Below are 243,793 nucleotides of genomic sequence, written 5' to 3'. Positions count from 1 at the left end.
CTCGAGGTGATTTAATTGTTGATCCGGTTGAGTTAATTCATTCATCAATATGTTAATTAGTTGAACAACAATTTACCTTAACCTTCAATTTAGTTAAATTGTCATCATTTATCCCCAACCCACTTTTTCCCATTTCTAATTCAATCCAACTAAACTTTTACTTTTCTAATTAACTAAAAAAAATATATATACATAAGTTAATGGAGATATCCAGAAATTATTACAATTAATTGTTGCTATTTATGATTATTATTGATAATTAATTGTTGAGAAAATTTTTCTACTCATTTTTAACCATTTATTTCAATATATATTTTCGTGTTCATTTGTTTGTGTTAACATTTAAAGTGAACAATTTATTTTCCTCATTGGTGAAAATATGAATCAATATGTTACTCTATTGATTTTGTATTGTTAACAATTAAATTTAATTCACTTGTAAGTTAATTATTTACACTAATTTTTCTCTGCTTTCGTTATAATTTATATATATTTGCGAGTGTGTATTTCAAATAGTGTTTTTATCAATACAATTAATTCAGTTCGTTTCAAATTGATTAAAATTTCTCGTTTCCACAAAGTAAAATGAAGTTCATTTTGTTTCTAGTGATTATTTCAACTTACAATCAATTAATTGTATCTTTAAATGTTAATGATTCAACAATCAACTCAACGTTACCATTAATAAAATCAACAACAACAACAACAATCAAACCATTAAGTGAATCAACAATACCATTGACACCGACAATTAAACCGTTAATTACAACTGAACAACCAATTGATTCAACAACAATTAATAATACTGATGATTATAGTGATTATTATGATAATGAAAATGATGAAAATGTAACTTTATCAACTGGTCAGTTAGATGATGATAATAATTCAACTAATCAATCAGAATCAGATAATGAAACACTTGATGGTCAAGCACAATCTCAGCGTCCATTTATAAGTGGACAAGGTGAGTTGTTAAAATTTTCACAAACAATCAATCAAATTAGTTGACAATTAATGACAATCAACATTAATTCTAGGTGGTAATCAACTTCAAACACCAATACAAAATTATGGTTTACCATTTGCTAATTTAATTCCTGGTTTACAAAATGCTTTAACTAATGGTAACAATCAACGAGGACAATTACCTGGACCATTGGATTTATTAACTCGATTCATACCAAGAGCCAACAACATAAATAACAGAGGTGATTTCTAATTACAATTAGTTAATTTGCTCTATTCCATGAAAGAGAGAGAGAGAGAAAGAGAAAGGACTGATTTGATTGTTAATTAGTGGTTAATTTTTGTGTTCATTAAATTACCGTTTTCAAATTGGAAATGGTGGTTAATTGTTTTCATTGAGAAAACATAATTTTCTTCCAATTGTGAAGTGAAACCTTTAATTTTCAAGGAGAAAACAATGGAAAACTTTTTTTAATTGTAATTTAAATTTCGTTTCCACTTTGGTTTCAATATTTTTGTCTATTTGAAGAAGCGGAAGTTTAATTGTGACAATTTAAAGTAATTTAGCAAAATCTTCAGTTGGTTTTATATAAACTTAAATTGATGGTAACTAAACTGGAAACAATTAAATCAATTTAATCTGTTCCTATTTAACATTAACAGTAAAGAGATAGGGTTTAACTTAAATTAATTAAGGATATACAGTTAACTTTTTTTCAAGATCATCAAAGGTTAATTGTTGGAAATGATTTTGAAGGTTATTAGCAGGAAAGCAATTGGAAATTGACCTGAAATAACCTTGGTTGGATTTAATTGTTCATATTATTAATTGATAATTGTTCTTTTTCTGCTTTCTCATTCGCAGGACCTTTGACTAATTCATTTACTCAACCGGGTACCGGTATTAATCAAGGTTATCCTAATTATAATGGCCTAGGTAATCAAAATTTAAGGCCCGGTGGGTTGAATGGTAGGCTACCTTTGGGTAATTCTGGTAATTTCAATGGATTGGGTTCAGCGGGTCCTCGATTGAATAATAATAACCAACGAGGTCTGAGTAATGGTGGTGATGGAATCAGAAATTCTGGTGAGTCTAAAGAGGACGATGACCAAGAGAGAAATAGACCAGAACCAGAGGAAGATGAAGGAGAGGATGGAAGTCAAGAACAGGATGGAGTGAATAATGAAGATGGTGGACAAAGAGGAGAAGGTGAAAGTGGAGAGATGGGTAATGTCGGTTCTGGTGTTGATAGAACTGATCAAAATGAAGCTGGTCCACAAGATGGATCAAGTGAAGAGGGTCAACAGAATAATGGACGAGGAGGAGGAGGAGAGGAAACTGATGGTGGAAGTGGGGAAGATGGAGCTGGGGAAAGTGGAGAAAATGATGAAGGTAATGAAAGTGAGGCTGGTGACGAGAATGAAGGAGGTGGAGAGGAAAATGGAGGAGACATGGGCGAAAACAGCGGCGGTGACCCTTCTAACGATCCTGATTTGGCCCAATTTGAACGATTAGGTCAAGGAAATACTTTCCCTGGTGACTTGTTTCCACCGGGACTTTTGAGCCAACAAGATTTAGCGGATATTCAGAAATCAATGGATGAACAGGCAAAGAAAGACGCTGAAAGACAACGACAGGGTGGGATGAACAGGGCGATTCATCAAACTCTTCACCTGAATACGATGAAAGTACAGCGGCAGCAACAGACGAACCCACTTCGTATATTCAGCCAACTCATAATAATCAGCGTGGTGCTTATCGTAGTCCCGAACCAAATGTCCAAAATCAACGTAAATATAATAGCCAATTAAATCAACCTAATGGACAACAATCAAATTTAAATTCGAATAATTATCTTGGTGATTACGGACAAATTTCTAATCAACGTCGTGGTGCTTATCCTTCATCAAGAAAATCCAACAATCAAGGGGAACAATTTAATCATCCTGACAGTTATTTCGCTGATTCAAATCTACACACTGACATCGAATCAAATGTTTACTATTCACCAGATTTGGTTGATAATGATAATCACAAACCACAATCAACAACACGATTAACCAATGTACCTCATCAATCAACAATTAATAACAACTTTCCAACATCTACCATTGATTATGATGAAACACATTCATCTAATCCAGGTAATAATTTAAATGGTTAATCAATCAAAAGAAAAACATTTCAGCTCATTTCCCACCCCACTCCATCCCAATCACCATCACAATTACCACCACCACCACCACCTCCTTCAAATGCAAATTAATTTAACTTTTCTTGTTAACATAATTAATTTATATCTTCATGTCAGTTTAACTTGATCAATCCCACTAATCATTGATTAACTTTCATTTTCTTTCATTCTAACCTCAATTAACTCCTCCAACTGTAAAACAATTAACTTTACCTAAATAGATACAACAAAGGAATTAACTAAATTAACTTCATCATCAGCCAATGGTGCTAATCATCATCATCATCATCAAGTTAATTATGGTGAATCAATGGCTGATTATGTTGACGATAAATTAATGGCCAATACTCCTGAAAAAAATGAACAAATCACAATTAAAAGTAAATCAAAAGATCCTTTTCTCAGAGAAAAAATTACAAACAATTAACCAAACAATTAAATAAATTTTTCACCATTTATCACAACTGAAAATTGCCAATAATCAATGGAACCTCTGTAAACTATTAATAAAAATATCAACAACAAGAAGAAATGAAAAAAAAAATTAACAACAATTAAAACCCAATCAATGCCAATGAATAAAAATCAATATTTGTTTTTTGTTCAAAATTAACCTTGATAACAATTAATTCATTTCTTAATGGTGGTTAAAGTAATCACTAAATTACTCGAAGAAAACAAAAAACAAATCAACCCACAATTCATATGTGTGTGTGTGTGACAATTGCAGAGGTTGATTATTGTTGATTATTGATTGTTGTTAGTTAATTAATGTGTTAATCAAAATCTCGATCACACAAAGTAACATAAATTTTGTTATGTTTTGTTATTTTTTGTTCACTGTTTCTGTGTATCTGTTTACTATGAACAAATGAATGAATAACCAATGGTTACAATGAATGATTATTATGAACAGAAAAAAGGTAAACACAATCATGATATTCAATAATAGTAAATAATAATCACAGTTAGTAAATTGTTGGCTTGAATTTTCTGAGTCTTGGTAAGTATTAATCTCATCGGGGAGTTAATATAACACATACTGTGATCCTTAATGGTGAATAGGAATGAGAAAACAAACTTGAATCAATTGACTTATTTACCTCTGTCATTATTATCAATTATTATTATGATTGTTGTTAATTCCGATTGTAATAATAATAATATTATTATTATTAATCTATTGATGTATTTGGAACACTTTTCATTATTGATTGTTATTAACTGATTGACCTGAATGGATATCATGATGAGTGTGTGTGTGTATCAATTTTTGTCACTCACAAAAGGTTTTCCTTGTTAAATTAAATACAATCAAAAGTAATTATTTCAATTGTATATGTAATTGGACTGATTAAGATTCATCTTCTTTCCATGTTGGTTCAATTGATCTGGATCAAAGTTAATCTTGATTAAACCAATCAAGAGGTTTCCATGTTCATGGTGATTGTTATGGTCTTTTTTTTCATCATCAAAAAGCTTCTTGATTAAAAAGTTAATTTTGTCCAATTTCATGTACATTTTAATTGATTCAATTTTGATTGCAATCAAAACGATAATCAATCGATTGAATTGAATTGAAAAAGAAAAAGCAAAAAATGTTAACCAGAGTAAGCCCCATTCTGTTAGCATTGGGATAAAGGGCCTTTATCCTTTGTCAATGCTTCTTGCATTTACTATTGTCGTAGACCATTGATCCTCTTACAGGCGAAACAATTAAGCTCAGATTGTAATTTAATCTTCTCAGCAATTGTTACCTTTAAGAGTTAATCTTAATCGTTTTACCGATCAGACTTTCTCAATTAATCGGTCCGGGGACTTTCCCTCAAGAGATTGTCCCTTGAAAGCAAGACTTGGTTAACACGAGAGTAAAGAGGTTAACAAGTTTCTTGAATATATTTGGAAAACGATGATCAACACATTTAAAGGTTAAATTTGATTTTCTCACAATTTCCATTCAATTAATTTAGTTTGATTGGTTTTAATTTTTGCAAACAATTAATTGTAGTTTTCCAATCAATTATTTGTATTTACTTTTTCTCATTTCCTTTTCGCCAATCAAAATCAATAATTTAGTAAATTAAATTTACTGTGATATTGTTTTCTTGTTGAAAATTGGTGGATTTTGTTCAAAGCACAATTTAAGTGTTGCTTTATGTTGTGATTGTTAAATTGATTATAAATTAGGGTGAAATTGTGGTTATATGTAAAAGGTGACAATTTTTTAGAAAATTTCAACATTATTATAAATTGATTAGAGATAATTAATGATTAATTTTGTCTTGATTTTATACATTGACTAGAGATGAAGTTTCGATTGAGTTGATTGTTGGGATTTATTGGATTGTTAATGAACTTTTTTTGTTGATTTTGTTTTTAGATTTCGGTCTTGGTAATTGTTGATTTACCGAACAATTTACCGGCAAATTTACTTCTTTCTGAATCGATTGTTGCTTTTCTTTCCTTTTCCACTGTTACTTTAAGCTTGGAAACTGATTGTTGTAAATTTGGATCAAGAATTGCAGATTTATCAAAATCGCCAACAGCTAAATCAAATTCACCAATTTCTAAATTAGCTTTTCCTCGACGAAACCAAGCTTTCACATTTGTTGGTTCTCTATTAATCACCTCATCACAAGCTCTTTTGGCTCCATAATAATCAGATAGATTTAGTTTACATTGAGCTAAATTAGAGTAAAATGGAATTCTCATTTTATCCAAACTGATCCATTCTTCGTCTCCTGGTTTCTCTTTGAGAATTAATTGTTCCAAGATGGCTAAGGCTTTTTCGTAGAAATTACTTGCCTCCTGGTAATTATTCAGTCTAAAAGCTTGATTGCCTTTCTCTTTCAATTCTTTAGTTTGTTTCAATTGTTCTTCACTAGACATTTGCCAGATTTCCTTCTCATAATTATCATGAGAAATGACATCTATCAATTCAATAATAAAATCTAAATCACTTGGAGATTTAATCAGTTCGTCAAGATCATCATGTCCGATTGACTTTTGTAAGGCCATCCCACAGCAATGAGATTCGTGTGAATGATCACCATGATCATTTTCTCTCTGATTACCAGAATTAGAAGCAAATTTACGAAATTGTTTCGAAACAAATGGATAATTAAGCACAGTAGCAGCTCTACAATGGAAACGAGCCACTTCCCCAATTCGCATTGTTTTAACAAGAGATTCCCAAATTTCGAGTTTAAATTTTTTCCCAATTAAAAGCTCCATAGGTTTACCAAGTTTACGACTATCATCAATAATCTTCTCCTCTCCATTGATAATCCTAATTGTTTGAAAGTGAAATATAGCCTAAAGAAAACAAAGAAAAAACAATTAGTCCAAAAAATCATCACAATTAAAATGATGACGAAAAAATCAATAGAGAAAAGAAAAATATCACAATCAACCTTAGAATCCAATGAAAATTCAGGAATTTCACCTTTACCAGGATAAATTATACCCTTCATATTTAATTACTAGACAAAACTAAATCTAATTAAAAGACAATTAAAACTCTTAATGAATTCATTGAATTAAATTCAATGTTTACAAAAAAAAAACGTAAACACAAAAATCGAGGGTTCGTATAATAATTACGAATTGTTTTTCTATTTCTCAAATTAACTAATCAACAGAAAAATTGATTTCTTCAATTAGTTGATTAATCTAATGAGTGACCAGTGAGTTGAAGGTTATTTTAATTAAACAATCTATTGGTCACAAGCAAGAATTAAAGAGTAAAAAAGCTACTCTCTTTTCGTCTCTTTCTTTTCTGTTTCTTTCTCTTTCTTCCAATCACCTGGTAACCATAATGATCAGCATATGATTGGAAATATTTGTTTTCCTTTTTTTCCCACCTTCTTTTACTTGTTTCTCTCTCATCTTTAAATTTTTTTTTATTATTTTCCTCTTTTGACATTAATTATTGATTCTTCATCATCGTCATCACCCTTGACCATCATCACCTTCTTCGCATTTATCACAAATTCATTTGCTTTTTTACAGTTTACTTTTAAAACGCCCCATCAGTTAGAGATGCAATACCCAGAGAATCAGTCAATTCCTATTGACATATTGGATGATTTAAGTAGGTGAGTATCTTTAATTGTTTCCCAAATTCCCTGTAAATTGTTCACTTAATTTCTATCGATTGTTTCAACACCTTCCATGGTTAAATTATATTCTATTCTACCATTTAATTGATCTCTTTCTTTACCATCTCTTTTTCTCGTCTCTACTATTAAGGGTTTTCACTATTTTCTTAAGAGAACAAAATTTTTTTCTATTCTCTTTTTAATCTGTCATTTTTGTCTCTTTCTCTTTGTCATTCTCTTTATTTACCAGTGACTTTTTTTTATCTCTTTGTCTCTTTGTCTCTCTCTCTTCCTCCCAATCTTCACTTTCTCCCTCTCTGAATCTTTCCTAGTCGATTCATAATTAACTTACCTCAACATGAGCGGGAAAATATTATCCGGGTGATGTTCCAAATTGAACAAGCCCATTGGTTTTACATTGATTTTCTTTCTGTACAACGACCTAGTTTACCGAAGCTACAATTACGAGTATTTGCACGAATAATGTTCAATCATGTACCTTTTTTGAAAATTTTTCTCAAAGAATTTGAAAATTATTTTAAACAATGGAAAGAATATAAGTCAAATGTTCCCACTTATGGAGCTATTCTTTTAGATGATATCATGGAACATGTAAGTTAACTAATTCTAAATTCAATCAATTGTTCAATTCTGCTAATTGCTACCTACACACATTGTTAATTCTTTTTTTCTACTTCTATTTCTCTTTTTCTTACCTTCTCAACAGGTTTTAATGGTACAAGGATTTTGTTCACAGTCAAGTTGGGGCTTCCCGAAGGGTAAAGTAAATGCTGAAGAAGATCCTGTTCTTTGTGCCTGTCGTGAAGTTAAAGAGGAAACTGGATTTGATTGTAGTCGCCTGATTAAGTCTGAAGATTATATTGAGCTAAAAATAAGGGATACCAATGTGAGATTATATATTGTTCCCGGTGTTGCTAAATCAGAAAAATTTGTTACCCAAACTCGAGGTGAAATTAAAGACATCAAATGGTTTCCATTGAGTAAACTTCCAACCAATAAAAGTGAAAAAGATCTCAATGCCAACTTATTCTTTATGGCAATTCCATTTATAAAGTGAGCAATTTTCTAATCATTTAACAATATTATCATCTTTTAGACAATTTAAACAATAATATTAATCTTTTTATCTCTTTAGACATTTGAAAAGATGGATTATCGATAAAAGGAAACTGCGTCAAGAGGAAGGACGACAAATTTTAAACGTTTCACGACAACAACATTCACAATCAAGCATAACCAAATTCTGGTCTAAATCTTGGAATGAATTTACCATAGACTGGAATTCAATATGGGGCTCAATTCTTGGCGATTCAACCGGTAAACAGGGAAACGGATAACAAACGAAACGGTTTACAACGATTTTTAAAGTTGTATTATTATTGACTCATGCGGCCTGAACACTTTTTTTTTGGACCAAAATCAACATCTACACACCACTAACACCATAGATTTTCCATCCTTTTTCATCCTCATCCTCATTCAACGAACTTAAATTAGGATCTTTATTTTTTTCTCCTCTCATTTTTTTCCCCACTCCAACAATCTAAATCTTTATTCCATCTTTTATTACTTTAAGAAAAGCGAAATCAAATCAACCAATAGAAAAGAAAAACAATGTCAAGTGGCCATGTGACTAATTTCACTGATTAATTGACATTTTTTAAATTGTTCCAATTGAATTTTGAAAGTAAATTGAACCATTGACCGATCGGCAACTAGTATCTCGTTTTACTAGCCTATTACAAAACATAATAGCCGATAGATCTCAATTTCTGGTCAATGTGAATTTTAGCCCAAAATTGTATCACTTTTTTACTTGCATCATTAAATGGGGACATCTAAAAGTATCAAATCTTAAATGATCAATTAATTAAAGGTTTTCATCGTAGAGATAAAATGATTAATTAATTAGCAGGTCACTTGATTGACCAATTTTCAAGTGTCTTCATGATTTTCCTTTCTCCAGTTAATTCAATGTATTTACACCGATAATTTATTGTTTATTTCATTGTCATGGATAATCAATCATTCAGCGAAACTTGAGATTAAACAATTTACTGATTCTCTCAATCAAGAGTACTTAAAGTATCTCGATTTTTTCACAATCAACTGATTTTACAACAGTTTAAAGATTTATGATTACCTTCATTACCGAAAATCAAATTGTCTGAATCACAGTTTGAACTCGCTAATAGACAATTAAATGAATCATTCGAATGATTTATCAGTCATGTGTACAATTAGCATTGTAAGACTTTTAATTTGTCAATTAGTTGATTTCTTACAATCAAAAAATTTGTTGGACGATGTTTTTAACTTTGACAATTGTTGACATGGAATAAAATTGATTGGAAATTAACACTTTGACACTTTGTCATGGTTCCTTTGATCACTGGTTAATATGACTATTGAGCTTCTCAATCAGTTGATTACTGAAAGCAATTCGATAAAGTGGACTCATCTTATCGAGAAGTGCATTCATAGTTTCATAGAAAACTGAATTTAATATTTTCTCTTGTCCTTCATCATTTTCCTCCTCATGGACAATTTTTTTATCCTCGTCAATTGTATCAAACAGATTGGATACAATTCTAAATCCAGCAGCAGTCAACTCGATACAATATTTATCACCTTCTTTGGTTTCACAATTAAAGTAGATTAGGTGATCACTTTGATCCAATTTAGTTGAAACACTAATATAATTAACAACAGATTCAAACTCCTTAACAATAAATTGAGCTTCTTTTGTCCAGTCACATTCATCTTCACCGTCAGAATCATGAACATCAACGGATCTCTCAAACTGGGCCATTTAAAATCAACAATCAAAGTGATCACAAGATTCAATAGAATATAATTAATAAAACAAAATCAAAAAAAGAACAATCAAAAACTCTAAATCATAATTAACTTGAACGATAATCAAAATTGAAAATGAACAATTTTGTTTACATTTGTTTCTATGGAAACATTGAGTTGCCATGGTAACATTTTCGCTGATGATCAATGTGAATGTGTTTTGTTCCTGTTGATTAAGTTTAACTCTTTGATTAATTGTTATTGTCATCTATTGTTAATTTTAATAATTGTTAATTAATTGTTCCTTTGATTGGCTATAGTTTCAGTGTTAACCTGCAATGGATAGATTTTTCAATATTCCAGGTTTAAATGGACTTTTGTCTAACAGATTCTTTATGCCTTTGGTTTTATCAACTTTTGCTGTTGCCTACATTTACCGGAATAAGAAACAATTAAAAGAGCTTGAGAAAAAAATTAAACCTTCTGTTAATGATGATGACGAACAATCTGGTTGCTGTCAAGATACTTGTGGTAATTTTACCTGTAAAACTGTCGATGGTACTGGTTCATGTGGCAATTTGATTGATGATCCACCTCATGTAATATTTATCTTATATGCAACTCTAACTGGAACTGCTAAGTCTTTAGCCTCCTCATTTTATGATAAAATTAAGCAAATTGACGGAAAATTTGGTAACATTAAGCCTATTCTAGCTGATGTTACTGATTTTGACTTTAAAAAAGCCTTGGAAAGTAATGGAATTATTAATGTTTGCGAGACAACAATGATCCTTTTTGTTTCTACTCATGATGGAGGTAAACCACCAGAATCTGCAGAGAAATTCATTAATTCTGTTAAAATGGGTGATTATGATTCCGAGATGAGAAAACTATCATTTTCTATATTTGGTTTGGGAAACTCTGTTTACGGTGAAAATTTCAACAAAGTAGCAAAAGATTTGTCAAGCTTGTTTATTGAACATGGAGCGACCAAAATCCATGGAAATTATCTGTTCGATGAAGATAATGAGGATGACATTAATGGAGCAGTAAATAGTTGGTCTAACGAAATATTAAGTGGCCTTGTGATTTTAATACAATCGAAAAAATCATCTTCATGGATCGATGAAATAGACCAAGAAGTACTTTTCTCCAAAGACGATTATTGGATTGGAAATGACAAAAAACAACAAGACGATGGTATCAAAAACAATGGAAACGACAAAGGTGAAGACAATGATGACTACGATTCCGATGATAGTGATGAAGATGAAGAAAAAAAGAAAAATGATATTGGTGATATTGAAGATTTAGTTCCGAGTATGGGAAAGGGTGACAAAGACACTGGAGATATTAAAGAGATGACAAATGAGATTATAAGAAAAAATCTTAAGAAACAAGGATACAAGTTGGTTGGTTCACATTCGGCCGTTAAAATGTGCCGATGGACTAAATCAATGCTTCGAGGTAGAGGTGGTTGTTATAAGCACACCTTTTATGGGATAGAGAGCCATCGGTGCATGGAGACAACCCCCAGTCTTGCCTGTGCCAATAAATGTGTATTCTGTTGGCGACATCACACTAATCCAGTTGGAACCGAATGGAAATGGAAAATGAATGAACCTGATTTCATTGTTGAAGAGATAATAAAGAATCATGTTAAAATGATCAATGAATTTAAAGGTGTTCCCGGTGTGATTCCTGAAAGAATCGAAGAAGGTTTCAAGGTTCGACATTGTGCTCTCTCTCTTGTCGGTGAACCAATCATGTACCCGAAAATCAATGAGCTTCTCAAATTACTCCATAAAAAAGGAATATCAACTTTTCTAGTCACCAATGCCCAATTTCCTGAAGAAATTCGCAACCTAACACCAGTCACTCAATTATACGTTTCTGTTGACGCTTCAACACCCGAATCATTGAAACGTATTGATCGACCTTTGTTCAAAAATTCATGGGATCGATTTATATTCAGTTTGGAGGCTTTACACCATAAAAAGATTCGAACTGTTTACCGATTGACTCTCGTAAAGGAATGGAACACCGAGGAAATTGAAAATTATGCCGATCTTGTTGTCACTGGTAATCCCGATTTCATTGAGATTAAGGGAGTTACTTTCTGTGGTACCAGTAAAGCGTCAAAAATCACCATGGAAAATGTCCCTTGGCATGAAGAGGTTGTTAAATTTGGCCAAGCTTTGGCTGCGGAAATCGATCATAACTGGGAGATTGTATCTGAACATGAACATTCTAATTGTATCTTAATTGCTCAAAAACGATTCAAGATTAACGACAAATGGCACACATGGATTGATTTCGATAAATATCTTGAATTAGTTCAAAGATACTACGATACCGATGGAGAGGTAGATTTTGATGCTCTTGATTATGCATTAGAAACACCCGAATGGGCTTTATTTGGGTCAAAGGAACGTGGATTTGACCCGGAAGAGAAAAGATTTCACCGGAATAACAAAGATTAATATTCTTCCTCTGAAAATCAACATTTTTTTTTGATATTTCTTAATTTAACAACAATAATAATCTCATCTCTTATTCAAATACAATAAGAGTAGATTTATGCATACAATTAACAATCGTCAATTGTGTTATCAAATTTTGTAAAGTACAAAACTTTTCTGTTAATTGTAAGAAAACTTGAATAACATTGATTCGTCAACCATCAAGAGAAAAGTTGATTTACAAATATTAACTTTTTACTACTTTGATTAATTATCGTAGAGAAGGTGAAATCTTTCACCAGATAATTAATATTTCCCATTCTTTTCCTGTTTATGATAATCTATGGTAATAATTTCCAATCCAATTGTTAACCTATGATTTCAAGCTCTATGATTTGATTACCTGATTGGTGTAAAAGTAGCGAAAAAAGTTAATTGCTTTATATGGAATTTCCGACAAAGTTAAGCAAATTGAAACACTAAATACTATGAATGTACGAATAATATCACATTAGAACATAAATTTTATCTCTCAATATGATTACTAACGAACTGGTAACTACAGTCGAGCGGAGATATGGCTCCTTGATTTCACCAACGAAACAAAACTGCGTTTGTAAGTGAGATCAATAAATCTATTCCAAGACTGAGTAAGTTCTATTCAAAGGAATTGTGATCACCGAAAATAAACTAACCTGATAATTAGTTAGAGATTTTATTCTAAATCATTTGAATCGAATTTGTGAAGAAAAATAATAACCAAGGACAAAGTGATGTTCGGGTTTGTTTTCCTCGATTTGTCCTTTCTCACTTTCGACTGAAGGAGTTTTTTTGGTATAAAAAGAGAGAGAAAAATTAGAATCGATACAATTTGAGTTCGAGATTCAAACAACAAACAACAAACTACAATTAACAAAGTTTACAAACTTTCTTGCTAAAACATTCACCTAGTTTTCTAATTTTTAAAGTGATCAAATCAAATTCATCAAAATGAACAAACAATTGGTAAATATTATTTAAGTTAACTGATCGATTTTTTTGTCTTTCAAAATTTCAACTGGATTATTTTCTCTTATTGTACTAATATTTTTCTATTTCTTTTCGTCTTTTTAGTTATTCTTCATTTTTGTTTCATCTCTTGTTCTCTGTGTTTCGTTGGTTCGAGCTGAAGAAGAAGAAGAGTTCGAAGATTCTTTCGACGGTCAACAAAGAGAAAGAAGAGATATCTCAGCTGATTTAGAAGGAGCCGAATCAGCGGTTGGTGGTGCTGGAGGTGCAGGTCTTGCTGCTTTTAAGAAAGGTGCTGGTGGTGGCGGAGCTGCTGGATACAAAGCTGGTGGAGCTGGAAAAGCTGGTTATGCTGCTGGAGCCAAGGGTGCTAAAGGTGGTGCTGCTTATGGAGCCGCTGGAGCCGCTGGTGGTTCCAAGGGAGCTGCTGCCAAGGGTGGATTCGCTTCTGGAGCTTTTGGTAAAAAGTATGGAAAGAAAGGAGGATTCGCTAAAGCCGGTGGAGCAGGTTACAATAAGAAAGTCGGTCTTGTCAAGAAATTCGGAATGAGCCAAGGATTCAAATTCGGTAAAGCCGCTGGTTATGGTGCTGCTGGAGGTGCTGTCGGAGGTAAAGCCGCTAAGGGAGGCTATGCTGGAGCAGCAGGAGCAGCTGGATACAAAGGAGGCAAAGTTGGTGGTGCTAAAGGTTATGCCGCTGGAGCTAAAGGTGCAGCTGGAGGTAAAGCAGGAGCTGCTGGAGCTGGTGGATTTAAGAAGGCCGCTGGTGCTGCAGGAGCCGCTGGAGTTAAAGGCGTTGGCGGAGGAGCTGGTTATGGATTCGGTCGATAAACTTTATCAACTCTCTCTTCTCATGTTACTCATAACTCAAAGCCAAAGTATTCGTATCCAAAAACTACTATGAAAACAAAAACGTACCAACGTTACTCTTTTGATTATCCAAAGCTATTTTCGTAACAATTTAATCATTTAATTACTAAAAACTCAAAAATAGGCTTCGCCAAAACCAAATAATCACAAATCAATTTCGATTGACTCCACCAAATTAACTTTTTGCCACAATCAGAATTAGTCTTCCCTTTCTGTTCAAAACTGTCAAAAAATTCAATTCCAAAACTTTGCCAATCAATTTAAACCCAAACCCCAAATCGATAACCGACCCAATCATAACCTCTACCTCTCCGATCATGTGATTAACCTAATTAGAAGTCACTTCAAGCAAATGGTTAAGTCGAAGCTCAAGTAAAAAAAGTTTCAAAAGTTTTTCTGTGATCAATAAAAAATTCACAAACTTAATCCATCAAATTGTTTGCATTTATTTTCAATTTTGGTGAAAAAAAATGTAAATAAACTACTTGATGATGAACCATATTGTTTAATTGTGAACTTTACAGTTTTGCAATGAAGAAGCAATAATCAAGGATTAGAGTAATTGACTGAGTAATTGTGATTATAACCTTCATGGTTGTTTGAAAATGAATAATAATTATATTGAAAATTGATCAACAAAGTGAAAGTTAATTAAGAGACTTTTTCAAATGAGATCCTGTTTCCTTCAAGACTTGGTCACTAATACCTGAAAATATGAGAAGATACAAAGAGAATTAGTTAGAAATTGATTAAATTAGAATCAAGAAGAATTAATTAAAGGATAATTAATTGCTAACTTACTGTTATCGACTTTTGGAAATCTTTCATTGCGATTGACGAATGTCTTTCGATTATTGACATTTGATCTGTCGTAAGGTTTTCGCCCAATTTTCTTAACGCCAACAAAATTTCACATCTTTTTTCATCGAAATCATTTCGAGGCAATTTACCGGTTTCGAATTGCCTTTCAAGCTAAATTGTTGGGAAAAGAGTAGAAGATATTTAAATTAAATTGCATATAAACATTGAACTAATTATCTCTTCACCTCTGATAATTTGATTCTCAATTGATCGGGTTGTTTACGAGCAAACATTCTGATGACTTCGGGTGTTTTGAAAGCACTACTGATTGCTGCTTGAATAGCCTGAGGGAAAATGAGTGTTACAGAAAAAATTAGTTGACCAATCAAAGGGTTAAACTGATTAATTAAGTAGCAATACCAATTGATATGCTCCCAGTTGGTCAACTAAGGTGATGTTTCCAGAGACAATATCGTTGAGGTAATCATTGAATTCTTTTAATTGTTCCAGTGTTTGACTTCGAGTCTCTTCGTATTCCTCATCATCGAGTTCTTCCCTGTGAGCATTGAGAAAAACCTCCAATCAATTAAAATTACCAACTAATTGTTAGAAATTAAACTTACCGACATTCCTCCAGATCAGACAATTGAGTGATTAACCTTTCCAATTGCTCTTCCAAATTAGCTTTTAGTTTATCCGTTTCATGGGCTCCTCTTGATGTCGATGTCATGATGAGTTGAGATAAAACTTTCAAATAATCAAATGATTCAATCTAATCAACCAGAAAAATTAAATTAAGGAAAAAATCACATTACAAAATTAGAAAAACAAAGTAAATGAATCTCTATCTCTTTCAAAGGCACAACACGAGTTCAGGAGTAAATTCAAACACAAATCATAGTAAGTCTTTCACAATCTGATTGAATTGATTAAATTATCACCTCAAAGAGTAATAATAATAACAATTAATCATTAATCATTCAATCAAATGAATACCAATTGATCACAATCACAATGACTAACCTTTAATGTTTTCATTATTTCAACGTCACATCAAAATCAATTAGAATGTTAATAGTAAACACTAACCTGATCAATTTGGTGAACGAATGAATTCAATCAATCAGCCAAATCAAATCAAAAATGGAAACTAAATTAAAAGTAATTCTAAATTAGTAAACAAAATTATCAACAAAATCGGTTTTTAGAAAATAGTTTTCATCAATTCCGATAGGCGACTCTGTTGTCTGTTTACTTTTTGTTCTTTTGAAAAATTAACTCTGATTCTGTGACAGTGCAATCTAATTAATCTTATCAATTAATTAGAGTTATTAATAAATACTTTTAATCATTCAATTCGTGCAATTATGTTAATTTAGTGTATTATTGTTTCAACCGATTGATAACAATTTTATTGGCTTTTGTTAATCCTCAGTGATGATGATGTTTTCTTACTTTACTAACCTTGATTTGATCTTGTCCGTTTAACATTTTTCTTAATAATCTCAATCTAATTTAATTTTCTCGATGTTAATCAATACCCAATTGAGAATTTAATTGTTCTCCTACTAGTTGATTCATCATGAACTTGACTCGAAATTTTCTTTCACCAAGAAATTTCTGCTTCTTCTCTTTACCAACCAAGCGAACATTTTGTTTACTGGTTGATAATGTAAAGAAAAGTGATGGTAAGAATTTACATTTTTTTTCTATCTCTCTCATTGTCACTTGATTGTTCTAATTGATTTTCTTATTCCTTTTTCCTTTGTTTTCTTTTCCAGATAATTTCCTGAGTATCTATGAACGGAAGGTTAAAAACAAAGAGATTGAACATGATGAATATCAATATAAAGTAGCTCAAACTTTTCAAGAAATTGATGAGCAACTTAGAGGTTACAAGCTGGTTAAACCAAGTTTAATGTCTAAGGTGAGTTTTTTTGATCCACTTCTTATTTGGAACAATTAACTGATCATCTTACCTCACTCTTTCTCTTTCACACTCAGATATTTAAACAAGAGATTAGATCTAATCGTAAAGTTAAAGGCCTTTATCTGTATGGGTCAGTTGGATGTGGGAAAACCATGTTAATGGATCTGTTTTATCAAACTTGTCACGTTGATGATTATCACAAGAAAAGGATTCACTTTCATTCATTCATGTTGGATGTTCATGCAAGTACGTTAGAGTTGATTGTTGATTCTGATTTGATGAGAGGCAAAGAGATGATCTGATATCTTATTAATCGTTGTTGTTTTCTTTAGGAATTCACGAGCAAAAAAAGAGGACTAGTGCATCTTCATCACGAAAAGCTTTAAGTTACAATCCAATTCCACCTGTTGCTGAATCTCTGGTCCAAGAGTCATGGTTACTCTGTTTGGATGAATTCCAGGTTACCGATATTGGAGATGCGATGATTTTGAAACATCTTTTCATTGAACTTTTCTCTAGAGGAGTAATTCTTGTGGCAACATCTAATCGACCTCCCGATGGTTGGTGAGTCAAATGGAGTCACAGAAAATCAGAACTAATTAACTAACTTTTTTCTTCTCATTGATTTATTTACAATTTTAGATTTGTACAAAAATGGACTACAAAGAAGTGCTTTCCTTCCGTTTATACCTTTGCTTAAAGAACATTGCCAATCGATGGCCTTAGACTCTGGAATTGATTATCGTCAAAAGTCACTTCCATCGAAGCAAAACATTTATCTACTGTAAGAATTTACCTCAGCAATTAACTCAAAATTCGTTAATTAATAATCTAATTTTTCATTTCAAATTGATTTGATAAACAGGAAAGATGAAGAAAAAGCCGATAACGAATTGGATCGATTGTTCAAAATATTCGCAAGCCGAGAAACCGACACAGTTCGGCCAAGAACCATCGTAATCATGGGACGGAATGTGACATTTAATAAAACCTGTGGTCGGGTTTTGGACTCTACTTTTTCAGAACTTTGTGATAGGGTTCGTATTTAATTTGGAAAACATCACTTGACAAAAATTCTCACAATTCTGTTTTGACCTTTTTCTTTTCCAGCCTCTTGGTGCCGTTGATTATCTGACACTCAGTCAATTATTTCACACTGTTATTATCCGAGATATACCTCAGTTAAATTTGAAATTAAAAACGCAGGCGAGAAGATTCATCACTTTGATCGATACCTTTTACGATAATAAAGTAATTAAATTTTCTATTATGAACCAATTATGTATTAATTGAATCTCTTTTATTCTTACACAGGTGAGATGTCTTTTCTCATCGATAGTTCCAGTTAAAGAACTGTTCATGGTTAATAGTACAAGCGACGATATAAGTGATGATCAAAGAGCACTAATGGATGATTTAGGAATAAAATTTTCTCAGGTCAAAGATTCGACTGATCTTTTTAGTGGACAAGAAGAAATGTTTGCCTTCGATCGAACTTTGTCAAGAATCATGGAGATGCAAACTCTAGACTACTGGAATTTAAGAGAAATATTTTAAATTAGTTCTCTTTAAATTCCCCTGAACGAGAACAGTAATTTAGCTACAGTTTAATTGTGCTAAGCAATAAATGTATTTACAGATTCTCGTTTGAATAAACATTTTTCGTAGATCTGAACCAAGATTTTTTGTAATGTTATCATTTCCTTTTGTTTCCATTTGTTTTTTCCTTAAATCATAATAAGGTTGTGATTATTGATTGAGATCATTTTATTTACTATTAATTGAAAAAGCTTTTTCTAACCAATAAGAAGTTAAATTGTATGTGAACATATTTGAGCTCAGATTAGTGATCAATTTAAGTGTCAGCTTGACATTGAGGAAAGAGACTTGAAATTTTATTCAGTTAGGAAATAAGAACTGATAGATCACCATGACAAACTCATGGATGTGCATCGATAGATCATGAAATTTTTTAGCTGTGATTTGAATTTTTAATTAACAAGCAAATTTTGTGAAAACAAGACCGACAGAAAATCGGTTTTACCAATAAGATAATTGGAAAAGATATCTCATTAATCTCATTAATTAAGACTCCGAACTGAAAGATCTGCGGGAAATTGGAAGAAATTAAGATCTCAGACCGACCGTTAATTGGATTTTCATGTACGTTACATCGAAATTGCGACGAAAATAGTTTGTTTTCCGAAGTTTGTCCTTTCTCACTTTGGACTGAAGGAGGTTTTTGGTATAAAAAGAGTGAGAAAAATTAGAATCGATACAATTTGAGTTCGAGATTCAAACAACAAACAACAAACTACAATTAACAAAGTTTACAAATTTTCTTAATAAAACATTCACCTAGTTTTCTAATTATTAAAGTGATCAAATCTAATTCATCAAAATGAACAAACAATTGGTAAATATTATTTTAGTTTATTTTCTTTAGTTGTTAATTTGTTTTGTGTTTAGAAACATCAATTGGATTATTTTCTCTTATTGTATTATTAATATTTTTCTATTTCTTTTCGTCTTTTTAGTTTTTCTTCATTTTCGTTTCATCTCTTGTTCTTTGTGTTTCGTTGGTTCGAGCTGAGGAAGAAGAAGAGTTCGAAGATTCGTTCGATGGTCAACAAGAAGAGGCTATTTTAGAAAGAGAAAGACGAGATATCTCAGCTGATTTAGAAGGAGCCGAATCAGCGGTTGGAGGTGCTGGAGGTGCAGGTCTTGCCGCTTTTAAGAAAGGTGCTGGTGGTGGCGGAGCTGCTGGATACCAAGCAGGTAAAGCTGGAAAAGCTGGTTATGCTGCTGGAGCCAAGGGTGCTAAAGGTGGTGCTGCTTATGGAGCCGCTGGAGCTGCTGGTGGGGCTAAAGGAGCCTCTAAAAAAGGTGGATTCGCTTCTGGAGCTTTTGGTAAAAAGTATGGAAAGAAAGGAGGATTCGCTAAAGCCGGTGGTGCTGGATACAATAAGAAAATGGGTCTTGTCAAGACATTCGGAATGAGCCAAGGATTCAAATTCGGTAAAGCCGCTGGTTATGGTGCTGCTGGAGGTGCTGTCGGAGGTAAAGCCGCTAAGGGAGGCTATGCTGGAGCCGCAGGAGCAGCTGGATACAAGGGAGGTAAAACTGGTGGTGCTAAAGGCTATGCCGGTGGAGCTAAAGGTGCAGCTGGTGGTAAAGCTGGAGTTGCTGGAGCTGGTGGGTTCAAGAAAGCCGCTGGTGCTGCAGGAGCTGCTGGAGTTACCGCTGCAGGTGGCAAAGGTGGTTATGGATTCGGTCGATAAGGTTCCCTTCATTTTTTCAACTTTCCCATTCTCTAAGTCACAACTATTGTAATAAAAAATTTCTCGAAAATTTAAAAACAAAATAAATTGTTACTTTTACTATTTAACTATCAATATTTTTTATTTATTTTATTTATAATTCTAATCAATCGCTCAAATTATCCAATAGATGCGCAAATACTTCTCTTGAACCAGACATTCAGCAACAGGAACATACTCTTCCTCTCATCAAATCAGAATTTACAATCAACTCTAACGTACTTGCATGAACATCCAACATGAATGAATGAAAGTGAATCCTTTTCTTGTAACTTAAACCAGACCGTTATTGTTGTTTTCTTTAGGAATTCACGAGCAAAAAAAGCGGACTAGTGCATCTTCATCTCGAAAAGCTTTAAGTTACAATCCAATTCCACCTGTTGCTGAATCTCTGATATTGGAGATGCGATGATTTTGAAACATCTTTTCATTGAACTTTCCCTCTTAGACAACCTATTCGAACTGTTTTAAGCAAAAAAAAATTTTTGATCTCCAATAAAATCCGTTGATGATTATCACAAGAAAAGGATTTATAGTGATTAATTCACTCGATATTCAGAGTAATCATTTCAGCTTCCAAACAGATAGAAAAAATCGATTGATTAGGTAGACCAGATTCACTTGGATTCATTGGTGGATCAAACAGGTTGATGGCGATCAAAGTCAAGAAGCGAACTTGACTTTGTGGATGTCGTAAATTGTCTTGAAGATGATTGAAAAATAAATTCTCGAAAAACTCTCGATTAAAAACATCTTTAGAATCGATAGAGTCATCATATTGATAGAAGAATACAAATCCTTGCAAAATAATCGGATTTCCTGGAAATCTCCTGAAATAAAATGGAAATCAAGATTAGAAGTTAAATTGTAATTGAAAAAAAGCAAAAAAACTTACTCGAAAAGGAGAGTAAAGAAATCATTTTTAAATTCGGTAAACAATTCAGATGCACGAAGTAAACTCAATGCGTAAATCGATTCACTCAAGATCGTTTTCCTTTGAATTGGTTCCTTGAAAGGTCATATTGACCTTTCATAACCTTAGAAAAGGTTAACATAACCTTCACTATGGTTAGTAACATCCAGTGACCTAAACAATCGATTCACTCAAGATCGTCACAAACCCTCGGTCAGTGGATCTCCTTTCGTTGATCTGTGTAACCAGGCTCGATACATCGATGTTGGCGATCGGGGTCAAGGCAATGATGAAGGGCTCCAGAATCTTTTGTTCAACACAATCAAAAAGTTTAGCAGGCATCTTAAGTAATTATGATTAACACTGACAATTTACTCTTTTTTTAATGCATTTATATATTTTTCTTTTTTCTTCCCCTTAGTCTCTCTCCAAATTGGATATCTCAACTAAATTCCACTGGATGTTACTAACCATAGTGAAGGTTATGTTAACCTTTTCTAAGGTTACAAAAGGTCAATATGACCTTTCAAGGAACCAATTCAAAGGAAAACGATCTTGAGTGAATCGATTTACGCATTGAGTTTACTTCGTGCATCTGAATTGTTTACCGAATTTAAAAATGATTTCTTTACTCTCCTTTTCGAGTAAGTTTTTTTGCTTTTTTTCAATTACAATTTAACTTCTAATCTTAAAGGGAGAGATTAGGTCTATGTTTCCGGACATTCCACCACTCTGCGAACAGCCGTGTGGTGCCGCACTGCTCGACGTTGGCTAGTGGTACCGGACCGCGCTATCTTGCGCTTTTGCCGGCGGACCTTACTAGTCGTCTGTGACGGTACTATTTTTTCTTTAATTGTTACTCAATCTTTCATTTTTACAAGTAAGTAAATGTCTCGGGTATGTCACTAGCTCCCCCCAGAGCCGATTCTCCCCCCGTCTTACCCCTTCTAGGTGTCACCACCTAGGGAGGCTGACTCCCTCGCAGGAGCCATTTCAGCTGACGGGTGCTGCCCTCTCTTTCTCATTGGGTCATCCTCGACTAATGCATCACCGGGTCTCGAACTCACAACCTCGATTAACGAGGACAGTGGCTTCAACCCTCTGCGCCAGAGAGAGAGAGAGAGTATGTTCCTGTTGCTGAATGTCTGGTTCAAGAGAAGTATTTTTATTTTGTTTTTAAATTTTCGAGAAATTTTTTATTACAATAGTTGTGACTTAGAGAATGGGAAAGTTGAAAAAATGAAGGGAACCTTATCGACCGAATCCATAACCACCTTTGCCACCTGCAGCGGTAACTCCAGCAGCTCCTGCAGCACCAGCGGCTTTCTTGAACCCACCAGCTCCAGCAACTCCAGCTTTACCACCAGCTGCACCTTTAGCTCCACCGGCATAGCCTTTAGCACCACCAGTTTTACCTCCCTTGTATCCAGCTGCTCCTGCGGCTCCAGCATAGCCTCCCTTAGCGGCTTTACCTCCGACAGCACCTCCAGCAGCACCATAACCAGCGGCTTTACCGAATTTGAATCCTTGGCTCATTCCGAATGTCTTGACAAGACCCATTTTCTTATTGTATCCAGCACCACCGGCTTTAGCGAATGTTGAATTGGTTCCTTGAAAGGTCATATTGACCTTTTGTAACCTTAGAAAAGGTTAACATAACCTTCACTATGGCTAGTAACATCCAGTGGAATTTAGTTGAGATATCCAATTTGGAGAGAGACTAAGGGGAAGAAAAAAGAAAAATATATAAATGCATTAAAAAAAGAGTAAATTGTCAGTGTTAATCATAATTACTTAAGATGCCTGCTAAACTTTTTGATTGTGTTGAACAAAAGATTCTGGAGCCCTTCATCATTGCCTTGACCCCGATCGCCAACATCGATGTATCGAGCCTGGTTACACAGATCAACGAAAGGAGATCCACTGACCGAGGGTTTGTGACGATCTTGAGTGAATCGATTGTTTAGGTCACTGGATGTTACTAACCATAGTGAAGGTTATGTTAACCTTTTCTAAGGTTATGAAAGGTCAATATGACCTTTCAAGGAACCAATTCAAAGGAAAACGATCTTGAGTGAATCGATTTGCATTGAGTTTACTTCGTGCATCTGAATTGTTTACCGAATTTAAAAATGATTTCTTTACTCTCCTTTTCGAGTAAGTTTTTTTGCTTTTTTTCAATTACAATTTAACTTCTAATCTTGATTTCCATTTTATTTCAGGAAATCCGATTATTTTGCAAGGATTTGTATTCTTCTATCAATATGATGACTCTATCGATTCTAAAGATGTTTTTAATCGAGAGTTTTTCGAGAATTTATTTTTCAATCATCTTCAAGACAATTTACGACATCCACAAAGTCAAGTTCGCTTCTTGACTTTGATCGCCATCAACCTGTTTGATCCACCAATGAATCCAAGTGAATCTGTCTACCTAATCAATCGATTTTTCTATCTGTTTGGAAGCTGAAATGATTACTCTGAATATCAGTGAATTAATCACTATAAATCCTTTCTTGTGATAATCATCAACGGATTTTATTGGAGATCAAAATTTTTTTTGCTTAAAACAGTTCGAATAGGTTGTCTAAGAGGAAAGTTCAATGAAAAGATGTTTCAAAATCATCGCATCTCAATATCAGAGATTCAGCAACAGGTGGAATTGGATTGTAACTTAAAGCTTTTCGAGATGAAGATGCACTAGTCCGCTTTTTTGCTCGTGAATTCCTAGAAAACAACAATAACGGTCTGGTTTAAGTTACAAGAAAAGGATTCACTTTCATTCATTCATGTTGGATGTTCATGCAAGTACGTTAGAGTTGATTGTAAATTCTGATTTGATGAGAGGAAGAGTATGTTCCTGTTGCTGAATGTCTGGTTCAAGAGAAGTATTTGCGCATCTATTGGATAATTTGAGCGATTGATTAGAATTATAAATAAAATAAATAAAAAATATTGATAGTTAAATAGTAAAAGTAACAATTTATTTTGTTTTTAAATTTTCGAGAAATTTTTTATTACAATAGTTGTGACTTAGAGAATGGGAAAGTTGAAAAATGAAGGAACCTTATCGACCGAATCCATAACCACCACCTGCAGCGGTAACTCCAGCAGCTCCTGCAGCACCAGCTTTCTTGAACCCACCAGCTCCACAACTCCAGCTTTACCACCAGCTGCACCTTTAGCTCCACCGGCATAGCCTTTAGCACCACCAGTTTTACCTCCCTTGTATCCAGCTGCTCCTGCGGCTCCAGCATAGCCTCCCTTAGCGGCTTTACCTCCGACAGCACCTCCAGCAGCACCATAACCAGCTTTACCGAATTTGAATCCTCTCATTCCGAATGTCTTGACAAGACCCATTTTCTTATTGTATCCAGCACCACCGGCTTTAGCGAATCCTCCTTTCTTTCCATACTTTTTACCAAAAGCTCCAGAAGCGAATCCACCCTTTTTAGAGGCTCCTTTAGCCCCACCAGCAGCTCCAGCGGCTCCATAAGCAGCACCACCTTTAGCACCCTTGGCTCCAGCAGCATAACCAGCTTTTCCAGCTTTACCTGCTTGGTATCCAGCAGCTCCGCCACCACCAGCACCTTTCTTAAAAGCAGCAAGACCAGCACCTCCAGCACCACCAGCTGCAGATTCGGCTCCTTCTAAATCGGCTGAGATATCTCTTCTTTCTCTTTGTTGACCATCGAACGAATCTTTGAACTCTTCTTCTTCCTCAGCTCGAACCAACGAAACACAAAGAACAAGAGATGAAACAAAATGAATAAAAGACGAAAATAGAAAAATAATAATACAATAAGAAAATAATCCAATTGATGTTTCTAAACACAAAACAAATTAACAACTAAAGAAAATAAACTAAAATAATATTTACCAATTGTTTGTTCATTTTGATGAATTAGATTTGATCACTTTAATAATTAGAAAACTAGGTGAATGTTTTATTAAGAAAATTTGTAAACTTTGTTAATTGTAGTTAGTTTGTTGTTTGTTGTTTGAATCTCGAACTCAAATTGTATCGATTCTAATTTTTCTCTCTCTTTTTATACCAAAAAAACTCCTTCAGTCCAAAGTGAGAAAGGACAAACAGAGGGAGAAAAACCCATTTGATTCATTTACTTCTGTTAATTGTTGTAAGTTTCGATACAAATGGTTGAATCGACAGGACGTTTGCATATCATTAATTGTCAAATGAATTGTTGCAAATCACTTTAAATTTATGCTGTTATACAGCCATTGACTTTGAGTTTGCAACCGCTTTTAATATACTTGCGCAGTTACTGATAATTAGTCACAGATAAATCTAATCGGATGCCCATTTGAAAAGATAACACCAGTTGATTGAGAGGACATTGATTATTATCTTTGGGTTAACTTATTGATCATTAATCTCTCATTGATTATCATTATCGTCGTGAGTAAATTAAAAGTGGTTGCAAACTCAAAGTCGATGGCTGTATATTGAAGATTCCAAATACAGATAACTTTGCTTCTAATTTATTTAAGGAAAATCTAGAGTTCGATTGAAATAATTTCACTCCAAATAATTTTGAATAAGAAAACCGATATAAAGATGCATTCGGATTATAAGTTAATTATAATTCTTTCACATTACCAGATAGAGTAAAGGTCAGCCTTTAATTTTCGATTTTAAAAAATTTGCATCAAAATCTAAATTAATCAAAACTCCGCCATACATTTTGAACTTAACAATTAAGCCCGTAAAAGTTTAATTCAACTTATAATGATACAAATTTTTCTTAATTACAATTTTTATAATAGCATCAGAATTCTCGTAGCTTTTTCTATCATTCATGTCAATTTAAATGATTAAAGTTCACTGGTTGACGAATAATCAACAATTAAAATTATGTGTCAATTTTCAACTTATTGATCTGTTTGCCGAAAACGTAGATTATTCCTCTGGGCCTAAATTAAAGCTTTCTAACTTTGACTCTACATGATTTCAATCATTTCATGATGAAATATTTTTAAATACAAAATCTTCAGAAAGCATATAACAGCTTAGAAACTACGAAGCTGGGAAATTGATTGTAACTATCCGGACATCTCTCGAAAGTCAATTGTTATAACAATTTACATTAAACCCGAATCTGAACCCGAGTACGATTATGACTTAGAACTAAATATTAATAGAAACTAAATGAATTAATCAGAAGAGTTTTAATATGAAAACTGTTGAGTAAAAATCTCATTTGACCTCCTACATCCTACTGTAAATTTCCATAGTCCCAAATAAATCGATCGATTTATTAATAACCGAAACAATGCCAGAATTTTTCTTTTTGATTTTGGTGAAAGTGTTCTGGCGTATCGAAGGTCAGTCACTTAAGAACTTTTCGAATGAAACAATACAAATGATTCATATTTAGAATCATAAATAAGAGTGTCTCTTGGTTGATCTGAGGTTATACAGTCAAATAATTTTGACTGAATTACATATTAGAAGTTGATAAACATAGTCGCATCGAATATACGAAAACATTTTTTTGGTACGAAAATAAAATTATATTGACACCAATTGATTATTTATTAAAATGAGAATTTAATTCGAGTTAACAACTTTAAGTAGAATCAATGTTTATTAGAAGAATTTGAAAGTTTTGCTGTTAATTGTGACGGTTTTGGAATGGGAAAGGAACTTGAGTTTATCTTTTAATACATATCCTGGAATTCAGCTTGTCGTAGTAAGGGAACTTGTTGGTGGTGATTGAAGTGAGTTAGTCTGTATGTAGTTTCATGGATGTGGACGGAACTATTTTGAGGGGTTTTTGTCATTTGACTGACTTAATTAATAAAAAATAGATTAGATTTATCAAGGAGTTTAAATTTTTGTTTCCTTGGTCTTCATATGCAAAAAATTGGATAATTGAGAAAAGTATTACAAAAGACTGTGAAATTTGGCTAAGATTAGCGACCGAACCCAGAACCACCTTTACCACTTGTTGCTTTATACCCAGAAGCTCCTGTGGCACCAGCGGCTTTCTTGAATCCACCAGCTCCAGCAACTCCAGCTTTACCTCCAGTAGCATCAGCAGCTCCAGCAGCGAAACCGTTTTTACCACCAAATTTTCCTCCTTTGTGTCCAACTGCTCCTGAGGCTCCAGCATAGCCTCCCTTAGCGGCTTTACCTCCGACAGCACCTCCAGCAGCACCATAACCAGCAGCTTTACCGAATTTGAATCCTTGGCTCATTCCGAATGTCTTGACAAGACCCATTTTCTTATTGTATCCAGCACCACAGTCCTCCTTTCTTTCCATACTTTTACCAAAAGCTCCAGAAGCGAATCCACCCTTTTAGAGGCTCCTTTAGCCCCTGCAGCTCCAGCGGCTCCATAAGCAGCACCACCTTTAGCACCCTTGGCTCCAGCAGCATAACCAGCTTTTCCAGCTTTACCTGCTTGGTATCCAGCAGCTCCGCCACCACCAGCACCTTTCTTAAAAGCGGCAAGACCTGCACTCCTGCACCACCAGCTGCAGATTCGGCTCCTTCTAAATCGGATATCTCTTTCTCTCTTAGCTTCTTCTTGTTGACCATCGAACGAATCTTTGAACTCTTCTTCTTCCTCAGCTCGAACCAATGAAACACAAAGAACAAGAGATGAAACAAAAATGAAGAATAACTAAAAAGACGAAAAGAAATAGAAAAATATTAATAATACAATAAGAGAAAATAATCCAATTGATGTTTCTAAACACAAAACAAATTAACAACTAAAGAAAATAAACTAAAATAATATTTACCAATTGTTTGTTCATTCTGATGAATTTGAGTTTATCACTTTAAAAATTAGAAAACTTTTTTGTTTGTTCAATGTTTGTTGTTTGAATCTCGAACTCAAATTGTATCGATTCTAATTTTTCTCACTCTTTTTATACCAAGAAAACTCCCTCAGTCGAAAGATAGGAAGGAAAAATCGAGGAAATCGAACAAGTTCTCTATGTAAGTTCGATGTAAATAATGAAAATCGTATTACCGGTTGCTTAGTCTTTGTGGTTACAGTTTTCTTTTTAATTTTACTTGGATCTTTGTTGGTCTTAATCTATCAGATTTATTGATATCTTTTCCTTATCAAAATTATCGCAAAATTATGGTATATTAATTTTGGTAAAACCAATTTTCTGTCGGTCTTGTTTTCCAACAAAATTGTCCTGCTCATAATTAATATTTAAAAATTCAAATTACAGACACAAAATTTCATGATCAGTCGATTTCTGTTCAAGAGCTCGTCATGTGAAGCCAAGTTTCTAACGGAATCAAAGTTGTTGCTCATTTCCTCATCACACAATAATTACGATTCACGTTTTTTGAAGCAAACATTGAAGAAAATCTGAACCGCTACAAGAATATCAAAACCACCATTTCAGCTTTTTAAATTCTGCACCAACATAAAATAGAATCAATGTTGTAGGTGTCAAGGGTCAAAAGTTATAATTTTTTCTAATTTTCTCTTTCTTTTTACTTTTGCTTCTTTCCACATCCTAAATTGTATTAGTTCAGTTATATTTAAATAAATGGATCGCGATTAGTCCCGAGTGTCGAAAATGATCTGAAGCTTATTTCTGAGACTTTCCTAGTATGGTTCATCAGCAGGGATCGAGTACTTTTTCAATTTGATCAACAGTTTTACTAGAATGAGATGATCTTCGAGGGTTATTATCTGTTAAACGTTGTTATATTAATAGCTTTGGTTGAATGACGAAATCTACTGATCAGACCAGAAAAAGATAAAAACATTCAGACTTTATATTTTTGGTACTACAAATACACAAAGTCTCAACTCTTAACTAAAGAGTCTAATTTTTTTCTTGATTTAATTTTTCTGGTTGATTAGATTGAATCATTTGATTATTTGAAAGTTTTATCTCAACTCATCATGACATCGACATCAAGAGAAGCCCATGAAACGGATAAACTAAAAGCTAATTAGGAAGAGTAATTGGAAAGGTTACTCACTCAATTGTCTGATCTGGAGGAATGTCGGTAAGTTTAATTTATAACAAATAATTTAGTAATTTAAATATCTTCTACTCTTTCCCCAACATTTTAGCTTGAAAGGCAATTCGAAACCGGTAATTTGCTTCGAAATGATTTCGATGAAAAAAGATGTGAAATTTTGTTGGCGGTAAGAAAATTGGGCGAAAACCTTACGACAGATCAAATGTCAATAATCGAAAGACATTCGTCAATCGCAATGAAAGATTTTCAAAAAGTCGATAACAGTAAGTTACCAATTAATTATCTTAGTTAATTCTTCTTGATTCTAATTTAATCAATTTCTAACTAATTATATTTGTATCTTCTCATATTGTGAATAATATTGCAGATTAACGGATTAACACAGGATATTTGATTGATGAATATGGTTAACTTATTAAGTTTAAATTAATAAATGGTGAGATTACTTTTCAATAGACAGAACATTATATTCTTGGTTTCATATTAAACGTTGACAATTCCAAAGTGGACAATTCAAGTCTCTACAATTGGATTAACCCTGTTAATTTTTTCACTTCCCGGAAACACTGGATTGCTTTTAGAAAGATTGATGATCAATATTATAATCTTGACTCTAAATTAGACAATCCGGAAATAGTTGGACAGGTAATCAAAGTTTGACTGTTGTTTCTCTGAGTAACTCGAATGAACTTTAACAATTTTTTTTTATTCTCAATTTGATTTCCAGGAAGATGATATGATTAAACTACTGAGGAAAATGTTGGCTCAAGGTGATTGTCAACTTTTGGTGGTACAGAAAAAATCAGATCAACTAATGAGTGACTTATGATCTTCCTTTGATCCAACAGATTGGTATTTTCCTTGGATGAAACTAATCTTCTTGCCTATTGTAAGAAAGACAAGTGAATATTGAAACTTTCATTTAGATTTAATTATTTGGACAATTAACGTTCCTCATTTCATATTTCCAGTAATTTCAGGTGATTTGAATTAGTCCAGATTAACTTTAAATTTGCTTCACTTTCAACATATTACAAGTTTTTTCTGCTGAAATTTTATGAATTTTACATTTTTATCTTTGATAGTTTTGGTGGAATCAATATACTGGTAAAACCAATATTTGAAATGATTCAATTGTGAATAATATTGCAGATTAACGGATTAACACAGGATATTTGATTGATGAATATGGTTAACTTATTAAGTTTAAATTAATAAATGGTGAGATTACTTTTCGATAGACAGTTGGAAATGAAAACAGAATTTTATTGGTTGGAAGCGATTCGCTTTTGGTGATGATGATTTTACAGCTAAAGAAATTAAACAATTAACTTTTTTGAATTAATTTACAAATGATGAAGATTTTGATAAACTTTTATATTGCGACAGTTTGAGCTGCTAGTACAAATACTGTACTTAGAAATTGATTCACGAAAAAAAGAAACAGGTTATCTACCGAATCCATAACCAACTCCTCCACCGATTCCTTTAACTCCAGCTGCTCCTGCAACACCAGCGGCTTTCTTAAATCCACTTGTCCTCCTGCTCCAGCCTTGGCTCAGCAGGCCTGAGTTCAACAGCGACCTTACCACCACCGACTTTTCCTCCTTGTACCCAGCCATCCTGAAGCGCCAGCGTAACCTCCTTTGGGCTTTACTCCGACAGCACCTCCAGCACCATAACCAGCAGCTCCGAATTTGAATCCTTGGCTCAGATTTCTTAACAAGCCCGTATTTCTTGTTATCCAGCACCACCGGCTTTGAATCCTCCTTTCTTTCCATACTTTTTGCAAAAGCTCCAGAAGCGAATCCACCCTTTTAGGGCTCCTTTAGCCTGGCAGCTCCAGCGGCTCCATAAGCAGCACCACCTTGCTGGCTCCAGCAGCTTGCTCCACCAGCTTGGTATCAGCAGCTCCGCCACCACCAGCACCTTTCTTGAAAGCAGACCAGCACCTCCACACCACCAACCGCTGATTCGGCTCCTTCTAAATCAGCTGAGATATCTCTTCTTTCTCTTTGTTGACCATCGAAAGAATCTTCGAACTCTTCTTCTTCTTCAGCTCGAACCAACGAATTACAAAGAACAATAGATGAAACGAAAATGAAGAATAACTAGAAAGACGAAAAGAGATGAAATATTAGAGAAAATAATCCAATTGAAATTTCCAAACTGAAAACAAATTATCAATTAAAGAAAATAAACTTAAATAATATTTACCAATTGTTTGTTCATTTTGATGAATTCGATTTTGTCGATTGAAATCTAAACGCAGAAACCACTTTTTAGTTCGAAACAAAAGTTTTAGAAAGAACTTAGTTAATAGTTTTTAGTTTGATGTTTGTTGTTTGAATCTCGAACTCAATTTGTATCTATTTCAATTTTTCTCTCTCTTTTTATACCAACAAAACTCCTTCAGTCTAAAGTGAGAAAGGACAAATCGAGGGAAACGAACCCAATCATACATTTTATCCTTGGTGAATTCTGGTTAATAGTATTTTCACAGATTATTGTCTGATTACATTAAACGAAAAAAACAACAGTGAATTTCGATGACTTGATATTCATTTTTGTATTAATTAAATGCGTGATTAGGTTTGCGGCGATTGCAACATTGAGATATGAACTCTTATTGAGCTCTGGGATTTCCTTGATGATAATAAATCACTAAGCCGATTCATCCTTCAGTCTCCAGTTTCTGACTGTACTTCCAAAAACCGATAGTAGGTCCGACTTTGGACGAAGAGTTCGTTGACAATATAAATACAGAAACGAAAAAGTTTCAAAGCAAAGTGATTACAAGCTTGAAACAATAAACAACAATCAACTTTCTTTGTGTTTTTCCTTCGTAAGAATTTTCAAGCAATCAAATTAAACAAAATGAACAAACAGGTGGTAAGCTTATTGATTGTGTATTGATAATTTGTTTTGTGTTTAGAAATTTAAATTGAAATATTTTTCTAATCGCGGATATTTTTCTTTTTTGTGTCTTTCTAGTTATTCTTCATTTTCGTTTCATCTCTTGTTCTTTGTGTTTCGTTGGTTCGAGCTGAAGAAGAAGAAGAGTTTGAAGATTCGTTCGATGGTCAACAAGAAGAAGCTATTTTAGAGAGAGAAAGACGAGATATCTCAGCCGATTTAGAAGGAGCCGAATCAGCGGTTGGTGGTGCTGGAGGTGCTGGTCTTGCTGAAAGGTGCTGCTGGTGGTGGGCTGCTGGATATCAAGCTGGAGCTGGTAACTGGTTATGCTGCTGGAGCTAAAGGTGCTAAGGTGGTGCTGCATGGAGCCGCTGGGCTGCTGGTGGCTAAGGCTCTAAAGGGTGGATTCTTTGATAAAGTGGAAAGAAGGATCGCTAAAGCCGTGGATACAACAAAATACTGAAGAAATTCGAGGTAAAGCCAGATTGGTCGAAAAAGCTCGCTGGTGCTGCTGGGTGCTGTCGAGGCAAAGCTGCCAAAGGGTTGCTGGCCCAACGCTAAAGGCGGGAGAAAGAATCGATGCTAATAATTCACCGCTGGAACAGGCTAACAGGCAGGCGTTTAAGAAAGCCGCTGGTGTTGGAAGCAACTGGAGTTAAGGATCGGCGGAGAGTTGATTATAATTCGATAGTAAATATCACCAACTCTCAATAATCCATTTTTTCATCTTACTCTTAATCAAAAGCCAAAGAAACCACATTCAAAACCTCTATCACAATGAACTACAAAACAGCGTAATATTGTAAATTTTTTGAATATTTAAACTGTAATGTATTGATATTCATTTAATTACTTAACAAAAATTAAAAAATTTCTCCATGAAAACTATTAATAGATGACTTCTAATCAACTAATGCTGCTTGAATAGCCTGAGGGAAAATGAGTGTTACTTCGGGTGTTTTAATCAGTTAAACTGCTTAATTAAGTAGCACTACCATACAATTTAACCCTTTGATTGGTCAACTAATTTTTTCTGTAACACTCATTTTGCCTCAGGCTATTCAAGCAGCAATCAGTAGTGCTTTTAAAACTTTCGATATTAAAAATTTTCGACAATTTGATTAAATTAATGGTTTTCTAATTCTTCTCGATTCTAGTTCAATCTGCCATTGGGATTATTATTAAAAAGTTTTACCCAGAAAAGTAGATTGTTGAAACTTGATTTTGTGAAAGTTTTTTGTAACGATTTCTCATAAAGGCAAAACTTTGGTGGAAATGAATAAAATTGATTAGAAGTCATCTATTAATAGTTTTCATGGAGAAATTTTTTAATTTTTGTTAAGTAATTAAATGAATATCAATACATTACAGTTTAAATATTCAAAAAATTTACAATATTACGCTGTTTTGTAGTTCATTGTGATAGATTTTGAATGTTCTGGCTTTGATAAATAAATGAAAAAAATGGTTATGAAGTTGGTGATAGGTTTATCTACCGAATCATAACCAACTCCGCGATTCCTTAACTCAGCCGCTCCTGCAACACCAGCGGCTTTATCACTGGCCTCCTGCTCCACTCCTTGGCTCAGCAGCCTGAAGTTCAGCAGCGAAGCCACACCGACTTTACCTCCCTTGTATCCAGCTGCTCCTGAAGCTCCAGCATAACCTCCTTTGGCAGCTTTGCCTCCGACAGCACCTCCAGCAGCACCATAACCAGCGGCTTTACCGAATTTGAATCCTTGGCTCATTCCAAATTTCTTAACAAGCCCGTATTTCTTGTTGTATCCAGCACCACCGGCTTTAGCGAATCCTCCTTTCTTTCCATACTTTTTACCAAAAGCTCCAGAAGCGAATCCACCCTTTTTAGAGGCTCCTTTAGCCCCACCAGCAGCTCCAGCGGCTCCATAAGCAGCACCACCTTTAGCACCTTTAGCTCCAGCAGCATAACCAGCCTTACCAGCTCCACCAGCTTGATATCCAGCAGCTCCGCCACCACCAGCACCTTTCTTGAAAGCAGCAAGACCAGCACCTCCTGCACCACCAGCTGCAGATTCGGCTCCTTCTAAATCAGCTGAGATATCTCGTCTTTCTCTCTCTAAAATAGCTTCTTCTTCTTGTTGACCATCGAACGAATCTTCAAACTCTTCTTCTTCTTCAGCTCGAACCAACGAAACACAAAGAACAAGAGATGAAACGAAAATGAAGAAAAACTAGAAAGACACAAAAAAGAAAAATATCCGCGATTAGAAAAATATTCAATTTAAATTTCTAAACACAAAACAAATTATCAATAAGCTTACCACTTGTTTGTTCATTTTGTTTAATTTGATTGCTTGAAAATTCTTACGAAGGAAAAACACAAAAGTTGATTGTTGTTTATTGTTTCAAGCTTGTAATCACTTTGCTTTGAAACTTTTTCGTTTCTGTATTTATATTGTCAACGAACTCTTCGTCCAAAGTCCGACCTACTATCGGTTTTTGGAAGTACAGTCAGAAACTGGAGACTGAAGGATGAATCGGCTTAGTGATTTATTATCATCAAGGAAATCCCAGAGCTCAATAAGAGTTCATATCTCAATGTTGCAATCATATAAACCTAATCACGCATTTAATTAATGAAATCAAATAGTATTCGTTAGAATCTAATTTGATTAATTCTATAATAATAGATGAAATTGAGTTCGAGATTCAAACAACAAACATCAAACTAAAAACTATTAACTAAGTTCTTTCTAAAACTTTTGTTTCGAACTAAAAAGTGGTTTCTGCGTTTAGATTTCAATCGACAAAATCGAATTCATCAAAATGAACAAACAATTGGTAAATATTATTTAAGTTTATTTTCTTTAATTGATAATTTGTTTTCAGTTTGGAAATTTCAATTGGATTATTTTCTCTAATATTTCATCTCTTTTCGTCTTTCTAGTTATTCTTCATTTTCGTTTCATCTATTGTTCTTTGTAATTCGTTGGTTCGAGCTGAAGAAGAAGAAGAGTTCGAAGATTCTTTCGATGGTCAACAAAGAGAAAGAAGAGATATCTCAGCTGATTTAGAAGGAGCCGAATCAGCGGTTGGTGGTGCTGGAGGTGCTGGTCTTGCTGCTTTCAAGAAAGGTGCTGGTGGTGGCGGAGCTGCTGGATATCAAGCTGGTGGAGCTGGTAAGGCTGGTTATGCTGCTGGAGCTAAAGGTGCTAAAGGTGGTGCTGCTTATGGAGCCGCTGGAGCTGCTGGTGGGGCTAAAGGAGCCTCTAAAAAGGGTGGATTCGCTTCTGGAGCTTTTGGTAAAAAGTATGGAAAGAAAGGAGGATTCGCTAAAGCCGGTGGTGCTGGATACAACAAGAAATACGGGCTTGTTAAGAAATTTGGAATGAGCCAAGGATTCAAATTCGGTAAAGCCGCTGGTTATGGTGCTGCTGGAGGTGCTGTCGGAGGTAAAGCTGCCAAAGGAGGTTACGCTGGCGCTTCAGGAGCGGCTGGGTACAAGGGAGGAAAAGTCGGTGGTGGTAAAGGCTTCGCCGCTGGAACTTCAGGCTCTGCTGGAGCCAAGGCTGGAGCAGGAGGAGCAAGTGGATTTAAGAAAGCCGCTGGTGTTGCAGGAGCAGCTGGAGTTAAAGGAATCGGTGGAGGAGTTGGTTATGGATTCGGTAGATAACCTGTTTCTTTTTTTCGTGAATCAATTTCTAAGTACAGTATTTGTACTAGCAGCTCAAACTGTCGCAATATAAAAGTTTATCAAAATCTTCATCATTTGTAAATTAATTCAAAAAAGTTAATTGTTTAATTTCTTTAGCTGTAAAATCATCATCACCGAAAGCGAATCGCTTCCAACCAATAAAATTCTGTTTTCAACTGTCTATTGAAAAGTAATCTCACCATTTATTAATTTAAAACTTAATAAGTTAACCATATTCATCAATCAAATATCCTGTGTTAATCCGTTCATCTCCAATATGAGCCACAAGTGAATCATTTTCATATATTGATTCCACCAAAACTATCAAAGATAAAAATGTAAAATTCATAAAATTTCAGCAGAAAAAACTTGTAATATGTTGAAAGTGAAGCAAATTTAAAGTTAATCTTGGACTAATTCAAATCACTCTCGAAATTACTGGAAATATGAAAATGAGGAACGTTAATTGTCCAGTCAATAATTAAATCTAAATGAAAGTTTCAATATTCACTTGTCTTTCTTACAATAGGCAAGAAGATTAGTTTCTATCCAAGGAAAAATACTCAATCTCTTGGATCAAAGTTGAAGATCATAAGTCACTCATTAGTTGATCTGATTTTTTCTGTACCACCAAAAGTTGACAATCACCTTGAGCCAACATTTTCTTCAGTAGTTTAATCATATCATCTTCCTGGAAATCAAATTGAGAATTAAAAAAAATGTTAAAGTTCATTCGATTTACTCAGAGAAACAACAGTCAAACTTTGATTACCTGTCCAACTATTTCCGGATTGTCTAATTTAGAGTCAAGATTATAATATTGATCATCAATCTTTCTAAAAGCAATCCAGTGTTTCCGGGAAGTGAAAAAATTAACAGGGTTAATCCAATTGTAGAGACTTGAATTGTCCACTTTGGAATTGTCAACGTTTAATATGAAACCAAGAATATGATTAAACTGGAGACAATCAGGATCTCTAACAAGAAGATATTAAAGAAAATCTATCATCAATTAACATCATCATAAGCCACAACAGAAAATCAATATATGTAAATAGAGTTAATTTACTTTCTTTGATCAAACCAAATCGTTTCGAAACCTTTTGATTGTAGAGCAGTTATTAGTACATTCACATCATAATTACCAAGACCAAAAAGCGATCGATGTGGATTTAAGATTTGCCTTTCAGGAGATAATCTTGGAAAGAAAAGGAAATGGAAACAAATCCGATCAGTAAGTATAACAAAATAGTCTGACAATTAAAAGAAATCAACTTTACCTTCCGAAAATTAAACTTACCTTAAGCAAATTGAATCTAAATCTTGTTGATTAAAATAATTTCCTTGGAGTAGATTATTTATTGAATGAAGAGCACACAATTGTTTCCGCTGTTTCTCATGGTAAATGGTTACCATTTTCAATAAAGGACAGTTGAGAATTGAAATCACATTAGAAACTAATCAGAAAAGAATAAAAAAAGTTAATCATTTAGACAATTAAAACGTAACAATTAATAAAAAAACATTTGTTTCTCTTCAACTTTAAGAAAATCAAATGTAAACAAAAGGAAAAAAAATTTGAAATGGAATAGAAATTGACCACCAGATGGCAGCACAATTCGAGTAAAGAGTTAATTTAATTTTAATTTTTTCTTTCATCAAGTTAATCATTAAGCGAATAATTATCTTAACCTGTAACATTTTCAATAGAATTCAATCAATTTATCGAAAATCACGAACCAATTAAATCAAATTTTCTGCAAAGGAAATCACAAGCCATCTGATTACTTGATCGTTACAATTAGCTCTCAACAATTAACTTTGAAATCAAGAGCAATTGAATAAGATGCTCAAGATTAATTAATTGTGCGACCAAAAATCATGTCCAGTCTAATTGTCAAGAAAATCGTAGCAAATCCCAATGAATATTCAAAATAAGATTGTCAAGTATGAATAAAGAATCAAGTTTATCTCTCATGATTAACTAATCAACCTTAAATCACCAAGGAATTGCCATTGAGATTAGATTAATATTAGAAAATAAAACTAATTATCATCAGGGTGTGTAAGAGACAAAATTAATTCAGTTAATACCAAAATCTGTTAATTGTTAATCAATAGCACATTAACGAATGAAATCCACATGAAGGTAAAAAAATTAATCTAATCTAATGTCGGGTTTTAGAGTGGACAAGGGTCAGAGTACCGAACTTAACTCTCAAAGGTCCGTTTTGTCCCTTCTACTCAGTCCTTTCGACTTACTGTGTTTTCGCACACATACTAATTCACAAGGGCGAATGACCAATAAAGGTTAGAGCACTTTTATAAGTAAATAAATTTAATTAAGTAATTAATGATTAACAGTAGAAAACAAAGTCTAGAATGATTAACGGATTGAATGAATGAATAGATACTGTTACAAATAGGAACACAAAGAGTAATTAGACCAATGAAGGTGACTAATTGAGAAGCTTTTATAAGCACAATTAGTAAAAGAGATTTAGTCACAATTAAGGAAGACTAATAAAAGTCAAGTGACTTGAAGATGAACAATTAATTAAACTGTTAAGGATTAATAGAAATGAATTGGCTTTTATAGCCCATAAAGGTTAAACTAAAGGTTAATCAAATTTAAAGGAAGTTGATAAAACAATCATGTGATTTATTCATGGTGAGAGAAAGGAAAAGCATGAGCGAAAATTGAGGTTCATGAGGGTTACCTTACATATCCTCTCTTTGACTGATATGATCTCAATTTTCAGTGGGAATTCGCGTTCCTGACCTAAGAAAAGGCGACGGAGTTGAACATGATGAGGTAGGAGAACATGGAAGTTCAGGAGTAACACTCTCGATAAAGAGATTAGCATTAGTATCTGAAGAGAATCACTTTCTAGTGAACAGATAACTGAGCTATTCGATGAAGAAACTTTTTCTTGTTCAGGATTTTCTTCAGGTTCTTCTTGGATTATCCAATAATCTCTTTCGGCTTGTGAGTGAGAAGATGGAAGTTCATCTGGCCAATCAGATTGATCATTTGATTCATTAGTTGGTTGGCTTTTCTCAGCTTGTTCAGTGGGTTCAGGTGATTTGCTTTTCTCAGCTAGTTCAACCTTGTTGGTTTCATAAATGAATTCAAGGTAATCCCAATCCGGTTCGACGGTTTCAGCCTTTTGTGAAGCTCGAATTGGTTTGTAACGAAAAGTTGTATTTTCCCATTCCTTTGGCCATGAAGCTATTCCTTTTTTGACATTTGATTCAAATAGGGCAAACATAGCAGCGCCTTTCTTGTGACCACAGGGAACTTTATTATGAATACCACCAAGTATTTCGGCTTGTTCCTCAATTAGTTGCCATTCGAGTAGATAAAGATTCAGGGCAGAAGAGGCTTCAACAGCGGGTGAATGAGGCGTTGGTTTTATGACAGAGCCTTTGAATACTAAGAAGATGATAACATGAAGGGAAATTGGATTGAATTCATAAGGAGTATAATAGTAGATAACATCACGGAATTTATTCCTGAGACGTTTTATTTCGTCTTCGGCGAACTCAAAATTTGATAGGAGTGAATGAAGACTTGCACCAATTATTTGTTTAGCGGCGATGAAAATTTTTCCAATTTGATCTCGTACTGATTTCAATGATTTAGCCATTTTAATGTCTTCATAGACGAGGCCATGAAATTTTGAATTCATATTTGCAATAAAGCGATGAGGAGTACGAATAAAGGTTTCATAAATCACTTCATGGTGACCGTTTAAGATGATAACCCAAATTGGTGAGAGTTTACCAGAGTTTTGAATGCAATAAGTAGCATGGACACAAATAACTCGGTTAAGATCAGAATGAGTTTCTGAAGAAGAGAAGATTAAGAACAGAGGAATGAATGTGAGAAACTGCACCGGTCGACTATTCCATCGAGCTAAAGATGCTTTCGACGATGAGCATTTCGCTTTTTTCACAGGATCAGAACTTTCATCAGTTTTTCTGATATTATCAGGGTGACGATACTTGGATAGTGGCAAGTTCTTTAAGATATTCCTCTTTTCGTCTTCATTGACGAGGATGAGGATCAATTGAAATGTAAGAATTTTCACCAACAATTGATAAAAGTGAAGAAGTTGAAATTGATGATTTTAATGAAAGAGCTCGATTCCAATCTGGACATTTCTGTTGTCGATTTTCCTGAATCCACTTGGAAGTAGCTGATAAAAGCTTTGGGGGTCGATACTCATTGAGTTGATTGTCTGGACGAGTTGGAAAATTCCATATTTCAGAATCTCCATGAAGAGGTGGGAAGCCAAGTTCTTGGGCCCATTTTTCTCCAATCCAAACGGGTCTCATTGGATCATAAACTTTTCGAAGAGCTTCACCATCATCATTTTTGAAATTTGCTTCGAGTCTAAGCTTAGAAGGGGTGAATCGCTCAGGGCTTTTATTAGCGGAACGGAGGAGACAACAATAAACTTCAAAACGTTTTTTCCAATGTTCATCTTGGGATGTAGAACAGGAACTGAGAGCTCGATGCTGAGGAACTAAAACATCGGCTAAACTTACAACAGAATTTTCAAGATTCTTACGAATTGGTCCTTTTTGGAACTTGAGTTGTAGGTTGTGGTCATATTGAGGATCCCATTCACCTTTATAACAATTACCTTCATGGGCACTTATTACCTCAGGTGTTGATCGAAAGAGACAATGTTCTCTTCGACATTCAAATTGGCAAGCTCGATAAAGAGATAATTGATCACCTTCTTTTGGACGATTGAAACATGAATAAGATTTTCGATAGGCAACATTACGAAGACATGAGGGTTTAATACAAAGAAATTCGGTGTCCTTTATTGGAGCGGTGATTTTGATTCTTTCGGGGAACTTATTAAGCCATAAAGCGCAATCCAAACAGTACCAATGATAACAGTTTATACAACTAACTGGGGAAGCGGAAACTTGTTCACACAATTGGCACAAAAGTTTATCAGCAACATCAAAGAGAGGATGAAACACTTTGAAGCTCAGTAGCCTTTAGGTGCATCGCTATAATTAGCGTTCCGAACATGAGGTGAATCAGCGACATTAAGTTGAATTTTCTCCTTAAGAACTTGATAAAAGTCGACGGAATTTTCTCAACATAAGATTCTTTGAACTGATGAAAAGGCACTTGAAGATGGATCCATGTTTACACAGAAAATAAGAAAATTTTTATAAATTTTTCTTAACAATCTCGATAAAGAGTAAAGATGAGTAAACAATTTGATATGAACACAATTAAAACTTGAGAAAAAGTGATTAAAAAAGCTAATTAATTTGTCTTTTATGAGACACAAAATTGTACTTTCATTTGTACGCTGATAAGATAAAATGGTGACTTCCTGTGCGCGCTTAATGGTTGAATGGCAACGGTTGCTAAGTGAACCATGAAGATAGAGGCACTGACCATATCGAGCGGGAGGTTTGATTTTCGATCGATTTCTTAACTTTTTTAATTGATTGATTTCTTTTGATTTTTCTGAATCATCGGAAGAAGAATTCTCTGAACTTTCCTTTTCTGAGGAAGAAGATGAAGAAGACGAATCTTTGGAATCAATTACATCCAATGAAGGAGATTCTTTGGTTTCTTTAGAAATTTCCAATAAAGGAAAATCTTTGGAATCTTCATAAAAGGGTTTAGTTCGTTGAAGGTTAACTGAAGTTATCTCTTTAGTTTTTTCATTTTCGATTAATAAACTTCCTTTGATGATATCTTTGATGATATAAGGACCAGAATATTTAGATGATAACTTTTACCAGAACCAGGATGAGGAGCTCTTTATTGAGACTTTATCGCCGATTTTATAAGGATGAGGTTTCTCAATTAATCGTTGCTTCTCAACGTAATTGATTTGATTTTGCATTAATCTCTTTGCGAGCTTTCTTGCTTCATCGATTGAGATTGACATTGGTTCTAATGAAAGATGATTGTCAATGGGTTTAGAAGGCCAATTTCAAACATTAAGAAATGAGGAGGATATCTGGTTATCTTATGAACACTAGCATTAATGGAATAAACCATAGTGTCTAACTCAGATTCGATACCTTTGTAACCATTGAAAGAACATAAATTCTTAACCTTTCACCAATAGTTCGGTTTGTCCTTTCGACGAGTCCTTGTGACTGAGGATGATAAGCAGGAAACTTGATGCTTTATCGATAAAGATGAGAGATAGTCTTCACCATGAGACAGAAAATTGCGACCACGATCTGTTTGAATAACTTTAGGAACACCGAATAAACGGAAGAAGTCCTGGAGGAAAGCTATTACCGTTTTTGCCTTTTGATTTTTATAAATCTTTGCATACACGTATCTTGATAAACAATCACAAATAACAATGATAACACGATCACTTCCTTTTCATATTGATTGGCCCTGACATCAAGTTCTAATCTTTCCATAGTTTGATCAGGAATGGGCTTGAGATGAGCTTCGGAATAAGTGATGTTAGCGGGTTTTGCTTTTGGCAAATTGAACATGATTTACAGAGTTTATCAACAGCTTCACGTAGATTAGGCATATAAAAGCGGCGTGATAGATCAAGAAAGGTCTTTTCAGTGGCAAATGTCCACCAAGAGTCGATTCATGTTCTTTGAACAGTTTAAGAAGAATCGGCTGATTAATAACAATACGATCAACAGTATGATATTTATCTTTGTTCTTAAAAAGGATTCCATTTTTAAGATTAAATTGACGAGTTTGTTTGTCTAGTGATTCTTTGGGAAGAATTAATTTTTGTTTTATCACAGATAATTCTTTATCTTTATCTTGATGATTGATCACGAATTGTTTCCATTTATCTTGATTCTTAATGAAGAGAAGACGAGAAGATAAATTCAATGAAGAAACAGATTTTCTTTCAGAAGAAATGAGAATATTGGTATATCCAATTTCACCAATCTCAGTTAGATCAGGATCAGAATAAAATGGATCAAGATAAGAGAGGTTCGTTTCATTACGAAGAAAAAGAGATTTTTCGAGGAACTTGATTTCAGGGTCGATAGTTGGGCGATGATCCCATTCGGATTGATATCGACTAAAGCAATCAGCTGAATGTTCAACACCTTTTCGATAGATAACTTTATAGTTGAAAGTGTCGAGCATAATTTGCCATCGATTTATTCGAGGGTTTTTGAATTTGAGTTTTGGAAGTTGACAAAGTGCGTGGTGATCAGTTTCGATGATAAACTCTGATCCTTCGAGGAAATGTTGATATTTATCGACACCAATGAAAATAGCGAGAAGTTCTTTCTCTGAAATGGCGTAATTGACTTGGTATTTCAGTTTTGACTGAAGAAACTGATTGGTTGCAATTCTTTATTGAATCGATAGTTTCATGGAGTTCAGATTCAGAAGGCTCTTCCTGAGCAACATACCACCAACCGCTTTATCGGAAGCATCAGCAGATAATTTTTCCTTAAAGACGGATCATGATGAACCAACATAGTTTTAATGATGAGGATGATTTGAGTTTATCGAGTGCATCTTTATCTTCTTTCATGAGACAGAATTTTCTATCTTTGGATACCATTCGGTATAAGGGTTCAGCTAAACGAGAAAAATCTTTATGTAACGGCTGAAGAAGTTGTAAAACCTAAAATGCTTTGAAGTTCTTTACGATTTCTTGGATAGGGAAGGCGTTTGAGGCTTCGACTTTAGCGGGATCAGGTTTTATTCCTTACCACTAACGATGTGACCTAGAATTTAATTTCACGATAACCAAATTGACATTTATCTGTCTTGACTTTGAGGTTATGATCACGAAGTCTTTGAAGAACGAGTTGAGTACTTTTAGCAAGTCACGCCATGAACGACCAAGAACTGGGACGTCGAAATATCCAAGACATTTAATGTAATTGTGACCATCGAGAACTTTATTGACCATTTGTTGAAAATAAAACGGAGCACCGGAAAGACCCATAGGAAGACGAATAAATTGGTATTTACCATCAGGAGTCACAAAGGCGGTTTTACCCCTTTCTTGAGGATGAAGTTCTATTTGATGGTAGCCTTGAAAGAGGTCGAATAGATTAAAATATTCAACACCTCGAACTGCTTCTAAGCAGTCATCAACCCTAGGCATCGGGTATTGAGTTATTCGAGTGATGCGATTTAAAGCGCGATAATCGATAACAAGACGATAAGATTTATCAGGTTTGGCAACGAGTAAAGCAGGATCCACCTCTGCCGTTGAAGGTTCAACAATACCACTTTTGATTAGCTCGTTGATTAAATCTTTAAAAATTCTTCTTTCAAATGAGCAAGGATAAGGTTTTGATAAGGGACTTATTGTCTCAATATCGATAAAGATGGGACAGTTGCGATAAGAGATGCAACCAAGATCCAGGCGATGTTGAGAAAAAACATCATGATAGTTCAAGAGAATTGATAAAAGTTCGTTGACTTGATTTGAACTTAATTCTGGATTCATACATCTAAGGAGTTTATCTTTGAAATTTAAATTTTCTTTTTGCTCGGATTCATGAGAATGAAGAAGACAATATGAAGACTCTTTAGGAGTAAGGTTGTTCTTCAGGAGGAAGAGATTTGATTTTGAAAGGTCTGTCTTTTCTTAGATTATTTTGAATAAGATAAATTAAGCTTGAGTGGCTTTTAGAAGCTTTGAGATAAAGATGAGCATATCAACTGTTTTAACATTACAAAGATCAATGATATCGACAGAACTTCTATTATCTCTGGATAATCCAACTTTGTTTCTTCAAAAGTGGCGAATCTAAACTTAACAAGTTCATGCTCAGTTTTCTCATAAAAGATACTTTGAATTTCTCACCATCCGATTGTAATCCAATCTTCAGATCGTGTCCAGTTTTATACCCAAACAAGAATAGAGGAGAAAATCGTTTCGCTATCACGACACGAATAAGTATCACTTTTGAAGGAGGAAGATTCAAAGAGCAGCTTCACCAATGACGTCTAGATTGTTATCACAAGCATCACGAACTGAGTAGTCCGTTGGAACGAGGAAAGCTTTAAGGCTTTAGCGAAGTCGAGGTCGATCAATGAAGATCCAGATCCAGTATCGAAGAGGACGAAGCCACTTTTAGTGAATTCACGAGTACTGGTGAATAGTTGACAAAACACAGAAGCACATTCATTTGGAGGAACATCTCCGAATTTAGTAATTAATGAGGAAGAAGCTTCATCGCTTGGAAGACAGAAAGTTAATTCTTGAGTTGTTGGAGTACTTTTATCAGTAGAATTTTCTTCATTCTTAGAAAGTTTAGTATCGCTTTGCACAATCTTTGATTTCATGGCCTTTTCTTTACAATAACGACAGAATTTTGGATAAGGTTTACCGGATTGTTGTTGAGAATTTGACGAGGAAGACGATGAGGAAGATGAAGAGGAAACAACAGGAACTTGAGATGGTTTATGATTACCCTTTGATTGTTGAGATTGAACATTTCTTTGTTCAGGTCCTTTATTGGACTCATAAGGTTTCGACTTTGATTTAAATACGATTTATCATGAGGTTTCGGATGTCTTAATTGACGGTGATAACGAGTATCATTACCTTTATGGTACCTTCGAGACTGTCAACACAACCTTGATCTTCGATAGCATCTCTAAGAGGTACTGGAATACGATGATGAAGTTCCCGTAAGATATCTTGATTAGTGACCGTACTAAAACGTCGAAGAAGATATGATCGCAATTTAGCGATGAAGATACGAGGAGGATCTTCATAATTGTAACGGAGATCATTTAAACTTTGTTGAGCTTCGGTTACCTTGGTAGAATCTCTTAAGCCTCGATAAAGAGCTGAGATATACTCGTTGTAATCGGTGATACCTTGACATGACTGTTGGTCAATGATGATCAAATCGTGAGCAATGTACTTTTAAGAAGTCGAAACGAGTTGAATCGTCGATCGGTTCCCACTGGAGTTGCCTTTCTGCGCTAGTTAACCAGTCGAAGGATCATCTTCGATTCGAAGAATTGGAAGAGAAGGAAGAGGTACTCGATATTTGTAATCAGGAAGTGTGATGGAAGAAGATGGAGGAAGAGGAAGTGGCTCAAGGTTGATTAGAGGTTGAGGTGACTTTGATTCGTCCTTGAGAACATTTGTTTAAAGTCATTTCCTCTGAATTGACGAAATACATGTTTAGCGTTTTCTGACACATTGAGAGTATTAATAAGATCATAGGAACCTGATAAAAGGGCTTGTTTTGTTGTACCATAGACACTAAGAAGCTTGAAGTTCCTTTCGGTTAAACCGTCTCGGCGGAAAGAAATTAACCAATCTGGAACACTAGGTTCGATCGCTTCAGTAAGAGATAACCCTTCAAGGGCGTCGAAATCGGTCTCAATGCCATGAAGCAAAAATGAGTCGATAAAGATTCGAGGAAACTGAAGTGAATACAGCGAGGTTTTATCATGACCCCATGTTTCGAGATACTTTTGTTTGTCAGAAATTGAGCGTCTTTAACAGTAGTTTCATCAGAAACAACACTTCAGAGCTGAGATCTTCTTAGGAGGCATAGTAACACTTTATGGTGTAAGAAAACACACGATGATGATTACAAAAGAAAACACTTTATGGTGCTGAATGCGGAAGAATTAGATGAGAAGGGAAGAGAAATATTTCACAGAGAGAAAAGAAGAATAAGGAGAAATAGAGAGGACTGCCTGGGTCGCCATATGTCGGGTTTTAGAGTGGACAAGGGTCAGAGTACCGAACTTAACTCTCAAAGGTCCGTTTTGTCCCTTCTACTCCGTCCTTTCGACTTACTGTGTTTTCTCACACATACTAATTCACAAGGGCGAATGACCAATAAAGGTTAGAGCACTTTTATAAGTAAATAAGTTTAATTAAGTAATTAATGATTAACAGTAGAAAACAAAGTCTAAAATGATTAACGGATTGAATGAATGAAGGGTTACTGTTACAAATAAGAAACACAAAGAGTAATTAGACCAATGAAGGTGACTAATTGAGAAGCTTTTATAAGCATAATTAGTAAAAGAGATTTAGTCACAATTAAGGAAGACTAATAAAAGTCAAGTGACTTGAAGATGAACAATTAATTAAACTGTTAAGGATTAATAGAAATGAATTGGCTTTTATAGCCCATAAAGGTTAAACTAAAGGTTAATCAAAATTAAAGGAAGTTGATAAAAACAATCATGTGATTTATTCACATGGTGAGAGAAAAGGGAAAAGCATGAGCGCGAAAATTGAGGTTCATGAGGGTTACCTTACACTAACATTGATTAACAATTAACTAACAATATAAATAACAAACATCATCACAAACCAATAACTCAACCATGATAATCAATATTAGATTAGTTTATTAACTATTAATTGTAAACTTATTAACCTAGAAAATTGTTTCTACCTTGAAACAATTTAATTAGCTGTTTGATTAAAATCTAAAATCGTCAAGTCAAATTGATTAACAGTTAATTTGAATCCGGAAATTTAACCGGAAAATTTATCAACTGTTTCATGGTGATGATGAAAGTTCATTGAAACTCCTGAGGCTCATGATGATTTCTGTGGTTTCTCCTAATATTTACTCATTTAATTTAATAAAATTATTATATTGTTTGATTGTTGAACACAAAAAGCACAATAATTTAATTACATTCTCAAAATGATTTACCTTAAATTAGATGAAAACTTTTATTTCTGATCAACTCCAATTGATTCATTTTTTTCCAGGTTCACTTAATCACCATGATAATCATCATTGTGATAATAATAAATTGTTATTAGTTAATTTTGTCACAAGAGAAATGGCAAAATTTTTTCTTTCCTATTAAACAATCAATATAATTGTCTTCTATTAGTTAATTTAGATTGATTTTCATCATGTTTGTTTCCTGATGTTTTGTTTCAACTAAAATCACCACAATCTCTTTAAATTTAGTTAATCAGGTAAAAAATCAATCAACTAGTGAGAACGAAAATTCAAAAAATTGTCACTTGATTGTTTGGTGATTAGTTTTCGATTGAAAACCAATCATTAAGTAGAAAGTGGTTGAAAATATGGTGAATTCTGGTTTATGATTCTTTTAGCGTATTGATATTAAGAGTTTTGAGTTTATCAGATTAAAGCATCTCTGAAAGATCAGACTGTGTGAACTTTTTTGAATTAAATAATAAGAGCCTTTATTATAGCGATTGACTTTTAATGATTAATCATACAAATAGATTGGTGACTTTTTCTTTAGATAAATTTTTTGTTGCTTATGACTTAGAGGAAAGAAATTAGATTATATATTGATGTTTATCTACCGAGTCCAAAACCACCTTTTCCGATTGTAGCTTTAACTCCACCAGAAGCTCCTGCAGCACCAGCGGCTTTCTTAAATCCACCAGCTCCAGCAACTCCAGATTTACCTCCGGCTGCACCTTTAGCTCCAGCGGCATAACCTTTAACACCACCAGTTTTACCTCCCTTGTATCCAGCTGCTCCTGCTGCTCCAGCATAGCCTCCTTTGGCAGCTTTGCCTCCGACAGCACCTCCAGCAGCACCATAACCAGCGGCTTTACCGAATTTGAATCCTTGGCTCATTCCGAATGTCTTGACAAGACCCATTTTCTTATTGTATCCAGCACCACCGGCTTTAGCGAATCCTCCTTTCTTTCCATACTTTTTACCAAAAGCTCCAGAAGCGAATCCACCCTTGGCAGCAGCTCCCTTGGAACCACCTGCGGCTCCAGCGGCACCATAAGCAGCACCACCTTTGGCACCCTTGGCTCCAGCAGCATAACCAGCTTTTCCTGCTCCACCAGCTTGATATCCAGCAGCTCCGCCACCACCAGCACCTTTCTTGAAAGCGGCAAGACCAGCACCTCCAGCACCACCAACCGCTGATTCGGCTCCTTCTAAATCGGCTGAGATATCTCGTCTTTCTCTTTGTTGACCATCGAAAGAATCTTCGAACTCTTCTTCTTCTTCAGCTTGAACCAACGAAACAAAGAGAACAAGAGATGAAACGAAAATGAAGAAAAACTAAAAAGACGAAAAGAAATAGAAAAATATTAATACAATTAGAGAAAATAATCCAGTTGAAATTTTGAAACACAATAAAACGATCAGTTAATGAAAATAATACTTACCAATTGTTTGTTCATTTTGATGAATTTGATTTGATCACTTTAAAAATAGGAAAACTAGGTAAGTGTTTTAATAAGAAAATTTGTAAACTTTGTTAATTGTAGTTTGTTGTTTGTTGTTTGAATCTCGAACTCAAATTGTATCGATTCTAATTTTTCTCACTCTTTTTATACCAAGAAAACTCTCAGACTAAAGTGAATAAGGTCGACAGAGGGAAACAAACCCACTTAATTCATTTACGTTGGTGTATTGCTGTAAATTTCGATACAAATGGTTGAATCAACAGGACGTTTGCATAACATTGATGGAAAAATGAATTGGCGCGAATCACATCATGTTTTGATGTATTAGAGATTCTAAATGAAGATAAGTTTTGTTTCAATTCAATTATTAATGAGAAAAACCCAGAGTTTTGCTTGTAATCATTTCAATCAAAAAATCCCATAATATTGATCAAAATAAGTAAAACTCCGACAAAGTTCATTCAAATTAGATAGACGAACAGATTATCTACAATTAGGGGCATTAAATCACAGTAATAACCAATTTATCTATAAATATTATCGGTGTTATTTTATTTATTTGAAAATAATATTCAAGTGTTTAGGTTTGTTTTCCTCGATTTGTCCTTTCTCACTTTCGACTAAAATTATTAGTCTTTCAAATGCCAATCAATCGAATCCAATTCATGGTCCAGTTATCATCAAGTTTAATTTTTCGCTCAATGATTAATCACTTCGAGTTTTTGTCTTTTCTCAGAGAAAATTTTAAGTGGATTCTGTATAAAATGAGAGAGAAAAATTAGAATCGATACAATTTGAGTTCGAGATTCAAACAACAAACAACAAACTACAATTAACAAAGTTTACAAATTTTCTTATTAAAACACTTACCTAGTTTTCCTATTTTTAAAGTGATCAAATCAAATTCATCAAAATGAACAAACAATTGGTAATTATTTTCATTAAATCGTTTTATTGTGTTTCAAAATTTCAACTGGATTATTTTCTAATTGTATTAATATTTTCTATTTTCGTCTTTTAGTTTTTCTTCATTTTCGTTTCATCTCTTGTTCTCTTTGTTTCGTTGGTTCAAGCTGAAGAAGAAGAAGAGTTCGAAGATTCTTTCGATGGTCAACAAAGAGAAAGACGAGATATCTCAGCCGATTTAGGAGCCGAATCAGCGGTTGGTGGTGCTGGAGGTGCTGGTCTTGCCGCTTTCAAGAAAGGTGCTGGTGGTGGCGGAGCTGCTGGATATCAAGCTGGTGGAGCAGGAAAAGCTGGTTATGCTGCTGGAGCCAAGGGTGCCAAAGGTGGGGCTGCTTATGGTGCCGCTGGAGCCGCAGGTGGTTCCAAGGGAGCTGCCAAGGGTGGATTCGCTTGGAGCTTTTGTAAAAAGTATGGAGAAAGGAGGATTCGCTAAAGCCGGTGGTGCTGGATACAATAAGAAAAGGGTCTTGTCAAGACATTCGAATGAGCCAAGGATTCAAATTCGGTAAAGCCGCTGGTTATGGTGCTGCTGGAGGTGCTGTCGGAGGCAAAGCTGCCAAAGGAGGCTATGCTGGAGCAGCAGGAGCAGCTGGATACAAGGGAGGTAAAACTGGTGGTGTTAAAGGTTATGCCGCTGGAGCTAAAGGTGCAGCCGGAGGTAAATCTGGAGTTGCTGGAGCTGGTGGATTTAAGAAAGCCGCTGGTGCTGCAGGAGCTTCTGGTGGAGTTAAAGCTACAATCGGAAAAGGTGGTTTTGGACTCGGGCGATAATATTGATCATTAATAGACAACTTTACTACATAACTGTTAAATCTCAAAAATAGTTGTTGTACTATTTTCAATGTAAAATTTGATAATATTTCATCAATTTCTTGTCAAACATGTGAATTGTGTTGATTCGTGGCCCTATGATAAGCATTTCAATCCAGAACGGAATATGCCACATCGATTTAAATTAATTAGTCCACATCTCAGAACGATGCCTTAGAGCTTATGAAAATTAACGCCGTTTCAAGTATCTATAACAATGCAGTTTCTAACCATAATTTTGATCTCGACACCTACAGTCTAATGAAAAATAAAACTTGCTACTCAATATATGAATACATAACTATTCACATCTAAATAAATTTGGTTTTTTAGTAATAAGATTTGATAAAATTTATTGATTACTTTTTCTCATCATTCCAATTATATTAATAATTAATAACAAAAATGATTCGAAAGAATATCGAGAATTGCAAACCCATGGGCATAATTTTGATTGCTGACTAATTTGCCGATGGGCTCATTCAATCATCAGGCAAAAGACAATGGTCACAATGCCATCAACATGCTACCTTGGTCATCATAATAATTTAACTTTGGCCATGATTGAAATAATTCAATTTCTGTTAATGTTGAATTAATTTACTTCGATGAAGGTCAATGAATATTTCGCGTCAAACTCTGAGATTGTATTGATAGAGAGAAAAGAGAGTGAGCAAGAGAGAGAGAGAGAGAGAGAGAGAGAGAGAGAGAGAGATAGAGGGAAAAAGATATTAGTAGATGAGATTTTATTACATGGGGTGGAAAATGAAAAGTTCATATTTATTCTGATTCTTAAGATTTTATATCATCAGTTTCGATCTTAAATGGTTCCTACTTTAATATCTTTCCTGAGGCGATGTCAATTTTGATGAAATATCAAGTCGAATGAGAGAGAAAAAAGATTCACCAAACATGTATTACTATTATTTCATATAATGAGAATGATGATGATGATATGGAGGAGGGTGATGCTTGAGAAGATGATGGAAGGGATGAAGATCAAAATTTCTTATTCATTATAATGACAACAATAGTTTATCTTCTTCATCTTTTTTTTGGAATATCATGATAACATCATCTAACTGATTCGATAGAAAAAGTTTTCTTTTTACAATTGTATCCCATGAGAATACAATTGAATCGCATCTTTTTCTTCATCTTTTCATCCTCTTATCTTCTTATGTAATGATAATATTACCTTTCAACAGAACTGAGAAAAAAACCACTAACAACAAAATCTAAGATTCGAAAAAAAATTTTTTTCCAAAAGAAAACAAAAAGTTCCAAGTTTCCTCCAATTCCTCATGAAACACATTGGAAATCAATCTTCAACATCATCATAATGATAATTGTTCACTTTCATTATAATTAATTATCTTTCCAATTTAACTTTTGCATTTCTCTGTTTTTAATTATGATTAACTTTCATTTTAATTTAATTCTTTGCTCTTGCAATTCTTAACTTGGAAAACATTGTTAACTCGCTTGTTAATTGTTAATTATGCTCGTGAACAATTATGGAAATAAATTCATACTCATTATGTTTAAATGGAAACAATTATTGTTATTTGTTAGTATTATCACAATTAAGTACAATGAATTAAGTGAAATCTAATGAAATTAATTGTTATATTATCATGAGAGTTGAAATTATTTAATCACAATGGTTGATAATTGTATCATCATCTCAGGGTGAAACCAAAGGAATCATGATTTCTTACAATTTAAGTTAATTATCTTTTCAATTGTTGCTCTGTAATCAGTCAACTTGTTAAGTTAAAAAGTGTTCAGTTGATTGTTTGGAATTGAATCATGATAATGATAAGAGTGAACAAGAAGAAAAAAACTTCGTTTCTTTGCATTTTTACTCAAACCAGGAAGTAAATTTTCAGTGAAATGTTCATTGAGACGATGAATCAATTGACCTTTGATATGGTTTCTAGTGACTGGTCAATATTTGAAAATGACCAATGAAAAGACCCAAGAGCATTGAAAGAGGGAATCAAAGAGATACCAGACTAGAAAGAGAGAGAGAGAGCATTGAAGAATATGAATGAACACTTACCCCATCGTTTTCATCATCATGAGTTCTTGTATTCTTATAGCATGGATAAATGTTTTCTTCCTGCAATTCCTCTCTGTAAATAGCTAATTAATATCATCAGAGAAGAAAAAAACTTCAATGAGAGGAAAATGAAAGCTAAAAATCAGAAATTCAAAGGTCATTTATTATAACCAATCGTTGGTTTACCCATGGAATTCATTGGAAGGTCATTTATTCAGGATAAATAGAAAATAAAAAGAGAGAATCGAATATTAATCACATAGAGACAGGTAGGGGAAGAGATGATAGAGAAAGAGAGAAAGGAGAGAGATTTAAGCGAGTATGATATGTTGGGTGAGAGAAGGAGAGATTATAAGAATATAAATGTTTCAACGATAAGCTGAAAACAAGAATGGATTCAGAAGAGATTCATGAGTTCGCATGAGAATTGTTTTGATTCTTTACAGTTCAGTTTGGGAAGATGAGAGAGAAAAAGAGAGTGAGAGCTCATGATGAAAAAAAGATGAGGAAGATGTTGATTACACTTTTGGGTTACACTTTATTATCATTTGGTTTGTTTATTGTTGATTTACTTTCTCTCTCTCTCTCTCTCTCTCTCTCTCTCTCTCAAAGTTTTACTATTTGTTTGTTTTCTTGTTAAGTTCAGTTCAGTATCGTGGCTATCAATTTATACTGAGCATTCCTCATGATTTTTTTCATCACAGGAATTTTAGAAATTTCCTCATTCCCTTGAAGTTGAATGCTTTTCTCACCCAATCTAATATTATGGACTTCAATCAGCTGTTCAACTGAATCACCATGAAATTGATGATTTATACAGATCTACAGCCATTGCCATGCGATTAATTGGACTTAGATTACAGATTTACATCGAAAAGCAATTAACTTTTCCTACTCATTTCCAATTCTCAAAAAAAAACTTTTTTTACAACACAAATTCTGATCAACTGAACCAACCTCGATTTTTTTATTGGTCAATCAAAAGACGATAAAAGTTGAGCATTGATTTTAATTAATTAGCTTGTGTAGCAATTTAATTTTCCAAGTTAATTAAATAATAGCAATAGTTAATTATACAATTGGTTTCGAATTGAGATTTTAAAAATTTCTTTTCATCTTGTCATTCGATTTTTTGTTGTTTACATTGAAATGTACATTTAAATTGAAAGATTTCACTTGAATTCATGTTAATGTTCATGTTCCATGGTGATATTAATGTTTTATATCTGTTTTCAGATGAACTTTAACCCTGAAGAAGTTGATTCTCTTCAGAGTCAAGTTTTCATCCTTATTCAATTTATTATCTTTTCTTGTAGCATTACAGTAAATGTATTAATTGTTGACTTATAAACATGTTTACAGGGAGTTCACTGAGTTGTGTGATTTCATTAATGTATCCGAATTGCATACAAAAGGTCATACAAGAAGATAATGATGATAAAAAAAGGCTCCATACATGATGATGATGATGAAAGTGATTGGATAACTAGAAAAGTTTTTATCGAAATGTATATGTACAAGAGGAAAAAGGTTCTGATGAGAGTAATATAACAAAGGAGGAAACGGAAATGATGCTGATCAACTCAAAAGAAATAGAAGAGAGTAGAGGGAAGAAAAGTGTCTTTTTTCCTCTTTGGTCAAAGAAGAAGACGATGATGATGATAATGATGATGATAAAATTCGGTCTCAAATTGTTGCATTGATTAGATAATGATTTGTGTCTCTTTCTCAAGTGATTCGATTTGGATGATGCCTTTGATAAGTATAATCATAGATGAGATGATTGGGATGATTGGATGACTGAAGGTGATGTTGCTGTTGGTGAGGGTGATGGTGGTGGTTGGACTGTTGTAGGTGATGTTGTTGTAAGTGGGAATAACGGTTAGCACGTTCTGGGGGTAAAGGTGGTAAGGGTGGACCGGAATCTAAGGGAATATTGTAATGTTGTTGGGAGTGTGGGTGATGATGGAGGAGAGTTTGTGAATAATGATTATCATTGATATTATTGTAACTATTGTTGATACTGTTGATGGTGTTGGTGTTGATGATGTTGTTGTTTTTATTGTTCTTAATATTCTTGTAATTGTTACGGTGTAAAGGTGAAGTTGACTCATAATAGTGATTCATTGAATTGGTTGACCCATGAGATTCAGTTTCCATTTCATCGGTCAAATATTCAGATAAAAGTAATGGGCTTCCAACACCAGCACTACCATTACCCACTCCGGGGCGACTTAAGGTGATACATTGATGACTACGGGTAATCAGAGGGGAAGATTGTTGATGATGACCATAAGTGGACAGGTCATCGTCTCCATCACAGTTTGCATTCAATTTATCGGAACATCGACCATCAGAACTATTTTCATGCATAAAGAAAATAAAATTCTGATTAAAATCAATTGAACTTTTTTTTTACTCTATGAAATTCATGATCAAATCAGTTGATTGAATCTTTTCCTTCAACATTTTACAATTCAAACTCATGATCATGATTGATTCATATTCATGAAAATAAATCAATTACAGTTTATCTTTCCTTTTCTTTTAACAATCTATTTAGATGAAGAGAAAATAAAAATTGTAAATTCCCTGAAATTTCATGGTAATTTATCTTCTCACAGATTAGATACAAAACTTTGAGATAATATTTGAATCACATGAAAAGATACAAATACAACATGATAAATATCCAACATTTTCATGATAAAATTTCAAGAATTCTGATAATCTCTTAATCATGGGAGAAAAATATGGAAATATTTCTTGATAAATTCTGATAAATGGTTGGTTCTCAATTCATGTTCATCGTCTATCGGTGTATATGTAAAGAAATTTATCTGATAACTATAACATTACGATTCCATGATGATATTAGATAATTTGATTGTGATTCTTAATCAAGGTAATTGAACAACTTACATGGTTCGTTCCTCGAGAATAGGAAGTTTATTAAGTGATGAGGTTTTGCTTTGATTAGTTGAATACTTTTGACTTGAATAATGATGAAGTGTTGATGATGATGAATTAAGATTCTGATTATGATTACGAGTTAATGAATGATAAAGATGATGATTTGGTTGGATTGATTGTTGACGAGAAGAGTAAGCAGAATAATCTGAATGGTGATGATTATTAACTGATTGTTGATAATTAGTTTGATGATAATTTGGATCATAACGGTGATGATGATTACCATTGATTCCTGTTGTTGTTGTTGATAAAGTTGAAGGTTTATTATCAATTGCTTTCAGTTTTTTTCGTCCCAAGAAAATTAATCCAACAATTAAACTTGAGACAATAATGAAAACAATTAAACCAAATGCGGTTCCAACGATGATTAAATTTTCATCTGCAAGTAACAATTGAACCCAACCTGAAGGAGCTAATCAAAAATAAAAGAAACAATTAGTCAAACAATTAACAATTACACCAATCAAAGGTAAAATTTTATCCAATCAATTGCTAATCTTTGAATTATATTATCATAATAAATTTTTACGCGATTATGATTGATCGTGATGATTAAACCTAATTGATGAATGAAAGTTTCAATATAATAATTACTTTCATCATGATAATAATCATCACCGAGATGATTAACTATTTGATCATTAAAAATAAAACAGAGGTTAAAGGTTAAATATATGTTTTTCTTAAGGGAAAATTGTAGTTGATTATCATTCAGTTTCAAATATCATTGGATAATTATCTTTATCATGATGATTCTGGTGTAAAATAATGATGATAATTAACATCACCATCATCATGAGATGATGATGATCAACTACATAACTTAAATGAAGGGAAATTTATGATAAATTCATGATTTATTATCAACAGAAAGAGACACTGGTGAAAAAAATAGAGATAAACTGAAAGTTCATTTACATTTCATGATAATGAATGAGGAAAAACATCAAAAGTAGCTTCAAGATTCATCATGAGAGTTGATTGTTGGGATACAATTGAATCGAGAAAAGTAAATTAATAAATTCATCCTGATGATAAATCATCAATTCAATTGTGCGAGTTAATAGTTAGATTATTAATACGAGATTATTATCATCTTAATCATTAGACTTCAACTGTGTGTGTGTATATAATATTTGAGTAAGGATATCATCTTAATCATGGCAATATAATTTTACATATAAAACTAATCAACCTCCAAATATAATATATATATTTTTACACCTCGAGGGAGCTTAAGGTCATAAAATGTATAATAATGATGAGGTGGGGATGGAGGTGGTGGTAGATGATAATACTTTTACAGGGAGTGGAAAATACTATTGCTATTCAATTTCACTCCCACCGAGTTAAATGATTATTTACTACATTTGATTATCGATAATTTCTCAGTGTCTTTATCACTCATCCCTTTAAGTTTCATTTGGTTGACCTTATTTTGCGATGATTTAGTAAATTGATGAGGGTGGAAAAGTGTGTAGACCTTGATGATGACTTTTTCCTCTTTTTCTGTTGTAGTAATGGTAATGATGATAAGAATATGATGACAGTGGTAAGATGAACAAGGGGAATGATCAACATGTCGGTGGAACTTGGTAATATAAGTGAGTAAATGTCGCGTGCAATCAACACATTTCATCATCTTGATCAATATTGGATTAGAAAACAAAGTAAAAACTTTCTAATGGAAATCAAATGATTCTTTTCCTCTTTTAATCATTAGTACCTCTCTCCATATTTCTCTCTCAATATCAACATGATGATGATAAAAATGTAACATAAAGAATCAATTTTTCTAATCCAATGATTATTTTCAATATTCTGCAATTGATAAAAAACTAAATGAAATGATAACTTCTCTATCATCATTACAATCTTCATCTAAATCAATCAAATAATAATTAATCATTAGGATGTAAATGATTAAGGTAGTGATGATAATCCTTTTGGAAGTGGAAATTGAATGACATAGTTAACTAATTGTCAACAATTCAGAATTTCAAGCTGAGTGATTACAACAATTAAATCTAAATGAGAGATAACTAATAGTATATTTGCTTATCAGCATGATAGTCTCATGAAATAGTCAACAGATTGATCAAAATAATTTAATGATACAATGAATAAGGTCAACAATTATATCGGAAACTTTAATCATATGGATATGAAAATCTCATTAATATCAACAGTTAACTCTTATTGTAATAATAATGTTCTAGATTCAGTTGATTAACTTGATTATCAACAACACGTGTTTACTTTGAACAGTTGATTAGTTGATCACAATGAAATAGTAAAAACAATTTTCCGATAGTTGATTCAAATTGATTAACTGGACTCTCTTTGTTGTTGAACAATTATAATTGTACTTGCTGGGAGTTGATTAAATATCCACAAGGGAATCCAATATATTTACACTATTACCTAAACAGTAGGATAACAATTTACTTTAACCATTATCATAACAATTAACTTACTACAATGACTCAGTCTTGATAAGTCAAGTTGATTTTTGGGATTAACACTAAGGATTAAACTAATATAAGTAATCATATTTGGGTTAATTGTCACAATCAACTTAATCACTAGCTCCTTAAATCATCATTGTAAGAGGAATTTTTATTTTCTTTCAATGTCATTGATAATAATATTTAACTTTCACCATGATTACTATTAATTCAGTTTATTGGAGATGAAAAATTCACAACAATTTAGTCAACAATTTGTTTTTAATCATCGACAATCATCAACTTGTCAAATGGTTTGAAAGAATCATTTATCATTGTGTTGATTAAATTCCAATGAATATTCATAATGGATAAATCATGTTAATCTGTATTAGAACCAATTTAATCTCATGTGAGATTAAATTCAAATTCAAATTGATTATTGATTTTTAATCACAATTTAGTCAACTCAAAGGTAAAGTTGTTTGAATGATCAACTGATTAATGATCAATGTGACAACTAATTGTTGATAATGACAAAGAAAAGGTAATTTTCGTTCAACTATTACCTTAATGATGATAATTAGGTTGAGATCAATCTCATTATCAATGCTATTCTTATATGGATCAGAATTTTTAAATTCAAAGATTTGGGTTCCATGGGATCATGATGATTATGATTCTGCTGAATTGACTGAATTAATTTTTAACTAAATTGCTTCCAATCAGTTTTAAAGCTTTAGTTTCCCATTCAATCATATGCAGAGTCATCAACCTTTTTCTTGTTGGTCGGAGCATCGAAGGAGCAAAAAGTTCGTAGTCACTAATATTTATCTTTTTCGAAAATCTTTCTGTCAGAATTTTCCGAATCCCATGAAGATTAGTGAACTTTTCCCTTTCTACCTTGAACTGAGAGAATCGGAGTTGCAATCTCTTGAATTGTCATCATTATCATCTTGAGGAGGAAAGAGGAGAGATAATCTTTCTCGAGGAAATTTATACCTTCAAAGTTTTTAATTTTTGTTCAAAAAAGTTCTAAGAAGAATGAAAAGAATGAAGTCTGTGGTAGATAGAAAAAATTGAGAGAAAACTGGAGAGTGAGGGCGAGATTTATGATGAATTTCTGATGATATTGTTGACTATCATGTTGGTGGGCCTCAAGACAAAATTTCTAATAATGAGGATGAAGTTGAGGTTGTAAGATGACCAATTGAACATATGATTTTTCCCTTTAAGATTTGGTGGGAATCAACAGCTGAGATCAGGATAAAAAAACCATTTGATGACAGTTGAAATTAAAGATACGAAAGTTAATCAGATGAAAAGTTCCAAATCGTTGAGACGATTTTCATCAAAAAAGTAACTCTCTTCTTTTTTTTGTCACCATCATCTTCTAGCTTTATCTTTTTTCAATCATCATCAATATCAGATTAAGATGTTAAGATTAAAGTGCAATGATGATAAAAATGATTCTTCAATGATCATCATAAAGTAAAACCAATATTATCTTTGAGAAGATAATCAATTGTATTTATGGTTATCGAAGATGAAAAGTTCAAACTTTTGGTGGAAAAAAAACTTTTTGTTCCCTTTCTCTTAGTCTTTCTCAGAACCATTTCCAGATTTTTCAGATTTACTTTATCTGAAAATTTCCAATACCAATGCTCTTATTGATGTTATATTAATAATACTTCGAGAGTATCACTTGAAATGATGTTAAGTTGTTGGTGGGGAATAAAAAAGCTTCAATATTTCAGGTAGAAATTGAAGGAAAAAAATGGAATCCAGCATATGTTATATAAGAAAATGTGAAAATTTTCAATGACATTTGAATTGTTGATTGACCTTAATTTTCATCCTGATTCTTGGTGAACTGTTGACATTAGGCTGTAAGTACATCATGAAATAAGGTGTGTTGTTGATAATGGAAATCCAATCAATCATAAATTTGACTCCATTAAGTTATTATAATGGTTAATCAAAAGGTCACTTTCAGTTGATAGGATTTTTTTTTCTAAGCAATTGTTTCATCATAACTTTCATGATGATCAGAATAATTATAATCCTCAAGTGTACCTGGATAAAAAGATGACCATGATAGTGAGAGATGATCTGTCAATCAACCTTCAAGTTTTCACACTCAAACTATTTTTTTCCAGGTAAAACGATGATGGAAAGATAATGATTCTGAGGGAAAAGTCAAAGGTTAATATCAAGATTCATTATCCCAAGAGTATTTTGTGAAGACTCAACATGAAATTATCTCAAGCCATGAGATAACCTTTTTGGTTCAGAGTTTTATATAGTCAAGAATAAGATATTAGCAGATAAAGAGAAATGATAAGATTCGGTTAATAAAGTTTATATCAGAACTGTCCATCATGATGAACTATCATACAAATTTCTAAATCTATTTGAAGAAAACAATTTATCAGGAAAAAAATCAGAGCGAAATCAGATCAACTCATAGATTGGAAGTTGAATGAATTTTCATTCACTAAGATATTCTGAAAACTTTATCCATATCTTTCGTTCATGAACTTTCGTCCTGAACTCAAATCTTTTTATCATTCGATTCATCAGAGTTTTTGCCTATTTTCTCTTAGATTTTTTTCTGTTGTTCTCGGTGATGAGACCTCAGGAGAATCAGGTAAGTTCAGGTTCAATGATTCAAGTTAACTAGATTGTGAAGATGAGCAAGAGAAAAAAAATTCCACCTCATATTATATTGACTTATGGAAGGTAAAAAAAAAGGATTCCTAACCTTAGGAGGAATAGATTCCATGACAAACTAACTTATGATTATGGTGAGATAACCATGATGATGGAGTAGTGTGGGGCTTGGAAAAGGAACAATGAATGAGAAGATAAAAATGATTTCATGTTAATGTTTCAAGTCCTTCCCACTCTCAACTTTTCCTCTTTCATGTGTGTGTTTTATGTCATCTGATTACGGAACTTTCATTCTCTTTCTGTATGAAATTCTGTCATAGTGAAAATGAATGATGATCGACTTTTCTAATTCATCATAGTATTATCATAGAAATTTTTCGTTCTTTTTCTTTAAAAAAAAATGATCAACAGCAAACAGATTTAAACTATCACTAGATCTTTGGGTGAGCATAAAAGTTCAGAAAAAGTTCATATCTATTTATCATGAGTTTCTGAGTTTGATGTAAAACAAACGAAAGGTTGACAACAGTTAATGATGCTGATTCTCAGTTGATTCATTCATTTCCATACCATGAAAATAACAGTTTATCATTAAAAATTGAATTTCAAAGTTAATTGGTAAAGGATTTGTTTTAATACAAGAAAATTAACTGCAAATCTTTGTTCTAGACTTTTTTATCGAGTTTTTTTTTTCTATCGACAAGAAAATTCAATAGAACTTCACATATCAATCCTTATAAAAGAATAAGTGTTAAAAGTGATATCATGGTGATGATGATATCGAAAGTGTTGAAATAGAACTTGAAATAAGTGATAAAAATTGTTCGAAAACAGGAAATATTAAGCTGGAAATTGGTTATTGGTGTTGATATATCAACGAAATGGCTAAAGTGAGAGATGAAAAAAAAAGTTTTCGAACTTTTTTCCTCCCTTCAACCTATCAAGCACCTTCACCACTGGTCAATCTGAATGAAATGAACTCAATGGACGATCTTAAGTTAAACTGGAAACTTTCAATATCAATTTCGATTCAATCAAAATCTTTAAGAAAAAAAATTTCTAATGATCTTAATAAATTTATCGCAATCAAGTTACGATTTATAAAAATAAAAAAATTTATATAACACATCAGCTCAGTGACCAATGGTCATTATGGTGACATTTTCCAATTAAAGAGATTCTTTAGAGCTGATCAAACATGGAATGATGACCAATAAATTATTTCCACTGCTAATCCATAAGATTAACAATTCTGATCATATAACTTATCAAAGGCGTTCAATTGAATCTGAAATCATGTTGATTGTATGGGAAGAGAAAAAAAAGTTCTAAAGTTTTTAAAATAACATTAAAACCTAGAACTCAGGAACTGAGCAAACTGATTATCACCATGATGATTTGTCATATTATCATTTATAATATATGTTAATGATTATCTAATGGTTTTTATTCATTGAGAATTCATGTTTTTCTTTTAATACCTTGTATCCAAAAACTGGATCAACTGAACAACTTTTTCCATCTTTAATATGAAAATAATGATTCAAACCATCACAACCATCATGATAATGGGATGACTAAAACACCATGAGGATGACAGATGATGATCGTCATCAGAATACAGAGAATGATATTATTCATGTTTATGCAAAAATCTCTGTGGCTGTTACGATCAATTCAAAATCAAATTCATTTGGTGATTAGAAAGAAAAAATGAATTCAGTCAATTCAGAACTTTCTATCTTGTTGTAACTTTTGTCTTAACTTTTTCTTTCTTGTTGGAATATTTAACCATAATCATTTATCGAATTATATTTTCTGCTCTTGCAAAGACTTCTAATAAGATCAGTTCTGAAATTCATGATAAACAGTGAAAAAGGAAAACAATCTAATCTTGGAGAAAAAGTAGATGCAAAGTGTTTTTTAAATACACCAAAGATACTGGGAGTAGTAAAAGAAAAGGTAATATCATGGAGACGGAATCAACTTTTTCTACAGATCAATTTTTCGCACTCTCAATTTCCATCCACTCCTTCTACCTTTCTCATGTAAATTCTGTTTATCTTGACTTTTTTACCATGATAATATTTGGAACCTTCATCATATTCTTGTTAGTTTCCTCTCTCTTTCTCTGCATTTTAACTCCTTTTTTTATGAAAACAAATACTCCATTAATATTGTGGAGGGTTTTTTCCACCGGAGGAAAAAGGAAAAGTTTTTCAGGGAGATAAATGCAGAGAATGAGGAAAGAAAAAAGAAATGATGAAAAAAGGAAACAAATGAAACTCTTATTCCCAAGATGATTGCATTTGCAAAGAGACTCAGTGGAAGAGGAGAATGATGATCATGAGAAGAGAGAGAGAGAGAGAGAGAGAGAGAGAGAGAGAGAGAGAGAGAAAGGGATAGAGTGAGCAGAGAATGAGAATAATATTACTGGAAAAAGAATATATGAAAAACTCTGAAGATAAGAACGACGAAACAAAGAGAAAGATGGATGTAAAAAATACTCTGAGTAGCTTATGAAGAAGTGAGAATCTCAAGCAAAAAAGTTCTATTAATACATGGATAGAAGCAGATTTTAAAGAATTTGGGTACAATATTCAGGATATATTTGGAATTTTCATGGAACAAATGAATTCAGAAAACAGATTTTCAAGTCTTTGTAAATTTTAGACAAATTTTGTGCAATAATTGTTCTGGATCGCATAAGTGTGAAAGTCAATTCACTTGCATGGGTCATTTGAAGTTTTCTATTGAATAAAGTAAAACTCACGATGAACAAAACCAGCAGACTGATACAATTCATTGCCAAAATAACACTAAAAAACTTCAATTTACTTGAAGATTGATGATCCATATCAATTTTTACCACCACTTAATCAGAATTTGGACCAAGCAAAAGATTTTCATGTATTTCCATAGATTGATCTTCTAATGTTTTCTCAAGAAAAAAATTCACTGACCATTTGATTGTTCGTCATGAAGTTTTCATAGATAAAAAAAACCTGCACTTTTTAACTCTTATGAATTTCATTCACACATATTAAAGATCACTACGTACTTTTAAGGGATTTTGAATTCGATTTGCAATTGATTAGAGTTTTTTAACGATAATATACTGAAAGAGATATAAACTTTGTCCACTTACCATTTACATGAACTATTTTTAGTTTACATGGAGTTGAGGGACCGATAATATTTGTTGCTATACAAGAATAAGCTTCCAGATCATTTTCCTCTAGAACAAGGACTGAACTCTGTTTGTCCTCAATTGATGAGATCGCTAATCGTTTAGACGAAACTGGCGATGAACCAGAATTAGTTAATAAGGAAGGTGAAGGTAAAGGTGATAATGATGATGATAAAGTGTCACCAACAGTCCGATTGTATCGATACCATGTAAAGTTAAGGACAGGAGGGTTTGATGAGGCTTCACATGAGAGTAGCCAACGATTTCCACCAAGTGATTCTTTATGTACACTACATTCAGGGCGATCTGAAATTCATTGAAAAACAAAAATTGACAAATTAGATGAAATAAATAAACTGATAAGGGAATTGAAGATTTAGAAAATAAAAAAGTCCCAATATCGTCTGCACCATCACCATAATGCTATAAACTTGAGAAGCAAACCTTTTTAATTGAACCTTAAACCATATCCCCTGGTAGTTAATTCATTTACAGTTTAGTAATCATTGGCAATCTTGTTATCACTCATCATGATCAACTACTTAATTATTATTACAACATCTTCTTATCATCTTAACCATGAAGATGAATGGGTTTAATTTAATTATCATGCAAATGAGCCTCAAACTACACTGTTAGGTTAATATGGAGTAAGAATCTTTTATCGAGTTTACTTTGTTTAACCTTAATAACAACATAAGAATTGTAATCAACCCACAGAATTAGGAAGACATATCTGTAGACTTTCTTATCTTTCTCTCTCTCTCTCTGTCTACTTATCATCAACATCTTCAATTTCATGATCATCATAAATATACAGGGCGTATCAACCAACCATTTCCACTTTTGAGAGCGGATTGCTCGAAAACTATCCGTCCAATTTTCGATCCTATGACGCCAATTGGTAGACAAAATGTGTAAGTTTTGTTTGGTGTTATTAAGAATATGACCACAAAATTCAAATTCGAACGATGGCCTTTCAAAGTCGGAAAAGTGGTACATTTGGATGCAAAGAATTTCGCGGTAAATTTTTTCATGCCAATCAAAAGCCCAACTTTTATTGCGTAGATTGTGCTAATTTGTTTTTTGATCTGACTTATCGTTCAGGAGTAATTATCATTCAAAGGTGCGAACTTGATCCATTGGCTTCCATGCGAAAAATTTTGACCTTTCCGATCATCATGAAATCAGGCCCTGGTAAATTACCGATGCTGAAAATGCTAATAAGCCTAAAAAATTAGATCTCAAAGCTCTTAAACGGGCTCAGAATAGCGGCAACTTGTCCGTTGAAAGTAGCAAATAGGCCGTGATGTACCACTTTTCCGACTTTGAAAGGCCATCGTTCGAATTTGAATTTTGTGGTCATATTCTTAATAACACCAAACAAAACTTACACATTTTGTCTACCAATTGGCGTCATAGGATCGAAAATTGGACGGATAGTTTTCGAGCAATCCGCTCTCAAAAGTGGCAATGGTTGGTTGTTACGCCCTGTATACTCAAATTTTCAAAAAACCTCTGTGATTAACTGTGATTATTTGAGAAATCTCAATGAAAAACAATTCAAATATTTAGAGTCAAATGTTTATACAAAATGTCGATTCTTCCCATTTATAAGGAGTAAATACTTATGATGGTTGAGAGCGAGAGATAAAACTTCGCTTATGACTCATCTAGAAGAAGAAGAAAAGATATTGGACTCTGATCTTTATAATCCAAGTCCTGATTTAACGATTTTGTAAATATTTTTCTGTTTATACCAATGAAAGTTGAGTGAAAAGTAAAGCTGATTGTTGCATTACTTTTATGTATGTTCAAACATATACAGTTTTTAACCAATATGGCTATTTTATTGAAGATCTTGGAGTAGTATGAAAACCGTAGCTTCTGGCTCAAAAGCGGAAATGGGGGTGCGGTTCATAGAATGTTCTAGAACGTTCCAAAAAGTTCAATGAACTGTCTGAAATGACGTCAATAGTGACCTTGAAACCATCATTCGATGTCAGAGTCACTGAACTGTCTAGAATGACGTCAGCAATAACCTTGCAAAAATGATCCAATGCAAAATGATGCAATAACAATAGCTATAAAAAGCACTAGTCTTTGTTAGTATACCATTAGTATCAAAATGTGGACAGATCAAGTTGTATTTGATTACTGTGCGAGTGGCAACAAAGCCAATCTAATAATTGATATTGTAAAAAATGAAATTTCAAATTTTTCAAATTTTCAAATTTCACAGTGAAGATAAGTGAATGGGCGCATAGCAAAGGAGATGGATATGATGAAATTATTGGACCAAATTGGACTATTGAAATCTCTTTTGATACATTTAAACGTTTAAAAGCTCTTGTTGACCAAATTTAACAATTTAACTAATTGTTTCAACTCTCATTCATCTTTTTACTCATTGTAATCTTAATTACTGAGTAAACTAAAGTAATCTTAATTACTAATCATCTTTAAATATCAACAAATATTAATCTGGATTCAGATCTAAACAAAACTTGGGATTACCAAGAAATTTCAACAATTGATATTTCTCCATCTTCATCTAAACTTTCATATATTTCTCATTTGTTTAAAACAATCAATATGGCTGATACCCTGAAAAATTATCTCTCATCAGAAACAACCAAAAGAGAAGCAGCAACAAAGCTTGGTTTTACCTTTTCTCCTGATTATTCATTGTTTAAGTTAATTACTATTAGTACGAGTCATCTAAGGTAACCTTCATATTTAATCTTCGTCTTGGTTTGGTGGAAAGGTAATTAAGTACGTGTTGTAGTGATCTGGTTATCGCTAACATTGGAACAATTAATTAGTACTCGAAAGGTGAAGGTAATTTGGAACGGTAATTGATATTTGGCTGTGGAAAATTTGGTTAATTAAATAGTATCGATCGGTCCCCAAAATCTTTTAATTAATAAAATCAATTCTCAAGGTCAAAAGTACAGACGCTTAATTCCTGTTACTCATACAATTTTAATTGTCCTCTGATTCTCATTGAGAGATCTAAATTAAACCTTGAATGATTCATCTCTAAATTAGCCACAACAATTCAACTTATTAATCAACTTATTTGGTGGTCTAATTAATTACGAGTCTTAACTCATTCATCATCTTTACATTTTCAATTACAATTAATCATCTTTAATTTCATATTCAATTAATCTGGAGAAATCAAATAACTTCTCATCTTTGGATAAAACTTGGGATTACCAAGAACTTTCAACAATTGTTACTTCTCCAACTTCATCAAAGTTATCGTATCTATCGAAATTGTTCAAAATGGCACAAACAGTTAAATCGTATCTTGCCAATGAACAAATTAAAAGAGAAACTGCAAAGAAACTTGGATATTCATTTCGTCCTGATTATTATATTGGATTCGTTTCAAGAATCGTCAATGATGCTCTTAGAACCAATGCCATTTACTACAAAGATGTTGGTGTAAATGAAGAATGGAATATAGAGACCATCATATTTAATCCAAATTGGTTAAATACTCCTGATCAATTTCTTCGGCTTCGTGTGTTTAAGATAACGGAAGCAAATATTTTAACTTTACATCTTAATCAGGCTCTCGATCGCCTCGATCTATCAATCGATCAATTGAATGAATATGGATTCTCAATTGAACAAACAGAAAGATACAATTTAATGGTAACAAATTCGGAACCAAATGAAGATGATTTTCCTTCAGGTCCACATTCATCATTTTTTAACCAAGAATTGTCCCAAAAGAAACAACAAAAACAAAATCTTGATTTCCCTCAACAACAAGCTTATAGCCCTACCACTTACCAAAGGATACGAGCTGAAAGCATCAATTTACCTTCTCCAGTGTTACCTAAGCCAATCGATATAATTCAAAAGAAATTGGAAGCACTGAAACAATACTCAGATATCCTGACCCATGATATTATTGATCGTTATACAGAGGATTCCAAGGAAACGTTTACCTCTTATTTAGAAAGATTTTCAAATGCAATTGAGATTTGCCCAATTCCTGATAGTTATGCAACTAAATTACTTGCAACAAGAGTTCCACCAAAGATATTTACAGTAATTAAAACAATTAAACGCAAATATGGAGATGATATTTCATTGTCTGGATTAATCCAATTACTCCGCGAAAGTTATGTTGGTGCTGCTGATATACTAGAGGCCACGAACAAGTTAATGTTTACCAAGTATTCTAATGGTGATGATCCTCATGAATATGTTAAAAAACTCTCAGATGCTGCAAAAATCAGATGTAATGATATTGATAATGAAGCTATTACGCTACTAATATTTCATACACTTCCTGATAATCTCAAATTCAAATATGCAAATGATATGAAAATCAAATCAACGGAAGCGTTAATTGGAGCGTTAATTACTCATGAGAGTAGAATTAAACACGACCTTTCAAAGAAAGTTCCAGGTCGACAATTTAATAATCAAAGAAGTAATCAGAGAGGAAATCGATTCAACTCTTCAAGTGATCAACAATCAAGTGATCAACAAAACAATCAACAAAACAATCAACAAAGTGGTCAACAAATTAATCAACAACAAAACAATCAACAAATTAATCAACAAAATAATCAAGAAAACGATCAACGCGATCATCTAATTACAAAGGTCGAAATTATAATAGTAATTACAACAATCAAAATAATGGAAATTTTCCTGGAAAAACTGATTATGTTTACCGAAACAACAATCAGCAAAATCAACAAACTAATCAACAACCGCAACAAGTTCAACCACTTCAACAAGGCCAACAAACTCATTGTTTTATATGTTATCGTAACGATCATCTCGCTGAAAATTGTCCATCGAGACAAAATGCTTCAAGTGGAAACACTCAAACTAATCATTTTAAATCAAGTTCACCTAACACTGGCCATTTTCCGATAATTAAGATTCCGATTGAAGATTGTGATAAGTCAATCGATGCTTTATTTGATACAGGAGCTGGAACGACAGCTATTAAGGCTTCAGTTGCCGAAGCGCTTGGTTTTAAGATTTATCGATTTCATCGAACCTTCCAAGGACTTTCGAATAGTCCAGTTACTTCAAAGGGTGTTACCCATGCGATTTTCAAAGTTGATCAACCGTATAAACAAGAACCAATTCACATGTATGTTTTTGATGAATTGAGTTATGATCTTATTTTAGGTCACAATTTTTCTTCTTGGTGTAATGCTGGTGCTGCATCAATAACACCAACCATGTGGTCTATGTTTAGACAAATTGATGGAACCTTTTATCCAATTAGTGTTACTATGAGAGTTCCAAGTGTTGTGAGTTTTGATTATGTGTTCAACAATTTGTATCATCAAATCTATGGGCCGGAACAGTTGAGCTTAAGCTGCTGTTCCACCAAAGATTCATCATCATCATCATCATCAAATCAACGTCAAAAGAGACAACGATCAAAATCAAAAGTTAACGATAATAGTGCTACAAATCCTGAGTTTTCCTGTAGTCAATTAAAAGCCATTGAGCATTGGTCATTTAAAGCTACAGATGAAGAAAAAGTTCAACAAGTTATTAAGAAAACGAAAATTGATTCACGAGCAAATGAATTTCCTTCAACAATTAACAATTTAATTACAACTTTAAATAATGGAATCGATCAATCGTTACTTCCTGAAGAAAAACAAAGATTGAATAACATCATCGATCATCATGAAATCAGGCCCTGGTAAATTACCGATGCTGAAAATGCTAATAAGCCTAAAAAATTAGATCTCAAAGCTCTTAAACGGGCTCAGAATAGCGGCAACTTGTCCGTTGAAAGTAGCAAATAGGCCGTGATGTACCACTTTTCCGACTTTGAAAGGCCATCGTTCGAATTTGAATTTTGTGGTCATATTCTTAATAACACCAAACAAAACTTACACATTTTGTCTACCAATTGGCGTCATAGGATCGAAAATTGGACGGATAGTTTTCGAGCAATCCGCTCTCAAAAGTGGCAATGGTTGGTTGTTACGCCCTGTATACTCAAATTTTCAAAAAACCTCTGTGATTAACTGTGATTATTTGAGAAATCTCAATGAAAAACAATTCAAATATTTAGAGTCAAATGTTTATACAAAATGTCGATTCTTCCCATTTATAAGGAGTAAATACTTATGATGGTTGAGAGCGAGAGATAAAACTTCGCTTATGACTCATCTAGAAGAAGAAGAAAAGATATTGGACTCTGATCTTTATAATCCAAGTCCTGATTTAACGATTTTGTAAATATTTTTCTGTTTATACCAATGAAAGTTGAGTGAAAAGTAAAGCTGATTGTTGCATTACTTTTATGTATGTTCAAACATATACAGTTTTTAACCAATATGGCTATTTTATTGAAGATCTTGGAGTAGTATGAAAACCGTAGCTTCTGGCTCAAAAGCGGAAATGGGGGTGCGGTTCATAGAATGTTCTAGAACGTTCCAAAAAGTTCAATGAACTGTCTGAAATGACGTCAATAGTGACCTTGAAACCATCATTCGATGTCAGAGTCACTGAACTGTCTAGAATGACGTCAGCAATAACCTTGCAAAAATGATCCAATGCAAAATGATGCAATAACAATAGCTATAAAAAGCACTAGTCTTTGTTAGTATACCATTAGTATCAAAATGTGGACAGATCAAGTTGTATTTGATTACTGTGCGAGTGGCAACAAAGCCAATCTAATAATTGATATTGTAAAAAATGAAATTTCAAATTTTTCAAATTTTCAAATTTCACAGTGAAGATAAGTGAATGGGCGCATAGCAAAGGAGATGGATATGATGAAATTATTGGACCAAATTGGACTATTGAAATCTCTTTTGATACATTTAAACGTTTAAAAGCTCTTGTTGACCAAATTGATCTTTACAATCTCCCGAATAAATTGGTATTTGGTCACGTTAAAGCGGATATGAAACTGATGAAGCTATTAAAGAGCAAAGAGTTCTCAGATAAATATGAATCTTTCTTGATCACATATGATCTAATATAAGAATAAAAATGATTAAAAACTATAAATACTTGTCACAAATTATTTAATCGCTCAATTATAAATCATGAGTGATCTAGTCTACGCGTTGCTGCTTTTCCTCGCTCTAACCATTCTTATAATCTTTAGGTATTATTTCATCATCTCCTTTGTTCAAAATGAAATTAGCTAATCTCGTGTCCATGTCGTGGGACTATGGTCAAAAAATTCCATCCTGATCTCATTCTTTGGGATGAGGGACGTTGAGAGTTTTGAAAAACCATTCCTGAGAGAGAATGAAAGAAACACAAAGAGAGAAACACGAAGAGAGAGAAACACACACAGAGAGAAAAAGAAAGAAAGAAAGAAAGGCAGAAGAAACCCATATAAAGAGAGAGAGAAAGAGAGAGAGAGAGAGATAAAAGACTTATCGATCGCAAATAAAAAAAGGAATGGTAATTTGTCAATCAACATTTTACAATTCAATTAATAAAATTCAAGCAATTAATTAAATTGAAAAAAATAACTACATATATGGTTAATTCACTTAATTTTATACCAAATATATACAAATTAGATTTGAAATGAAAAACTTAAACAAATTTTATGTGGTAAGGAAAAAAAAGTTAAATAACGTTGCTAAGCAACAGCACATTATAGCGGGTTTTTTGATTTTTACATAAAAAAATCGATTTTTTAATCAAAAAATTTTCATGAAAGTTTTTTCCCCCATTTCCGCTTCTGGGTGAGCCAGAAGCGGAGGTTTATATACTACTTCTTGGCATCCAAAGGTCATAGCAAGTTCATATTTGACCGAAGACTTTATCACAAATAGCAGCGCCGTGCATCCTATGTATAATCGGCTATATTCTAGAACATCACCGTGCGCTCATTTCACTGTTTGAAATCTGCACGCTCAACAACTTTTAATTGCTGAGAAAGTCGCAAAAACATCGATAAAAATAGCTGAATTGCCCTGTATTATATCTTTTGTTTCGGATACTAAAAAAAATTGTGAAGCAGCCAAGAATGTTCCTGCTGATTAAATTTGATTGGTTTTTGTAGTCCATGATAATCGATGTAAACTGGAAATTGTTCCAATGGTATATCCAATCCAAACGTGAAACTGTTGCTTTAATTTTAGACAAAAATTTCATTATTTCTTCATATTCCCCATTATGGGCTGCAACATTGAAATCAGGGTGAAATTGTGAGCTCAGTTTGTGAAAACCACACGCAAAAGACACAGAAAGTTGTGAAAAACGTCCGAAATAATTGATAAAAAACTTATCTTTTGTGAGCTAATGTAAACTTTTTATATTGAAAAGTTGGAGAGCGGTGAAAGTTTACATAAACATTTTCATATATTGTTTTGAATATTATGTAGGTTCTTGAATTGAATAGTAAAAATTTAAACAAAAAGTTCGCAGAAATAGGTAAAAACGTTGAAAATAGTGATGCAAATGAACGTGAATATGATGTTTAAAGTGCAATAACAAAGATGAAATGATAAAAACTTGTGCACAAAATGTATAATACCAGTCAATATTTTTCGTTACAACAATTATATTTAATTGTGGTACTAATACTTGACCAAATTGATCAATTTTATAATTTATTTAACTACGATAGCAATCATCTGGGAAAAATTTGTAAATTTAGAATAGCAAGTTGGTTAAATTAGTCCGATTGATTAAAAACCCAAATAAACAGTTCAAAATTTTCGTTGGTCCTAGTTTTCATTGATAGAGATTTTTAGATTTTATTGTTGACAAATATATTGTCTAGATCACAACGATCAATTTGAGAGATTATTGAAATCGGATGAGAAATAAAAGTTATATCAGATCGAATTTAACATGGGGTCTGGAAATGACGAGTTTGGCCTGTTAATCTTAGACTATTCAGTGCCATGAAAACTTGACAACTCGTAGTTCAACTAATTGTTTATAAGAAATTGAGACTAGAATGATGATTGTGCGTCTATTACTTTTCGTTTTATTCATTTTCAATAGGAAGCTCAACTAATATTTAATTTCCAATGTAAATTCCCTATTATATGAACAATTTTTTGATTATTGTCTGTTTTAGACCTGAAAAAACAAAAATAGACGCACAATCATCATTCTAGTCTCAATTTCTTATAAACAATTAGTTGAACTACGAGTTGTCAAGTTTTCATGGCACTGACCCTAATAGTCTAAGATTAACAGGCCAAAACTCGTCATTTTCCATAGACCCCCATGTTAAATTCGATCTGATATAACTTTTTTATTTCTCATCCGATTTCAATAAAAAATCTCTCAAATTGATCGTTGTGATCTAGACAATATAATTTGTCAACAATAAAATCTAAAAAATATCTCTATCAATGAAAACAGGACCAACGAAAATTTTGAACCGTTTATTTGGGTTTTTAATCAATCGGCACTAATTTAACCAACTTAGCTTCTAAATTTTACAAATTTTTCCAGATGATTGCTATCGTAGTTAAGAATAAATTATAAAAATTTGATCCAATTTGGTCAATATTAGTACCAAATTAAATATAATTGTTGTAACGAAAATATTGACTCAGTGTAGAATAAAAATGACCAAAAATTATTTTGAATGGCAAAAAACGTTTTAATTTGATAAACTTATGAAAAAGCATATTAAGCTTATATTTGCACTTGTGCTTATTAATGAAAAATAAGCGATTAGCTTTAAAACTCCTCTTTAGGTCCATGTACAAAATCGGAATTAGAACTGATGAGCTAGTTCTTAAAATTAGTTTGACAACACAATTTTCAAAACTTTAAAATGGTCAACTGCCATTTGTGAGTAGGGTTGTTCTTAGTGACTAAAAAGAGATGTTAAATTTTATGATGACCACAATTTCACAAGTCAGTAACCGAGGTCAGTTATCTGTTGGTTTACGATTAATCATAAATTCAAGTCACGATTGTGATTTCTGATTTTTCAAACTTGATTCAATGTCCAATTTTATGTTTCTCTTATTGTTTAAAATATATTTATATCCTTCCATAACACTGAATAGTCAACGATTGTCCTTCTATGGTCAGCTGATTAACACTCTCAATTCCTCATCATCAATATCTTCACCATTGAGTTTCTTATATGAGGAAAGAAAACAACAACAAATAACAAGAAAAAAAACAACAATAACAGTTCACAATCATGATAATAAACAAAGAGCAATAAAAAAGCAAGATGATTATCATCATGATCAGAATCAGCAAAACAATTGAGATAATATCAGTTTACAACAAGAAAATTGTTGAAATCAAAATCATTGATTCCCACTGAACTTTCTCATCTTCCTTACCATGATCATCATTTTCCCTTTCTCTCTCTCGTCTCTTCTATGATTTTAAGTGTTTCCATTTCGTTTTTATTGGAAATGATGATCAGGTTACAATTGAATGGACCAAACTTCATGAGATGAATGAAAAACAAAGCAAGAAAATTTTAAAAATCTTACAATAATTTCAACTCAGAGACCAACAACAACAAAAATCATCATGAAGATAAAGAAATGAAGGTCAAGAATAAAGGAGAGAAAATCTCAAATTCCCTGAAAAAAGTCGAGATATTCAATTGAATCATCAATACCAAGTATCTACAGACAATAGGCAGTAATAAACAAGACATTAATTTTACATATCATCATGGTGGAAATATGAATGATGATTACATGATGCCCAGATGATTAAGTAAACTGTCATATCATTATTTGAAGTAAACATAACTTCCGTCTCCTTGCTTAGCAGAAAATCAAATCATCGCCATGATAATATTAATACTAACAATAATACTCAGGAATCAATTTCAAATATATAAATAACTGTAACTCAATCCATAAAGCAAAACAATAACCAAGATAAATGTTTATGATTGTGATTAAATTGCTTCGTAAGTGTTCACAATATTATATTGACAACATTTAAGTTAATCATCATCATTATGATATAACATTCAAAATCTAATATCAAACAATTAGATGATATTTATTAGCAATCATATTGATTGAAATTAAACTTTACTCACATAAAACATTGAGGATAAAATGAGCTCGACCTGATCCATGTTTATTTGTAACAATACAAGTGTAATTATCTCGTAAATCCTTGCTCATTTTTGGTGTCTCATTGAAATAAAGGTTTGGTCCTCTTGAGATTAATTGACCAGTGGATCCCTTAATCCAATGATAATGTCCATTTGGATTGGAGGATGAACTACATACAACCAAATTATCTGCAAGTTGATCACCTTCAAGCAACTCTAATTGACTTATTGATATTTTTACCTTTTCCGGAGCATCTAATTAGCCCCAACAAGCAAATAAACAAAGAGAAAACAATTAATACTTGATTGTTATTAAAGAAGAAGAAAAAAAATTAAATAGTAATTAGGCAAGTGGACACACACAAATGACCAAATGACCAATCGAGATGTTTTCATTTACTTAAAACTTTTGATAGCCAACTTTTAATTGTTACTATTAATATAATTCAATCATATTGTACTAATTGAATAATCGTTGATCAATGTAATTAGATGAATCTCTCAATCTAATTGTTTACAATTTAAGTAGTGTGTAGGTAAAGAGTTTGATTCTCTGTTTCTCTCATGAACTGTAATTGCAATTAGTTCAAAGGGAATCAATTTGAAGCGAGAAAAAAAATGATTCATTTAATTGACTGATTGTGTCAATTAACTTAAATTGTAGTGATAATTAAGCAAGTAAAACAAAAACAATTAACGAAATGAGAAGAGGAAAAAAAACTAACAGTTGATTGTAAATAATCATTTACAACATTCAAGTGTTGAGATGAAAGTTTTTTTTTTGCTCCACCATGAAGTTTGGTGAGTAGGAACTTTTTTTTACTTGTTCTTAATGAAAACTCATTGATAATTAACAAAAAGTAAATTAAGTTAAATTGCTGAGATTCACACTTACAGTTTAATGATTAACTTTCAGTCAATTTATATTCATCTTTTAATCCTGTTAAAGGCAAAGAGTGAAAACTTTTTTTCTGTCCTCAGATTTGAATCATTAATCTTGTGTGTATGTGAAGGTAACTTTGACAATCTATTGTCTTCCCACTGAGTGAGTGTTAATGTGTCACCTTACAGGGTAGGTGGGAGAGGGAGGGAGAGACACTTACATTCATTACGGTAAATTGTGTTACTTGAAGCCGGTAATCCTAATCCATTTTTTTGACTTCTACAAGAGATTATATCGTTATCCTGAAGCCATGAATTATTTTTAATATAAAGATAACTCAATGAGGATGCTAATTGATTAGATGATGCATCCTCTTTAACAGATGATAAACTAATACGGTAAAAAGATGAGGATGAAGGTTGAGTATTATCATCATAACCATTGGCTATTGAACCATCAAAGGCATCAATAGATAATGATGATGAAGATGAGGATAAGGATGAAGAGGAAGAGGTGGTTGAGATGGACGTTGATGATGATGATGATGAAGGTGAGGCGATCCCTAGACTTTCATTGTTGATGAACCATTCGATTGGACATAATGGTTCACATTCAATTTGACATGATAATGTAACTGATTGATTTCTTAATATTCCTATTGTTGATGGAAGACCTTTAATCAATCGTGGTGCACCTAATGAGAGCAAAAAAGAAAATGTAACAGAAATTAATCATTAGTTAATCTGATTACTTAAGGATCATAATCATTTTCTAAATCATGAGTGATTATCATGATGAAAGAATCAAATTTTTCTTTTTTTTTCATTTCCATCCACCCAACATATTGATTCATTTTCTCCCTGTAATCATGGTCCAAATGGAAATCATTATTATCTCAATTCTTGACTGGTTATCGATAAAAACAAGTTAGAACAAGTTGATTCCATTTCAATATAAAGACTTGAATTATTATGAAAAATTTTCTATTGAAATTTTTGATTCTCCAAGTAACAAATTCAGTCTAAAACAATAACCTTTTCTGCCAAATCAATATTTCCAATGAAAAGTTCATCATTTCTCTCATGATACCCTAAGGTTATCTGAATAACTTACCATCTTGTTTCATTGGAAAAACTTTTGAACATATGATAACCTTTAGATGGAATTGAAAAGTTCAAGTTGGAAACATGAATAACATAATTCAAGTTGACGATTAACTTTCATCGTTTAAAAACTTTATTCAAGAATTGAACGAGAAAAAAATCAGTTAGATTGTTATAAACGTTATTCAAGTTAATTTAAAGTCTCTACATGAGCCCAGGGAGTAATAACAATAAAAAAATAATATTCCGAGTTAAGAATTGCTCAGAATCAATGAAAGTTATTGATAACTTAATGTATCCATAAATTGTTAACAATTAAGATGTAACAATAATAATAGTAGACCAATGAATCAAATTTAATTGCTGATTACTTTGTAATCAATCATAAATTCCAGAACTCTGATCATACTCAGGTAACTTTATTAGGGATAATAGTTTACCATGTACAACGAAAGGTTAACCTTCAATATAAACAGAAAATTTCACTCCCATGATGAGATAAAATTTTATATGAAATATTACTCAAAACTGAATCAGAAAAACATGATAAATGCTGAGGAAAAAAATCTAAATATCATTGGAAATCAATCTCTGTCTTTTTATTAATCCGCTATTAGTTTTCCATCTAAAAGATAAGCAAGAAAAAAGTTCTTTTATCTCCTTTTTTAAGAAAACAATTTCCACCTTCAAACATGATAAATGTTCAGTTTCACTATCTCATGGAATCACCATGCTTATAATGAAGGTGAAAAATATATCACCTCCAATGAAGCTTATGAAAAAACACCATGAGGGTTAATCTATTTATTACTGTTGTCCATCTGTTAGGTTTCTCTTTCTTATCTGACCAATGTCCATCACCATGATAGCTGAGCTGAAAACGAAAAGTTCCAAGTTTGGAAATCTCTCTCTCTCTCTCTCTCTCTCTCTCTCTCTCTACATGATCTGTTTCTGCTCTTATAAGTGTCATGATATTTAGAATTCACTTGTTTCATTCCTCTCTTTCTCTTTCACTCTTTTTTTAACTGAAAATTCATTGAACAATTGAATCATGAAAGAAGATGAAAACAATAACAGCAAAGCAAAATAAACATTGACCAATAAGAAAAAAGAAAACAACAACATGATATTAAGTTCAATAGATTACAAAGTTTCTTGTAGACTATTATTCAGAATTCAACTGAATTTCTTTCAGTTTCCCATCCCTCTGACTGTCTACTTCCTTGAAGATAAATGGTATTTTCTATTGTGAAGATTCAGTTGCTCTCGATAAACTGTCTTCTTTCCTTCTCCATCATCATCTTTCGAACCTGCAAGACACGCATCTTCCTCTCCATCTCAATCTTCAAACTCCTCCATCATCTTCTATCTTTAAAACCAGAATTCTCTCTCTCTCTTACTCCTCCTTTGATCATCTTTCCACTCTTTCATATTCATCTCTCATTCTTTTCTATTATTTCTTCTTAAGAATCCCAAGGAAAGGAAAGATTGGTCATGATTTATGAGCGAACTGGAAACATCAGATGAAGATGCAGAAAAGGAAGAAGATGTGGGTGAAAAAAGATCTTCCTCTCTCTCTCTCTACAATGTTCCTTGTCAAATCCAGATAGATTTCATGTTACTTGTTCATCGTATTACTGGACTCATGTTTTTTTCACAGAACTTTTTCTATCTCTAAATTCTCACATCTTTCTTTCCGGTTGCCAGAAATAAATGTGAGCGAAAACATGAAGATTTATTCTTATTCTCGTATTAAACTTTCATCCTTATCATCATTATCCTAACAGCTTTCTTATTATTCACACTCTCAAGTGATAATCAAAGATAATATGGTGAAAGTACCGTGATTATACCATGAACATTCCTACTTCATGGCTCAAAATTCAATGAATGACTCTAAGATGACCCAGAGTGTTGGTTAGAAGAAAAAATTATTTACCTTTTACTTTAACTATTCGATGTGAAAAAGGTCCTTCACCAAGCTTGTTAACAGCAGCACATGAATAATTACCCTGATTAGATACTGATAATGAATCAATCTCGAAACTTGATCCAGTTACACCTTGCATAAGTGTCCCTTGGTGTAGCCAAACGAATGAGTGAGCCAATGGATTACCAGAATCACCCAACAATGAGCACACCAATGTGACCGGTGTCCCTCTGGATGGCGATTCGCCATCAAAGTGAACACTAAGATTAGCTTGACTTGGCTTATCTGTTAAAGAAAAACCAAAGAGAAAAAAATTTCATATAAATTATCATGTAAACAAAGTAAAGTTATCATGTATTCAGTTCATTAATCATGATAACATGCTAAATACAATCATTATCATCAGATAAACAAATATGAATTTGGAACAATGTTTAAAAAAAATATCATATTGAACATGAAAAGAGTTTAAAAAAACAAATACCATGAAAATAGTAAAGTTAAACATGTTACATGATAAAAACTGAATAAAATGAATTCCATCCCAATGAACTTTTACCATGCACATTTATTGAAACAAACGATCTTAAAATGATCAAATGTTAAGCAAAGAAGAAAACAGAAAAAAAAGTTCAACTTCTAAATTCAGATTGAATAATAATGATACACCAATAATATTATATCTACGATTCCTATTGAATAAACAATCATTATCGTTGAAATATCATGAAACCGGAAAAGTAAAGCAACATTAACATGATCATTAGGGTTACATTGATTTTCCGTTTTTCTGGTTGATTCATATTTTTTCCCTGAGCTTATTATTGTATCTCTGTTATAATACATGTAACAAATTAATAGTATCATGAAGATGATGATTGATTTAATCATAATACTTGAAGCTATTATAAAGATAATTGAATGGACATTTCTATTCAATTGGAGATAAATTTTTGAATATTGGACTTACATTGTACAATAAGTGGCTTGACTATTGAGATTGGACTTGAATAACGGGCTCCATTTAACCCTAGGCATGAATAGTTGCCCGAATGGGCTGAGGTGATATTATGAAGGGTGTAGGAAGATGCACTTGAAAATGGATCACCTGAAGGTGAGGGTGGATAATGTGTTGTATCAAAATGATTGCCATTGAAATACCATTGGACGTGGGTAAGGGTGGGAGGATTGCCCTCCAACACAAGACACCGGAGCAGGAGCGATTTCCCTGTTTCAATTACTACGGACGGATGAAGGTCAATGGTCACTTTAGGTGGATCTATTTACAGAAAATGTCACAAAGGTTACAAATGAATAGTCTCTTTTTTTTATTCCACCAATTTGAATGATGAAAGAGTGAGAGAGAAAAAAAAACTTACACCAAACATCAATATAAGCGGTATTAGTTGAATTTCCAACACCGAATGAGTTTTTCAATGAACATGAATAGAAACCAGTATGATTTCGAGTTGCATTTCGTATAATTAACGAAGTATCTTCGATCAAAATTAAACTTTTACCATGATTTTTATTCAAAATATTTCCATCCTTGTACCAAATTATATCCGATACATTGGGAGGATTAGCATCAAAAGAACAGCTCAATTTAATGGTTCCAGTCTCATTGACAGGAATCTGTCCACCAGGATCAATGGTCACTGCAGGAGGAACTGTAATAGGATGAGGAAGAAAAAAAAAGTTCCAATATTATATAATCAGAGCAAAAAGGTAAATATAATCACGCGAGCTCCAAATGAATCAGAAAGTTCTGATCAAATGAATTCTATTCATTATTATTACCCAATTATTATTATTATTATGGAATATCAATCAACATTCTTGAACAGATTATCATCCGATAAATTCTCATGAAAAAAAAGGTTGAGATCAATTTCTCCCTCCTTTTAATATCATAGCCTTTTTCTCATAACTAATTCCACCCCAATCCCTGAATATATTCAATATTAGATTACGAGAACTTTTTTTTCATATCTACTCTGCAATAATGAAGTTCATCAATCTTATCATGACTTGAAAAAGTAAGGCGGAAAAGTTGAGTGTTTGAAAAGACTTTTTTTGTTACAGAATAAAAAACTCAGGGTGGAATATAATGAGAGAGTAAAAAACAAAGCTCGAACTTTCATTTTCCACTCCGCCCCCATGTGAGGTTTCAATTTGGTTCAGAATTTGAAACATTGTATTTATGATGCTTAGAATGTGTTAGATTGGATTAGAACTTTTTTTTTGTTCTTTAGAACTTTTTCTCTCTCTCCACCTTTTTCGATCATTATAATCAAAGGGGAGAAAAGTAAAAAGTTTGGAAAAAGTTTTTTCGATTTTTTTTCGTTCTTCCAACAACATCCTTCGCCAACTCGTGATCCCCTTTTACCATTATAATTTTCCTCATCCTCATCATTATCATGTTCGGTTTCCAAAAGGATCATCAACTTTTGACTTCATCAATTTTTTCATCTCTTTCTCTCATCCTTGTAACATGTACTCCATCATCATCATCATCATTATTGACTCTTATCACCAACCAGAACTTTTTCTTGAACTTGATCAGGTTCAGTTTTTTTTCATACATAACATTTTCTTACCAATCCATTGAGTTTCATTATCACCTTTATTGTAATATCATGTTCAACAAACAAAATTTTCATACAATGTCAACTTTTCAAAGAGTATTCAGATTCAATTTAGGATAAACACCATGAATTCAGGTTCGAACAAACAAAAAATGTCAACATGGAAAAGATTAAAAAAAATCTAACAACACAATGGAAAGTCAAGTAAGGTGTGTTCGTAAGGACTTCGTATACATGGTGATGATAAGAATGACTGACCATGGATGATGAGCTTTATAATCAGAATATGAAAAAAGGATGAGCTAAAATTCCGTTGTGAGTTCGCCACACTCATTGATGGATTGAATTTACCTCATTCAAAATGAGATAATCACAGAAAACTATTAGAAAAAGGTCAACAAATATCGGGTGACCGAAAATGAGTGAGCATCTCACGAACCTTAAGTTTTGGACCCACGTTTCTATACATTTTAAGAAAGTAAATTTGACGCTGAGTCCAAAAATATTCGGCTTTTTTTTCTAGGACGCACGGTTCTCGAGAAATCGAGTGGCCTGACAAAGCGAACGGTTAACTTTGGACTCAAAATTTTTGGTCAAAAGTTATTCTTTTTGACCTATTATCTTATATACCTAAGCTTATCATTATCTGAAGTAAGGTTATTGAGATCCAACATGGCCGAAATCAACGAAAATTGCTATCTAACTTTCCCATTATAAATTTCTCATAGAGAAAATCGCGATTTTGGCCTTTAAATAAGAACCACAGTTGCACTTGAACTTCGAAAATTCTGAAAAAATTCACGATTTATATTTGATCGATGGCGCTTTCAATGGCGTTTGAAATTTTATTCTAGGATCTACCATTCTTGAGATGCTCACTCATTTTCGGTCACCCGATATACTAATGAGAAGATGATGACGAAAATGTAAACATTTGATAATCTTTGTTATGATTACTTTGTAACAATAGAAAAAGCATCTTCAATATTTTCATCCTTTTCTTCAGGAGGATATTTTGGTTCTGTCTGTTTATGAACAATATCCAGAACTTACGAAATAATAAAATGAACATAATAACGCAATTCTCTCATTATTTTCACTATGATGCTGATGATAGAAACCTTTGAAAAGCATCATTTAATTCATCATCATCACTTATCCAAGTGAACCTTATATTGTTGCCCTTGTTAAATTACATCGACAAAGTCAATGGAAACAAATGAAAAGAAATAGCAGAAAAAAAATTATCCACCAAAAATCATTCACTCCAATGGATAACCATTCAATGATTATGATTAATTGATTTTTTTCACCATACAATTGGATAGTTGATTGTATCAAGTTGATTAGTTAACTTTACTAAAAATCAATCGATAAAATGAAAGTGAAGAAGGAAAATTTTTCTCAATCATTTCATCAATGAATATATTGCAACAATTGCAATTTACAAATTCAATTGTTGAAACAGTTTGTCAACTTTTGATTGTCATCATGATGATGATACAATTTGAATCTACAATTGAATTAATGAAAACATTGAGATCAAATTTTTACAATCATTTGTATTCTTGATGGACTTTTTTTCCTTAATTTTTTTCTGATTGATTGACAGTTGAATATAAATATCAATTCGTATTTCAATTTGGACATTCAACTTGGAGTCTCCATCAATTCTGATGTAAAATAACCTGAAGCTCTTATAATAGCATCTTTCATCATCATCTGCATCCATCTTATCATGTTGATCATCATTATTTGTTTACTTTTTTTCTGTTCCTTTTTGTATTTATTTTCAGTTTCAAAAACATTGAACTTTCAACTTGTAAATCCAACAAGTTTACATGATGAATCTTAATTCACTTTCGATGCTGTCATCATGTTAATCTTGTTATATTTAGACTGACAATCAACTTGTCAGATGAATTAAATGTTAATAAATATTCAAACAGCTGATTTATACTGAATTATCATGATTTACAATCATGTAACTTATGACCAGAGGGGAAAAAATAAATGAAAAGAAGTATAAAAAAAAGTTTCATCATGAATTCTGAATCAAATTTGAATCACAATGTAAAAGTTAATCAACTTTCAATTTCTTTGAACAATGTCAACAGTTTTTTTTGAAATGATAATAGGAAACTCAACTCAGAACATTGAATAGTCATGAAGACAATATTCTGATATCATGAGTAGGATAATTTACATCAAACTGAGTATATTTGGAAGTCAGAATAATTTGATGAAAAAAAAGACTTTATAACAATTAGATAATCAAATCTAACGGTAATCAATGAAGCATCATTTTCTTAATCAAATTTGTGATAAAATCTCACCAAAAACGTAATATTGAATTTCGAGCTGAAAAAAGTTCTTGAGATGGTTTCTCTCTCTCTCTCTCTCTCTCTCTCTCTCTCTCTCTCTCTCGCTCTCTCGCTCTGTTTAAGAGCAATTTCTCAAAAAATATCATCATGTTAATGAATTTGATGGTTGATCTTTTTTCTTAATTTGTTTGTCAAACCAAAGATGAAGAAGATAAATTTACATGGATATAAGAGAGTATGAGAGAGAGAGAGAGAGAGAGAGAGAGAGAGAGAGAGAGTTGAGTAAGAAGATAAAGATTAACATCATCACTTTGACCAACTAATCATGATCATCATCATGATACTTGGAACTTTTCTTTGCTTCTTCTCAATTTCATTCATTTCATGTTGCCTTTCACATGGAATTTAGTTACAAAGGAAAATGTTTCAATCTCTTTTTTTTCTGATACTTTTTCTCTAATGACACTTTCCATCAAGGCATTTTTTCATCCTCATCTTCATCTTCTCTCTCATATATTCGAAGGAGATGAAAAAATGTTCATTTTCTTTTTTTTTCTTCTCCCTTGATTAATGAATCTCTTTTTTTCTCATTGTTACTCTAATACAACTTACTCTCCATTCACCTTTTCCTATTTGTTACCATTTTCTCTCATCACTCTTTGCTCTTCTTTTACTCATCATCATCATCATCATCATCATCTTTTCGTGACTCAAAACATTAGAACGAAAACAAATTCGACTCTTTACTTTTGTATTCCAAAATTTGTAGAGAGAAAAAAACGAAAAAGAAAAATCTTTTCAGCTCAAACTATTAGAGAAAAAAGTTCTAATATGTTCGAAGTATCAAGCCAAGAATTTGAACTTTCTTCGACCCACCAACATTCACGCTCTTCAATTACCTGATAATCATATTGAATCATTTTTCAAATCATAAGATGAAAAAACTTTTACTTTCGAATCAGCTGATCAATAATCTTAATGAGATGAAACATTTTGATTAATTAGTATACAGACAGAACATAAAGAGAGAAAAACAATGTAACCAATTTGAGTATCATTTGCATGAGCAAATATTCATTGTATCATGAATATTGATCATGATGAATGCTAAAAATAGTGGAATCAATTTTTTCCCCTGGTAAACATTTCATTCAATTTATTATTATTACCAAGCATTCAGAAACAGAAATAAACTAATTAATATTGGAACAGTATAGTAGATATTACAAATGAGTAATTAGTAACTTTGAAAATTCATTTTATCCAAAAGTTCAGTTGACAGGGAATTGGAAATTTTCATTCCCATTTCACAGGAAAACAATAGATTCTCTTGATATCTCTTACAAGATACAATCCAAAATGAACATGAGTCTACATTATTAGTATAATAATAATAAGGTTATCGGCTCTGTTCATTCAGATATTCATGTGAATCAGATACATGAATCAAAATTATCCCCACTGCTTTCAACCTCCTCCACCTCATCAATATTCAATAACTTTACCTGAAGCTTATATACTTTTTTTCACTTGTTTCCATATTACCTCAAGGTATATTATCAACTGAATACGTTCATTCAATTCATTGGATATGTAAATAGACATGATGTTTATCTTTTACTTTTTTCTTTCCTCTCTCACTCCATGAAGGTAAATCCACCCACTTCTTATGACAGTGTGTGTGTGTGTTTTTCTGTACGTTGACACTCATACACAAATACCCAAAATGAGTAGACAGAAAATCTTAAGCTTGATTAACTAACATCTACTCAGGGAAACACTGATCAAACCTCAGAGCTTTAAGAATACAGAATAATCAGTTAATCAATGAAGAGAATCAAGTAAACAATCAGTAATCTTAAAGTAGAAAGAATCAGTTGATTGGAGCATCAAAAATGATTGAATATCATCAATTGAGAAAGAATTTTTTCTCTCTCCATCAATAATAACATGATGATTTATTATCATTCTTCATGATAATAATCATCATCATGACGGCAGTGGCGGCAAAAAAAATGTAACAATATATACAGAAATGATTTCATCAACATGAACAAGTGACCATTATAAATGTTACATGATAACATATTAATAATATTAAGTTATTATTGCACAAGAACTGAAAGGTAAGGCTACACAATTTTTGCTCTGATTGTTTGACCATCATGAAATAGACAACTACTGATGTCCAGTTATTATTATCAGTGATTAATGATTAATGAACAATAAATGACAATTATAATATCATATTAGTTATCCTCAATGAATACCCTGTTCTTATATGAAAGAATGTTCAATTTTTCTTGTTCTTACTTATCATGTACAAATAATATCTATGATATAACTCACAGTTTACCCAAACAATTTAATCATTCAGATATCAGGGAGTTTAAACCTATTGGTTATTTGCTATTCACTATTTACTGTTCATATTTGGATAACTAAATAATCATCATATCTTAAAGAGATGATGATAATAACTGTAAGTAAGAAATAAGGTTCACTTGATAGAGATTGAATAAAGCTTCTTATATAAGATGAATATCTACATTATATGTGTGTGTTTGTGTGTTGGGTTAGTGGTTGATGAAGAGAGTGGGATAAGATGATAAACCATGTTTATCGAGTGAAGATTTTGAATCCTCACGTATCCATAACATCATCATTATCATCACCAGTGGTTCAATACCGTAAGCTAAATAGTTGATAATAATATGATTATATTATACTAAGAATCAGCAAGAAGAAGATGATGTTGATGATAGAGTGAGAAAGGTAAGAGAGAGAGAGAGAGAGAGATGAAGAAAATATTTACAGATGAAGTACTATTTTCATGTGTATGTCTATGTCATTGGGAAGTAAATGTGTAAATAAAAGGTTTGCCTGAACAAATCAAAAAGTTTCGTTTCCTTGTTTACCGATAAATTGACTTCTATCATCAACATTTATCTTCATCATCATCATCATCATCATCAGGATACATTAACTATGGGTATAGTTAATAAATAAATCACTTTGAATGTGAAATTTTGGTAAAATTAAAAAAATCAACTGTCCTGTTGATTTGATGAAAATTATCATAAGTGATAATTTCGTGTCACTTGCAGTATTGATCAATTAACTGCTATTAATGACCATTAAAAGATGGTCGCGATGTTATTTACATAAGATATTAACAGAAACAATTTTCTAGTTCCGGGTTTGATTTCATTCATCAAATCATCATAGCATTTGAGTTTTACAAACTCACCATGTCACCATCATTTTAACAGCTCATTTCCTGATCCGTTTCATCAAATTTCTCAATGTCAATATCGATTCATCATTTGATGTTAAATATTTTTCAATATTTCAGTGATAATGATTATACCATCATGCAAATCGTTCAATACAAAGTAATAAACTCAAAATATTCAACTTTTTTTTTACCTGCAAATGAATATGATGAAAAAAACCTCAGGTAAATAACAACAGGGTTGATAATAATATTAACTATCATTATTATCAACCTCATGCAGTGAATATGATTTAATATGGTAATTTAATTCATCATTTCAATTTAAATTAATCATGATAATATTTTGCTATTGATTTATAATCAAAGTTGATGATTATAATGGTGATATTAATATCACCAACTGTAATGGTAAATCAACACGCAAGTGATAATCAACTGAGATCAAGGTGAAACAAATGGAGCAATCAAATTAATGGTAATAAATTGTAGCTTTAATCATCTAGGCTTCAATTAGAGATTAAAATTAAATTGTTGTAACTTTTCAAGGTGAAAATTAATTGTTTGTGGTAATAACCATAAATCTAAATCATTTGCTCATCTTTTAAACAAACAAATTGGATGAGTTTTCAATCGGAAGTTCATCATCACCTCAATGATTTCGATAGTAAATCGATAACTTTTATTTCATGGAAATTTGAAGAAAGAAAAAAAATACTCGAATATAATTTTCGAATGAACTTTTATCAATTATTCATTATCCTGTTAGTCTTTCATGAAAATATGATCATGGAATTATTTTTTCTTTTTCATTAATTCCAATGATAAACTACTTTTTCTAATTTTTTCTTCTTCTAAAAGTATCAGAACAAACAAACAAAAAACTTATTCAATTTTTACCTCTTCTTTTTCATCCTCATCACCGATTCTACTCTTTTCATATCAACCAACATACCCTCATCACTATGATCGAAGATTGAATGAAACTCAGAATTCTAAAAATTATCTTAATGAAGATGCAAATGATTAGCATATCATGTTAATTACCACAGGGAATTAATTGAAAAGTGAATGAATGTCCTTTAAAATTTGAATGCTAATTGAAGATAAAGATGGACACAAGATAATATGACTTATGTTTGGCTTCAAGAGATGAATTGGAGTTCGAGAGGAAAAAAGTTCTAAGATGCTGATAATGATGTTGTTGATGATGATGATGATAACAATGAGACTAATACAATAAAATAGACAACAATAAGATGAATCCATACAACAATAAGATAACCTCAAAGAAGACCAAGAATGTCTTAAGTTAATTAATTGGCTGTTGGTTTGCTAATAGAAACCATTGAATAGGAACACCATTGATAATAATGTTAGGAACCTAAGGAAAGGGGAGAAAAATTTGATAATCATCATTGATGATGATAATTTATAATAACTAGATCTGATTTTCTTACTCAGGTATAAACACTCACAGTGTTTATCATCATTATTATCACAATGGTCGTCATATCTTTTTACCTTGATATCATTATCAACCAATAGACAATAAGAATCGATAAGGTAACTTGACGATAATGATAATAGATTGACTAAAAGCTTTTACTTCATGGAAACCTATCAAGTCTATTTTATCATCATTCTCATCATCATCATCATCAGAATGATATTTATCTGTTGATTTAATAGATTAGATTGAAAGAGAATGGAGTAAAAATCGAAAAGGAAAAGATAACCCCTCAGGGCGATTAACATTATGTTCACATGTGAAAGTTAAACAATCAGAGTTTTTTTTTCTTCTTCTTTTTCTATTATTAAATTTTTTTCATTCTTATTCTTTCAGCAATTGTAAGAACGATAGTTTCTCATCATCATCAGGGAGAGAGAGAGAGTGAGACTAATAGCTTATATAATACTCTATCTGTAACTTTCTTCCCTGATAATGAAATATTGTTTCGACTCCATGAATGGCTGAATATTATTTTTTTTCATCTTCTCATGAGGTGATCATGACACTGAATCAATCTGATGAGTGCTTTGAACTTTTTTCAGCCTCATCACGTTTATTGGTTGATTGTCTTAACTTGATGAAGTTTTTTTGTTCACATTTCAATCATTCATACACATATTCAGATTTCCATCATCATGAGTTACAAAATGTCATCATATTTATATATAAATAAGATTGAGGGTAACAGTTGACAAATTAATTAATTCACTTTACTTATTATTAGCTTAACAATTAACCAATTATCTGAACATCATTGAGAAATGTTTGAAAGAAAAAGCTAAATACTAACAAAAGAAACGCTCATGGGCAATTTAATTAAGATTTACATGGTAAATGTGGGTGTAGATTTCATGAAAAAGAGAGATAAAAAATTCCATCATTGAATCTTTGTTTTTTTTTCTTGTTCATCAAATTTGATATTCTAGTGAAAACCCCTAAGGCAATTTTAGGTTAATGATTTTCATTGTTCCAAGAAGCTTTAAATTGAATCTAATCAAGATGAAAGTGAAGTTATTATTCATCATTTGAGGAGAAAGAGTAATTCTCATTAATTATCTATGAGTAATTATCATGGAACTGAAAGAGTTTTTTTCTCTCATGGTAAAGTTATCGACAGTGAAAAAAGTTGATCATAAGTTTCATATTGACAATAAGTAGAAATAATACTTTTTGGGTTTACCAGAAATGTTTTCTTTAAGGGTGGTCATCATTGTTCAAGGAATTATTGAACTTTTTTTCTGTGAGCATTGATCATGAATGAATGAACTTGGTGAGAGAATTGTTGAGAAGAAAAAAAAATTACAACGAACGAGGATAAAACTGGAATAAGGGAAGGAAAAAGTTCAACAACAATTTGAGACAGAAAAACGATTTTGGATCGAGCATAATAAGAATCATAGTGAGAGAAAGATAGAAAAACATCAATCAACTGATTGACAGAAAAAGATACACAGAGAACTCCATGAAAGGAGAGTGGGTTAGACGGAAGCCTGAGAGAAATTGTAAGTTTCAAGAATGGGAGGGAAATCGTAGTTTATGTGAACCAAAGCGAAACACAACTGAAGAAGATGATGAAGAGAAAGAGACGATGAAAAACTTTGTTTTTATTCAACTGTAAGAAAAGGATTTGAAATGAATCAAGAATCAGTTGGAAGATGATCATCACCATCTTCATCATGAAGATAAAAAGATGAACAAGAAAAAAAAGGAAAACTCGAAGAGGAAGAAAAAGCAAATTCGTTCACTTTCTCAATCGTTTTTTTCTTCCCTTGATTCTCATCTCATGATGATTCTGAATGTCACCATTTTTTTTGCTTCTTCATACCAATAACTTCTGGAGAAGATCGGATCTTACAACATCCACCACCCCAATAGCTCTCTCACTCTCTCACTCACTATTGTATTTCCTGTTTGGTGCAACAATATAAATGCTTAGTTCAGATGAAAATTGTTCCATTTTTTTGATAATCATGAAAAAGAGTATATAAGAGACGGAATTTTTTTTTGTCTATCTCTCAATCTTCACCATGAAGGAAGATGATGCAAAGAAATTGTTACTAGCAATTCCAATGTAATATTATATTAGAATTATTATTATTGTCAGAGTATTCAGAATTTTCCATCTCTTCTCACTCAGATTCCATGTATTTCCAATGAAAATGATTGATTACAGAAGCAACAAAAAGCCATTAGGCAGAAAAAAAAATCAGATAGAGAGAAAGGAGAAAGATGAAGATACTTCATTAAGATGAAGATGAAAAAAAATCTATTGAATCAACAGAAGATTTTTCATCAACAATCAACATTCATCATATCAAAATTATTGGCAATCAGGAAATACTAACACTTAATCATCATCATCATCATACAATATCGATAATGGGGGTGGGGAAAAAGTTCTGAAGTTCTGAGGAAACAAAGAGAAGAGAAAAGTTTTCTTGAAACATATTCAATATATAATTTCAGATGATAAATGAATTAACTTATTATTATTACAATTACATATCGGGTAAGGGTTACGGAAAACCAATATGAAACCAAATACTCAATGTTCATGATTAATTAATCATGCGAAATCTAAATTATCATAATCTACATAATAACATAGCTGAATAATTACCATGTAAAACCTTTTTAATTGGATAGTAATTTATCCTGTTATCTGAGTAAATGAATCTACCTGATCAAGTCTAAGGTTTCATGTAATATTTAATAATATATTGATTTCTTTTTCAACGAACATGAGTTGATATTGTTCAGAGATTTCCAACATTATCATGTTATTTATTAGAGGGATTATCTTCATGGGGAATGTTACCTTAACTGAAAATTTAGAATTTGAAAAAAAGTTCTTTTTACAATCTTCATTCAAGACTATTATTCATCATTAATATTATTCACTTTTCATTGACTCGATCATGTTTCTCATCATGATTATCTTCCTGTGACCCGATTATCATGATATTTATTTTTTACCTGAAAAAAAGCAAATATGATTGATAATTTACTTTTCCTTGAGCCAAATTGATTCAAAAGTTTTGCTGATTTTTACTCATGAAATCCAATGAATCATGTTTGAAACTTTCCATCTATTGAAATATCATTCTCATGGGACAGATAGACACAAAATTTAAGATGATCATCATGAAAGTATATTCAAAGTTGATTTTATAAAAAAAAAGTTCAGTAAATGAAATGATCAATTCAGAGGAATGAAAATTTTCCCTGAGAGGATTTTTTTTCATTTTGATATTCTTGACGAGATTTTCATGAGAGGTTGAGGTGGAAAATTGTTCAAGATAAAATTCACTTTTGATAACAAATTTCCAATAATAACCATGAAAAGATATTGAATGATCAACATTTTCACTGATTAAATCAATTGATTGGCAATTGTAACAATATTAATAAATCAGCATGACAATATGATGATGAATCAATATTAATTTTTTTTTCTCTCTTCTTTTCATCAATAATCAATATTAATCAACTTGAAAAATGGAAAACAAAAATAAACGGAAAGGGAATCACATGAATCGGATAAATGTTATGAATTAAAGTGTCACAGTTGATGAAGTTGAAAAGTGATGATGATCCTAATCCCCAAGATTGACAGTGGGGTAATTTAGACACGAGAGAGAGAGAGAGAGAGAGTGCTCATATACCCACACCCTTGCCACCAACTTTTGGTCTTTTGATATTAAATCAAAAATGGATCATCCAATACATGGATCATCAGTTGATTATCTTTCCACCTTCATCTCAATATCCAACATCAACTGTCACCATACAAGATGAAATCTCAACATTGTATTGTCTTTTTTTCCACCCTGTAAGATGGCGGTTCTAAGTGTTTATATTGTTGTTTGAGTATCAACATCTCTCTCTTATGGATATTACAATGCTAATCTAATCCTCTGTTATCCAATGTCAAACAATATTAACTGTAAATCAAAAAATAAACTGTAGATCCATTTGATTTATACATTGAATCGTATTAAAATATACAGAGACACAAAAAAATCATCTCATTTTTTTCATCTTTCCCTTCATCTTCTTCCTTCCTTAACTTGTCTTCATACTCCATTGATGACAATCATCATGAAAAACTATCATGGTCATTATTATCGTATCAACAGAGTAAAAGTTCATTTGTAATTTCAAATTAAATCAACATCTTGACCGGAAAACATTTTGACAGTTTCTTCATCTCTTTTTTTGCCTGCTGACCAGTCTCATCTCTTACACACAATTTTATCTTCACATATCATGTCACCATTATTCCGATAATACCTTTGAATGTTTCATATTGACGATAAATTTATATTACACATTTGACAGAACCTAATTTTTGCCTCTCACCATTCCTGTTCCGTAACACCAGTAAGTCATAATTTACATGATTTCGAATTCAGATTTCCAATATAAACTTAATCATCATCATGTAATATCTTGAATACAATGAATCAAATTTAGAAAGATTAACGCGGCAAAAAAGTTCCATCAGCAGATTAGATTGAAGACTTTCCATTCTAATATTCAATTCCAAATCAATCAGATTCAATCAATGAACTTTTTTCATGTTCAATCATCACTTGAATACATATTAACACCTCACATGAAGATGTTAATAAAAACCGATGAATGAGAAAATGGTGAGAGAGAGAGAGAGAGGAATTGCAATTTTCAGAATATTATCATGAAAATTCATGGATTCAGTTTCTTACTCAGTAGTTTTATCCTTTTATCCGAGTTGTTTTTTGTTACTACTGTTGTTGCCTTTCAATCAGGTTTCATTCATTAGACATTCTGAATCTCCGTTGGTCACTGAGAGTCAAAAGCTTATAAGCTGATTCTGTTTATATCCAATATCTCATATGGATAAAGAAACCGTATTCAGAGTTTCTTATAAACTTTCATGGAGAGTGAGAGAGAAAGAGTGTGAGAGATGGAAAGATAAAGTCATGGAAAAACTTTTCACTCGGTTAAATGGTTAATTAACCTTACATGAAACGAAGATGATGATAAACATGATTCCGAATAAGATAAGAATTCAATAAGAATAAGTGATCAAAGTGATTTCTTTTACTTCGAGACCGAAAAAGATTCAAGATAAAGATGATAATCTTCCCAGGAGATATTAACTGGATAGTTTTACCTTTTTTTCTTGTTTATTTCTGATTTCATATATTCAAATCAACATGAATGATCAATGAAATTGGAACATCATTTCATGTTCATTTTGAAGCCAACTTTTCATTTTTTTCAAGTCAAAAAATCTCTAATCATAAACTCATTTAATTAGTAGTAAAATCTAATCAATCATCGTAAAGGTTTGACAAGATAACATGGAAATCTAATGAATATCAATTATCTATAAGAGTGGAAACAAAAAGTAATCAAGACTAATTCATTATCTCAAACTAAAGGATGATTATTAGCCTAATAATTTCTAATGGATGAGAGCATGATGATGATGATGATGATGATAATCATTTTGACTTTATTCTTTCGTGTCATTAGATTTTTATCTCTATGAATTTAGTAAGATGATAAGGAAGAGGAGGAGGAGAAGATGCAAAAAAAACTTGACCAAATCCGGATGATGGATTAGCTGTTTGTATGTGTGTGTCTTTCAACCGGAACTTACAGGAAAAGATGATGATGACATGAAATGTTCAGAGTTGATCATCATCATGATTGAAATAAATGAAAATCATAGATGGAAAAACATGGAAGAGATAGCAAGTGAGTGAGAGAGAGAGAGAGAGAGAGATAGGACAATAATTTCATATCTAATTCATTTTAACACCATGTTTTTTTTCATCTTCATCTTTGTCTTCCCAGAGATGATGATGAAACCATTCATCAGTGACACTCTGGTGTCTCAGCCCATAAAATATACACCATGGACCCTGAAGAGAAGGCTAATTCATAAAAGTCACTATGAGACAGTCAATTAGATGATTAATGATAATCAAAGAGTAATAATAATAATCATTTCCAATCATGATAATAACCACCAGGAAAAATGTGAAACATGAAAGATGAAGCTTAATCAAAGACTTAGACTGATGATGAAGCAAAGATAATTATGAGTATGTTACATATTTATAATCAACATGATGATGAGATTCATGTTTCAAATATAAAACCATAAAATCATCATCATGAAACAAGAGTATGACCAGTGAATGACCAAAATAGTAAGAGGAAAATGAGAGAGACCAGAATATATTAATGTTTAGTTAATGAAACATGGTCAGTCCAATGGTCAGAATCATGATTAAAATTAATGTTTTGCTGATTAATCAGCGAAAAGAAAGAAAAAGTTCCAACTATCACAAAGTTTTTGCATATCTGTTTACATTGATTATCAATCTAAATGTTTAACAATCAATTGAACTTTTTTTCTTGATTGAATAATCTTGTTATTATCCTTCGGATAATAATGATTACTAATGGATATCAGTGAGTCTCTGGTGATTTATCATTATTTTTTTCTTCTTCTTGAGGTAAAAACATCATTACCATTTGCATGATACTTTGAAATCGGGTTACAATGAATGATAAATGATTGAATTTGTCAACTAAACTATTCTAAAAACATAATAAGTAGATAAACAATCAAGATAATTATGATACATAATCAATGAAGTTTGTGTGTCTATTAGGTTTGCGTTTACGTTAAAAATAGTATACGAAAAGTTATCCGCCATTGAGATAATGATGATTGCATATTCGCAAAGGTAACAATCAATTTGCGTGATTTTGATTGTTGGATAAATTGTAGTTTTCCTATTATTGACTCTCTCTCTCTCTCTCTCTCTCTCTTCCATGTTGCAAACAGTTTAAATGAAAATATTATGTTTGTCAAAATCTCACTTGGGGGCTATTATCATTATCAACAACATTGGCCCACTTCTAGTAAAAGGAGGAGGAGGTGGTGGATGAATACACGGTATAATTTTGGTGTAAACCATAGCAATGGATTTTTATTTTCCTCCTTCAATGTTGTAACAACAATGATAATGATGATCATCATCATCAACATTAAGAGTGTCCTTGTTGTTAGAGGTGGAAATCATTTGTTGATTTGATAACCAAGGGTGAAAGCGTATAAAAAATGAAGGTGGAGTGAGTGGAGAGAGTAGGAAGATGTATGAAAGATGATGATGAGAGAGAAATATATAAGGACAGAATCGTACATGATATGAATTAGGTTTAGGCGTCGGTATAAGTAGTTATGGTTAACATTGAAATAATATTACGATAAAAATGGATAACAATAAGTTGTCAAGTGATGATAATGATGATGAGAAATTGTAACTAGAGACAGAAAATACGAGTGAGAGAGAGAGAGAGAGAGACTTGAATCGAATCTCTAGAAATAAGAAATCACTACAAGGAAAGTGAATCTTTTTTCTTCCTCTGAATGTTGTTTTTTATTACTCTCTTCCTTTTCATCCTCATCTTCTTCAGAATTCTATTCTCATTCTATTCATGATGTCAATACCCTGGAGGCATTTCTATTGAATAACCAGATCAAAAAGCTTTTGGACTGTCCAATACAAAAGCAATTTAATACACTGAATCTCATCATCAACCATTAAAATTATCATTATCAGCTAATATTTAGATTGCAATGAGAATGAAACAAAAAGAGATAAATAAATTGGAAAACTCAATCATTAACTCAAAGCAAATTAATTTCATTGCAAATTCAACTCGCTAAATCAACTAAATTGCAATGGTAAAAGTTATAAAAAAAAATATCAAACAATTGAACATACATAATATTTACATCAATAATCAACATGATTATATTTAAATTGTAGCAGCTCAATTAACCATGGTAATTAAACAGAGCATTAGGAAATATGATAAATTCATATTAATACAAAATTGTTATTAAATCAACATGAATCATTGTAATAAAAAGTCAGGGTGTTGGCTGAGCTTTAAAATGTAAATGTCATCATATGAAAAGTTAATCATAACTATCATATTTCATTCATGTTAATAGTTAATCAGTAAAGTGTCAATTTTAACAAATATATTATCATTTCAGATCAACTGAAAAAAAAGAAGTGCAAAAAAAAATGAACATGATTATTTATTCATTGAAATTGGATTGAGATTAATTCATGAATGAAATTACATTCGGACAAGTTTATCGGTTTGATATTGTTTACATTTGATTTGCAATTATATGTGTTGGAATATAAATCAACAATTGATAGACAACAATTTAAAACTCAATGAGAATCCATTGATCCAGAAATGAATTGAATTGAATTTTGAGAAATTTCAATTCAATTGTATTCGGTGATATTTACTGTCAAACATGATAAATATTCACAAGGAAAAGGAAATTGAGAAAATGAAATTTAGTAAAATATTTTATTTCTAAATCATTGATATTATTTTAAAAGGATAACAATCAATTGATTGAATCAAATTGTGAGATTAAATTGTTTCAATCATTTACCATTTATTCAAATGCTTATGAAAATAATATCACTTTAAATCAAATTATGAGGAAAAAGTAATTAACTTGATTACCTTTTATCACAACTGGTTAATTATTGATTGCTGAGCTAAATGTTGATATTTAACCTTTCAAGATTGTCACAACCTAACCAATCATTAACAATATTAATGATAATTGTCATTCTGATTAGATTGTTAATCAATGAATTATAAGACAGGTTTAAATGTATAGACCAAGAAAATAATAAGTAATAAAATTAAAGTTAATTAACAATAATTACACCCAATGATAATTTAGATTAATCAGAAATTTAAAAATCAATGGAATCAATTGTATCAAATTTACTAGTTAAATGATTCATTGATTATTTTAATTCTACACAATTTTAATCGAGTAATAAATGAATCCATTGATTAGCATTTGATTGTGAATCAAAGTGATTGGAGATATTAAAAGTCCATTAATCAATCAGCAATATGATAACTTAATTGGCAAAATTGATCTAAAATTGAAACCGTTAACATTATTTACTTAAAACTTTGCAAAGTTAATCTCAATCTCAATCTTAATCCTAATCTCCTTTTCAGAGTTTGACAACGAAATGAAATAAACACAGAGGCTGGTGGGTAAGTGGAAGGTTAAAGGTGAAAGGTGAGATTGAGATTAAATCCTTAACGTGCTAATCTTAGTATAAATAGACAATCAATATAACTTTCAACTCGCAACAAAATCAATGAAGATACAAACACCTTAGCCCAATGATTGACATAAAGTCTCATCAATTTAAACACTATGATAATATTATCTCACTCTCTCTCTCTCTCTCTCTCTCTCTCTCTCTCTCTCTCTCTCTCTCTCTCTCTCTCTCTCTCTCTCTCTCTCTCTCATGGTAAACAAACTGAGTCAATATTTAGGATAAGATAAACAAGTAACTGTAGTTTGTTGATTGAAGAAAAACTTTTTTCTCTTCTCTATTGTATTCTAAATGAAAATATTTCCCCATCGATTGTAATTGTTGTAATATCATCATAAAGGCTATTTAGTGGTCACCAGTAGTGTCAATGTGTATCAAGGGAGTGGGTGGAAAAGATTCAAGAGGATTCATTTTAAATCCTCACTCACTCGCTCTCTTTTAATCCTCTTTCAATTTTCCCACTTGCAATAAAATATTAATACTTTTTGCTTATGGAAACAAAAATGAGAATCAACATTTTCCATAGACAAACTTATCATTATTATTTTCATCAAAGTGTCAAAAATAAATGTGACACATTTTGATCATCAAATGCTGAAATTAACAAGGTAAGTAGCTTAATCTATGTATGTACACTTAGAATGTAATAATAATAATTTAAATCATTTAGTTAATTGTTAACCTACCACTTAATGTCTATTAACTTTCATGTCCTTCAATTGCTTCAAGTGCTGTTTAATTGTAACTGTTAATCAACTACCTTGTTAGTTTTATTGTTTACAATGGTTTTTTTTATTCATCATCATATGTGAGGATTTACAACAATTAAGCATAATTTACAGGAGATTAAGATTATAATGGCAGATTAGTTGAATCTTTAATCTTACATTCAATTGATTTTTATGATTCACTTGATTGTTGAAAGGATTTTGTTTCCTATTAAATTGATTGTCGTTTGGTTTACTTTATATATTACCACTTCCATGAAAATACTCAACCATTCACCATGAATTACACCTTTAGTTTCATTTCAATTGCAATCAGTGAATTGGAATCATTGAGAATTTAAATCTCTCTCTCTCTCTCTTTCTTTTTCCTCTCCTTTCTCTTCTTATCAATTTAAATTCATGATAAATCTCAGATTAAGTTGATATTCATTGGGTTTAGTAATATTATACACCTTTTTGATTCAAATTGAAGTAATTTGGAAAAGTTCAGTTCAATATAACATGATAACCAATTGTAATGATAATTTCATGAGTCTCCCCTGGAAATGTAATCAACCTTTAAATATATTAAAACCAGAATGATATCAAAATGGTAGCGATAGAAAACTCTTAAGGAAAGAAGACACTTTGATCATTATCATCATGATAATCAGGAGAGATAATACTGATAGGGATAATTTGGAAAAGAATACAAGAAAAATTAGAAGAATCAAAAAGAAGATGAAGATAAAAGTGATAGAGAAAGTATTATATAAAATGATTCGAAATGAAGAGAATTAAGGCAAAAATCTTTCCCGCCTTCTCATCATCTTCGAGCTAAATTTAGGATAATCTTCATTGGAAGAAAACAAAAAGAGAAATAATCAGCATGAGAAAATAGTAAACAAGCTCATGAGACTGACCAGAATCGATGGTCATTCAAAATGGGAACCAAAATAATCAACAGATGAACAATTGAAAAATGTTCCATTCTCTGTTCAATCTCTCAATGGATAAATGAACCATTTCATTTGATATTCATTCAGTTTTATTATCATCATCATTATGTAACATTATCATGAAAAAAAAATCACATCACCATAAAAAAGGTATCAAAATAATCAGAACAATTTGTTTGGTTCACTTTAGCACCACAATAACAACAAACTGTAATATCAATTTTATCATCATTATGTGATCACTTTAAATGTTATCATCATCATCATCATCATCATCGTCATCATAATAGTCATTAACAGTTATGATTACCTTTTATTACCATTGGTGATAAAATATATGAGGAAAAAAATTATTAACATGAAACTCATTTGAAACGGTCTGATGATATGAATCAACATTATCAAGGTAAATTGTTGTCATCTGATTATTTAACATCATCATTATCATTAATGATTAACATTTATTGTTAAATATTATGTTTAAAATCAAAAGTTATTTTATTATTAACCATTCAACAAGTTTCCAGATATAATAATAAACGGAAATTCAAGTGACAATTTAAACAACATAATCATCATGATAAACTAGATGATAATCAATATATTATCATAAATTTCGTGATTGTCATCATGATTAAACTTATATCATGAGTCAGAAAAACTTTTGATAATCTCATCATTGTTGTGGGAATTTAATTGGAGTGTGAAAAATGAATATTTTCACACCTTCTCTATGAGATTATCCCTATTGGGTTTATTTGAATGTCACCATGATAATCAGGGTAATCATATACAATGAATGAAATTCCCTATCCAATCAACCATTAAAAGTAAAATCTTATTATTATGGTTATCATTTAGAAGACATTTTCTTTGGTATTTCCAATGAATTATATTTTTTTCCCTCAACCATCAACTTCCCACAGCCTTGATAATAATAGTACAAAGTAGGAAATAGTCGATTCAGCGGACTGATTATCTCATTGATTCATTGATTGCACGATTTTTAATCAGCATCAATTGTTAAACCGTGTTAAAGTTGATTATTTAATCACAATATAGTTTTGATGATGGTGATACAAAACTTTTCATCAAATTGGTTCTGGTCTATGGATATCGATGATGCATAAGATATGAAAAGATAATCCATTGGAAAGATTAACTAGAGAAAAAGTTTTCTTTCCAATATTAACTGAAGAAATAAGCGTAAAGATTAGATATGATAATAGGATTTTATTGGAAGGTGAGAGAGAGAGAGAGAGAGAGAGGAGCGGGGAAATGTCACTTTGGAATTTAAAATTTCGCGGTTTGGCTGGAAATTTGAATTTTCATCTACAGGGATGATAGAAATGAATGAGAATCGGGAGTTGGTGGTTGGTGATTCCTCTGTCAATTTAATTTTCAAATACCACAAATGATAATCGATACCACAAGAAAATAATGTTATTGGTTAATTATATCATTTGATATTATCAAATGTCAGTGTTACTTGGGAGTTAATTGTTCATTCAATTCAATTGAAATTAATTTAACCATGAAAAATGTTGAACACAGAAAAAAATTTTCAATGTGAAAACAATGAGACAGAAAACTGAATCAATTGAATCACTAATTATACAGTTGGTATGATTATGATAATTAGTTTTTCCAATGATAATCACAAGTTAATTTAACATAATACATTGAGAATTAGTAATCATATAGAGAGAGACACTTACAAATATTAATAAACTACCGGTAGATTTAACTTAATCATAAATGCAGCTAATTGAATAGCTAATCAATTTAGATAATCATTTCTAATGCAAATCCAGTACAATAATTAACAATGATGCAAATGATTATGGTGATGAGTCAAAAAGATGTGACCTTGATTTTGTCAAGACAATCATATTAATGATGATGATGATGATGATGATGATGATGATGATGATGATGATACCGATAATATTGATACCCCAAACAATTTAATCAAATTAGATGTAATCATGAATTAAGATAATGATGAGGCTTTATCATTACAGAGTAAATCACTTAGACGCAGTATTTTTAATCAGAATGAATTAGTTGATTATTTAGCTAATGATACAAAGATATATTATAAGAATCAGAATCAAGATTAAGTGTTGTCAGAGTTTGAATAAATCCTTGAGATTAATGAATTGTCATTGTTGTTACATAATAGAAACGCGTGTTGGAAGCTAATTTAAACTATCGGGTGTAAATAAATGATATTATTACGAGTGTATCATCACCATGAATGAAAATTAAACCAAAAAAAGACACACAAAGATTAATAATGTTTAGGGTGCTTTGATTAACAATTATTCATTGTGACAATTTAAGTGAATACAAATGATTGGAAAATATTATAAAGATAATTACATCATAATCTAATACACATTAGTATTGGATAAATGTATCAACAGAATTTGAATCGATTTGAATATTGTCTTGTCTTTATAATATTTTACTTTAATAATTAGCACTTGGGTTGAATCATTAGTGGACATTGTGGTCAATAAGGTTATGTTTGCTCAAATAATGACAATTTAATGGGAATCATCATTTTCTATCATCTTCATCATCAGTTAAAAGTATCAAGTGTATTGATAATGATCAAATGTATCAAATGATAAACTCACTCGATGTTTACTGTTACATTGATACATTTTTCTTATAACTGTTTCTTTTAGGATATTGAGTTGACAAGGAGAACTGAATCATTTGTCACTTTCTCCACCCACCCATGGGTCGAAACTCATTCTGGTATCCAGAAATAGAGAGAGAGAGAGAGAGAGAGAGAGAGAGAGAGAGAGAGAGAGAGGTTGATACGCGAAAAATGAATTCAAGGTCAATGGTAATATTATAATGATGATTATTATTATGGTTCTGATGATAAGAACCCAGTGAGATATGAATCAGAACCATAGGCTCATATAGTGTGCATTTAATGATAATAATTTTCTGGTTACTCGACTCTCAACTCCCACATTGTGATACGAATCACTCTTGAAACTCCCTTCATATACTACATAATATAAAATCAGTATCCTAGTCAGCATCTGAAATATTATCCACTCAAACTTTTTTCTCAAACTTCCGTTTCCTCAAATCATATTGACTTTTTGTTTTATTCTGTTTATCATCAGTTGGTTATTAATATATTAATAAATCTTAATTTGTATATTTATGAATTATGAGTATCATGACTGAGGGATTGAAACTGATATATTGCTCATGAAGAAAGAAAGAAAGAAGGAATGAAAAAGTTTCAAAATGATTCTCATAATCATGATAAGGATTCTGAGCTTGAGAATTTTTTTTCTGATATTGACCATTATTTATGAATAAACATTATGATGCTAATGGTGATTCTTGATTATATCAAAGATGAAAAGATTGAAAGTGGGAGAGGTGAAACAGGCAAAAGATGATGATGATGATGATGAAGAAAAGGGGGTGGAAGAAATAAACATGATGGAAAGTAAATTATCATGCCAATGGATAGTTACTCTTGTTGTTGTTACCAGAAAGAACAGTTCATCAATCAATTTAGTCATTCGGAGGTTGAAACTTCTGGTAAAGAGGAACAAGAGAAGAAGGAGGATTGGGGTGGGGTGGGTTATATACTAAAGAAGGAGGGAAAAGGAGGAGACCTTGATTAGGTTACAATCTTCAGTTTGTTATTCATCGCACGGGTTACAAACTAATAAACATAATCAGTTCCCTCTGAGCTCAGCATGAAATCTGGTTGTTTGTTTTTGTTTCTTATTAAAAGACTCAAAGCTGAATAGTGATAACAAGGTTAACCAAGACTTTACTCAGAGTTTCATGTTTCTTATCCGTTAGAATCATGAAACAAACTGTAATCATTACCATGTTTATCTCGTCATCGAGTGAAAAACTTATGAAATTTTGCCTCGAGAGTATAATTGATAATATCAATTTCGATTCTCTTTACTTTCTCTCTGATATTCAATTCTGAATATACTTTCATGCTCGTCATGAGTTTTGGTTTCCTTTGTTAATTCCGGTAAAAAAATTAGAAAGTCTCTTTAATTAACAATTAAATGCTTCATAATATAAATGTATTTTCTAGTCACAGCAATCAACTGATTAAAGATGAAAGAATCTGAAAAATCAAGCAAATGTAATCAATTAAATTGCATAATTAATATAAAACCATTTATAGTCAATAGATGAAGATAATGTTCATTTTCAATGGTGATTAATGAACTAATCAAGAAAATTATTCTCATGGATAGTAAAAAAGTTCATCTCAATCTGTTCAATGTTGCATGAAGATGATGATGATGATGATGACGATGATAAAATAAACAGAGTAGGAAAAAAATCTTCCCTTGTTTATCTTGGATGGAAACGCAACACCCCATAGATACATAACACGTCGTTGAATATAAATAATTGATCATCATCTATGGCTATTAATATCATCGATAAAGATAATCAAGCATCTTGTTAGTCACTTCGATCATATATTCATTAAGATTAGGATTAAAAATCTATGGGAAATAAGCCAAGAGATAAATTAACACCAATGGAATGAAAATATTTCATCAATTTCAAACAGAAGAAAAAACAAGATCATTAATTAGATTACCCTTGACGATCAGAGTCGATCATCATCATCATCATGGTGAGAAAAAATTTACCCACCAATCTACCAGAATTCAATATTAGACATTATATATTGGAAATGAACTCTTTCCTTACACCTCGAAGAAATTTATTTCCTCTTTCTACTTATTCTTATTCTCTCTCTCTCTCTCTCTCTCTCTCTCTCTCTCTCTCTCTCTCATCACTTTCCACCCTGAGTTTTCATTCTGGTGATCATTAAATGTACCATTATCATTAGACTTTCATTAACCATTCAAAATGGTTCCTAAACTATCAGGGAGTAAGAAGATTATTCAACCATCATCATCCATGGAGGGGATCATGAAGAAGATGGAAGATCATCAGCAACTTACCCCTGTAACTCTATCATGATTATATCGTTTCTCTCTCTCTCATTCTGATTACAATCTTACCTTTGGGTGGGTAAACAATAAGGATTTTGTCACCTAAATACTATAAGAGTTTGAAATTCAAAAGTATAGTCAGAAAAATAGGAATAATAATTGTAGTTCTTAAGAATTCATTCAAATTAATTACTTGTAACTCATAACAATCTAAAAAATCATCATCACCAGAGGGAAAAAGGATTAGATGATAATCAACTATAAAGATCTGTATGAAAGATACCTTAAGCCTCCATAATTTACTCGATATAACTGAGGTAAAATACCTGAGAGACCTTCAATAGAATCACTAAGAAAAAAACTAATCATTTTTGAGGGAAGAAAATGACAATTATTAAACTCGAAACAATTAGCAGAAAATGAAAAAGTTTCGAGTTTGTAGATAAACAAATGAAAACAATGTAATCAAATCGTGGAAAATTTTTAAGTTCAAAATTCATTAGATTGATGGAAAAAGGTGTGAAAAGTATCATCATCATTTACTCATAGAAAATAAAATGAATTCATTTTCATGATGGATCATTAACTTTTTCCACCTTCACTTGAATGAATTGTGAGCATTTCCTCTTACCCACCATCACCATCACCGTCACACCAATTCCTAAGCCAACCTTGTATCTCCATCACATTTACCTCACAAAACGATACCAATACAAATTATTCACTGATTATAAGATTAATTATCTTGATTGTAATGAATGTTGATTAACTTTTCCTCAATCATCATCATCATCATCATCAATTTATCTTCAACTTAAATCATTGTATTGAGACAACACAAATTAGGAAACAATCAATTCTGGTAACGGTTGACAGATTATTGATTATTATGATTACAATCTTCCTGTTAATTACTTTTACCTAAAACTATTTACGATTAACAACAATCAAAATGGTTACTAATCAAATTTGTAAAATTTTTTAACTCATTCACTCAAATTTATCAATCAAGAATGAAATCTAATTACATAAGTTGATTAAACTGTTAATATTAATATTTTTACTTGAAATGATAACATATTATAAACATTGGCAAGAAAAAGGGTTGATTGTTGTTGATTGTTGATTAAATTGTGACTTAAAGTTATGGTGAAAATTGGTTGACAATGAATGATAAATGAATTTAGACACACACAAATACAAATGATTAGGTTAACATAATCATGATAAATATATAATCAAATATTATTCAGCAAATTCTGATAAACTGTTAGTTATTCAGTGGTTTTATATACAACACACCATAAATATCTTGGTGAAAAGTTTTTAACCCAAATTGAAATGTCAAATAATGAATAATAATGATGATGGTGATGACGATAACCATGATAATATGTTTCTCAATTGAGAAATTTAGTTTTTTTTTCTTGGTGTGTGATGAAAACTTATGATAAATGAAAAATGATATATTAACATTCAGTTAAAGTTTTGACGTTTTGAGTAAGTTAAAAAATAGAAGAGAAATAAGGTAGAGAGAGAGAGAGAGAGAGAGAGAGAGAGCGGTGGATATAATAGGAAGTGGAAGTAAATCAGAATGAAAAAGTTTCCATGAAGAAAAAAACAATGCATGGAATAAAAAGTTTTCCCTGGTAAATATTAGGGTGATCAGGCGGTTTTTGACCTGACCCACAAGAAGTGGGTTCTGATGAATGAGAGTCGGTTTAAATGTTTCTCAGCATGTGTTTTCTATGTGAGACGAGTTTCGTGAACTTTTTTCAGTGTAGCCCGTTTCACGGGGATTTTCCGTGAATTTTTCGAACTCAGTGCCTGGGAAGGGTTAAGATGTTAGCGTTCTCAATTATTAATAAGGCCGATTATCGTCATGAAGTATATTTAGATCGAAAGAGCAGTATTGATTGTATAAATAAATGGGCAGAAAGTAATATTGACGACTCTGGATTAAAGGCCACTTTGCTCGAAACTTCGAATTGACGGAAAATCCCTAGGCTGGAATTGGGCGTGGCCTTTATATTATCCACATGACCTAATCTAAAATTAGTAACCTTAAAACTAACTACACATTCTAAGGTTTTGATACATAGGTAGAAATGTTGATCTATAGAACAAGTTCAGTAAAATCGAATCTTGAATGTCCTTCATTATGCTGAAAGTTCATTGGTACTCAAGGGTTCAGATTTGAAAATTGAAAAATTAAAAGTTAAAATAAAATTGGTAATATTGAAATTGCTATTCGATAAACTGGGTCCACATGAACAATAAATCACTACAAAATCATCGCGTTCATGGATTCTGAATAAGTCTCAGGCCAATTTAGCGACCATGCACGAAATTCGAGCACTTTTTCTATTCTTATGTGCTAAACACGTGCTTCATGAAAATTAAAATTTTTGAATCGATTATTTCAGAGTAATCTAATAAGTGGAAAATGAACATGGAATTCGATATAATCATCCATTTCATACTAGGTCAAAACCGCCTGATCACTAATATTACATTGAATTTTATATTATACGTGATCAACCATAGCTTCTTATATATATGAACCACCCTCATCATCTCTCTTTCTCTCTCAGGTTATCTGTGTATTCCCACCGTCATCATCACCACCACCACCGCCTTAATCCTCTTCCACCTTCTCAGTGTTATTGTATAACAAAAGTCTTATCCAAATATCCTCAAGCTGTTTGCTTACCTTAACTGATGAAAATAATATCAACATTTTATTAGCAAGAAAAAGTTTTAAGTGAATTTTTTTCCATGGTTCTTGGTGGTGAAAATTGATCAAATGGTTAAGAATTCTGGATTGAGGAAACTGTACCAATCTTTCCCATCTATTTATATCATGAAATCATTTCTCTTTGTCTCTTTGAAGATTATTCAGATTTAGATAAATATTGTTTTTTATTCACCCAACAGATTAAGTCTTACAAAATGCAAGATTAATTGTTTAGGTGATAATTAAGCTTCATGGTGATGGAAAAAGCTGAAAGATTGTGATGGATGAAAAATTCAGTTGAAGTTTAAAATTATCATTCCAAGTCATTTTAAAGTGCATACTAATGAGAGGTAACAACACAACATTAATCCATATTATTATCTCATTTGAGTCTAGTAGATAAAAGCTTCTGAAAACACCATGAAAAGCTGAGAGTATTTTCAGAACTTTATCTTTTTTTTATTCCTTTCATTTTCATCCTTTCAATCTGATATCAAATCTAATGATCAAAACAATTCATCATCAGGATATATAAGGAAACACAGGGTATCGAATATAAATAAATCAAATTGATCATTAATAAAGTGATTCCATGATGATGATGATGATGATGATAAATATGAGATTCCAAGAATTATCTCTCACTTTTCATGGAGAGGAGGATAAAGAGAGACAGAAAGAGAGACAGAAGGATTAGTTTTTATATGTAGCTATTAGTTCATGATGATAATCATGGGAGATAATGATGATTCTTGAAATAGTAATGATGGTGAATTTGACAATAACTATTAATGAACTTTTTACAATCATCATGATAACTTTTGATCATCATCATCATCATCATCAAGAAAGTTAATAATCACAGTATGAGGTAAGGTTATTGCAGTTTATACCATCATGATGGTCAACATGATGAATGTTTTTCATACTTTCTCTGATTCTATTGAGCATTTCAAATCGATTTGTTTTCCAAAGAATTTAATCAATTTATGATTCTGATAATTCAATATCATTTTGATTCTTAAATCTTTGGAAATATTTTAGATACTTTTTGTTTACTTTTCGGACATGAGTGGACATAAACAATTCTAAGAAGGTAATTGTTGTCACCTTGGCTTTTCATGGGTAAAGTTTCATTTCTTAATGAAATTCAGTGATTTTTTCACAGACTCCCTTATGTATACCCACTCTCTGTGCCCAGGGTGGGAGAAACAGTTACACATCTTGTTTGGATTGGCTATTGGTGCATGAACTTGTAAGTTTACAGGGTAAACAATGAAAGAGAGAGAGAGAGAGAGAGAGAGAGACCGACAAAGGAAAGATGCTGTGATGATAAATAAGCAAAGTCGCCGAGGAAGAAGATGAACTTATTAAGAAATGATGATAAAGATGATAAGAGTAAAAAAAGGAGCAACATCCAAAAGAAAGTGGGTGGAGAATTAAATGAATGGAAAAAGTTTACAATGAATTTCATCTTATCATCATGATGAAGATCATGAAAATAAAGATAATATAATGAATTTTTTGAATCTTTTGTTCAAAATTATGGGCAAAGTTAAAAAGAAACTGTTATAATGGTTGATGAAGATGAAGATGGAAATGAATGAGGCAAAAGGGAGGAAGATGATAAAGAAAGCAGACTGAATAAAGTTCATTTCAGGATGAAGATGTTGAAATAAATACACACACACACAAAATTCACCAAGAAAACTTAAATATCTAATATGAAGATGATGATGATGATAAACCCAATGTGAGGGAGTGAATAATATTGTACATGAATATAAATATGAATAAAAATGGTTCTTACAAGAATCGAGCTCAAGGCAAATGCTGAAGATTTTTTTTTCTGCCTCTTCCTGTTTCTGTGTTTGTCATCAATTGATGACTTACTATCATCATAATCGTCATCATAATATAAAAACTGTTACAAAAAGGAGGAGTGAGTGGGCGGGAGATGAGAGAGAAATTTTCTTTTCGAATTGAAAAGTTATTATATTATCTCATCATCATCATCATGATATTATCGCTGTTCATCAGAATTGTAACTGAATAAAATACTGTTACTATTTGGGTTCTTGAATAATGGTTTATATCAATTGTCATCCCCATTTGGGTGAGGTTATAACTTGATTATCAAATATTACTTTCCAATTCTTGGCATTATCATCATCATGATAATAGATGGATAATGTTTATCATTTCATTAGATGAATGGATTGTGACAAATTCAATGATGAGCAAGAACCAAAATGCTCATAAAAATTCAAGTTCATCTTTCCTAATATTGTTTTTCCATCTCAATCAAATTACTATTTTCAACTCTTTGCATTTGTCATGTTGCTTTTTTTCTCACTCATTAATTGACTTTCTTTCTTTAACTTCCTGTTGACATTCATCATGATAATGATTCACTCAGGATCAGAACTGAATCTTGTGAATGATTCCAATCATCAACACCCAAAATAAATCCAATGATTAATGATTGTCTTGCCTGTTTCCGTATCCTTTTGTTTGCGGATATAACGAAAAAAAAATAAGAAGTTCATCATTAAAGTTATCATGATATTTTCTTAAGACACTCAACTCGAAATTCATCATTAACTTTATCATGGTAATGATGATTTTCATTGATCTCTATTGTTTTCTCACTTCAATTGAAAAGTTTTTCATCAACATCCTTTTACTATTTTTTTCCCTTATATTTTTGATTCTTTACATGTGACTTTCTGAATCAATTCTGAACTCATAGTGTCTGTTTGATGGTTTCTAGAATTTAGGATTGGGAAGATAATAATGATTCAGGGTAAAATTCAGGGTAGAACATAAAGGAAACTGAATTTCAGACGGAAATTCAAGTGAAAACCTCAAGCTTGCGGCTTAATATTAGATCTCATGTTAACCCAGAAATGATTAAAATGAAATACATTTCAAATGCATTAGAAAATCAGAGAGAGAGAGAGAGAGAGAGAGAGATTCTATCTTCCTCTTTTCATCCTCTAGATGAAGATGAAGCATTAGCATCCATGAAGAATCAGAGCAAAGGGTGAAAAAAAATTTTTCTAAGAAAACGGAAGTTGATTGGTTTGGAACCATTTCCTTTTTCAGATAGAATCAGAACTTTCTTTTTCCTCTCCAAATAAAACAGAATAGGTTATAACCTTTTCAAGTTTACACATTTAATTCTTGTAGAAAACAACAATTAATTTAATTGCAATCAAGTTTATTACTCGAAAAGTTCCAATCAAAGAAAACTGTTCAAATTGTCACAAGTTGATTATTTACAATCACTAATCTACAAAATTAATATTGATCCAATCTATTAGAACAATTAAATCGATATGAAAATTTTGATTCAACTTTTCTTTCAGGTCGTTCATTAGAATTGATTGAAAGTCTATAATTTGATTAATCTTGGTCAAACTATGGAAAAAATTTACTAATCAATAACAATCAATGAAATGGGTTAGGAGTCAAAATGATGATCTAAACATGGAAATCAAATTTTCTCTGGTTAATTTTCAATCGATTGTGGTTAATGATCAATGATTAAGGATGAAGAAAAAAAATCAAATCGATCAAATTATTTGATCTATCAAATAATGTCACATAAATTGAATCAGTTTCATCATTAATCATAATATTATCCAATCTTCATGAATGATCATCATCATGATTCATTCTCAATTTAATATGTCTGTTACATTGGAACATGAATTTTTTTTTGTTTCTCATCTATTCTGTTTTCTTACCATGATACTTGTATATTTTCAGAAAACTTTCAGAATATGGTGATCATCATAAGATATGAATAAGACTCAACTTTTATCTTCATCATTATCTTTATCATCTCGACGACTATTAGATTAAAGTTGTTGCTATGTAATTATTATCAAATTATTAACAATAATTATTATACAACGTTACGAAAACATATCGTTCGTTGACATGAACATGATAATATTAATGATTCTGGTGGTGGGAGTGGGAAGTCAAGAGCAGAGCAGAGAGAGAGAGAGAGAGAGAGAGAGAGAGCAAAGTGTAATTAGTTGGATGATAAATGTTAATTCATTTGATGATGAACATGTTTAATTATTTATCTAGTGAGAGGATTTTAGGATTAGGAAAAGTTTCATCATTATAATGAGATAGAAATGAATTGATGATAACTCAAGTTTTATTAAGTTTGAATTCAATTTTTCAAAATTATCTCAATCTCATATTTTCCTTCAATCCAATCATCATTGATTGTGATGAAATGAGCTTAGAATTTATTGAAAAAAAAGTTAATAATCTTCATCAAGGATGCAAAATGATGAGAATGATAAAGCATGATGAAATTGGAAAAGTCAAGTATCGTGATGATAAAAAGATGAGTAAGGAATAAAAAAGATATCTAATAAACTAGTAAGATATTAGATGTTATCGAATCGATTCATCATGTTTTTTCGGATCAAATTGAGAGAGAGAAAGAAAATCTCTTCTTTTGAGCATCTTCATCTCTCTCATTATCATCCTGCTTTTACCTAATTTAAGGCAATACATTGCAGCACTCATGTCGATATTGCGTCTAACTGAATCTATGGTCAGAATAAAATGAGATGGAAAATTAGAGAAGATGAAAAATCTCTGATATCATTACCTTGGATCTAAATTCAAGAGAAAATGTAGAGAGGGAATAGATGAAGATGAAGATGAGGATAAGAATACAATCAGCTTATTCAATTCTCTTGAAGAACAGAAGAAGAAGAAAAATATCTTCCATCATGATGATGGCGAAAAGTATATTGATAGATTTTGTAGTAATATTTTATTCTCAGGATATTTATTATTATTTTTTTCCTTTTCTCTATCAAACATCTTGGTTTAAATTGATATTGATGTGATTCTGATGCAAAGAGAAGGATGAAAATCGTGCCTTTCACAGGGAACATGATGAATTCTGGAAATCAACCAGCCAGATAGAAGATATTATATTATTACCATGATTAAGGTACATATTCTGTACGTTATCATCACGCTTTCAGCATTCAGTAAGTTAATAATTTAAAATTTTAGGATAAAAAGAAAAAGAGAAAAAAAAGATAATAATAATCATCTTTATCTTCATCATCATGGCTTCATGATAGATTTTCAATTCTGGAAATGAAAATTGAAGGCTCAGGAAGTTAAAATGAAGAGACAGGAGAAATAATATCAATTGTAAACGATAAAGATTGAATAAGTTTCCATCATTATCTACATTGCATGACATTGAATAATCAGTAGGAAATTTCATTCAGACAGGAAAATTTTAATTTCTTACAAAGAAAGTTCATCAGGTTTCATTCATCATGAAAATCTTTCACCTTCTCATCATGATAATCTAAGTTTACTGTCATCATTTGTTAGCTTGTCATCTAGCACATCAATAGATCAGGTTACATGTGAATGAAAAGTTCCCTTCTTATATTTACATTGGTATTGGATTAAAATCTTAATCCATCTCACTTTTAGTTCTGTATCATTTAGAGATTAACTTACAAGTTTTAAGTTTATCTTCTTATTAAATATATATTAATACCCTCTTACTTTGTCTTCCTTGTCTTCTCAATTTATCTTCATCTGATAGTTTCTATTTTATATAAATCATAATAATTCATGTTCCCTGTCAAAATATATTCTCTTTTATCAAAAAACCTCATCGAACTGTTCAAAAATTCATGATAATTGTTCTTGTAACTTGACAAATTATCAATCATCTGAATCTTGACCCAGTTAAATGGCAAGAGATCAGCAAGTATAAACATTACCAGTTCTCTGGTCGATTGATACTTATCATCGAGTCAAACAAGTTCGAGGAAAAGATAAAGTTTTAGTTTCGAATCTTGTTTTTATGTATTTGATAACAAAGAAAAACGAAACAAAGTTCTATGAATAATCAAAGTTCTCCTAATATTTTAGAGTTTTATCATGTTTTTCACATTAAATTCTAATTTCAATGTTTCGTCACAATTTTCTGAATTTCATGTCACAGTTTTAGTGACACTTTAACAACACTTTTCCATTCAATTTTTGTGATGGAACTTTTTTTCTCTCTATCACTTCAACTTCCTTGTTTGGTAGCACTTGAAATGCAACTATTACCATGTTATCATTTCCATGATTCTGTCTGAATGTTCATGCATGAGATGCTAGTTGGAAAAAAAGTTCTATCACTTTGATCAGAACTTTGAAGGCTGAAGGTGAGTTTAGGAAGGACAAGAGAGAAGAATTTTTTTTACCTCGACTAACGAAGTTGAAATTCATGTGAAAAAGGATTCATCCAGATAAATAGAAACATGAGATTCCCATGGTAACCAGAATATTCTCAACTGATAATGTATGATAATGATGATGAGGATGATGAACAAATAGATTAGTTAAATAGTTACATTAAATGAAAGAGAAACAAAAATAGTAACAATCAGCATCATAGAATGAGCAATTTATTAATAATAACTAGAGAAATTGATATAACACTAGAATCTGAATGAATAACTATCATGAACTTTCAGGTAGACATGTAAATTTAGTTACATATTCATGAAGCAAAAGTAGTTGATACTTTTACCAAGAAAATGGTTGAAAAATATCAAAAGGCAAAAAGGATTAGAGATAAAAATTGTTATAATATTATTTTATCATGAAAGTTACCGGGGACATTTTCATGAAGATTGGAGATAAAAGTTTTCAAATGAATTGTAATATCAGATGAGAGTCTAATATCATATTCAAGATTAAGCCATCAGGGTGAGATAAATACACAAAGGTAATCATTTGAAATGAATAAATGAAAAAACTTTAGAAAAAGTTAAAAGTGAATATCAACCCAACGGTCCCGCTGAATTGACGAGGTTAGAAACGTGATAGGGAGGATGAAGATAATGATGATCATGGTGCATGGTGATAGAGAGAGAAACGATAGGAAAAAAGTTCTGAATTTCAGATAAACATTACATGAGACAGGGGAAGGTGGTTCTTTACGTTAACCCACTGAACCGAGCAATTGGTTTTACCCAGAAAAAAAGAGGAGAGAGGAAAACAAAACTATCGATTAATTTACTCAGCCTTTTCCCTTGAGGCGTAAAGGCAATTTACAATGTCGATCGATGAGAGAGTTGAGGGAGTCAAAGAAAAATCTCTCACTCTTTCTCTCCTTTTCTCTTTAAACATATTTCTCTTCTCATCCCTTATCCTCAACTCCATCATCATATTCAAAAGTTTAATAAATACTCAAACGAATCAATCAAAAATAATGAAAATCATCAAGCTCAGGGAGAGAAAGTGAGAAAGATTAAAGAAAAAGATTGACAGGATTAACTTAATCAATAGTTAAATCTGATGAACTTATAACCTGATCTTGTTAATATTACTATTAAATCATAATGAATGCTCGGGATGGTGAAAAGTTTCAAAGTGTTATTATTTTCTAGTGAAAATTTAATGATAACTAATTGCATTTTCATTAAAATTTCAACTGAATATCAAATTAAATGAAATCAATTATAATTGCATTTAGAATTTCAATCCAATGTGTACAATAAGTAATACATGCATAAAAAAATTAAGATTCATGAGGTTGAAATGTTTAAAATTTGAAGAGCCGGGAAATGCTTCAAGCAAATGCAAATATTAATATTTATACGATTGAATATCAATGCATAGTTATTGTTGAGCAAGAAAGTGAAACATGTAAAAAAATATTTTGTAATCGATACAATTGTAACAATTAAAGAAATCGGTTCAATGGATTGAGATTTAAATAAATGGGTTAAATTGTCGACAATTCAATTGAATAAAAGTGAATAGAAAATGTGACTTTGATAAACGTAAATATCATTATTCATATTAAATAAGGATCAATGTTGATATTGATCAATGTGTTGATTGAATTGTATTCAAATGTTTATCCTCATCGGTTTATCATCCTTCCCATTTCTCACTTATCTTCATTGTTTACTCTCTCTCTCTCTCTCTCTCTCTCTCTCTCTGTCTCTCTCATCTTCTTGCACAACTCTTTCAGCCTCTAATCCTTATTCTTGGGGATGGATTAATACTGATTCCAGTGAAAGGATTAGATAAAGATTATCATCATCAAGGATTAAATTGCTTCTTCTTGTATAAGAGTAACTCTCTCTCTCTCTTTTCATTGTTATCATCTCTTTGTCAGTGAATTGATATTTTCTTGTTAGTTGATTAAAATTACAATTAAAAACTAATCCATATTAGTTGAATATTGATTAGCGGATATTATTAATACGACGATTTAGATTAATATTGTAATTATTGTAATATCTGTTTTATGTTAAACTGTTACTCGGGATTTTACAATTTGTTAACAATTTAATTGAGATGATGAATCATCAAAGTAATTAAATTATTATCATTAGTTAATAATGATTGATATTGATAATAATATTGGTTAATTGATTGGTTTATACTTAATTGAGTTTAATGATTCAACTGATTAGATATCAAAAAAAAAGTTCAAGGGAATCAGCAATTTAGATTAGTTCGTAATGATAATTAATGTGTTTGGTAACAATTTAATTTAATTTAATGATTAATCTATTGGATTTAATAAGAATTGAAATTGAAATGTTTTTCTTCTGATTAAATTGAATCATCATTAAATAACAATTAGTGATAACAATTAATTTACAACAAGAAAACCAAGTGTGTGTGTGTATATAACAGTTTAAATTGTTCATCATTAGTTTTAATCATAATTACAGTTGAATATGAATAGTTAATCATTTCTTTTTTTTTCATCGCAAATATTTTTAAATAATATTAAAATTCTGAATTTATATCATGATTATAGTGGTAACTCAGTTTAAATCAATATTCAAATTGTTTCTATTGTGACATAATTTACTTAATACGGTTTCTCACTCAATTCAATTCATTTAAATAAGAGGTGGTGGTGGGTAAGAGGAGGAAAGTGTTGGTGGAGGAGGAGAAGGAGAGAGAGAGAGAGAGAGTGGAAAGGGCACAATGATGACAGAAAAAAGATGATAGACTTAGAAGACAATGAGAGAGTAGAAAAAAATTCAAAGCCAATTAGAAGAATGAAAATTTATGTGAATAAAGGATGAGGATGGAAAAAGATTTACTCGAATTAGAACTTTTTTCGCTCATTCGAAAACACTCCCGTATCTCTCTCTCTCTCTCTCTCTCTCTCTCTCTCTCTCTCTCTCGAAAGTTTTTTCCACCATGAAACAAAAGGATCAAGACGATGATGATGATACCCTTTCTTTTGCCTCTCTTACTAAAGTCCTTTCAATCTGATTAGTCTTTTTCCAACTTCGATTCAATATCGATATAATCTAGTGACTGAATACATATTAGTTTACATGGGGAAATAGAAAAAAAAGTTCTAATACAATTCGAATTCAGCTAGATTAAGATGAGAGTACGATTAGGTGTCTAGGGTGAGAATTAGTAGTTTTTTTCTTCTTCTTGTTCTTCCTGATGAAGATACAGATTAATGAAGAGACGAAGAGTATAAAAAAAAGATTCACTAAGTTACCTTTATAATCTTAATCACGATTATTATTATTTTCATTAAGATCCAAGCGATTTAAATTCAATCCCTACAGGGAGATAGAGGTAAACTAATGACTAGAGATTTATCCTTTTAATAGTTTGATTAACAGTTGATTGTGAACATGATTTACAACAACAATAACAGTGACAATTCAATTGGCCCCATGTTCATTTTCAAATTCAATTCAGTTGGTATCATGTAATGAATTGAGGATTAAGACTTATCATTAAGGATAGATTAACAATTCAATCATATCAATCAAAACTTATACTCATACTAAACAACAAGAGACAATGAGATGACAAATATCATGAATAAAATTGAGATAACCAATTGATTGAAATCAGAATGATAATAAGATGAAGTCTTTGTCATGTAAATTACATGGAAAGAGTTTGTTGTTAACATTATTACAAGAAAATAATATTTACCTTTGAATCTTAAATTACGTGAGTGTTTATAAGTAGATTGATATTGTACGAAAATAATAATATCAGAGTAATAACAATGTTCATGATTGTTTCATGGAGATAATGATGAAATAAAAGAAGGAGAAAAAAAAATTTGATCTACTTACATAATACCTGTAACATGGTCATTTCAATAAGAGGGACTTCATTGTGTTCCTTGAGGATTTGATTGGTTCCTTTGCAGAAAAATTCACCATTATGATCATAACGTGATGCAATGAATACAAGTTTACTCCATGTTCTTGAAATTATGAGAGAGAGATGTTCATCGCCATGGAAAAGGTTATCATGTTCATCAGCAGAATCAGAATTCAGGGATGATTCAGGTTCCATTACAGGTGAGTTCAAGTTCATCATCAAGGTTGATCATTTTACCAATCGAAGTCCAAAGTGTTCACAATTTTATTTGGTAATTTTGTCCATAAAAAGTTCATATTAATAGAGGAAAAGAATCAGAAAAATAAAAATCAATATCGATGAAAAATTCATCTACTTTACATGGAAATATTCAGGGTGGACTATGGTCAATTTCAAATTTCACCGGTGACTTTAATTATTATCACTTTAGGGTGAATATAATTTAGTTAATAATTGATCAGGGAGAGCGGATGAGTTCATGTTAATTGCAATGGAAACATTGAATTGTAATTAACTTTAATCATTTTCTTCATCAAATTAATCATATCAAATTGTTGTAATACTTGAGTTGGTATTTTTTTTACCAACAATCATTGATTAAGAACCTGTAATATGCAACTGAATTATAATTAAATAGTCAACTAACAATTAACTGAATCATAGAGAAACTTTTTTATCATTTTAAATACGATTACATGATTTATCCACATGAAAGATTATGATAATTGTTGTCTAATAATCATGTTAATTGTGGTAAATTGAGAAAGTCATTAGGTTGATTGTTGCAACTCACAGGGAAAAATATAAACCTATGCAATTGAGTATCAACACAATTAAAGTTCAATTAGCTGATAATTAAATGAAATTATCGTTTCGATTTAGTGAAAAGGTTGAAATTGAATTGAAAAGAGGAGAAAGTGAATGTGAAAGTTTCTCATTTAGAACTCGAAAAAAAAAGTTGAATCGATTCGAAAAATGAACAAAAAGAAATGAACAAGTTCATTTTCCATCATATCGATTATTTTGATTCCTCATTGAATATTAAATTCTCAGTTAATAATAAGATACATGATGATGATGATGGAGGTAATATAATCTACAAGAGAGAATGTGTAAACATGATGATTTCCATTGATCTTAAATAAATGTAAATGAAGGTGTTTATATTACCCATGGAGGGAAAATTTTCCTTTTCATAATATACAATTCATTACAATGGAAGATGAAGATTAGCAGGAATTCATTGAATTCCATGGGCGGAAAAAGAATAAGAAGAAAAAAGAGAACAATTTTTCCTTCATCATGATGATGTTGACGACGAGTATTAGTGAGCAAATATTTGTCACACTCTGAGTCTTTTCCCTCCCACTCATCCTCATCATCGACAACACCATCATTATCATCATAATGACAAGTATCTTGAGAATCTCTTTTCTGTCTGAACTTTTTTTTTCATTTCTCATCTTGTTCTCGCCTTTGACTGAAAACTTTTTCTTATCTATTCATCATTCAGTCAGTTTGTTTACATGCAAGTCAATGAAGTGTCAAACTGTTTTCATCATCATCTTTCATCCTTATCTCCATCCTCATCTTCATATCTTCCATGTGTCTCTCCCTCTACCTCTTTGTTTTAAAGGTTTGGCAAAGAGTTGAAACACCAATGACAATTACTGAACTATTTTCGTGCTCATATTCATGATTTTCCCTGATAATGATTCCCTGTAAATTGAAATGGTAAAAGTGACAAATAAAATTAATTAACTGTTAACATAATAATTGTCTTATTGTATTAATTAGTTAGAAGATTATAATTAGCATTCTAATTATCTTATTCAACTGTATGGGTCAAAAGTTTTAGCTTAAAGTTTTCAAGAGTTACTATTATTATGATTATTTCAATTGATACGATTCATTTATAATCAGATTGTATATTCATCTTCAACTTTATATTGACTGAATTGTTAACATTTTGTTCAATATTCATGGATCATCATGATGATTTTGATGATGATAACCCTGTTAATATAACTGTAAACTTGACAGATAAAAGCATATAAATAGTGATAAACAATATATCTTTTATTTTATTTTTACTCTTTGGATGATAAATGCTGTTATCATCATGATGAATTCAATTCAATTTCACAAGTAGGTAAGGATCAGATTTTTAAAAGGAAAATTTCAACATGTTGATGATGAAAATCAACTGAATGAACAAAAGTATCATAAGAAAGTTAATACAATTGCTTTCACTTTGATTACCTTTCCCACCTTGGAACTGATTTCTCATTTTATTTTCAGTAAAGATGAACTTTCTAGTCTCTCTCTCTCTCTCTCTCTCTTCTCTCTCTCCTTCTCATTCTGATAAACTGAATCATTTGATAGCATGAAAACTTCATGAAATATTTCAGAGTTTAAGTTACTTCAAAGGTATGATATTGAGATTGAGATAAAAGTAGAAAAAAATATCATTCAATGAGAACGTTATAATGCTAGTAGTAGTAAAAGATTGAAATCTTTTTCCATCATGGTAAATATGAGTTTCATTTTAAATTATTTCACAGAACTGAAAAATCTCATTCCACTTGAAACTCAATATTATTATCTCAATTTTTGAATAAATCCAATTTTATCCCTTCTAACAGATGATCAACAAATACTCTGAATATTACATGTTAAATTTACTCTAATGCAACAAAAAAAGTGAAATTGCAAGTTTCTTTTTACCTGTAAGTCCCATCGGATGATAATTCTGTTGATGATGGTGGATGGTTAGAGACAACTTCTGATCGGTTAAACCAAACTATTGACGCTGGAGGTCGAGCTCCATCAACGGTACATGTCAATGAAACCATTTCGCCAGAAACAACAGGAGCTTTGGGCCGTCGCAATTTCAATGATAAGGGTTTAACTGAGAAAGAAAAAGATAATTACATGATGATTAGAATGAGAAATCAAGACTAGAGAAAAGCGTGAAAGTGAGAAAAGAGAGATAGAGAGCCAAAGAAATAGGAAGAGGAAAAGTAGAAAAACGAAAGTGGAAAATAATAGAAAATGAATAAAGAACATGTTGAAATGATCATGAAGTGGAGAGGGAAAAGAAAGAAACCAAGAGAGAGAGGAAAAGTAATAAGAAGGAAGTAAAATTAGATTTATCTTTAAGAAGAGAGGAGATTTAGTATTGCTCTTTATCCATCTCATTCTTATAAGGATAATTTATTCTTATCATCTCTCCAACTCCACCCTTTTTATTTTCTTTCTCTGGCCAATTCAATTGACCAATGCTAAGGTCAGTGTTTCATATCTAAAGAGATGAGAAAGATCAAGAAAAAGCCTTAAAGGAAAGAAATTTATATATAAATAAGAAAGAAATTGAGAAAAGAAAATTCCTAACGATAATAATCACCTAAGAAAATCATTCTATCATTCTTATGTTTATCTCTTTTTTCTTCCATTCGAAATTCAATTCACAATTTTACCTTGACAACTTTCGTCTTTTCTAACCACAAAAAGTTGTCATCTTATTGTTTTTATCTTCTTTATCCATTAGTTAACCAATTCTAAGCTCTAACGATTGACCATTGGTTGTTTGATTACGCAAATTATTCACATCATTTCATTTAACCTTCAGTCCACACCCTTCAGTGTGATTCATTGATGAAAATAATTGAAACATAGCAATTCAATTGATAAAATAAATTCTCAGGCTAATAAATATCACGATAATAACATGAAACAAATTCAATGGTATTCAAAGTATTTGCAATAGATTGAGAGAGAGAGAGAGAGAGAGAGAATAACAAATTGTTAACCATGCAAAAAATGAGTTTCCACTCAGAACTTTGCGGATTAGAATAGGGAAAAAATCGAGCATGAAATGGAAAAGAGCAAGAGAAGTTTGGAAATTTATTTCCATAGGAAATTTATCCCTCCTTAAATTAGACTATAATTGTAATCGTATCATAACCATAAGATACAATAGATTTGATTGTTGATGATGATAACAATAATTAATGAGTAACAATGCATAAGATGATTGATTACAATTGATTAGCTGTAATTTAGCTGATGATGAGGATGAGGGAAACAAAATTATGCACAACAATCACAATTGTCATCATTAAATAACATTCAGTTGATATTAATTTGCTTCTAGAAGCTAATTCAAGGTAAATTGTAATTCCCTTTCTCTCTCTTTCTCATTACACTAATCACTTTTGATTAATGTGAATTCATTTGGTGTTTTTTTTACTCATACTCATCATCTTATTGCATATACACTGATGGTTTATCGGTGTATCATTTTTATTGTTACATTTTTCCCTCATCATCTGTTAGCTTTTCAGTTGACTTCATTTCATCATTTTCTTCAGATTCAAGCATGCAAAAAGTTGATGCAATGAACAGCAAGTTGCCCTTTGGATGGAATTGGGCTTAAATCAGGAGAAAAGACAAAAAAGCAAATGCAACATCGAAAATGCTACAAAAATAAATCACTCACTTCAATTAACTTGATCATCAAAAATGGTAAATCGAATTGTGAAAATGTATCTAATCCATCATTCGTGTAAGGTCTCATTATATTAATAATATGACAATCTTTTTGCTCTCTCGCTCTCCTTTTCATCCTCATCATCTTCTCTTTCTCTTCCCTCATTCTCCCTTCACCTTCTTTTTGCACCCAGAAATTTCATCATCTTATCTTCATCCTCATCATTATCTTCTTTTTGTTTGATTTTCTCTTCCATTTCTCTAATCATAATAATTTTCTTCTTCATCATCTCTTCCAATTACTCAAGTTATCTCTTTCTCTCTGTCTCTTCACTCCATTTTCAATCTCATCTTCACCCTAATCTCCATCTCCATATCCATCTCTCTCTCTCTCTCTCTCTCTCTCTCTCTCTCTCTCTCTCTCTCTCTCTCTCCCTCTATCATCTTCTACAATCACGCTTCTTCATTTTGTTGATTGATTTCAATTCTCATCTAACATTTCAATCACTTGGATGCATGTTTAATATATTAATAACATTAGAACTCTTAATATGATATGATATGTGTATCGAGAGTTGTTGTTTTTTTCAACCTCTCTAATCATGTAACTTTGTTATTATTTTTTTACTTTTTTCTTCATAATTTCATATCTAATACCTTGTTTTTTTTTCAACCTTCAGTATCCATAGTTTGGATGCTAGTACACACACATACAATCATTAGGATGATGATTATTATCAATGAAGTTTTTGCAAAGTTGCGTGTTGGAGTTAATCATTAGCGAAAGCTTTAGCTATCACTACATGTATCTCTGTATATCTTTTATGTACCAAGAGAGAGAGAGAAAGTTAAACACACAGAGAGAAAACTTTTTTCCTTGTATCTCATTTGATCATGAAGCCAATTCTAGTGTTAATAGATGTTATTATTTTTTATCAACTTGTCTTGCTCGATATTCTGATAGATTCCTCATGTAAGGTTAACTCAGTTGGATCTTTTAAATCACGAATTGGAAATTCAAAGGAAATCACATTTCCTATTGATTGTAATCATTATATGAATTAAAAGGAAGGTCAAAGTTGTATTACAATATCTTATTTCATGATAGTAATAGGAAAGGTCAAGAGATGACCAAAGTCAATCTCTTATACAAAATTTGCCCTTCAAACTTGAATGTCTCAACTATGATACAATATTTTAATCAATTATTAATATAAGCAATTAGATTGTTTATTGTGTTGTAATAAAGAGTAATAAAAAAACAAACTCTAAATGTATTTAGATTAACTCGTTAATTTTGTTTCATCTTTCAGCACGAACTGAAAAACTAATTCAAATACACAAAGATTCATATTTTTGTTATTACTGTTACATTACAATTGTAATCATTATCCTTGATTGTTGTGTGGAGATTTTAGATTGAAAATAATGATCATGATGAGGATGAAGGAGATGATAAGCCAAAAAGTTTAATAATAATACAATGTAGATTTAATGAAAGGCTCAATGAACAGCAATCAACTCTGTGTACAGATTGTTGATAATGTTCAGTTGAAAATGAATTCATTCATCTTGTTAAGGTTTAGACTTTTTTGTCAATTATCATCATCATCATTGTATTGTAACCTTTTCCATTCAATTATGATGATAAAAGAGAAAGAGAAAGAGAAAGAGAGAGAAGTTCTAATATTATTTCTGTATAAATGTAACACCCAACTGTGGATTGTAACTGTCAATCAGAAGCTCAATCAACCTAGAAAATTATGAAAAAAAAAGTTACATTCACATTTACACTCATGGAGAGACACCAGTTAAATAGATCAGGATTTAACATCTATTATCAATGCTCATTGTGCTTAATGAATATTATTGATAATCGATTGTATCGATAGATATATTCTTTACACCGTTTTGACAACAATAACATAGTGGGAGGGTGGAAGATGAGGATGAGAGTTCGTGAGCGTATATACCGAAAGAATTGGGGAGGAAAATTGATAAAGATAGAGAATAAGTTATTATATTTGACAGACTGGGAGTGAAAATGATGGGAGGGGAAGTGGTTATTGGAGAGAGAGAGAGATAATGATAAGAAAGATAAACAGAATAAAAATAAAGATCAAGTGAAAAGAAAGGGAGATTATGTATTTTTTTTTTCGATTCTTTGGTGTTTTGACTTACCATGAATTTCCAGTGAAATCCATTTGGTTAACGGAACTTTGGTCGCATTATTCCAAACCCTACAGCCCAATTTGACACCGACATCATTTCGAGTGACAACTAGACGAATGGTTGAGGTTACACTCGGCCCTGTTTCCCGATTGAATAGGTTGACCTTTGATCGAAGTGGTCGTGATCCATTGAACCATTTTACCTCTGGAATGGGTCGACCTCCTGTTGTTGAACATTCAAGGGTCACAGTTGAACTTTCAGCAAAAGGGCCAACTTGATACACTATTGGTGTTGATTCTTGACCTTCACTCCAATCACTTGTTTCACTCTTCTCATTAATCACATGGGCATTTGTTGTCCCTGAATTATCACCATGAAGATTATCACTTGATTCTGTTTTCAACAGTAACTTTGATTCCAATGGTTCACCATTAATCCTAATCACAGGTTCCCCTGGTTTAACTGTTGTAAAAGTTGAATCATTAACAAACAATTAGTACCTGATTCTTATTGTAATAACAATTAAGTAGTTCATGCAAGAAAAAAATTCAACTCAATTCAATTCAATTCAGATCAAAATGAACAATTTAATATTAATTTTTTGCTTCATCTACCATGAACATTAGATTGACAATCAGATTAAACATTTGATTAAGCAAATTAATTTAATTTACTTTACTTTCAATTTATAATTAAATTTCAATTGCAAAGAGCTTGAATTTTAATTAGTGAACCTTAATTGCTCATGTTGTATAAGTCAATTGGTTTTAAATTCATTATTAATTAGCATAATAGTTAATTGTAAACAATCAATCAGCTGACAAAGTTTGTCAGTTTTTTTTTCGTAAAAAAAAGTTCAAAATGTTTTATTATCAACTTGAAATGTTTATATTTTTTCTTGTAAAATGATTAATGATTACTGTTGATTACAATTAACTATGGTTAAGATTTCAACATAATCAGATGATAATTTGTTAACTGTCATCAATGTTTCATTCATTGATTAAGTTAATTCAGTTTCATATATTCATTATTCAAAGTCAATTATTATTTAGTTTGTTTATTTTCAGGCAACACAAGGAAACTAAATCAAAGTTTGTTTATATTAAAAGTAATTATCATGATTGATTTTAGTTTACTGGTCACAATTAGTAAATCATAATGAGAATTGATTATCATAATAGTAGCACACAATCAATAACAATATAAAATTGTCCAAATCAAAATAATTTCAATCTCACGCTAATCATAAAGGTAATTCCCATTATATAAGGGTAATAATCTAATCATAGTTGCTATTAAGGATCACGATTGTTTATCATCATCATGATAAACATTATCATCTTTAGGATAATTGGGATTGTCTTCTAACACCGAAAAGTTGTTTCTCTGAAACAGGAACCAGAAACAAACAATTTCCATGTCAATCAATATGTCTATTGGATTCTTGTGGTAAAAGGCTTTAACCTTTCCAAAGAGATGATATTACCACAATTACCAGAATCTTAATCTTGTCATCATCATCATCTTCCTCTCTCATTTCTCTTGCATTGTCTACTGAGGATGGAACGAAAATTTTCCTCATCCTTTGTTTTCCTTTTCCATCCTCATCCTCATCATCTCATCTTCCTCACTTAGCTTGTAACAATCTCTCATTAACTTATGAAAAGAGATAAAGATTAAAGATGAAAACTCTCTCTCACTCTCACTCTCTCATCTTCCCCTAGTCATCAATTAGAGGTTAATATTAGATGTGTTATCCATACACCTTAAACTTTCATCATGTTCATTTCAATTTCTTTCAGCTGTTTACCCTGAAAAAGGAAATGGAAATGAGGAAAAAAAAAACTCCAAGAAAAAGGATTACAACCAATTCTCAAACTTTTCCTCATCTTATTTATTCACCTTGATTTTCGTGCCTTGAATAATCAATTAACCTTAACAATCGTGAATTCAAAGTAACTAATCAATATTATTATTACTACGAAAAGGTATATTTTCAAAACCAATTTTTCACAATTAACTTTGTTCATCCATTTATAAGGTTGAGGTGGAAACTAATCAACCAAATTAATCATGTTTCCCTAAACATATATGGATTAAATAACATTCAGCGTGTGATTAAGATAATTAGTGTTAGTTAATAAATAATAATCAATTTGTGAGTAAAAAGAAAATAATATCAATAGTAATTCGAGGATTATTTAGGATACAAATTCTAAATGGATATTATAGACTAACTGAATTTCATAATCGTGTCTCATTGTGATTATCATCATTTGTCTTCTTCAAATGAGAATTAAAAAAAATGCATTACATCAGCTTCTTCATCTTTAGCATCCTCATCATCATCATGTTTCTCTCCTCTTGTTCATCATGATACATCAAGTTATTATTATTATGAAGTACACACACTTATCATTGTCATGGAAAATGTTTCTATTGAATTTACTAGTAACATTGAAGTAAAAAAATTCAACTTAAGGCAAAAGAATAGTAAATGAAAGTTATGTTAATAGTAATCAGTAGTCACACTTCAATCTAATTCACCATTGACTGTTGACACTATTTCCTGTTGGTTTTTGGATTCCATTGGAAAGAAAAATGTTCTAATTGTCAACTCGAGCCGACGACACTTACGATGATTGTTGGAAAACAAAAGTAAAAGCAAAAACTTTCAGCTAATCCAAAGTCAAGTAGAAATGTAATTATAATTGTAATTGTGCTAATTAACTTTGTGTTGGCATTTTCAGTGATATGAAGAAGAAAAAAAAATCAAAGTTATTGTATCATATAAATTTCATGGATGTACAATAGAGTTCAGTTAATTGTGCTGTTGATTAAGGTTGGGAACATTTATATTTACTGGCAATTGATAGTTAGTTTAATGAGGAAATTAGGAAATTGAAGAGGACCCGAAAAAAAAACAACAACAACAAATAACGACAACAGGGATTGACACAAAGGATCACTTTTGTTATATCCGTTTGTCAATAGGATGAGAGGATGAGGATGAGGATGATGATGAGACAGAGACCCAAAGAGATGAGGATGATATTTGAAAAACTTGTAAAACTTTCAATTGTGAGCCAAGTTTTTTAGCCTCGACTTTCCAATTGAAGCTCAAAATGAATACTCCTTGTTTGTTGTTGTTGTTTTTTCATTCATTTAGATGATGAGGATGATGATGATGATGATGATGATGAGAATGGTACATGATATTATTATGCAAAGAAGATGATCATCATCTTCATCCTAATTTCTTTTAAGATGATGATACATCTTCGGCTCTTATTTCATCTTCATCTTCTTTCAGCTTCAACTAGAAACCTCATCTTTAATCATCATGAACACTTATGAACATTGAGTCTCAATTACAATAATCTTGTCTTCATGAATATAAAACAATCTTGTAAACTATTTTTTCCTCTTGCTTTTCATACTAAATTGCAATCTAATCATTTCAATTGCAAATGATTATCATCATTCATCAACATAAATAAGATGATTAACTTAATTCACTTTTCATGATGGCGATGAGTAACAACTAATCAGATATTGGATAAGTTTTCAATCCTAAAGAAGCGCAAATCAAGTTAATTAAGGCTAAACAAGAAATTAAAGTTAATTGTTGCAAGAGGAGAAAACTTTTCCTCCTCTCCTAAATCTTATTCAATTGATTCTTGTGGCGGTAATATCTATATTTACCATGAAATTTATGGTGGAAATTATTATTATTCATAATTAATATAATCACACTAATGATACATGTAAGTGTGAGAAGTAAATTGTTGGTTAGATTTTAATTTTTCTTTCTCGGGCAAATTGCCAATGGAGAAAAAAGTTAAATGTTGATTATCTTTATCCTCTAAATTGTTTGGTAATTGTTTATACACTTAAATAATTATCATCATCATTCTTGGGCTACTGAATCTTCATGCTAATTAAACGCTCTCACGCTTCAGGTTATATCAATTCCTTAATCGATAATCAATAATTGAATTGACAATTTAACTTTACAACAAACATTTATTATTACAATCTTTCATTACATAATATTGATTGTCATTAATTGTTTTACTTGTAATGATTAATCATGAATGAAATTAAATTTGCAAATTCGAAAAATATTTCAAATTAATCTGATTAATATCATGAGTAAATGTTCAATTATTAATAATCAAAATCGACGGAATAACAAACAGAAACTTTCTCAATTCTGAATCAATTTCAGAACTTTTTTATTCCTCTCCTTCATCTGAATTATTATGAATCAAGATAATCCTATTATCTCATCATCATCATGAGAAATACATATTACATGATAAATGAAAAACTCTTATGAGCTGAATTATAAAATCATCATGATAATAATAATTAACATTGAACGAAGCGAAAAAAAATTGATCAGATTAAAGTGATTAACTTTTTGCTTAGAGATAAATTTGAATCATTTGATTACAATTAAACTCATCCAATGATAGTTTAGTTGGTGATAAGTGAAGGTTATTAATTGATAACAATTAAAAACTGATACAAAAAACAACAGAAAAAAAAGAGGAAAAGGAAATGATGATGATGAATAAACTGTAACTTTCCAATATAATAATAGAAAGAGATGAAAATTAAGTTCATCAGAAAATTAATGATAATGAATTGAATTGAATTGAATTGAATCTCAAGTTGATCGAAATGAAGATAGAACAATTAACTAATTGCTTACCCAAGGTGAATAATCTTGAATATGTTAAAGATGGACAATTACCATGGACATAAGTAACATCACACTTATATGTCCCTTCATCTTGTAATCCTAAATTTTTTATCCACAAATAGGCAATTCCAGTGGTGGTCATATTGGTGTCATCCATTGATATCCGTTCAGGTGACCCACTGAATGACCCGAGGGCTTTTTGGTATCCCTGAGAATATGAATAAACCCTTTGCCATTCATTTGAGACATTTTTAGACCAAGTGATGAAATAAATTTCACCGCAATTAACAAAATCAACCTCACAGGGTAAATAAGCTGATTTATCACCGGCAGTTGAAATCTCATGGTCTCTACAATTAATTTCATTGATACTTATTGTTAATAGTAAAACAATTAAGCCAAATGAAATATAGAGTAAATTGATTAAAGATGATAGATTCATATTGTAGTTTTATATTCAATATACACAATTCACACACACACATGCACAATTAAAAATTACGTTAATTGTGATTATCCGTTTTTGTTGTTGGTTTGATAATAAATTGGTTACACTTTATTATTATGGTGGAGGAAATAAGTTAATTGTTGTCATCGTTGTTGCAATTTTCTCACAATTAAGATGATTATTGATGATCGTAGGTGTTAATTGTTGTTGTATCATGTTGATTGTGGACAAATTATCAACTTATCTAAACTGTTGGTAACAATCAACTAAAACTTAACCGGTTAACTATTAACTTTCTTGTTTTTCCTATTCGTTTAATAGCTCGAGCAGCCTCAATGGTTCATCTTTTTTTCGTGATTCAATTTAATTGAATTTTGTGTCGCCATCTATTTAGATTAACAATTAGTTAACTTTTTTATTTATTCGATTGTTTTTTTTATCATCTTAATTGTTGTAATTTCGAGAAACAATCAAGATGATTAACTTTTGCTCTTAACTTTCGGATTCTAATCCAATCAATTCATTTTGTTTCTTATCAATTTTGATTGAATCTTGGAAAGAATTTTCTGTTTAATTATCTATCATTTAAAAAATTGAATTTAAAACTAATCAAAATTTTCTATTGTCTTTATTAGTCAATTGATGATTAGAAATTAATTAATTGTTGATGATTAGATTTTCTTTTGGATTTTGAACGCCATCTATTGGTAGAGTTTTTTACTATTCTTCAAAAATCGGCGCAGCTGAAGAATCGATGATTAGCTGAGATTTTGAGCTTTTTCTTTTCTCTTTCTTTTTCTCTTTCTTTTCACATGCTTGTTTGTTTTGATTAATTTTTTCCCTTTCATTGTTAATTGTTCAACTAATTTAAGTGAGAATTAATATTTTCTTTTGAATTTTTTTTTCTTTTTTCACTAATTAATCCATTTTCCTTTCCTTTCTACACCAACAGATCGAAGAGTGTTATTGGTAATATGAATCGTTTCGGTTCTTTACTCGGTCAATATGGAGCAACTTTATCCAAGAAAGATGTTGATATTTTGAGAGAAATTGATTCACTTGATGGAAAATCGTCCATTTTAAAATACAATCCATTCATTTGGGGAGAAGCTGCTCCAATTTTCTATGCATCCATTGGTGATACTCGACATTCTCTATTTCAAATTCCTAAATCAAACCATGTCATGGGCCAATATAAAAGAGATCAAATGATTAAAACCTTGGAACAATTTCCACTTGATCTTTCATTAGATTTAACTGATGATCACCATGAAGATCGACCAGATTTATACGATCCACGTTATATTCTCACCTCTTTATACCATTTACTTGGACCCGAAAATGCTGTTAATTGTAATCAAATAATCAAATCGTTTGGTCTTTCAATCGCTCTCGTTGGTACATCAAGTGAAATCATTTCCATGAGACATTTAAGTTACCTGGTTTTGGAGCGATTACTTTTCCATTTGGAAGCCTCTAAATCACTATCAGCAGTTTACTTTTGGACTCATTTTATTGATTGTTTTAGAGCTTCAATGTCCTCACCTAATCAAAAGATGCCTTTCCTGTTAACATCGTTATTGGTTAAAATTATTGAGACAATTGATACACCAAAGGATTCAATGTTTTATGAGCTGAAAGATTTTGTCACCGCTAAACCAAAATTTGATTGTGATCAAATATCATCTCTATTTATTAATCTATTATTAAGCAAAGATTTAGAATGGAAAAAGTGTCAACGTTTTGTGTTAAATCTATTGGCAAGATCGGTACGAAGTGAACAAGACTTTGAAATATGTAAATGTAACAATTTATTCAATTACATTTTATCAATATTTACAAGTAAATGGGTTGATTGGTTGGACAGAATTTTAATTATTCAATTTATCAAGAATTGTTCAAGAATACCCAAAGTTTTGACAATATTGGTCATTGAAAGTGGACTGATTGTTTGGTTAACCAATATTGTAATGACATCTTATAGATCCATGGGTTCAAGTCAACGGAAGGAGATAACTGAACTAATTGAAATTATCCGATTAACCTGTAAATCAACTGATCTTCCTAAAAATAGTTATAAAAAGCCACTGATGTTGATAAAATCTGTAATCAAGACGATCAATGATCAAGAACCAGCACCAGAATCAATTTGATTAGCCAATACCCTTTGCCCTTTAATTGATGATGGTTAGAAAAAGTGAAACAACGATTGAAACAACAATCAAATTGATTGATTAAACTAATTGGATAAACTTACTTTCTTTTTGTCGAGCTTTCTCAATCTCTTTAACCCATTTGTCCAAAGTTCTAATATAAAGTACCAACAGAACGGAAACTAGAACAAAAATTAGAACCAAAAACCCAATGGAACCGAAAAGAAACACATCCCAAATAACTGAATCAATACAAAATCGATTATAATTCCCATTGAACAATCAAATTGATCAACTTCTTACCGTCAAAATTTTTACTCCAAAAAGTTTCCTCAACAGTTGAATTGTTAAACAATGAATTCCCATCCATGGACATTTTGATTTGCCATCAATATCAAAGCTCAAACAATTAACCAACTATCGATTGTACTGTAAACAGAATCATCTTCAACTCTATTAACCAATTTCACTTCAATTTGTAAATTTAAAATATCCCCATTGACGTGAACAATTGTATCTAAACACAAGTCAACCTCAAACTGAATTAAATTTAATGACAAAAAAAAGTAATTTACCTAATTCACTTTATATACAATCCCTATGATCGGTTTCATCATTTTTATAAACATTCAAGTGCAATGATAGTCAATATGTTGTGTTGATTTAATTAATTTAGGATTATTTTAATTTGTCTCTCTCTTTTTGTTTTGTTTAATTGAAATAATTAAAATCTCTAATTATGGCCTATCTTGGTGTTAGTAATTATGAAAGATTATTAATGAGAAATCTATTACCACTTAATCCAAGACGATGTCAGGTTTGTCTCTTTTTTTTTGGATTTTCTCATTTTCTTCATGTTCATTGCTTGTTTTTTTTATTGTTTTCTATTGGTAATTGTGTTGATTGATTTGTTAATTTTTTCTTTTCCATTATTTATCATGTTTGCATCTTTTTAGATTTTAAATAATTTACTCTCACATTATCATAATCATCATCATTTAAGATCATCATCGAGATTGGGTAAACTGATTGCCCAGTGGAGGTCATTTTGTAATAAGCCACCGGAAGGATTTGAGAAATTTTTTGGTAAATCAAGTGAGTTGGTGACATTTTATTTTATTTGTTTGTTTGTGTCTTAAATTGTTTTCTCAAGTGATTTTGATGTGACTTTGATTTGGTCGAATTTTGAATGTTCTTTATTGACGCCATTTTGTTTCTCTCTACAGATAAGAAAACACCAACTGAGAATCAAACCAAAGAAGCTGCTGGAGAATCGAGTTCAGCTAAACGTAGTAGTGAGAGAAAAGAATCTGTTTTTGAACCCTCATCACGAGCAAAGTCTTCATCTTCCTCATCATCCTCATCTTCTCAAAATAAATATACCTGGAAATGGGATTTTAGTTTCGGCGGTGGTAAAGGATCATCAGGATCAAATAAGACTTTACCTTATATCGCCTATGGAGCTTCAGCTCTTTTGGGTTTATTGGTTCTCAATGAGTTGAGATACAAAGAGATCTCATGGAAAGATTTTGTCAACAATCATTTGGCTCGAGGAACCGTTGAAAAGTTAGAGGTAGTCAACAAGAAATGGGTTCGAGTTAAATTTTATTCCGATGCTTCTCAAGCAGATACAACTTCCGTCCTTTGGTTTAGTATCGGAAGTGTCGATGCCTTTGAACGTAATCTGGAAAATATCCAAGCCGAAATGAGTATTGAACCTTCAAATTATGTTCCTGTTGTTTATAGAAATGAAATGGAAGTGTAAGTAACAATTACGATGTTTGATTCTCGTGATGAAATTCATCAAGTTCATTTCATTTCCATTGGTAATGAGAAAATGTTAATTTCTCTTTCTTTCTTTCTCTTTCATTCAAAAAACAGTCGAGATTTTCTCAGTTTCCTTCCTACTATGATAATCATCGGTAGTATGTTCTACTTTTTCTCTAAATCTCGAAACATGATGGGAGGACGAATGGGAGGTCGTGGTGGAATCTTTGGAATGGGAGAATCTACGGCCAAAGTGATTAATCCAACGGACATTGGTGTCAAGTTCAGAGATGTTGCTGGTTGTGAGGAAGCAAAGATTGAAATCATGGAATTTGTCAACTTCCTTCGTAATCCTCAACAATACACCGAACTTGGTGCTAAGATTCCCAAAGGCGCTTTGCTTACTGGTCCTCCAGGTACTGGTAAAACTTTATTGGCAAAAGCGACTGCCGGTGAAGCAAATGTCCCTTTCATCTCGGTTAATGGTTCAGAATTTTTGGAAATGTTTGTCGGTGTTGGTCCATCTCGTGTTCGTGACATGTTCGCCATGGCTCGTAAAAATGCACCTTGTATATTATTCATTGATGAAATTGATGCAGTCGGTAGAAAGCGAGGAGGACGAAATGTCGGTGGTCATTCGGAACAAGAAAACACATTGAATCAACTTTTAGTCGAAATGGATGGTTTCAATACGACAACTAATGTAGTTGTACTAGCGGCAACTAATCGTAGTGATATTCTTGATAAAGCTCTTCTCCGACCAGGTCGTTTTGATCGTCAAATTTATGTCTCTGCTCCAGACATTAAAGGTCGAGCTTCCATTTTCAAGGTTCACCTTAAACCCTGAAAACTGATCTGGACAAAAATGATGTCGCTCGTAAACTTGCAGCACTAACACCAGGTTTCACTGGTGCCGATATTGCAAATGTTTGCAACGAAGCGGCGCTTATCGCTGCTCGAGATCTTGGTAAGACCATTGTTTTGAAAAACTTTGAGGCTGCAATTGAAAGAGTTGTCGCTGGTATGGAAAAGAAGACTCAAGTTCTTCAGCCAGAAGAAAAGAAAACAGTCGCTTATCACGAAGCTGGACACGCGGTTGTCGGCTGGTTCCTCGAACACGCTGACCCTTTACTAAAAGTGTCGATTATCCCTCGTGGTAAAGGACTAGGTTACGCCATGAATCTTCCTCGGGAACAATATTTGTACACAACAGAGCAATTGTTTGATCGAATGTGTATGACTTTGGGCGGACGCGCTTCGGAGCAAATTTTCTTCAACAAAATAACCACCGGTGCTCAAGATGATCTTCAAAAAGTGACACAAAACGCTTATGCACAGATTGTACAATTCGGTATGAATTCAAAGGTTGGAAATTTATCCTTCGAGATGCCACAACCTGGTGAACTTGTAGTGGACAAACCATACAGCGAAGCTACTTCACAGTTGATAGATAACGAGGCTCGAGCTTTAGTTCAAAGAGCCTACGATAGAACAATCAAATTATTAACAGAAAAGAAAGAAGATGTTGAAAAGGTAAATTGATGCAGAATTTTCTCTCTTTTTTTTCTTTTGCTATTATCATAATGATGGAATAATAACTATTTCTATCTTGTAATTCTTTCAGGTAGCACAAAGGCTTTTGGAAAGAGAGGTTCTTAATCGCGATGATATGATCGAAATTCTTGGTAAAAGACCGTTCAAAGAGAAGAGCACGTACGAGGAATTCGTAGAGGGAACGGGATCATTTGAAGAAGACACTAGTTTACCAGAAGGATTAAAGATGTAATTTTATTATTGTAGAACCACCAGAGAGATATTGATGCTTTTCGATTAACCTTAAATTAAATGTTTCATTTTGATTAAAAAAAAACTTACAACTTTCTTTCTACTTTTCCAATTTGACACTGGACCAAAATTTCCGGTCAAAGATCAAAACTAAATCGAAAATCATCCAACCAAAAACAGAAAAAATCAATAACTAATAATCCATATCAACACTAATTCGTAAATTTGACATTTTCTTAATCACCGAAACTTAACCAATTGATCACCGAGTCGAAATGAAGTTTTTCTCAAGCCAATCATAGAATTGATTGTCAAGCAAATCACAACAATCGACCATTAATTTTTACTCTCTCCTTATCTCTTACTATCTCCATCTAACCCTCGTCTCCTTAACCTCTAATTTTGTTTCGTTAATTCAATTAACTTAATTGTTTTCCCTCTTCAAAGACCCGAAGAGACTTTCAAACCGAATCAAAGTTAAAAGAATAATCAACCAGTGGCTCCACCTGTTGTTTTCCTTTTCTTTGTTTCTACTCTTTGGAATGAGCGGTTTTCCATCGGCTCAGCCAATTCGATTCCAACTTGCGCCGAACTTGAGCCGTATTTATCTTATTCTTCTCATTCAGTTCTCTCTCCAATTTTACATCTTACATTTTTTTTATTTTATTCAGATTAATGTGTAAATTTATAGTAATTAAAGTAGATCAAATCTGACATGTGTCTTTCAAAATTCCAACATCATTGACTCTACATAATTGTACAATAAATTGTCTATAAAATAATATTATGTATTCAGATTCATCATCAGATTCAGAGGACATCTCAGATGAAGCAAGAATCTCACTGTTCCCTGTTGCTGATTTAAATCGATTGGAACAAATGATCAGCTGGCCTCGGTGGATCATTCCTGTTTTACCTGAGGGTCATTTAGAGGTTTTGTTAAGAGCTTCTACCGATTTAGCTGCCCGTGGTTTAGATACCAAATGTGAGCCTTGCCAAAGATTTATCCGAGAAGGTTTAACCATATCATTTACTCGTATTCTAACCGATGAAGCAGTCACCGGTTGGAAATTTGGAATTCATGTGAGTCATCATCATCATCATCATCCCCATCATCATCACCATCATCACCATCATCTTGATTTACAATCAAACTTTTCTATTTACCTTTCAAGCACCTGATACCAATCAGACTAATGTTTCTTTCTCCGTCTCATCCCTTTTCTAACCAATTTTATTTACTCTCTCTCTCACTTTTCTATCTTCTTGTCTCGTAAACGCTTACTCCTTTTCTTTCAATCTCTCTGTCTCTTTCTGTCTCTTTCTCTTTCTCTCTCCTGTCTAATTTACCTTTTGTATTTGCTCTCTGTCTTTACCTCTTTTCTCATTTTGTTACCTTTTTTTTTCACTTCTTCTTCTATCGCCTTTTACCCATCTAACCATGATTAACTTATTCTTCTCTCTTTTTCTTCCTTTCAACAGAAATGCATTTTCCAAAACTGTGAACGCCTTCTGGAATTAATTGTTATCAAACTTAAAGATGATTGTTTCCCTACTCTGGACCTTTTAGCTATGGTCTTTAACCCAAACAATAAGTAAGTCGTAGTTTCATCATTTAAGGAGAAAATGATCTTGTTGTCAAAAATGATTCTATTTACCATTACGACATTTGCTTTTTTTTTGGTTTTCCAACTGTCTACTCAATCTATTGAGATTATAAAATGTATTCTCACGTGTTTTTAAACACATATCATATCATAAAATCAGAAAATTGATGATGATCCTAAATTGTTTATGATTTTAAAAATATTTCTTTTTTTTTGTTTCTTTCTTCTTGTAGGTTTCACATGTTCAATATGAATAGCCTTGAGAGCCTTTCATCATCTTCATCTAACCAATCTCATAATCATGGAGAAGAAAAAGTTTATGCCCAATCTCCTGATTCTCGTTGTCCTCAAGGATGGTTAGTTGATCTAATTAATTATTTTGGTCGTTTAGATGGTTTCCAAAAGTTAATGGAAAGGTTTGAAAAAGGTCCACCATTAACTGTGCCATTGATTGCCGCCTTGCTCAAACCATTTGGACAATGTTATGAGCTTCTTACCGTTGAGACAGTGATAACCTATTTTCTATCAATTATTGAAAGTGTGCCTATCTTTCTGGAAAGTTTAAATGATGAAGAATTGAAGAAAGAATCAAAAAATGAAGGGAAAAATGATGTTCTCTCTGGTGTTGTAAAAAGTTTAAAAAATCTTGCATCTCGTGTACCTAATCAAGAGGAAAGAATCCGAGAGTTGGAAATATTTCGTCTCAAAATAATTTTACGTCTATTACAAATTTCATCTTTCAATGGTAGAATGAATGCTCTCAATGAAATAAACAAAGTGATAGCCAGTGTGGCAACAAATTCATTCATGCGACTTGGTAATAAACCTGAAGGTGGATCATCAATAGCAACGACAACGACAACAGCAACAACAATAACATCATCAACAACAATACCAACAACGGCAACAACTTCAACCGCAACAACAACAGCTACAGCAACAGCAACAACAACAACAACAACAACAGCCAATGAAACTGTCGAGAACAATATTTGTGACATTTTACCCGCCGATGTAGCCCCTTATCCAGCAGCTTCTACCATGGCAACATCATCAATCGTTTGTGATGCCTCCAGTTCAACTGAGGGTCAACTTAATCTTGTTGAAGAAGAAGATTGGTTAACTGCAGCTCGAATGGCTCAATGGATTCGAGAGAATAGGATATTACAAATTGTTCTAAAAGATAGTCTCCATCAGCCTCAATATGTTGAAAAATTAGAGAAAATAATTCGATTTGTGATAAAAGAGAAAGCCTTAACTTTACAAGATTTAGATGATCTTTGGGCAGCTCAATCGGGTAAACATGAAGCTATAGTGAAAAATATGCACGATCTATTGGCTAAATTAGCCTGGGATTTTACACCGGAACAATTGGATCATCTATTTGAATGTTTTCGCAGTAGTTGGACTAAAGCGAATAAAAAACAAAGGGAAAAATTACTTGAGCTGATTCGTCGTCTAGCTGAAGATGATAAAGATGGTGTCATGGCTAATAAAGTGTTAAACCTTTTCTGGAATTTAGCGCACAGTGAGGATATTCCAACTGACATAATGGATCAAGCATTAGCTGCTCATGTCAAAATATTAGATTATAGTTGTTGTCAAGATCGAGATTCACAAAAAACTGAATGGTTAGATAAATGTGTTGAAGAATTGAAAAAAGAGGATAATGATTGGGTTTTACCTGCATTGAAATTGATACGAGAGATTTGCTGTCTCTTACCTGAAGCCCCATCCAACTTTTCCGCCTCAGATACTCAATCAAATCTTATATGGGCTCCTGTTGTCAAACCAACCTATCAGTCAACCGGATGTGGTACAACAATATCAACACCAGTAACAACCATTTTATCGTTATCATCATCATCATCAACCACAACTTTAACCTCAACTACTGCAGCCACCGTATCATTAACATCAACCTCAATGGCTCCATCAGAATCACCAACTCCTTCAATACCATTTATTACTCCGGTTGAAAGAAGTAGCACCATTCAAATGGAAGAAGCAACAATGACCATCCCATTGGATCAATTGGTATTGGAAAACATTGCACCAAATAATAAAAAATATCCAGAGTCTTCATCTTCCTCTTCTTTCCAGAGTTTCACTTGTCCCGTTCAACCTCTGTCAAAGTCAATTAATCCAGTCCAAGCTTCGGTAACCCTACCAACTTTATCTTCACCATCATCATCAACAACACCACTCGTTACATCAATTTCTAACTCTACAGCCAGCATTTCATCAACATTAACCTTATCTGCAACCTCAAAAGCAACCGAAACCTCTACATCACCACCATCATCATCTTCAACAACAACAACAACAACTGCAACAACTAATCAATCAAGTGAAGTGAATACTTCTCATCTTCATAAGCTTCCACTAAAATTGACTGATAAAATTAGGCAATATGATGATTTCTTTTGTCAACGTGAAGTTATTCCCTCATATGGACCTACCTTTCTATCAAATACCAAAAAATATCGTCAAGAGACAACGTCAACAATAGAAACTCATGGAGGTGTCGTTTATCGTCATGATGTAATCGGTAGATTACATAGTCAACATTCCTTAGTAGTTTTAGTCTCTGAAAATTTATCTAAATATATGAAAAAAGTTCGACAATTAGCTGAAAAGAAAGGTAATGATGTTAATGCGCAAACAATTTCAGAGGGTAAAAGGTATTCACATATGCAAGAAGTTATCGAAAGGCTCAATTTTCTAAGATTTTTACTTAAAGATGGTCGAGTTTGGTTATGTGCACCCCAAGCGAAACAAGTTTGGCAATGTTTAGCTGAAAATGCCATTTTCCATGAAGATCGTGAAGCCTGTTTCCGTTGGTTTTCCGTTTTAATGTCGGAAGAACAAGATTTAGATCCTGAAATTAATCGTGATTTCTTTGAAAATAATATTTTAAAATTGGATCCAATTTTAATCACCGAAAGTGGAATTGAATGTTTTAATCGTTTCTTTGAAGCAGTTAACCTTAAGGAAGGTAAATTTATTGCAAAGAAACACTGTCTTCTTACCCAAGATTTGGAGCTTATTGGTCTTGATTATCTTTGGAGGATCGTTTTAAATTGTAGTGATGAAGTAGCAAATTGGGGTATTGCTTTGCTTAAAGAAACTTATACCAATCTTGGTCCAAATTTAGAGCAACACCAAGTAAATATTCATCATGATTTAATTAGTTCCTGCATGGGTAGATTACAAGCTGCCTATGATACTGTTTCCATTCTTCGTAAAGATGAATCAGCTGGAGCAAGAGTGGAATATGAGCTTTCTCGAATGTCACGAGTTTTAAGATTACTTTATGAGTATTTACACCAATGTGATACTGATTTTGGTGATGAACGAACAATTCTTCCTTTGGTTAAAGCGGTTCGAGGTGAACAAGTCTCATTGACAGTTCGTTTTCCAAATCAAGCAAGACATATAGAGGATATTCAAATATGGACACATCGAAATGAATATATATCAACTATTAAGAAACAAATTTTATCAATGTAACGTCATTTTTTATTACTCATTTACAAACACACCCTTTCCGAATTGTTTAAATTAAGATAACAATTTAATTTTCTCTCTCTCTTTTCTTCTTTCCTCATCTCCAATTTCTCAGGATCAAAGCAAATAATATGAACATGGACGTCGATTTATTCCTCTGTGATGAAAATACTAAAAATGATGCTAATCGTGAAGATAAACTAATTACAGAATTACCTGATCGTGATGAAGTGGTATGTTCATTTAACTTACAATCATAATCAGTGTCTGAAAATCTTATGGTTAATGTAAATTAACACCAAGATGTTTAAACTATTCATTTTATACAAGTTCTGATTCTGATTTTATCTATCTTTCTCTCTCTCTCTTATTTCACTTTTAGGTATTGAATGCTAAGCTATATCAATCCTCTCTGAATGCTCCCACATCTCCTGATTCCTCCTCTGACAGCTCTTCCGGTTCGCCAGGTAACAATTTTGAGGGTCCAAGTTTAGAGGCAGAAAACTCCCTACCAGGAGTGGTAAGTACTTTGTTATATTACATTTTCTGTTTATTTTATTTTAATATTTTATTTTTCTTTATTTTTCTCAGATTCTGTCAAAGGAACATAAATATGTTAATTTTTTCTTGCAACTGCTTGATCTTGGGATGTCGCTTCGGCATGAATCTCTGTGTGATACTGCTCCCTTGATATTAACCATAATACCTCCTGACGTGACTATAGTCGAAAATCTTAAAACTCTTTGTAAAAAATGTGCAGAAAATGTAAATGATACTGATTTTGGCGCTGAATTCGACGAATTATTTTATGGATCATCACCCACCCGAATACTTTATAGTCTTGGCGTTATTTATGCTTTACTTATGCCCTCAAGAAATCCACTCTCAGAAGAGGCGCGAATGTTTCATTATGATTTCATAAAAAGTGGCTGCGGTTTCAAAGTTGTCGAATTACTAACGCGTAACAATTTTGTATCTACTGCTGCTGATTACGCTAAAATGTAGGTCAAAGTTGTCACTAGTTTTCCATCACTTTCGAAACTAATTTTCTTTTTTTTTTCCTTTTTTTCTAATCAACTTTACAGCTTAGTCTATCAAACTGTGTTACGGATAAGTGGACTAGTGCTAACCTGCCTAGGCCATTATCTGATATTAAATTCATCTACTCCATCTTCATTAGCATCAACACTACCCAACATTACAAGTTTAAAAAATGTTGATGACTATTTGATAAATCTTCGGACAGCACTTGAAATAATTCCTCATCCATTAAGCGCTGGTATGGTTAGAGAAATTGCCATACAAACAGCTCAAAAACTTGTTGATAACGATGATGAAGTGTTTCGATCTCGTGTTATCTCAAGTTTACCCGATCTTAACTCAGTTGGTTCACTAATGATGCTTTGCTGGGCAACGGTAACTGGTGAAGAAGCTGCTCTTCATGAAGATATTGAAGTGCTTCATCGACTTGTCGTCACTGGTAATCTTCATCGTCCCGACTCTCCTGTTTATACTGTTTGTAAACTTGGTTTAAATATTCTGACACTTATGTTTATGATATCACCATGGACTTTAGATCAACTCATTAGAGATAGTGTTTGGCATCGTTTTGTTATCGACGTTTTATTAATTTGCCGTGAAAGGTAAAACCTTTAAATTACCATTGGTTAGTTTTAGATTAAATTATTAAAATTGTTTTTTTTTCTTCTGCAGATCAATAAGATTAACAGCCAGTGAACAATTTTCTTTAATTGCTACCAAATGTGCACTTAGCAATGAAGTGTTGATTAACTTCATCAATTTACTACATCATCATCTAAGTTCAACCGTCTCCGTGAATGGACATTACAATACTTCAGAAGAGTTTTTCCATTTATTTTGTAAATTGTTAAATAATGCTCGATGTATCCGGTGTCCACTTCCTATAGCTCAACAGTTCCTCGAAAATGAAATTTATCTTCTTAGTAATGTCAAGGTAAGTTTTGATTAATATTTAGAATATAATAATAGTTTCTAATTAATTTCTCTTTTTGTTTTTTATTCATACAGCAATACCTAGTCCGAAATGGGGTTATTGAGGAAAAGTTACTGGAAGGCCATCTAAGTATAACCAGAGAGCTAATTTACTTGCTTAAAACGATTGCGAAAAATGAAGTATACGATTTAATTAGAGTATCTGATGATCCAAGTCAACAACAATCAGGAAAGAAAGATTTAATTCGTGTTCTAATTGATGAATATATTTTCACTGCATCAAGAGCAATGGTCATTTTGCAACGAGCATCTCAACCTCCACCATCCCAGCAACAACAGTCACAACAATCACAACAGTCTCAATCACTACCCTTGCCTGAGCTTCAGCCACAAACTCAATTACAGCTACAACCATCCCAACAGCAATCACAACAGTCTCAGTCCCAATCCCAATCTCTACCGCTACCTCAATTCCAGCCCCAGACACAATCACAATCACAACCATCCCAACCAATCCAACAACAGTTACAGCCCCAATCTTTGCCCTTACTTCAGCTCCAGCCTCAGCCTCAGCCTCAACTTCAGCCTCAGTCTCAACCTCAACCTCAGAATCAATTACAACAACAGCAACCAATTCAACATGCACAATCACAGTCTCAAACTCAACAATCTCCACCATCTGACTCTACAAAAAACGATGTGATCACTGTAACTCCCTCATCATCATTAACATCCATACCAAGCTCCTCAACTTTTGATCAAAGTAATCTCAATATTGAAGAAGTTAATCCAATATGCACCACTTCAGCCACCCTTAATGCGGCTTACGATTGCCTTGTAGCTTTGGGTACTGATTGTATACCAAATTTAAAATATTTAGTTGATAATCTCAATGAGATGTTCTATTCAGACAATGAACAACATCTTACTGAATGGGAATATCAACCTCCTATTGGGCCTCGACCATCTCGTGGTTTTGTTGGTTTAAAAAATGCAGGAGCAACTTGTTATATGAACTCAGTCTTTCAACAGCTTTACATGATACCCGAGGTTAGAGATGGTATTTTATCAGTCGAAGGAGCTGCAACTGATTTAAATGAAGATTTCTCAGAGGAAATGGTGGATAATATTATCAGCACCTTATATCCCAGTGTCCCTGAAGATGATTCAAAACGGTCCGTCTATGAATCTCGACGTGATTATAATCTAGGAGTTTTCAAATATACCCAAGCAATTTTTGGACATTTGGCTCTGTCCAAGCTTCAGTATTATGTACCGAGAGGCTTTTGGAGGCATTTCAAGTAAGCATCGCACAATGATACTCATAATTTTCCGTAATTTTGAACTATAAAAATTTATATAATTAACGTAATTTCTTTTTTTTGCTACACAATTAACATCCATAGACTTTGGGGTGAACCAGTCAATTTACGTGAGCAACATGATGCCCTTGAATTTTTCAATAGTTTAGTCGATTCTATTGATGAAGCTCTCAAATTGTTGGGCTGTTCTCCAATCATGACCAAAATTTTCGGTGGATCTTTCGCCGATCAAAAGATTTGCAAGGAATGTCCGCATAGGTACGTTAATGAGAAAATTTAATTTAACAATTGAACACTAATTAACTAATTTTCTCTTCATTTAACTTTCTTTTTCTTAGATACTCTCGTGAAGAACCTTTTACAACTTTAAACATCGACATAAGAAATCATAGTAATCTATTAGATTCATTGGAACAATATGTTAAAGGTGATTTATTGGAAGGTGCTAATGCTTATCATTGTGAAAAATGTAATCGTAAAGTTGAAACTGTTAAACGATTGTGTATCAAAAAGCTACCACCAGTTTTAGCAATTCAATTGAAACGTTTTGATTATGATTTTGAACGTTCCTGTGCCATCAAATTTAACGATTATTTTGAATTCCCTCGAGTTTTGGATATGGATGCTTATACTGTTAACGGTTTAGCTAAAATTGAAGGTGAAATTATCGAAGAGGATTTGGAATACACAAGTTCACCTGGATCTTCATCTTGTCACAGTTAGCCAGCATAAAATATTGATGGTTCACGTAAATGGTACAGATTTGATGACGGTGATGTATCAGAATGTAAATTGGATGATGATGAAGAAATGAAGGTCCAATGTTTTGGAGGTTACTACATGGGCGAAGGATTTGATCATATGTGGAAAAGGATGTCATATAGACGACAAAAGCGTTGGTGGAATGCATATATTTTATTTTATCGTCGTATGGATACTCAAGAAAGTGAGATGGCTCTTCGTTTAAGTGAATTAACCTTTACCGATAACGGATCTTATCAGAATAAAATCAAAATGCCAGCAGCAATTGAAAAAAGTGTCCAAAGACAAAATATTAAGTTTATGCACATGAAAAATCAATATAGTCCAGAATATTTTCAATTTATGAAAAAATTGTTGAATGGTAATGGTCAGATTGTCGTTTCGCAATTTCAACGGAATGAACCTTATCCAGGTGACTCTTACTCATCAGATGTACAAAGCAACATTAAGAAAAGTGAAGCTGAAGAAATTGCAATGATCTGTTCCCAACTCGCCTCGAGATTTTTATGATGGAACAAGAGAGAAGACGGAAAAGAACTGGTCAAAAGCCCTTTAAGACAAACAAAACAAACATACACACATACACACATACACCTTGCATAATGATTCAAAGATGATATTGAAAATTCTGTGTATTTTACAGATAAATCAAACTTCAGGATATCTCTCCCTGTTAAAATTTCTTTATCCTTCCAATATCAATTAACAACCCTGAAAATGTAACCTTGAAGTTCTGATACTGTTGATGTTTCTCCTCTTTCAATACAAAAGGTATATAAAAAAAAAGATTTACACACTTGATGCCGGCTCTGTGCACTTCTAGCCAGAATTATCATGATAATGATGATTATGGATGAGGAAAAATCATGATGAATGATGGAAAAAAGAGAATCAAAATTTTCTCTTTTATTCCAAATTGAAAGATTGCCAAAAAAAGTTCTTATTCTTCTCGATTTCTAAGATGATCTTTATGGTGATAAAAGCTTAGAAATTAAAAGCCGTAAGATGTAAACTTGCGATGAAGAAACAATGACTCATGATATAAGTTCAAATTCAAATTCATTGATGAAAACGAATGGAACTTTTCTGATTATTTTCTACCATGAACCCAATCAAATTTTATCCTGTAAAGAAACGATGGTTAATCATTTTGATGGACAGTTAATTCACTTCGAAATGTTTCCCATTGACAGGTTTCTCCATCTCTATCGTTCTTGGTGTATTATTATCATTCTGACAACAATCATGATAATAGTTTTGTCCTGATAAACTTCAAATCAAACGATTCAACTGATTTCATGAAATAAAAAGTTCTTATTATTAAAAACAAAACAATTGCCATCTCAACCTTTTGATTATCATTATTATCGTTTCTCAAACGATCTCATCTCATTCTAACGTTAATCTGATAAAAGTTAATCAATCGCAATTCTATTAATACTAATTCACTTTTGACCTTCTCAATTTTGGATCTTAATTCAGTTCATGATAAGATAATCATGTATAAGAATCATGGATTCACATATCGCTGAATCATAATGATCACATCAAACAATTTATTCAATAACTTTGCTCATGAATTTATATTAAACAGTTAATTGTAATTCTAACCAATAACTTAACAACAATCAGCCAATAGACAAATTTAGTATGATCGATTTTTGATCAGAAAAGGTTTAGTAAACAATTGAATTACAAATTAGTTAATTATTAGCAAGTTTAATTTCTAATTACAATCAAAATTACATTTCCAAATGCAAGAGAATTAAAATCGATGAGAAGACAAAAAAATCGAAAAAATTTTTTTTCTATGATAAAAACTTTCGATCAGCGAATTGATTGAAGGGTCATTGATCATTTGATTGTAGATTAAATTTGATTGTGTGAAGAGACTTAATTGGCATTGGTTCGAGTTCCCATGATAATAGTAATTGGTAATTCGATTATATCAATTTCTCGAAAACTACGAAAGAAAGAAAGAAAGAAAGAGAGAGAGAAAAGGGAAAAAAGTTCTAGTTAAATTCGGGATTTTTTTCCTTTTCTCAAAGTTCTCAATGATCTCATTCTCAAAGATCAGGTGATTATCTTCTTGATGAGATGCTTTTCATTCAAAAGATGATTGATAACCTTTAAGGTCAAGGGATTTTCTTTTCATCTTTGACCAGTTTTTTGGCTTATTGACATGAAGATGATGACGAGAGAGAAGAAAAAAAGTAAACGAGATGTACTAACATATTGGATAAGATTCAGTTCCAATTAAATGATTCAGAATAATCAGAATATCATAAGATTCATGTTTCATGATGATCAACAGAAAGAAGCATTTGTTCAAAATGTCAAACGAATCAGATTAGATCACAAATAAATGTCATTCGATAATTTCAAACTTGGATACATAATTTACCAAAATTATTCCATCTCACACCTTATTCTCCATGTAATATGATTAATCTTAATATGATCGATTCATTCATCTAATCACAATCCATTTCGATCCAATTACCCCTTTAACTGTTACTCTTTTTCCCATGTAAATGTTTCATCCGGAAAAAAAGTTCATTCAAATCAATGTTTTTCTTTCAATAACCAAAGTACATCTCTCATATTTCAAAAGACACAATCATATAATATATAAGTATAATTTTCATGGAAAAGAGAATACAGAAAATAATATCTAGCCAATATGAAAGGAATAAAAATTCATACTTAGAATATTGTTAGAATCATGGTAACATGGTAAACTCAGGGAACCATGAAAGAGTCATGTTTGTATTCAAATGATTTGACATGAAAAGTAATCTTGTCAATTGTATCTTCCAAATGTACAACATCTTATTTCATTGGGACTCTTCAAATTCAGAGAAAAACAGATAATCCATTTCAAGTTCATGATGGAGAAGGAAAAAAATCTTTTCGATTCCATTCTATTTACTTTCTTATTGACATTTCAGAACTTTTAATCTAACAATTTCAAGTTATATTCACCAATCAATCAAAAAGCTATTTCCTTTTGCTATAAAGATTTTGAACGAACAACTTTGAACGAATTGTTGACCTTAATTGTAGTAAATAGTTACAATAAATTTCACTTTGAAATACGATAATCAGTTGATGATGATCATGAGATTTTCGAACTTTTTTCTCTCTCAATTTTTCTGGTTAAACTTTTGACCTCTTCTTCCTTTATACAACTATCCATCTCTCTGAAACCTCCGCCTCCTATTAATCTGATAATCAGGTTATCGGTGTTCAATTTGAAATTCCCTCAATTCCCTTTAGATTAATGATCAATAGTTAACCCGATAGTTAATCTAGTTAACGTATTGTTTAAACAATGAAAACAATTATCTCCAACAATCAAATTGTATTGATGTTTCTCTGAAATTCTGGACTTTGAGAAACTTGAAATAAGTAAAAATTTGCCTGCTTTTTGTTATCCTTATCATATGAGAGAAACAATTAAATTGAAACTTTCATGATGAATTCATGGAGCTTTAAGAAAATAAACTTTCATCTTAAAGTTTAGATTCAATTATTTTAAAGATACTCGAGTTATCTCATCTTCATCTAAGGAATAACTTGAACACTGAAGTTTCCACCCATCCTGAAGATTTCATCTGAATCGATAATTTTTCACTTTTCCTCTTTTCCCATCAAGTTCATTTTTCTTATTTCAACTTCTTCCTCTCTCTCTCTCTCCTTTTTTTACCAGAATATTTTAATACTCAGGAATAGAAACAGTATATTCACAATGTGAGAATCTAGCATCATGATAATATCTGAGTAATACCATAAGATGTATATGATATCATTATCATTGGCGTAACATTTATTTGCTTTTCACAGTTGGAGTTTTATTTTCCTCTTCTCCCTTATCTTGTTCACGTTTCATTCTTGAAAAAGCTCAGGACAAACTCCAGAATTGTGGATTCTTATCCTTCTCTAAGGATATTCCAATAATCTTTTCACGTTCTCATCTTCCTACTTTATTTTCATCCTGTTTATCCCTCTTTTCCTCCTTCTCTTTCTAATCATCTTCTCTTCCCTACTCATCAACTCATTTTCCATGAAAGACTCACAGCTAAATGATGGATTGCACCAAAGAAGGGGCTAAAGTCCAGTTTGACAAAAACTGGACCTTGAAAAATCTTCCACCTTTATCCTTATTTTTCTCTTCTCTTCATCCTCATCTTCATCTTCATCATCATTTTTGTCTTTGGCTTTGTCTTTATCTTCCATTTCCATTTCCTCCCTGGAACCAACTAGTCCCTTTCTTTCATTACTCTTCCTCATTTTTCATCTTTATTCATCTCCTCTTAGCAATCAACTTTCCACCCTAAATACCAACACCACCTTCTTCCTATTACCCTGACCCACCCTGTCTTTATATGGATGATAAAATCTTACTTTTCTCATGTTTTTTACCCTAAACCAATGAAATCATTGAACATTTAACTGACCTTTTCGTTAGTTCCAACAGTTTGAAAACAGTATTTCCAAAATTAACCCAAGCATCATGATAAAATCATGGTTCTGTTAGCAAATTGTCATCTTCATGATGATAATAGAGAAACAAACAAAAAACTCAACAAACCATAGATATATACATAACATAAGAAACCAAAGTTCCTTAAATGTTAGGTTATTGTTTCTAAGTTACTTGTCAATTGTACTGAACAACTCATGGTGATTGTTGCTCATCCTCTTAAATGATTATTTCGTGTTCGAATCTTTTTCTTACCATCTCAATGTTACAACTGAATCTCAAGTCTCTCAACTTGAAGAGAGAAAAAAATTCCCTCTTCGTCTACTGAACTAAAATCAAACCAACCGTAAACCTAATAAACTTTTGAACTGAATGTTTCAATTCACGAGTCGAGTTTTTGATAAAAGACATAGAGAGAGAGAGAGAGAGAGAGAGAGAGAGAGAGAGAGAGAGAGAGAGAGAGAGAGAGAGAGAGAGAGAGAGAGAGAGAGAGAGAGAGAGAGAGAAATTCGTGAGTTCAACGAAAGTTCAAATTTATACATTTACAGTAATAAAACGAATCGAACACAATGAATGAACACACAATAGAAATTCATCATTTACTCTTTAAACAGAATCCATAAGAATTGATGAACTTGTTTCTTCCTTCCAGTCAATATAATTCACCTTCTTCCACCTCAACCTCTACCCTTTCCTCCCATCAGCTTTACCCCCCGAGAATCAGAATTGATTCAAAATTTTCCATATAAATACTCATTCATCTTCTTCTCAACTTTTTCCCTCAATTCTTTTCCTTGATCATCTAATTAACTTTTACTTGAGGGCTTTTACTTTTCTCCTAAACTTGTAACCTCCCTCATCTAATACATTTACTCCCAATTGTCATCAATACAATCTCAGTAATCTCATTGAAGCGAAAGTTTTTCTACCCTCACTTTGTTCATGATAATTACACGATAAACTCATGATCAATTCATGATATTACAAAAGGACATTTAGCTTTTAAACTGCTGATCGTTAAATAATCAACTGAGAAGCAAAGAAGAAAAAAGTAAATTGGAAACAATATTTTTCACTTCTAATTTAATCCTAACCACTTAAAAGATGAATGATAAATGATCAACAATCAAGACAGTTTAATAAGAATAATGAAAAATGTTCATCATGAAAGAATCCAGAGTTTTCACCCTGTTTATCGTGAAACTTTTTTTTGTTTTTATCCTTACGATCAAAATTCATGATAATCATGTCTCAGAATAATCAGAAAAGTTCAGGGAGTGAAAAGTAACCTGCTCTTTTTGTTATCATTACATTAATCATTTATCTTCAACATCCCATCATCTTTCATCTTCATCTACTTTCAACCTTATCTTCATCCTTTATCATCATGATAATCATCCTCAGATAGGATGAAATTATCTTTTGAAACAAAAAAAAATCCTGATTAAATTTTTTTCCCTCTTTAAACTCTCGGAATAATAATACACATGATTACCTTCATGATAATATTACCAATTCTCATCTGATTAAGATAATTATCCAAATTTGCTCAAAAAGGTTAATAATAACATGATTCATTTAACTGTTAAATGTTCATTGTTGATTCAGATTAATGTTGACTTTGAAGATTCTTACCTTTTCCTGTCCCACCCTGTTCAGGGTTGATGCTGAGGTAGATAAATATACAGAATACACATTGAATTAACATTTTATCGTTTGTTAAGGTTGACATCTCTCAATGGAATCAGATATGATAATAATCATAATTGGATTAACAATCATGATTAAGAAATTTTTTCTGTTCTTTTGGAACTGTTTAATTAAATCATATAATATTAATAATATTACATATGTGAACTAAGATCTTGTATATTTGATTGATTGTACAGTCAATTGTTGATTTGAATATTAGTCAAGTTATATTGTATTTCTATGAGCTTAGAAAATCGGATTTGGACATTGATAACAATCAGTTTTGATTGTTTTGATCGATAACTTAAACCGCCAACAATTAAGATGATGATGATGATAATGAATGTAATCTGAAAAGAAGATAATATTTTATGTCATCATCGTCATTGAGATTTTATCTTTATCTTAATTTACATCATGTAATTTAATGTTGTTTACCTAAAGTTTATCTTCCAGGAGAGTGATATTGATGAAATAAATACTCATGATGATAATAATGATGATGGTTATGATGATGGAGGAAGACAAAGAAAAGGATAGGAAAGAGAGAGAGAGAGAATCAATAATATTATTCCAACTCATGAACATGATGGAATTCAAATAGATTGAAATTGTGTTTCTCTTTCATCCAACATCTTCCATCATCTTATTTATTTATCCTTCTTTTCTCATCATTATCATCATCTTTAGTTTATCCTTCATTTGAATAATATTACATCTTAGAAGATGAAGGAATCACCGGGAACAGATGATGATGATGATGATGATGGAAAAGAAAGAGAGAAAAGATGGAAAAGAAAGAGCAGGTCAAAAGCCTTAATACACCTTGAATAATGATTCCAAAGATGATATTCAAAATTCTGAGCTGAAGATAAATCAAACTTCAGGATATTTCCAATGTTAAGCTTTTCTTTATCCTTCCAAGTAACTTTTACCCTGAAAATGTAACCTTCAAGTTCTGATACTGTTCATGTTTTTCCTCTTTCGACAAAAGGTGTATGAAGATTTACTCACTACCCGCTGGCTTATACACTTCTCACCAGAATTATCATGATGATGATGATGATTATGGATGAGGAAAAATATGATAAATGATGGAAAAGAGAATAGAAAATTTTTCTCTACTAGAAGTTGAAAAAGCAAAAGAAAAACTTTCACCATTCCAAATGAAAGTCTTAAAAAAAGAAAAAAAAGTTCTTAAAGTTCTCAATTTCATCTCAATGTGATCTTGATAAACTTTCAATGAAGAAACAATAACTTTTCCTATCAGTTCAAATTCAAATTCAGTGATGATGATGAAAACAAATGAAACTTTTCTTATTATTTTTCATCAGGAACCTAATCAAATTTTACTCTCTAAAATGGTTAATCATTTTGATTGACATTTCTAAATGTTTCCCATTGACAGTTTTCTCGATTCCTATTGTTCTTGGCGTATTATCATTATTCTGGTAACAAGCATGATAAATACTCAGTTACATTTTCTGATAAGCTTCAATCAAACTATTATTTAACTGATCCAAGAAAACGAAAAGTTTTCATTGGAAAAATGAAATAATTTTCAATTTGAACCATTGATTAGTTTCCAACATCTATAGTTAGAGTTGATTGTTTTCCATGAGATACATTGTTCTCAGATCTCATGTTACATGGTAGATTCATATTCCCATGAAAACGAATACACAATTTTCGCTTATCATCCATGTAGATTATTTTCTGCCTCAACTTAACTGTCATTCTGAATATTCAGTGTTATCTATTTACCTTTTCATCTTCACGATTCTCACCTTTTCTGTGTTCAATTGAATATAAAATGAACTTTTTGAATTCTCTCTCATTGAGAATTCGATTTGTATTTTTTTCCTCTACCTTTTTGTATATCAATCATGTCATTCAACTATTATCGTTTACATTGATTGACTCGATGAGAATCGTTCCTGATTGGTATTATTTCCAATTGATTGTTTTGTTTTCTATTCTATGAAATTTAAAGAATCAAGAGAAAACTTTTCTTCCCCATCGATCTCGACAAGTTAAGAGATTGATGATAAATCGATAAAATTGATTCCATGAGTAAAATGATACAATAAAGATTCTCAATTGAGAGAAATATATTAATGAATTTAATCACAATTTAATTACCAGGGGGAAAATTAATTGTTACCAATTGATAGATCGATGATATTACCGTTATTCGTTTATTGGATTAAAATTGATTCCACTTTGAGTTCATATGATTTTCATTGTTACTTCAATTTATTTAGTGCTTATCATTCAAGATAATTAAGACAGATTGATTCAGATAGAAGATGAACATGAATTTCTCATGGAATCAGCTATTTAATCAGTTGATTGTTTGAGCAGAAAAAGCAAAAAAAAAAGAAAGCTCGATGCTTTGGGTAAAGAATTGGTATTAGTATAAATTGCAATTAGAAATTAAGATGAAGCAAAGAGAAAGAGGAAAAGGAAAAGGGTTGGACCTCATTGATTGTGATAAACGATGATAATGTTAACATGGAATCAAATTTAACCGGAATTCAATCAATCTTTATTTAAATGCTGTTTACCGGGAATTACTCTTGTAAATCATGTTCAAATTACACCGATTGTTTATCTACTGTAAATGCTAAGCATGCGATCATAGATTATCATGTAAATTCAATTTAATATCAACATAAAAGGTGAAAAAGTGTACCAAGGTGAATGAGATGACCAGTGATGGGTCTTTGAACTTTAGGCTAGCAAACAAATAGCGATGATAATTTTGATTAAAACCTTCATAATGATACATTTAATGAATGGCCTTTTCTCAATCGAAAAGGATTAAAGTGATTAATAGGCATAAGAATATTATCATTTTTTGTCTATGATAATTTCTCAAATGGGTTATAGTTTTTCATAGAAAATATTAATAGATATTTACTTAATTTCTGATGAAACTTTGACCAATTATTTAAACTTTTTCTCTGTAATAAAACTTTAATTTTAGAGGAAACAATAAAGAGATTCGGGAAGATGATCATTCATTTAGTAAATGATGATTAGTCAACTGGTGACAAGACTTTAATGGTCAGTTTGATAAATTATCTAAACTATCAAATGGGCATCATCATGATCAGAATCAAAATTAAACCAACAAAATGTCAACCATTGATATCAGAAGGGAAAAAAATCCACGATGAACAAAAAGCAACCACAATACATTTTTATCATGATATTATCATTGTTTGCCTGAGGTATTTTCTTGTTATTATTACTTTATATCAAAAGCATTCCTATTGTTGACCCACCATAAGAGATAAGCTTGAAAAGTTGATATTAACAAAAAAGAAATCCATGAGCATTTATCTCAACCCAATCATAATCAGAATTATTCTGAACGCTAGTAAAAACTCTGTATATACTCACCAAGATGATGATGGAGATTCTTAAACAATTATTTCTTGAGTGAGTTTTCAAGAAGCTGAAAGAAAATTATTATCTAAGAAAGAAAGATGAAATTCCACCGGGAGATCGCCTTAAAATAATTACCATCATTAGAGGGAAGAGGGTGGAAAGTGGGATTGAAGAAGCAAAGAAAAGTATCAGAACTATTTTTCTTTCCCATCATCTTATCCTCAGAACTTTTCTTCCATTGAATACCTTGTAGTAATACTCTTGTTCACTATCTTTATCCAATTCTGATAATTGTGGCCATCTTAATGGTTAAATTGATTAGATTTCCAAGCTCCTATTGTTATTAATGAAAATGTAAGCAACAAGAATGATGATGTTGATGATGATGATGATGGAGATGAAGATGATATCATTATTTTAAAAGTCATATAAAAAAAGGATTACTCTGCATACTTTGGTTGCTATTGTTTTCATGTCCATCATGATGGTTTATCTGAAGGTGGAGGGATTAAATTGATAATATAATAATAATAGACAATATATATTGAGCATATTTCCATGTTGACAATGATTACGATAATGAATATGCTTTTTTTATTGTGATAAAAGATGAAATAACATTATATTCTCATATTATTATTAGAGAGTCTGTCAAAAGGTTTGATTGATCATTTCAATTGATATTAATAATCTTAATCATCATCATGATAATTTGACTTACATATTTAATGTACTCAAGAACTGAGCAGTGTAAAAAAAATTACTACAATTTTAATCTCATGTTTCAAGGTTAAGAGGCTTATCTACCCTCAGGGAGTATTCATTGTTATTCTGATTCAATATCTGGTCAATATTAAAGTAAAACTAACTTATCGAAAGGTGTATTAAGTTAATTCATTGAATTCTGAGTTAGAAACTCAGAAACAAGGATTAAACCATGAAGATTACATGAGAGACAAACAGTTTTTTTTCACAAGTAGCGGATTAGATTAAGTCCTTCGTCTTTTTTTGTTCAATACTAATAAATTTTCAATGAGTTTTTTTCTGAAAATTTAGTTATCTTTTTGAGATTAAGGTCAGCATGAGTTTCTCTGGTTTGTTACATGAGTTTATAGCTGTAAATTTGACCCTAGATTTTAAGATTGATATTGGGATAAACACTGGTGATCCATGAGTTTGTTATATTCCCAGCAAAAACATGAAAATAATTATAAGCAACATGGTAAATTATTTGCTTACCGTTGAACATGATCTATGGTTCATTGACATAGTTAATCAGTTTTATACAATATCCAACAGAGAATCAGTTAAGATAATCAACAGAATTCATTGTTACCATGTTGATAACTGAAAATAGTGATAAACTTTTGGTGTAGCTGTTTCCTATTTCTTGTTGTGTGTACTTTGTTTCATTCATTAGCAATTCAGTCTGTTGATTATTGATATTAGTTAGCTGATAATGTTTTCCATGATAATGGCTAACATGGTGATTACTGTTAATGTGATAATGCTAACAAGTAAGTATAAGGTGTTATCGGAAAAGGGGGTGAAGTAAGAATCAAAATATTAATATATAAAGAGAGGGAGATGAATAATCAATTACCTGAATAACTCAATCCAGAGACCAGATCCGAACTCACTTGATAGCTTATGAATAATCCAGTCAGAAATTTTTGGGAATTTCGAAAAGTAAAATCGAAACTCACACATACGATTAACCGTCGAAATTAATAAAAAGTTGACCTTTAGAATTAGACGATAATATTATCGACAAGATTGCTCGTTTTTTCATTATTTTCTCTTATCGTTCAACTATCCCAGGGAGTGAATGAAGTTCAGAGATATTATTATATTCTGATTCATTCTGAAAGAATAAGAATTTTTTTCTTCATGTATTCTATTTATCATTCAGCCTTTATTGTTATTATCATCATTATCATCACCATTACTTTGATTTATCTTTCATTGAGCCTTTATCAACTTTTACCTATTCTTTTCCCTTGATTTAACTTGAATTGTTTATTGTTCTTGTTATCAGCTCAATAGAATCTTAATAATTGTTGACCAATGGTCAAAAATAGTTATGATAACAATCAGTTTACTGTTGCTTGAAAACCTTTTTGTTTATTATTAATACATTTGCTTTATATAATGTTTAAGGTCCAATAACAACCAACTAACATAAGTATTAATAATAACGAGAAAAAAATAGTTCTGATTAGTTTTTATACCACCATTATATTACCTTTAATATGGTAAATCATAAATCTCACCCTTCAACCTTTAACCTCCAATTAATTCAAGTAATTCAGATTAATCTCAAAGAAAACTAATTTTGCTTCCGCTTTTACCCAGTAATAAGCATGTGATAATAAATTCTGACCATCAGCACAATGGTCAATATGCAAGATCATATCATAACCTAAAAACTTTACCTCTTTCTCTCCATCAATTAAATGCTTTCGGTCAATTTTATCGGGAATTGAGTTATTAGAACTTTTTTTTCTTCCACTTTGAACAATAAATTGTAGGTAATTTGCTAACTTTCGGACAATCAATTGTTAGAAATACTAAATTGTTGGTCATTCCTTTTAAATGCTTTGACCAGTAAATATCTACTCTTGGTAGTTATTGTAATCTGCTTCCATCTTTCTGTTGATTAATGATTGTTAATTGTTTCAACTTGATTTGTTAAGTGTAACAACAATTAATTCATTGTATTCACGCTCAGTATAATCAAGACTTAAATGGTAACAATTTATGGTTAATGATAAGAATCATTAATAATCAACAATTCATTTATTATTTTATTAAAACTAATATTTACTAATGAAAACATTTCATTAAGATTGAGTAATTATCTAAACAATTAACCTCATTGATTGCTTTTAATCTTGATAACAATCAAATCAGATTTTAACAATATTATCATTAATCCTTTGATATTTTATACACAAAAAAATCTTCAAGTTTCACAAAACTCAAAGATGATCAGCTAATAATAACCAGTTCAATTAATCGTTTGAAAGTTAATCATGAAATCAAATAATTATTTCATTTGTTTCAATGATAATATACTTTTAACATTATGTAATGTTAATTAAAGTTACACAGGGAAAATCACTTATGAATAGTTATTAATATTTTCAGATCTATGATATTAATTTACTGAATATTATTATAAACATGATTACGATTAACTCATGATAATGATAACTGTTATTCAAATAACGGTTAAAAAAAGTTCTGGTTTCTGAATAAAGATTAATAATCATGATTATACTAAGTAAAAAAATGAATATTTCTCAAGTCTATGGATATATATTAATATACATAATCAAACCTTGAAATCAGAGTAAAATTATTTACCCTGAATATTATAATAATCAGCTATACAAGTGATCATTAGGCATTTAGTTAATTTAATAGTTACTCGTTAATTTGATTATCATCAAACCCACATTTAGAGTATGATAGGATTGTCGTAGCAATTTAATTTAACCCGATTAAATTAATACCAAACATTCACATTGATTAACACAAGATGGAAAATCTTTTAGTTAACTTTGCTTCCAGTTTCTATTTCCATGATTATCTTTGATTCAAACACGATAAAGATTTCAATCAGATAATAATCAGGCAGAGTGAAATTTTCCATATAAAAGAATGAACAAGAGAGAGAGAGAGAGTCTTCTATTAGTATAAGATTATCTAACACATTAGGGTTTTTCAGTTAAATGATGATTGTCTTACTCTTGGGTTACATTGCTCATTTTTTACCTTGCACACCCATCAACGAAATAACTTACTGGTGATGAATCTCGAGATTGGATGTGTTTGGCGATGATTCCTGGGATTGTCGACTTACTGTTGATGAATCTCGAGATTGGATGTGTGCAGCGATGAGTTCAGGATTGTCGACTTACTGGTGACAGTGTCGAGATTGGATGTGTTTGTGATGATTCACGGGATTGTCGACTTACTGGTGATGAATCTCGAGATTGGATGTGTGCCGGCGATGATTCACAGGATTGTCGACTTACTGGTGATGAATCTCGAGATTGGATGTGTGCCGGCGATGATTCACGGGATTAACACAAGTGTCTTAAGAATTAAAAATAGAAGAAGTCATAAAAATGATAGTCGGCAGATTGACGTGACTTGAGACGTGCTTTAAGACGAACACTAAAATGCAAATAAGGATGCAAAACTTACACTAATTTGTTAATAATCCAATCAAATACTATTACATTAGACAATCAAGGATTATTAAACATCAAATTAAAAGAAGTGTAATTGTATTGTTACATAAATTAATAGTTAAAATTTAGAATCTTGGATTTTTAATCATCTCAATTGTTTAAGAAAAATGATTGTAACAATTAGACACTTAATTCTCTTAATATCCAAGATTCTAAATTTTAACTATTTAAATAATAACTGTAAAATGATTGTAACAATGAAATCGAACGGATTTGAGTTGATTGTTGATCATGTTTTACGTAATGACACGCTGAGAATCACACAAAATAATATAATGATAATGATGACTCATAACGTAATTGATCAAATTAAAAGAAGTGTAATTGTATTGTTACATAAATTAATAGTTAAAATTTAGAATCTTGGATTTTTAATCATCTCAATTGTTTAAGAAAAATGATTGTAACAATTAGACACTTAATTCTCTTAATATCCAAGATTCTAAATTTTAACTATTTAAATAATAACTGTAAAATGATTGTAACAATGAAATCGAACGGATTTGAGTTGATTGTTGATCATGTTTTACGTAATGACACGCTGAGAATCACACATAATATAATGATAATGATGACTCATAACGTAATTGATCAAACTTATATCACTCAAGTCTCGTGTCTCTCTGATTCTTAGTTCCTGAGAAAATCACAAAAAACATCGATAAAAATAGCGGCATAGCCCTGTATTTTTAATTCTTGAGACACTTGTGTTGAAATGTCTGATGGTGAAAAACGTAGACCTGAACTTTACCCTTAGGTCATATCTTGCACCCTTTACAATAAACGACCTTTCACATTTACAGCCCCATTGAGTCCTCGTTGGGTGAGTTTTAACCTTGATTTTTACTCGTTCACCTTTTTCGGTCTTTAACAATAGCAACAAAACTAATTGGAAAAATATCTAGATAAAGCTGATATTATCATTTGCATAGATGTTAATGTCGCAAATTATGGCCTTATTAAACATTGTTACATTTTTCACAGGAATTCAACTTGTTTACAAAAGTTTATTTTACAATCGATTATCGATTAAGCTAAGATCAGAGCATGAATTTAATGAATTGACTCAATAGGTAGAAAAGATTGAAAAAAAAAGTTTCATTGGAATTGAAAAAGACAAGAATCTATAAAGAGCTTATCCATAGATTTTATATTATACAGTATTTTATCAATTTCGAGAGGGATCATCATGACAATCATGATTTTCCAAGTAAAAGTTCATGATAAAACTACAAATTCCATTATCACTTAAATCATGGTAAAATGAGGGGATTCTGATGATTACGATGTTGATGATAAGTGCTCAAAAATAAGATTCAATGACCAACATTAACAACAATTATCATTAACAAAGTGATAACAATTGGTAATAGAGGTCAAGCTATTGGTCATTGCAAAGTTTTATTTAGGTTTTTATTATCAACTATAAAAATTGAATTAAAGGCGTAAAGAAATTGAATTGAGCGCAATAAATCATGAAAGCGAAACATTCAATCTAGAAATTGATATTTAACCATCAAACACTTTACATAAACAGAGATTAATCTCATTCCATTTGATTTTGAAACAGTGATTATCCGCCAATGTTTAGTTTATATTCATGTTTCTTATAAACAATCTTTTGGTCATTTAGCTGATAAAAACATTATCTCGACTATTAGTATTTTGGTTTATACATAATCGAAACAAATTTACCTTCACAATTACTACCAAGGGAGGAAATTGTTAGAAGACGTCGACAGGGTGGGAAAAAGTGGACAAGACTATCATCATAAAAATCACAATTATTGTTATCATTTCATTTGTTTATCACCATAATAGACTAATAATCAACTTTATCTCCATCCTCATCAGCTAAAATCTTATCTTTACATCCTACGAATGAGATACAATGATAATACTAATAGATAGTAAGTAACAAAAGGGAAACTCGCCCCAAGGGATAAATAACCAAACGATGATTAAAATACAACCATTTATTATATCAAACTATCAACCGATTAATTATCATTGACCATTACTGGACTAATCATCATGTAAATCTTTAATTAAGGTCAATATTTTCAAATCAGATTTAACCAAACAATCAAGATAATAAATAGGCAGGAAAAGCAACATGTTGATAACTTTTACTCACAGAATTTACTTTTTCCAATAGATTAAACCTGAAATTGTTTAACGATTTCAATCTACTACATAAGTGATAACTCAGTTGATTAATTATCTATAATCAAAGGTAAGGAAACTTTCACTTTTCAAGACAATCTGTTGAAGCTAATTAATCAATTACTAATCAATTATACGTTTGAACGACTGATCAAGAGACCCAATTAGTTAACACTTTTGCTGATTTCTTTTGGTTCTTATTGATTTAATTTAATCGTATCGACAGATTAACTCATGTGATAAATCCGATGGATAATACTGATTATTGTTTGTGTCTCTTAAAACTAATTCAATAATACAATTTACTTAAATAATTCAATAACAATGTTCCCTTGTATTTAATATTACAAATCTGATTATATTATCAGTATGTTTGTGTGTAGTTAAATGTGATTGTTAACTAATCATCATCGTTATTTAGTATCACTTGGAGTCATAATTATACATGATAACCAGAACTTTTTCCCCCTCTAATCTTATTAACATTAATCTCATCATCAAATCGCTGACATAGTATCTAACATTATATTGATCAATACAATGCTGTTGATCATGTTAATTAACTAATTGTTATCAGGAAATTAACAGAGGAAAAAATTAAGCTAATACATAATAATAACAATTAATAATGATAATGGTTAACCCTTGGAGCGTTAGATGAAAAATCAAAAGAAATTTTCAGTTGGAACTTTTTTTCCTTTTCTTTTTCATGGATCAACATGATAATATCAAGTCAAGATTTTTTCCCTACTACATCTACATCAGATGATGATGATTATGATGATCGTGATAATTACAACATGTAAATGAATTTAATTAAGATGGTAAAGGCTTAAAGGGTTCAAGTTACCATCATAATGAATTATGATTAAGTTGTGAATCAAAGTAAACTTTGATAACAATGTATCATTATCGTTAATTAATCTTCATCATTAATCTGAGTTTCTAATCAGTGATTAGTTTGCACAATAGATGAACCAGATTCATCAACAAAAAAAATGAATTTTTATCAATGAGACTGAACAGAACATTTTAATAATAATAATTCGAGGAGGGAGTTGGATAAATGTTGAGGAAAAGGAAGAGGGATAACAATAGATTATATTTAATATCTGTTTTCATGTAATGAATGAAATGAATTGAGTTATTCAGACTATCAAACTTATATATGAGCATCACTATCATCATATGTCAACTTAATCGTTTCAGATCTAAATCACATTAAGATATTGAATGAGTATAAAGATTAATAATCAAGGGATAGATTAGCTCTAAGTTTTTTTTCGAATTCGAATTATTTATTTGTTCCTTTTTCTCTCTGTTTGATATTACATTCTAGCCCTGAAGCGATATTTTCATCTGTAATAAGATTGATTTAATCATATATAGAGAAAACATATATAAATGTAATTTCAACAATTTACTTCAGAATGGTTAATGTATTGAACTTGAAATGCAACATCGGCAGAATTCAGATATGAAAAGATAACATGAAGGGAAAAGCTGAAAGTTACAATCATAATAATCCATAGGAATACACATGGATAATGATGCTTTTTACCTGAGTAATTGAGTTGCTCTAGAATTTGATTGAGAAACATGAATTTTTACCCAATATTATTTAATAAATTCGGGGAGAACTTTTAGAGAGAGAGAGAGAGAGAGAAAATCAGAATCTTCTTCGAATTCTTCCCAGGGAAATATTTTATCTCTGGTAATTTCATTTCTAAATGATTATCAACATCCAAAAACTTTTTCCCACTGTAATCTAATGAGAATCATAGAGCGCAAAAAACATTGAAATTCAATCTGATCAATGATTAAATTTCCACTAAAAAAAGAACGAGAAAGTAAAACATTTACAACACAATTCCATGATAATAATCAGTTGAAATTCATAATACTGATCTGAGCCAAAGAAAGAAAAAAAATTTCCATAGATAATAATCAATAAATATCATCTGTGTACTGATGAAAATGATAACCAACTTTAATTGTAAGATGAAAATCCACAAATCAGGATAATCTCTACTAACCATTTGGTTTTTTAAGCATTATCATCATCCATTGTTATGGAAATACAGGGCAGATTAATGAAGAGAAAAAAATTCTTAATCCAAATCAACATAAGTAGAGAGCAGAAAAAATGCTAATCTATTTGAAATTGTTACGTTAAAACCTAAAGATATTGACATTTATTCAAATGTACTTGGTGCTGATGTGCCAAATGTATAAACAAATATGATGATGAAAAGTAACGGAAGTTTGTCTTCACTTGACTTTATCATCATGTATATAGTCAATTCTGAATCAATATGATTATTTATTATTGAATAAATATCGACAACTGTCAATGTCAATGTGATAAAAAATAGTCTTCTGGCTTGGGAGGGTGGGAGTGGAAGATGCAAAATGAAAGGGGAGGTAGAAGTGATATTATTAATGTAATCATGTTTTCTTAAGCATCATCTTCATCTGTGTCTCTTTCAGTAATCAGACTAATATATTATTGGAAACTCCTTGAGGGTAAATGATGAAGATAAAGCTTTATTTGTATTAATATTAATCATAATAAGTTGATAGACAAAAAGTATAGAATGGGGGAAGAGATAGATGCAAAATTGGAGAACATGAGATAATGATGAAGATGAGGATGAGGATGATAACAAGCCAGTGGATAAAGATGGATACGCTAAGGGAATTGATAAGAATACAATAGGTAGATTGGTGAGAGAGAATCTGGGAGTTGGGTGAGTGAGTTTGGCACTTTACTTGTTGGCAATTATATTTTACTAAATTTTATTGATGGAGAAAAAAATTTCTCGGGTAAAATTGAATCAGGAGAGCGTTAAAATGAGCTCAATGTTGGCCCATCATCTCTCATCATTATGATGATGGTTGTAATTATTATTATCATTATTGTTATCAGTTTGAATTTTGTGGGAGTTAGGACCTAATCTGAAAGAGAAACTTTTCTTTCTCACTTTCATTACGCGTCGATTTAAATGTCCTCTTCTTTTTCCGTATACTTTCAGAGAAGAGCTTTCTAAAGACCAAGCATTAGACTCAGCATGTCGCACGCATTTTAATATTATCACGAGCAACTTAACAACATAAGAGGATTGATTGAAGCCTTTTGTTATCAACTTTCATTTGCAACAACATCAATGAACCTTAGGGCGGAGGAAACAGCTCTCGCACTGTATGTCTGTCTGGACCTAGGCCTGAATCGAGATGTTTCCCTACAGTTCAACAGATTATTGATCATCTTCCCCTTTTGCTCCGTACAGATGAAAAGATTTTATTCAAGCTAAATGCTTGTATTTTTAGTAGAGAAAATTTTTATCTTCAACGGCCTTGTCTAGGTTATAATAGGAGATGATGATGTAGATTCATTGTCGCTTTTGATGTGTATCAAAATAAAGAGAGAGAGAGAGAGAGACTTAAATTGGATGATGATTTGTGTAGTAGTGGGAGGAAGAAGAAAAAAGATAAAAAGATGTGGTATTAGGTCTGATCAGTAACAACAGTTTCCGCCTTATTTTGGTTTAGACTCGCTTGTTATCATCCAAACTCTCATCTTTTCAATGATAATCTCTCTGTAGTTTACGAAAAAAGTAATCATCATCAGTATAGCTCAGTAAATGTGCACACATTCATACACTGTGCATACTTTTATTTTTTCATTATTAATATTGGAGGAAAATGATAGTGTCAATTATTTTCATTAGATAGTAATTATTAATAATAATCAAAAACATAAACACACTATTTAACCTAAGATGCACACAATTTTTCTGTTTGACCAAAAAAGGCCAGAAAATATTAGATTTATGAATTCGCTTTTTTTAAATTGTCGATGAATGAAAAATCTTCATTCGTAAAGAGGCTTATTCTTGAATTCGGATTGATAATTTTTCTCTTCATATTCTAATCCTTGATGGTAAACCTCTGAATTCAACTGGAGCTAAAAAAGAGTTGTAACTTTAATAAAGTTCTTATTATACCTTTGCCAAAATTTCCTAAGTGGTTTGGTTTATCAAATGGATTTTAGAGCATCGGAAATTTAGCCAATCTAATTGTCGATGGCCAATTATGTTTCGATTACTACGTGAGGTAAATGAAATTGAAAGTATTACGGTTTTAACATCATGGTGAAGAATTTGTAATGAAAAATTGTTACATCTTACGTTTTTTTTAGAGAATTTTTTTACTTCCAATCAACTGATAATATCGGATTGAACATTCACTCAATTCTTATTTATAAGGGGTTAATGTATCCATAAGAAATGTTATTGTGTCAAAAAAGTAAGACAGATATTCGTTCTTGTGAAAAGTTCCAAAGTTCATGGATTTATCATTCAAGACTTTGAAAGATTCATTGGATTGATATTAAAATAAAAGAATAAAAAGAGAAAAGTAAAACTGTAAAGAGATCTGAATACACAAAGCAAAATATTAACACGATAATGGAGAAATAAAAGAAAAGAGGGAGAAGTATTCTATCCGAAACTTTGTGCTCAATATATTCAGAATTCTAGAGGGATAATAGGTTAAAGGTCATTGTCAACTGTTCTCTTTTTATATCGATTGTTTTAAGATAAAAACAAATGATTTTCTCCTTCACTTCCCATCGCAATCTTACTTTATCTTACTTCCCATCTTTCTCTTTCTTACTATAATATTCTCAAAGTCTATTTTGGCAACAAATGGTCCAAATTACGTTCTAAATATCATGAAGTGTCAGCTTGTAGCGACCTCATCCATGGCGAAGTAGAGCAAAGAGAAGAAAGGAAAAAAAGTTCTATCCAATAGAAAAGGGAATCATTTATATTCCAGGATGAACAATGAAGAAAAATAGGATGACAAAAAAGGGACACGAATCACATGTTCCCTCATCATCATCATCACCATCATCCACCACCTCCCAACATGTTCATCACACTCTCCATCCTCAATCTCTCACCTTTCATTTGACTCTTTCTCCTCATCCTCATCTCTCACTTTCTTTCTCTCTCTCTCTCTCTCTTTCTCTCAGCAAAAATAATCTTTATTACATTTTCTTACACTTGTTACTGAAACAGTTACTAAATCAACTTTAATGATTGGCAGCTTCATATAGTAAAACTTACACTGTTTTTATATTGTTGCAACTCTCATGATAAAAACTTTGCTCCTTCAATTCTCTCTCTCTCTCTCTCTCCATCATCCACCCTGCCATCTTCCATAATCACTACCTCACTCTCGTTACATTTCCGTCTCAAGTTTTCCCTTTTATTAATATACTTGTATTACTTATTGATGATGATTCTAATAATGACCAATATGATGATGATAAGAATCAAAATTTAGCTTGTTATATATCATCTTAAATTTCTGATATGAAATTTGATATTGATCAACATCCATATTTGTGTAACAATAATATTTATGTTTACCTATCTTTCCATTAATAACATTTATTACTACTGACAATACAATCATTAAGATGATGATTTTTTAATCTTTTTTACTTTACTGTTACTCTTGAAAATCAATTGCAACAAAACAGAATCAGTAACCATTGATTACAAGTTAATCAATGAGCTTATTATCAATTGATCATCATTTTAGATCCAATTACTATTGTTAATACTTGAAAGTTTCACTACAACATGAGAGCAAGAAAAGTACAAACAATCAAACACAATTACATTACACCATTTGATTAGATGATGTAAACAATAAAATGAATTTCTCAACAATTAAAACGATTAGTTTATTATTGAAGATTTAACAATTGAAAGATAATTTCAATTTTATACAAAGTAAATGTTTCGCTTTGTTATTATATTCATCATGTAAATTAATGCTCTTTCCACCATGAAATTTGCTTCAAAATACAATAACAGTTTCCATAACAATATTGATTTTAATATCTTGAAATTATCATGAGTGGGAAATAAAGTTCTGACAAAGTTTATGGAAAGTAAAAGTTGATTTAACTGTTAAAAATATAAAAGATCCGAGTAAATCTTGAACCTGAAATGAATGACATGCAATTTTTATCAACTCAATTCATTTTCTGGTCTTCATCTTTACCATGGTTTTCCTGGTGATATTGACATTTATTCAGTAAATATAACAAGTCTTAGACTCATCATAATCATCAGGAGGTTCACCCCTGATCCCTCATGAGATTTACCTTTGAAATCGTTTTTTTTTGTTCTACCCTGCAAACAATACACTTTGCACTTTACTTTTCCCATTTCTCTCTTTCTTTCTCCTCCTTCATCATCATGTATTTATTATCATGACAATGATGATGAGCATCATTATCATTTTTGCAAAGAAAACCATAAACCTCAATTGGATTATTACTGTTGATTGTTCAACTTGCAAGTTGCAAATATTTTAAGGTAAATAGATTACATTTAATTAGCAATAGACAGAAAAAAAAATCAAACTCACAATTTATCATAAAATTGTAATCAGTAATTAAGGGTAGGCATCATACTTATGATACAATTTGATTTATCAAGTGTTCAAGTTGCAATCGTATCATTTATTGATTACTAACATGATTGAATCACGATGATGTTTGTGATAATCTTGTTGAAGATATTTTTATCTTCATAATTTGCCTTTGATTCTAATTGATTATCATCCTTTATCTTTATCTCTCTCTCTCTCTCTCTCTTATACAATTTCTCCATATACTTTGATATGATTTCATTTTCTTTCCATTGATTTTCCATTATCAGTCTTATCATAATGATCCCACCATAGAAATTGATGGAAAATCATTTATGGGTATTAATCTAATAGTATTAGTTCTTGAGGCTACTTTCTCTTTTTTTCTCCTTCTTCCAAAGTTTTACTTTGTAGCTTTTTTTCTTCCACATCCTCTTCCTCTTTATCCTTCCTCTTGTTTCTGAACATCATCATCATCATCATGTTCATTATATTAAAAACTCCCCTGAGAGACAAGTAAAAACAATACAAATACAAGAAAAGAGGAAGTTTAGTAGGTAAAAAGAAAAGATGAAAATGAATGTAATGATTATCATGATGATAATAACCATCATCATCATCAAAGTCTAAAGGGATGAGATTACATTGGTAAGATTATCTTAAGAGAAAGTGGATTAGTGGAAATGTGAATCAAATCAGATAAACTAACAAAAGTCATTCCAATAGTTGGTCATCAGTAAATGTCCAGGAAAAAAAGAGTGACCATTAATCACTGTGAGATGTTAATTTACTTGATTAAATCGTCAATTCTCAGTTAAATTCAGCCATCATCTTCTCATGAAAACTAAAAAAGATAAATAATAAATCAACACAGGTCATTTCATCAACCTTCTCAACCTTGTCAATAACTCTTTTGTTTTTCGGTATTAAGACCTCAGATTGATTCTAACCGTCGAATGACCTTATAAAAACAGAATGATTGACATAACGTTGATATTGAAGTTCAATTATACTGGCCAACCCTGTTTTCTGATCAATCAAAATCGCGTACGAGTTAAACACCAACATCAACTAGAATTCACTCTAGAGACAAATAAAAAGTGTAAGTCTTATGTCTCAAGGGGTTGCTTTCTGACGTCAAGTCAAGTTCTCGTGTTAGACTTTTACTAGATAATACAATCTATTACTTTGTTTAAATCTTTAATTTAATTACCTTAATCTTTCATTTTTTTGATTGTAAAACAATGTAAAAATATTTGATTAGTACTTTGTGCTTTATTTATCTTCACAACAAATGAGAAAGGAGATTTCCAATAAGTTTAAAAGGGCTAAAATGGACAATCAGAAATAAGAAAAATTATATCCATAAATTGATTTAACAAATTGCGTTAATCAAAAGTGATACTAGCGGAATTACATATCCACATTTATTGGAACTTGGTGTATTACCATGTAAACCTCATCTTATTTATTTCTGGTAAACTGGGTCTTACAGTGAATAAAAAGAGTAAAAGTTCAGATGATCAGGAAAATTATGATGGAAAAATCAAGGGCGTGCAAAGGACTAAATATTAGTAATCATCTTTGCATATTATTCAGTTTCTTTCTATTTTTTTCCAAAAAAAGAGATGTTGATGAATGAAGAGCGAGGAGAAAGTAAAAATTATGATTATCTTCATCATCATGAGGAGATCGATAGTAAATAGACTGTAAAATGTTTCATTTGATTCATTGTATTTCTCTCTCTCTCTCTCTCTCTTTTTCTTTTCATCTTCTATTGAATCAAATGGTATCATCATCATTTCCAGTTGATAGCTACCTCATTTACCATGATATTATTTCCAATTCTGGTTTTCTACCTGAATATACATAATGGTGAAGTTTCATGAATGAAATAAAATGACAACTTCAATTCATTGAGATTTTTCTCAATATTATTTCTTTGTAATCAATTGGTTTCCGGTTTAAAGTAAAAAGAAAATGAAATCTAGGAAATCAATTCAGGAAATTGTTCCTCATGATGTATTATATACTTTTATGTGCTTAGGTGTTTACATTTGAAGGTGTTCGGTTAAATTCATGTTGTTCATACACCATTGATACATATGATTTGAGATTCCATGGGATTGAATGAAAAAGTTTCATGGGAAAAAGACAATGAAACAAGATGTTATAAAGTGTCTTAATGTCACATGAATTCAATTGATTGTGATGAATGATTAACCTAAAATACTCGATCAAATGTCCAATCACGAATGATTAATATCAATACGTAAATCTCAGGTTATTCGATTGATTTCCCATCAATTCGACGCACCAAAATATGTCTATGTCTATGTAATATTACGATTGAAATTTTTTCAATCGTAAAAAGTTCCATAGAGAGATAAATAAATTACAGGTAAAAGGTTAGATTAAATTTTTTCTTTCTTACCTTTGCCTTGTTATTTTCTTATCTTTCTATGGAACTTTTTAAAGTAAACATCCTTTAGTAAACCAATTGATTGATTGTCATTCGATTAATTATCATAGTCAATGAATTATTAAGATATTATCTAAATAACTCAAGAGAGGACGACCCTAAAGTTGACGATTACTGAACTAGCACTTGTAAGTGAATAGATGTAGAAACATTTGCATAGATTAGTTTGTGAATTGTTTCGGTTTGTTTTATTAATAATTTGCATAATAACAACGGTATCTCGTGCGATCGGTGCCTGAAATGAGTATGCTGAATGTTAATTACCAATAGAGGTTACAACTAAATTGACCATGAAAATATTAATAGTTTTGGCTGCAGTAAAGACAAAAACATTTGATTACATTAAAGTTGTGAATATGACAGCTGATGATTGCATTTATGCTTAACTGACTTTGGACAGAAAGATTTCGCTTTTTAGTAATCAAGTTAATAAATAATTAAGAAAATAGACATTGAAACAATTAACGCAATAAAAAATTTTCACGCTGTTAAGGGTTAAGATTATATAAAAAGTTGGGATACAATTTATCTACCGAGTCCATAACCAACTCCTCCACCGATTCCTTTAACTCCAGTAGCTCCTGCAGCACCGGCGGCTTTCTTAAATCCACTTGCTCCTCCTGCTCCAGCCTTGGCTCCAGTTGCACCTTTAGCTCCAGCAGCATAGCCTTTACCACCTCCAACTTTTCCTCCCTTGTACCCAACTGCTCCTGAAGCTCCAGCGTAACCTCCTTTGGCGGCTTTACCTCCGACAGCACCTCCAGCAGCACCATAACCAGCGGCTTTACCGAATTTGAATCCTTGGCTCATTCCGAATTTCTTGACAAGACCCATTTTCTTGTTGTATCCAGCACCACCGGCTTTAGCGAATCCTCCTTTCTTTCCATACTTTTTACCAAAAGCTCCAGACGCGAATCCACCCTTTTTAGAGGCTCCTTTAGCACCACCAGCAGCTCCAGCGGCTCCATAAGCAGCACCACCTTTAGCACCTTTAGCTCCAGCAGCATAACCAGCCTTACCAGCTCCACCAGCCTTATATCCACTAGCTCCACTACCAGCTGCACCTTTCTTAAAAGCAGCAAGACCTGAACCTCCACCACCAGCAACCGCTGATTCGGCTGTTTCTAAATCGGCTGAAATATCTCGTCTTTCTCTTTCTAAAATAGATTCTTCTTGTTGGCCATCGAACGAATCTTCGAACTCTTCTTCTTCCTCAGCTCGAACCAACGAAACACAGAGAACAAGAGATGAAACGAAAATGAAGAAAAACTAAAAGGACGAAAAGAAATAGAAAAATATTAATACAATAAGAGAAAATAATACAATTGAAATTTCTAAACACAAAACAAATTATCAATTAAAGAAAATAAACTAAAATAATATTTACCAATTGTTTGTTCATTTTGATGAATTTGATTTGGTCGATTGAAATCTAAACGCAGAAACCACTTTTAAAAAGAACTTAGTTAATAGTTTTTAGTTTGATGTTTGTTGTTTGAATCTCGAACTCAATTTGTATCTATTTCAATTTTTTCACTCTTTTTATACCGAGAAAACTCCTTCAGGACGAATCGAGGGAAACGAACCCAATCATACATTTTATCCTTGATGAATTCTTGTTAATAGTATTTTCACAGATTATTGTCTGATTGCATTAAACGGATAACGAAAAAAACAACAGTGAATTTTGACTTGATATTCATTTTCGTATTAATTAAATGCGTGATTAGGTTTGCGGCGATCGCAACATTGAGATATGAACTCTTATTGAGCTCTGGAATTTCCTTAGTGATCATAAATCACTAAGCCGATTCATCCTTCAGTCTCCAGTTTCTGACTGTACTTCCAAAAACCGATAGTAGGTCGGACTTTGGACGAAGAGTTCGTTAACAATATAAATACAGAAACAAAAAGTTTCAAAGCAAAGTGATTACAAGCGTAAAACAATCAACAACAATCAACGTTCTTTGTGTTTTTCCTTCGTAAGAATTTTCAAGCAATCAAATTAAACAAAATGAACAAAAAATTGGTAAGCTTATTGTTTGTGTATTGATAATTTGTTTCCAGTTCACAAATTCAATTGGGTTATTTTTTCTAATAACGAATATTTTTCTTTTCTTTTCGTCTTTCTAGTTATTCCTCATTTTCGTTTCATCTCTTGTAATAATTAATCGTTGATTAGATGGCAAGAAAGGTATTTTCTGGGTCGCCTACTATTCAGACCAAACCACTGTATTGGCCAGTTGCATACTAAAAGCTAATGATTTTTCTGATGTTAGTTGATGAGATAATTTCATGATTCAAATTAAATTTCATGGCATACACTAACGACTCTTATTGTTATCCTTTATTACAGTTAAGGCTTGGTTCGTTTCCCGAGTAAAAATGTCAAAGGCTCCCAAGGAAGTTGCGAAAATTGCCCAAAAATATACTAGTAAAATTTTCATCATGACGTGTCAAGATGAATTCTATTATTAGATTATTAAAATTCTTTAATTGATTTATCCTTCTCTACACATATACAGGTCGCTAGCAAATTCATTTGACCATTTTTGACATTAATTTACTCTGATCAATCTATTCATAAAATTATTAATTAAGTACCAATTTTATTGGAAATTTATTCAAAAATTTAGATCCAAAAATTATTTTTTATTTGGTTCATTAGTTTGGCCACAATTCGAATTTGAACAAAAAAGTAAAATTCGAATTGTTTTAAGCAAAATTTTTTTTATCTCTAATAAAATTCGTATGAATCATAGCAATTTACTGATTTTTGGTCAGAATATAGAAATTGGCAAAATTTTTAAAAAATTTTTTATTTGAAAGTTTTATCTCATTTAGTTTTCGTTTTTGATTTTCCATAAAGAGCCGATTTTCATGAAATTCTTGAATAGGAATCAATTTTCATGTAAAAATCTCCATAGACAATGTCTCTTCAATGGTAAATGATTTTTTGATTAAATTTAAATAAAATTTGAACTTGATCGTTTTAATTGTTCAAATTTATCCAATAGTACTCGAAAATCCAAAGAACATTTTGTTTAAATTTTAATTCGAAAGTTCAATATTCATCGAAAAATGGCCTGAATAAAAGATCGAAACAAAAATTCTATCACTTTAGATATAATTTAATTGTAATTAAACTAATCATCATAAAATGATCTTTTATGTATCATGTTAAAGCTTATTATCTAACCTCTCTAATTATACTAAATTTATTAATCAAAAATCTAAAGTTTTCTAACAATCAAGCCAAACGTAAGCTCGAAAAAATTTTGGCCATTACTTAGTTGTTTACCTAATATATGGATTATCTGCTGTTATTATTGCTGAAAATCCATTAACATCAGAGTTTCTCTCGCAAGAGTGATACATACATGATGGTGGAACAGGTAAACATGCAAAATCTCAATCATTTCATTCATGTAACTCATTTCAAGAGTGAACCTGAATAATAGCAACTTGAAACAATTCAAAAGTGATTCTCGTAAAGTTATATAATAATGAACTGATTCTTCATGATGATTCATTCAGAATGAAACAAAAATAGCAAAAAAAAAGTCATGGTAAAAATCACGAAGCTTCAATGTTATCGTTATAAAGGATTGATTATTATTTTACCATGAGAATGAAATTTGGCAGGAAAATAAAAGGTTGAGAAAAGATTTAAATTCCAAAAAAAAAATGTTTCCACCCCAATGCTGATCATGATAATCTGTAGAATTTTTTTATTCTATTATTATATTAAATCCTGTGGTTGACACAAATACTAATACCAGTAGCAATACAGTTTTCTCATTTGCATAATACTTTAAATCACAATCCAATTAAATTAATAAACCTACAATCAAGATTTTCCAATTTTGATGGAAACAATTTTCATCACAATTTTTAAATTAATAACAATGTTTCATTTTTTATGCCAATCAATTTGAGAAACAGAAAGACAATTCAACTTTTTGAAATTCTGTTCAAATTTTACTCAGATTCTTCATGGTAATTACAATAAGTAAGAAATAAGATTGACATTGAAATAGTCAAGAGAGAAAAGGAGCAAAAATAAATATCATAATGATTGTTACCTTAACAATCAAGATGCAATAACAATAATGAGGATGCGAATGAGGATGATGATGATGCTGTTGATTCTTGAAGAGGTTATCAGGGCAATAAAAAGCTCCAAATATCAGCAATCAAAAAATTACTCCTGTCAACTGCATCTGTCGGGATTACTGACTGATTCAACTTTTTGATTTCCCCAACAACTACTAACAAGAAACAAACAATCAAAGTCTACAATTCATAATTGGCAGAAACTTTTATCTTCATCAACAATCAATGATAAGTAGTGAGCCATTTTTGTCATTCTGGATAATAATACTTGTTGTATTGAGATAAATTCATTGTTGAGTTGATGAACATTAAAAGCCAATTAAGTTTACAACCTTTTCCCTCTTGAAAAATATGCTTCACTACGAGTATAATATGATGATAATGAAAATCTTTCACAATAAGAAAAACAAGAAAATCTAATCCAAATCCATTTACATCGCAGTCAAATTGCACTCGAAATTGGCCTCAACTTTTTAAATGTTAATTTCTCCTGAGAGATCGTCTTAGCCCGGATAGCTCAGTCGGTAGAGCGTTAGGCTTTTAACCTAACGGTCCAGGGTTCGAGCCCCTGTCCGGGCGTAAGTAACTCTTTTTGTCTTCGATTCATCTGAATGGAAAAACTTTTTTTTCTTTAAAAAGTAATGAATGAAAATGGAAAAGCGCCAAGTTTGAAAATTCGCGAATAAATTGTGAATATTTCATGTTATCGAAAAGAAAAGTTTTCTTAGTATTTTCTCGTTTATGTTAATCATATTACAAGTTGTTCTTAAATGTTTACAATTTGTTTTCTTTTTAAAATTCGATTAACTCATTTCGCTTCTAAGGAAACGAAAAGAGAGAAAGTTTTTCGTTTCGTTTCGAAACTCGAAAAAAAGTTTTCTTTTCATATTCGATAACTCTTTTTTTCTCATTACCGTGTTTGATTTATTTTCTTATAAATAGTTACAAATATTTCTCGAAATATGAGCCAGAAGAGGCTAAAACAATCGGATGATATTGACAATGAACAGTTACATTTGATGATGGTTGTTGTTGTTGTTTGTTAATTAAGTCTGATCTTAAATTATCACGATTACCGTTATTATGGTTAATTGTTGATGAAGATGATAAAGATGACGATCTACTATGATTACTATTAACATCATTAACCAAATCACTGGTTGATCCTGATGAACCATTATTATTGATAATGATATGATGTTGTTGTTGTTGATAGTGTAAACGATTAGAAGCATTTAATAAATTACCATTTGAATAATTAGTTGATTGTTGTGAAAAAGTTGATGAACTTGATTTACCCGTTGAATTTGCTATCAAATTATCACTACCACAACCATTGATTAATGTTGATTGTGGTAAAGATGATTGACTGTTAAGTATATTTTGATTAGCAAGAGAGTTTGATAGATGACGATGATGATGATTAAAAGATGATGAAGATGATGAGGCTGAATTGGTTGATGAATTTAAATGATTTGTCCGTAAATGAGGAACATGATGACCTTTACCTTCAATGGTCAAGGGTTTACCATAACTGGTATTACCATTATTGATATTATTACTTCGAGTAGTTGAAGATGATGATGATAGACGATGACCACTACCACCGCCATTGGTGTTCAATGAAACAGCGGAGAGATTCAATTTCTTACCATTGACCACTCCACCAGCCACTCTACCGGTTCCTCGTTTATTGTTCATCAGATTAATTGATTTGGCATTTGATGTCGGCGGGCAACCTAAAAGTGATGTATTCTCACTTGACCCTCGAAATGATTTCATCAGAGTCGTGGTTGCATAAGGTTCAGTTGATGGTGATGAATAATCACGTTTTCCAAAAGTTCTTAATGTCCTTTCCTCTACTTCAGCGTAATCTGATTCCATACAGCCATCATCATCTTCATCTATTCCAACTCCGGCATCTTCATCACTCTCATCTCCATCCATAGTTTCATTATAATGGTGATGATTATGATGATGCTGATGAGAATTAATTGTTTGATCAGATGATGTTTGGACAGAATAATCTTGACCTACTGGTTGAGGTGAAAGGTGTTGATTTGGTTGGACATTGGTAGAGGAAGATGATGATGTTGATTGTTGTTGTTGCTGTTGTAACGATGAAGTGGCCGAGGTAAATGTTGATAACTTTTTATCTGATAACCAATAACCTGGATTACCAATTGTTGATTGTGCTAAGACTCCCCTGTTTCCACCATTGGGCCCAACACCACCACCACCACCACCTCCATTTGATTTGGCAAATTTAGTATCGGAAAGTTCATCACACTTATTGTTGAGCTGAACTGTTATGTAGGCACCCATACCTTTGTTCCAGTTGATGTGTCGACGTGCAAAAAGGATTAAGATTATAAAGGATAAGACAAAAAGTGCCAAAATCGCACTGAAAATGAATATTGGCTCTTTGGTTATATTACTTGGAGTCAATATGGTTGTATCTTTGAGTAGTAACTCGGACAATGATGATGAAGGTGATGATGAGGATGATGATGAAGATAATGAATTTAAAGGTGATAATGGTGATAAAGATGATGAAGGAGATAATCCATTTGGTATTCTCCAATTGTAACTGTAACTTGTAACCATATGAAGTGGTATTGGCTCAGTAAATGAACCTAAACCCGATAAAGTTAAGGCAGCAACAGTAATCTCATATGTTTCACCATAAATGAGATTATTTAAAATAAGGTCAGTTTGATATGGACTTGATGTGTTGAAATGTGAACAAAATCTGTGATCTGTTGACATTAAACGGATAAAATAGGCTTTAGGTTCACCTTTCCATTGGTCAGGTGATAATGGTGACCAGGATAACGTTGTTGAGGTCTCATTGATCACAGCGAGTCTCAAATTTTCAGGTGAATGGGTTGGCACTTGATCACCTTTACCAATAAAGTCACTTGGTATACCTAATTGATTATCAAGATGAAACAAAATTCAATAAAATAAAATAAATGAATATGCAAATTATATTCCAAATTTAATTGTATATACTTACAGTCAACTGAAAGTGATGCGGATGATGATATGTGTCCACCTTGATTAACAGCCTCGCAAATATAAACCCCACTGTCCGAGGGTTTGACCTCTCGAATCCTTAAAGTTTTATCATCCTTAATTTGAATTCTAATCATAAATTTAAACAACAATCATTAATAAATTAGAATCAACTTTTTTTTTCTCAATCATTAAAATCTAATGATAATCACACACATCTTGCTAATTATGATGATGATGATACATTGTAAAGTTATCAACAATTAATCATAAACCCAAACACCATTAACATTTATTCAGTCCAATGAATTTCAATAACAATTGATTATCACATTGCACAATTAACTACATTCATCTTATCCAACAATTTAAATCAACTGTCAATTGTAAATAATGGTTAATAATAATAGATATTTATGCTAAAAAAATTAGATAATATAAAGTTTGATATGAATAAATCATTGGAATTACAATTTACAATTATAATCAATGGTAATGATCAAACTAACAACTAAAAGTAATACAATCAATAAATCACACTGACCTTTTATGTGCGTTATTAAAAACTGGATTAAATTTGATTGTTAAATCTGACAATACATTATGGAAACTGTATCAACACAGATAAGGTTTAACAAGTAAATCACTGGCAATTTAAATTGTGCTCTAGGGTTAATTCAACAATCAAATGATGATAAAAATAAATTGCAATTGACTTTATTGTCATCTAACTGTATTTAACATTAAATGAAGCTTAACAATATTACAATGATCAATATGATGATTACCATGATAATCAATGAGACAACAATTGATTATAACAATTGGACTTGATTAAAATTCACAACGAAACAAAATTACAATTGTAAATTTTTCACTATATTAATAATATGAGTTAATAATCAATAGTTGACAATGATAATTAGGTTAACATTGTTTACACATTGAGAATCGCAATACATTTGATGGTTAATTTTGTGTATTTAATTTTGTTCCCCTTCAAATTATAATTTGATCAAATAAAATGGCTAATTGTTAGTTAATAATTATTGAAAATGGCAATTAACTTTTCCATCAAATTGTTTGACTAATTGCTAAATGACACTACATTTATTACTAACTGTTTATTTGTCTGTTGATACAATTTCCAGTCCAGTTGAAGGAGATGAGCAAATATAATAATACAACTAATTGTGACTCTCTGTTAATCTCTGTTGCTTTTTTGTATTTAAACTGAGATACAGGGTGTGTAAAGTTCAGGGACATTATAATATTGAAATAGTTGATGATGACATTGATAAAAACAGTAAAAGTTAATACATCAAACTGTATGTGATATTAATCCATGGACAGACATGATTATTATGGTGTTTGAAAGCTTTCAACAAATTGAGCGTCAACAATAAGGCAACATCATTGACAGAGCGGTCAGTTATCCTCATCATTATCAACAAATAAGATGCAGAGAGTGAGAGGATGATGATGATGATGGCAAGGTTGAGAGAGAGAGAGAGAGAGAGGAAGATGATTGCAAATTGATCCTCAGGAGAGATACATTTTGCAATAGAGACGCAAAGATGATGTTCATTGACTATTACAAGGCAATTATTTTTTTTTTCTTCTTCTTCTTATATACTCAAAGAATGAGAAAATACGAGGATAAAGATGATGGAGATAAGAAGATGAGATATATACACACATTTGGAAGACAAGTGAGAAAGGGAGAGAATGTAAAAAAAAAGATGGAAAACCTCAAAAGTTGATGGAGACAGAATTTAGTCAACTGTCAATCAAGGAATGGAAATCACACCATCAGAAGCCAGTTAAGTTTCTATTTCCCTTGTTACTTTCTTTTCACTTTAAAAATCTTTTAGTTTTCCTCATCCCCACAAGAGAAAAATAGGTAATTTCAAAGTCAATCTTATCATCATCTCCCATTTGATTTACTTTTATCCATCACCATCATCATCTTCTTCATCTTCATCTTCATCATTGTGCTCAAATCAAAGTAACCATAATAATTGGATAGAAAGTGTGAAAGTTACACTCACCTTCCTATGGCAATTTTACCATCTTTTAGTCCATGTGATATAAGGAGCAGGTTCACCACCCACTTTACATGAGAATTCAATTGTCTCCCCTGATAAAGCTGATACATTTTCCGGATTCCGTATGAAATAAGGTTTCACTATTATTATCCCATGAAAATGAAAATGATGATGATAACCATGAGATTAATGTATTAATCATTTCCGGAGATTAACATATTATATATTTTTATATCCATTGGGTTAGGTTTATAATCCATGAGGTAATTAGAGATTTGATAACCATAGATAATGAAGATGGTGGGTTATTATATGTATGTAATTAAGTAAGAATGATTAAAGAGGAAGAGGAAGAAGAGGATTAAGTAGGTGGAGGAAATAAAACAAGAGAATGAGATGATCAACATTAGAATCAAATTGAAATTAATATCATACAATTAAACAAGATTAAGGTTAATTGGTTTATCTATTTTCTCTTAATAATTAACTATCTTTCTCTCTCTCTCTTTCAGTTGAACAATTTACTGTAAATGAATTAAATTAAGATGTAAAAACTAAATTAACTGTTAGTTTTACACCATTACAATCAATAAATCAATAAGTTAAACTGGTAAAGTAACTTTTTCTCATTTTTGTTAACAATTAATAGATTGAAATATCTAATCGATTGACAATTTAGATTAGATAATGATGATGATTAAGAAACAATAAGTTGACTGAGGTGGATGAGAGGAAAAGGAGAAAAATTAAATTCTTTTGTCATATTTACCTGAGACCTCTAATATTGCCGGAGGCGATTCCTTGGTTCCAATGAGATTCTCAGCGATACAAGTATATCTTCCCGCATCATGTGGCCTTACATCGTTAATACGTAAACTGCCACCGGGTATCAGTTTAATCCGATTGGACGGTAGACTAACTGGACGTCCATCTTTAGCCCAGTAAACTTTAGGCTCTGGATAACCTCGAGGTGGAACACAATCAAGAGTAACTCGATCTCCTGAGACAATGGCCTGGCTTTTAGGTAAAGTTTTAAATTCTTCACGTAAAACTGGAGTAAATAATAGAGAAAAGAAAATAATGAATGAATTTGAAGAAGAAGAAGAAGTAAAAGAATGAAATTTAATATGAATTGAAAGAGAAGAGAAAAAAATTTTTTTTTTGTTCTTTTCTTATTCTTTCGATAAACAAAACTGAAAAGGAGAAATATTTTATTCTCTACGTGAACAGAACTTTATATGAGCATTCTTATAGCAGCTTCCAAATCCCTTCAGGGTTTTCAGTGATTCTCTTTGTCTTTTCAACAAAGGTAAACATTGTCTTCAACTCTCTTTACTGACCTAATAATATTTTTCTTCACATCAAAGTCATAAGTCAAAGTTTACAATGGTCATCCAAATATACAACAAATAAAACAAGATCTTTAATATTGCATGTTTGCTAATAAGATAAAAAGGGAAAATTTCATGAAACAAACTGATACTCATGATAGTTTTGGATCTGAGTAAAGGAAAGCAATTGAATTAGCGTTCCCAATGAGCATTGGACATTAGGGTTCAGCTTATTTACTACCATCTAGGTAGTTTTGGTTCAATAGCTTCAATATATTACAAGATAGAAAGTAAAAGAGATGAGGAAAAATGAAGGGAGATGAGGTTGAGTATAATGCTGATTCTGGTGATTATCATGATCATCATCATCTTTTCCATGATCTTGTTCACGGTTAAAAAGGATGAGAAAAGCTTATTAGGTTTCTCTTTTACTCGTTCTATTTTTGTTTATATTGTACGTGATTCCATTTCATCGGTTGACATCAGAAATTCATTCTTTTCATGAGAAATATGATGATCATCATCATCTCCATGAAATAATAAAACCATTTCTGTGATCTTTACTCTCTCTCTCACTCTTATCTTTTTTCCTTCTCATCTCAATCTACTCGTATTCACTGATACATTTATCTTTCCTTCATCATCCTCACATAGCTGGTTGACATTAACACCATAGATTTTGACTACAAATCATCATTAATGTGCCTTAGGGAGAAAGGATTCTGATTGAAATTTTCATAAGCAGTTCATGTGACCATCAGAGTTTTAAGCTCAATTTTATCTACATGATGAGTATAACAACGATGACAAAAATGACAATGACCATAAAACAAATAGAGAAAATCAAACATGATGATTACTTTTCAAGATGAAATGTCTCATGTCATTATCATGAAGTAATTTTCATTATTTTCAGATAAATCTTTTGATCCATCCATTTAATCTCATACTAGTTGACTTACGAACCGAAAAACATAAGATCTAACCTCATACACTTTCATTATTTGTGAATTATCATCATAATCATCAAAGTTATCATCATGATCCAACGGTCAACAGTCATCTATGAACGAGAGTAACAATATTTATGAACTTTTTCTGTTCATTTGATATTAATGAAACTACAAGTAAATCTCCGGAAGATGATGAAGGATTATCGTTCAACTAGATAATATATTTACCGATAGAAAAGTCGTTGAGATTTTATTTTTTCCTCAAGGTATTAACATGAAGAGAAAGAGAGAGAGAGAGAGAGAGAGAGAGAATCTAAAATTCTGATAATCGATAATCTTATTGCAATTTTTACACCTTAAAGATCATTAATTTATCATTAACAGCAACTGTCTTCGAAACTGTTACTCTCTTACCGAGATCATCTAATGATCAAGAAATTGAAAGAATTATCATTTACCATAAAGAATCCATCATGTTATTACTTAAAATTCAGATTCTCATGTGAATATTACCAAAAGAAATTAGAAAAAAAGAAGAAGAGGAAAAAAATCTCAGAACTTTTTTTCCACCCAAATGATTCTCATCCCAAACAATTACCATAAACAAGATGATGAGTATTGTTTAACACTCGTCTCATAATATACACTTGAAGATAAACATAAACATTAATGATAAGAGGAAATGATGATAATTTTTTGTTTTGCTTGAGAAAAGGAGATTAGCATATATTGAATACCCTCCTTCTGATAGCATTTTATTACTGAATAAAATTAAGCCCAATTCTGTGTATTCAGAAGCTCACAAAGTAGGTAAACAAATAACCCACTGCTACTCAAAGGTGTGAAAGTAAAGGCTATTGATTGAATAAGTTTACTCACAAATATGATAATAAAAAAACTGATTCTATGAGATTATTGTTGTTATTCATTGAGAAAAATTCAATAGGATATTTTTTTCAAGCAAAAAAAAATCGAGCGATGGACATTCAAAGGTGAAAATCACAGTTTGAGAGCATAAACTTTGCAGGAAGTCCGATGATAATTTATGCAAATGGAAACATGCAAAGGTTACCTGGGAATCTTCATCTCCTTTGTTGATTGTTATTCTATCAACTTTTTATTTGCTATCTCTTTGATAATAACAACAGAAAAGGTAAAAAGTGTTACAATATTATTGTAAAGATTGATTGGAGGCAATGGACAGCCTACTACTACTACTACTGGTCAGTTAGTAGCTGGGTGGTGATTGAATGTTAATATTATTATATTGATTTTATTTCCTTCAAGTGTCTCATTGGTCTTAACATATTACTACAATCTATTGATTGTGACTTGTAGTTTGAATCTGATATTAAAGGTTGAGATTGAAATGGTAACATCTTTGAAACTTTGATTCCTTTAATTGATTGGGTCATTCATGTAAATGACCATTGGGTTAAGAATGATTTTTGAGAGAGATTTGAAAAAATATTGATTAACATGTTTATCTAATAGTATTAGATAAGATCATCAGTCAAGTTAATTTCATGTAATCTGAACATTCTGATTGATATTATTATCTTTCTATGCATCTCTAATGATAACTAGCAATTAATTAACTCAATCACTTTGATTGTTAATCTAAGAGGTATTATTTTGTTTCTTTTTATTCCCTTTTGATTGTATTACTTGATTAAAGAGATTGTTGGGGAAAAAGTTGGAAAAACAATCAATTGGTCAATCTCTCAATGAATTGATGATAATGAATGAATGATATTGATAGATGATAAAATAATAGAGACTAATGATGATAAGATGATGATGATTATCATTATCAATCATTGCTCTTGGATTAGCATCATGTTCAAGGTGGGTAAGGTTAAATGAAAAGGTTGCATAGGTTAGGTAATATTATCATCATGAGACCACCACGTAAGTTTTAATGATAATAATTATGGTAATCAAGTTTTACTCAAATGAAATTGTAATTGTCCATTCATAATACTGGTCAGAAGTTTGCAAGTTGCTCACTTTTTTTTTATTAAGAAATAATAAAGAAAGGGAGGCAAAGGGCAACCGGAAAGGGAAAGGATGATGTGCATGGAAAGGAAAAGAAAACTGTGAAGACTCTTTTACGGAAACGGAAGCACATTATTACAATCGAATTTGAAGAAAAATTTTCAAACTTGATTACATTTTAAAAGGAAAAAGATGAAAGAATTGCTTTGTTTTTTGTTTCTTCGTCTCTCTTTCACTTTATTTTCAGTTTCGAAACTTTTTCGAAAAAGAAACAAAAGTTTGAACGTGTTGATGATGAGATGATGATGACAAGTTTCTCTAACATTAGATTACTGAGAAAATGATGACTGTGTTAATGACCATGTTGATGATGGAAAACAACATCACGTTAATCTTTAGACAAGAAATTTCAACGGGTTCTATTTAAAGATCAACTCTCATCAACTAATCCAATGAGATAATCTTATTCAGATTTCCATTGATCATGTTACTATATTTTCCCAGCATCAGTGACCTTCAAATGTTATTAGATTATAATATTATTCCAACACTTTATCAACATCATTTTCAAAGTTTTGAGGGTTGAATTATATTGTCAGAAACGAACACAAATCTTGACCAGAGAACCATTCAAGCGCTGAAAACCTCAAGGGTGAGGAAAATTTTACTGAAAAAAGGGACAAGCAAAAAATTAGCCCTGAAGCACAATCTGAGAATAAGCAAGTTCTTGAAATATGTCAGGTGAATTGATGCTCAATTTTCATCTGAAATTGAAACTTATCCCTGAAGAAAAAAGAGAAGCAAATATTGTACGAGGTCAGTCAATCAAATGGAAATAATTTCTACCATTTCTACTCAAGTAATTTCCAATCACTTGGATATACTAAACTCTCTTTCTTATTGAACTAACATTTAGTCACCACTGAGCGCGAAAAACACAAACCTCAGTTGAAGATACTCAGCATCTCCATCATTATCATTTTTATCCTCATCAGTTTTTTTTTCTGTTTTCAGTTACAAAAATTTCGTATACAATGAAAACTGAACTGGAGATCAAAAGAGTGAATTTGCAATTCTTGTGCTTTGCTTTTCAATATTTTCACATTTACTCATTTCTGTTATATATACACACTCACACACTTTTCTTATGAACAATTTTATCCTCAAGCTAAACGCTTGCAACTAATTGAACAACCTGGTTTCCAATGTATTATTGCAAATAGCATTAAAAGACATGGAAAAGCATATCCAACATGGATAAATGATAATACATGGTAATGTATATCAGGTTGTTTAGTTTTCTAGTTGTTTTTTGCAAAAAAAAACAAAGTTTCAGCAGAAATGTTTTGCTTGAAAGGAATCAGCAAAACGATTTGATTAGGAAAGATGCCCAAAAGATATTTCATCCCAATGAAATATTACATTCATATTCATCTATTCATTATGCATGAAATTCATGATGATGATTATGATGAACATGGTAAAGGCAATTGAAACAAAGTATCAGTTATCTTAGGGATCATTGATTAGCTTTAAATTGCTGATTTTTCATTTTTTTCTAACCATTTGAATTCTTAATCTTAATTGTTTAAGTTTAAACTTTTTTTCTTGGAAAATCAATATATCACAACTAAAGTGTTTATTAAATTAACTATCTGATGGTCATCATTGGTCAGTTTATTTATTGGTTGGTGGAAAGCAAGAGTGAATGGTAAAGTCTCCCCCGAGGGAATTTATCTAAAAGGAAGATGATGAAATTGGTTAACCAGGAATAGACTAATCAATTGATACTGATAACAAATCATAATCTTCATTAACAATTGTCAATGTCATCTAATTGTTATCTTACCCATTGCACCTAATCAAAAATTTGGGTTTACGCTCATTGATTGTCATTACCTATGATTTACACAAACAAGAGCAATTAAGTCATTAAATTACAGTCCTTCAAGATATGGATCTGATTGCGTGGATATGAGGTACATCAAACAGAACTGAATTTAATTTTGTCAACAGTTAATCAATAGATTGAAAGTTATTAAAAGTTTCGTTTTGTTTCAAAATCTTTTTCCTTTTTTTTAATGATACTTATCATGAAAACTAGATTATCAATCAATCAATAATATACTTTTCTTAGTTATCCAATCACTTGATTCATTGTTTTTCTACGACATTCAAATCAATTGAATTTTCTCTCATCTTACTTGAGGAAAAGATCTATTGATTATCTTGGAAATTTCGTCCCTATGATTTGATTTTGAGCTACAATTTTACTTAATCGTCAAATTTTGACACTTTAACTGACCAACAGATCTTGTCCAATGGGTCAACTGGTCATAGAGGATGAAAGTTATTCGTCCAATTCTTAGTATATGGTCAATAACAAACTGACCAATATATTTGTTTGGTCAAGTAAGAATTGAAAAGGTAACAATGAAAAGATGAGCAGTGAATTCTGTCAAATTTTTGAATATAAAAAAGGTACTAAATTGTTGACCATCTTGGAGATGACCAGAAATCCCATAGCTGCTTGTTATGCATTATTTTTACCTGGAGATTTCAATCAACATCTCATGAAATGAATGAATTGACAGTAGCATCTGGAGAAATTCATCTCTTCACTAAAAGGAAAACATTTTCAAGTTGATTGAAAATGATGAAAACTGACAACATCAGAATTTTCTGAGCTTTTCTCACAGAATTTAAATTAATATGATAAAAGATGATGGTGATGGTGATGGTCTTCAAGCCACTTGACCATCATGTCTTCATCTTATTCAGAAGTAGAAGAGGCTGTACAGATATTGAAACATAATCAGAATTTCTGGTTTCTTATCACCTTAAAGTCAACACTTGACTCTGAATGTTTGACTAGATTAAACATTTTGACCTCTTGTATTGACCACAATCTACAAGACATCCTGGTCATCGTCATCATTTTGATTGAATGAAAAAATTGAAATTCTGAAAGCGCCAATTTCTTGCAATAACATTTAAAATTGATAATCATAAGTATTATTGAGTTAGAAAACCTCATTTGAACTCTGATTTTGAGATTTAAGGAATCTTTCATGAAATGTTCATGAAAACTAAGTCATTGAATTGAAATGCTCGAGTAAAAGATAAAAAACTGTTCGAAAGAAACAATTTAAACATAAATTCATCATCAAGTGATGAGAGAAAGAGAGATGCGAATCCTGATGAGAAATGATTGACTGATGATAATGGAAGATGGTAAAGGAAGAGAAAAGACAGAGAGTGGCGAAAGAAGAATGGTGAATGATGATGAATGAAAAGGTTGAGTGATGCAAAAGGTAGACATGGTGATGAAGTTTCATTTGAATGGAGATGATACTTTTCATGGTAACGATCAAGGAGATTTCATGTGCTCATGAATTTTGAGTGAGAAGATGGAAAACAAAAGCAAAGTTTCTCTCTCTCTCTCTCCTGGCATACTTTTTGTAAGAAAATTTCATCTTTCATCTCTTCATCTCTCCATCATCATTCATCTTCATTTTATCGTTTCTCATTCATTCCTTTTTTCTCTCAAGAGATTTTAGACTTAACCTCGAAAAAGAAAAGATCTGTACATTTGCCTTCGAGTTTATTTTCTCCTTGATACATGAAAATTTTCGTTTCCTTTTTCTCATCTTCCAACATCCCACCCACAGGCTAAACTTTTTTCCTTTTCGTCTCATTCTTCATCTTCATCTTTATCATCATCATCATCATTATCTTAATACACCTTGAGAAGAAAAATATTTCATCCTCGATCAACGATAAGCTAACTTTTTTTTCGTTCGTTGACAAAAAAACTTTTCGGTTACTTTACTCTCGTAACCATCAAATTGATGAATGGTAACTCTCAGTGAGGAAGATGTATAACTGATGATGATAAAGTGTCAACAGTCAAATATCAAAGTAAGAAAGACATTAAGCCAGAAGAGGGATGTGGATGATAAATACTAAGTTTCAGTTCAGGATAATCCATGAACTTTCCATGTGAACAAAATTAAGAGCCACTGTAAGTCCGTAAATTTGATATTAAAATAAGATCATGATGATATTCATTTTCATGGTAAAGTTCATTTTATACTGCAATAAAATAGAACACGAAAATATTAAAAGTTTTATGAAAATTCATCTAAAAGTAAACAAAGTGAAAAGTTGGTTGGATATGCAATATATTGAATATTCAGTTGAATATCCTGGTTTCTGGTCATCCAATCAAGGTCAATGATCATCATCACCCTTGTCATGATTACAAATAGTAAACTATCAAACAGGAGTGATTATTATGAGAATCACAAGAATCTTCTCTCTCGTTTTTTCCACTGTCAATAACAAGTTTCCACCTCCTACTATTTCCTCTCATCAGGTCAATTTCTTTTCTCATCTTCCTCTTCTTCCTGTATTTTCTCTGTAACATGGATTCTAAATTTCCAAGGTAATATCATCAACATGATAATAACAATCATCATCAGAATCTTCATCAACTGAAACTTTTTTCTGTTCTCAACAAAACAACTTTCACTTTTTTTGCTTTTCTCAGCATTTTCTCTGATTCTGTTCTACTCCCAAGTCATAATAATCATCAGCATCTCCATCACCATAATCTTTATCTCTAGAACATCTTATTCTCATTGAAACTCAAACATTCTCTTCTTCCGATTTTTTCCTTTTCTTCAAATGATAAACTGTTTTTCTCGTTTCTTCCTCTTCTATTCCTGTGTACAAAGAGAAAGATTAAAATGGTTATCATTATCTTCATCCTGAGGAAACCAGAATAATAGTAATTATGATGAATAAATATCAACATTATTTGGAATTAAATCTGAATACATTTTCATTGTTTCCATCATCAGTATATATCCTCTTGCGAAATCAGATTCGGAGAGAACAAAGTTCTAATGGTTTTTTTTCCTCTCAGTTTCATTCAGAACTTTTTTCCCAATCCTTTCCCCGGTCTCATTTTATCACCATGAAAATCATAAACAGCGAAAAAATTTAGACAATGTCGATCTGTTGATGTCTACAAAATGAGCAAAAATCAGGAAGAGAGAAAAAAGTTCTGATCATCATGAAACTATCAAAGTGTCATTTACCTTTTGCTCAGTTTGCTTACCATGTAACAATAACTGAGAGAAAATTGTTATCATAAACATCATAGAGATGGAGAAGAAAAAAGTTTAAATTAGTTGCCGACTAAAGGAGCAAGAAATTAGTTAATTAATCAGAAGAAAATTTTGATGGTAAACATGATGATTATCATGGAGACGATGATGATGTTATTGAGTGTGAACTTGAGGAAAAAGTTACATGAACAATACCATGTACATGATAATAGTTTGAAGGTTTAACTGAGTGAAAGTAAATCCAAGAAAGATGAAGAAAAAAAAAGTTCAGAAGTCGAATGATAATTTCTAATCATTCTCATGGTAACATGAGCATAAGAAAGGAAGAGGAAGTTGAGGCAAAAGGAGATGGAAAAGGTTGGAAATGTAATCGAAGAAGAGAAGAAAAAGTCAAATTTTCCTCGAACAACAAGAGAGTGAGTTCGATATAATTACGGTTCTAAAATGTATTTTCGACTTTTCTTTATTTCGATTTCATGGAGTGATTTATGATCTCTCTCTCTCTCTCTCTTTACTCTCACAAATTCTATTCATGATAATTCATCCCATGAATTCAAAGTGTATACTATGAAAAGAAATAATTACAATTAGATTGAGTGAAAAGTTCTGAGTTTTTTTTCTTCTCTCAAAAACTTTTTTCTAACTCAGGTTATCCCATGGATTGAGACTTTCACCCATCAATGATTATTATCATTACAAGGATAATGATAATGAGAAAATGAGAATTCACGATTGATTATCATTTACTAATCAAAGATATAATTAAAATCTAATTAAACTTTTTCATCATCTCTGTGATCAATTATCAATTTTAACTCTTTAGCTGAATCAATAGCAGCACAAGAATTATCATGAAAATGGAAACTGAATCAGTGAGATAATTTAACTTAATCAATTCTTTATTATCTAACGTGAATAATTAAATATTTATCAAGTATTATGCTCATCTAATGAATACAATTTCATATTCAATGTCCAAACTAATCATTATCACTTTGAAATATATATGTAATCATGATAATATACACTTATCATGTTACATATTTAATTGTGTACATATATTGAGGCTACTTATTATTAACCTTTAATTACTTTAATTAGCATCATGAATTAATAACCTTAACTAATTTGCTACTAACAAAAGTCACGGAGTTAATTTAGATGATGTTACTCTTTAAGATGATGAACATGATTACCTTAATCATTATCATTATCGTTATGATTAATTATCACACGTTTTTTTTCTTCTAACAGAATCAAGAGCTTGATTAATTTGTTGATTATTAAGAAATTACAAATAAATAGAGAGAGAGAGAGAGAGAAAAGTTCTAATGATGTTCGATGCTTCGAAATTTAGTTGGTCGATTTCATGAGGTTTTGAACTGAACACTTAAAGAATATATCACAAGCAAAAGGTTAGAATTTCAATTGGAATGTTAAACTGTCTCATTTTGTTCGAACTCCGAATTGAGTATTCAGGTGACAACGCAGTAAATTGTCTTCTAATTATTGTCCCAAATGTTCAGTCATCATCATCCTTCTTGTGTCTACATCTCTTCACAATAGTTCATTAACTTTTCTCACCTACATTTATCATCCTGATCACCATCATCATCATGTAACCTCTTCAATCGTTAATTGAGTCTCTTTTTTTACTACGAATTTTATCTCTCTCTCTCTTTCTTCTCCTCAATTGACTTGAGCCTCATTTTCAATTCTGTAACATCTTCGAAAATGTTCACCTTGACACTAAAAGATCATCATCAGCTAAAGGTGATCTTTTTTCACACAATCATGTTTATCAGAATTCTAAATGATTCAATGTTCATTTGATGAGTGATAAACTTTTCAAGTTCAAATTGAAAGTAACCTGAAAGAGCAATTGGTTCAGTTGATTATTTCTACAGTTCTGAAAGAGACTGAATCTCTATGAGGAAAAGTTGCTTCGATAGAACATGAAAAAAATGGAGTAAAAAACAATTTCCGGTTTCTAGAAGATTGAGAAACAATTTTTACAATGAATGAGAATAATGTTTAGATTCATTATACTGGATGGAGGAGAAGCGAAAAAAAGTTCATTCTAAACTTGAAGATGTATCAGAATGGTGAAAATTGTTCAGGGTGGAAAGAACATTCATTTTCAGATTAAACTCATTAAAGTAAGATTATATCTCTGATGAGAGGAGGTGGAAATAGATTGAAGGTGGAACTCAACTTTTCATCCAAAATCATGATTACCTATTAATTTTAAATTTAATGGAACCATGATTCTGATTAAAATGATAATAAACAACAAGAGAACAACAATCACAACACACACTGAATCCATCAGAATCATCAATAGATACTCAAGCATACCCATGGTATCATGAAGGAAAAGTGAGATGATAGAAGAAAAAGCAAGAGAAAACGATTTTTTCTTCTCCCTTATCAAGTCTTACTTTTTCCACCTCCATCATGATCATAATGGGTTCTCATTACACTTTCAGAATTCAATCGATACTTTACACCCAAATATTATCATGAAAAGGAGAGAGAGAGAGGTAAATGATATTCGGTTAGAGTAAAGGTAGAAAAGCTCATCAGTTTCAAGTCAGTAACAGTGATCAGAAAATTCAATATGAAAATTGTTTTCATGAAAATGAGTGGATAAAACCAAAATCAGAACGGAAAAGGAAACAATTTGATTGAAATTCACATAGTAATAGTTGACAAGATGGATGTAAACTCAAATGTTTCATCTGTTGATTTAATTGTTATATTATTAATAATAACAACATTATTCATGGTTAATATTTAATGTTGATTATCAATATAATTATCTTGACAGTTTGATAATAGTAAAGGTTAATTGTGCTAATGGTTTTGTCTCAATATGATAAACAGTTTTGACAGTTAACCATAATTGAAAAGCTCAATTATTACTTTGTTAATCATTTCAAAATAATTTGCAACTAATTGTGATCAATTGTTTGATTGATAAGTTAAATGTCTCTTATTGATTGTTGAAAGAGAAATTAAATTTTTCAATTAATGGGGAAAAAATTGAAATGAATGATTGTTGTTAGTGAATTTTCAGTTTCCGGAATTCATTTTGATTCCAATTCGATAATTTTCATTTCTATTCATTCAATTTCATGGCTCATAGAAGAAAGAAAGAGAAAGAGAGAGAGGGAGAGAAAAATGGAAGATAATGATGATAAACTGAATAATATGATTAACTAAATGAATGAGAATTTGTATGGATAATGATATTATCGAATATGAAAGTAGTGGGGGGAGAGAAAGTTCTGAAATGTTCTAATGGTAAATCTTTGGTGATATTTATACAGAAAGGTTATCATTCAACTAGACTTCTGGTTATACGCTTGGTTTATTCATAATAATTCTGGTTCCATGGTGAAATATGATGAAATTTTCTCATTGAACTTTTTTTATCTCATTCGAAAACATGATAACAATTAAATGTTACCTTTTCGATGGTAATCAGTGTAACAATTTACTTTTATAGTTGATACATTGAGGGATATATTTGTTTGCACCCATTCAATTTCAATCAGAACTTTTTTGCATGCGATTCATAATACTCAGATTATTAGGAATTGAATTACTTTTTTCATTTAGAACTTTAACTTTTCCCTTGTCGATTATTCTTCAAATCACAAGAAAATGAACTATTCAGTTTCTAATATTCGAAGTCTTTTCTCAAATTTCTTCTAAGTGTCAATACACTTTCATCATTTCCTTCCAAACCCATGGATTCATGGGAGTGTATATGAAGATAAGACTGAATTACCTGAATAATGTAAGTTGATAATAAAAATTTCTCATGTCATGAAATCTCATATTTCATTAGATATTTTCTGTTACTGTTGTTGTTCAATACAAATTGTAAGTTAATCCGATTGATGAATTATCTATATATATACATTTTCCTTCCTACTCAGAGTATCTGAATACACCATGAAAATTGGATCAACGATAATCTGATGAAATTTCTTCAAATAGATTCAATTCTTGAAAGAAAAAAATTCTGGTACAAATTTCTAAATGTTATCTAAAGGTAACTGAATAAGACGACAATGAGATTGATACAAAAAACGGGTTGATAAAGAAAAGAGAATGAAAAGAATGAGATTAAAAAAGAATTTCGATAAATTTGGAAAATAAAAGAATATTTATTCCCAAAATTCTGATATCAATTCTTGAGCAAATGCTTGAGGAGGAGAAATTTTTCTTCCAAAGAAAATGTTAATCTACATACCTGTTTATATTTGATCCACGTTTAATACTGATAATATTTCAAATTTCTTGTTTATTTGTTAACATTTTTAATAGATTATCAGAATCGAATGGGAAATTGAATATATACAGTAAAATACATTTATATGATTAATCTGTTATTTTTTCTTGATCTTTTCATGAAATTCATATTAGAATCATGAATAATTACAAGCAACTATTAAGTTTCGTTAATGGAGGTTGGATTGAGAAAACAAAAATCTATTGCAAAGTTTGTGAATTTAAATTTATTTTCTCAATAATTGGTAATAATATTTTCTGTTGCCATGATATATTAATAGAATCATGAAGGAATGAATCTCCACATTTTTAGGTTAAACTGATCAACTTTTTGCTTCATGAAAGATACAGGAACCAGAATCTAAACTTTTTTTAACATTTTGGTGACATTTGAATTTTCACCGTGGAGAATTTGATTCAATTCTGATTTTGCCTGTAAGCGTTTACACAAATTATGAATATGATAAAGCAAACAAGAAATTCAATAATCATGGTTATTTATTTGAATGTTTCCTCATGTTGCAAAGGTATTCAATTGAAAATTGGAAGTGAAAATTATGTTGTTCAGGTGATAGTGGTTTGGAATAGCAGATTTCATGGTGTGTATATGTAAATTGGGCCTTGTTAAAGTTTCTTCACATGAAAATTGTTCGAGAATTGAATATTCACCACCATGGAAATATAAAACACACAAGAAGAGTGAGAGAGAGAAAATGTAATCCAACATTTCAAAGGCAAAATCTTTTTCTTTTTGCTCATTCAATCAGATTATTCAATGATCAGAATTTAAATCAAGTTAAAAATCAACATGAGACTTTGGGTGTTTAAAGGAAAATTTCAAATTGTTGACAAATTTTTCTCACTTTCACTTAAACTCTGAAACCGGAAGAAAAGGTTAAACTATTCTGAAAGGAAGACAACAAATTGATATTGAATCATCAACAATCAATTGGTTTATCTTGTCATACATTTTAATCTCATTCTTTACATGAGAAAAATTTGAAAATTCAATCAGAATGTTATTAATATCATACGAAAGTAAAGTGTTATCATTACTAAAGTTTCATCCTAATCATGAAACTTTCACCATGATTATAAGATTATCATTCTAGAATCCTATCGATTGTAATAATGATAAGAATAAATTTTATTTTGTTTTTTCTTCTCCCTTTGAACTAATCTTTAGTTACAAATATAATCATTATCATCATGATATGATAATAAAAGTTTCAGATAATGATGATAATAGTAAATATAATAACAAGTTGATTCCATTCTTACATTTGAAGATCTATGAAAATACTGAACAGATAATTAGATAGATAAGTTTCAGAACTTTTTCTCTTCCTTTCGGTCATCACCATCATCATCATGTTCATCGAGAAAATATCATCATCATGTATTTATACCCAATTCTCATTGAACATATTAGACTAACCGAATTGGTTGGTTACCTTCAATTAGCTCGTTTGATATCATTTCAATTGAATATGATGATAGTTTGGGAGGAAGAAGATGAAAAAGAATCTCTCTCTCTCTCTCTCTCTCCCTGAAATTAACCTTCTTCCTTTATTATCATCAACAACATCCAAAAGATTAATACAATATCATGGATATTATTGAATTCATTGGTGCATATACTCTGGTAAAGATACTCCCATCATCCTTTTCCCATATTAATAAACTTACTTGTCTCAAACATTATCTTTTTTGTTCATCACCATCACCATGATCATCATGTATCTTGTTAGCTCAATCTGATGGTACACCTTTTTCCAGGAGATAAGTTTACTTTTATGATAATAATAATATTATCAACACTCAGAATCAACACCTTATCAACTCATTTGCATTCATTTTCATTTCATTCTCATCCACTCTTGTTGAATAATCGTTGATGGCCAATTATCATTATCATCCATTATGGTCATCGATATGTAGTATTTATCATTTATTCAGAAATGATAATTGCAATAGGAAATTATCATAATTCTGATACCTGAATATTTATTCCTAACCATATAATATATATATAACTCATTCCAATTCTGTGAATATACATTTATGGTGAATCATTTATACTCTTAAAGTGACAAAGCCTATTTCATGATATTCATTTGCGATTCTTTGACATGAAACTTTTTTCTCATTGATTAATTTTAACTCTACTTACTATCTGGTGTTAACCTAATTAAGATTAATTGTATTGATATTACAACATTTTCTTTGATTATTAATGAAACAACAATCGTAATATCATCATGATCAACAACTCGATCATCATAACAGTAAATAACAATATTGTTACTTGGAATTTACTTTTTTTTCTACCATGATGTATACATGGTAACGAATTATTCATTTTCATCGATTTTCTCTCTCTCTCTCTGTTCTAGTTTGAGTTTGAATTCTAACAAGTTCATTCTGATGGTGGTTCTATCCCTTGAGTGATGAATTATCCAACCCACCAGATGAAAAACCCCTTTGAGTCTGTTGGTGATTAACAGATATCTTGTTTCAATTGAATAACTAATATCATCCTAAACTTATATTCAACTAATCAGCTAATTACTAGAACAATTATCCTGATTAGATGACTATTGTAACACAATAATAATAATAATTATATTCACTAAATGGTTCAGTGAATCAATTCATTGTTAATATGGATCAAAAATATTTAGGTGTATTTCTGTTAACTGTTAATCAAAACAATTGCTGAACAAGCAAAAGTAAAAAGGGGTTAATCAGTTAATTAAATTGTTCCCTTAACCAATGTCAAAGTTAATCATGAGTCTTGATGAAAATAACAATAATATATTCAATGCAACCGCTGAGATTTCAATACAATATGTAAAAACTTTCATGATAAATATTGAATTGTGACATGAAACTGAGTAACTTTCATCTCAAATATACAATCCAATTTATACCCTCTGGTAAATATTGGATTCAAAATGGTTGATTAAACCAAATGAACAAAAAAACTCACAGAATCCAAAGTATTAATCTGAATGAATGGTCAGCAACATATCAGTTAACATGATAAAGATTTCAGATTGATCTTTTTCACTTGATATAAAACTGCTATTGACAAGGTGAATATACAAAGGGAAAAGGTAAAAGGGCAAACAGTTCATTCTGTAACATTGAATACATAATATGGTCTACACGGTTGGTTGACATTTAACTGAATCAAATATTTTCCTTTTATCTTTTTCTCTTCTTCTTCTTTTACTTCAACTTCCTCATCTTTATCCTCATCTTTTCCTCTTCCTCTTGTTGAATGTTTATCTTGGGATTTTTCTCTCTCTTCTCTCCTTCTCTATTCTCTTGAAAATTTTCATCTTCCTCATTCCAACCACATTCAATGTAACTTGTCAACTTTTGTTAACTTTCAAGCTTTTTAAATCCACCTTATCATCCAACTCATCCTTCTCATCTCCATCCTCATCCTTTCACCCAATATCTATCCTCTTCCAATGGATCCTTATGCAATTTAAATTCCTACTCATACAAAGTATAATATTTGCACTGGTTTATCTTCATGCACTATGTTTGCATGCTCCAAGTTTAAACATGTTCATGGTTGATTTTCATGATAATTGAATTAAATCATTATAGTTACATAAATATTCAAATGCTTTCTCAATACCTTTCACCCTTTTTCCCTGTTTTTTTCCAATTCCCACTCGTTCATGTTAATTTCAATATCATATTTACCTATCAACATAATTGTACTCATCTTTGCAATTATTACATCAATCTACAGAGTGTTCTGGAACAATATATAGAAACACTGTAACTGCTTCATGATCATTTACTTGATGAATACTTTTGCAATCGTGTCTAACAATTGAAATGTGAGAAATTTGAACAATGTAAATATGTAATTATGGAATCAATTAATATCATCAATTGGAAATTGATATGAAACACAAATGATTGAGTTAAAGTAATGAATTTAAATTACATTTCCATGACTATGATAATCTTATGTGCATGTTTGATGTATTGAAAGTTGCGGGAAATTATCAACATTGAAAAGAAAAGTTCAATTACCAATGAAGATAATATCATGTGAGAATGATAGAGTAAATTAATAGATTATGGGAAAAAGTTGAAGAAAATGATTAACAAAAGGATAATCTCAATTTACTGATGATGAAGATTTTTTTTTCATCTTTTTCTTATTCAGTAAAATGTTGACAATCTCATTTGATTGACTGATGATTTTTTTCATGATAAGAAAACTATCATGGGAGGTAAAAGGTTACAGGAGGAGGAAGAGGATGAAACAAGTTACATGTGATGATAAAAAAAAAGTTACATTAACAATTTAGATTGATTTAAATTTAATTTAATCTCATCTTCATTGTGATGAAAATTTTTTCACCAAATTTACATTGATTATTAATCATAATCACGATTTCAATGGTAATCCCTTGAGAAACTGATGATGATGATGAGTAGATGATAATAATTAAAACTTTTTTTCTTCTTATTGATTTAATTTGTTAAAGATAATCGTTGGTTCAGATGAGATGATGAATTGATTATTGGAAATATATTCAATTGATTGAAAATTCTCATCATGAAAACAAGAAGCCAATTGAGCTAATTGATTTCAAGTTAACTTTCACTTTATATAATTTAAATTAACTATTCTGTAAACACAATTATATCATTAGATTAGTAAAGGGGAAATTCAGGAAGATTCAAAGGTTTGAATAAATTCATTGTCAATGATAATGATCATGATTCAGTTACGATTCTTGGATATAAAAATACACCCTCAGGGTTGAAGATATGATTCAAGTTGGGAATGGAAAAGGTGAAATTATCAACAATTGCTGAGTTATTCACATTTTATCAGTTGAGGTTTCAAATTCATCATCATCATCATTACCCTGGTTTCCATGATTTTCAAAAACTCTTTCAATAGTTTCCTTTTTTTATACATATACTATTCAACTCAATTAAGCTTCTGTAATATAGCATAACCTTTAATGCCCTCAGGGTTTACTTTTTTTTCATCCATCTGATTATGTATATATAAATTGTTAAGATGATAATAGATGATGATGATGTTTGAATATGAAATTGAAACTTGGCTCTGCTCATGAAAATCTAAAAGTATTGAACAAGGAGGTGAAAACGATGGAAATCATCATGAAGATGATGATGATGATGAACCAAAAGCTCAATTATATTATAAATTCCCAAATGAATTTAAGCTTCCAAATGATGGATAAACCCTTGGTTACACCTCAAATTGAGTTATATCTCATTTGTTTCTGGTCTCTTTCATTTTCTCTTTCTTATCATCATCATCTTCTTCATCTTCATCTTTTCCTTTTGGTCAAACATGACTTGTTTTCCCTTTCCTTTCCTTCAATCTTTTCATCATTTTTCTCTCCTCTCAATGAGAATCATCATGTATCCTCTTCATCATGATCATCTAAGTCAATTTACACTATTCAATTCAATTCGATCCTCATCCTTTTCCTCGTCCTCATCATCATCTATGGATGAACAAAACTAAAAGTTCTAACCATCATTAACACCAACACATTAAGGTAAACTAACCATTAGAAGCTTAATATTGATCATCATCATTAACTATTGAAAGATACAAAAACTTTTTATCAACCAAAATTGCACAATTTAACCATCACTAATCCATTGATTATAACCTTAAATCATTACAACCAATTGAATATAATCAGTGGCTAAAATTTACATTCACAATGTTAATTACCATTGAGATATTAGTCTTGATTATACTGATCGGTAGAGGCAAAAAGTAATACCCTCCTATTGATTAGCATAATTTAAAAAACTGACCCTTGATTTGAATAGGAAAAATTTTCTATTATCATTGTTACACAATAATTAACATGGTGAATCAATTAATTCAACAATTATGGTAATAAATTGTTGAACAATCATTGCAATTTATTAATAGTTACAAATACCGAATAGCTTTTTTTTGTATTTTGTTTGATTTCATGATTGTTATAAGTTTTAATTGTATGAAAATTAATTTAACATCTCAATTGAACAGTGCACATATTTGCATAATATTTACATTATTTTCAATACATTCAATTGATGCTCCAAATAGTAAACAATTAACTTGAGAAAACAAAAAAAAAATCAATTCAAATATTTATACAAAATCGTCAAAGTTAACGTGTTAATTGATTAAGACATTGAGAATCAATCATCTTATCAATTAATCAGAGGAATCATTAGATTGCTAATCAATAGATTATTTGGTTTTTTTTCTGGATTTCATATGTCTTAGCTACTGTACTTGTGATAATCATCGAATCAATTTCCGCTTTTAAATGTTATCATGATGAAATAATCAAAAGAGGAAAAGGAAATGATAATGACAAACATTAAAGTTTGAATGTGTTGTTGGTGTTTACTTGAAATCTACCTTGATATATATAATCTTACAATCTGATTCAAGTGTAAGTCTATTATTATTATCGTCATTATTATCATGATTACAAAAGCCTTAGAATGGACAATTTATATCAAAGAGAATTACATTCTAGTAAAAGAACTTTTTTTTCTTCTTTCCTGATGATATCATTATTATCATCGTTTCTTCTGAACTTTTTCTTTGTATCATGTTCAGTTCAGAGAAAGTTTCAGTTGAAGATGAAAGATGAATAGAAAAGATATTTTTTCATCTTCATCTTACTTTTTATTTCTTTCAATCTCTCTCTCTCTCTCTCCCTTTTATTGTTTCCAGAATTTGAGAGATTGAATCATGATACTGAATATTTGAGATGGTAGATGAACATGAAAACTCAGTGTTGTTCATAGAAAAGTAAGGATATTGAAATTCAAAAGTGTAACAGGGTTAATATTGATTAGATAATGTAGATAACAGAATTGGAAATTGAGTCTATGGAGTAAAAGAATGAAAAAAAAACAATGACGAATATTGATTTTATTCAAAGATCATGATGATAGTTTGATAGAAGATGAAAATTCTGTTTGTTCAATTCGAGTTTCAGTTATGGTAATAAACTGAAAATTGAAGAAACAAAATTCTCAATACTAACACTTGATTCCGATAAAATCGGAGAGGGTTAAAGTTACTATGCTTTGAATTAAATGGTTCATTTACTGTTGGGTCAGTTGATGGTTCATTTGGTTCCCTTGCAATCAAAAGTTGCTATGGTCAATTTGAAGACAATGTAGTGTTTCAAAATCTACAGTAATTTATAAATAAAACTGACCAAAGTTTCAGGAATCATCATTAAGTTTAGTGAGAAAATTGTTACATGTAATCTGAAAAGTTCCTATTCCATGTTCAGGAAAAAAAGTTCATTGTCTTTGGAAGTGATTTGAAAAATTGTTTGTCCACTTTAAAATGTAACCACTGGTCAGTTGTAAGTAAACAATTGGTCAGAAGATTTTTGCTTGAAAGAAATTCAATCTCAGTGATATTGTATCAATGGTCAGTTGGAAACAGAGTGAGAGTGTTGGTCACTCTCAAAGTGTCAAACTATTTCCACCTCTCATTTCAACCATTCTCTCTCTCTCTCTTCCTGAATCTTTCATCTTCCTCTTTCCTCGTCAGGACATTGGCTTCCGCCTTTATCATGTTTAATCAGTCAAAAAACAAAATTTTTCTCACTCTTTTTCCCTGGAATCATCATTCATGATGATCACACCATCATAGAGATAGAGATTGATGAAACTTTCCATGTAATATATGAATTTTTTTCACCATGTAAAACTAACAGATAAAACCTTTTCCACCCTCCTTACCAACTCATTGAACCAACTTCCTGATAATCAACGAAACAAATTGTTTCCAATCATCTTGAAAGTTTCATTATAAAACCTTTTTTTTCAGTAGTTTCACCATCATTATCACACCATCATCAGCATTCAACATGAATGACATGTTACCATGTTAATAACTTTCATTGTCAATTCATCATCATCATCTATCCACATACACACTTTCAATATCTTCTAGATACTCCTCCCAGTTTCATATCATTATCATCACCAATGAATATCAACATTATCGTTATCATGTTGCTCATCATCAACTCACCTTCCCTCTCTCTCTCTCATTCATAAAACAAGCTGAAAATTCATTAAGTTCACCAAGCTGTGAAAAGGAGAGTGGCAAGGATGAAAATATCTCATTCTCTTTGTATGAGTATTTGAAACAAAGGAATCATCATCATCATGATAATATCATCATGTAATTTTAATATTATATAACAATAACATCAATGAGATGACAAGAAAGATGTAAAAACATTAATATGTTACCTCCTAAACTATGTAACTGAAACATTTTCCAGGCAAATTAATATTTCCATATGATTATCATGAAAAAACATGGTGATCAACAATGAACACTAATGATAAATATATTTCATGATGATAAGGTTGATCAGGATGATAGAGTACAAAAGATATGGAAACAAAAAAGCATGAGACTATCTCCTCATGAAGATTATCATTTACAGTGTTGCTAATTTTTTTACCCTGTTAATCCTGATGAAATTCAATGAATGAAGGAATCAGATTAATTGAGACAGAAAAAAAACTCTTGTTCTTGATTATCTGTTAATCTAATTGCAAGTACAATACAATAATAGAATGATAAAAAAAACCTCAACATTAATTGAACAATTAACAAAATGAAAACCTCAACCAATTGTCATTGCGGTTAATATAATGATGAACCAGAATTCAAATATTTACCTTTGTCTTGCATAATTCATTTCATGAGCCTCATGAATTCATGATACACAAAAACTGATAATAACAATTAGTTACACCCTTTACCCTCCCCTTGGATTTTATTATTATTATTACCTTTTAACAATAATAATTATCATGATAATAACAAAGGCCATAGGTTGATATGAATTATCATCGTTTCCCTGAGCCATGATAACTCATAAAAACTGAATCAATTGTCCAATCAACTGACCATTAAAATTAATTTAATTTTCACCATAATTCATTGTAATAATAACAATTTTATCTAATTATTAATATAAACGTAGATTAGAAATTAATTTGAATAAATGAATCATTAATTGTTACGATTTTGGTTTGTTTTTTTCGCTCTCTAAACATTAACATCATGTTGAAAGACTTGGAAACTATCATATTAGTTATCGTTAATTGTAATAATTAAAAGTAATAACACAGCAACAATTAAAGTAACCAAACCTTAATTGTTACACTACAAAATAAGAATCAAATGAAAGACTTGTTAACAAGATAATATAAGGAAACATTTCTAGTGATCAAATAATAGATTACAATTAACAAACTTATCAAGCTCAATGGAGTAAACAAATTAACTCTGAAAAAAAAAGAAAACCAGATTAGACATTAATTGTTTGTTAATCGTGAATAGTTAACAACAATTAACCCACTAGAAGTTGATAAGATCAAGGATAAATCATAAACATTAAAAATCAAGAGTCAAAAGTAAAAGTTGATTACCTTTCCTAATCTTTAGCTAATTATTAGCCCAAAAAATAACAACAAAAACAAATGATCAACCTCCTCATCTTCATCATCTTTATCATCCTTATCATCTTTATCATCCTCATCATCTAATAATGGGATCGGTTAATAAGGATTCGTGCTAATATACATTATATATTGTTCATCTTATTAAGGTCAAAGCCTACGGGATATTAATAGGAAGCATAGATTAGACTTTTTTAGTTTGCTCAATCAACGGTTATCATGGTAATTAATGTTACCTTGATTACAATTAAAATCCCTAAATTGTTATGGTTAATTGTTGAGAGATTCAATTGTTTTTACCTTTGTTTAATTTTCTTTTTTTCCTTTCATGGGTTACATTTCAATTCATCCATTCATCAATTCATTCATTGGAGATTAAGATTAGTTGTAAAATTATTCTCATTGTTTTAATTTTAATTCTTGACTTTTATTATTACTTAATTTTGGATGATAACATTCAACTCATACTAATGAATGACCATCAATTATCATGGTGATGATTATTAATACACTAAACTGACCTTTATCAGAAGCCGTATCTTAATGTTTTGTTTTTGTTTATCAAAGTCTCAGATTAATTAAGCATAATAATCATCAAGTCTTTAAACGTGCTAAGGTAAATATTATCATATCATTTACACACCTTAATCTGTACACGTTGAGATAATCTTTTAAGCTAATTAATCTTGATTCATTATCTCTTTACTTTTTTTTTCTTCTTTGTCTTACTTTTCCTGTGAATAGAATCAAAGTTGTTTAAGAAAAAGATGAAATCTGATTATCCTCTCAACTCATCATCATCATCATCATCATGAAGAAACTATTTATGAGGTTTTCCTACCTTTCGTCATCATCTTTATCCTTTATACCTGTGACTTTTTACCAACTTCTTTACACACTTACCTTTAAATCAGATTATTTATGACTCTGATCCGGATAAAGATGATGATCATTTCTCATGAATAACATCATGTTAACAATTTTTTTATCGTTATCTTTTTCCATACCTTATCCTTGACTCTTATTACCAAATGACTTTTCATCATCATCTCTGATGAATTAGAGTCTTTATCAACAAGCTAAGACATGGAAGTGCTAAAGGTGAGATTTATGAGCTTCTCTTTCACCAAGTATCATCATGGAAAATCAAACAAGAGCTAAAATTAGTATTAAGATGAAGAAGAAGATGATGATGATTATGGCTATGGTTCAATGTTGCAATAGAATTGAAAAAGGTAAGAGGATGAATAGTGAAAGAGAAACAAGTTGATGAACATCTATTTATATTTATTATTTACCTGAGTGAGAATGAGAAGATCTCACACCTATGAGAGCAAAAAAGATGATGATAAAGATGATAAAGGAATAGAAGATAAATAGAAGATTCTAAAAAAAAGTCTCTCAATTTGAATTAAGGTGAAATGATTTACTCTGATTAAATAGACTGGACAAAAGAGATAAGAAAATGAATCGAAACAATTTTTTCTCCATCTTAATCTTAATCTCTCTTTTGCCTCTCTTTCTCTTACTTCATCTGAATCTCCATTCTCTTAATCTCATCAACATGCATTAGGTGTTATTAAGATTCTCAATTAATCTAATCTGTAGCTTCTTCCCATAATTATCATTTAGCTTTTCCATCCTGTTTATCAATCGTATAAAGAAAAATGTTATCCAACAATCAGAGTGAAGTTTATCAATTCCATTAATCTAGTTGATGAATTTCATCTCATGCTTGGGTTAATTGTGATTACTGAGATTAAACAGTTAACATTTAAAACCTTTTATCAATTTCACCTTCAAATCAACAATTTAACATCAATTTGTAAACTTTTTTTTTCTTCTTCTTGTCATTTCACCTTCACCTTTGTTGTTGTTGGTGTTTATTTTTACAGGTAAAACTTTTACCTTCTTATCAATTAATTGTTACCCTCAAAATAAACTACAAGTTAATTGCATTTGATAATCTCAATTGCAATTAGATTATCATTTACTTTTTTTTTACAACATCCTTTTAATTTTGTTTCTTTCTTCCTCTTATATCAACATTATTATCCAATTGTAATGCAAATGGTAATCAGCTAATTGTTATGAGTTTGCAACAACAACAACAATCAAAGGTAAAAATGATAATAAATATGATGAGTCTATTTGATTATTATCACAAACAAATAAATCTATTGCTAAATTATATCCGATAAGTTAATCTGATCTTGTTATATTTTCCTGGGGATTAATATCAATGTCAAATCTAAACAATAATAAATTGTAAATTCAATGGAAATGATTGCTTCTTATATTATGATTCTCAATATCAAAAGGTGAACAAGAATTGCTTTGATTATCATTGTGATAGCCAAAGACTATGACATTTATATTAAGAACCAGTGGAAATGTTATTTTCTAGACTTGGGATAAATGTATTAACTTGAATACGATGCTTTTTCTGGGCTTGGGATTATATCACATGAAAGATGAGGATGAAGGGAGAGATACTGATGTTCACTGGACAGAACAGCATAAAAAACCTTAGGAAAAAATATCTCTCCGAGATATTCACCATTCAGAATCTATGATGATGACTATTATCATCATCATCATCTTCTTATATGATTTTCTTACATTCTAATGGCATTACAATGTTATCTTTGCGTGATTACAATTTTTTGCTCTCTCAAGTCCATATATTATCACCCAAATATAAAGAGACAGGGTCATGGGTCTAAATATAATGTGTATTGTGTGACATTTATTTGAATGAGAGACAAATAGATAACACCATAATCATGGTAAATATTAGCAAAAGAAAAGTATATCCGATTGATTTGATCAGAAATGTTCAGAATTAGTTGAATCTTTTATATTATCATCGCCATCATGAAAACTATGAGTATATATATACATCTACATGTATAATGTTTGGCTCATAATTCAATTGTTATTGTTACTATTATCCTTTCAAAGTTTTCCTTATTTTTATCATTGTTTCATGTTCTGTATTCTCAATGAGATATTTATCTTTATGTATTATATTGTAGCTTTCATGGGAATGAGAAAAATTTTGAATTTCTAACTTTTTTTCATCAGAAATTTTTCATTACAATCTAATACTACTCAATAGATGTAGGAAAAATATTCTCCGAAAAGTTCAGGGCAATTTATCAATTGGTAAAGATACAATACTCTTCATGGGGAATTTGACTTGAAGGTTTTCAATGACTATGAAAACCGATTGAGTGTAAGGTTCAATTTGGTTCATGACCAATTTCAAGGTAACCTGAATGAATACCGAATGAAATTAGAAACCTGGGCGGAAATAAGTCTTTAGGATTAAGAGTTTAGAATTTTTTTAGAAAAAAGAACTTTTTTTTCGCTCTCTCTCTCTCTCTCTCTTTCTTCTTTACCTTTTGCCGACACCTTAATCACAATTCGAGTTGATATTAATCATACTCTTTGTTTCAACTGATTTAAGATTGTTTGTAAATCATAATTGCGTGATTACAATTATGATTACGATTATGATTAGGTAGCAATGATTATACTTGTTGCTATTTGAACACATTGTCGTTTCATCATCAACCCACAAGGTATGATAATGATGATGATGGTTTAAGATGATGAATTAAGTATATTTGATGAGGATGAGAAATTAATGATGATGATGATGATGATGATGATATTAATAAGCCTAATCTAAAGTGATATCCACGCAAAGATAAACTTGTTTAGCATTTTTTTTCTCAATCAACTGTACATAAAATGAGCTTTTGTTGTTTCTTATTTTCTGTTTATATACAGAAAATGTTTTAAAATTCAAACGGATTAGGATAAAGTTTAATCTTTTCTTTTTCATCATCTAATCATAATTCATCAACTGTCCATCATCATCATTAGGTTTCCATTTCTGATAAGGTACTTTGAACACTTCCTGAGTTACTTAAAGCAAATCAAATATAAAACTGAGTGATTCTGATTGATTATCTAAAAAGAAAAGGTTGAAATCATTTAATATAATCACCATGAAAATCAAGAAAAGGATAAGATACAAAATATTCAATATCTTTCAATCATCATGAAAATACTGATTGAAAAAAAAAGATTTCAATCAATATAAAGATAAACAAAATTCATCATGAATTTACAATCAATATTTTCAGATTCATTGAGAAAAACAAAAAGTAAACAGAAAATAAATGTTTCAAATATCCATTAGGAAAGAGACTCAGACATGATCAATTTCATGAGATTTCATCAATGATACTGATCAGCATGTTGAAATTTTCAACCATCAACCTTTTAGTTCAATTAAAATTTTGATAATCAAAAGTTAATTTAGTAACTAGCAATTCATAAGAAGGAAAAATCAATTAAAACAAGATTAAGAAACAACAGCAAAAAAACAAAGTTGATTGAAAGTCTAATGAATTAATTGATTCAATTAGCAGGATAAAATTTCCAGCAAACTAAACATTGAATGAAAAGGTGAAAATTGATATAAACAAGAGATTAAGAGATAAACTAATCATTTAATTAGATTTAGTTCATGTGTTGATAAGAGTGGAAAAAGTTCAGTTTAGAATCAGAATATTTCTCATGTTATATTATTTAGAAAATGGAAAAGTTATCGAAACTTACATGCATAGTTTAAGGTCGCATTTCGACTTGTTGCTTTACCGATCTCATTACGAGCCACACACCAATAGGTTCCAGTATCCTTTTATTGTGAATAACATGGAGGAAAAAAGTGACCCTGTAGGTAGGACCATTCGATTATGATGTTTACCAATCTTTTTACCGTCTTTGTACCATTCGATTGTTGGATTAGGATTACCTTCAGCTCGACAATCTAATTTGGTTGGTTCATTTCGACCCACAACGGTATCAGAGGGATGTTCAGTTATTCGGGGTGGACGAAGATGATCAGTTGATCCTATTATTTGAGAAAAGAAAGAAAAGATTTATGGTCAGAGGAAAAGATGATAATCTAATGGTCAAAATTGACTAAATTTGATTATGAGAAGTAAATCTTGATGAGAAGGATGAGAAGGATGAGAAGGACGAGAAGGATCATCAATTGTTATCATTTAATGTATTTTACTGGACAATTGGTATGAAAAGTGGGGAGAAGGTTATTGATTCAATTTGATTGTAATAGTTTATGTTATTGTTTGGTCAAGAGTGTCAAAGGTATTATGTATTGTTAGATTAAGTATAATTCAATTTCCTAACATGATAATCCCTTGTTTTGATCATCAGCTGATCAGTTACTTTCATCTGGTTCATTTAATGTATGAAAAATTATCACTTTTAAAGTGGATTGTTGGTTAAAGAGATGATTATTTACCATTATTATTGAATGATTTATTGGTCATCTCTATTTATTGACTATGAGAGAGTGAGAGAGAAAGGGAGAGAGTAAATTGAGATGATTATGTTGATGATTGGTCAAGATGGATGAGATTCAATGGAGAGTGGAAGTTGCAAAAATGCAAAAAAGTAAAACAAATGGGCATTTTGTCATAAAGATAACCAGAAGGGTCAAGCTTTGAGTGGCTGACCAACAGCTAATGCAAACTTGGAAACAAATGTCATCAGAGTGACCAGAGAGAGAGAGAGAGAGAGAGAGAGAGAGAGAGAGAGAGAGAGAGAGAGAGAGAGAGAGAGAGAGAGAGAGAGAGAGAGAGAGAGAGAGAGATTTAAACTTCCTCTTGTAAATATTTTGTGGGAAATTACTTTTGATTGTATCTAAACAATTAACTGATTTTCTAATCATTTTGATGATAACCAGATTATCTTTGGTTCGTTATTTAAAATGGACCGATTTGAGAGCAATCAAGTTGAACACAATCAATTGGTTAAACTTGATTGTTTTCATTTCTCACTTTTCATTTTAAAAGATTTAGGTTGATCACAAATTAGTGATTTATTAGTAATCAATCACATCAATTTAGACACAATCAGTGAATTATTATCAAGTTTTCATTTGATTAGTTTTAAATCAATTTCAATTTTCATCATTATGACCCAGATAAATTTGGTGATGCTTTAATTAACGTTGACCAGTTGATTTTATTGATAAATGAAACATTTCATCATTTTCTTGGCCAATTAAGGTTAATCATCACGAATCAATTGATAAACATGTTAATTGTGTGGTCATTATCATGAACCAATAACAAGACGAAAACAAACTGATATAATTGTTTACTTATCATTCTCATTCAAAGTTAATCTCATTAGGATAATTTACTTTTCCATGATGCTGATGATCAATTCTAAGGATTATCCTAATAGTAAAGATGAGAAACATGTTTACCGTTATAATTCATTGATCAGCAATAAGAAAAGAAAGGCAATCACCATCATCATCATCATCACTCTCAACTTAGATGATTGGAAAATTGAGCAAAGAGAATCAAAAGAAATCGATCAAGAGTATTGATCATCATCATCATGATTACAGGGAAAGAGAGAAGAAGAAGAAAAAGTGAGATAATAATCTGAACACGTAGTAAATTGTAGTAAAGGTGATTGGAAGATATTGAATGAAATTGAGGTAGAAAATGGAAGATGGGAAAAAATATTCATTCTAAGTGACTGGTAACTGTCAATTTTGATTCTTCAACTTGAGATGAAATAGTAATTGTAAACATTTAGATATTCACAACCACGAGAATCAACGGAAGCTTAATCTTCATCTCATTGAGTATTATCATCATGGTCTCTCAAAGTTTCAGAGGTGAAAGTTACTATTCATAAGATCCTATGAATGTTTATTGTTCTTGACTTTGTTGATCATTTCGGGATGTTGTTCATTATCATTTTCATCTTCAATTGGATTAACTATCACTTGGAATAATTTACTCACTTACACCCTCAAGCTCATTCATTCATTCAAATGAATTTTACATGAGAGCATCAAGAGAATCAAGTTTCAAGGGTGAATTTTTTTGCTACCTTTCTAAAGCTCTAGAAATTTACAAAGCTCAAACTTTTTTTTTCTAGCGAAATAAATGAAGGTGGAAAAAAATATATTCTAAATAGGGATGGAAACACTCATGGAATTTATTTCAACATATTAACATTTCCAGTTAAATGCTATTTAGAATTTAAATTGTTAACAATCAGTTGATTGCAATTTATTATTGTTGCAGATTTGCATTCAAATGATTTTACGTTTAACAACAAAGTTAACAAACTATTTAGTGTATTTGTGTTAATTGTACAGAAAGAGAAAAAGTTTAACATCATCAATTGAGGGCCATTAATTATTCGAGGGTCAATTGAACATTTCCTATTAATTTACACTACTATTTCCATGTAATTTTTTTCCATAGACTTTCAATATAAACATATCATGTTGATCATAAAAAGTATCATCAATTGATAAAAAAGTGCCAACTATTTCATACTCTCTGTGTGTTAATGATACACATTATGTGTTACATTTACAATAACCGGAAACACTTTTTACTGGGTGGCCTTTGACTTTCTTAAGGCTGAACTTACAGAGAGGGGGAGAGATTGATCTTCATATGGATACAACAACATTGGAAAACAAAAGTTACTTTGAAAGATAGAGAGAGAGAGAGAGAGAGAGAGAGAGAGAAAATTACAGAGGAAGAATGAAAAAAGAGCTTGCAATTTGTTGTAATTGTCAAAGTCGAAAGCTACTAATACACATAGACTATTGCAATTACATCGCTAATTGAACATTAAGACGAAGGGAACATGTTAATTGTGCGACAATCTGTTTTTCTCATAGGTCACAGTTATTTTTGTAAATTCTTTTTTTTCTCTCTCTTTCCTCTGTAAATTTTACTATTATTGCATCAATATCGACATTTGCATTATCATCAATCGTTTTTCTTGTAAAAATGTAGCGATTTTTGTGCTCTGTGTAGTATTTGAATTACATTTTCCAGTGAGAACAAAATCTTACAAAATGATCATTGGATCTGCAATCAGCTTCATTTACATTGATCTAATTGTCTAGTTGATTTTGCTGTTAATCTACAACTTGATTGGTTTAATTGTGATTAAATTGATGATTTATCCCTGAATTAAGTAGATTATCAATCAAATAAACATCATTTACCCTCAATCAGATAACCGTTGTAATATTTGTACTTTTCATCCCTTGTCAATGAATCAAAAGCATTTTTTGTTGCAAATCTGATTTGCTTGTTTTGGATTAGATGAGATTTGTCAAATTATCATCATCATCATCATCTGATGTGTATAAGAAAATGGTCACGTGACTATTGAACAATATATATCATATTTACAAAAGTCTTTGGGTTTCTCAGGAAACCCTATGAAAAACAATTTCCCCATAGATGGAAATGTAAGATTTTTCCTTATAAATTAAACTGTAAAATTGGTTTGACACACTTTGGTTACAGTTATTATATTGGCTCCAAAAAAAGGGAAACAATGAGCATCTCTATGTAAAAATCAATGGATGAGAATGATGAAAAAGGGAGAAACAGAGACAAAATTGCAGAGATGAAAAGATCGAGAGAGAAGCAGATGAGAGAAAAAGATGAATGGATGATAAGAATGATGAAGAGAGAAAGAGGCTAAAGGTCAGTTGATAGAGAGAAAAAGAAAAGTGAGAAAAGATGAAAAGATGAAAAGAGATGATGATAAAAAAAGGAGTGGTGATTGAATGAGAAGGTAAGAGAAAACAAGATGATGATGAAAACAAAGATGAAGAAAAAAAAAGCTGAAAGTCAAAAGAAATGAAGAGAAACACACAAAGAGAAGATTAAAACGGAAGCTTCGAAGTTCTAAAATGTTCTAAGAAAATGAGAGAGTCCATTGAATAGGTAATTGTACCGAAGTGCCAATAATCACAACTATTATCGTCGAATGAAAAAAAAGCAAGATATCATTTTCTTTTCTCTTTTTCATCATCATCATCTCTCTCATTATATACAATCATCTTTCAACACATACCACACATTTCGTCCTCATCATCATTGACTTTATCAATTACCTTTTTTTCACAGGTAAACATTAAACACTATTAACTTTCATCGGCTCTTCATCACAGAGATAAAAATCATTCCAATGGTAGAAAAGTCATAAAAAATTAGACTCATCATCCATTCAATTGTAGAGTTGTAAATTTACACACTCAGGTAATCAAATTAACAAAGAGAGAGAGAGAGAGAGAGAGCATTAAATCCCATTGAAGTATTTGATAAACAACAATAATTTTGTCTCAAAAGGTTTAGGGTTGAATATTATTCAAATGATCATCACACTAATGGTCATCATCAATCAAGTACAATGGTAACTAGATTTTTTTTATATCGATGATAAATTCATTCAATGACCATACGAATCATTAAACACATTATGTTTATATAATTTCCCACGATTGTAAATATCACATAGACTTTTTTGCTATCGAAATTCATTTAAATGAATTGAAAGATGAGAATGGAAAACGGAACAAAAATTTATCTGAATATGAATTTAAAGATTATCATTTTTTGGTAGAAATCAATTGATTACAATCGAGACCAGGATCTCTCTCTCTCTCTCTCTTTCATAAGTTTAACTGATTGACCATTATCTCCATCGTCATAATTATAAACCATTGACCATTGATTGTTATTTTCTTTGACACTTTTGGTGGTTGATTGTCATTGTTATCAATTTATTATTATTATCATTTCAATGGCAGTAAATATCATCTGTTACTTTTTTTTGACTGATCAGTTTGAATTGATTTTCGAGATGACCATTGGTCAATCAATTATCGATTAATATAAATCATATGAATTCATCTTTAGTAAACTAGATTGACCATTTCCCTAAATGTGGGAGGAAAAGTGAATGATCAGCTTAATGGTCAATCTTTTATGCTGATTTCAAGAGATGTGTAAACAACAACAATTTAACAACTGTAATAACAATTGACCAATTATTTGATTACTTTTTGACTTATAATCATAAACATGTTTACAATCAAGAGATAATTATTCATTAACTGACTTAAATTACTTACCTAATGTAAATAATTTGGAGTATGTTGTAGTTGGACAATCAGTTGATGGCATTGATGATGACGATAACAATTTACCATTAATATTATCATGATTGTTGTTGATCATGTTATTATTATTGTGATGATGGTTAATTGTTGATGTTGAATGATGATAAGTTACTTCACATTTGTAATTTGCTTCATCACTTAATCCTAAATTTTTAATCCTTAGATAAGTAATCCCGGTAAGAGTAATATTTGTATCGTCCATTGATATCCTTTCGGGTTGACCAATAAATGAACCTGATACTTTGTGATGTCCACCACCAGTAAATGAATATGAATAAATATGTTCCCATTGTGACGAAACATTTTTAAACCAAGTGACCATTGAAATGGAACCACAACTTTTAATATTTACTTCACAAGGTAATGAAGCAATTTGATCACCAAATGTCGCGATTTCATGGACATGATTAGATATTGAAGATGATGAAGAAGACGATGATGATGGAAATATTGGAAATGATGATGGAGATGGAGACGAGGAAAATGAAGAAAATGAAGATAAAGATGATTGAGATAATCCTTGAACATTTGGAACACAATAAGTTATCAATAGAAAGATAATTAAACAAGAACAAAGGAAAAGTAAATTAATCAATGACGATAAATTCATTTTCATTCACTTTAATTATTTTGATTTAATACATTAAATAGTTGATTAGTTGATTACAATCTTTAAGATTATCAATATTCTTCTAGAAAACACAAACAAGCATGATTATAATTCCCATTGAATTGATTTCAATCCAATTGAAATGATTGACACACAGAAAAAATCAAATTCACACAGAAACAATCCAATCTTGTTACTTTTCAGAATTAAATAATTACGTTAATTGTTGCTTTAATTTCCCTTTTCCAATCATTGTTAAATAATCTTGTTGACTGTTCACATTGAATTTTATTAGGGTAAGTGTATTAATCTGATGTTGACAATCAACTAAATTGCCGGTTAACTGTTAACTAGAATGAAACTTTTCTTTTTCTGTTTTGTCGCAACAGAGCAAACTCATCAATAGGATTCATCTTTAAAGGTTATCATCGTTTGAAATACGGTTAACATCTCCATCTATTGGATGATTAACTTATTTTTCATAGTGAAATCCTGCATAAGTATCAATATGCAGATTTTTTTTGTTTCTGTTCATAATAAAGTTATCTTACTATATGCAGTTCATCATGTTTATAGAATTGTGAATTCAGAGTATTAATAGTAACGAGTACAGATCTTATGATTGTTACAGCTACTTAATGACTAAACCATTTTTCGAAAACTATTTCACACCTTCCTCTTGAAAAATTTAAAAGCTCAACTGAATGCGTCCTCACCTCGTGCTCTGATATGACCTTTAGAGTTTGTGATAAGAGATCTGCTCTGCCAAAAATCTTTAAATGACCTCTTCATGATACATACGAAATGAAATTCTAATTCATAACCCAAATTCCTTTCTTCTTCAAGTGAAGGGTCATTCTTGCAAATGAGTAAGAGCACCAATTTTCGAACGAAAATGATGTCTGTGTATTGGTCATTAATAAATATTGAATGTCGATGAATGATTGCAAAACAAATTTGAAACGGTCCTGTCATATTATCTCGTTACGTTATGCTATCGAATCGCTTTGATTGCACTTGTCTGCCTGATTTTAGCTTCGGTCACTTTCAGAAAGTATCTTTCAATTATCACACATTTACTTGCATTTTATTTCGAAATAGAAATGATAATATTTCCATTTAATATCGATCATAATAAAATGGAATAATGCATAATATGAAATAAATAAAATAAAAAACGCATTAACAAATTCATGAATAATATGCAAAAATGTGCAGATGAAGCCGAAGCTGCATCTGCTAGGTTAGGTTAGGATTTTAGGTTGAGAAGTTACTTGACTAAGGTTTGAACCCAAGTCTCGTTCTTAACTCAACATGTGCCTTCACCACCAGTCTGGTTGGTGAGGCATTTATAAATAAGCTTTCCGAGTTTAATACCATTCACGGATCTAACGGACTGAACTATTTTAGCACGACTTACCAAATGAGCTAGTTTTTTTAAAATATGCAGATTTGTTGTTCAGTACCAAATGTAAGGAATTCAAATAGAATTATCATATGGAAAATAGACTAAAAAGTAAATAAATTAATTTTAGTTAACTTTGTTTGAAAAGATTTATATTATATATCTTCAGTAATAAATATTTTTCAATAATGAACATAAGGTAATAGTGTAATATTTTTAAGGATTTTAATTGACTACTCAACAGGATAAGTATCGATTGGCACATAGTATAAAAATTTAATAAACCTTGAATATCGGTCTTGGTTGTCAGTAAACTTTATGAATTTGCAACTAAAACAGGTATTTGTCATCTTGAGCCCCTGTTTAGTTTTACAAAGTTTTTAGAAGTTCTTGTCAATTTCATACATATTAAAAACTTGGTTTGAGGTGTATAAATATTTATGTCGAGAAAGATTCGACGTATAACCTTTACCAGAGAGATAATTATTATCTGATGATCGATAGTTTTATTGGAGTGTTCCATAAACCAGACAATACCGTCAACCAGCTTCGTGATTATTTATTGTTTTCTTCTCTTTTTGTTGGAGAACTTGAAATCAATGGTCGAATGTTGTGATTTGCCTGACAACAAATTTTATTGATGATTTATGGTCAATTAGTCAAGTTCCGATGATACAAAAATGTCACTTGGGTCAAATTTACGATTAAGCGATGCTGGATTATTTGTTATTAATTTTTCTGTTTTTCGTTGTATGATTGTCGATTTCGTTTTGATCTTTGACGAGAAATTATGGTCTAGTTTAAATTTGAGGAGTAGAAAGAAAATTGTAAGTTTTTTTTATCAAAATGAAACATTTAATTTAAGGTTGTTCGAAATGCATCAATATCTCTCTGGTGGTTCTACAATAATAAAATTACATCTTTAATCCTTCTGGTAAACTAGTGTCTTCTTCAAATGACCCCGTTCCCTCTACGAATTCCTCGTACGTGCTCTTCTCTTTAAACGGTCTTTTACCAAGAATTTCGATCATATCATCGCGATTAAGAACCTCTCTTTCCAAAAGCCTTTGTGCTACCTGAAAGAATTACAAGATAGAAATAGCTATTATTCCATCATTACATGTATGATAATAGCAAAAGAAAAAAACGAGAGAAAATTCTGCATCAATTTACCTTTTCAACATCTTTTTTATTTTCTGTTAATAATTTGATTGTTCTATCGTAGGCTCTTTGAACTAAAGCTCGAGACCCGTTATCTATCAACTGTGAAGTAGCTTCGCTGTATGGTTTGTCCACTACAAGTTCACCAGGTTGTGGCATCTCGAAGGATAAATTTCCAACCTTTGAATTCATACCGAATTGTACAATCTGTGCATAAGCGTTTTGTGTCACTTTTTGAAGATCATCTTGAGCACCGGTGGTTATTTTGTTGAAGAAAATTTGCTCCGAAGCGCGTCCGCCCAAAGTCATACACATTCGATCAAACAATTGCTCTGTGGTGTACAAATATTTTTCCCGAGGAAGAGCTTTATCAAGAATATCACTACGTTTAGATGCCGCTAGTACAACCACATTAGTTTTCGTATTGAAACCATCCATTTCGACTAAAAGTTGATTCAATGTGTTTTCTTGTTCCGAATGACCGCCGACATTTCGTCCTCCTCGCTTTCTACCGACTGCATCAATTTCATCAATGAATAATATAATGTGCATTTTCCGAGCCATGGCGAACATGTCACGAACACGAGATGGACCAACACCGACAAACATTTCCAAAATTCTGAACCATTAACCGAGATGAAAGGACATTTGCTTCACCGGCAGTCGCTTTTGCCAATAAAGTTTTACCAGTACCTGGAGGACCAGTAAGCAAAGCGCCTTTGGGAATCTTAGCACCAAGTTCGGTGTATTGTTGAGGATTACAAAGGAAGTTGACAAATTCCATGATTTCGATCTTTGCTTCCTCACAACCAGCAACATCTCTGAACTTGACACCAATGTCCGTTGGATTAATCACTTTGGCCGTAGATTCTCCCATTCCAAAGATTCCACCACGACCTCCCATTCGTCCTCCCATCATGTTTCGAGATTTAGAGAAAAAGTAGAACATACTACCGATGATTATCATAGTAGGAAGGAAACTGAGAAAATCTCGACTGTTTTTTTTTGAATGAAAAGAGAAAAAGAAAGAAAGAGAAATTAACATTTTCTCATTACCAATGGAAATGAAATGAACTTGATGAATTTCATCACGAGAATCAAACATCGTAATTGTTACTTACACTTCCATTTCATTTCTATAAACAACAGGAACATAATTTGAAGGTTCAATACTCATTTCGGCTTGGATATTTTCCAGATTACGTTCAAAGGCATCGACACTTCCGATACTAAACCAAAGGACGGAAGTTGTATCTGCTTGAGAGGCATCGGAATAAAATTTAACTCGAACCCATTTCTTGTTGACTACCTCTAACTTTTCAACGGTTCCTCGAGCCAAATGATTGTTGACAAAATCTTTCCATGAGATCTCTTTGTATCTCAACTCATTGAGAACCAATAAACCCAAAAGAGCTGAAGCTCCATAGGCGATATAAGGTAAAGTCTTATTTGATCCTGATGATCCTTTACCACCGCCGAAACTAAAATCCCATTTCCAGGTATATTTATTTTGAGAAGATGAGGATGATGAGGAAGATGAAGACTTTGCTCGTGATGAGGGTTCAAAAACAGATTCTTTTCTCTCACTACTACGTTTAGCTGAACTCGATTCTCCAGCAGCTTCCTTGGTTTGATTCTCAGTTGGTGTTTTCTTATCTGTGAGAGAAACAAAATGGCGTCAATAAAGAACATTCAAAATTCGACCAAATCAAAGTCACATCAAAATCACTTAAGAAAACAATTTAAGACACAAACAAACAAATAAAACAAAATGTCACCAACTCACTTGATTTACCAAAAATTTCTCAAATCTTTTGGTGGCTTATTAAAATGACCTCCACTGGGCAATCAGTTTACCCAATCTTGATGATGATCTTAAATGATGATGATCATGATAGTGTGAGTGAATTATTCAAAATCTAAAGATGAAAACATGAAAAATAATGAAAAAGAAAAAATTAACAAATCAATCAACACAATGAAAAAAACAAGCAATGAACATGAAAAAATGAGAATCCAAACAAAAAAGAGACAAACCTGACATCGTCTTGGATTATGAGGTAATAGATTTCTCATTAATTATCTTTCATAATTACTAACACCAAGTTAGACCCCTGATTGGAGTTTCAACTAGTTAATTGAACAAAAAGAGAGACATCAATCAATAGAATCCACACCTAAAAAAGTACCCATCAAGTGACACAAATCAAAACAAAAACAAGAACGAGATAAACATTAAAGAAATGGACAAATTAACCAAACCTTTTGTATCGAATCATATTATCTTTTCCAATAAAACCCATTTGTAAACAAAGATACTATTAATTGGCAATTAAAAATTGTCAACTTTCAAATAAAAAACCACCAAGAATCCTATTAGGATTATCCTAAATCAAAGTCAAACAAAAAACTTTGAAAGTTTAACTTTCTGACCTCAACTTGTTTGCAATTCCAATCGCTTAAGGGACTTTATGTTAAGTGAAAAAAGTAAATAAGAAACTAATTAACTATTTTGGTGTTTTTTCAAGCCATAATTTATTTTGATCTTAATGGTTTGTAAACACTAAATTAAAAATTGATTCAAATCAAACAAACAATTTTGATTAAGATTATTCATGTCAGGTTTATATGCTCAATAAACTAATTACAATCTTATTCTGTTCATTTTTCATGTTAAACAAAATTACAAAACTATTTTACTGTTGGATTAATTTTTACCGGGACATTAACTCATTAACTTTGATACCAGAATTTAGTTGTAAGAAATGAATTAGAAAAAAGAAAACACGTCAATAGATGTCTCTGTCTACTTTTGAATGAATTTTTGAAAAGCATTACAAATAGTATTTGATCCCAGAGATGAACAGATCTTTTTGTCTACTTTTTACCTCATCTCGTTCTTGTTTTGGTTTTACTTTGTGACATTTGATGGATACTTTTTTAGGTGTTGAATGGATTCTTGGACTCGCATTACGAGCTTAATCATCCTCATCTTCTCAAAATAAATATACCTGGAAATGGGATTTTAGTTTCGGCGGTGGTAATGGATCATCAGGATCAAATAAGACTTTACCTTATATCGCCTATGGAGCTTCAGCTCTTTTGGGTTTATTGGTTCTCAATGAGTTGAGATACAAAAAGATCTCATGGAGAGGTTTTGTCGACTACCATTTGGCTCTAGGAACCGTTGAAAGGTCAATTAAACTATTGGCGCTGAGTTGACAATTGTTTTAAAAGATTAGCTCTTATCGCTGTTTTATACACCTTGCAGTGTTTCTCGATTGAGTGAAACAAACTTTCAATTTAGAAAACCTTATTTCTAATTGAAAAAGCCGAAATAAAAATTCGAATTTAGTTTTCATATGAAGAAACCAACCCACCAAATGAATGAAACAAATTTTATTTGCATAAACCCTCAATAGTTTCACTCAATTGAGATAAATGTTACGAGACTTCGGACTGACATTTTTCGATTAATAATTTTAGAGTGCAAATCGGTTTAGAAATGAAGTGTTAATTGTGAACTAACATATGCCACTTTCTGCTCGGACTGATCCAATCGAAAATGTCTTTGCTCAACTAAACAATTAGATTCAAGTTTTTGTAAATTTCTATTTGCGTCAATACCGGTTTGACACGGTAATTAGCAATGCTGGTTATCATTAAAATATCAAATCTTTTTTGATAAAGTACCTCGGTTAATTGTGTTTATCACTTTTCGTTGAGAAACCCGAGCAAATGATATGAAATCAAACTCGTTTTCTCCGGCTTTATGATGTTTTATACAGAGAATAGTTACAGTTAGTTCAATAAGTAAGTTTAAAGGATTAATCCGGGTGGAGCTTAATAGGCGTAAGCAATAATTTATGGCCAATAATGGTTGACCGGACATTTCGAATAATTAATAAAATTATTTGATTGTTTGATTGCTTGATTGTATTAGATCCTCCGGATCCTTCCTTTGTCGAAATTGACCCTTTTAATTAAGACCTAACCTAATTTAAAAACATTATATCAACTTCGATTATTAAGGGTTTTCGATTAATTGATCAATAAGCTCCACACCGGAGTAATCCTTGAGCCCTACCTTTCGATAAAGTAACAATCGACGTCAAACATAAAACAGGGATGACGACTGATTAATAAACAAATTTATTATTATTAGAATTAATCAACATTAAACATTTACCTGTTGTTAATTAAGAACAAAAATAAAAATTTCCATGAGCACTTGAAAATAACTTAGCAGGGAATGGTCAATTTATCTGTATTCGAATTTTCGTTAATTAACACCGTCACTGTTTTGACTTCAGATTCTATCTTGACAGAATTAGCAAAATTTGTGTGAGAAAAGTAACATATTAATCGCACACCTCTTAAATTCATTTTTAACAAATTGCTTGAGTCCAGGCGCCTTCTTCTATCAATCAAGGGCATTTTTCTAACTTCAGAATTAGCGAACGTCATCACGAACTTCAAATAACTTTTGAAGAGACATTTACTAGGTGTTTCTTAGGGTGGTGTGATTAATTTTCATTTTATTAGCCTCTTTTTATGAGATTTAAGGTAATTTGCAAAAATACGCAACTCAAGGTTCGATTTATTATTTATTTCGTTTTTGACCATAAAGATGTTTCAATCGAAAAAAAATCAACAAAGGTCTGATGAATGCAATGTTAAGTCAGCTTTTTGGATAAGAAATCACCGGAGGTGAAATCCTCTTTCTTTTATTTTCTCTTACTTTTGTCTTTCTCTTTTTATTAATTTACTATTTATTATTTATTATTAATTATTTCTTTTATTCATAACCTATTAAATGTTGATTATGAATCATTATGGTTGTTGTTTTTGATCAAATCACAAGTCAACTGTTAATATTAATTGATTAACAATGGGGTGGTGATTGTGGTAAACAATCAATTTGCTTCTGTTTGGACCTTTGACCAGATATGATTTTAATACTCGCAACAGAGAGTAGTAAAGAAGAGAGACTTTATCTTTTCATTTTGTAAAGGGGAAGAGATATCCGCTGGTGTGCAGATTCACAATGTGTATCTGATAATAACTTCGTATTGAGCTGGCGGGGGAAAGAAGAAAGACAGAGGATGGAAAGGAGAAGAAAGGAAAGAGAAAGCTCTTTACAACATTACAGCTAATAACAAACTTCAAGACTTGAGTGGTATGCAAGCAAAGAATATAGTGAAAGAGACTGCAAGCTATCTGGGTTGAGACCAGACTGAACACGGATGCCAAGAGGTGGCGCTTTTTACCATTTCTCTTTCTTTTTTCCCTTTCTTTTCTCTTTCTTTTCTCTTTCTTTTTACTTTTTTCAGCGGAAAAAAAGTGAACTAAAAAGAAAGGGGAAAAAGATAGAGAAATGGTAAAAAGTGCCACCTTTTGGCATCCGTGTTCAGTTTGCTCTCAACACGGATAGCTCTCTCTCTCTTGCTTCTTACTCTTTGGATGCAAGCCTGCCATTCCAAGTATATGACACAGCTCTCTTGACCATTCGGCCATCGAGGGCGAGCAACAGCAAAAAGAGCTGTTTGGGGATAAATCTCACGAGGGTCACTGACGTTTTTCTCTTTCTTTTCTCTTTCTTTTTGTTCTTTTTCCTGTCCATTAGTTCAACGACAAAGGGTAAACCAAGTTTAACCATTTTCCTCAATCTTTTCTTTTGTTCCACAAACTGTCACTCACGTTACTCTCTGTCATCTTATCTTCTCTCTTCATAGTCTCTCATCTCTCTCCCGTACACACACACAAACAACACTTTCAACCGCCAAAGTAACCAAACACAAATGTTGACCAATTGGGTCAGTTTATTCAAATTATTTTAACAGATAATAAACAGTATTTAAACAAAACCCAAATCAATAAACCTTGTCTTTAATTGCTGACAATTGAAGAGATAACATCTCTTAGTGCATTTCATATTCTTCGTGTAAAATCTAAGTGGTTCTTTTTTATATAAGAAGAAGAAGTTAAATTGATTAACGTTTTAATTAGATTTGATTAAATTTTCCCAACTAAAACCAACATGCGCAATAAAAACACAAAAATTAATTTTAAATTTACTGGTAAAGTTAATTGAATTGCAATTATCAGGAGCGATGAAAAAGATTTCTCTCGCAATTTGGAAAACAGACCCATCTTTTGTCAAAAGATTAGCAACTTCCAGCATAAATAGAATTAAATTAAGAATTCTGTACCTCGTCCTTATTCCCGTCATTTCATGAAATCAAACTGTATCGAATGCTTACTACTTCTATTTACTATACTATTTAATTTGAAATAAAAGTGTGCAGGTGCAGCTTTAAGCTGCACCTGCTAGGTTAGGCTCGTCAGGTTAAGAGTAGTCTCATGTGAGGCTTGAACGCGGGTTACATTATTCACTAAGCATATGCTCTCACCACCAGTCTGGCTGGTGAGGCAAATTATAAGATCTTTTGAACGCTTTCAAAGATAAGTACAGAGGCGGATACACTTGGAGCAGAGAAAACGGCACCTATACGGTCCTAGCTTAATTTAATAGAAATCTCATCAATCCACTAGATGGAGACTGTGAAAAAAGTAGTTGCTCTGTATCTCAACTTGATGCTTAAATGATACATGGCCTATGTGAATAGATGCTAAATTCAAATTAAAACGGTACAATCCACTTCGACTCAATTAAATTTACTCATTTTCTGTGAAAAATATAAAAAGGGCATATAATATAATAAATATTTTGGTTAGTCCTGGTGTAAGTAGTAGCAACACTTCAAAAAAATGGACTCGTTGAGGCCTCATACAGCGATAAGAGCTAATCTTTTAAAACAATTGTCAACTCAGCGCCAATAGTTTAATTGACCTTTCAACGGTTCCTAGAGCCAAATGGTAGTCGACAAAATCTCCATGAGATCTTTTGTATCTCAACTCATTGAGAACCAATAAACCCAAAAGAGCTGAAGCTCCATAGGCGATATAAGGTAAAGTCTTATTTGATCCTGATGATCCATTACCACCGCCGAAACTAAAATCCCATTTCAGGTATATTTATTTTGAGAAGATGAGGATGATTAAGCTCGTAATGCGAGTCCAAGAATCCATTCAACACCTAAAAAAGTATCCATCAAATGTCACAAAGTAAAACCAAAACAAGAACGAGATGAGGTAAAAAGTAGACAAAAAGATCTGTTCATCTCTGGGATCAAATACTATTTGTAATGCTTTTCAAAAATTCATTCAAAAGTAGACAGAGACATCTATTGACGTGTTTTCTTTTTTCTAATTCATTTCTTACAACTAAATTCTGGTATCAAAGTTAATGAGTTAATGTCCCGGTAAAAATTAATCCAACAGTAAAATAGTTTTGTAATTTTGTTTAACATGAAAAATGAACAGAATAAGATTGTAATTAGTTTATTGAGCATATAAACCTGACATGAATAATCTTAATCAAAAATTGTTTGTTTGATTTGAATCAATTTTTTAATTTAGTGTTTACAAACCATTAAGATCAAAATAAATTATGGCTTGAAAAAACACCAAAATAGTTAATTAGTTTCTTATTTACTTTTTTCACTTAACATAAAGTCCCTTAAGCGATTGGAATTGCAAACAAGTTGAGGTCAGAAAGTTAAACTTTCAAAGTTTTTTGTTTGACTTTGATTTAGGATAATCCTAATAGGATTCTTATTGGTTTTTTATTTGAAAGTTGACAATTTTTAATTGCCAATTAATAGTATCTTTGTTTACAAATGGGTTTTATTGGAAAAGATAATATGATTCGATACAAAAGGTTTGGTTAATTTGTCCATTTCTTTAATGTTTATCTCGTTCTTGTTTTTGTTTTGATTTGTGTCACTTGATGGGTACTTTTTTAGGTGTGGATTCTATTGATTGATGTCTCTCTTTTTGTTCAATTAACTAGTTGAAACTCCAATCAGGGGTCTAACTTGGTGTTAGTAATTATGAAAGATAATTAATGAGAAATCTATTACCTCATAATCCAAGACGATGTCAGGTTTGTCTCTTTTTTGTTTGGATTCTCATTTTTTCATGTTCATTGCTTGTTTTTTTCATTGTGTTGATTGATTTGTTAATTTTTTCTTTTTCATTATTTTTCATGTTTTCATCTTTTAGATTTTGAATAATTCACTCTCACACTATCATGATCATCATCATTTAAGATCATCATCAAGATTGGGTAAACTGATTGCCCAGTGGAGGTCATTTTGTAATAAGCCACCAAAAAGATTTGAGAAATTTTTTGGTAAATCAAGTGAGTTGGTGACATTTTGTTTTATTTGTTTGTTTGTGTCTTAAATTGTTTTCTTAAGTGATTTTGATGTGACTTTGATTTGGTCGAATTTTGAATGTTCTTTATTGACGCCATTTTGTTTCTCTCAGATAAGAAAACACCAACTGAGAATCAAACCAAGGAAGCTGCTGGAGAATCGAGTTCAGCTAAACGTAGTAGTGAGAGAAAAGAATCTGTTTTTGAACCTTCATCACGAGCAAAGTCTTCATCTTCCTCATCATCCTCATCTTCTCAAAATAAATATACCTGGAAATGGGATTTTAGTTTCGGCGGTGGTAAAGGATCATCAGGATCGAATAAGACTTTACCTTATATCGCCTATGGAGCTTCAGCTCTTTTGGGTTTATTGGTTCTCAATGAGTTGAGATACAAAGAGATCTCATGGAAAGATTTTGTCAACAATCATTTGGCTCGAGGAACCGTTGAAAAGTTAGAGGTAGTCAACAAGAAATGGGTTCGAGTTAAATTTTATTCCGATGCCTCTCAAGCAGATACAACTTCCGTCCTTTGGTTTAGTATCGGAAGTGTCGATGCCTTTGAACGTAACCTGGAAAATATCCAAGCCGAAATGAATATTGAACCTTCAAATTATGTTCCTGTTGTTTATAGAAATGAAATGGAAGTGTAAGTAACAATTACGATGTTTGATTATCGTGATGAAATTCATCAAGTTCATTTCATTTCCATTGGTAATGAGAAAATGTTAATTTCTCTTTCTTTCTCTTTTCATTCAAAAAAACAGTCGAGATTTTCTCAGTTTCCTTCCTACTATGATAATCATAGTATGTTCTACTTTTCTCTAAATCTCGAAACATGATGGGAGGACGTGGTGGAATCTTTGGAATGGGAGAATCTACGGCCAAAGTGATTAATCCAACGGACATTGGTGTCAAGTTCAGAGATGTTGGTGATTAGAATCGTGATGGAATTTTGGAGCCAATTTAATCTGTTACTTTTGTTTCGTAAAAAAGTTAAATATTTATTGTGGAAACAGCATTGAGATATCAATGTTAATAAACACTTGAGCATTAATTCAATAATTTTATTTGATTAGATAACTTATTTTTGCTCTCGATAAAAGCTTTTAGAGCATTGATTTAGATATCACCTAAGTTATTTAAAAAAATAGAAATATCAACTAAAATCTTCAATTGATTTTCCAACCAATATGCATGATTGACCAGCGAGTGACAAAGCACCTGAAAGTTAGAGAAAAACCGTTCATATATGTTAGAAAATCAGTAGTAAATAAAAAAATGTTTATAATAAACTTCGTGATGATGGATTTAGAAATTATTAGAATTGAAAAAATACATCAACTAACCAGTCTACATATAGATGAATATATATGCACATTTGTCTTCACCAGCTAGTCTGATGGTGAAGACATATGCTTAGTGAGCAACGCATCACGCGTTCAAGTCTCACTAAGGTCTCAGCCTAACAGATCTAACCTAACCTAGCAGATGTGGCTCATAACGCTGCAACTGCATATTTTTGCCAATTCTGCTATGCATATTTTTTATGGTTATGAAACATTAGAAAATATTTTTCTGATGGAAAGTAAGGGAAATGTCTGACAGACTAATATGTATAACGTTACTGAATTCCATGCATTTTGTCAGAGTTATACGGGCGTTTTTTATCACTACAGCTATTACCTGAATATCTCCAGAACTAAAAGTACACACGATGACCTTAAAATGACCTTTAAATGCTACCTTCGTTAAATGACCTCAATGACCTTGAAAATCGCAGGGTCGAGTGCTTCATCTGCTTAGTCCTCAGGTCAAGTCTGACATTCATATGACTTTTAGTTCTGGAGATATTCAGTGTAATAGCCGTAGTGATAAAAACGCCCTGTACATTCAATAAATAGTCATTTAATGAATAGCAACAAAATGGTTTTAGCCTCTAATTAACAATAAGGTTTCAATATACCAGACGCTATCTTGTGTGAAAAAATCGAATAAGATAAGGTAACCGGTAAAGAATAGAAGTAAACTTTGAAGATTAGTAATTAGTTAATGAAATTGAATTTGTGCATACATTTTATTGATAAACTTTTGGAATTACTATAGTTGAATAGACGGTAAAACAATTGATTTTAGCAAAAGTCCGTCTTGCCGATCACTTCAATCAATTTATAGTCAAAATTCTTAATAATTTTCGAACTTAATTAATCTGATTTGTTAGATCAGGCTGAATTTTCGATAATAAATCCATAATCAGCACAATTTGAGCTTCACAACGCTATAAAATTTTCATGTATTAAGAAAACAATTAGCTAATATGGACAGTTTTATTTAATTTAGATCGGTAAAATTGAGTATATTAAAACAACGGCCATTAATAACTTAAAATTAGAACTATCAAGAAATATTTTCGCATTGGCCCTTTGATTGTCGATAATTAAATCAATAATGATCAGTTTATTCCATCCCGTGTTGTTAACTTTTACCTGAAAGTATCGCCGTCTTGAAAAAATCGTTTCGAAGATGATTGTCAATTGAATCACAAATTGTACGATTTAGATTAATTTACAGGAATAAATGAACGTAACAATAAACTTTTGATAGACTGATCTTCTTTGTACTTGATACTTTCTTAAAGAACTAGCTTTTTATCTCACTTTACCACTGACAAATTTCACTATTTTCTATTGATACATATTCGAAAAATTGAATTTTTCACAACTTTTAATAATCGAAAAAGCTCGAAAAATATATTGATTTGAAGGTAAGAACTGTTTATTAATAATACATGTATTCTAATTTTGAGAATATAAATTTAAAATCAAAATAACCACGACAATCAAAATATTACTTTCATTCACTACCGGTCATACCTTACTAAACCATTTTTGGCTCTTTACCATTGCGAGTTAATCACTAATCGAGTTTGTTAAGTCACCGCACCTATGTATAACTATTGATCGCTACTAAGATATCATCTCTCCCTCTCTATTCATCCATCTACATATCTCATATCATGCAACTATGTGAAATTCTGAATGATTCACAAATAGCCCAAACTATTATGAGTTGTTTAGAATGTGATCTATCAGAGTAATTTGAAAATATATTCGTGTTATTTCTTGTATCTCAAGTAAGAGTTTTCTTTTCATTGAAAGTAGCAACGAAGATTGTCGATTTAGATCTACTAATTCAGATTTTATCAGTTCTGATATTGATTTGAAAAATTATAACAGGATGTCTCTTTCTCTGTTCTAATATAACTATATTGGATTAGACAATAGAGTTTAATAAAACATTTTTAGATAATTTTCTTAGATTGTAAATTGTGGTTAATCCATTAATTCGACTGGACATCCAATTTACTTTAACGAAAACAAAGGTGATAATTAAACATTGAGAAATAAAATAGATAAACCATCCAATAGATGGAGATGTAAATCTAATGTTAAATGATTATAACCTTTAAAGATGAATCCGATTGATGAGTTTGCTCTGTTGTGATAAAATAGAAAAAAGAAAAGTTTCATTCTAGTTAACAGTTAACCGGCAATTTAGTTGATTGTCAACATCAGATTAATACACTTACCCTAATAAAATTCAATGTGAACAGTCAACAAGATTATTTAACAATGATTGGAAAAGGGAAATTAAAGCAACAATTAACGTAATTATTTAATTCTGAAAAGTAACAAGATTGGATTGTTTCTGTGTGAATTTGATTTTTTCTGTGTGTCAATAATTTCAATTGGATTGAAATCAATTCAATAGGAATTATTATCATGCTTGTTTGTGTTTTCTAGAAGAAAATTGATAATCTTTAAGATTGTAATCAACTAATCAACTATTTAATGTATTAAATCAAAAATAATTAAAGTGAATGAAAATGAATTTATCTTCATTGATTAATTTACTTTTTCTTTGTTCTTGTTTAATTATCTTTCTATTGATAACTTATTGTGTTCCAAATGTTCAAGGATTATCTCAATCATCTTTATCTTCATTTTCTTCATTTTCCTCGTCTCCATCTCCATCATCATTTCCAATATTTCCATCATCATCGTCCTCTTCATCATCTTCAATATCTAATCATGTCCATGAAATCGCGACATTTGGTGATCAAATTGCTTCATTACCTTGTGAAGTAAATATTAAAAGTTGTGGTTCCATTTCAATGGTCACTTGGTTTAAAAATGTTTCGTCACAATGGGAACATATTTATTCATATTCATTTACTGGTGGTGGACATCACAAAGTATCAGGTTCATTTATTGGTCAACCCGAAAGGATATCAATGGACGATACAAATATTACTCTTACCGGGATTACTTATCTAAGGATTAAAAATTTAGGATTAAGTGATGAAGCAAATTACAAATGTGAAGTAACTTATCATCATTCAACATCAACAATTAACCATCATCACAATAATAATAACATGATCAACAACAATCATGATAATATTAATGGTAAATTGTTATCGTCATCATCAATGCCATCAACTGATTGTCCAACTACAACATACTCCAAATTATTTACATTAGGTAAGTGGTCAATCTTTCATTTTCAAAAGTTCTGATCAGAAAATCTCAGTTACAGTTATGATTCTCAAAGTCTATTGGTCATCTTGTTAGTGTTGACTAATTATAATCTGATTTGATTTCTTTCATACATGTATTAATAATTCAGTATCAAGATTACGGTTTAGTTGATCAATGTCTCCATTGACCAAGTAATCAAATGAGTATTGGTCAATATCTTGTTAATACAAAAGTCAATCATTTTCACACAATATAATATTGTATTTGTTATCTCAGCATGATAACCTAATAATATTATATCATGATGATTGAATGTCCGAGTTTCTGTGTTGGAGGTTACGATTTTTTCAACTATTTCTGGTTCGGTAAAATAATAATAATCATCATCATCATGGTAATAAAAATATTACATTGGGGAGAGTATAATAAAAATGATGATAAGAAAGATGAATATGATAAGCTGAAGATTGAACGTCTTGAGTTCATTTTCAATATGATGAAGATCAAGCTTAAGCTGGATGAAGATGATGATGATATTTTCATCGAGAAGAAAAAGATATTGACAGGAAGGAAGAAGCATGAGAAAGGATGATGATGATGAAAGAGACAAGAAAGATGACCAAGTGAAGATGAAGATGATGGTTGACAAAAATAACAGCAAACAATCAAGAATATGAGAAAACAAATGAAACAAAACATTGTAACGATAAGATGATGATCAGGATGAGGACTCTGATGATGATGATGATGGAAGAAGAAGAAGAGAGGAGAAAGAAAGAGGAGAAATAAAGATGAATTGATCCATGAAATGAGTTATGAGGAATCAATGATTATTTTACATGAAAAGAGAAGGAAAATTTTTCTTCACCATGATCATGATAATCAATCGCATTCTATTTGTCATGAAATAGTTATTCTCATAAGGAATCAAAGGCAAAGTGGGAAGGTAAAAATTGCTCTTCTTATAATGTAACATATTATGTTAGTGACTGGGAGTGAAAATTAGATTATGAATACTTAGCACTTGGGTTTCATTGAGATTATTTGACAATTGAAGTGTCACATGGAATAAGAATTCATGATTAGTTTATGAATAACATGGAGATGAGAAAATTTTATGTTAAAGAGGAAAAATTAACCATAAAGAAAATAATACAATTCTGATCTCTCTCTCTCTCTCTCTCTCTCTCTCTCTCACTGTATTATCTTCTATTTCCTTTGTTTTTGTTATTCCATTCTCTTTATCATCATTGTCATCATTATTATTTTATTATCTTCATTTCAAATGTTTTCCTTTTATCTTCATCACCTTCAATTTCAAGTTTATCTTCATCTTCTTTGGGATAGATATCATCAAGATGAACTTTTCCTTAACACTTACATGAACATTAAGAGACACTGACCAACCCATCTTCATCTGCCAACTTAAGCAGGATCACTTAAAAGTCTTTCGAATAGTCAGTTTGAACTAAGATAATGTTTTCTTTAACACCTTTCGATACTAAAATTCAACTATCAATGAATATTCCAATTCCGAAGATATGAAGTTATATAATTCATTTTTCCTTCAATTGACTCAAATCATCCTGCTTTTCATGTAAACGTCTTTTCATGATCAAGTGATCAATTCAGTCTCAAAGAATTGATTAACTCAATAGCTATTGACTTTTTGAGGTTTAAAGTTTCGATAGAACATGATTTTTATGTGAATCAAATTCTTGGTGTGAACATTTTACCTAATTAATTTGTCACCGTGAAAGACTCTGATTGTACTTTGGATTATCAAAAATTCCTTTCAGATAAATGTAGTATTTCTGAGGTTTCCCAGATTCCTAGCAAGTCTTAAGAATTTTTAACAAAACCTATGGGGTGAAAAATTAATCTTTATGATGTAAATTCAGATTTCTTTTGAATCTCAAGATGCGTTTACTTATTCATTCTGATACTTAATTTCCAATCCAAATCACATTGAATAACATGGAGAAAAAAAGTTCCAAGGGAGACAATAAATAAGTTTGTTTTTTTTCTCTTTCTAAACCAATACCCAATATCCATCCTCAATCTTTACATTTATCTGTTGGCTAAGAGGTTCACCTTAAAGGATGAATAATCTTTATCTCCAACTCAATGATCTTTTTATTCACTAGACTCGATTACTTATCATGAGAGTGAAAGAGAAAAAAATTCGGAAAAAACACACTTGACTCTCTCGTTTTCTCTCTCTCTCTCTTTAACTCATCTTCCGCCTTCTTCACTATATTCTAATAAATCGCTTCCCACCCACTGAACTTTTCTGTGTATTTATTTTCTGTATCATTTCAAAAACGATAACATGTAGACTCTCATGTTCATTGATTCTGATTATGTTTGTTTTTTTATCTCCTTTTTATCTTCATCATCATTATCATCATCTAAGTGGAGTCTATGAAGACTGTCCAGTATTCGGTACAATGAAAACAAAGTAATAGGAGAGAGAGAGAAGAGTAAACACTGACCTTGGATTTTATATCCAAACCAAAATCGTTTGAAAACTGTTATCATTTTCCAAAATCCAATATATGAGATTAAACTGTATCGACTCTCATGGGAAGGATAATATACTTTCTTTGAAACGAAATCAACAGAAAAATAGACTCATGATAATATTCATTGGATTCTCAAAGATTTTCACAGTTAATATAATATTGATATAAACGTTGACCATTTGCAAATGGTCAAAGTTTATACAAAAACTATCTTAAGGTCCAATTTACTTTGACAATCATGATATATAAAATATAATAATCCAATCAACTTGATATCAATGTTATAATATTAAATTGCCTTTTCAAATTAATCCAATTGCTTATCATTAGCATGATTCTGAATTGTTTTGATATGATTCATGAAAAGTTATTCATCTGGCCAAAAGATATTAGTAAAATCAAGTTGATAATCAACTTTTATCTTACCTTTACCATGATTATCTGACATGATGAGGAAAATAATCAGCTTAACCCATTCCAACTGAATAAATTAATATATTTATTCATTATCCTCACATTATCGTATCATACTAATCCAGTCGAGTTCAATTTTCACCCTGGAAAATTGATCTAATATATATACATGAGTGATAAAGAATATTGAATTCTCATTATTTCAAATATCTCATTTCATTTTTCCTCCTTGAATTATTTTCATGATAATTCTGATCCAGAGAAAAGTCAATTTACTGAAACTGTTTGTTTGCCGGTAACATTAGCATAGTAAATTAATGTAAGTATATCAGGAAACGATGATGCTAATAAAGTCTCTTGTATTATATTATCGTTGAAATTTCCCCGGGCCAATTGAAAGTTTCAAACGAAAATGCCCTAAGGGTAGACTCAGACAAAGAAATAAAAATAGAGGTAAAGAAAGATAAAAGAAAACTAAATTCACAAATAGAATAGAGAATCTAATGATATTTGATATCATCTTTATTACCCTGACTTTTAATACTTATTTTTTTCAATAACATTGAACTTCTTAACGATTCTGATGATTATCATGCAAAAAAAAAGTTATATGAAAATAAAAGTTTCACAAAGTTAAACTCAACAACAGGATTAACAATCATTGAAATAGTAATCTAATTTTTCACTTATCCTTGAATCATATCACATTGTTTGGTTGATGTATTATCTTTAATAGGATAATAATGATACAATGTTTCATAATAATTACCGTTAAGATCAATTTAATCAGTTAAACCTTAAATCTGTTCATGGTATTAATCTGTTAATCATTAATACGATAATGATATTGTATCTTATTTGCTTCTTATTACTAAGCAAATGAGTTTGATCCTCAAATCAGCTGACTAAACTTTCAGTCGATATTTTTACAAGTAATATGTGTTCATTTTGAATTCACTGATCAGAATAATTTAATTGTAAACTATTAATCAGTTGAATTTAGATGTAACTAAGTGATTATTTCAAGTCTCTAGATAATTGACAGGAAAAGTTTCGGGTTAATTGTAAAAACATGGTAACATATTCACTGGACCAACAATTTGCTTAGACAATTTGTCAATCTGATTTTGATTGTGTTCACCAATTGTTAATCAATTGAGATGCAAAAACTTTTCATGCTACTTGACGAGCGATAAATTTTTTCCTGTTTCCAATTGATCTTATTGAAATATCATGATTGATAATTTTATCTTGATAATAATAACGATGATGATGATCCAATCGGAATTTGGTGAAAATGTTTAAGATGAATTTTCTGTGAATTCTATTCTCTGAGTGATCTTTCAATGGATGAGCTGTTCAAATGAAATCAAATCTTACAAACGGTTGACATTAAAGCTGAACAATCGTCACCATGGATTCTTGAATCATTGAGAATGAAAGTTATTCAAATGAAATGAAATATCTGACAACCACAAAGAAACACAGGGACACACACACACACACATACATATAAAAGGGAAAAGTGTATTAAATATGTCACCAAAAGAAACCAAAAAGTTGAACCAATCTTAAATAGAAATTCAATATCATTTCACAATTTTCTATTGATAGAAAATCTAACCCTACATCTTTCACCACCATCATTGTCAAGTATTAATAACAATTCAATCTCAAGTCTACATGGAAGATAATTGATGAAAAAAATCAAGTTCTCATTCTCTGAAGGAAAGAAAATGAATAAATCTTATCGATACTTTTTTTTTCATGCAACATCAACAATCAAAATGATATGATAACTTTTTTTGCTCCCAAATATGATATCGTAACCATGATGATAAATATCATCATCATCATCATCATGAAATCAGAAGTGAATTCTGTACTTTTGTGTGTGCTTATATATAAAATGATGAGAGGAAAATTAAATTTATAGAAATTTCAATTTCTTTCAATGGTTTCGATTATGTGTCTAAATTTGATGATAAATCATCATGAATAAAATGAATTAGAACTTTTTCTTCTTCCTCTTTTTTTTAATGCATTTACCAACAAGATAGAGAATGATGATGATGATGATAATAATGATAACTATTAATTCATATCATATTATTAAATTATCATCATCATCCTCAGAGTAGTCTTATCATTCAAAGGTAATTCAATTACACCATGATATTAACCTCCAAGTGAAACTGTTCACCCTCACTTAAAACCCTCAATGTTTGCATACTTGATAACCATTTAAACCATTTACCATTATTATTATCATTACCTTGATCCGATTAAAAAAAACCTCAAGATATTGTTAGGTTAAAACATGAATCTGAATAATAAAAATTATCATGGATTCAGAATTGAGAATAGCAAAAAAAAAATGACATACAGTTAGATAAGTATGAATAATAATATCATGATGATGGAGACGATAAATTATCATATGAAATTTAATAAATAAACTATAAATCAGCATTTACCATGATGATGAATTGATTTTCAATGAAGATGACTTTTTTTCATCGATAATTAATTTGTGATTGGTTTTAATTGTTACCATGAAAAATGAAAATGAATTTACTGGACATGATATGTTATCGGGATTAGATGTAGATTACATTGTGTATAAAGTATTGACCAGTAAGTTGATTAAATTGATTTAGTTGTGATGTTATTGCTCCCTTGTAAAGAGAGTGAGTGAGAGATACTGATGATGATGATGAAGATGAGGAGGAGGAGGAGGAAGATGATGATGATGATAATGACCAATGATAAATGATGATCGATTCATCATTGATTATTTTTTTCTCTCTTTGGATTCTTTTTGCTATCTGATTTTTTTTTTCTTTCTTTTCTTTCTCTTCAGAATCTCTGGATTCTTATTCTTGTTTATTGCTTAGATAAACACAAATCAACATGAATAGTTTTCTCAGCATCTCATTGGTAATATTATCATGAAAATAAGATGATGATAGTGATGATGTAAGACAGAAGATACAGTTCGCAGTAATAAATAAATGGGACACACATACAAAGAGAGAGAGAGAGAGAGAGAGAGACTTTCTTCTTCTTCACCATTAATCGTGATTAGGACAATGATTTATCGAAACCCATACAGAACAATTTTCATCTATTCTCGAACTCGAAATTCGTTATCGTTTGGCCCAAGTTTTTGATCTACGATCTTTCTTTTCTTATTTTCGTTCCAATCAGAATGAGAAAGAGACACGAGAGAGAAAAGTTAAGATTCTAGTCTACTAATTGACCATCGGTGTTCACATATAAAGCAATCGGACAATAACTGGACACTAACTACAATTACTTACATCAATTGATTATGTCCATTGTGTCCAAATCTTAATCTACTTTAATCAAGCTTGATAATCACTTAGACTAAGAGGCTGAGGTGATGAAAATGATTCAGTTAACATGGTGAAGAGATAAATATTGTTATCTAATTAATGAATCGTTAGATACGATTTGATTATTTTTATGCTTGGGACATTATCTTATCAATTTAATTGATTGTTCTAGAGAGTAGAAGCTTTTAATCAACATACTCTCAATCAACTGTTTATCCTCCTAAATTATCAACACAGATGATTGATGAGCAACATCATCACCATGAGTATTAATATCAATGAATTTCAAATTACAAACACAAAGGGAAGGTGCTGGAAATAATTTGCATTTCCGTTAATTTATTGCTTTTGGAAACTTTATTTAAACATTAATAAGATTAATAACTAATTGCAATTGATTATTGATAATGATTTCAATATGCAAATTGAGATTGAATTAGTTATTTGTTCAAGTAATTAGTTAATACTTTTTTCAAGGGATCCGGAAATTGTAATCGCTTTTTTAAAGTTAATGGAAAGTTTTTTTTCTGATAATTATTTTCTCAGTATTTAATCAAACACAATCAAAACACTTACCAAAGTTTATCAAAGTTAATTATCACTATTGTTCAGCTGATTTTGTTGTCCATATCCGGTTGACCATTTAATTTCCTATGTCACTTAATTACTTGTTTTCTGTTTAATTGTTTGTTCACTTGACCAGTTAGTTGATTTAAATTTTCACACACAATTGTGCATGAGTTTTAAATGAATTCTCATCAATTGTTGCTTTGAAAAGCTTTTCTTCATTTCCGTTTTTGAGATAAACTTCCGTCATTAAATCTATCACCAGCATCCCTATCATGGTAAATCCACCATATTCATGTAAAATTATGAAATTTATTCACAAAACGGATTGAAATTTCCTCCTGAAATCCTTTTGTCCTTTCTAAAGTTCAGCCAGAGATTTTCATGGAAAAAATTTCATATTTTCTGAAGAAGCTTTAATTTTACTACTTTAAAAATAGACTCACAATGCTGTATTCTAGAGCAATTGATTAATTAATACTCATTGTTAATTCAATGAAAGGAGAATAGGTTGTGATTAATTTTAGGATTATTCTGTTGCTTTCATGATAGAATCTCTTTCGTTCAAAAGAAACTTCAACTCTTTAAGGTTAGAGTTTTAGATGTAAAAAATATTCTAATAATATAATATCAATTGAATTTACATGCATAGGAACCACAATGATGATCAACAACAATAAGAATCACAATTTGATAATAATAACTTATGATAATCATTAGGAAAATGCTAATGAACAATTTGAATGTCAATATAATATACATCATTCCATGTAGGTAAGAATACTAAAATAACATGATATTGTTCACAAGAGTCGGAAAAGTTGAACAAGAGAATGAACTTTTCATTCTTTTACCTTACATTTCTTATTCTGAGCTTAATGAGGCTTAAAAGTTATATTAAAAAGATGAAGAAAACTAGGAAACTGGGAGTGGAAGTTAATATCATTATATTGAAATTATCATCATCATTATCATCATCCAGGTAAAAGATGAGACTATGGTGATGAAGATAAAGATTCATGATAAATAATCATCAATGTGCCATTAGGGTGAAAGGTGAACATTTTAAGAAATTTATCTTCAACTTTAAGAATAGATAAGTTGAGAAGTTTAAAATTATCTCTTTTTCTTCGTTAAAAAATTTTCTATGCCCATAGAGAGAAATACTGAGAATAAAACTTTTCATGTAGTTCATGGTCATGGAATTTATCAAATGAATAATGATTCTGATGGAGATAATCATCATTGTCACCGTTAGAATGAAACTTTTTCTTTGTAAATTTGTAGAGTTTAAAAGCTGCTACAATGTTACTACTTCTCTTCTCACTGGAGATTCATGGTGACATTTCATTTGGAATGAAACTTCATGAAAGAAATGAAATTAAGTTTAAAATTCAAGGGGATGAACTTGCGTTTTCTTTATTTGTTTGATTATTATACAGTAGAATAAATTTCTCCCAGTTTCCTCCACCCACTACCCTGATTTCATCATGTATTCCCATTCATAAAAGACTAATGATTCTGAATAGTTCATGATGTTTATACAATGAAAATGAATATTTTCTAATGTTGTAGGTAAATGTTGTTGTTGTTGTTGTTTGTTGTCATCATTATGGGTCCATGTTTTCAGTAAAATGCTCAAGGAAATGTAATACATGAGATACAAAAAGAGGGGGAAAAGTTCAGAATTATATTCATGATAAATATCGTTACCAGGTTACCAATAGCAAGAATACATTTGAAATAATACTTTTTGATGGTATGAACATTTCTGGCCTTATCGATATAATGTTCATGTAGATTAATCTGCAAGTCATTGAATTTTTTCCCCTCCTTCTCTATTCTGTGTTTTCATTCAGGCTAAATTCAGAATCTACATTCACCTTAAGGGTAAAATGTTTTCTTCAGGAATTTATATACATTTCTGTTATCGTTTACTTGGTATATTATTATTACATTGATAATCATTTGGTTACCTTGTTACCTCATTGTGATGATATAAATAATAAACAGATAAACATTGAACATTGAACATAATAATTTGCATTTTCAACAAATTTGCATGAGTAGTTTTTGTTTTGTTTTCTATTTTTCTTTTCCAACATCAGATTTACATCCTGAATCATCATTATTATCACCATGAAGATTGTGAGAAGTTTCAGAATCATTGGAATGATTAAATTGACACACAATTGAACAAAATCAACAATAAATAGAAGAGACAAGAAAAAAAAAGTTCCAATTTTTTATACTCTCTCTCCTTTATTCCCATTGTTTCCTGTGGCATCACTTTGCACCTCTTTTTTTTTCATTCCGATATTTATTCACAACTCAGGTTATCAGCTATACCAATGCCATTAGGTGAATAGGTGTGGTTTGATTTGTATTTTTCCCCTGAGAGAGTTGAATAAACAGGAAATTGAATTAAATCATGATGAAATTGAAGAAATTTTCATCATTATGTATTAATTCATTGTCTCTCTTTAATTGTATCACATGTAAATTCATTTCTCTCTTGAATCATACAGAACTTTTTTCCCTTCTCTCCAAACCAGATACATTGTTTTTTCCAGTTGACAGATTAAGTGGCTAGATGATGATGATGATTATTCAGCCTCCCACTTTTAACTGTTTCTTCCTAAAAAATAGATGATAAAAAAAGAAAAACAAAAGAAAAAGTGAATAATATTATCTTATCTACAAAATGATATCATTTTGTAGATAAGATAATATCATTAGTCCTTAGAGTAACCATGGTAACCGATGCTCTGAAACCGGAATGGAATAAGGGTTTAGTAAAAATGCGTTAAATAAGAATAGTTGCAAATTCTTGTAAAAAAATTCTCTTCTCTCTTGATGATGGAAAATTCTTTCGTTGGGTGAAAATATTTTCATCAAAAATAATGAAGATGAAGAAAAAAATATGATACATACTACGAAAGAAGATGAGTATTCATCATTTCTCCATCATATTCTTCAATTCAATTCTTCAAGGCTCTCATGCTTTTCTTTCTCTCATTCCAAGGGATATTAATATTTTCTCTTTCTTCTCTTTTTTTGTCTTCATTTCGTAATCAGTTTCATTTCTGGTTAAATATCATGAGCTCTCTCTCTCTCTCTCTCTCTCTCTCTCTCTCTCTCTCTCTAACAGTTCTGAACTCTAGTAGCCTGGAGTGAAAGAGTATCATCAATCAAAAGTCCACTGAGAGAATTCATAAAGTTGGAATGAAAACGCCAACGAAGAAGAGACTAGAGTGAGAATTAGAAAATGAGAATGAGAATGAGAGAGTTAGTAGATGGGTGGAGAAGCCGCAACAATACTGATTATATGAAGAAAAGAAGCAAAAAATGATAGAACTTTTTTTCTTCTTATTTTTCTCGCTCTAACTTCAACTCTTAACATTTTCCTCTGTCAGAACTCTGAAAAATTTCATCCTTACAAAATTTGCATTCGTTTGATCCAGAAAAAAACTCTCTAGAAAAACAAAGAAGTGAAAATTTCATCAAATTTTCATGGAAAAATTTTTTTCTTCAGAATATCAAGATTAAGATTTGATTCCATCATGAAATGGATGTAAATTCCGGTATATAAATAAGTTAAATTTATTAAGGTTGTTGATGCTTTTCTTATCTAATTCATTAGTTTGGTGTAACAATCATGGTGAATTTACATTAATCACATTCATCTTCGGGTGGCATAACTATTCATGAGCCCACAATGAATTATCATGTTGAAATAAAATGAAAGATGAAAGAAAGAAGCATCAAAAATAGAGAAAAGTACAAAATTGAATATCAGAATATGAATTTTGAATTAGAATTACCAAATTAATAATAATTATTTCTTATTCTAATAGAAAAATAATTAAATCATCCATGATGAAGGTTCTCAGTTTTATTTCACAATTGAACTAAATTTTTTGATAAGAAACTAAGAGATTGTGATGAGAACTTAGCAAAATGTTTTAGTAACCCAGATAATCAATTTGATTAGATTAAGATCCAGAAGGAAAAACATTGACAGGAAGGCGCAAGGGATCAGAATCCATGGTAACCAGAACTAATATCTATCAGAATTATCATCAGAATGAGAAAAAATTATCATTTGATTACCTTACTGACGATTAGTAATAATGATAACATGTATTCAGATAATACAATTGATGGGGTGGTGAGATAAATCAAATCTATTATTGTCTCTATCTCTATCTCTATCTCTATCTCTATCTCTCTCTCTCTCTCTTTTATGAATTTCATTCAATCAATTGCAGTTATTTCCATGAGCAATCGTTAACATTGGTGATAAATAGAAATACATACAAACATAAATGATAATCAGAAATAAGATTGACATGGAAACGATTATAATCATGAAAGATTTTCAGATTTATATGTATGGACAATATCATGAATACCATGAAACTGATCACGTAGTATTTACATGGTTATCATAAATTCATTCAATTGGCTTTCTTTTATCATGTTTGTTTTCATTTTCACTGATTGTACTCATCATCACCATGATTCATTCAGTGATAGTGATTCCAAATAATGAAATGAACAATTAATAATGGAAAATATAAGCTAAATCTGATTGAGCTAATTCGAGGACTTTATTCAGCTCATTTGAATTTCATTCTTTGGCACATTCAAAATACTCAAATTTTACAAGTTGAATGAAGATGCAAAATTTAATTCAGTTATCATATTATTCACAGAAAATGATAATCGTAGTAATGAATGATGATGATATTATAAATTATCATTCATTGTTATCATCATGTTGTATCATGTTTTTTATGTTCATTGTATTGCATCATATACACTCCATGAGCCTGAACCAGGAACAGTTTTCATGATGATAACCTCAAATGGTTGTTTAACAAATGATGATGATTATTATTATTATACCCTGATGATGGATTCTGAATAATCATTAGCTGATGTTCACTAAATATCATCAAGAAAAGTGGCTGAAAAAAGGGAATGATTTTATCGTTCTGATGTTCATCATGATACTTTGATTGTTTCTGAATGTTGGATGATAATGATAAGGTTAACAGTTTTATTCTCATCCTTTTTCTGAGCCACATGGAGGCTCATGAATGAAAGGATTAAATTCTTAGTAGATTTATGTTGGTTAACTTTTTGTATACAATATAAATTTAGCATGGAAAATTTTTACAGTTAATCCAACCTTTCAGCTGTTCATCATAATCTATCCCTTACTAACCCATGTTACTAGAAATTTCATTCATGTTTCTACTTGATCTTCCTCTTATCATCATCATCATACTATTTACGTCAACTGATATTCGTTTAGCTTTCAAATTGTGATATGAATGGGAACACATGTAATCAAAAGCGGAAGATTATGAGGGTGGATATAAGAATGAAATTGAAAGTAACATTGGGGAGTGTTCAGTCTGTCAATGGTAGTAAGATGAGGATAAAGATGAGAAGAAAAATGGAAGACAAATGTATGAAGGAAGAAAAGTGGGAGTATGAGAGAGAAGATGAGACAGAGAGAAATTGTAAAGATAGTAAATATTTTGATGGTTATTCTCTTATTCTATTTAGAATTTTCTATTTCAATTTTTACCTTATTCGTTTTTTTCACTTCTATTTTTATCTCCATCTTTTTTCATTGTTCTTTCCTTGGCTTTTCCAGAAGATTATGAAAAGTGAGAGAGTGGGGGAAATGAAGATGTAAGCAAAAGAAGGGCAAAGAAAAGGTTAAGACCAAGAAATGCGAAGAGACTTTTATCGATTCATTGAAAATTCAAATTGAGATACGCACGATAACCTCATGAATAGAATTCACGATTAATAAGAAGAATAGAAAAGTTGAAACTTCTCTTCCCATGTTGGTTTTATCCTGAATTTTTCCGATAAAAATATACAGATATTTATATAAACGTTTCTTGTTTCGTAGCATCAACCATACGGATCAACATTTTCTTCATCTTCTCCTTGAGCATTTGTCTATTCACCAAAAATCAACCTCTAAATTATCATTACTACTTATTCATATTCCCTCAATGTTACATTTCAATCAATAACAATTTCTATCTCTTACCATGTTATTGTTTTTAATAAATTATCTTGTAAAGTGATTGATGATATATTATCATGAATATATTATAACATATTATTGGATTGGATCATTGTATTGATTGTGACTACTATTATGATAACTTTCAATGGTCAATGGTCAAAGGTTTCTCATCATCTCAATGGATTAATCATCAAATAATGATGATAATTATTGGAATGATGTTGAATACTCTTTTGAAATGGTAAAACAATGAGATCTAAGAGGATAAATATTCATCTTATTTATATGATATGATGAAAATTCTGTCTTCAATCTTGTGGAATAAGTTTTTCTCATCTCTCTTTTTTGTTATCATCATTTTGTCTTCTCTATTATTACATTGAGACATACAAACACTCAGAATAACAAAGTAACATGTTTATTAGGTTTTAGGTTATCAACATTTTCATTTTCATCGTCATTGTTTCATCGTTTACCATGGGAGACAAGATGATGATGCTCATGTTGTGTTCATGACGATGTTGATGATGATGATGATTGGGATCTTTAAAGGATCAAATTGTGATACTATGTGATATAAGGTTTTCGGGTATTTATATTACTGTTTACGTTAAGGGTTAGGCTTTGAAGATGAACTTTCACCATGATGGGAAAAAAGGCTCAATGATCAATCATGTTTAGGGAAATTTTTTTCCTCTCGTCTCTTCAGAATGAAAGACAATGGATGATGAGGAAAAATCAGTGAGTAGGAAGTGAGATGAAGGAAGATGATGAGAAAATAATATGAAATTAACTGTAAATGTTATCATAGAAAATGTAATTTGATGATTTAGTCTGAAGATGAGGATGATATTATAATGTTTATCATTCTCCCTCATTCTTGTTACTTTTTTCATTTTTTTGGTTGTATCTCTTTCCTCTCACTGGTCATTAGTTTGATGACAATACATTTTTGCTCAATTGATTTAACTTTCAACTGACCATCTCAATATATATATTATCAATACAAGATTACTGACTAAACTTTTTCTTACGACTGTTGGTCATCGTCCTTATCCTTAGGTTTATGTGCTCTTGATTTTTGTTGTTGTTGTCCGATTTGTTATATACAAAAATAAAGATACACAGACTGAGTAAATACTGGTCAATATAAGTAAACAAACTTGGACTCAATCATATGTATTATCATCTTTATTATCAACATTAAAGTTGCTTAAGCTGAAGATGATGATAATGATGAAAGAGATCAACGTTACAGCTTAAGCAAGATAATTCAACATGTCACAGAGACTCTTGAGTATAAGGATCATCCCTAATGATGATGATAATGATCATGGTGATGCTTCAAGATGAGTGTAAAAACAAAGATGACCAGCAGAGATTTTGTCCTTCATTATGTATTTAATAGTAGCCAAGAATTAGAGTTAAATGTAAATGGTCAATCTTCAATGTGATGGTCAAAACTGGCAATTTCTTAGACTATTTTCCACATGAATTGAGAAAAATAATAAATCTTAGTAGCCACATTGGTCCACATTATTGATCAGTTTGTAATTAAAAACTTTCGTTGGTCATTTAATTTACCATTGGGAGATTGGCCTTTGATTGTCCATTTAGATGATTACATGATGAACACATTGAATGAATTTAAATTGTATTAATAACAAATGCTGATGAACCACATGAACAACATCAGGTTAACCTGATTTAAGGTCATTATCTTAATTGTTATTGTTTATCGATTGAAATTATAACCAATTCCTATCTCTATCATTTGTATTATTAGTTAATCTCATTCCCATGAATATACATGATACTTTTATACGATCATTTTGTTATTACATTTGATTGTTTATTACATTTCCATCTGATTCCACCATTGATGATGTTATCATATTCTTGTCCACAATTTGATTTTTCCTCTACTAAATTAGTGATTAACACTTTCCAATCTCCATTAAGAGCTATCATATTAGTCGTAATTGTTATAAACAATTAACTTTTCGAGAATCTCACTCATCCGATTGTTCAAATATTAGAATTAATGTTAATCGTATTAACCTTAATCTCTATTTCATATTAATAATTATTTCTTTACTTTAACTATCTAACAAATATTATCCATTCTTTTATAAAACGTTCAAAATGGATTCGATATTTGTACTTTTCTTTAGAATCTTCAATAATTTAAGTCAACAAAATTTTGATGGATTTTGTTTACTTCAATTTTTAGATGGAAAATTGAAAAAGTTTGATTCTTAGGTTCGTTGGAATTATTTATATATTTCTCATGATGATAATTTCTGCTGAAAAGGAATAACCAAGATTGAGCTAAATTTAGTGTTAACCAGATGATGGTGATGAAATTATGAGATATTCATGATGTGCTTCATGGTGATCAGTGAAAAGAAAACTTATTTAGACTCAATATTATTGATCATATTATGGATGATGAATATCAAAATGTGAACCAAGGCTGAACAGTATGGACAATATCAATCTAACCTTGATAAAGACTAAAAACTCAGTAACAACATCATGTTCATAGAAGAGAGAGAGACGATGGAACTCAGAGATTTCCATGACATTCTCATGCAGCTTGGATGATAATGTATTTATATCACAATCTAAAAGTTGATATTGAATAGACACTGAAACATTTTCATCTGATTCTCAATCTCACTTTTCATCTTATTCATCATCATCTACATGATTCTAGCCAACAAGGCTGGTGAAGATTCGTGTATACATAGCATATCTCTAGTCGATAACCCAAATGCCGAAGCATGAAATATGAATATTAGGAATTCCGGGAATGATTGAAAAATGGAAAGAAAGTGAAAAGATAAGCAAAAGAACAAAAAATGAACGAAAAGTCCAGACGAAGAGTAGACATAAAGAAAATAAAAAATTCGACAAAAGAAGTAGAACAATATTCTTTTTTCTGATGAAGAAATGAAGAAAAGATGTAGACAAAGATGAAGATAAAGATGATTAGGTGTGTGATGCTAACAATAACATCTACAAATGATAATCAAGACCCAAAGGAATATCGAGAATCATATGGAAGAAATTCTAAAGAGAGAAAGAAGAGAGATAAAAGTGTCAAGAATGAT

The 243,793-nt window shown here is 31.2% G+C and overlaps 22 protein-coding genes, 1 non-coding gene and 3 pseudogenes across 25 annotated transcripts; 14 read left to right on the top strand and 12 right to left on the bottom strand.

Moving 5' to 3' along the window:
* Positions 1-345: 345 nt before the first annotated feature.
* LOC128391672 (uncharacterized protein DDB_G0290685-like) lies at positions 346-3,777 on the top strand. The gene is given in 5 exon segments (XM_053351606.1): positions 346-967; positions 1,041-1,211; positions 1,835-2,610; positions 2,613-3,114; positions 3,386-3,777. Coding segments are annotated over 5 exon segments (2,037 nt in total). The 5' UTR covers positions 346-585; the 3' UTR covers positions 3,592-3,777.
* A 981-nt stretch (positions 3,778-4,758) lies between these two features.
* Positions 4,759-37,468, bottom strand: LOC128391677 (AH receptor-interacting protein-like). Of its 2 annotated transcripts, XM_053351621.1 has the most exons (3): positions 37,457-37,468; positions 6,578-6,683; positions 4,759-6,479 (listed from the first exon to the last, which is right to left on the bottom strand). In XM_053351621.1, exons 2-3 carry the CDS (start codon positions 6,635-6,637, stop codon positions 5,541-5,543), a joined length of 999 nt encoding a protein of 332 aa, XP_053207596.1. In that variant the 5' UTR covers positions 6,638-6,683; positions 37,457-37,468; the 3' UTR covers positions 4,759-5,540. The 2 variants fall into 2 exon arrangements, with proteins under 2 accessions (XP_053207596.1, XP_053207595.1); XM_053351620.1 differs by lacking the exon at positions 37,457-37,468 and having other exon boundaries at positions 6,578-6,736.
* LOC128391679 (m7GpppN-mRNA hydrolase-like) lies at positions 6,892-9,137 on the top strand. 2 transcript variants are annotated; one of them, XM_053351623.1, is made up of 4 exons: positions 6,892-7,261; positions 7,597-7,876; positions 7,992-8,338; positions 8,421-9,137. In XM_053351623.1, exons 1-4 carry the CDS (start codon positions 7,206-7,208, stop codon positions 8,620-8,622), a joined length of 885 nt encoding a protein of 294 aa, XP_053207598.1. In that variant the 5' UTR covers positions 6,892-7,205; the 3' UTR covers positions 8,623-9,137. The 2 variants fall into 2 exon arrangements, with proteins under 2 accessions (XP_053207598.1, XP_053207599.1); XM_053351624.1 differs by having other exon boundaries at positions 7,515-7,876.
* LOC128391699 (GSK3B-interacting protein-like) lies at positions 9,526-10,231 on the bottom strand. The gene has a single exon (XM_053351640.1). It carries the CDS (start codon positions 10,095-10,097, stop codon positions 9,675-9,677), a length of 423 nt encoding a protein of 140 aa, XP_053207615.1. The 5' UTR covers positions 10,098-10,231; the 3' UTR covers positions 9,526-9,674.
* LOC128391671 (S-adenosyl-L-methionine-dependent tRNA 4-demethylwyosine synthase TYW1-like) lies at positions 10,282-13,050 on the top strand. The gene has a single exon (XM_053351605.1). It carries the CDS (start codon positions 10,423-10,425, stop codon positions 12,565-12,567), a length of 2,145 nt encoding a protein of 714 aa, XP_053207580.1. The 5' UTR covers positions 10,282-10,422; the 3' UTR covers positions 12,568-13,050.
* Positions 13,394-14,850, top strand: LOC128391688 (uncharacterized). Its single transcript, XM_053351632.1, has 2 exons — positions 13,394-13,551; positions 13,660-14,850. Exons 1-2 carry the CDS (start codon positions 13,537-13,539, stop codon positions 14,383-14,385), a joined length of 741 nt encoding a protein of 246 aa, XP_053207607.1. The 5' UTR covers positions 13,394-13,536; the 3' UTR covers positions 14,386-14,850.
* Positions 14,910-16,278, bottom strand: LOC128391695 (protein LZIC-like). Its single transcript, XM_053351636.1, has 6 exons — positions 16,249-16,278; positions 15,849-15,997; positions 15,646-15,781; positions 15,471-15,569; positions 15,226-15,396; positions 14,910-15,130 (listed from the first exon to the last, which is right to left on the bottom strand). The coding sequence occupies exons 1-6, from the start codon at positions 16,261-16,263 to the stop codon at positions 15,110-15,112; spliced, it is 591 nt and encodes a 196-aa protein (XP_053207611.1). The 5' UTR covers positions 16,264-16,278; the 3' UTR covers positions 14,910-15,109.
* Positions 16,629-18,830, top strand: LOC128391673 (AFG1-like ATPase). Its single transcript, XM_053351607.1, has 8 exons — positions 16,629-16,913; positions 17,007-17,152; positions 17,230-17,401; positions 17,488-17,715; positions 17,798-17,939; positions 18,021-18,192; positions 18,266-18,406; positions 18,470-18,830. The coding sequence occupies exons 1-8, from the start codon at positions 16,808-16,810 to the stop codon at positions 18,710-18,712; spliced, it is 1,350 nt and encodes a 449-aa protein (XP_053207582.1). The 5' UTR covers positions 16,629-16,807; the 3' UTR covers positions 18,713-18,830.
* On the top strand, positions 19,417-20,543 carry LOC128391680 (uncharacterized). Its single transcript, XM_053351625.1, has 2 exons — positions 19,417-19,571; positions 19,693-20,543. Exons 1-2 carry the CDS (start codon positions 19,557-19,559, stop codon positions 20,434-20,436), a joined length of 759 nt encoding a protein of 252 aa, XP_053207600.1. The 5' UTR covers positions 19,417-19,556; the 3' UTR covers positions 20,437-20,543.
* On the bottom strand, positions 22,164-25,153 carry LOC128391952 (uncharacterized PE-PGRS family protein PE_PGRS3-like; the record flags this gene model as incomplete). Its single annotated transcript, XM_053351917.1, has 2 exons — positions 22,164-22,872; positions 24,529-25,153. Coding segments are annotated over 2 exons (858 nt in total), but the record flags the coding sequence as incomplete, so codon positions are not given.
* On the bottom strand, positions 26,941-32,144 carry LOC128391693 (uncharacterized; annotated as a pseudogene).
* Positions 33,689-34,606, bottom strand: LOC128391951 (uncharacterized PE-PGRS family protein PE_PGRS10-like). The gene is made up of 2 exons (XM_053351916.1): positions 34,592-34,606; positions 33,689-34,501 (listed from the first exon to the last, which is right to left on the bottom strand). Exons 1-2 carry the CDS (start codon positions 34,604-34,606, stop codon positions 33,689-33,691), a joined length of 828 nt encoding a protein of 275 aa, XP_053207891.1.
* On the top strand, positions 34,973-36,224 carry LOC128391690 (uncharacterized). The gene is made up of 2 exons (XM_053351634.1): positions 34,973-35,111; positions 35,218-36,224. Exons 1-2 carry the CDS (start codon positions 35,097-35,099, stop codon positions 35,941-35,943), a joined length of 741 nt encoding a protein of 246 aa, XP_053207609.1. The 5' UTR covers positions 34,973-35,096; the 3' UTR covers positions 35,944-36,224.
* LOC128391696 (josephin-2-like) lies at positions 36,496-37,514 on the bottom strand. Its single transcript, XM_053351637.1, has 4 exons — positions 37,265-37,514; positions 37,034-37,162; positions 36,737-36,941; positions 36,496-36,655 (listed from the first exon to the last, which is right to left on the bottom strand). The coding sequence occupies exons 1-4, from the start codon at positions 37,378-37,380 to the stop codon at positions 36,554-36,556; spliced, it is 552 nt and encodes a 183-aa protein (XP_053207612.1). The 5' UTR covers positions 37,381-37,514; the 3' UTR covers positions 36,496-36,553.
* Positions 37,515-48,130: 10,616 nt separating this feature from the next.
* On the bottom strand, positions 48,131-49,241 carry LOC128391687 (uncharacterized). The gene is made up of 2 exons (XM_053351631.1): positions 49,086-49,241; positions 48,131-48,978 (listed from the first exon to the last, which is right to left on the bottom strand). Exons 1-2 carry the CDS (start codon positions 49,098-49,100, stop codon positions 48,250-48,252), a joined length of 744 nt encoding a protein of 247 aa, XP_053207606.1. The 5' UTR covers positions 49,101-49,241; the 3' UTR covers positions 48,131-48,249.
* A 659-nt stretch (positions 49,242-49,900) lies between these two features.
* On the top strand, positions 49,901-51,159 carry LOC128391691 (uncharacterized; annotated as a pseudogene).
* Positions 51,160-53,934: 2,775 nt separating this feature from the next.
* On the bottom strand, positions 53,935-129,717 carry LOC128391761 (hemicentin-2-like). Its single transcript, XM_053351707.1, has 12 exons — positions 128,992-129,717; positions 124,278-124,730; positions 120,333-120,516; positions 117,575-117,708; positions 80,570-80,860; positions 80,161-80,469; positions 79,200-79,475; positions 76,378-76,851; positions 75,257-75,529; positions 64,189-64,536; positions 55,870-56,332; positions 53,935-55,306 (listed from the first exon to the last, which is right to left on the bottom strand). The coding sequence occupies exons 1-12, from the start codon at positions 129,422-129,424 to the stop codon at positions 54,676-54,678; spliced, it is 4,269 nt and encodes a 1,422-aa protein (XP_053207682.1). The 5' UTR covers positions 129,425-129,717; the 3' UTR covers positions 53,935-54,675.
* A 463-nt stretch (positions 129,718-130,180) lies between these two features.
* Positions 130,181-131,686, top strand: LOC128392080 (uncharacterized). The gene is made up of 2 exons (XM_053352061.1): positions 130,181-130,301; positions 130,383-131,686. Exon 2 carries the CDS (start codon positions 130,405-130,407, stop codon positions 131,581-131,583), a length of 1,179 nt encoding a protein of 392 aa, XP_053208036.1. The 5' UTR covers positions 130,181-130,301; positions 130,383-130,404; the 3' UTR covers positions 131,584-131,686.
* A 513-nt stretch (positions 131,687-132,199) lies between these two features.
* LOC128392079 (AFG3-like protein 2) lies at positions 132,200-135,220 on the top strand. Its single transcript, XM_053352060.1, is given in 6 exon segments — positions 132,200-132,400; positions 132,540-132,678; positions 132,810-133,344; positions 133,465-134,192; positions 134,195-134,883; positions 134,975-135,220. Coding segments are annotated over 6 exon segments (2,331 nt in total). The 5' UTR covers positions 132,200-132,322; the 3' UTR covers positions 135,137-135,220.
* A 524-nt stretch (positions 135,221-135,744) lies between these two features.
* On the top strand, positions 135,745-145,645 carry LOC128392078 (probable ubiquitin carboxyl-terminal hydrolase FAF-X). The gene is given in 11 exon segments (XM_053352059.1): positions 135,745-136,218; positions 136,618-136,730; positions 136,976-140,251; positions 140,368-140,485; positions 140,635-140,772; positions 140,844-141,253; positions 141,338-141,895; positions 141,966-142,227; positions 142,302-143,527; positions 143,633-143,806; positions 143,887-145,645. Coding segments are annotated over 11 exon segments (7,506 nt in total). The 5' UTR covers positions 135,745-135,921; the 3' UTR covers positions 144,821-145,645.
* A 23,769-nt stretch (positions 145,646-169,414) lies between these two features.
* On the bottom strand, positions 169,415-170,747 carry LOC128391652 (uncharacterized). The gene is made up of 2 exons (XM_053351583.1): positions 170,635-170,747; positions 169,415-170,516 (listed from the first exon to the last, which is right to left on the bottom strand). The coding sequence occupies exons 1-2, from the start codon at positions 170,647-170,649 to the stop codon at positions 169,773-169,775; spliced, it is 759 nt and encodes a 252-aa protein (XP_053207558.1). The 5' UTR covers positions 170,650-170,747; the 3' UTR covers positions 169,415-169,772.
* Positions 170,748-173,869: 3,122 nt separating this feature from the next.
* Positions 173,870-173,942, top strand: Trnak-uuu (transfer RNA lysine (anticodon UUU)). The gene has a single exon. It is a non-coding gene; the product is annotated as a tRNA-Lys (tRNA).
* A 309-nt stretch (positions 173,943-174,251) lies between these two features.
* Positions 174,252-212,367, bottom strand: LOC128391754 (uncharacterized). The gene is given in 9 exon segments (XM_053351701.1): positions 174,252-176,293; positions 176,383-176,510; positions 178,433-178,459; positions 178,461-178,569; positions 179,199-179,480; positions 206,324-206,404; positions 206,407-206,433; positions 206,436-206,618; positions 211,710-212,367. Coding segments are annotated over 9 exon segments (3,483 nt in total). The 3' UTR covers positions 174,252-174,305.
* Positions 212,368-214,518: 2,151 nt separating this feature from the next.
* Positions 214,519-216,977, bottom strand: LOC128391950 (AFG3-like protein 2; annotated as a pseudogene).
* Positions 216,978-222,653: 5,676 nt separating this feature from the next.
* On the top strand, positions 222,654-224,041 carry LOC128391949 (AFG3-like protein 2). The gene is made up of 4 exons (XM_053351915.1): positions 222,654-222,941; positions 223,061-223,199; positions 223,328-223,862; positions 223,981-224,041. Exons 1-4 carry the CDS (start codon positions 222,903-222,905, stop codon positions 224,039-224,041), a joined length of 774 nt encoding a protein of 257 aa, XP_053207890.1. The 5' UTR covers positions 222,654-222,902.
* A 2,508-nt stretch (positions 224,042-226,549) lies between these two features.
* On the top strand, positions 226,550-230,216 carry LOC128391708 (uncharacterized). The gene is made up of 2 exons (XM_053351649.1): positions 226,550-227,757; positions 230,171-230,216. Exons 1-2 carry the CDS (start codon positions 227,094-227,096, stop codon positions 230,206-230,208), a joined length of 702 nt encoding a protein of 233 aa, XP_053207624.1. The 5' UTR covers positions 226,550-227,093; the 3' UTR covers positions 230,209-230,216.
* Positions 230,217-243,793: the final 13,577 nt, after the last annotated feature.

Source organism: Panonychus citri, unplaced genomic scaffold, assembly GCF_014898815.1.
Source record: "Panonychus citri isolate SS breed McGregor unplaced genomic scaffold, ASM1489881v1 Contig00135, whole genome shotgun sequence".
NCBI classification, from domain to species: Eukaryota; Metazoa; Arthropoda; class Arachnida; order Trombidiformes; family Tetranychidae; genus Panonychus; species Panonychus citri.
The sequence above is the reverse complement of the archived record's forward strand: the minus strand, read 5'-3'. Positions and strand labels throughout refer to the sequence as shown.

Bases quoted from the DNA above. Each gene is read 5' to 3' on its own strand.
- LOC128392080 (XM_053352061.1), top strand. From the start codon at position 130,405: ATGAATCGTTTCGGTTCTTTACTCGGTCAATATGGAGCAACTTTATCC.
- LOC128391695 (XM_053351636.1), bottom strand. The intron at 15,570-15,645 runs GTATTGCTACTT...ATTTTCCCTCAG, and splicing joins AACTGGGAGCATATCAATTG to GCTATTCAAGCAGCAATCAG. The intron at 15,131-15,225 runs GTAAGTTAGCAA...TCATATTTTCAG, and splicing joins ATTTCCAAAAGTCGATAACA to GTATTAGTGACCAAGTCTTG.
- LOC128391673 (XM_053351607.1), top strand. From the start codon at position 16,808: ATGAACTTGACTCGAAATTTTCTTTCACCAAGAAATTTCTGCTTCTTC. The intron at 17,402-17,487 runs GTACGTTAGAGT...TGTTTTCTTTAG, and splicing joins CATGTTGGATGTTCATGCAA to GAATTCACGAGCAAAAAAAG. The intron at 18,407-18,469 runs GTAATTAAATTT...ATTCTTACACAG, and splicing joins ATACCTTTTACGATAATAAA to GTGAGATGTCTTTTCTCATC.
- LOC128391679 (XM_053351623.1), top strand. From the start codon at position 7,206: ATGCAATACCCAGAGAATCAGTCAATTCCTATTGACATATTGGATGAT. The intron at 7,262-7,596 runs GTGAGTATCTTT...AATCTTTCCTAG, and splicing joins ATATTGGATGATTTAAGTAG to TCGATTCATAATTAACTTAC. The intron at 7,877-7,991 runs GTAAGTTAACTA...CCTTCTCAACAG, and splicing joins TAGATGATATCATGGAACAT to GTTTTAATGGTACAAGGATT.
- LOC128391761 (XM_053351707.1), bottom strand. From the start codon at position 129,424: ATGAATCTATCATCTTTAATCAATTTACTCTATATTTCATTTGGCTTA. The intron at 80,861-117,574 runs GTAAGTAGATCA...ATCCTATTACAG, and splicing joins GACCATGTTACAGGTATTAT to TTCCTCCTGCAGTGACCATT. The intron at 76,852-79,199 runs GTAAATAATTTT...TGCTCTCATTAG, and splicing joins TCGAATAGTTAAAGTAAAAG to GTGCACCACGATTGATTAAA.
- LOC128391671 (XM_053351605.1), top strand. From the start codon at position 10,423: ATGGATAGATTTTTCAATATTCCAGGTTTAAATGGACTTTTGTCTAAC.
- LOC128391696 (XM_053351637.1), bottom strand. From the start codon at position 37,380: ATGGTAACCATTTACCATGAGAAACAGCGGAAACAATTGTGTGCTCTT. The intron at 36,942-37,033 runs GTAAATTAACTC...TCTTCTTGTTAG, and splicing joins ATTTGGTTTGATCAAAGAAA to AGATCCTGATTGTCTCCAGT. The intron at 36,656-36,736 runs GTAATCAAAGTT...TTTGATTTCCAG, and splicing joins ATCCGGAAATAGTTGGACAG to GAAGATGATATGATTAAACT.
- LOC128391708 (XM_053351649.1), top strand. From the start codon at position 227,094: ATGAAAATGAATTTATCTTCATTGATTAATTTACTTTTTCTTTGTTCT. The intron at 227,758-230,170 runs GTAAGTGGTCAA...TCATCATCTAAG, and splicing joins CTCCAAATTATTTACATTAG to TGGAGTCTATGAAGACTGTC.
- LOC128391949 (XM_053351915.1), top strand. From the start codon at position 222,903: ATGAGAAATCTATTACCTCATAATCCAAGACGATGTCAG. The intron at 222,942-223,060 runs GTTTGTCTCTTT...TTCATCTTTTAG, and splicing joins ATAATCCAAGACGATGTCAG to ATTTTGAATAATTCACTCTC. The intron at 223,200-223,327 runs GTGAGTTGGTGA...TGTTTCTCTCAG, and splicing joins GAAATTTTTTGGTAAATCAA to ATAAGAAAACACCAACTGAG.
- LOC128391677 (XM_053351621.1), bottom strand. From the start codon at position 6,637: ATGAAGGGTATAATTTATCCTGGTAAAGGTGAAATTCCTGAATTTTCA. The intron at 6,480-6,577 runs GTTGATTGTGAT...TGTTTTCTTTAG, and splicing joins AATTTTCATTGGATTCTAAG to GCTATATTTCACTTTCAAAC.
- LOC128391699 (XM_053351640.1), bottom strand. From the start codon at position 10,097: ATGGCCCAGTTTGAGAGATCCGTTGATGTTCATGATTCTGACGGTGAA.